The following is a 249325-nucleotide window of genomic DNA, read 5'->3' as shown; positions in this document are numbered from 1 at the left end:
CATTCTCGATATATAATTTTTTTCTGAATCATAATTTCCTAATGAAAATAAAAGAAAGATTTTTGCCATCAATGATTCGTGATTCTGCATCTGGTAAAATACAACTAAATGAATAAAATAATAGAGCCTTGTCTTCTATTAAGTAAAACGCTGCGTTTGGGTGATGAGCACTTGGTGCTCATCACATTGCTTAGCAGGAAACTGGGGTCTCCTTTTTATTTGTTTAATTTTAATCTTAAAGCTCCTTTTCGGATAACAAAAAAATTCTCCATTAAAGAAGACGCGTGATCACCATAAATTCCCCTGTTCGGTCTTACTCTTTCTTTTCTTTTTCGGCCATTCCCCTGTTCACACTTCACAACGCATAGTCACTTTCTTTGTCATAAGGGCAGTGGAAGTGCGATCAGAATTATTTTTCAAATTCTTACAAAAATAAAAAGCTACGATTACATATTTTATTATATCTCTAAAAAAACTTGAATATTATTATAATCGATTTTTATATCATTGAACACACTGCCATAGCCACAATAGGAGTTATGCTGTCCATATCACTTCCACGTCACCTTTACATGTCAGATTGTGCTGAAATAAATAGGGGAGAATTACAATGACGTACCAAGCAAAAAAAATAAAAAATAAAAAACAAGTCTCAGAGGTTTGTCATTCTCACCATAAGACTTGTCATTATAGGCTGTTGAGATTGTTATTGGGACATTTTGGTAATTATTTTTCTTCTATGGGACTTGATTGTAATTCTCTTAAATAAATAGTCATTATTAAAGATGACTACGAAGGACTCTATTTTTTTAAAAAAATAAAAAATTCTCTTAATCCCCGTATCAAATACAAATTTTCTTAATCCTAATCTGATCACCCTCTCTGTTTTCTCATCACAAGAAATTTCTCTGCCAAGCAAAAACCACGCGTAACAAATATAATAAACAGCAGGACCTCTTTTTTCACATAAGAGGAAAATTCTAATTTAAAACACAATGTTATAATTAGATGCGGATTTATATTGGACATTTCACAGGTGTAGTTAAATGAATGTTTGTTATTGTATGTGGATAATGCAAATTTCTTCTCCTTCCCGAAAATAAAGATTTCTTAAACTGAATATCCCGGTTTATTTATCTCACTGGTAAGAATCGTCGAGCATCCCCCTACCAGGTGTGCAATCGAGCTTTGGAGTTGAGGAGGGAAAAGTTGGAAAGAAATTTACAAGTATTTATATAAATCCATTTCAATTCAGAAAAAATTTAATTTTATATAGGATGAAATAATAGTATATGATTCGTATTTTGAAAAGCCCCAGCCATTTTATTTCTTGCAAGATTAGGTAAAGGCCCCACCCACCACATGACATTATGAGGCAGTGAGAGAACCTTCCACTTTAGACCCATCAATCTCTCCCTGGCCACTTCAAAAATAACAAAAGACGGTTTCTCATTCTGTGCATTCCATTTATTGTTATTTGTTCATTTCACATAACTTCTCTTATCCTCTCTCTCTCTCTCTCTGTATATATACATACATGAAGGCATCCTCCTCCTGACTTGCTCATCATCATCCTCCAACCTCCATGGCTCTTCTGGGTTTTGCTGCTCTGACCCTTTGTTTCTTCTCAGTGACAGCATCCCAGCCTCATGCAGCGTCGCCTTCAAGAACTGCCTCTTTTCCTGATCCTTCTTCTTCGTCATCACTTGGTATATGTGCATCTTCTGTCATCGTCCATGGCTACCAATGCCAAGAGCTTCATGTATGTATATATATAATGCCCCTCTAATATAATAAACCTGCACACTCACGTAACCTTCCATTCATAATGCCCTGCAAACTTGAATATCACACTCATCAAGATATATACATATATATCTTTCACAGGTTACAACAAAAAGATGGATATATTCTTAGCCTGCAAAGGATTCCACAAGGCAGAGCTGAGGTTGGTGGAAGCAGTGGTCGGAAGCCGCCGGTGATTATACAACACGGGGTGTTGGTGGTAAGAAATATGATATAACTATATATGATGATCATATATATCTGCAATATATATATATTATCGGATCAGATTTGCTCCCAATTTTTCAGTTTCAAAGAGGCTATACATTTACATGAATTCCTGGACATTGCCTAGAGAATAAGTATTTGTGTGTTACTGTACGCGGTAGCTTCTAAGCCTAGATGATGAAGTGATAATAATCCACCCCGGCGCCTCAGGAATATATCCTTTATATATGTAGTTCAGTGTGAACATGATAAGGTGACGAAAAGCCAAAAGGTGTTCAGTTCCGCGTCTGTCACGTTATGCTTCTGCAAGTGCTTTCTGTCCATTTTCAAGTCAAAGAGATCATGACTCTTCAATCTTCAACATAATTTAAGTCTTATATTGGGTCTCGCAGTTACATAGTCAAAGAAAATTGAAAACTGATGACATAAGGAAAAACATTACGTTATGTACAATTTACTTCTACTTTTTACCCATTTTTTTTTAATTAATAGTCTTATCTATGGCAAAAAAAATATAACAGTGCTGGAAAGTTTTGGGCTGTCGTATTATAACGGGATTGCTTGAGAGTGAAGACGACTTTATCAAGACCGTGGCGTTATAATCAAGAAACATAAAATGTGTTGGTAACGGCACCAATAATTAGAAGACGGCTGGTAGGGGCGTGATACGTACAAGACGCAGCATTATAGGATTATACTTCTGCGTTCTCTTCGATCATGTTGATTCCGAATGATGAATAGGCATCTCTCTCGGAAACAATGTCACCTCCAGGCATATTGGGATAGCCCTGATATTCTCCAAAATTTTAATAATCTTCATGGCTACATGTGACTGATCTCCAAATATCGGAACGGAGATATCAATCCCTGAAATAAATGGCCCATCTTACAACTGTAGTTCCCCCTAATCTTGCTCTTACATTCGTGACTCTTCAAACACATTTTCCTCTGTTTTCCTTTTCTGACCCCCACAAATTATCAAACCCAAAAACTAGTTTACTGTTAAGTTTCCTAGATAATAATGTGTTATACGGTCCCCCCACTTTATGACACCTCAAACTCTGAATCTGAATGTACCGCAAATTCATGCACCGTCTCCAGCACATAAGCGTATGGTCCTTTTGGGGTTCGAAGTTTAAGAACTCCACTCATCACTTGTCTTCATCGTTTGTAGATGTACGTGGTGAAGCGAACGAAGGTATTAGTGTCTTCCACTCTCAGAATGGGCGGGCAAGTTTGTTTGTTGTTAATTCTTAGACCTAAAATAATATGCTTCATATATGTACACGCATATATAATGCATGCACACCCACGCACATATTTCTTTTGGCCAAAGGCTTGATGTGTGCACGGATAATGCTACATGATTTGTTGGTTTGCTGACCTTTATACGACGTCGTGGGAGCAGGATGGGGTGACGTGGCTTCTGAACTCTCCAGAACAAAATCTACCCATGATTCTTGCTGATAATGGCTTCGACGTGTGGATAGCTAATACAAGAGGAACCAGATTTAGCCGCAAACATACCTATCTGGACCCGTCCAACCCTGTTCGTTATCATAGCTTTCTCTGGTTCTTCATTCTTTTTTTTTTTTTTTTTTAATATTCTTGGGAGACATTATTTTAATCTGCTGAATCGTAATTGGGAGAGATTTGTGTGATGCATGGCAGGCATTTTGGGATTGGTCATGGGATGAACTGGTTACCTATGATCTACCAGCTGTTTTTGACTACGTGGCCAGCCAAACAGGACAGAAGATTAACTACGTGGGCCATTCTCTGGTACTACTACACCATCACATGATTATTCATTTCATCGTGAAAATCTGACATGTTATTGAAAAAACAAAAAGCAAGTTTGAGTGAAACACATTTGGCAGGGGACTTTGATAGCTTTGGCCTCGTTCTCAGAAGGAAGCCTGGTGGACCAGCTTCAAGCAGCAGCCTTGTTAAGCCCCATTGCCTATTTAAGCCACATGAACACTGCCCTTGGAGTTATTGCTGCCAAAGCCTTTGTTGGCGAGGTACATAACCTAACCAATAAGCCTCACATTCTTCAACTGCAAAAATAATCAAATAAACTGGACCCTTCATATTTATGCTAGTTCATGCTAATATTTTTGTTTTGTCGAACAGATCACCACCCTGTTCGGTCTGGCAGAATTTAATCCCTTAGGGTAAGAACTTAGAACATACAAGTAATTAAGCTAAAAGAAAAACATTATGATTGTGGATAATTAAACGTTTTTTTTCCTTCCAAATCCTTTGACTAGGTTACCCGTCACTGCTTTTGTAAAGTCTCTCTGCCATCACCCTGGGGTAGACTGTTACGACTTGTTGACCGCATTAACCGGTATAAGTCTTTGCCATTACTTCATGACTCATCAACTATGCAGTTTTGATTCCTGACCTTGTTTAATGAACGCCTGAACTGTCTTCTTCTTCAGGTAAAAACTGCTGTCTCTCAATTCTTCAACAGTGGATCTATTCTTGAAGAACGAACCCCAGTCCACCAATCCACAAAGAACATGGTGCACTTGGCTCAGAGTAAGTCTATTTTGCCCGCATCTTCAGTAAAGATTCTGACTCAAAAGCCTGTTTCTTTAATTGCTGATATAAAAGTGATGAACTTTCTGCAGCTGTTAGACGTGGGGTTCTGGAGAAGTTCAACTACGTGAGACCAGACTATAACATAATGCATTATGGAGAAATAATGCCCCCAGTTTACAACCTTTCCAACATCCCTCGTGACCTTCCTCTGTTCTTGAGCTATGGAGGCCAAGATGCGCTCTCCGATGTTATTGATGTTGGCAGCTTACTTGACTACCTTAAACTCCACGATGTGGACAAGCTCAGCGTTCAGTTCGTAAAAGACTATGGACATGCTGACTTCGTTATGGGGGTCAATGCCAAGGACATTGTGTACAATTCTGTTCTTGCCTTTTTCAGGCGTCACATTGGAGCCTGATAACGGAAATCACAGCTTCTTCAACTTTCCCCCACACTGTATTATATAGAAGAGTGAGTAAATAGTAGAATGAGAATTTTTATGTACGAGGCTATAACTTGGATTCCCAAGTTATCTAGTGAAGCTTAACTGATGGCTTATGAAGAACACTCTGTTCATTGGTAGTGCAAATGGGACCAGTCCGTTTTACTGTGTCGTCAAATTTATAATGCCGTCCGCAGAACCTGCAAACCAAATGAACTGGTCTTGGCTTGCTATCTAGAGAGAGCAAAATGCATGGGCATTTAAAATAATTTAAATGGAAATTTCACGTTCTAACAACGAGAGAAAGTGGTTCCGACATCTCTTAACGATCACTTAATAACCCAAACTTCAAACCAGATTTTTGATAAGAGTAAAGAGAGAGAGATGGAGAGGATTTTTCTTTTCTTTTCTTTTCTTTTGCGCATTTTGGTTGGAAATTCGATGTTATTTCAACTCCCAAAAAGAATAAGTTGCAATTGAGAAATCAAAATGATAAATGTGTCTAATTTATATAAAGTTTAATGCATTTTTGTACTATTTTTATCGACTAATATGATAAAAATATAAACGACAAAAAAAAGACCTAACATTTTAATTTTTTTATGCTATGTCAAATGTAATTATTTTATTTCATTTTTCATGCTTTAATAACTTGGCATATTTCATTCTGGTAAAAAAAATAACTTGGCATATTTCAGATATCAACCAAAAATGGAATGAAGGTTTTGACAAAAAAGTAATTAAAAAACAAGGGTTGAGGTGTAATTTTAACTTTAATTTATTTTTTAGGTGTAATTTTACTCCTAATTTTTTAATAATATACAATTTTAACTCTAATCTTATTTTTTAGGTGTAATTTTACTCCTATTTTTTTAATAATACAATTTTAACTCTAATCTTATTTTTTAGGTGTCATTTTGCTTCTGATTTTTTTAATGTAATTTGTTTCTAATCTTTAGGTGCAATTTTAATAGTCAAATGACAAAAAAATCAGGATCAAAATTATATCATTAAAAAGACCAAGAACAAGATTACCATGGAGGTTAGAACAGCACCTCAATCCTAAAAAAATTTAAAAGAGGAAAAAAGGCATATTCCATGTGTTGCTCTGCCTCATGTGACAAAATGGGCGTGTCCACCCTCATTCTTTCGTCCGGCAACGTCGACACTTCCCAAGTCTTATTTTGCTCCACGCAAAAGGTGTGACCAGACGGAGTAGCGTAGCCATGCCGGAGGAGACTACGTCGATCGACGATGTTATGGAGGCTGCCTCCGGGCCCCACTTCTCGGGCCTTCGCATTGACGGTCTTCTCTTGTCTCCGCCCTCTTCTTCTGCTTCATCACCTGCTCATCGATTTGCTTCCGCTGCCGCTTCTTCTGCTTTGGATTCAACCCTACCCTCGGATTCTACTCCCACGCGGCCCTTCGTTATCGGTAATTTTCTCTTCAATTACGTCTCTCAGTCATCCTATCTTGTAAACAGGTCGATCACGTTTTTTGTTGTTGAAGTGATTTTGCTTTTTCAAATATGCTTGAATCTTAAGCTTTCATTTTCTTAACTCTTCTCCTTGTTCGTTGAGCCGGTGGCTTCACTGTTTACATTTCATCATTACAGTTTGGGTTGATTGAATGTATAGGTGTTTCGGGAGGTACTGCTTCAGGGAAGACCACTGTATGTGACATGATAATCCAACAGCTTCACGATCACCGCGTTGTGCTAGTCAATCAGGTTTTCTATCTTTCCTTTCCTTTTCTGGCTGCTCTGATTAGCTGTCTAGTTAAGATGCTTTACCTGTAGGATTCGTTTTATCGTGGTTTGACACCTGAAGAATCGGAACGTGCGCACGAGTACAATTTTGATCACCCTGGTAATTCATACGAGCATTTAATATCATCGAGATCCTTTGAAGTATTCAGACCTAGCTCTTCTGCTACTCTCTGCGACTTCATATGTTCAGAAAGACAACTTTTAGTGTGCTACTCTTACTGTTTTATTATGATTTATGTGTCCCTTGCCTCGAGCATTTGTTAATCTTTTAACTTAATCTCGGTTTTTCTTGTAGATGCTTTTGACACTGAGCAACTATTAGAATGCATGCAAGAACTCATAAGCGGCCACGCAGTTCAAGTCCCAATTTATGACTTTAAGAAGCACCAGCGCTCTTCAGATAGTTTTCGGCAGGTATCACCTCATATCATGTTAATTGTCTTTGGAATTAGGAATCTTAGTTTTATAACTACAATGTAAATTGTCCTGTGGAAATCATACTCCATCACTTGACACAGTTCCTTTGCTTTCTCTGCATTTATTTTTGGCGTAAATTATTTTGCTATTAATGGTCTCTATGCCCTTCCATTTTTATGATCCACCTTGATTTGAGACACATTTATGTTCTAACACTGTTAATGCAGTAGATGGGATGGCCATAAAAAATTGTCGTTGGAAACACATTGTTGTGCAGCTGTTTCCTAGTTAGTGTTACACATCATGCACATTTTGGGGGAGAAATTTTATTAGATCTGTGAATCACGAACTACACACTTAACAGTACATATTACACCTGATGAATTATCTCGTCATGTCAAATGTATCAGATTGTTGTTTTTTATGCCAATAACTGTTCTTTTTAATTACTGTTTCTGATGACTTTTTGATAAAGAGTAATTGATGGATGTGCTCAGGTCAATGCTTCTGATGTCATTATTTTGGAGGGAATTCTTGTGTTCCATGACCAACGTGTTCGTGATTTGATGAACATGAAAATCTTTGTTGACACAGGTCTGGTCTATTTGTATCATATGTGTGAAAGTGCTGTTGTTCAATACAAGCCAACATTAGTTACATATTTTTGCGATAACTTGTCATAAGATTATTTCCCCCTTGCCATGTTTTGCATTTCATTGCTCTTTGTGCCTCGAGTTATTTTTACCAGGTTCTGATGTTGGGACAGAATAACCTGATGGATGCTTATGCTTGAATTGCTTTAACAGTGATATTCATAGAAAATCTGGATAGTTAAAAGCGTAGAATACTTCTTGCTATCATTTGAGAGTATTTGTAAAGATACCCTATAATCTTCTATAATGATTCAGGCTTGTTTGGGGCCTCTTCTTCATTTCAGTATGCCTAGTAATGTATTCTCCAAGATTTCTAGAAGTATTTAACTCATGATGATTACCTCACCTGCCTTCTTTGTGTTTCTATTCTTGTCTTTGTTGAGCTATTAGATTAGCTGCTGCCAATTGCTTGAAGAACACTATGCAAAAGAATGCTAGTTTTTATTATTTGTTTTAGTGATGGAAGCCCTCCCTCTATATCTATCTAATGTTATATTTGGGTTTACTAATTGCCTGTAGATGCTGATGTGAGGCTTGCTCGTAGAATTCGACGTGATACAGTGGAGAGGGGTAGGGATATAAACTCTGTTCTTGAACAGGTACACATAGTAGATTAATTTGTAACTGAGGGTTATTAGCAATTATGCAAATGATGACATCTGTTTCTATCAAAATCTTTGTGTTTTTGAGAAATTTTAATGTGGTAAATTGATAAGGAGATTATTTCTGGTAAAAAAGTTCCTGGCTAAATGTGATCAATCATATTGTGTATTTGTGCCTTATTATGTTGTTGAATGTGCAGTATGCAAAGTTTGTCAAGCCTGCCTTTGATGATTTTGTTCTTCCATCAAAGAAATATGCTGATGTGATCATCCCCCGAGGAGGTGATAATCATGTTGCCATTGATCTGATTGTCCAGCATATCCATACAAAACTTGGTCAACACGATCTATGCAAAATATATCCAAATGTGTATGTTATTCAGTCAACATTCCAGGTACTTATGCCGAACCATTCTTAGACCCATTTTGTTTTAATTTTCTATTCTCTTCATGAATTAGAAGTGGATGGTAAATTTGGATTATGATGCTTTGCGTTGTGGGTCATGGAACTCACATGTTAATTACTGGCTGAAACATTATAACTTGGAAGCAATGTCTTTGACTGCCTGGAGAAAGGGTGTTGGATGAGATTTGAGTTGGAGGTTAACTGTTCTTCACTGGTTATGCCTAAACATTTCAGATAAGGGGGATGCACACATTGATTCGTGACAAAGACATATCGAAGCATGACTTTGTATTTTATTCAGACCGACTCATACGCCTGGTACACAGTGCTTTCAACCTTTTTGCTAAACCTCTCACTTGTTTTCATATCTTTATCACTTGGAACACTGGATAATGACTACTTTTGGTGGTATTGGTATCAGGTTGTTGAGCATGGCCTTGGCCATTTGCCGTTCACTGAAAAGCAGGTGGTCACTCCAACAGGCAATCATCTATCCTTGTCTCCAATCATCGTATCTGTTTCAAATTCTTTGTATTCTCCTCCCTTTTTGGGAAACAGGATTTAAGCTTTGCAAACTGCCCTACTGTGAGATGTACTTGGTTTTGTTGATCTGATGTCTGGATGTTCACTTTTTACCCATGGATTAACTGAACCGATACATAGTAGAATATCCTATCTTGATTTGCCAGTAGACATTGAATGAAGATGCAAGGTCTATCGACTGTCTTATATAAGGAAAAAGACCTACATACTTAAGCTCACATACCTAAGGTACTTCATTCCGATCAGATGAGAATGCGTGGAATTTAAATTTAAAAATAAGTTAACACTGCTAGTAGCAATAGTTAGGTATAGGATAAGTGATGCATAAAAAATCTTCTTGCCCTTGTTTGATTAGAATAATGTACCTTAAATGTATGAACTTAAGCACATAAGTTTTCTCTCTTATTTAAACCCTCATTTATTTCTGAATGGGCGCTTCCTCTCTGTTCACAGTTAGTATGTAACTTATACAAGTAGTCTTGTTTCTATATGAAAATAAAATTGTAATGGCTTGAGTTTTGTTGTGATCTTGACTTTAGGAGCAACTAGAATTGTGGCCTCCTTCTCTAGTTTGCTGAGGCATATGCTTAATGAGTTCTTCTCCTTTCATTTAAGTCATCTAATCCCTAAAAGTAAGTGCAATCTGTACATTTTGAATTTTGTTGTTGCAGGATCTGTCTATACTGGCGTTGACTTCTGCAAAAAATTGTGTGGTATTTCTATTGTCCGAAGGTGAGCTTTGAACCAGGTATTAATTTTGGCAGGCTCAGCATCTAAATGATATAATGCTAGAAATGCAATTTTAGGTACATGCATTTAAATGCCCTTATTTGGTTAGATTAATATTCTCAAATTCTCATGTATTTTTATTATGCCTTGAACATTGAATCTGAATAGCAAATCAGGTGTCATACGTTGCCATCATACGTAGGCTATTCCCTTGATGTTATTTATTTTTTATTCCCCTTGTTTATACATTATAGTGGTGAGAGCATGGAGAATGCTCTACGAGCATGTTGCAAAGGCATAAAAATTGGAAAGATTCTGATTCATAGGGATGGGGACAATGGACAACAGGTAAGTTTACTTTGGATGTCCTTGAAGGGACATTAAAAAGCGGTACTCTCTGAGGATTTTACATGGATAATATATGATTATAGGTATTAACTGTTAAAATTGTTTCTTCTTTAAGCAGCTCATATACGAGAAGCTTCCCAAGGATATATCAGAGCGGCATGTCTTGCTTCTTGACCCTGTCCTGGCTACTGGTGCTTTCTGCTACCCTTGATTGAAATGGTTTCCTGTTCATTTTTGTTGTGTCGCATTTGAATTGGCTTCACCAGTCTTTACGCTATCCACTATTGCTCACCCTTTTGTATCATATTCTTGGGGAAGGACCTTATATAAAACATGTAGAAAAAAGTGGTAGCTGGAGAAAAGTTGGACGACCTATTCCAATTTATTTGCAAGAACAGGCTAGCATGCGAATTACAGTATTGGATTTAATTTTTGGGGTGTCGAATGCTATCTGCTAACTACCCTTCGAGGGACAAGAAAAACCTGAAAGGAGTCACATCCTAAATATGTTTTGATTACAATGTTAAGATGGGCTTTCTGAACATGTCTGGTTGTCGGTCATTAGCTTTTTAGGATGTGTAGTGGTTGCCCAAACCGTCTGCTTCCAAGCTGTATGAAAACTGATATCAGTATTTCCGTTGTAGGTAACTCTGCAAACCAAGCAATTGAGCTGCTCATACAGAAAGGAGTTCCAGAATCCCACATAATATTCCTGAATCTCATCTCTGTGAGTTACTTTTGATTCCTTTGTTGATGTGGTCTGAGGTGTTAAATTTTTAGATCACTGTTAAAAATACACGGATCTTATGGGCTGGTTTTCGAGTTCAGGCACCGGAGGGAATCCATTGTGTGTATAAAAGGTTTCCGTCCTTGAAAATCGTCACATCCGAGATTGATGTTGCCTTGAATGAAGAGTTCCGTGTCATCCCAGGACTGGGCGAGTTTGGTGATCGCTACTTCGGAACTGACGATTAATCTTTGCAGTTTGAGTCTTGCGGGGGAAAAAGTATATATATATATATTATATATATCTTGCAGTTCGAGTTAATCTGGAGATCATCTTATCGGTGGCAACAGCTTACAGGAATTTTATTTGGTATTAAAAAGATCCATCAGCGAACAGCATGGGTAGTTTTACTGTAGATGTCATCAATTGTGTTGATGGGAATAATTTAGAATCATGTGCTTGTGTTTAATATATTTTCGGGATGTTAATGGATGGATGGTTTTCAGTTGCTAGTAGCTAGCTATGAGAAGCTTAGATTTCTTGAAAGTGATTTTACGTATTTTAGATATATTATATGATTAAGAACTGAATTGGCCATTTTTACAATCAATTCTCATATTTAAATCTATGTTAGACCTTGTGAAACACCCATTGTCTGGATTGGTTAAGAGATATAGTTAGTTGGAAGAGTATCGGCGTACAAGACGGAGCAAATTTTAACGCGCAATATTGTATTCTCTCAGGCCTTTTAAATTAGAGACTTTAAAAAGTCCTGTTTTATTAATTATTTGTTTTTTCCTGCGCAAAATAAAACAGTAAGTTTTGGCCGTGTTTAAGATTATTTATCTCATGTTTTATAAATTACAGTTAAAAAGTTATTTATAAATTATTCTAAATAATCCTATATATGCATATTTTTCACCCATACGCGCTCGTAAAACATATTAGTTTGTCCCATCTTCGGCATTGAAAATTTTGTAGGGTTCGTGAGGAGCCCTCAGTAAAGAAATCGAGAAATAAAAAGAAAGAAATAATAACCGAAGTAGCCGATTGTTCAATTGCACATGGAGCTGTTTTCAGAACTGCAAATCAATAGCAAAAATTTAGAATGGAAGAAACGAAATAGATAAATGCTCTCATTTTAAAAAATTTTGGAAAAAAGCGGATCAATTATGCGGGAACATCAAGAGTGAATAGAAAAGTACTCCATTGAATATAGTTATACACCTCCTTGTATATCATCCCTCCCTGTACTTTGATCCCCGTACTTTCTCAAGAATAAAAATGGAGACCTCAGACTTGTTCAAAGAAAAGCTGCTGGGCCGTTCAATTGTCAGGGAAGGTTTAGTTCCCTTTTTTTTCTCTGCGCTCACGATTTTTTCAGGTGAGGAAAGACTGTAAGAATGTTGTGGGCTAGTAGATCCCGCCTGGTCAAGATCCCAATTACAGGAGATACCTATGATGCGAGAGCAAGATGGGTCAGTGATTCATAACTATTTTGAATCCTTAAGGATCATTCATGAAATTTTTACCAGAAAATTACTGAAATAATAATAATTAGTCCATATTTGCATGGAATTAATAGACTCAACTCACCCCAGATGCTTGATAATCGGGCAAAACAAGCATATGTCGAAGTGCTAGTTGTCTGAAGAGGACCATCGCTTTTGCCACGGATATGCTCTCCAGAACTGTAAAAGGAGTTCTATTGGTGAAAGGATGAAGATCAACAAACATGTCCATTTCCCCCTCGTCACGGCCACCTCCTCAATGTTCCCTTCTCTGTCTGCCAGGTCCACCCACGTAAATTTCTCTCTCACTTCCCATTCCTCTGTCCTCCTCCTTTCCTTCATGAACCATTTCTTCTTTAGCGCTTGCACAAGGTGTGCTCTTAGTATCAGTCCATGAAGCTTGGCCACCCCTGTTGAAGCTTCCGCTGGTTCATCCACTACAGGGAAACCATTATGTGTAGTGTTTTTAAGAACTTCCACTATACGAGCCACCTTCTCTATTCCACTGAGGGTAATCACCGGTGCTTTTACATCGACAAGCTCACCCACTGTGAGATTTCTCATCCATGGTTCAGGATTTGCGTCCAAGAATGGAAGGCCTTTCAAGTGCAGTATAATATCATAGATGCTAGGGTTAAAACTGTCTCCAACAGTCTTGGCTATCAGGAGAACAATCATTGTAATGGGTAGTAGCAGAAGATTGTTGGTGAGTTCAAGGAAGATCACACAAACTGATACTGTCATTCTCATTGAACCCGCCATCAGGGAGGCTGCACCCAGAACAGCAAACAGCCCCTGGTCTATTTTTGTGTGAGGTCCCATCAAGAGGCCAAGAAGACGGCCATAACCAGAACCCATGAGGATTATTGGAAGGAAGAGCCCAGATGGCACAGCTATCCCGAAAGTAATAAGTCCTAATATGCAATATAGTGCAAAGAAAATTAGGAGGGAAGACGGATGATACTCATGTGGGGTGTTGGTTGAGAATATGTTTCTAACAGCATCGTCATTAGTGGTAAGCAACAAAGTAGCAAGTTCATTGTAGTGACCACTGGGGCAATTGAACTGTTTAAAATTTCCAGACCGCCCATTTGTGGGGCAGGCCTTTTCTGGAAGCGAAGGATCGCAGGGGATGCATCTTGCTAGGAATGGAAGACAATATTGGCAAACTGATGTGAAGAGTGCAACTGAGAGACTGAGTAGGAGCTTCTGTATTTTCCCCTTCCTGCCATTATTAATTAATGGTAAATCATCATTGTTGATTGTGAATAGAGAACGCTGTAAAGGTAAAAATGGTGTCAGTTTAATTCACTAGGATCTTGACTGGCTGGGTTTTGCTTTGTTCATTATGTACTAGACTTGAGCACTTATGTGTTCTTATATAACAGTGAGACTAGGATTGGATGTGGCCTGAGGGACTGCTTAAACAAGGTCGTGGTTCAAGTTCATGTGAATATGTAAAAAGGCATCCTTGGGAGAATTATCCCATTTGGAGCCTGACAATGTTGGAATATCATCCGATACTACTGGATATCAGATGCTACATTAAAAACAGAGAGAGATTGGATATGATTGCTTACTGATTGATGATACTGTAGACTCTGAGGACCTTGTGAAGAAGATGGTTATAGAGGCTTCCCAATACCCCACCAATGATGCCAATGAGGACAACAGGGATGATGTCCATTACATGGTATCTCACTGTTACACTGCTGACATCAAACATGACCAACCCTCCTGTGCCAAAGAGGCCACATTTCCCAGAATTGCAGATTTCAATGAAGGCCCTGAGCACTACTGCCACCACAGCTGTGCTGAAAAAGGTTCTCCAGAGGAGAGCACTTCTCCACCAGGTTGCCACCTCTTCTAGAGAGAACAGAACTCCTCCAACAGGTGCCCTGAATGCCGCACAAACCCCTGAGGAAGCTCCACATGTGATGAGATCTCGGCGGTCTCGATCGTTGTTGAAATATCGAAGCCATCGCCATTTGATCCGGTGTTTTTCAGTGCCTCCTTGGCCTAGTAAGGAAGCTATGCAGGCCCCAATATGTACCAATGGTCCTTCTTTTCCTAAATCTAGCCCTGCAGCTACAGCTCCAATGCTTCCAATTATCTGCTCAAGCAGATGTATATCAGAAGACAGAAGTAATGTGACTTATGAGAATGCATTGGCTATTCGCTGTTGATAACATTGGTTCATATTTTTTACAGTATTTTGAATATCACACCCTTGTCATCACAGAACTGTGGTCTGCAACTCTTACAAATCAGAAGACTCGTTTCGTTGACAAGTCTTTTTTTTTTTTTTTTTTAAATTTGTGACATCTTAATTCGGAAAATAACACTTGCATTTTATGTTTGTTGAGACGATAGTATTGTTACCTCACGATCGTTCAGAATCATGTATGCAAGACAAATTGCGAGTGCTAATAATTACCAAAAAAATAAAGGGAAGAAGAAGAAAGAAGAAAGGAAAAGAAAAGATGACTTTTGCATTTTTGCTTTGCGCAGCATAAATTCCCTGATATTATATATCGTATTCTGAGATCAGTGCGCCATCACTAATATTTAAACCCGAAGATTCTCGCAATAGTTGGGCACTCATTGCCTTGCATCTCTTTCAAAAGGACAGTACAGAATGAAAATTAACAGAAAATAACACAATGGATCTGACAATATTTAGATGCCCACTATAATAACAAAAAGGCGTGAGGAAGAGCCAATAAAAATCTCCTTAGCAATAGGAAAGCACTATCTACCTTTCCATTAATTGCTTAATGGGAAGTGAATCAGAATCAGAATCAGAAAGTAATGAAACATAGAGACGAAGCAACAACTAACCTTGACTATCAATGGCGCGGCACCATACATGTCGGGAGTATCGACGCCATTAAGGTAAGCTTTGATTTCAGGTATACCAGGTCCGGCTGCTGTGGGTGCAAAACACACACACAGAACAGCAGCACCGAATGTTAGCAAGAAATTCACGCCGGTGAAATATAAGAAGCCCGCCAAATACCTGCATTGATCATGTTGATCACCAGTTACACACTATATAACCTGTGACTTTGTTGGAAACTTTGCCCCTGGAAATACTAGAATTCAATTCAGTTTTGTTCCGACCTGTCGTTCTCGATGAATCCGACAACAGCGAGAATCTTGTAACCCGCTATGTTCTCGATTGCAAGATTGATGAGGGTTGCTACAAGTCCAGTAAGAAGTCCAACAAGAAAAGCCAGTGACCATTTACAGAATATATACTGCAAAACTTGAACTTTCGATCTGCTCCTCCAATCATGCTTGAACAGATCATTCTCATTAATCCTGCATCATCAAAGTGAGGTCTTTTTCAATATGATAAACTTCAAACTTTGTAGTCACAGATTGGAATTCGTGCAGCATATAAACCAAGTTCTTACTCATAGTCCAAGCTTTCTATGTAGGAAACTTTGGCTCCGACGAGAGCTAGTGGATTGGTGGAAAGTGTCCGATTCCTCTTGAGCAGTGGCTGATTCAGTGGATTGCTTTCTGGATCTCTCTCTTCTCCTTCAGCTTCCCCTTCAATGCTGTTATTCATTACTGTGTCTTCAAGATTACTAGAATCATCCCCCATTGCAGCAGCAACGAGAGCTTGTAAAGCTCTGAAGTTGGCGAAATATTATTGTCTGGTTATGGATTGGAATAAATGGAGCCACCCCACCAATAAGACTCGATGGTAGCTGTTATCTTGGAGCTTACTGTTTAACTTTGCCTTACTAACCTAATGATTTTCAATAGGAAACCATATAGTTGTTTTATATAAATAATTATGTAGCCTTTATCACCTTTACCCATCAAGAAATCAAGCCATTATATCAACGTGTTGTGTAAAAAACTCCTGGGAATGGGTAGGACAAGATTCGGGCAGCAATAATTGACGCTTAAGGTTTTGATGAGGAGAACAAACATAATATTAAAATCACATATTCATACGGGTAACTTGTCAACTACTCATATCTGTCTTTTAACATCTGGGGTCAAATGTATAGTTAGATAATGAAACACAAAGCAGGGCTTTAATGAGGTTAGGTCACAAATGCCGAATATTCATGAAATGATCGTGGTATCTGCATCTTTTTCTAGCTCTTACTCCAATTAACTGATATGGTTATTAAAACAACGTGAAAGTTGTTTTCTGGGTTTTACTTTATTCAAACAGTGAGGAATGATTGGCTTTCTTGTAATGTGGGCGATCTAACCTTTTTCCATTCGAAGTTGATCTCTCTCTCTCTCTCTATTATTATTTTCATCAGATTAAATAAAAACCATCATTATTGCATGAACTGAATCTAATCAAATGCCACGTGGTTGGCAGGATAGAGTCAGTGAGAATGATGAGCGGTTCTTGGCAAAACGGCTTTTGGGAACCTTCAAAGGACACCCTTATCCGCTGAACAAAGACCTTTTTTTTCTGGGGTGCAAGCAAGAGAGAGAGACCCTTCACAGGGACATCTCAGCTCAATCAAGTCTTGGGATGGACCATCCATATATTTGCCTTCTGGAGGGATAGTGTGTGGGTGCACGTGGAAGACATGTGTTGGTCAAGATCTCTGACACCCAAGTCCTTGCTGGCACTTGGACTTCTATGTGCCTTGAGACATTCTAAGCACTTAAATTAGAGTTATAACAACGTACTATTTCCGGTCCTTAATATAAGATCCTATTTAATTTTTATTTTGGTTCTAAATATAAAACCCCAATTCACTTTATTTCTCATATTTATACATTTTTTTCTAAAATAATCCTTCTAACAATTATAGTTCTAATCAATACACTTGATTGGCAAGAATATTTTAGGAAAGATAACACCTATTTAAGACAAATAATTAACTCAACTTACCTCTTTAATCCTCTCAAATTAATCAACTGGCTCTTATAATGAGGACTGGAGGTAGTATTTCAGTGAATGATTGACTTGTTTTTTTAATTAAAAATGGAAGATAAAGAAGAAGTCATCAGATTAGTTCCAACCTGTTGGCAACAATCAACAGTTGGAGCAGAAGGAGAGAGCCCCACACAGAACTGAAGGAGGGCGATCAAGCAATCAAAATATGCAGAGAAAGCTAAAAGCCAAATGCTATCTGATATATGTGAAGGAACCAGCAACATAGAAAACTGCACCATTGAAGAGGAAGAGTGGTCCAAGTTTTGACGATGTCAAGTTATCGCATAACTTTGAGAAATGAGCTTCGGAATGGCATGCACACTACACACACACACACGTTATTAATTTTGTCATTTTTCTCTTTTTCTTTCTTATACTCCTCCGGTCCTTATTATAAGACCCAATTTGACTTTTTATTTGGTCCTAATTATAAGACCCAATCTATTTTCTCTCTTATATTTATGCATTTTTTTCCAAGATAATCCTTCTAATAATGATAGTTTTAGCCAATATACTTAATTAGCAAGAATATTTTAGGAATAATAACACTTATTTATTATAAATAACCAACTTAACTTACTTCCTTAATCTCCTCAAATAAGTCAATTGGGTCTTATAATTAGGACCGGAGGAGTATATATATAATGATTAAAGAAGACATATGCCACGGTATCATGCAATCAAACCCGTGTTATGAATTATGATGTTGAATATTCCGCGGTATCATCTTTCTTCTCTATGATGAATACCTGCATAAATTATAGAGATGAAATGGTCGATCTTATCTCGGAGGACCTTGCATGACAAAAAAAAGAATTTGGAAAACACGAACGTGAATTATTGTCGTGTTCATCTTCGATTCTGTCATTGTCCTCTAAAATTATTGTTAGATCTGCTTTGTAGATATGGGCCCTGCATTTCCCTTCAGTTCCTTTTCTTTTCTTTTTTCCCCCCCTATTCTCATTAATATTGTCTCTCATTCTTATCATTTATAATAATATAACATATATTTCCTATCCTACCTATACTATATATCTATGCGTGTGACTACCACCATACCACTTGGAATCTTGGATCACCAGGCGTTCGGTTGGGCTTATCTATAGTCACCTCTGCACTTACCAAACAGAAACGATTAACGTCAGTCCGATCCTTTTTTTTTTTTTTTTGGAATGAGTCGTCAGTCTGATCTTAGGTCTGAGTGATATAAGGAAGATGACTCTTCACTTTCAACAGGGAAGAAGGTACCCAAGTTTTTGAATTCCCAAATTACCCCTCCCAGAGAATGGGGATTATTGATTGTGTCATGCAGTGCATCGATATGGTAATTGGGTGGAATCCTAAGTAATTAGCGTAGTTTTAGAGCGTCGTGATCTCACACACGAGTTAAAGAAGAAAACATTCCTTTGTCCATTATGTTACTGTTGGATCTGTCTGTGTTACTGTGTGCATTTCCAATGGAAGGACACGTCATCCTGGGTAAAATAATGTATCAGCCAAAATATCTTCGGATCAACACGGTTTGCCTTTCAATAAATATCTAATTAACTTCAATCAATAAGCATTATTTTTTGTTTGGATGGTTTCTGGGGGTTTTAAATTCCCCACTCGCATTAAACCCCGTCATTATCACATAAAATATCCCGGGGCATGATCATTTATGGGTGCCATCTGAATAATCACTAGGGCATAATAATATCGTAGTGGTGAAAAAAAAATATTATTCTTGCATCATTTCACGTACCCATGTGACAGTGCCTTTTTGGTTAAATAATCAATCAATGATGTGCACAAAAATCAAGCTAAATCATTCTCCACGCTGGTTATTGAATATTGATACTTTGACCTGAGTTTCCAACGATTAGCTATGTTAAGTAATTATATTCATCTATCTTGTTTCAGACTTCAGCCAATTTCAAGGAATATATCCTATTGTGCTTGATTAATACTCCGATTCCATTTACGGGCTTCAAATTCACAAAAAATAAAAAAGATTCATTTTATAGATTTTAATTTGATATTTGTTTTAACATTTAATGTATTTTTTTTTATGATTTTAATTTTAATTATTTATTTTCTCTCTTTTATCATAGCCTCTCTTGTCACATTTTTCATACATTCTCTTTTCATTTTTCTTATTTACTATAAAGACATATTTGAAAACAAAATTATATTTTTAACATATTTATTACTTTTAACTAATTTTAACTAACAGTTAATTATCCATAAATTAGTTATTTAAAAATTATAATAAAAACCGGCAGAAGCATATACTACTTCATTTGCTCCTTCTCATAACAAATTTAGTTACTTTCACTACGTACGTCGATTTTTTCCATCATCTTCTAAAATTATCCTTCCTGAATAAAGTTTATTAAATAAGGGCGTTTTTAGGCTTATAGTTAAAAGTATTTAGAGAAAACAAATAATCAATGCTTTTAAAATTGTGTAAAATCCATCCAGAAAACCTTCTAAAAGGTTATATATATATATATATTTATATGATCAGAGGAAGTGTGTGTGTTTATACTTTGACGTGATCGCAATTCATAATAATGTTGATTTTGAAAAGCGCACAATTTTCAGAGATCTGGACGACATCTCTATCAGGAGAAACATGATGAGGCCAATACCAGTATTTGTCAAATTGTCTAAACATAATTAAATCCAACCTGTTTTATTTTATGAGATGTCCAAAAACATGGCGCCTTATAAATTATATCTTTGAAAATGATTATTTAATTTATGGCCGGTTACCAATGACTTTAAGAATAATTAATAGGAGAAAGCAAGATGCAAAAAGAAGGATATGAAGCCTAAAACATGACGCCTTAAAATATCACCAACATGGATAACAAGAATTATTATAGATCCTAAATTCGTGAAGGAGGAGGAGGAGATTTCTGAGCTCAGAGGAAAACCAATTTTTCAATGGAAAATAATCATTTCGTAAGCAAATACCACATGTAAGCTGTACAAACTGTTAACACACAAAACAAGAAAGCACAAATCATTAATTTCCATAATCTTCCCAAAATCAAAAGAAGAACATGGGGAACATGCCTACACCCATGACGATCGATCCTGATGAAGGAGAAGAACTAGTCTCTTCCCTTGGCACCTATATACAGTAATATTATTGTGATGCGTGTTTATCCTGATGAGGTGGAAAGTGGTCCAGGTATGGAAAACAAACACTATAAGGTATCATCCGTCAAAACACTTATTTAAATATATAATTGCCTGAATAGATTCAACTACTTGTGATATCGGATGACCGACTAGATGATGTTTTCAACCACCTTCGGACATGCTCTAATCAGATAAATATCCTTTTCACCACCATCAAGATGTAAACATTCAAATGGTTATTGAACCATCTCATGCATTATGAGATAAGAGCAACCAATAAACAAAACAAATATTGCATATGGGCCGTCAAGATCAAGAATACTAACACAGTATGAGTTGGAAGGTCCATGTGCGCAAGAGTTTCAAAGGATTCATAAAAAAAGTAGTGTACAACTTCGTCTCAAACTCCTTGCAAAAATTTATTTGCATTGTTGCATTGCAGTTGGTAAGCTGCAGAAGGGAAACAGGAAGGACTTTCATCATGTTATATCCTTAGATCAGCTGTTTTAGTATGGACAGTAGATCATTGAATTTGAGTGGCACGAGAGATGAATTCAAACTATTGGCCCTACTTCCCTTCCATACAGCCCCAACCAAATCACGGAGATTGACCAACGTTAGAACCATGAACTGCACTTTCATTCTAACAGCAGCAAGTTTTATTACACTAGGTAGAGTTGACTACATAAATTGCACGACACTATTGTACTTTATCAACAATCAAAATTTTAGCTAAATTAACCATAAGGTCCCTGACATTTATTCCAACAAAAAAAAAAAAAAAATCATTAAGACTCTGGTGGCATTCACCTTCCTTCTTATTGACTACAAGCTCTTCCTGACCCTGGACACACACATCATAAGTTGGGTTATGCCATAAGCTTGGGCCCATTCCTAGCTTATGAAGGGCCAACAAATAAGACGGTTTGGGCTTAGGCTTAAGCTGAGAGGCACACTTAAAAGTTCACTGGGCTTAAGCCCAACCCAACTAGGCCCGTTCAATATGACAACTGCACAACGTCTCAGCTTCTTCAACCTTGGCGTCGCCTAATCCTGAATTCTTGATCATTTAGCATGAATCGCTGCAGCACAGGCATGGACTCGTCCAAAACCAAAGGAGAAAATTCCTAAATTCCCATAACTAAGTACCTAACCATTGTCCAGTACTTTTATAACACATTAGTCAATTTACTTTAGCCCTGATGTGTCTGGGATTTCAAAAATTCCTAAATTCCCATGAACTTGCTACCCTCCTTACCAAGAGTGAAAAATACCATCAACCTAGACACGTAAGGAGCAGACAAAGCATTGCTGTAGTCTTTCTTGACGTGATTTTGCAGGGTATCAATGGCACTGTAACAAATATGAAATACAATATTCTCCTCTCCAAAGATACATCCTGCTATAAATTTGGCGTATCTCTAACTTCCATGACCTCCAAGAATGCATTTAAAATGAACACCAGCGAAACCTATTTGTGATTTTCCCTTCTTTTCTAATAAAGCTTATTTCAGTTGTACCCTGTATATCCTACTTGTGATCTTTCCTCCTTGTCTTATAAGCACTTTACAAGACTGTTCATTGATGCAGCATAGAGAAATTTCAAGTTGACGCCAGAATTCAAAAGTACCAAATGGGGAAAAGTTGATGCACAAATCGAAAAATTAAAATGCATTTTATCCAACAAAAACATAAATGGAATTATCCGCTAACTCAGTCCGAGGAACAAGTTTTCTACATAGAACTTACACGCTGGAAAAGGCCTCTCCAAATCAAATTTGAAGGTGTTTACAGAAGTAGGAGATAATGAGGTCAGTATGGAGTGTCTTCGGGCAGATCCCAGTTATCGTCATCCTCATCCTTCTTGGTTGTTGTGGGGACTTCCGGCTTACTCTCTGTTGAGAATCTTGATGGACGTGGCCTGAAATCGATACAAGTCAGACACAAGTTTTCAATGATAGTCCAAGACATATTAGTGAGGCAGCCAATGAAGATTGGAGAAAAAGAGAACAACTTCGCATCTTTCACCCAAGCCCATCTCTAGTTCCCCAGTTTTGACAAAACGAATAACTATTATTAAATTTCAAAGAGAACATCTATCATATACAGTTCAGAGTATCACATGCCCAAGAATTTCCACAGTAGCAAGTAACAATATTCTAGATTAGCCAAATATTGTCAACTGCAGCCGTCACTACCTTCTTATGATCTTATCTACAATACATTTAAGAATCTATCGCGTATGCCACAATTGCTTTCAATTGCCATCACAAAGTAAGACCACTAAATAAAACGCAGAATTTCACAAAAAAAGGCCAATCCTTAACAATCCATCGAATCCAAGTTATCAACCTAGCAACTAGACATCTTTTTTTTTTCCTTCTCTTCTTTTAACCAGAAATCAATTATCCTCACTCTATCTCCAATTTAACAGAAAGTAAGAAAGCAAAACGCGAAAACAAAAAGGGCGAACCTTCTGCGGTTGCGCTTGGCAGCCTCACGGGACTTGCGCTTCTTCTCGTCCTGCTTAGTCTCGAAGAACCTCCTGCGCTTGCATTCCTGAATGAGACCAGTCCTCATGACCTCTCTACGGAACCTGTTGAGGAGCCTCTCTTCGGGTTCGTTCTCCCCAACGATGACCTGCACATTGTAGGCTGATTTGAAGAAGAGAGTGTTGGAATAAGCCAGAGAGGGGCATATGACAGAGGATAACTCCGCCGATAAGCAAGAATTATGCTTTCCGTCATCTTCAGCCACAAGCGGAGCGTAGCTGTCGGGGGACTTGTGAGTCTGAGAGGAAAATCGAGAAGAAGAAGAGGAAGAGGAAGAGGAAGAAGAAGGGAGATTCAGTTGGGAAGGTGGTGGCGTCTTGGGAGGTGGTGGTTTTGAGGGCAAGATAAATGAGAGGAAATTGCTGAAAGAGGATGAGGCTGCCATCGCTGCGTTCGTTGGTATCGTGATGGGGCTGTGGTGGCAAAAAGAAAACACTTGTACTTCGCCTTTTTTCTTGAAGAAATGCTCCTTCACTTTTCGCCTTTATTTTATTTGGGCATTAACTCATTAATCAATTTTTGTGGCTACACCCACATAGGGTAATCATCTTTTGACATGCATATGTATTGTAATTTGTACATGTTGTCATTCCTTAATTCTTGAATTAATTTTAATAATTATTATTTGTCATCGAAATATGTTGAAAATAAATTTATTAACTATTAATATATGTATAATATTTAAAAAATAAATTTATAAAAAATTGAAAATTTGAATTTAAAATAATCTTGCAAATAAACAAATTAAGCAATATGTTATGTTGTTTTTTATACGAGAAATATTTTATTATTGATTGGACTACCGGAATTCAGTGAAATTATGGGCCTAGAAGTAGTAAATGCCTCTCAATAAGTGGGCTATTTCAGTAATTGCCCAAGTTTCCGTCAACCCGTGTTTTTGGCCTTTGGTTCCATCCAATTTTTGTTTTGGTTTGGGGAAGAGTTCTATCCAACTTTGCACATATGTTCGATAGCCCTACACTAGCTACTTTAAAGTTGGGTTGTTTATTATCACAAAAACGACGTTTTGTTCTTTATTCTTAAGCCCAAAAAAAGCTAGGGCAGGTTCCATCCAAATCCAGCCCACACAAATTTGCCCATATGTTCAATTGCCCGGGTCTAATTACTTTAAAGTTAGGTTGTTTATGTACCCATAAGAAAAAGATACTGCCAACAAACATTGGTCCAGTTAGTAAGGAGTCTACTTATAAATTACAAAGTCGATAGTTCAAATCCTAGTCCAATGTAAAGACCTTGTTAGTAGACAATCGTTGGTCAATGTTAGTTTTTTAACATTAAGTGGCAAAATTGTTATAACTTTAAACTTTTTGAGCAAATTCGCATTAAAAAAATAACTTTCGCATGTTCGGTACTCCCGAATAAAAATTTTTGAGGCAAATTTGCACCTCAACACCTTCTAGAAACTATTTTTCATAAAATATGATTGCTTGAACCGCACGATACGCATCAATATCCTTTGGATTCTCTCTTCGTCAATGCACCGCCCGATACATATTTACTGACATTTATAACATTAATGAGTTAATAAATGGCATTAACATCCTTGCTATTCCACTCTCCCTTATTAAAGCATCTCAATTCTACTCCTTCTATCACAAGGTCGCTCTCAACTCTCTTCTCAGTGTTCTCTCTTGCTCGTGTTCTTAGTAAAGCTAGGTATAGCAGAGGCAGGCAACGAATTGCAAGAAACAAATCACTCTTTTCTTGAATCTCAAGGTTCGTTTCGTCCCTTTTTCATTTCTTTCATGCATTAAGTAGATTAGCAAAATCCATCAAATCACTTATGTCTGACTTGTACTGATTGTTGATAGATCTGATCGATTTTGTATTCATATGATTTTGATTCATCCTTTCATTACTCAATCAAGCAGCAATTCATTAATTCTTTTAACAAATCGATTGATTTGGATCAATCTTTTGAAAATTATGCTTCCATGAAGCTCCTAGATGAAAGTATTGTCCATAAATAATTATGGATGACTTAAGGGGGATTTGAACGCCCTCCAATTCCTAAATCTCAAGGATTGTTCCCTTTTTTTAAAAAAAATTTTCATGCATTAAATAAACCTTGATAGATCTAACCTATTCTTTATTCCCTTGATCTTGGTCCATCCTTTTATTATTAGATTTGGTTTCCTCCGAAAGCGTCCTTTAAAAGTACATTTATGCAAATTGAAATAAAATTTTTCTTATATACTTACTTTACATATCGTAAAATTATTTTTAAAATTGTGATTTGGTTTCACCTAAACACTTTTTTAATTCGATTTGCCAAGATCATGTTTTTGCAACATTTATGAGAAAAAGTGTCCTCTATAAAGGACATTGGATGGCTTAAGGGAGATTTGAATACCTCCATTTCCCAAAATCTCATGGTTCGTTCCATCCCCCCTAATTTGCTCAGTGCATTAAGTAGATCAACCGAACCTATCAGATGATCGGCTTCCAACTTTTATTGATTGTTGATAGATCTAACCAGTTCTTTATTCCTTCGATTTCGATCTATCTTTTCGTGGCTGGATCAAGCACTGATTTATTATTTTTTGATCAAATCAACTCAATTGGTTTGATTTTAAAAAAGTTTGTCTTGGAGATATCCATAAGAAAAAATGTTCTCCATGAAGGATTATGGATGGAACAAGGAGGACTTGAATGACTTCTCATTCTTACATCTCAAAATCTGTTTCATCCAATTTAAATTTCTTTCATGCTTAGTACCCATTTCACACTGAGTTTTTTTTTTTAATCATGAGTTACAATACAAATTTATTCCAAAAGTCTTAATCTAAAAACATTTAGCATCTAGAAGTTTTTTCAGTGCAAATTTGTCTCAATAGTTTAAAATCATGAAGATATTATCCCATACTATTAAAAACCTAACATAGCATTTAAATTTATTAATAGACAATATTGTTACAATTTCAATCTTTTAGGTAAAATTTGCACCCTAAAACATTATCTCGTGCTCAGCACTTATAAGTAAAAAATTTTAGAATAAATTTGTAGCTTAACCTTATTATCAAACAAAAAGGTTTGGTTCCATTTTAAAAATTATATTTTGGAGATATCCTTAAAAGCACCCTCCATAAAGAAGGACTTGCGTATACTCTAATTCCTAAGTTTTAAGGTCTATTGTTTTATTCATTTTTTATTTCTTTGATACATTAAGTACATTAGCAGGACCGATCACATCACTAAGTTTTAGTTTTTATTGATTGTTGATAGATCAAATCTCTTATTCTTTACTCCTTAAATTTCCTCACACATTTTGCACTACCAATTCATTATCTTTTTTAATCAAACCAACTGATTGGGTTGGATTTTAAAATTTACGTGTTGGAGATATCCAAAAAAATTGTCCTCATAAAAGATTAGATGGATGGCTGAAGAGGACTCGAACGAAACTCCAATTTTCTCCAATAGTGCACATGGGTTTTATATGAGAAAAGAGCACACCTAATATAATAACAACTCAGAGAGTACACTTATTTATTCTCTGATCCCCACCAACACACTGTACCAGAACCAATTCCTCCGACACGTAAACCTCATCAAAATACACTGTACACACGAACAGGAGTTATATTTCCTCCTTAAAAAATAATCTGGGATTGTTTTTTCAAAGGAGAAAACAAACTAAATATGAGCAAGTGACGATACTGTAAATCCTAGGCAGTAAAGTTAAAAGCTAACCTATTCTCTTATCTCTCTATTCCTTCATCTTTCGCAAGAGATCATGTGGGATTCACTGCATGAAGAAACGCGACTCAGTGCTGTAAATCCACTTTTCCCAGCGTCTGATCACCTCTCTGTGCCAGTCCCATTCGTGAAGCTACTATTCAAAAGATCAATCTTTTTTTCCTGCCCATATTTAAAACATAGGAAGATGCACATATATATCAACCCAAAAAGTGACCTTTCGGATCAATGACCTCCAAAAGACATAGTTTAATGAATCCTCCTCAAAAGCAATAGTATGCTTGAAAGAGAATGTGTAGGTACGTTGTTGTGAGTGTGTGTGTGTGTGTGTGTGTTTATATACAGTGAAAACACATAGCTTATTCCCTTCAGTTTTCTGTGGGCTGTGGACCGATCAACCTTTGTATATACAGTGCAGCTTAAGCCTTTGGCGGATCAAAGTGCTTTTCAATAAATTAAATATGAAAAGTAAAATCCACCACACTGTTGCTGTGGAATCACGACATGTAACCCTAGAGATTTAAATAAATTGGTTAGGGTAAACAGAAGAATATTATAAAACGAAGACTGTTTCAGTATGCCAATCGACTCCCACTTAGCAGGGCTAAGACATAGCATCTTTCTTTCCAATTCGTGGTCATTAAATTAACTAACCCTGTAGTGAATTATTAATCTTGATTAGAAAGGACTGAATATATATATGTGTGTGTGTAGGACCCTGATGCAGTAGATTAAATTATTTATTCCTTTATATATTTTATTCTCAAGGATTGTTTGTTTTGTCCTTGTACTTGAGAAATTACATCATATTTATGTATTTATATGTGAGGAGGGGAGTGATGTTTAAAGTTTAAACCTTTTTTTAAAATTTGTTTTTATAAATAAAAGGGGTTGGAAGGAATATGGCAACTACATCTGAAAAAGGTGAAGGCACTCACATCCCTTTCTGCTTTATATGTATAATTATTTATATGTCCAGTGTGTAAGTATATCATTAGAGCACAAAGTGAAAGTATAATGTTTTTAGAGTTAAGAGAAAGAAGATGGGCTTGCATTATAATTTATAAATGAAGCAGCTTTAATTAAAAAGCTTGTGCATTCCACGGCAGATCTTCGTCAAGACCCCAAAACATAAACATTAAAAACCTGCAGAGCCGGAAAAGAAAAAACAACAAAAGATATTATTTATTCCTCTACAAAGGAAAGTACCATTGTGTGCTAACATTTCACCACGATTCAAATTCATATTCTTCTGCATTAATTAATTAATTAATTGTTTGTTTGTTGTTTGATGGCTGTGTTTCTGCTGCGACACTATTAAAAAGCACTTACGCTATACTGATATATATATATATATATATATATATATATAAGTAATGAGTGTAATGGTATTGAAGGGTATCTAATTTGGTGACTCCATTTCCAAAAGAAAAGAACAAAGACTACAGCATCTGGGTCCACTAATAGTGATATGGTATCTTGTTCCCCTTGGAGATTAAATTCCTTCTGTTAAAAGTTTAAGTGTTAAATTTAGCAGTGAAATGAATAGGGGCGGCACCCAAGTTTTTTAAATTTTATTTTAATTAAATGGAAGATGCCACTATAAACTGAGGCTAGTGGTCCATGACAAGGTTATTGTGGCCCTTCCTTATTCATCAAGTGCATTTCTGTGAGTGTGATTGGAGAATCCTTCACCTTTTAGATCCCCCCTCTGTCCCCCCTGAACAACCTACGCTCTTGTGATTTTCTTTTTCAATTTTATTTTGAATTTAGTCATTAGGATTTTAATTGTTCATTTTAATTCATAGTCTCTTGTTGAACTGAGTCATTAGATAAAGTGATATTGTTCTGAAATCCAGACAATGTTACACTGCGGTGATAGATGATAAATCTACACACTCTGTTTTCTTATTGAAGATTTACCATGATCGTTTTTATTAACCTTGGCTTAGGGATCTATTCTAGTACAGCCATCTTCTGTCCTCTACCTTTTCTTGTTATTTCAGTACTCAAAATTCAAAATTCTTGAACACAAATTATCTCTGTGTTTCAAGCGAACTTAGGAGGCTATTAAATGTAATTTAATTCAATTTGTCTTGTTTAGACCATTGACTGGTGGTTTCCTTTGATTATCAAATGGTTAACGGAAGGAAAATGAAAGACGAAAAAATGGTGAGGTGGTGGAGTAGTAGAAAGCACATGACACTACTTACCTGGTAAACGGGGCACTTAATCCACATTAAGTGGCATATTAAATTAAAATAAAATTTGATTAATTTACATTAAGTGGCATATTAAATTAGAATAAAATTTGATTCTTGAAACGAGGGAGTAAGTGAGCAATTAGTATAAATTAATGAAGAAAGAGAAAGCAAAGGAGCAGAGAAAGTTTCATTGCCCCCATTTGATTTCTTTCTTTTCTCACATCGGACTGCTGAAGCAACATGGGAAGCTCAGCCACTGGCAAAGCACAGTTCTCTAAGCTGCAAACTTCTTTCTTCCTTTATCTGAATTGGGTAATAAAATAATGCTTTCTTCTGTTGTTGGTGTGGTTGATCATGATACTCACTCTCTCTATTTTAATTCCCAAGGACCAAACCCCTCCTGCTAAACTAAGCACCATTTTCCAGCAAATAGTGGGTGTCTTCATGTACCCTCTTTCTCTCTTTTCTCCGCTTCAATGGCCTCATAGCCTTTTTTTTTTCCCCCTTTTTTCTTTTCCTTCTCCTTCTTCACTCTCTCCCTCTTCTCATATAGCCTCAGGCTCACATGTCTCTGCTGCGAGGAGCAGAGGGAGAGAGGAGCAACCTCGCCAAACTGCTCCTTTTCTGTTGTAAGAGTTGATAGATGATTTTATTTATTTGCTGCTTTGCTTGAGTCGGATTCTCCACCGGTTGTTGATTGATTTTTGGGCTCTGAGATTCTGAGGGAAGGCATGCAGCCAATGCTTCACTGCTTCCTTATCTCCCACTTTGAATCAAATTTGAAGTCTCTAGTCTCTCCTGTTTCTTCCAAGAGTGTGCCCGATTGTGTTATTAATCTCTGAACGGTAATCAACCCAGAATGTAAAGTTTGTTGCTTTTATTCCCGGGCCATGCTCATCTGGGGAACCTTCTCTTTGGAATTATGGATAATTGAGATTCAGTTCCAGCCACCTCGATAGTCAAAACTATGTCCAGTAGAAGATAATGTTCTAAATTCTAATACTGTTTGTTGTCTGTTCTCGAGGTTAATATTTACAGCTTTTTATGTTTTTCCCTTTGAATTTGATTTGATTGTACAACCCTTCAAACAGAAATTGATACTTAAATGTCGAACATAGTGGGCAATTCAATTTCCGTTCTCCTCTACTTCTGGTTGTGTGGAATAGCCCTGCTCAAACTCTGAGGGGTCTAGTTTTCATTTTCATTTTAATGTTCCAATCTACTCAAGAGTCAGTCAAATATTAAATGCTTCGGTGTGTTTTTATTCTCAAAGTGCAAGCTAGTGATCAATGCTTTATGCCTTCCCTTGACTTTTTTTTTAACCCCCCATTTACAGGTACATAACTAGAAGGTGAAAAGAAAGTTTCTTTATCCAAAGAGAATCTGAGTGCGGGGAATGGAAGTACACTAGAATAGCAGTACCTCTCAGAAGTACCGAATACTAAGAGATAGCTTCTGGGCGAGTTCCCACAATCTCCTATCACAGAGAAGATGAAGGTTCTTGAGAACGCCGGCGAGGGTTCACCTGAGGAAGTATCTCAGGATGCAGATTATGTGTATGTTCCGTGCCTTAGCGACGAGCTAGAAAACGTGGTCTTTGCCAGATTTCCAAGAGCAGAGTACTGGAAACTGGGCTTTCTGAACAAGAGGTTATTGAGTCTGGTTAAGAGTGGTGAAATCTACAAAATCAGGAAAGAAATGAAAATCAAAGAGCCATCTGTGTTCATGCTTGCGAGTGGAGACACGAACTGGTGGACATTTGACAGGAAATTCCAGTCCCGCCGGAAGCTCCCTATCATTCCATCAGATTACAATTTTGAGTATGGAGACAAAGAGTCATTTTCTGCTGGGACCCATCTTTTTGTTTCTGGAAAAGAGATCGAAGGAGCTGTTGTTTGGCGATATGAGTTAGCGGCAAACCAATGGTTCAAGGGCCCTTCCATGATCACCCCAAGGTGTCTCTTTGCCTCGGCCACCTGTGGCAACTTCGCTTTCATAGCAGGCGGTCTTGAAACAGAGACCTGTAAGCTGATCCTGAATTCTGCTGAGAAATACGATTCAGAGACCAAGTCCTGGGAACGCCTCCCTAATATGATCCGAAGGAGGAAGCTCTGTTCAGGCTGTTGCATGGACAATAAGTTCTATGTAATGGGAGGACTGGACGAGAACCAGAAAGAGCTCAAGTGTGGGGAGTACTTCGACCAAGAGACAAAAACATGGACTCTAGTTCCAAACATGCTGAAAGATATTCCTCTGTCGATTTCACAATCTCCACCCCTGATCGCTGTTGCCAACAACGAGCTTTACTCGTTGGACGCCTGTTCCAATGAGCTTAAGGTGTACGAGAAGGAAAGCAACTCGTGGATGAAACTGGGACCAGTTCCAGTTAGAGCCGATGCTCAGAAAGGCTGGGGCGTGGCATTCAAGTCTCTGGGGAATGAGCTGCTTCTGATTGGTGCAACCTCTGTGTCGGCTTCGGAGCGAGCCTTGACTATATACACTTGCAGCCCTGATCCAGCCATGGAGAAGCTGAAGTGGAGGCAAATCGAATGTGGCGGCGGCACCAAGCTTAACCCCTTTATTCGTAACTGTGCTGTCATGGTAGCTTGAAGTTTGAACTGTTGAGTAATAAGCAGAGTCATAAGTCGTCTTTCCATTCCTTTAGCGAGTCTAACCGAGTTGTCACTTTCTGAAACTATGAAAAGAGTCGGATGTTTTCTTTTCTTTTCTGTTTTTGCTTGGTCGAAAACTTGAAGTGTTAAGGATGCTTTTTGAGGTACCTTTTTCTTTTCATTTTCGACTCTGCAGGATAGTGAAACTGACATATACTATCCATTGTTGGAATATGGAAACGAAAACTAGTTGGATGGTCTTCGGTTGGTGTCATTTTGTATATCTCTTTTGTTAGAGCGGCTCCCTTCCTGGGCAATACCAGACGTGAGTCTCTGGTCGGAATATAATTTTATGCTTTAAATGCTTCATCACTTGAAGCCAGACTGAAAATTGTTGAGGCAGCATCTCTTTAGGCCAGGTGACCATCATAGCAAGTCACGGGACTCCATGGGGTGACTGGTTCATGGTATCTTGACGAAAGAACCATGACTGTTTTATTCGGTGCACAGAGATGTTACTGCCTCCTCTTTAGTGCTTCACTTGAAGTATTAATATTTTTCATTGGCTATTTATATTTAATTATAAAACTTCTAAACTCGATAAGTACCAATAACTATTTATTCAGTTAATATAAAACTTATTTAACTAATTAATTAGATTAAAAAAATTAAATAAGTTGATTAATTATAAAAAATATACATGTTTTTCTTAAAAATATTATAATCATCTATCTTAATATTTTTTTTCTTTTACATTTAATTACTGTTGAGAGAGTATCATATGGATAATTTAAAAAAATTTAATAAATATGAAAAATAAATTTTATATTTAAAACTAAATCTAACTTAACAGTTAGATTATATATTTAAAATCGGAGAAATATTATATATATAAAGCAGAGACTAACATCTGTACGCAGAGATGTTACTACTTCTCAGACCTCCACTTTATAACACATTTTACCTAAAATATTAATTTTTTATTTGAAAATAATTTTAAAAATTTTAAAACAATTTCTTAATTTAGATAAAGTTGTCAAAAGATCGTTGTAAAACAATTTGGGCGAGTAATTCTTTGTCGGGTCCTATTGGGTTTCCAACAACAATCCAATCTGCCCCAACTTTAATGGCGAAACCGTCGAACCACCAGTAATTCAATGTTCAGCACTCAGCGCAAGACAGACTAGGAGCTAGGAAGCAGTATCTGTCCAGAAACCAGATCCTTCACATCGATATACCGTACATGAAAGATAACAACGGAACAAAATTGGATCATTGGGAGCCGTCAATGTGAAATTGTGGATGCCAGGTGTAGAGGTACAAGCCCAAATGAGCTGATGAAAATTAAAGGACACAAAAAACGCAATCATTCTGAAGCTGCGGATCTCAAGAACAAGCGCCAGAGTGAACAGGTCTACGAGCTCTTGGCTCCGGGAGCCAGCTGTGTCTCGGGCTGCGTCACGGATCAATGCATCAGTTCAGCCATAACGCAGCTTTGATTGACACAAACGCAACTCAACAACCAAATGAACCTCGGAAAACTACTACTACTTACGGTCAACAACTAAAAAATACTCCCACCGTTACTTATTATAACAGACATTTGATATTTATAGTATGTTTTTTATAAAAAACACTTAAAAGTTGTTTCTATTTTTTTTTGATTTTTTATTTTACCCCTATTTATTTGTCTCCAACTCATATTCTTTCTTCCTCTCACTTCTCTTTTTTTAATAATTTAATTATTCTCTTTCATATTTCTCTCCTTATTAATAAGAGCATTGTTGGAAAAAAAATTATACTTTTTACATATTAATTGCCCTCAACTAATTTTAAACTGTTTTTTTATCAACGTAATTTAGTTATTTGTCTCTTATAATAAGGAACAAAGGGAGTATGTAATAGTAAAAAATTACTCTACTATCATATAGATTAAAAAAATCCTAAATTTTATTAATTTTTATTTAAAATTTAATGACTTTTTAACTTTATTCCTATTTAATACTACTCTGTTCCTTATTATAAAATCTTTTTAACTAAATTACGCGATTTAAGAAAACAGTTAAAATAAATTAAAAACAATTAATATGTAAGCAAATACAATTTTTTTACACCCCTATATGTAAATGGGTAGATGTGAGAGAGTAATAATGAGACAAATGAAAAAAAAATTTATTAAATGCATTAAACTAGAGGTAAAATAGATAATAATATATTAAATATTAAGACAAATTCAAAAAGAATCTTATAAAAAGGAACAAACCTATTCAAAAAATTAAATTTTATAATAAGAGACGGAGGGAGTATATATTATATTTTATATAAACAAAATCAATACAATAATAAATGAGGGGTAAAATTGTACATCCATATAAAAAATTTCTCTCAATACTTTATAAATAAGATTAAAAAATATTTTTTTTCGTACTCTATAAATAGGATCGGAGGAGTAAATAGCATTCAGAAAACCAGCTTTATAGCGTCCAATGCATCGGTTTGGCACACTAATTACTACCAAAAAATATTTTTATATTAGTTTAAAGTATTAGGTACTTTTTTTTTTTTGAGCAAGTATTAGGTACTATTATTGGAAAAATATTTTATAACGATGAATGTAATTTAACCCTATAATAAATATGAACAACAAATACCATACAGACCAGTAACAAGAGATTAATAACAATTTCATCAGCGAGTTGACACTTAGACAAAGAGGCCAAATAAAAAAATTAACAGTCAGGGGATCTATGGCTATTGTTAAGAGTACTTTTTTGAAATATTTTTTTGTAAATTAAGATAAATTTTTTCACATTTTTATTTCCTATATCATAAAATTACTCATATAGTTTTGTTGTTATTCAAACATTCCTAAACAATTCAAACACTGAGCAAAATAAGATGCATCAGTTCAGCTATACCTATAACATCACGATAGTAGTAATTAAGTGACATGGGTTATGTCATTGGCATATGGCCAAGTAACGGACAGAACTGTCAAAAGCCATGAGCACCTCAGGGGCCACGTTAAATTAATCATTACTTTACGACATGTAATCTAATTTCTAATTTAAAATACAACAACGAAAATAAATGAGTACCTCCTTCTTGACCGGCTCCTCCTTTTCAGACAAGATCAGCTCAATGTGGCAGGGTGATGACATGTACGACGCACAAAGAATGGAAGAAAACATACCATACAGTAAAACCTACGACCTAACTCCCACACTCTCATCCTCTACTTTCTTTTCCCCTTAAATAGAAAATTGAAGTAAGAAAACTCACGGTTAATTCTCCCATGAGCACGGTAGGTACGGCGCCTCTGTTTCCGATCTTGATTTACCTGAATGTGGGAAATGCATAGTGCATCTGCATCAAGACCTTTCACCTGCACGTGGATCAGATATTCAGTAACAGTTACGCGGGGGAATATTTCAATATGCGTTTGTGTGATGTACGCATTCACATCGTTAAATAATCTGTATGCCAAAATCCACCAGGGAATATAACTTACTTCCGCTTCAGCATTTTTCAAGAGATCAAGGATAAACTTGGCGGATTTGACAGGCCAGCGTCCTTGACCATGTGAATGACGGTTTCTGGCTTGAGCAGCGCGACCTACTCCCCCAAAATACAGTCGAAAGGGAATTGCTTATCTGTGAGCAGTAACATCTTCCAGATACCTTTTAGCCTTTCCCAAGGGCAACTTCCCGATTGCGAAGGCTGTCTCCCTTGTGTTCTGCACAAAAAGTTAAAATTCACATCCACATATTGAATGGATGCACCCCAGAATTCAGCACAAATGTGGACACATAATTCCTCCACCGAAAACAGGAGGACCAACGAATAGTTTTACTCTTTCAGCTATATTCTGCCTACACAATTCCATGCCGGAAACACGTCTACCATATAACACGACTGCTGAATTGTGATTATGAACCAACATTTTCTATTTTCCGTTACGAATGAAAGGATTTTATCATTTACGGTAATTATATCTTCTCTACCGAAAGGAGAAGTTTACTCTGCAGTTATACATTTTAGAGAGACCTATTCGAACCACAACTAAACCCTACTGCTGCCGTCCAACGTTAAAATATAGAGACAGAGAAACATCAAAACGCATCAGACATCTTTTTTTGCTGGGTAACAAAACGGGTCAAGGACCCCACTTTACGTCAGATGGTACAAAGCCTCGAATAGGCGGTGCCATGTTTATCAGCTTTCAAAATTGGAATAAAATCAGGTGGGGGATCATGAAGAATGTGCTGTCCTAAGCAGAGATGAAGAGCATATGAAGCTAGGACGAATCAAACATTGTTGATGATAGAAAAGATAAAGGATTAAGTTGTTAAATGCATTAACTTAGTGTGTCCACATTGTCTTATTTGAGTCGGAATATACCTTAAAATGAACTCTGAGATTTAAACCTCGGGCTTTGCATGCTGTGTCAATGGCATAACGGGATCAGAGTCAACAATTGCCCCATGTCATGTTAATTTCAAGCGCGATTCCGAATCATCAAATCCGAGAGTGCAACTTAAACAAAGCGCCCCCTTTCATTATCCATACAATAACCGCACAATAATGGCCAAAGAAAATCAACAACAATAACAATAAAAGTTCGCAAGGGAAAAATTGAAAATACTTACACTTGGTGGGATTGTCAGGCTCTCTCGAGTATTTCACCTGGAACAAGAAAATTGAATCAAACGAACGACAAATGCAACTAATCTAAAAGACGAAGGTGCAAAGACAGTAGGATTAGGGAGCGAGATGAAGGTACCATTTTCGCGGCAGGGCGAAGAGTGTGAGGTTTTGAGCACGATCAGTTTGATAGGTTCTTCGGAGGCAAAAGGGGTTCAAGTGTTGCTGGGCGGGAGCTAACAAGATTAGGCTTTTCTGAGTTTCTCATTTCCCGCCCTAGCTATTTCCAATGTGGATATGACCCAGATTAACATTGTTCTATCGCTGACTTATTTAATACTCCTCCGATTTTTAATATAAGACCCATTTAATTAATTTGATTAGATTAAGAAAGTTAGGTAAGTTAGTTAATTATAAAAAAAGTGACACATTTTTCCTAAAACACCATAATCATCTTTCTTAATATTCCCTCTCCCTCTTCTACTTGGTTATGGTTGAGGGAGTATCCATAGGGATAATTTAGAGAAAATTAATAAATATGAGAAATGGGTCTTATATTTAGGACCAAAACCAACTCAAGAATTGAGTCCTATATTAAGGACCGGAGGATTATTTATATAAAGTCACTATGTTTGAAAATTTTTAAATCTATATCTGTATATTAAAAAAAAAAAAATATGTAGCAAGCTTTGTGATCAATTGGTCTCTTGCTTGCTTTAATTGTTTTTTTGTAAAGAAATGGAACATAAAGCCCAGTTCTGTAATTTCATTTTTAATCTTTTATGCGCTAGTTCTTCAACCCCACTCTTTTGCAATATTCAGATCTAAAATCATAAATTTGATTAGTTTAGCCCCATGTACTTGAAAAAATATTAAAAATATATGGTTACCAAATATTCAATAAACATGAGAATTATAAGAGGTTTAACAATTGCAATTGACATATTACTTCGGCATAAAAAACCGCACATGGAAACGACGCCGTCAAGAGAATCTTCAGAATGGAACGCTGACCAACTTTAATCTGCAATTTGGTCATTTCCTAACCCTAGCCACCGCCACCATCGACCTCCCGGAAGGCCGACTCTGTTTCGGAGCTTGAACTCACGGCCACTGCCTCGCTCTTTCTTTCGTCAGTTCTCCCTCATTGGAGCTTTCTGTTCATTCTATCAAATCTGGAATCTAAGAGTGTAAGAGCAACCGAAGCTCCTAATTATTGGGGTTTCCTCTACCTGGCTGGTGCCCCGAAGGGTTGGCTCGTGCACATAGACTTACTGTATTGGTCGGTCTTTGGATCTTCTATGGCCAGATCTCCTGGACCTTTGTCCACGACTTTCTGAAAAGGTAAAATCCTAATTGATTCAGATTTAGTCATTTTGGATTTTTCGCCTGCAAATGCCAATTTCGTGATTCTGGAGGTTATGACCTAGGTGCTTGGATCTGCTTCGTATGCCATTGCTTTGCCCATTAATATCTCCAGGTAAAGTTACAATCTTTTAAAGGGGTCCTGGAGCTTTTTGGCACTTGGTTGTCTAGTTGATTAGAGTAAGATAGCGATGTCTGTGAACAATAATAACCCGCCTAAGAGCCTTGGGGCCTCTTCATCATCATTTGGCAATGCGGGAATTGGATCCTCTTCTATTCCTGGAAATCCTGGGTTTCCGCAGGCGCAGGCGCAAGCACAGCTTGCGGCTAGTTTTCAAGGTCAGTTTCAGCTGTCCCAAGCTCATGCTAATGCTATTGCCCAAGCTCAGTCAAAGTCTCAAGCTCACGCCCAAGCTGCGCATGCTCAGCTTCAGGCTCACTTGCAAGCTCAAGGTTTGTCTCTTAATCCTAGCCAGTCAGGTGCATTTGGGAATTTAGGGGTGTCACCTCCCTCCTTTTCAACACCTGGCAATTCAAGTGCAAAGCGCCTCGCGTTAAAACCCCCAATTCGCCCGATTGGATTTTCCCCAACTAACACTGCGTCAACTTTAAGACCCATGGAACTCACGCCTGCTGCTCGAAGAAAGAAGCAGAAACTCCCTGAGAAGCAGCTTCAAGATAAAGTGGCCGCAATTCTGCCAGAGTCTGCTCTTTACACCCAGCTTCTTGAGTTTGAATCTCGGGTTGATGCTGCACTTGCCAGGAAGAAGGTTGACATCCAAGAAGCCCTCAAAACCCCACCTTGTATTCAGAAAACTCTTCGCATCTATGTATTTAACACTTTTGCTAATCAAGTACGTACAATTCCCAAGAAGCCAAATGCTGAGCCTCCTACATGGACTCTTAAGATTGTGGGGAGAATATTGGAAGATGGTGTAGATCCTGATCAGCCAGGAGTAGTTCAGAGGTCTAACCCCAATTATCCAAAATTCTCATCTTTCTTTAAAAGAGTAACCATTTCTTTGGATCAGAGGCTCTATCCTGATAGTCATATTATTATGTGGGAGAATGCTAGGTCTCCTGCTCCTCATGAGGGTTTTGAAGTGAAGAGAAAAGGGGACAAGGAATTTACTGTGAATATACGGTTGGAAATGAATTATGTACCTGAAAAGTTTAAGCTTTCTCCAGCATTGGTAGAAGTTCTTGGTATTGAGGTTGATACCCGCCCAAGAATTGTTGCTGCAATCTGGCATTATGTAAAGGCCCGGAAATTACAGAGCCCAAATGACCCTTCTTTCTTTTTCTGTGACCCGGCTCTTCAGAAAGTATTTGGGGAAGAAAAGATGAAGTTTACCATGGTTTCACAGAAGATATCGCAGCATCTATTCTCTCCACAACCTATACTTTTGGAGCACAGGATCAAGCTCTCAGGAAATAGTCCTGCAGCAAGTGCTTGTTATGATGTGATGGTTGATGTCCCTTTCCCTATTCAGAGGGAGCTGTCTGCATTATTGGCCAATGTGGAGAAGAACAAAGAGATTGAAGCCTGTGATGAATCAATATGCGCAATCATAAGAAAAATACATGAACACCGTAAGAGACGGGCATTCTTTCTGGGGTTTAGCCAATCTCCTGTGGAATTCATAAATGCTTTGATTGAATCTCAAAGCAGGGATCTAAAACTTGTGGCTGGGGAACCCAGTCGCAATGCAGAAAAAGAGCGTAGATCAGATTTCTTCAACCAACCATGGTAAGCTCATCAGCTTTCTCCTGTATAACTTTACTCTTTTATTGTCTCAATTTTATTATGTTTCTTTTGATTACACTTCACTCTTTCCATTGATTACCTTGTGTCGGAGTGATCTATACTATATAATTGGAACGGTGGAACTGCATTTTTAGTTGGATGTATCATTTATAAACATCCAAAACCGTCCCCCCCTTTTTTTCCAAGTCATGACTTTAAATGCATGCTGGCAACTTTTTGTTCCTGGGCAACGTTAAATTAGGCGTCATTGCTTTGGTTGAATTCATTATATATTGCCGATCAGTAGTTGAGTTGTGTCTTTCTTTGGCAACTTGAACAGGGTTGAAGATGCTGTTATCCGCTATTTGAATCGCAAACCAGCTGCAGGAAGTGAAGCTCCAGGTAGTACATGACACCAGGTATATTAAGGGTTCCATAAACGTCGTTGTCTGTATCAATTTCCCCTTTTGTGGGGTAGCTAGTATACCTTTCTGTATCCATGTTTACGAAGAATGCTGCTCCACTATGATACAAAACATGTTTTGTAATTGATTTGGGCACTAGTATAGTCGACAGACTTGTGGTGCTGATAATTTTTTATTAGGCTACAAGTATTACAACAGTCACATTTCTCTGCTCTGTGCCTCACGGTGGTGTTCGTTGGTGGGTAAGTTCACGCTTGACTCGATAACTATTTGTAAGGGGCTGGATAAGGAGGATCGGTGGGTGTATAGAATCTTGGATTTTGTAATTGACAGCTTTGTTAACAATGCACGCCATATGTCTGCTTGCTCCTTGCAATGATGTGACGAGATTGATGTTTCATTGTTCGCAAGTCTCATTGGTTCAACAATGGATTTGACAAGTGTCTACCCGTCAGAATAATAATTATTTATTAATTGGGCATTTCGTGAGGCTTAAAACATTAATAGTAATGTATTTCCTTTTCAACGAAATAGTGGTGCTTTAAGAGTTAAATTGATTCAGCTAAAAAAAAAGAAGGGTTAAATTGATTGAACTCTCCAAAGGGCATATGGGTAAGCTCGTCAACCCGTCAGGGTCAAATTGCCAAGGTATCAAGCGATCTAAGTTTCTCATAGGGAACAAAAAGATATTATAGTTTTAACAGAATTAAAAATAACGATAATGAAGTTCTGATGGCTGACAGTTAGTACGGTCTCTATTTGAATATGATACTATTATGCCTTGTGAAGATCATTGCATGTGAAATAATCAAACTTTGGACTCGCTGAAGCAATATTCTGACCATAGTTTATTAAACAAAAGATTAAGCGCCATCCGCTCAGCAAAGCATGGCGAATGACTGGAAGAAAGCGTGCAACTTGCCTCGTATAAAATTGTTTACACTTTTAAGAATAATTTTCTTCTTCTATGCTACAAAGAAGTATTAAACCCATCACATAGTTGACCGACAACCATTGACTCTCCTTAATGTCCCGGTTTATTCAAAATAAAATAGAATTCAGCCCATTTTAAGTGGTCACCGATCAGCTTCCTTCTCCCTCTTGCAAATCAATACACTGAGGCCGCCGGCCATCTGTGCCGTCAGAAGTGGCACCAATAAAGGCTTGTCCGGCCTAATCCGCTGGATTCTGAATCTCCGGAGAATGGAAACCACCACATGCTTCATCTGTATAAAAGCCATCTCTTTCCCGAGACACACTCTGGGACCAGCGTGGAATATAGGAAATTTGAAAGGAGACACCTTTGTCATTGTTCTTTCGACGCTGTCTCTCTCAACGAACCAACGGTCCGGTCTAAACTCCAGCCGGTTCTCCCCCCACAATGCCTCCATCCTCCCCATCCCATAAGGAAAATACGTGACTCTATCTCCTGCCTTCACCACGGTGCCATCAGGCAACAAATCATCGACTATGGCATGCTTAGAATCCCAGGCCACGGGTGGGTACAACCTCATTGACTCACACAAACATGCCTTTAAAAACTTCAATTTCTCCAGTGATTCATACTCTAATGCCTCCTCCACATTGACTTGCTGTGTCTCTTCCACAACCTGCTCCTCCACTTCTGGATGCTGAGAAAGTAACCAGAAGAACCACGTCATAGCTGCCGACGTGGTATCTCTGCCCGCCATCATAAAACTTATCAGCATGTCTCTGATCATGTCCTCTTCGTAACCTCGACATATGAGACGTGACAAGAGATCTTCACGCCCCTCGTTCATTTTTCTCATCATCATCTTCTTCCTCTCTCGAATCAGTTCCATCACATGGCTCCTAACTTTTCCCACAGCCTCTTTAAGCCTTCGTTCAGATCCAATCCCGACCCATCTCTTCACCTTCCATATCACAAACAAAGGCGCCGCTCCTCGTCGGGCAGATATCTCCGAGGCGACGTCGAAAGCTTTGACGAGAGGTGAAACAGGTACAGAAGGATCCAGGCAACAAACTTGAACCCCTAACGTGATTTTACAAATCACATTGAAGGAGAATCTAGCCAGCAACTCCTGCAAGTCCACCGCTTGTTCCTTCACACACAAAGCCTCCATCACCGGAAGAAGCCTCTCACGCGCCTCCTCCTCCAACGTGTGGATCACAAATGTCCTCAGTGACCTTCCAGTGAACTCATGGGCGGCTAGTTTACGTTGGGTCCGCCAAAGATCGCCGTCCACGTTGAATATTCCGTGTCCGAGAAAGTCACCGAGGATGTCGGTGAAGGGCTTGCCTTTTGGGAAGTTAAGGAAGTTGGTTTTGAGGATGTACTCAACGTTATGTGGGTTAGCAGTGATAATGGTCCTCGGTGCACCTAAGCGGTGTACGTGGATGGTGTTGGTGGGAGAGTGCGAGAGGAGGTGAGTGTACCAATGGAGGAGACGGTTACGGTTGGCGTAGAAGGAGATGAGGCAACCGATGAGAGGGTAGGTCGGAGGGCCGTGGTGAGTTGGGCTATTTCGGTGCCGGAGTTGAAGCAGTGCTATGCAGAAAAGGATGAAAAAGGAGAGAATGAGCAAGAGAGGATGGGGGAAATGGAGAAGCATGGTTATGATTATTCTGATCGTATGAATGGTATGTTAGTCCCACAGTAGCATTAAGATAAGCTCTTATGGTCAAAAAACAAAAAAATAAAAAAGACTTGACTCTATGGAGCCTGTCCACCATCTAGAAGGAAACTGGGTTTCTTCTTTTTTACGTTAATTAACTAACTTTTTTTTTTTTTGGGGGTTATTGGAACTATGGTGTTTGAACTTTCTCTTGAAGCTTATTCTGTTCTTTGAATATATGTACTAATCTAAGGGTTTTCTATAGTTTCAACAAAAAAGGGGCAGACTTTATCATATTGGGCATTTATTAGTTTTTGGTAGAAATCTTTTTATGTCCATGTAGAACTTGAAATCAACTTGTTCAAAATGACGGTAATAGCATTGACTCTGCTAAAGCATTTTACATTTCATAATACAAACTGATATTCATCCTAGCAACATCCCTCCCAACACCTAATTTAATAAACTCACAGGCTTGTGAAATTGATTTTGATCGATCAGTTTTGTTCTTGACAGAACTCTTCAAACTTTGTCAGGACATTGATCTTCTTTAGTGTTAATTATATAATCAATGTTCCAACATGAAATAAAATGAGAAATTAAAAGACAAACTAGATCAACTTGATCAAGTCCCTGCGAAGGTATTATTGAAACGATATGCAGGTAGTAATATAAGATTTTCATGAACTACAACTTGATCTCTTGAAGTGAAGCAGTACGTTTCTCGCGGACTGCAACTTGATGGGTTACTTTGAGATCAGTTAAATAGAATCATCAAACCCAACCAAAAAAACACAGGCACGAATAAAAAATCAATAAAAACCAGTCAAGTCACCGATTTGGGTAGAATATAAAAGCTACGAGTTCCCAACTTAAAGAATGGATTTTATATAATTAAGAACTTTATTAGGACAGGGACTGACTATCATTTTAAATACAGGGTAAACAAAAAAGGCTTTGTCGTGAAGAATCGATTCATTGATTCCCATAGTTATTTTCGAACAGACATAAGTAGGGGCAACAAATAAAACTACACTCAGAAGACTCCAAGTCCATTGTGATTTTGTAATATATTATGAAACCACATGATCAAGGACGCAAATTTTAAATCTTAAATTGAGTATATTATGATGTTAACTGTGTAGGGGAAAAGCAACCAAAACCGAGTTAAGTATTATAATGACTCAGTTTTCAGTAGTTCAGTTATTGAATATTGCGTTTTCTTCGTCAATTTTTCAGTGGTTGGGAAAAAGAATGGAGACAATTTAATAGTACCTACAGATGTGTCTCAATAATTGAATAACTTTGTATGAGCTTTCGAGATTATTATATGCTTCAATCCAATATCCACGTGGTGTCGCCTTTTCTTTTTTATATCACATACATAGCTATGTTGAAAAGCAGGACAATCAATTAAAGTCTTAACATATGTCACGCGGATAGTGATTTTCTTTGGGTCTTTTCATAGTAGAAAAAGAGAGAAAACAATCACATGTCTATATTGATGATGATTTGAAATGATATCAACGTCAGCTCTAATCTTTCTTAATTATAAAAAGGGGACTGGCTATTACAAAATATTGACGAATAAATTAATTACATTCTTAAAAAATTGCAATCGCAAGTTCATAAAATTAATCATAAGGAATCATTATGAATTTTTCTTTTAAACAATAAAAAGAAAGTACAGAGAATCTGTTACATTAGTTTTCGACTTCTATGATATTTATTGCAATCCTCCACCTGTGTCATTAAACAAAATGGCCCTCCCCACCTTTGTTGTTCGAAATGATTATGATATATATAATCATATGGAGCTTTTTTTCATTTGAGAAGTGTGTACTAAACACTCATCGTGTGGAATGTGGTGGGACAACCTAAACTTATAAACCACACTTTTTATGTAGGGCTCTAAATACTTGTAACATTGTCTTATGACAGCATAATGAGTAAAAGCAGTGAGGTGGATATGGCAAGATGGACAATGACAGTTTTGAAGGTTAGCTTTTTGGCAAGAACGGATAGCCTATGTTGAGCAGATACATACATGTGTGTGTGTGTGTGTGAGAAATTGTGATAATGATAAATCTGGGACCAATAGTAACAGAGTCATTTGCTTATAATTAAGGCATGGCAGAACATGTTGGACACAGGACCCCATAATAATAAATCCATGACAGTTACAAAACCTCACCTTTACAGAATTTACAGCTCACAGATGGAACAACATAAACATTAAACACGTTTCGGAGTTATCATGGGAAGTTTCTTGAAATAGCAAATAGCGAATCTGCTATTCACCGAAGTTGAGTGGAAAGCAGAAGGCCAGGGCTTCCCATTATGGACAGTAAATGAGTAGGCCCCTCATACATTTGTCAGTTCACTATCTTGCTTTTCTCCGCTCTCATTTATTTATCTTATCACAATGGAACAACCAGCCAGGTTCTTCTTTGCAGACACCATCCGTCAGTCATGCTCCATTCCTTCCTTTGGATTTTTCCCTGCAAGTCCATGAAACATGTCTCATTTCACTCTCTGACGACACGTGACAATATACATACATATACATACGCAGATATATCTCTTATTCACTTGATTTTCAATGTATACATTAAACCACGTCAGCGGTTAGAAATCAAAAAAGAATACCCTAAGCTTGAAGGAATAATCCCCCTGCGAGCTCTTCTTTATCTTCATTCGATAAGCAGAATGACGTAGTTTTGGTTGTTTCGTCTAAGTTATATATCTACGAAGTTCCCTGATTTCAAGAGTTTCTTTTTTATCTTCTCCTGCCCAGAAAGAACGTGTCCTTTTAAGAAAACAGAACTCAAGGGTGGCCCAGGACCACTAAACGATGATCTGACATTTTGAAGTTCGACACGCATAGCCAAAGAATGCATCTCCTTATGGAATTTAGAAGGATCATATTTGCCAATTTTCATGTCCAGCACTCCCTACTTCTTTCTAGGTGTGCCCATCAGTCATCACAATAATGCAACAAATTTATGTCTAAAAGTATTGAATAAGAATTATCACAAAAAAAAAAGAGTATTGAATAAGAAGTTTCTGAACCATAGCTAATAAATTATGCAGTATCCAACTTAATGTTTAATCTTCTTCGGAGTCGCCTTGACTAAAACCTCTCTTCGCTTCACATGTCATCCAGGAGAAGAAACAGAAACAGTCAACTATGAAGTGTTAGTCCCTCAAGCCACGCAACTTCTACATGTTTGAGTGACCTGCTTGGACATGAACCCGATGCCATGAAGTGTTTAATATCCCTCTCAAGTTCCAAATGTCTTCTACTTGTTGAGGTTGCACATTTGCAGCTGAATCTACCTGCAAAATGAGCCAAACAAAAGCAGACACTAACCCCATCAGATTGTTGATCAATATGAACTATGCAAATCAGGCCACTTGGGGGATAGTTTGCTTATTTAATAGAAAACATTGACTGGAAAACTAGAGTCATGACGAACATTCGTTAGCAAGAAAAAAACAAGCCATACCGCTTTTGCAATAATTTCAGTGCTATGAAGAATATCAACTGTGATCTCAAACAGTACCCACGCCCACTTATCACTGTTAGCATCATCTGCTACGTAAGGAATTCCACTTTTCTGAAACCTCGAGGCTTCCAGCCAAGTTCTGCCTCCATCAACAGAAACATCTACTGTCTCAATGCCTCTGCCACCCCCAGCTACTGCATATCCACTAATTTTTACCTACACGTGATATATGAGAATTAGAATTTAGTCGATTACCAATACACTCGACATGCAAGAGAGTCTTGCTTGCTTGACTTGGTGAACCACAGCACAAACTTAACAGCCCTGGGGAAGAGGATTCAAAATCTATATGAGCTTATTTTCTGAATCTTCTTCAGTTGAAAACCAAAACCATCATACCAAATTTATAGGAAAACGTGGTGAGAGATCTGAATGAGCATTTCGGGCGAAATAAGATCAATAGAACACATGAAAAGCTAAAACCAGAAGTTGCATAAGCTAACCTTCCCAGGCTTTATTGTGCTCACATCTTCCAGAGAACATATAACACACTGTCATAGTGAACTAGTGAGTATTAGTTACAAATTTTCAGCTTCAAAATCTAAGGAAATTCTTGTATCTACTTCATTAAGGCCCAATAAATCAAAACATGATAAATACTAGAGGTAATTGAAAGATAATAAATGACTGGTTTTTTCAGTTAACAAAAAAAAGTCAGGTGACGTTGAAAGAGAACAATTACCTGGACAGGAAAATCCATTTGGGGTCTCCTGGTTGCCCAGTTAATGTTTTCCCAGTTCACTGAGGGAGGGAACATTTTGTAGTCCTTTTGCATGAAGAAACCCTGCCATGTGACAATGTCAAGCCACAGAACATTATAATAAGGAAATTTTAGTAATACCAGAATCAGTTTACAGCATACATCAGACCTGACTTTCTTCTGCAATGATATTGATAGAATCAAGCCATTTAACAGAGCGGGCTCCAATAACACCAGGAACAACCACACGTAATGGATACCCATGATCCCTGTTGAGAGGCTAAAGCAAGGCAAAAAATAAAAAAATAAATAAATAAACCGAGGTAAGAAGAACAGGATGAAAAGATATCATAGCATGCTCCACTACCCCGGCCCAAAAAAGTAAAAACAGAAAAGAAAAATAAGCAAAACAAATTATGGGGAGAAAAGGACATTTTACACTTGTCAATTCACATTATGTTTGCTTCAAATGCCATGTAAAAATCAGGATAAAGAACGAACCACGGTAATAAGAAAAACGTCTTTGAAATTCTAGAAGAGCAAGCTTAGTAAAACAGATTTAGCTATGCTAACTTAAAGTTGGAACTGCATATAAGAAAAGGAAGGTACCCCACATATTATCTAGCATGTCTATTTCACAGTTCAATCACAAAGCAGTGATAACATGTTCTTTTTACATGTTTTGAACAAATAAATTTCAGTCATGGGTCAAACATATAGGCAATACAAAGCCTTACGCTGAGAAAATGAAACCAAAAGAAGAGACAGACTCATTTATAATTCTGTTTCCAAAAGGCACGCATCATGTTGCTCTAGAGCTTTTAATGACTTCAGACATGTTATCTGCAGTTCATCTTGAACACAAAAAACAGACTTCACGAAGATAATTTCACTTTGCCCAAAAAACAAATGAAGTTAATTTCACTTACTTCTCCATTCATCTCATAAGCGAGAAGAACATCTGCATCAGGATTTGTGGCCTGATCTAATGGAATTGATACCTTGTAAGGGCCTCCATTTTCCTCCTATGTTTTTTTATAAGATTTACGGAAAACAACTGATGACTCTCATCTATGAATGACCAAAAACAATCCAGGATCTTTGGAGTGAATTTACAAAACTTGTTATATTAAAAAGAAAAGGAAAAAAATTACAAACTAGGATTTCTTACCTTACACTTGTCGATGCTAACAAATTCTACATGTTTTCCACCAGGCTGAGTGATACTTGTCAATTTTGGTATTCCAACAAGTTCAAGCACATCAGCCAATTTAGCACCACTCCAAACAGCTGAGAAAAATATATACTCAAAGAATTCTTAAAGATGTAACAAATAAACTCAGACCCTAAACAACAAAGCGTATGGTTCGCAACACCACACGTGTTAAGAAAGACATACTTCAACCCAGATGTTAATAAACAGTTATGCATCTGTGTCCACCCACTAATGACAACATAAACCTTGTTTGAAATCATAAAAAGGTTCCAGTAAATCATTGATAATACTAACCATTTCCAATAGCAGAAACACCCCAACCAACTCCCTTGACCACTTTGTTCTTGCTCATAGCAGTCCTTCTATTACCTGCACACTGTAAAACTCATTGAAAGAAGATGAATCCTTTGCAGAACGTAGACAGCGAGAAAATCAAGCCTAATATGGTCCCTTTCAACTTTATGGTTAAAGCCTAATATGGTCTTCCTTTGCAAGCTTAGCAAACAAATATCTGAAAAATGAAGTATGAATTCTCAACAGACCAACTTGTAGTGTGGCAGCGACATTATACTTTGGAAGAATCCTATGATCAAATAACAAGGTCAGTTGCTTATTTAGATAAACTTTTCAGGAGACACATACGGCAAATAAAACATAGGTATGACATGCGAAGGTCTGAACAAAGTGGCGCTATAGCACAGGCTGAAAATTCTTGAAGATTTAAGATTTCTCAACCATCACTAACCTGATATCCTTCATCCAAAGCTGTCTGGGCTTTTCTATTAAAGCAGAAATTGAGATGAAGTATCTGTTATGCCAAACGTGACATGAAATACGTCAAATTTCCTTTATTGAACAGCCTTGATGAGTAAAGCGGAAGAATTAAGCAAGGTCAACATGTGACCTTTCTATATTATCAATTATTGGTACAGGGCCATGATTTCTCTTGTAAAAGAAATCTGCAGGAGTTAAATATGAGGAAATCAACAAAGAACGCGGTGGCTCGGCATTGAATGGTTCCTGAAGAATAAAGCAGATTGAACTTGAGTCGCGATACAGATAATAGAAAACACGTGCATAGAAGCATTAAACCTTGTAACATTTATAGGACGATGAAGACGGTATCGTCAAGTAAGAAGTCGTCTGAAAACCTAGGAAGGCAAAGCATTAGCTGCAAACAGGAAATAAGCCATATCCTTGAAGTCGCACAATGCACAGTCAAACAAATGGGCCACATTCAGTTAAATACTCCAGAAATCAAAATAAAAAACTCGCTGAAGAAGGTCCATCAAGCCAAATACAAAATGGCTTGTTGCTGCTGCAAATTCAAGTCACTAGTTCTCCAAAAAACAATCCCTTTGTCTACATCTACAGTACATAGCCTATGCTCTATAAGTTCGATTCGATTTCCCCAAAGAAGTTATATATATATATATATGTATATATATCGCATCCACTTCACAATTTATTAGGATCTACACATGTCCGAATTAGTATAGGTATGGAGAGAAAGACGCAAAAGAGGAAGAGTGATGACTTAAATAAATGATAGAAAGGAACTAAGGAAGACGATTGCCTTGGAGTTAATACGAAGGCATGGGTGTCGAGGAGGCTCTCCAGAATAATCTGAGGGTGCTCTTAGCCCCGGCATTCTCAGCTCCTTCAGAAAAGCTCAGAATACAAACTCTGCCATTGCAGACAAATGAAAGGTAGTTAAAGGTTGTGTCTATGGATAATTGGAGGCACCAGCTGACGTGGAGCGCTCTCATTGGCTGGCATTCCTCTGAAAAGTAAGGGTAGTTTTCTATATAATTAATACGAGTAGATGATTATTGATGCAAAAAGCAAAGGACAAAAAACAAATTCCCCCGGGGTAATTAATAGGCATTTCATCTAACTCCATGCAGGTACTTTTTTTTTTTTGACCAAACATGCAGGTACTTCAAGAAACGCCATATATTAGTTTCCTTTTTAAAAATATTAATTTGTAGTTTATTACTATTAATATATATTACTTCCAGTACTAATTATAAGATTTTATTTATAATTTATAATCAAGGTTTTATAATTAGAAGAGGAGGTAGTGTTATGTAACTATGGTTATATGGAAAGAAGCATGACTTATATGAGTTTTTTTTGGCCAAAAATATATTAATAAATTTGGAGTATGAAGTTTCTTTTTTTTTTTTTTAATTAACGAAATGAAGGCATGTTCAAGGAAGGAAGGAAGAACGAAAATTTAATTTCAGAAAGGGTTAAAATTTAACAATTTTCAGACATACCAATAAACCTCTACTATTGATAACATACCAGACTCTCTTTCCAGTTCTTTTTTATTTCTGTTTTTTTTTTCTTTTTTTAATTAAAGGTACAGATTCTAACCCCTTAAGTAGATCAAATCTACAACCTCCCACTCGCATAGAAAAGCTTTGATGTCACTAAATCACCAGAATATTGACTTATTTCTCCTTCTTTAGTTGGCTTTTATTTGTACACATTGCTCCCGGGGCATCCTACAAATTTCAAGCAGTAAATCGGGAACCACGGCAGCATTCAATTGTCTATATCCGAGAAAAGCAAGAAGACGAACCACGAAAAAGCTTATAGATTAAAGTTCTTGGCGATAAAAATCTCCATACTATCAGAATTTCCAACAACTCACCCTCTTTACACACACACACAGATATATACATATATATATATATATATATATTATAACAACACCAATGTCCATACGAGCTAATGCTTCCCTTTGGCAAAATTCTACTTACAGGTTGAGTAATGTAGCGAGCACAGAGAATATACATATCTAGATTTACAGTACTAGTATAAAATAGGCATTTATAGCAGCTGTAGATCCACACTAAGGCCTATTGCATCCCGACACCTTGGACTTCGACCATTCGCCACCAAAGCAGCACCAAACTGTATCATAAAGTAGAATATCATACTTACAATATGAAATTACAGGTATACATAAATTACGCCAAATAAAATGTGTGTTCAGTGCAAGGATCATTTCTTGGTTATGGCATCAGCTCAAAAAAAGAAGACCGGGTTGTGGCTGATCATTTGATATTACCAGCACCTCCCCGAACCAAGCAAGAAGGAAAAGTAATACCACTTCTGTTGACTGTAAAAGCAGTCTTCCTTTTGACTATTATATATAATGTGATCCAGACATCCCACATCAGCAATTGTGTAGAACACAATAACTCACAAATTTTTGGTCCAAAAAAAAACTCGCATAAATTAGCTTGGTTTATAAATGGGGAATATTACCATTCGGATGAACTGCTTAAAAGTCAGAACAGTCAAAAAGCTATCATGTCTTGAGAAGCTAACCTTTTGAACTTTTGAGCTGTCATGCATTTTGAAGAGTACCAATGTGAGCAGCGTTAAACATTGTGTAGAGATTTGATCGGTAATCCCCGTTTCAGAAGAGATTTATAAGCTGGACTTCTTGACCATTCATCAATTTCTCGGGCACGTAGTGCCGGCAGAGGATGTGAAAGTTGCCTTGTTTGAGCATTCCTGATTAATGAGAGGGGAAGAGCGTTCACACACAAAAGATTCCAAATGGAAAGGTTAGCAGCCCGAGCACTATGAAAGTTGTGACAAACCTTAGATACCATCCAACCGGGCTGGAAGAAGCTTTATCGTAAGAGCGTGCTTGCTCCAAGAACGCATCCACATTTAGTTGATCAGCCATAGAGGGGCATCCTCCAGCTAATTTCATCAGAACAGAGACGACAATCTCTTGTAGGGTTGGGAAACAGAAACTTTATCAATATAGAAAACAGCAATTATCTAACTGCATTGATTTTGAGTCTCAACATTTATATACCTTAGGGTCTTGAGCAACAAGAAGAGCTGCACGATCACAGGTCAACTCAGCTGCTCGAAGCCAGCGGAATAACTGCTCTTCTAAAGTCCGAGCTATAAAGCCACCAATGCCTACAATAAATTACACCAGTTGTGAAAGAGAAATATTGCAGCCGAAGCGAGTATATCTATCAACCAAAAACAGCTTGCTCTCGCCAGTCAAAATGAGAGCCATCAAAGCTAGCTAGATATTAATTTATTAGCGAAGAACTAGAATGGATGTAAACATGGTATCATAAATTACAGATAATGCTGCTGGCTTATCATAATCCAGCAATTGTAATATTAACATGGATTTGATCCCCACATTAGTCAATAGAAAGCCAGATAGACAATGTCTCTCCAACCATGATCGTCTGACATAATTAACTACTCAACTATAATTTATCTAGGGTGGAGAAACTCTCAAGTGTTAGTTCGACAATCCAGAACCACTTCTGCATTTCACTCACACAGGAATTGGCGCATACCACGTACCAAAAGATACAGAAGACAAATCATAATATATATGTGGACAGACACGGAAAAAGAAAATGAATTGGGGAGAAAAAAAAAAAAGAAGCTCTATCACCTACCAGGTACTGTATAGGCTCCAAGGGTTAGAATGTTCGCATATGTTAGCCACACACCATGATCACATTTTAGATGGCCCAGCTCATGAGCCAGAACAGCCTGTTAAAGTAAACTGATAGAACATCAACAGTGATAAATTCTTAAAAGAAAAGATTAGACATCAATATTATTGACCAGTTTAAATTAAGTTGATAGGGTAAATTGGAAAGAAATAATACATATCATGAATAGTAGCTAATATGTGCATATAACAGCCATGCGCCTCAAAGTCAATCACCCAAATGCTATCATTTGTGGAAATGCAGGCTGGCTCAGAAATTAATTATGAAAAATAATAGAGAAATAACTAAGAACCTGCAACTCTTCTCTTGTCAGGAGCTCCACAAGGCTAGTATGGACAACAACAAATGGCCGTTTACCGCTTATAGCTAATGTATATGCGTTAGGCACAGGACTTTGCCTGACGTACAGATCAGGGGCATCAACATTTAATATTTCTGCTGCTTCCACCATTAACTGGTGAAGACCAGGAAGCTGATGCAACAAGGAAAAAAAAGGAGGCCAATTACTCAGCTGAAGTTGATAATGGATGACAGTAACTCGTGATCACAATGGAACTGCTTGTCAATCCAAGTTACCAAGGATATAACACAACATACTTGGTTGATTTTCATACTGGGACAACAACTGAAGTGAGTATGGTTGGCAGTAAATTTCACGATGAAACCCAACTTAAAAGAAGCGGCAGATTTCATGTGCAGATATTCCTCGTAAATATTTAATCAGAAGAAGCATTCCTAAGTTTCAACTCAGATAGCCATGTCTAAAGTCTAGACACCGTTATTTAAAGAACAATTATGCATAAGAGCATGCACGCAGACATTCATTTATAGATGCAGACAAGCAATGGCATATAGATTGATCTGTTATTCATGGTGAAGGAAAAGGGAAAGAAAGAAGAAGCAGAGTTCACACACACAAAAATTCTTCTGGAGTTTCCCAAGATGCATGGGTTTTTTAACAAGCATATGCATGAAGAGATGTGGATTTCTATATGTATAGCTGCACATCAGCACTGCGAATGCTTGTCTATTGCATTTATCAGAAGAGGATTATAACAACAATTAGAATTTTAATCAGAGGTATGGACAAGCGGCATGGGCATATTTATGAATCAAATTACTAATCAGCATAAAATATTCCTAGGTAGTTCTTAATGAAAATTTTACTGACAGATGACACGGACATGGATACCTGATTTTCGGAAACAAGAACAGATGTCCCTATATTCTCAAGGAGCATGATCTGCTCTGCTACTGATCCTGCAATTCATATTGGAGGAACTATATCATGAGCATTCTAATCCAAGACAAGTGGAACAATAGCTTTGCATCTGAAATGTATAAGCAACATAAATTCATAACTGCACGCCACCAGCGTCATTTTGAATCTTAGATATCCGGTTGGACACCATTAAATATGTCAAATGATATAAAAGCCGCTATTTATAGTTTAAAACTTTCCACCCAAAGTCATGAACAAATAAAGAGTCCTTGCGTGCCGCCAATAGCCAATAATTCAGCTAAGCCTATATAATCCATTAATAATGTTTCTGGATGACGTAGAAGCCTTAACTATAAGAGGATTGGAAATGTAGAGCTAGTTATTTATACCAAGAAGAATAAATTTCCGTCTAGATGTTATTTTCTATTTCACGCTCTACGAAGGAAACCAAGGAAACTTAAAAGGAAGCACCTGAAATATTTTCAATAAAATATAACATAAAATGTCAAAAAGCGTTCGAATTTCTGTTGCTACGCAGTAGCAGGAGAGCATCTTGTAATTTTCAAACGCATCTTGACAGCACTCAGCGGAGTTAAAGATGGAGCTTTCCAAGTACTCTACGCAGCAATAGAATACAATCTAGAAAAAAAAATCGAACTAATGACGATGCGGCGTCTTTGTATTACCGAGAAGAGCCTTTCCTAGTTCGTTTAATCCTGGAATTGCTCTCAGTATCACCGTGTTCTGGAGAATTTAAAACGAAAACCAAAACACAAAGCATCAGTTGTTCGAACGAACAATTTCGGAAGAAAAGAAACAACAACGGTGAATTTTAAATAACATTTCGCACTTGAAAATTCAACTTTTGGAAAACTAATCATCATTAGGTGCAGTCCCCATAAACATGGAACACGGAGAAAATTGAAAATCATCCACACCTGTTGATCAAGAGGGTGACGGAAATCGTCAGCATCTAGCTTTCGGAAGGCAACAGGAGCTGCTCTGCAAACGGTAATTCCGAATTTCCGGCTCCTCTGAGTCGCCCCGAATCCAAGGGTGGAATAAGAATTGAACCTACGTCGATCCGATGCTACGAAGCTGACAGTGAGAGAACTGGGCTTATGAAAGAGGCAGAGAGTGGGAAAAGGGATGGACGCCATTGAAGAAGAAGCAAAGCCGCAGGAGCGCAGATTAGCGTGAGAATGGTGTTTTGTGCTTTGCAGGATAAATAGAACACGAGATATTTGGCTCGTTAGCTTGGTCGCTGCGAACGCAACGAGCTTTGTGGCCACAACCCGTACCTGTGGTACCGGTCTCCCGCCACTTCTTTTTCCTGTTGACTTTGGTTTGGAATTGTGCCTGCCTGGGCCTGGGTGTATGGGTTGCTTGCTTCGCGCGGAACCGGAATGCGTAGGGTAAGTAGTATTTACTTCTCTAAAATTCACATTTGTTTTTCATTTATAATTGCATAGATTTTTTTGTTCTCAGCTTTGAAATGAAACACTGAAATTTGAAACACTCCTCCTTTTTATAATACAAGTCTTGTTCCCTTAATTTGAATCAGTCCAAAGTATAAATCCACTTTAACAACATTTAAAATATTTAATATTTTTTTCTATTTCAACCTCATGTACAATTAAATTTTATAAGTAGTTTATTCATTATAATTAATATAGTATTGATTTTGATAAGGATGTAATTAAAAAAATTTTACAATTTTTTCCATATTTAATAATATAACTTCTATTTAACTAACTACCCTTTTTCCCTCTGCAATTGCCAGCTCTCTTTTCAGTTTTTACTTTTAATGACTTCCTGGCACCCTTTATTTTCCTTGATTTTACAATGCCATTACCACCTTTATTTCCACCTCGAGAAAATCTCCCGTTGCCCCTTAATCAATAAGGACCACCAGTTGTTGAGCCTAAGTTCAACCTCATTTCACACAAAGAGGACTAGATCATCAAGAACTATGTTAATCAGTATTACTTCCACCAGTCTAAATTATAAGACTTTTTTTTAATCTATAAATAAGGTCTTATAATTAAGACCAGTTACTAATAAGGTCTTATAATTAGGACCAGTGATAATATTAAATTTCCATCTTTTTTAACCAAGGGAAAAAAAGGAAAGAATAACCGATCGTTATGAGCTTCCGACGAGCATAGGATAGTCCAGAAGTCAATAAAAGCTCATTTTGTCTCTTCTCTTTACTGGTTGTACATACACACCGATGAGAACAGATACGACACTTGATATTTAGCCAGAGAAAGGTATCAAGGTTGTACATAAAAGCTTTATCAGGATAACTGCCCCGCAAAAGCTACAAAGCATCTTCAGAGTCACTATAATATATTGAGAAGGGGTTTCTCAACACCCTATCGGAGCTCCCCCGAGATGATCCGATATACAGACTAATTTCCAAGCTTACGCTTCATGGAAAATCTGCCGAAAGCACACATCCAGCGTACCAAAGCCCATGTTCTATAACTTATGCGGCCTAGGCTGCTGGGCCGGCTTGTTCACATCGGTCTAACAGATCCAGGGTCTGCAAAATTAAACCCCGCATACCACGCATCAAAATAAGATGAGAAAGAGAGAAACCGATAATGAGATAATAATTGTGCAAAATAGTTTTTTCATGATGAGAGGAAGGAAAATCCATACCTCTGGAACTGACAGCTCAAGACGAAACTTAGGACCATCGTAATGATGTAAAACAGGCCTGAATGAATCTTCTTCCAGTGCCTTGCAGAGTTTCCTCACACGGATCCTTACCTATACGTAAACACAAGGAACAAATTCAACTGCCTATTAAACATCGAATTAATTAAGTACAGGAGCTCTTCTATTCCAACGGCCTAAATTCTACCTGAGCAGGAAATCTCGATTCACCTTTGCATTTTTTATCCTCCCATGCAGTAGGATCAATGTTAGAGCCTCCAAAACTTGCCGCCTGCAAAAGTCTTTCCGAAGTAAGTGCATAAACTAAACACCTATTTTTCTGTCATTAACTCCCCCCCGCCCCCTTTTCTCCCATTTCATATATATTCGAGGCACTAAATAGAGAGTAAAAGTATAGTAATTTCTGCAAAGCCTGATGCACAATTTAATAATACAAGCCACATCAAAAATTTAATATAACCCCAATTAAGCATAACCCACCTCAAAAATACCGTGCAGCTGATGAGTGGTATAGTTATACAAAAAGAGAGGCAGCCCTGGTGTAATTGCTCGAACAGAATCCCGATACCTCGAAGGCAAACCTATTAACTAATCATGTCAGTCCTCAAGAAATACTTGTTTGCAATCTTCAAAATAGAATATAGACTATATTTAATCAGCACAAAATATGATACGCTATAAATTCTAGATTGAGTTCTTCAATGATTGTGTTAAATAATTACAATATTAAAAGACAAGCAACTTCACCAACCAAGTTCTCAGCCATTTACTCTCTAGTGCATTTCACGTTACTTCCTCCCTACTCTCTAGAAAAAACATTGCCCCTCGTTACAGAGATTAGAACCGGACAAATCTGGCAAATTAACCATGCCTTATACTATTAGACCATAACCAATGGCAAGTAGTGAGTACATGCATTATGTAACCAAAAATAACAAAGGTAAAGAGAAAAAGACTCTCATAAACAAGAGGCCATGCCAATCTACAAACTACACCCCCCCTATCACTATAAATGGTTGGTAGCGATTGAGTAAAGCACACTTACCAAATAGCTGATGCTTCAAATCTTCCTCCATTGTGTCGTTGTTACACACAAGATGTATCCACCAAGAACCTCATTTCGAGGCAGTGTTTCTGATGCAGGCAACGTCTTATACCTTTTGTCATTTGCATTTGAGTTGACACTATCATTGCTGTTATTATTGCTACAGTTGTGAGATTCTTTGTTCTGAACATTGCCACTATACTTGTCACTGTTCATATTTCCCACCAAGCTTGAATTGTTCTTCTGATACACTACATTCATATTGTATATTACACCATTTCGGAAAGAGTTTTTGTTCACATGTTCGGTAATTGGAGAATCTGCATTTAACATGCTGACATTAAGAGTGTCGAATTTGTTATCTTCCTGATACCCAAATTTATCCCTTGACCTTGTTTCAATTGGACCCTTTGAAAGATCAAGGTTATTCAGACGCTCTCCTTTTAACCTTGTCTGCTCAGCCAATTTAGAAGCAGCCAAAAGCCATTTCTGATCCTCCGATGTTCTTGACTGTCCACGAAGCTGATTTCCCAATTGCCAAAAGCTGTGCATGTCATCCATCTTTTGAAACCCTAATTGAATTCAAAAGCAGTTCAGGACTTGTTGAATAAGATCAATAAAAACACAGCAAGAGACACCACAAGGAAAACTAAAGTATTATGGAAAATGGAGAACAATGGCATCTTCCCCCCCCCCCACCCCCAAAAGTAGGGGGAGGGTTAGGGATGTTTGAAGTCCACCAAAATATTATAGCATAATAAATCACCAAGTGGCATCGAATATTATGGCACAGACTAGAAGCATTGCCACACTCACAATCCCTCAAGAAAGAATGAATTCACTAGTGTTCACACGCACGGCACAGTTGCAACAATTCCAATTTCAAAAGTAAATTAGCCTTATCCACTAGGTGGGGTCGGCAATGAATCACACGACGCCATTCATGCTATATCAAAACCCATCCTTAGATATGTTGTTGATTAGGAGGTCCGTTCAATGAACTAATATAGGATCAACAAACTTTAATTGCTGATTGGAAATCTTATAGTATCCTACTAGCCGAAACGAGCAGAAGAGAAGGTCTCATGCATTTTATTACTATCAATTTTCAAGAAGCTGCGGTCACCAGGTTTTTACATACACAGCAGACTTGAGGTAAAAATCATTCCCCGTGATTACATGGCTTTCGTTTCGCATCTAACGTCATTGAAACAATGCAACTCTTGGATATAGTAAACCTGCCATGATCGACCGGCCTGGTTCCATTTGCAACTTTGGTATCCATCGGGAAAATTGAAAAGTGAAGTTCAATAATCCGCACAAAATGTAAAGCAACAACATAGGAAAAAATTTTCCATTTTAGGAAGCTCAGATTTTATTCCATTTCGCCAGCAACCATAGAACACTAAAACTAAGAAAAAAGAATGGAGCAAAACAGAAGATATCAGCATCCAACTCTAAAATGAGCATCGTTCCTGCCATGCTAGACCTCAATCAAACCAATTATGTAAAGAATCCTGATTCTTGAACTCCGTCAACATGTACAGGAAGTACGAAGTCGCCCTATAGAAAAAATCTACGATATGGAAATTAGCTCACTCAACTCAGAAAATACACACAACAAAAAATCCAATTATAGAGCTGAACACGAAAATTAGGCTACTGACTCGGGAAATTCGAAGAGCAAGATTTAGGGATCTCAGTACTCATCAGAGAATATGAAAAGCGTTAGAGATTAGCTAATGCCTACCAGGCTATGAACCCCGAAGGCCACGAGGAAGACAGCGAGCTTCAGTTTGAAGTAGCTGGAACTTTATCGTTCTGATCTTTCGTATATTCCACAAATGCCCATGAAATCTTGATTGAACCTCGTCATTTGCCCAAAAAAAGAAAAGCTATGTGCTGAGAATATGTGCTGAAATCGTTATTTTTGCCCTAACCCTCTCCCTACCAAATGACCTTTGGATTTTTTTTATTTTTTCTGGGTTGACCGTGTGCGGAGAATATGTGCTGAAATCGTTATTTTCATGTGTAAACGCATGGTCAAAAGAACTTTGATCCCAAAAAAAAATCACTCGTGCCTTTTACAAAAGTGTAATTTCAATTCTCTTTTTACCTTAGAGTCAATTCAATCAAACAAACGGAGAGTAGTTATTCGGTTGGTCTAAAAGATAAATTATATTAAGTCAATGTACATATGTATATATTTAGCATGTCTTGGTTAGTTGGAGAGGTGGCAAGTAAAAAATCAGTTACTGATTTTTCTTGTTATTGACTAAGGTTGCAAACTACTCCTTTTTTGAGCAAAAAGGGGATTAGATACAGCAATATAGTCCAAGGTATGGAATGAATCACAAACATCATAGAGGAAACACAACCATAACAAGAATAGAATAATACTCCAGACGCATATTTGTTGTAACCGATGAAGACTGTTTTTTTTTATTTGTCCCTCCTTTGATTTCGCTGATCTGATCTTATCTTCAAGAGGTTCAAGAGGTATATATACTGGGTCTGTTCGTTACAAAAGTTGTAAACTCTTGTGTTGCATCCAGGAGGCAGACAAACAAAGAAAAGGCAATTCAATGGCAGCTGCAAAAGCTCATTATTTTCATAACTCTACATGGTCCTCCACAATATCATGCTACGAAGTAGCAGCAAGCAATCCCAATAGAATATGGAAAAGTGGGCCCATCCTCGAAGACGAGGGCCAATTCTTGTGTGTGCAAATCGCCTACGCTGTATTTACTTCTAATATTTTATACTACATCATCAAACCTTTTCACCAGCCTCGCATTATCGCAGAGATTCTCGTAAGTACATGAACATTTGTATCACAATAACGTCGCACACATGAACATTTGTATCAGAATAACGTAAGAGTTTTCTCATTCATTATTATTCATTTCTTTCGCACAGGCTGGTCTCACTTTAAGTCCTCTATTTTTGGGACGCACCGTAATAGGGAAGACGCTTTTGGCTCCAAGATTACTCCTCAATATTGAAACCTACGCTAATATTGGCCTCATGTGCTATGTTCTTCTCAGCGGTTTAGAAATGAACTTAGATACGATTCTACGAATCCGAAGGAAGGCCGTAAGCATCGCCGTTGCTGGGATTATCGTACCAGTGGCGATTGGGGTTGGCCTCTTTGCTATGTTACGTCATTTTTATGAAAATTCTGCAGCAGAAACCCATTTCCGTGAGGATAAAAAATATATCGTTGAGGCGTATTTATTCTGGAGTTTGGCTCTAATCATCACAGGCTTCCCAATCCTTGCCCGAGTCCTTACTGATCTCAAGTTGCTGAATACGAAGCTCGGCAGAATCACTTTAACTGCAGCTATGATAAGCGACGCCTATGGTTGGTTTTTGTTCGTGATATTGATTCCATTTGCCGGTAATGATACAAGACCAGTACTGTCGGTGCTAACTACCTTATTGTTCATCCTCATATGCTTATTTGCCGTACGCCCAATCATTACCCGATACATTCATTACAAAACCGACACAGATTCGTGGGAGAATTCTCAGCTGGTCACTACAGTGTTGTTGGGTGCTATCGTTTGTTCTTATATTACAGATGCGCTTGGCACGCACGCCATTGTTGGAGCTTTTGTGTATGGGCTTATTTTACCTAATGGGAAATTTGCTGATCTGGTGATGGGGAAGGTAGATGATTGTGCTTCCGGGCTTATATCATCACTTTTCTTCTTTCGTTCTGGCTTAACAGTTAACTTGGTCACGGTTGCACAACAAAAATATTGGCCATTGATGGCCCTCGTTATCGTCCTTCTATTCATCCCCAAAGTCTTGAGCACTTTGATAACTACCTTCTTCTTCAATATACCTGCTCGTGATGGCTTGGGCATTGGACTACTTCTCAACACCAAAGGCGTCCTGGCACTGATCATTCTAGACATAGCCTGGGATAGAAAGGTATACATACTATTTATTGAAACTGTTTGATATATATTATTCACGCTGTGCAGAGCAACTTCAACTAATCAGCTCTCTCGATATCTTGCAGATTTTATCTGTGCTATATTTCACGATTATGGTTTCTGCGGTTTTTCTGATGACTATCGTGGCGCCAATTTTCATCAGCGCCATGTACCACCCAAGAAGGCGCTTTGAGATGTACAAGCTAAGGACTGTCCAAAAGCTAAGGCTTGAGACAGAACTTCGAATCCTTGCTTGTGTCCACAACGTTCGCCAAGCTGCAAGCATGGTTAGCGTCTTAAAAAACTGCAATGCCACCAGAATTTCTCCTATGCATGTGTTTGGAGTTCGTCTGGTTGAATTTAGGGGCCGAGCTGCCGCCACCCTTTTTGCCGCCCATATAGAACAACCTAGCACCCTCACCGGATCACCAAGCATGGCCGGATCATCACAAAATGAGTCAGAGAACATCACGAACGCCTTCAACGTTCTAACAGAGTGGAACCACGCCGTTAGAGTCGAAACCACCGATGCCATGTCGGTATATGAAACCATTCATGATGATGTATACTGCTTGGCACAGCAAAAACTAACGTCCATAGTGCTCCTCCCTTTTCACAAGCAACCAGATGTAGAAGGTGGTCTGGAGACAACAAACGCTATATACAAAGACATAAACCTGAACGTTCTGCAAAATCCTCCTTGTTCGGTGGCAGTCTTCGTTGATCGTGGTATTGGGACATCATCGTCCAGAAACAACACAAGCATCCTAACGCTCTTCGTCGGCGGTCCTGACGATCGTGAAGCCTTGGCTGTTACATGGAGAATGGCCGGGCAGCCAGGGACGGAAGTCTCCGTGGTGCGGATTGTTCTGTATGGTGAAGCTGCAGACGTATCAGTCGACAGTGAATCTCAGTGGATATCTTCTGCAATAATGGACGAAGAGAGGCACAAGTTGTTAGATGACGAGTATTTAGATTCATTCAGGCTCAAGGTGGTTCATAATAATGACTACGTTACATACTCAGAGGAGGACGTGGGCAGTGCTGATGAACTGACTTCACTTATGCAGGAGTTTGCCAAAGATGACTATGATCTGATCATCGTTGGGCAAGGGAATAATAGGAACTCAGCCTTATTTTCAAATCTCTTACAATGGTGTGACAACCAAGAACTGGGAGTATTAGGGGACATAGTGGCCTCAGATAATTTTGGTTCCCAATCTTCATTGCTTGTTGTGCAGCAATATGATTCGATCATGGAGAACGGGGCTCAAACTCGACAACCCGCACATTCGCCTGCAAATAGTGATAGCTCTCAGGCACCTCTTGTGTAACACATTTTAACATGAATCGTACTGGTGTTGGTAATTGATTATTAGTGAGGAATTGTTAATTATGCAGTTTCAAAAACTAGATCTCTTCTTGCTCTTAGGAGTACCGGGAGAAATGAAGCTAAACAAATCATTTGTAAACATTAATCAAATTGTCAAAAGGATCAACATTTTTTTGCAAGTCCTTTTTTTCCCCATTCTGTCCTGTCAGTTCAAGTGTCCATGTGTCAGATATATTTGAAGTTTGCTTAACTTTAGATAGATACACTTAAGGGATGTTTGGTTAAAAACCATGATTCTAAAAATGTTTTTACGGTATACGAAATAAATATGTGAAGGAGTTTGTCTCGTTTTGCGCAAAGTGCCTCCAAACACTTCCTTGGGGAGTGGTGGGATGAAACCAAACCATGGTGTGGAGAATAGTCTGGAGAATATATTCTGTGAAGAATAGTTTTTGTGAAGAATAGATTTTGTGAAAAAGTAATTCTAAGAAGTGAAAGTGTTTGGATAGTTGTTATCAGAAGCAATTTTTATATATACAAATTACTAAAAAAAAAGACATAAGTTAATATGATAATTACATAAAAGATAAATTTTATGATATATTTTAATTTGAAAAAATAAAATTGTTAATAATATATTTTTTTACCAACATAATTAATAATACATAAAATAATATAATTAATAAATAATTAATATGTGTATATATATTTATAAGATATAAGATTAAATATGTTTATAAAAAAATAATTGAGGGATGTTAAAATCATATTACTGTTGAGATTTACTCTAAAAGGCACAATCATACTCTCTAATTTGAGTCAGAAGCAGAATGGATTCACTTCTTCTGAAACTATGGTTTTGGCATAAACCATGGTTTCAGATTATTTCTCTAAAATTAATGCTGTTTGGGTGACATCCCACCTAAATTATGATTTGACCTCCTAAACCATAGTTTTGAAGGGCACCAAACAGGTCCCTAAACTAGACAAGCTAACTCACCTGAAAACAAAGGACAAATCCAGCTGGAAGAAAATTTTTGGGGGTCAGATGTTTTCTACAAGTCTTGAGTCTTGACGCGCACATTGTCACGGACTTGGTCTTAATTCCAACGAACCGTGCGGCCTAGCAAACTTCTTGCCTTAAGTTGCTAGTCAGCCTGCTCACGAAGGAACACGAAGGAATAGGAGACTCAAAGAAAGAACTTTGTATTGATCTCTTGAAGTACTTACAACACTCTCACTTTCTTGAATGTGTGAAATGAATGAGGGGGAGGGGGTATTTATAGTTCTCCACCTCCTCAATAGACGGCTAAGATCTACTTGATCCAACGGTTACAATGTTGTATCTAGAATACTCTACAAAAATATCTAGATATTTACAAAGGGGTTAGGTGTCTCTTCAATTATCTATAGTGTTCTGGAACCTTCCAAGCTTCCCAACAAGCTCCACACATTTCTAGAGAGTTCCAGACTTACCCAAGACTTTTGTGGACACCTTTGGACAGTTCTGGGCAGCGAGCCTTTATGTATTTTTGGGCAAAACATGAGCGGTGCGTTACATTCTCCCCCACTTAATGTGGCGACGTCCTCGACGCATCCCTCTTGTATGCCTCAATCTTCTCCTTATAGTCCTATAAAGCCAGCTCGTGTTCCCAGCTTGCTTCACTATCGGGAGACCCTTTCCATTTAACAAAGTATTCAATGTAGCTCGGATGACTCCCCCATCTCGGTATTACTCGGTGCGCGAGGATTTCCTCAACTTCCCGTTCTGGCACCGTAGTAATTGTTGTAGGGGCTCTTCTAGACTCACCTCTACTTGGTTCATCCTTGTCTTCGTTGTATGGCTTTAGTAGGCTTACGTGAAAAACAGGATGCATCTCCAAGTGTGAAGGTAGAGTCAAGCGATAGGCTAGCTTACCGATGCGTTTCTCTATAGGAAACGGTCCTTCATAGCGCCTCACTAGCCCTTTATGAACCTTGGCGAACCTTCGGCTTTGATGAGGAAGGAGCTTCACCATGACTAAGTCACCTTCCTCAAACTCTAAGTGCCTCCTCTTAGCGTCGGCCCACTTCTTCATCTTTTTCGCGGCCTTAGCCAAGTACGCCCTCGCCAAGTCTGATTTTTCATGCCACCCCTTGGCAAACTTGAAAGCTGAAGGACTCGGGCCTTTATAGCCAACAGCTAAAGTGTGCGGAGTCATCGGTTGTTGCCCCGTGGCTAACTCGAACGGACTTGACCCAGTTGATTCACTTTTCTGCAAGTTGTATGAAAACTGGGCAATGTCCAAGAGCTTAACCCAGTCCTTCTGGTTGGCACTTACGTAGTGCCTCAAGTATAGTTCGAGTAAAGCGTTCACCCTCTCCGTTTGGCCATCGGTCTGCGGGTGAAAGCTTGTGGAAAAATTAAGTTCGGACCCCATAATTTTGAAGAGCTCCATCCAAAATCGTCCAGTGAAGCGAGTGTCCCGATCGCTCACAATAGTCTTTGGTATGCCCCAATACTTCACCACGAACTTGAAGAATAACTTTGCAGCATCTTCTGCAGTGAATTTGGTTTGGACTGGTATGAACACTCCATACTTGCTAAACCTGTCCACCACCACCATAATGTTGCTGCATCCTTCCGTCTTCGGCAAACAAGTGATGAAGTCCATGGAAATACTTTCCCATGGTCTCTCGGGAATGGAAGTGGCTCTAGTAAGCCAGAAACGGGGCGCTGTTCCACCTTGTCTTGCTGACACACAAGACAAGTCTTCACGTAGAGCTCTACATCATCTCGCATCTGGGGCCAAAAGTATGCTCGCTCAATGAGTGCCATCGTGCGTCGAACTCCAGGATGTCCAGCCCACCTCGAGTCATGGCACTCCTTAATGATCTCCTTCCTTAAGCCTTGCCATTTCGGCACGCACACTCGGTTTCCTTTGGTTATGAGCACCCCATCCTCAAGCCAAAACCGGCGTGTCTTTCCTTGACTTGCCAATTCCATCAAACTTTTGGCTTGTGGGTCGTGCTTTAGTCCCTCCTTGACTCGATCAACCAAAGGGAAACTCGGGCTAGTGATGGAGGCAAGTTCGGCCTTTCTACTTAATGCGTCGGCCACGACGTTCCCTTTTCCTGGCTTATACTCCATCACAAAGTCGAACTCTGCTAAGAAGGCTTGCCACCTTACCTGCTTCGGTGTAAGTTTCTTCTGCTTAAGGAAGTAGCTCGTGGCGACATTATCGGTTTTCACAATGAACTTAGTACCCAGCAAATAATGTCTCCACGTTCTCAGGCAATGCACCACTGCCGTCATCTCCTTCTCTTGGACTGTGTAACGCCGTTCTGCATCATTGAGCTTACGACTCTCGTAAGCCACCGGATGACCTTCTTGCATTAGGACTCCTCCTAAGGCAAAGTCCGAAGCATCCGTTTGTACTTCGTATGGTTTGGTGTGGTCAGGCAAGGCCAATACCGGTTCCTTGATCACGGCTGCTTTCAGTTCCTCAAAAGCGGCTTGACACTTATCATCCCAATCCCATACTCGGTTTTTCTTTAAAAGATCAGTGAGGGGAGCGGCTATCGCAGAGTAACCTTTGATGAATTTTCGATAATAGTTGGCCAATCCAAGGAAAGAACGAAGTTCGGGTACCTTCCTTGGTGGCTCCCATTCCTGTATAGCACGCACCTTGGACTCATCCATCCGCAGTTTGCCCCCTCCGACAATGTGCCCTAAGAAAGTTACTTCCTGTTGAGCAAAGGCACATTTCTCCTTCTTCACGTACAACTCGTTCTCCCTGAGGACTTGGAAGACTTGCCTAAGATGCTTCACGTGCTCCTCCAACGTCTTGCTATAAATGACAATGTCATCCAAGTATACCACCACGAACTTGTCCAAGAACGGTTGTAGGACTCGATTCATGAGAGTGCAAAATGTTGCTGGTGCATTTGTGAGTCCGAAAGGCATCACAAGAAATTCATACGAACCATACCTCGTGACACATGTTGTCTTTGGTTCGTCTCCCTCGGCTATCCGTACTTGATAATATCCCGACCTTAGATCCAACTTGGTAAACCAACGAGCTTGGCCAAGTTGATCAAAGAGATCGGCAATAAGTGGGATTGGGTACTTGTTCTTCACCGTGATCTTGTTAAGCGCCCGGTAGTCGATGCATAACCGAAGTGACCCATCATGCTTCTTCTGGAACAATACCGGGGCTCCATAAGGTGCTTTTGATGGACGGATATATCCCATGTCCACCAACTCCTTCAATTGCCTCCTAAGTTCCTCAAGCTCTGGAGGCGCCATACGGTAAGGTACTGCCGCAGGTGGTGTGGCACCAGGCACCAACTCTATCTTGTGGTCCACCTCTCTCTTTGGTGGCAACCTCTTGGGCAACTCGGGCGGCATCATGTCCTTGAATTCTTCTAGGACATGCTCAATACACCTCGGGAGGTTTTTAGTTGGCGAGGCTACTGCTTCTTCTTCCAAAGCAACTAGATATGTGGGCTGCTTCTTCTTTATGCCTTTGGAGAGTTGCATGGCCGAAATCTGCTTCTCTCGGAGTTGGGTTTCCCGTTCTAGAGGTACTAGTCGGGTGTTACCTTCTTCCAAGATGCACATCGTGTTGGCAAAGGGGATTGGCACGGCCTTAACCTTGTCCATGAATTCCATACCCAAGACAATTGGATAGTCATCCATGGTGACAACGGAGAAGTCTACGAGGCCGTTCCAATCGCCCAGGCTTACCTTGACATCGCGAGCAACTCCAAAGGTAGCCCTCGGTCCTGAATTGACTGCCTTAAGCCAACCACGTTCTCCTTGGTAGTGAATGCCCAACTTTTTAGCCTCTTCCACTCTAAGGAAGTTGTTGGAAGCTCCCGTGTCCACAAGTGCTTTGACGGTGTGTCCTCCAATCTCGGTTTCTACAAATAACCGTCCCTTCCTTCCGGACTTGGGCATCTCCACCTTTGCCTTAATGGCATTGAGGAGTTGTAGGGATCCTACTCTCTCCTCTTCTCGTTCCCGTTCCTCCCTTTCCTCGATCAATGCCGAAAGTTTAGCCTTCTTTGGGCAATCCCTTGCTTTATGTGGTCATTCACAAAAGAAGCATTTAAGTGATGACCTTCCTCCAGCTTTGTACTCCTTAGGACCCTTCGACTTGTCCGTGGTCTCCCTGCTTCAGTGATGCTCTCCCCCACTCTTTCCCTTGCCGCCCTTGTCTTTCGGCTTTGTCTTCTCGGGTTTCTTGAACTCAATAAGGGACTCAGCAATGGAGATAGCGGTGGTCAAGTCTTGAGCACCACGTCTCTGGATCTCAAGTTTAGCCCACTGTTGCAATCCATCCATAAAGGCAAAGAAAGCTTCTTTATCAGGATAGTCAGGGATCTCAAGCAGTACCTCGGTGAATTCCTTCACATACTCGCGAATGCTTCCCTTGTGTTGAAGACGCCTTAATCTACCCCTAGCCTCTTCTTCAACATTGCTAGGATAAAATTGCTTCTTGAGCTCACCCTTGAATTCAGCCCAAGTGTCTATGGTGCAAGTGCCTTTCTCTATGTCCCCTTGTCTCCTCCTCCACCATACCATAGCGGTGTCCTCGAGGTAGAGACATGCCGTGCTAACCTTAAGCGCATCGTCGGTAACGACGTTCGCTCGAAAATATTGCTCCATACTCCATAGGAAATTATCTAGTTCCTTCGCATTTCTTGTCCCTTTGAAAGCCTTAGGTCGTGGAACATCTACTTTAGAGGATGTAGTCCTTACATTAGACGTTGACGGACTTCCTTGTACAAGAGCCTTCTTGCACAAGATGAGCTCCTCTTCGGCACTCTCTAACTTGCGCGAGACCCTCTCGAGTTCTTCACGGATCGAAGAAACCTCATCCCTGTGAGACTCTTCCATGGCCTTCATGCTGTCGAGACATTGGGCGAGGACTTTGTTCATGGCGGCTTGCATCTCCTCACGGAACTCGTCCATGCTTTGCCCCATCTCCTCGAACTTCTCCTCCCCGTCGGCTATTGCAAGCTCCACCTTGGTTAGCCGTGTCTCAAAACCCTCCATGGTTTCCCTTGAACTAGATCTCTGGGCTTTAGATTTCTTCTTGACTCCCTCGGACATATTGATAGTCTCACTTCCGCCTTCCATCTACCTCTATGTTCCAACGATCTTAAAACCTTGGCTCTGATACCAACTGTCACGGACTTGGTCTTAATTCCAACGAACCGTGCGGCCTAGCAAACTTCTTGCCTTAAGTTGCTAGTCAGCCTGCTCACGAAGGAACACGAAGGAATAGGAGACTCAAAGAAAGAACTTTGTATTGATCTCTTGAAGTACTTACAACACTCTCACTTTCTTGAGTGTGTGAAATGAATGAGGGGGAGGGGGTATTTATAGTTCTCCACCTCCTCAATGGACGGCTAAGATCTACTTGATCCAACGGTTACAATGTTGTATCTAGAATACTCTACAAAAATATCTAGATATTTACAAAGGGGTTAGGTGTCTCTTCAATTATCTATAGTGTTCTGGAACCTTCCAAGCTTTCCCAACAAGCTCCACACATTTCTAAAGAGTTCCAGACTTACCCAAGACTTTTGTGGACACCTTTGGACAGTTCTGGGCAGCGAGCCTTTATGTATTTTTGGGCAAAACATGAGCGGTGCGTTACAACATACATGGGAGTATTGTTTTGTTTAAAATTTTTATTTTAAAATATTTATCATTGACAACATTATATTCTAATTTTATTTTAAAATTACAAAAGCTCCACATACATACATCTTGCCGTAATTTAATTTGAGACGAGATGATCTCGATATGATGATCTTTTTTATTTAATCTCTAATATTTTAAAATTACAAAAACTCCTCATGTGATACTAGACGAATGCTAGTATTAATTCTTATTATTTTTTTAAAAATAATTTACAAATAAAAAATATTCATTTGATCTTATTATAAGTCACCTCTTTTAAAAGGGAGAGATGATGCTCATTATAAACCACTCAGTGGGATATTAAGTCATAAATTGTGAAGGAGAATATAATACAACTATGAATTTTTTTTAAAATATGAATAATATAAAAAGTTATTCTATTTTTAAACAAACTTAATAATTTAAACACTTTTTTTTTAAAATTTCAGTAAGGTAATTAAGAATGTATTACAGCAAGAAATAGAGGAAGTAATCGTATGTTATTATTTAGGATGACCCTAAAAGAGAACTTAGAGTCAGAGATATTTAAAAGCTTAAACAAAACTTGTATTTTCAATTCTCAGCCAACAAAATGGAACATACGCTAAGCACGCTTGGGAGTAAGATTTTTCCAGTCTATTATCGCGCAATTTTCAAAACAGCGAAGCACTAAAATATCTATTTACTGAGTTGGCTGCCGGGCGACTGCACCCATATATAAGATCATTCACATAATCAAAAACCCCAAAACCCTAGGGTAACCGAACTGAGTCTGCGAGCATGGACTTGCAGCAGAGCGATTTCGACCGCCTTTTGTTCTTCGAGCATGCCCGTAAGACTGCCGAAGCTACATACGCCAGTGACCCTCTCGATGCCGATGTCGGTCTTTCTTTCTTCTCCTCTTATCCCAATTTTCCTCTTCATTTTTGGATCGAATTTATTCATATTTGTTGAAGCTCCTCTGCTTCTTGAAATGTTCACGGAGGCTCAAAAGTCTTGTAATCTTCTGTGATTTTTTGTTTCATGATAAAATATTTCTACGTTATTCGATGCCAAATGATCTGGTTCAGGTTATAGTTTAGATTATCGCACAATAGAAGACTTGCATTTCATGTTGATCCGCGTAATGTTGAAGATTATCTGCAACTTTATTGTTCGTTTAACCTCCACTTTCGGCATTCTGGGTTAGGAAAACATAACTTTTTTCTAATCAACGCAGAATTTGACAAGATGGGGAGGCGCTTTGTTAGAGTTGTCTCAGTTTCAGAGCATCCCTGATTCAAAGAAGATGATCCAAGGTTCAAACCAGATGCCGAAGTCTTTATTGATGGGACAAGATTTTTATTTTTGATTTCCAAAAGTGACATGCATTTTTTGCAGCCTGAACTCTTGACACTCTGACTCTCTGTTAGACTGAGGAGGCATCATTTGTTGCACATTGTTTTTAAATTCTTGAATTTCTTTACAATATCAAGTATTGCCGATAAACCTCCGATTTTGAATCCTCATTCTGGGTCTTGATTTGAAGATGCAATTTCAAAGCTCGAGGAGGCATTAGTGGTTAATCCCAAGAAGCATGATACACTTTGGTGCCTGGGAAATGCCTATACATCCGATGCCTTTGTAAATCCGGATCAGGAGGAGGCAAAAATTTGTTTTAACAAGGCATCTGAGTACTTCCAGCGAGCTGTTGAAGAGGTACATTTTCAGTCTTGTGTTGATGTTAATACATTACATCCAATGTAACGGGTAAAGTAGTAATCTTCTTCTTTATAGGAACCAGAAAATGAACTGTACCGGAAATCTCTAGAAGTGGCTGCTAAGGTATGTTCTGTATTATACATGCCCTGTTATTATATTTAGGTCTCCTTGCTGACGTAATCTCATCTTTTCCTTTTCCTTTTTAATTTTTAAATAATTTTAGGCACAATATCTCTCTATAACACTTTGATAGATGGTCACACTGTTTCATATGGTTATCCATCTTTCTTTAAAGAAGAAAACTGAAACTGAAAGCTAGTTAGAGTGGCTAGGTTGGTGTTATGATTCTCAAATCTTACCGATAAATGATAAATATTACATCAAATGCGTAGCATGTACAACATTGAATGTAGAGTATTGTACATTGTATCTCTTAACTCTTATTTGGAATTATGTGAAGTGGCTCTTACATCTGCAGTAGTGTATGTTGTGGTGTGAGCGACCATGCTTTGACTTAATGGATTTTAATACTTATATATATAACTAGGCTTAATCTGGCTATATGGATTGTGCCGCATAAATGTTAAACAATTTAATCAAACTGTTGTAAGATTCTGATATGATATTATAATAAATAAATAACAGAATTATGAGTTAGTTAGAATAATAGTTAGTTACTAGCAGCTGGACTTTGCCTATATAAACAGGCTTATCTCTCATTTGTAAGTGTGCTGTATTGTGATCAACCCAGTGGAACTCTCTTTCTCTTCCGTCTATTGCCTTCTACTCTCTCCCCCTTCTCTCAAAGTTTCCCTATTCTCTCTGTTTCTCTTCGCTTTCCCTTCTCCCTCTCTCTCTTTCTTTACTTTTCATAACAGTGGTATCAGAGCCAGGTTTTTCCTCGGCCCTACCCACTACTCGGTTCTTTCTCCCTCATTCCCAATCAATTTCAAGTTCCATGGAGGAACGTCTCCTCAACATCGAACAAAAATTGAATTCAGTCGATGGAATACAAGGCTCCGTTAATAAATTAAAAGAGGCCCTTCTTGGCTTGTCCACGCAGCTGCAAGAAATCATAAGACAAAAGGACCTGCTCCGTCTTCGACATCGAGGGTCCTTGGCAGAATTTAATTCTGAATTTGATGCAATTTCCTCCAAAATCTCATTGCCTGAAGAATGGTTGGTTGATGCTTACATCTCGGCGCTGCAAGATGACTATACTGGACCAGTACGTCTATTCATGCCTCGGACGATGCGCGAAGCCAAAAGCCTCGCAAGAATGCAGGAGCTCACGTTGCAATGGAAGCGCAAGAAGCCCGAGGCCCAAGAGGTATTCTTTGAAATGCAAGAATCGTCCAATGTCAACGGCCAACCACAGAAGAGTCCTCAAGATGTTTGTGAAGACAGTAACATCACAGGAACAAGAAGTCTGGGTCTTCTTGAACCTACCCAAGGTGCGTCGAGTGCGTCAGGGGAGACTAACAACGCAAACACAGGTACAAATAGCTTTGGGCTCGCAACTTATGGCTTAGGACGAAATATGTCGCGCACAATGGAGCAAAACAAAGAAGCAAAGACAAGTTCGAATGACCTTGGGGTGTCCATGCAGATGTTCTTGCATGCGACAACGAAGAACAAAGGCTTATAGACTTGTACGAACGGAGTTGGGCTTTACCGGCGTGGTATTAATTTTGAGTGGCGAGCTCCAAGAACGCGGGAAAGTGTGAGAATAGCAGCTGGAAGGGTTTTGAAACCCATTGACCCTATTTCAGGCTCTGTTTCTTCGAAGATGGACTCGGCTTCTTCACTTTCTTCAAGTGTCGTCTCTCTATTGACCAGAAACAATGTGAAAATGCCATCTGGTGTTAATAGGTCTTCCATATTTCACTTTGTTGGAGGTTTACAGGCTTTTTGGTACCTCATACACAGGTGTGAGGATAGGAAACAGTCATCAAATGACAGTGGGTCCCAGTTGGTGAGATGCAGACGCAACTTTTGGATAAATTACCCTGTTTCTAGCACTGTTCAGCCTACAGCTAGCACTATTCCTTCGTATAGAGGATTACAGCTGGCTTGCACTTTGTTTAAGCAATAGAAGCATTTTGGATGTACACTGGATTTGGTAATATCAGATAAGCAAATGGGCTTTATCTTTCAAGAAAAAGGCCCAAGTTCGTTGTTGCAATGGATTTCTCATATTCAAGTTTTCCCTACAAGAATTTTAATTCGGATATGGTTTAGGGGAAAGTTAATCAAAATGCTTCAAAGCTCTAGGTTGATGCAAGGTTTTGTGTACCTTGACCCTTGAGGGCAAGGGTCTTTGGGAAGGGGGTATTGATATGATATTATAATAAATAAATAACAGAATTATGAGTTAGTTAGAATAATAGTTAGTTACTAGCAGCTGGACTTTGCCTATATAAACAGGCTTATCTCTCATTTGTAAGTGTGCTGTATTGTGATCAACCCAGTGGAACTCTCTTTCTCTTCCGTCTATTGCCTTCTACTCTCTCCCCCTTCTCTCAAAGTTTCCCTATTCTCTCTGTTTCTCTTCGCATTCCCTTCTCTCTCTCTCTCTTTCTTTACTTTTCATAACAGATTCTCTGTTGTCAGCAGGTATTTTCTACTGCTGAATAATATATAACCCTAGTGATTGATGGATTTTGCTGAAATTTAATTTGTTATATTCATCAACTATTCACTGGACATGTTTGACTACTGACACGTCTTTCATAAGGCGCCTGAGCTGCATGCAGAAATACATAAGCACGGATTTGCAGAGAAGGCAGCAGGGGCAGCTGGACCCTCTTCTTCGTCAAGCACAAAGGTATTACTTAAGACCTCCTTTTGTCTCTCCATGTATTGTGTTGTATCAGGTTTTTTAGTTAATAGTTCAGGCATGCAGTTTCTGAGTGGTATCAGTTTTAGGTTCGAAAGAATCGGTTTTGCACTGAGATTTATTAATTTGAGTTTGAACACCTGTTCATGTAATTATTATTCCATATGTGGCTACTTGCATATACACAATCAATGGGTTTTCCTGAAGCTGTTAGGGATGCTTTTTAAATGGATTGGTTCTATTTCTTAACATCACCCCCCCCCCCGGGGCAAAAAAAAAAAAAGACATGCACAGAACAAAAAGAGGTTATCTTATTGATTTGTGGACCATGATGGGAGGTTCAACTAGGACTGAATCAGGCTGAATACGCAATCTTATTTCTTTTGATGCGTCTCATTTGGGGTTGAGACGGATGGGGTTGACATCTTGTTAATGCAAAACCAGTCCCGGAAAGCTACTTTACCTTTGAATGGATATATTTTTGGAGGCATATATTTTTGCTGTTTAAAGAAAAAGCAAATAGAAGAGATGTTGAGTGAAGTTAGACAGTTGGGTTGTATTTTGCTTCCCTGATCTGTTTCATTACTTGCAGACTCAAAAGAAAAAGAAGAGCAGTGATCTGAAGTATGACATTCTTGGCTGGGTAATTCTGGCTGTTGGCATCGTTGCGTGGGTGGGATTTGCAAAATCGCATCCACCGCCTCCTCCACCACCTCCTAGATAAATGCAGCCGTCGACTAAATATTAATCCCAGCAGCCGATGTATTGATGATTATTGAGAATCACATATTACTTAAAATTTTGACAGCAGTGATGCATATCGCTCTGTAACCTTTATTTGTTTAGCATATGAAATGTTTTGTTAAGTTGATTGGGTTGACAAGCTATTATGCCGAGCAGATAGCGGGGCATCCTCCACTGACAGCATTGAAATAAAAATGTTGCTAATACTAGAAGCGCTGCCATCATCTATCTCGTCAGAAGGAATTTTACGTGAAAGAAAATAAGGTCCTAATAAGCGTTCAAAGTTCATTCAAACGCACGAGACATTGCTCTGTTACGGTTTTGCGTGCTCATGTCTCGAGGAGTATTAGCGGAGTGATGGCGATTTATGTTGATTCATTGAGCTTAAGTCTTTCCTTTCTTCAGTTTGAATGCCTTGAATTGACCCAGTATTCAAAGCATTTCTTCTTGTTGGTTGTGTTGTTGTGCATTTTCTAGAGCAAGTATAATGTCGGGATTTGTGGTCCTTTTCACATATTAGCAATTTATGCTTATTTAATTTTGGCTAAAAAGTTTTTTTTAACTTAAAAATAAATATAATCTTTAAAGTCAATTTTAAATAAACATATAATCATTTTGATCTCATTTTTAAAGGAAAACGTATTTTTCTTCAAGCCAAAAAAAAAAAAAGCGCTTATTTTGATTTTATGTTCATAGAAGCCGTGACCATGGAGACAACAGTAAAAGATAATAGGTCTGATTGGAATAATTTATAAACAGTTTATAAATAATTTTTTTATAGTGATTTACGAAATATAAAATAAGTATATAAAATGAGTTTTATATTGATATATATAAAACGGGTTTATGTGGAATTTTTACCGCGCCAGTCTGGGTCAAGTGGTCTGGCAGTCAAGCCCGTTCTTAATGACGTTCGAGGCCGGCCAAACGGTGTCGTCAAGACAGATGAGGTGATAATGTTCGTTGTTCATCGCCCATACTCGAACGTCGTTATGGTTGCTTCGTCGGCCCTGCCCTCGGGCCCCTGCCAGTGGGAACAGAAGCCTCGCTACATCTCGAAATTTCTCAACTTCTGAGGGTTTCTGAACAATAAATTGCTAATGCTTTCTGGACAGAAGCTATGCGGTTGTGACTCGTTGATTTGTCTCACATTCTGTCACTTTTCTGCAATGGCCACCGATATATTGCTTCAGACTCATTTCCCCTTTCGCCTGCCCAATACCCGCAAGTTCTCAGTTCTATCTATGGCTGTTAAGCGGAGTCCTAAGCGTCTCAAATATACGGCTCCTCGCTTTACCAAGGTCTTGTTCATCACTCTTTACTTTTTACTCGTCTATTGCCATCCCTCTGCCTTTATCTCCCCTCCATCTTATTCTTCTTCAATACTGTCTGGTTGGTACCTATTTATTTCTCCCTGATTGGCTGAAGCCATGAGCATTTTCTGTTGCCTGTTTATAATGGAGGCGGACAATATTTTGTTGGTGATGCAAATATTCGTCCCTTTTGGTTTCTTCTTTATTTTTCTGCTTGAGTGAAATTTTATTATCGACGAGGAGGTGCCATCTCTGTTTATTGGCATGATCCAGCTCTTCTCTTTTATATGATATTATCTACTACTCAATACACTTAACCTTATCTGGGACTGATTCTGGAAATATCAGGAAGGTGGTTTGCTTTACGTTGAAGCGGACACGTCGGGGTCTGACAGCTGGAAGTTAGAACCCGTGGTTAATCTTTTAAATGAAGGAGCTGTTGGAGTCATTCCCACGGATACCCTGTTAAGTTTCTTATCTTGTTCAGGCCCCTTTGCTATTGACCTTTTAAATCTTATGTAGCTATTCTCATCCAGGCTTGTATGTTTTTGTTCTTCTGTTCTAAACTCCTTTTATAATTGTTTTGATGTAGTCTTCCGTTTCATGTCCAATTGTTTGTAACCCTACTAGGCTTCTAATTACCCTCTGATGAACAGTATTGAATTGATCTTGGATCGGTCTGCTCAAGACGTTCACATTTTCTGTTGAGCTCTTTGAGCAATCTGAGCAGAGTCTATATGCAGTTAAAAGATTTCTGCTTTCGTCTCTTAATTTTGTCTATATCTTCGTTCTATTTCATCTGGTTTGTACTAAGATGATTTATAATCGAACACCCCTCTTGGGAAGTACGAGACTCTGCTTGGTGTAGACAATTATCAATATGTGATGGGAAATTTCGGTTCTCAAGATCTAAAATATTGGAGGATATTAAATTATCAGCATTTGCCTTTTGCTTTTTGATTTATAAATATAATTTAAACAAATTTGTGAGCATCAATACACAATTTGCTAGCCCAAATGCTCAATCTCCTATTTTTTTTGGAAGCCTTAAATTCCCCCCTAAAATAAAAGATAATGGCGTGACTGCTTGCAGTTCTTTTTTTTATGTAGGTATGCTATAGTATGTGATCTGAGAAGCCACTCAGCCATTGAGCGTCTCCGTAGGTAGGCAAATTTTGCTAATTTATGGGACTTCTCGCCCCAAAGTAACTCTTTGTTCATCTCATCTACAAAGGGTCTAGTTTTGCATTGCAGAATCAAGAAGATAGAAGCTTCAAAGGCGAGGAGTATAACCTTACTTTATTAGTATTCAATCTTGTTGAGTAAGCTTAAATTGCCAAACTTTTAACGTTATGGCGTATGTCAAGAACTTAGTCCTACACCAGGCGTCTGATTACATTTGTGTATGCTATGATTTAACTTCCTATTGGTAATGTATGTGATGGTTTTACAAATGCAGCCTCTTAGCATCTTGTGCCACTCGCTTCGGGACATAGACAAGTATACTATTGGATTTCCACGTGGCGATGGTCAAGGTCATACAAATATATTCAAAGCTGTTAAGCCTTACTTACCTGGTCCAGTGAGTATGCTCTTTGGATGCTTCTATAGTTGCTATTTAATTGACGAACAAGACTGTTTAACTGTTGGTATCATTTATCCCTTGTTAACCACATGGATATATTTATGACCTAGAAAGCATGGATTGGTTTAGATCAGTTATTGTTCATGTAACATAAGAATGTATGTCATGGCATCAATTTATTGTCACACGTTGTTTATGTTTCATGTTTAGTATCCTCTCATCTCTGTGGGTGGCAACATTTCATTTTTATTTGTTATTTCACCAATTTAGCATTTTCAGCTGCATTAAGTGGAGCCAGCTCGTTGTTAACACCAGTTATTTTTGTCACAGTATACTTTCATCCTAATAGCAAGTAAAGAATTGCCTAAACAATGCATAAGATATGGCACTACTGCTGCCAAATATGCATCAAGGAAAAACGTGGGTGTCCGTATGCCTGATGATGCAATTTGTCAGACAATACTGGAGAAGATGGATGCACCCTTAATATGTACAAGGTTTGTTTAATTGATTTTAACCACCCCCCCCCCCCCCAAAAAAAAAAAACTCACACCCCGGAAAGGAAAATACAAGAACACAGACAAAAAACAAGAAGAAAACAGAAATGGTTTGCTGCAAAACAGGACCTAGTTCTAAACCAATTCTTTTGAGCAATTAGATTGTGCAACTGATGCTTCCACATGTTGACTCTTGCTCTGGATTTTTAATCCATTTTTCAGCATCAAGTTCCGAAATGAAGATGCGTGGATGGTTGATCCTGTTATGATTGCTGATACATATGGACCCGAGGTGGGTCACTTTATTTGTTCCAAGTGATGTGTTTCTTTTCTTTTTTTTGTTTTCGCTGTAACAATGTTGACTATTATTATGGACTTTTAAATATTTATTAGAAATAGGCCGCGTAATGTTTACGGTACACTGCATTTGCATTATAATTTTCCTTCTAGTGAAGCTGATTTTGCATGTGTGCATGAAAAATGTCACTGCAGCCATTCTTAAAAGTATATTTATTGACACCGGTTTCTTCTTTAGGGTCTTGATTTTGTTGTTGATGGCGGTGTGAGAGTTGCTGAGCCATCCACTGTGGTTGATATGACTAAAGCTCCTCCGACAGTCATACGACAAGGAAAGGTAATATACATTGACTTGTTGACTACTTTGTGAATCAGACTGTGGAAACTTGATCAAGTCTTGTCGGATATCTTGGATGCTTATGGCTTTTAATTGTCATCTTAATAATCTTATAAAAGTTAGAGTTCATAATTAAACAAAAGAAATATTTACTTTGTTATTTTACATGACATTGAGAAGCATAGCATACTCAATACACTGATATTTGAGAAATATATTATTTTCAGGGACCTATTTTACCTTGGATGGAGTTGCAAGATGATCAGAAAACTGAGGGAGATGAAGACCTCATCCCTTCCGCCATTTGAAATTCAGTCATGCATCTTGGTTGAATTTCAACTTTCAAAAAACTCTTGTTCAGCTTTCCCCAATTTTCCCTGTAAATTTCAACTTCACATCTTTTTATTGGTTCAAACAAACAGGAAGAGATGGAAATGGATGTAACACGGACAAGACAAGATTCATATTATATGAAGTAGTTAGATATTTCATGTAAGTAGGGGTCATGTGTTGAAGCTCATTTTGCTTGAGTCAAAGTAGATATTATACTTGATATTTTCTCTGCCTACTTCGCATTAATTGGTGCCTCTATGATATTGATTTGTAGTAAAACAGAGAGATTATAAAGAAAGGTCGAATGATCAGTGACTGATCTGAGTGTTTCGAGTGGTCACGTTGTATTTTCTTAAGCTCTCCAATCATGTATAACTAGGTGTCTTTTTTTTTTTTTTTTTTAAATTCATGTGTATTTGTAATTAAATGTTAATATTTTAAAAGGAGAATATATAATCTTGTGTGATTGTAGAATTTGACATAATGGATATGATGGGTATGAACTTGATATAAGTATTGCTCAAAAAAAAAAATCTAAATTAATCATTTGGGCCATGAAACTGGCAGTTAGATTTATTGTTCAATTAGTTTATTAACTATATTCTTGAAAACTTGTAATATACAATTCGTTTAAAAATGGATCGAGAATGATATTATGAGGTTTGAATATATTTAATTAATAAGATTTGGGTAACATCTTGATTGAGAATTGTATATATTGAATTTAAATAGGATTTTAATTGGAAACTCAAAAGGAGAAATTAATAATTAATTTTGAATTTGAATAATATTTTAATTGCGATTTAAATATATTGAATAAAATAGGAACCACAATAATTAAATATAATGTTAATTGAAAGCTTAAATGGAGAAATAAATAATTAATTTCAAATTTTCATATATTCTCTTTAATTTTGCATCTTTCATTCAAATCTCATTTGAAGGAATGAAAAAATCATGTTTTTATAAGAAATGAATGTTGAGTTACCTAAAATATTGTATTTATTAAAATTTTAAATCTAATGAAATATGCTTACGGGGAGAAATTTCTAGTTATTATTATTATGTGTTGCAATAATATATACATAATTTTTTATTTTTTAATAAAAACATCAATCATATTTTTTTTTTTTGTTTTTACTTGGGTTGGCTTTGTCTGTGAGAACAGTTTCAAATCCTTATTTTACTTATCGGACATATAACGAAGCGTCAAAGGTTTTAAAAAAAGTAGTTAAATATTGCTTGGCAAAATCAAAGTTAAATATTGACGCCCAAGTTTTATTAAGAATTAAGAAAAAAAGTAGTTAATAAAACTCTGCTTATAGTTGTGAGAAAAGTTTTTTTTTTTTCCCTGCTAGTAATTTTCCCCCGTTCGGACAAGGCAAGTAGAGTTTCTTGTTTTTCCCCCCTACTTTTTTAATGCTTATGAGATAACGAAGCCTCAGGCTCGGAGGCGCATATAGAGTGGTCAAATTATTGAGTTCTCAGGAAAAAAAATTAAGGAAAAAGGAGTGACCAGTGACGTACAGAGACCGACGTCGAATACAGTCCTCTTAGAACAGCATCTTGCGGGTTACGATAGTAGGATTTGTCGCCTTCATCCATGGCAACTCCTCCTGTACGGGGTACTGGAATGCTATCAAGAGAACAGCTTCTCCATCTTTTCGATCGCTTCTGTTTCCTTACTTCCCAACCCGGTAACTTGTCACCGTTTTTCATTCTCTGCAATCATCCTTCTATTTTGGCTTTGTAATGCTTCTTTGGTTACGGTTCTGGTTTGCAGAAGTGAAGAAAAGGATAGCAGACGCTGTCCAGGACAAACAGGTGAATTTCTCATGGGATAGTTCCTTTTCCCTTCCTCGTTCCTTTTCCCATTTCTTCGCTCTTGAATTCCCTTTAAGTTGGGCGGCTTATCTTCTATCTCAGGACCAAAGATAGGAATTTCGCGATTCGTCATATTACGTAAAAGACATATTATATGCTAGTGATTGTAAGCGGGTTTGCTCCGAAGGAATTTTGTAGTTGCCTCGATTCGTTGCTTTGTTACTGATTTAATTTTCGGGGAAATGAGTTATTTCCTCATAGGCGATAGACTCTTGTCTCGACTTAACTGGAGTATCTAGAACATTCATCTGTATTTCTTTTGTACTTGGCTTCAGTAGTTTTGAACTGGTGACAAGATGTGATCAGGGATCTGATATGGCCATTGTGCTACATGCTTGCTTATCCTTACGAGTTCTGGTCAGCATTTCGCTTCTGTTATGTTGGGACTTCAGGCACATACGGACAATTTTTGGTCCGAGTGTATTCTAACGTTTTACCACTTCTGTTTTTTCAAATTCATGGGATTAACATTATTAGACCAGATAATGTATGTTGCCTTTTCACTCATTTTCTGGAATAAATGCGGCACGGACAGGAAGCTGTTGCTGTGACCACTGCGATACAGGAAGAGATATTTTTAGAGATGGGAGTTGGTAAGTTGGTTGTATTGTGAATATGTTAGTTTGCAGTATTATAATAACCGTATGCATGTTAGTTTGCGGTATTATAATGTCTGTATGCTTTGCTTTGTTATGCATCCCTGATTGAAGATTTTGTTTATTCCTTCGTGAGAGAAACCTGTGCTGCATTTTCATGCGAAATTTACTTATTAATGCGAGAGAGAAAAGTGAGTGAGATGATCATCTTAGTTGTCATTTATGATCTTGTGACATCAGCCTTTCATTCCCTTTTCTTTTAACTAGAGAAAAGAAAAAAAACCATTTACCGTCTTCTGCACTTCAATATTGTTGTGAAGCAAGTTTAGGCCTTATATTAGTGATACATGAAATTAGCTAATTGTATGCAGAATCTGTTATCTCATATAAAGAGAAGACTACTTTTATTCTCAGTAAACAAAACCATATTATGACCAAATCAATTCATGGCCATTTTTTGTTCCTTCTACAGCTAGGTCTTGAGCCCTTTTCTGGTATGGAACCCAAATTGCGGGAGAGATTTTATAGATATATGGATATATAAATTTTACAATTTGATCAGCTTCTGTGGCTTTATTCTGCATGATGTAACTCGAGTTGAAACTTGTGCCATTTGTTGACAACAGATCCACGATTCGGTATTTCATGCCTGGGTAAAGTGAGCACTGTATATGATAATGATCTGGATTTGGTGATTCAATTTTATAAATTCATTGCAAAGTAAGTCCTTTCTCCACTATCTGTATGCCCCATCCACTTTCTTTTGTCTTGCAAGCTCTCTTCAAAAATTTATATTAGAACGAGGCATTCAGACAGCGTCACAGTGACTGTTCTGTGTCTATGCCTTGTCTAGTTTGAGTTGTAGTGACCTTTGTAAGAGTCGAATAAGGGGTCTGCCCTGATAACGGATAATCTTGGTAGAATATTGAGAGAAATAGAATTATTAAAAGCTTACTCTAGACATAATTTAGGAGAAATGATACCTAGAACATTGGAGGTTATTTAGTTCATTTTGAAGCTTTTATGTATTTAATTTATTTTTTTTGTTATGGGGTCCTTCTAAATATGCTCTCCCTGGGTGTATGTTAGTTTTTGGGACCAGTTGAAGTCAGGTTATATTATCAGTTCTCTCTCCCAACTTCATCCCTCTCTTGTAATTCTCATTATCTCCCTCATTTCTCTCTACTGTCCCACATAACCTTAACTCTCTGTGATGTTCGCCATAGACAATTCCTAGACATGCTCTGATGATTTTCTGCCACCTAGGATAGCTTAGGTGATTTGGATGGAGTGGGATGTGGGTCCTCTTGATGTAACAAACGACATTTCTGATAGAACCCTAGTGTGGAAGTCTTTAATTGCTTATGTTAGAAAGATTAGTAAGTAACTATTCATGGTAACTATTCATGGTAAGATGTTTTTATACACTGAAATGGCAGAGAAGAGATAGCCTGTGATGAAGCAGAGCTCGGGCCAGATGAATTTATAGAAAGAATGCTCCGCCAGCAAAAATTACAGGAAAAGGTACAATTTAATGCTAATCTCCAGAAAAACATTTTAGTAAATGAGTGCAGTATTGACATTAAGATATCGAACGTGTAGCAACTGGAGATGCTGAAGGACATGCGCAAGTTTCCTTTAGATGATCAGTCAGCCATTCTTGACAAGGTAATCACTGCAGTTTCTTAAGTATTTGAGAGTTTTTGCCAACCATGCCACCCATATAAGAAGACAGTCGACGATATTAGTTGTTACTTATGTTGTTACTTCTATTGTTGGCTCCACCTATATTTTACATTCAATAATGGCTTACAAACACTGCTGAAACGGGAAGTGAAGTCTTCTTTTGATTAAAATGAGATTATTGGCTTGACAAGTAGCCGAGTGGAAAACTAATAGCAGTGTGCTAAGGTTTTAATTTTCATAAAGTAAGTACCCAACTAGTTATTCTATTTTACTGGGCTTATTTTCTCGTTAAATCATCAGTCTCCTTGTTGGTTGATCCGTCGAGCTTTTGCTTTATAATTTATCAGATTTTTGTAATTCTGCCTACCTTTTCATCTTTCTTTTGTTTGCATGAATGGATTGGCATCTTGATTCTTCTTACCAAACACCAATCAAACTATCTTCGTCCTTGTAAATTAGAGTGAAGAATTATTTGGCACTTACAGATCCACCAGCAGATGGAAAATGCCAACTACGAAAGCGAGTCATCCATTTTGTCGACTGACCAGATCCAAGAGATTAATGTTCAGAGGAAAGCGTCTCCTTTATTTATGCCAAGGTAGATATAAAAGCATGCCCATTCTTTCTACCTTGATTTATTTTAAGGTGTGGCCATCAAATGACACATGTTTACTCATTTAATCAAACCACTTCACTGTAACCATGTAGCTCCTTTACATTGTAAATTGTTAAAGTTTCTTCATTCGATGTCCTGTTTCTGCCCTAAAATGCGGGGGCTCTTTGAATGGCAAGAAAAGTTTCTTCACCAGATATTATAAATGAAACTAATAGTCCTCCGAAGACTGATGCCACCTAATATGTAGGCTTAGACCATGTTTCTTATGTTTATTATGTTAAAATTTTCCAATCAGACATAGCTATTTGTAATTGGAAAACTTAATGAATATAAGAAATTTGACATAAATATTGTCCTATATTTACGGAAAAGCCAGGCTGATGAAATATAATGGAATGCATCTCCTCAAGTGAAAAAGATGACAAAGATGCGTAGCTAGCGCTTAGGTGGAAGAGGCTTGGGCCACAGATTATATTAACCGAACAGAAGTAATTAATAAAGTAAATTTGCCGACATCTCAACGTGGCTTTACTTACCTAATCATGTTTAACGATAATGTTACTTTATTGGGACCAAGATTGAGTACAGTACGAAGTCCTACTCCAGAAGCATTCTACAATCACATGCTCTAAGGTTATCCAAAATCACGAAATTTGACCAAAAACTAGCAATTATGGACCCAAAATAATGAAGGCCATAATCAAATCAAACAGAACTTTCCTTCTCTACCGTTGAAGCATGAACCATGGGCGCTGAAACTAGATCAACTCGCATAGAGAAAGCAGAGCATATATATATATATATGATATTAAAGTTTAAAAGATCATATGAGGAGTAACCTCTATATCCAAAACTGAAAGGCATCACGTAAATTCCAGAAAGTCAAATAAAGACACAAATGAATTTGTCACAATCTCAATGGTTATGCGGTTTCCTGTCCACATACATACCCATGGATCAGGCACAACAGCTAGTTAAGAAGAATTAGCTTTTACCAGATCTGCTAAAAAAAGAGAGACCAAGTTTAGAACTAGAATTGGAAAATCAGATCGCTGCACTACTTTTAAGCCAGATTAGTTCAACCGTCAAAATCCATCACTTTCATTGGGTACCAAATGGGTTTAAATTATTCATCAGCAACCACGTTGATATACAAATTTGCAAGCAATGGCTACTAATTCCAATTGATTCCACTTGAAAACACCATTGTTCATTTCATCAAAAAAAGTTGACAATAAAGGGTTTAATTAATCGCATATTCTCGAAAGATACTTTCATTTTAAAGAACGTTTCTTTATGAATGGGTCAGTACACGTGACAAGGGAAAAAATATGCAAGTCCCGGTCATGCTTTTGCCTTCATATTAAGTCTTATTCCGATGGCCAATCAAGATTCAGGCAAGACTGAGGATTTTGTACCAATCAACGTTTAGTTTGACGTGTGCAAATAATAATGTAGATTATTTTCATTAGCATGACTTTTGCAGTGTAGGGTCATGTTAAGAAATAGTTATGAATTTGTTTAGACAAAAATTAAATATGGATTCAAACGTTAACTAAGCATTAAAATAATTAACTTCTGTTAATTATTATGAAACTTGCGCATAAAAAATTCGAAGCTCCTTATATGTTATTAATTCCAAGCTTAATCATATCATGGCTTTAAAAAATTAAAAAAATTACTTAGGAATTAATCTGTAAGTTGGCCATATCTTACTCGGTTGACGGGCATCCGCGAAAAGGACTCATTCCAAACACCATTAACACGCGGACACGATTTGACATTAAAATGCTCTTGCACCACAAAGGACATATACCTATTTCAGATTGTGTATAACATCTTTAAAATATGATTATAATTTCACTAATCTCCACACTCCTACTATGACATAATCAATACATATTAATCATCCTACGTAAAAGGTTATTTATTTTTCTAATATATGTCACGAAATGGATCCAGGGTAACGTTAGTGGGGAAGCATCATTTTGAACAAGTTGGAACACAAAAGTAATGAAGAGAAAATTGGACAAAAACAGCTATGTGACAATTAATAAATGCTTAATTTCAACTTCACAACCGAGTAAGTCATCTTATTATGTAGCGCAGCATAAATATATATATATAGGTCACAAAGATCAGACAAAGAGAGAAGCTAAGATATATAGATATCATCTGGAAGTTGATTGAGGAAGAGAGAGAGAGAGAGATGGAGATAAGAAGAAGAAGAAGAATAGTGGTTTTGTTGATGGTTTTTGCGATGATGTGTGGGGGAGAAGCACAGCTAAGGGAGAATTTTTACAGTTCGACATGTCCAAACCTTGAAGCCATAGTAAACCAGGCAGTGACCAATAAATTGGCTCAGACTTTCACCACCATTCCTGGAACTCTTCGTCTCTTCTTCCATGACTGCATGGTTGAGGTACTTCTCTCTCTCTCTCTCTCTCTCTCTCTCTCTCAACTCCTTTTAATAAGCCGGATTAATTAGTTCGACAATAGCTTAATTAATAATCATCCCTCATCTCTCTTAGTGCTTAATTAATAATCATCCCTTATCTCTCTTAGTATCTATTTAGGTATCTGCCACGAAAATATAGAGCCTTGATGCTTTCTTTTCCCCTCCTTGATCTTATAATTGCAGCTGATTGTAATTCCGATCCGTTGTTATTCTCAGGAAAAAACGGGCTGCCTGTCTTTCTTTTTTTTTTTCCCCCATTTCTGGGCATTTTTAATCGTTATGTTTAAAATAATTTGAAACGTTCTCGAGTGGGCGGCGCCGTTACGTTCCTGTGACGCCAACACAGAATAAAAAACAATTGACTAGGAAGAAAATAAAAAATAAAAAGGAACAAACCTGAGCTATTATTTCTGAGTTTATTTAACCACCGACAACAGAACTACTACTGTACAAATAACAGCAAAATCGCTTCTTCTTCTTCTTCTTCTTCTTCTTCTTCTTCTTCTTCTTCTTCAAGAGGGCTCTGAATCAATGCATGCTTGTGTCTGTAACACATTGGTAGGGATGTGACGCTTCGGTGATGATCCAATCGCCAAATAATGACGCAGAGAAGGATGCCGAAATCAATCTAACGCTGGCCGGAGATGGCTTCGACACGGTGGTTAAAGTGAAGGAAGCCGTGGAAGCTGAATGCCCCGGCCTGGTTTCATGCGCAGACATTTTAGCTCTCGCCGCCAGAGACGTTGTCGCCTTGGTAATTAGTCAACCCAAACCCAAAAACTTCCATTAATCTCAATCCAAAACTCTGATGTATCATTCATTATTCTTCAGGTTGGAGGCCCTTCGTTCAACGTCGAACTCGGACGCAGGGATGGCCTCGTTTCAAGTGCCTCTCGGGTCGAAGGAAACCTACCAAAAGCAAACTTCAATCTGAACCAACTCAATGCCATGTTTCGTCGGCACGGTTTGAGCCAAACCGATATGATAGCACTGTCCGGAGCACACACGGTGGGGTTCTCACACTGCAACGAGTTCACCGATCGACTCTACTCTTCCACGGTGGATCCTTCTATGAACTCCGACTTCGCCCAAAGCCTGATGCAACAGTGCCCTAGAAATTTTGACCCTCAAGTGGCCATCGATCTGGATGTTCAATCCCCACAAGCGTTCGACAATTTGTATTACCAGAACTTGGTTTCAGGTCAGGGATTGCTCAATTCTGATCAGGTGCTCTTTACTGACTCCGATTCACGGTCCACGGTGGTTGAGTTCGCCAACAACGCTGCTGAATTCAACGCTGCTTTTGCCACCGCCATGAGGAAGCTTGGGAGGGTCGGGGTCAAGACTGGGAATGAAGGCGAGATTAGGAAAGATTGTACTAAATTCAATTCTTCGTGAGATTTCTGTGCATGGTGTGTTCATACAGTAATAATATGTTTGTAGTCCCATATATATATATATATATATACGTAACTATTATATATAGTATTAAATAATATTTCCAGCAAGTTTCCGCATTAGTCAACTTTTTGTTTTTCCAGTGGTTCCCCTGATCAATGATCAAACAGAGTGATGTGTTTCTTCTTCTCTGGACGACCTGATCGAATGATGCAAGTGTAAAGCATGGGGGTGTCCGTTATAACCTGCCACGTCGCGTACGAAACATATATAGCTGTAATTGACTATGGGGACGCAAAAACAGAATTATAGATTCTGTTAATACCAATGATTAATCAAATAATGAAGAAAATTAATGTTGGAAATAATTGACAATCAGTGTGAAAATTGTAACCAAGCTACTGGATTAATCATAACATTATTGCCTAAAAGCTTATCAGATCAATTTTTCTATGACGTGAATGGTTTCGTCTAGAAATTGTGTGACTACTATAGCTCAGCACAAGCTGGACGGCAATAATTTGTCACTATTTGACAATTCCATGTTCCAGCTAAAACAAAAATATAACAGCGTAGAGAGATCCATAGCCCATAACTACTAAAGAAATAGCCTGATTTGTCAATAGTCTCTTTTAGAAGAGCACGGAAACTTTTCAGTTTTGCTGCTTTGAAGGGATTAAGTAATATTCAGTGCCTCGAGTCTTTTTTTTCCGTAATATTTAATATTTTAAACTCATTTTATTACATTTTTTTTGGGTATTAAAGTAATTTTTTGCAGATTGAGAAAACTAACATATTTTTCTAGTAGCGCTTAATATTATAAGTTTAGGATGGTTATGGCCAGTAAAAAAATGCTTTAAAAATATTGTTGTGTTAGAGTGTGTTTAGGATAGCGGTGACAGAAGTAATTTTTTTCTAATCTAACTTTTACAGAAGTCAGATTGAGTAAAAGCAGCTTCTTTGAGCTTATTGCATAAGTTTATTTCAATGACAGAAGTCATATGCATAAAACGTGGATCCAAATATCGTTTTTCAACCTACCTATTACTTTTCCGGTTGGAATGTACGTTTGGGCCTCCAAACTTAATCCCAAACACACCTTTAGTCATCATTCTACTCTGAGTTGCAATGCCGAGTCAGATGGCTACGTCATAGCAATGCAGGGTGAGGGCAATGACTATCAACTGTGGGAATAACACGATCAGGGCTGTCTCTTTGGAAGAAGACCATGTTTTTTATGAGAACTCACAAAGCTGGACTTTTATGTAGATTATATATTAATGGGGAACGAGGTTCACCAACGTCGATATGTCCGAGTGGTTAAGGAGACAGACTTGAAATCTGTTGGGCTTCGCCCGCGCAGGTTCGAACCCTGCTGTCGACGTCGTTTTGGTGTTTGAGCCTCCTTCTTTATTTATACTTTTGCGTACTCATTAAGTCGTCATCGTGATCATCTTCGACGATCTTGTCTGCCTCCTCCTCTTGTTGGGTCAGACTCAGTATTACAAGCCTCGCTTTTGGTATTCTCTTTTCACACTTCTTCTCTTTTCCCAGATGATTTCCTTCATATGTGTCTTCATCCATCACTCCCACGTGTTTTCGCCTTCCGTATATTTTCTCTGTCCCCTGCAAAAGCCAACTGATCTGTAGATACAGCATGCAATCAATGCTTAAGGGTCGAAGCCAGAGTCAAAGTCAAACGAATTGAGTCCTCCTCATCTAATTATTTCTACAAATTCTAAATCTTATATTCGGATCAATTTTGCCAATTCTCGTGTGTAATTATCGCCAAATACTAGTCATCCTAGCTTAAAATGACATTTCAAAGCGATGCAGTATCATAAAAATGCCTGCTTTAGCTTCATTAATGCATGTCTGGTGTTGTTCTTCTTCTTCTTTTTTTAAAAAAAATATCTGGATAGCTTTTTAAGCATCTTTCTTTTAAAATTTTCCGTCATACTACTGATTAATTACCTATCAAAAGTAGCTAGGTTATTACTTAAACAAATTTCAACAAGCGGCTTGAATACAAATACTAAGTAATTAATAAAGGACACAAAAGTGGGCTGGGCATCAATTTTTTTTTTATATTATGAAAAAGAAACTTTTTTCAGCCATACAAAATAAAGGAAAAATTAATAAATTAAAACAATAACGCAAATAGATATGTCTGTATTCATAAGGATGTTTAATTAGTAAGCAACCAAAAAAGCACGCCTTTGCTGCTTAGTTGTTGGATCCAACTTCTAAAGCAGATTATGGATTTCAAAAAAAAACATGGATTAATTCACATCCTTTACAAGCAAGTGCGTGGTTGACTGGTCTTATACATATCATCTCCTAAAATTTGAATGGGCATAGGTCCATTTTTGTTTCGTTAACAACTACTTTGGCTTTTCCTCGTCATCAGTCACTTACGTTCTTGCACAGGATAGATTACATCGATCGTATCCTCTGCTTTATGCATACATATCTAATTATATATATGTGTGTATATTTGTCTGCTTTGAGTTATAAGCACATATTGTCGTCCCAACATATATAGATAGCTATTCGTAAAAGCAGGCATTGGAAGAAGAAGACGAAGATGGCGGACTGGGGGCCGGTGTTTGTGGCGGTGGTGCTGTTCGTACTGTTAACGCCGGGCTTACTGGTTCAGGTACCGGCAAGCGGCAAGTTCATGGAGTTTGGGAACTTCAGAACCAGTTGTGTCTCCATTCTGGTTCATACAGCGCTCTATTTTGCTCTCATTTGTATCTTCTACTTTCTTGTCAGCATCCATTTGTACTTGGGTTAATTAGTTGATCTCCAATTTCATTATCATCTCCACGTACTCCTTTCATTTCTTTCTGACTTCTGGTTATTACTGTATAATCTCGTATTTAATTGAATTTTAGGCTTCATCTGATGAATTAATGTGAGTGTTAAAACTTATAGTGACCCTCGAAAAAGGATTAGGTGAAAGACAAAAGAAAAGAAAGAACAGAATAAAGAAGAAAGAAACAAGCATGCCGCCCCAGTTGGCAATTTTGATAGGAGGACGTTGAAGTCAGAGTAGAGTATGTGGTGTTATACCATGTGTGTGTGTATATATATAAACATTAAATTATGTACCAATTTATAAAGTTAATGAATTAGTTTTTGAAAAATAACAAATCTGACAAATAATCAATCGATCAATTAGTTCAACAAATGAAAGTCATGTCGTTTAAAGGACAGAGACCAAGGGACCGAGATGTCTCGAATCCATCACGTCCGTGATTTCCCTCCCCTGCCTTTAGGTATTCAGAACTTTGGAAGTCTAACGAGTCAGATGATCACACTTGGCCGCTAAGAGCGGAGCTCAAGTTTTGCGTCCCTAATTGTTTGACTTTGTTCTCCGGACTTCATATTAACCTTCCCCCGTCTTGTATGTTGCGTTGCGTTGATATCAGCATTAACGTAAAATATAAAATTTATATGTAAATCCATAACCGAAGTGCTATTAGGAAAAGTTAAAGGAAAACAAACCCGAACCAGATAGTTTAACCAGAAAATTAGTGCACCAATTAGTAGTTCGGTTTGCTTTTGATATTGAGCAGGCCAAAAATTGAACCGGTACCAACTCGATAAAATCAGGGTGAATAGGTAAAACTCAATGATAAACAGGTTTGGATGATTATGTTGCTACTAATCTTATTTGTTCTCATTCAGCTCCTAACATTTTAATGACTATAGATTTAAACAAATTTTAATGATAATTCTAATATTAATGATTATTAATTTTAGTTATTAAGAATCGTAAATATTAAAATTTTTAATATTATTGTATTTTGTTATTTTTACAATCAAACTATTGTTGTTTTTTCTTGTATTTTGTTACTAGTCATCATTAATATTATTATATTTTGTTATTTTTAATTAAATTATATTATTTTAATATAACCAATTTGACTTTGAGTTGATCTTTCATTTAAGTTTTGAATTACTACCTCCAGTCCTTAATATAAGACCTTGTTTGACTTTTATTTTGGTTCTAAATATAAAAACCCAATCCACTTTGTTTATCATATTTATGCATTTTTTTCAAAGTAATCATCCTAATAATAGTAGTTTTAACCAGTACACTTTATTAGTAAGGATATTTTAGAAAAGACAACATATATTTATTACAAATAACTAACTTAAATTCTTTTCTTAATCTCTTCAAATTAATCATATTAGTCAACTAGCTCTTATAATTAGTATCAGAAGTAGTACTACCTTAACCAGTTTAGTACGCGGGTTTTTCGTTTCTTGATTACAAGCCATGAATAATAACATGCTTTTCCTGGGGATCCATGCTCTTTCTATGTATGCGCGCGCGCGTAATTTTTAGGTTTCTAACTTTCTATGACACATTACGAAGAAGAAGAACAGAGAGCCGTCAGGTTTCTATGTTACCGTGTGGCTGAATTTGGTTGATGCGTTTTTGCTAATAGGTATGGAAACAAGATGGTTTCATTTTAATTTAATTTCGCGACAACATGCTGAAAAATTGGAATTGGGTAAAAAGCAAAAGGTAATTCAGATAAAGAAAAACAACCTCTTAAGGCCGCCATACATGGTATCCAAGAAGAAAAGAGCAGGCGTATGAAACATGAATCAGGAGGGCTATGGTGTGAAAATTCAAAGCAGTCCATGCAATGATTAGAGTTTAATTTGTAACAGTAGATTACAGTTACATACAGTGGACGTAAATAAACAGAGGAAAGGCTGATGTTTTAAGCTACCGCAGTAGCAGAGCAGAGGTTAATTCAGAAATAGAGATGGACATTAAGAACGATAAAGAACAAAATAAGGAAGAGACCATAAATAACAGCGTGTACAAAGATTGAAGCAGCGGTGGTCCTCATGCTCATAATCTCCAGCGGCCGATTCTTGCCGGGCATCTGAAATATCATTCCCGGCGACAAAAATGCGAACAGGGCAGCCGCTATCAGAGGAGCAGCCCAATCCAACATCCTTAATAACTCTCACAGTAACAAGAAGATATGGATATGGCGGTGTATGTGAATATGAAGGAGCAAGAAGAGCATCCGTTGGCACATATATTATTCTGTTCCGCCACTTGGAAGAGAATTCGATTCCCAACCTAGAAATAATCAATCAATCATGCACTTTTTTTTTAAAAAAATTTAATTTCCCTTTCTTTTTTCCCCGGATAAGAGAAGGGAAGGCATCGTTTTCTTTACTAGTCCATTCCCAAAAGCTGGTTGGTCTGGCTGGCTGTATTATCATCGCACTTCTATTAAACAATGGTGATTAGAGCTGGCTGATGAAGCTCCATCATTGTCCATTTTTTAACGTTTGATTACAGCCCTGTCCCTGTCCCCCACTCTCACGCTATTATGTAAGAAGGCTACTGGGCTACAGAGAGCAAGCTGACAAGATACAACAAAAGGAAGGGAAAATCTACTGAAATCTCTATTAATGCTATATTTTTTTCATCCAATAATCACTGAGCTTTGTGCTCTTGTGTAATTTTGCGATCAATAAATAAGAAAGGAAAATTTATTAGGCAAAGGCTCTTTTCTCTGCTTTCGTAAATTTATTCTTATCCGGAAGCGTCGCGATGGCGGTGTGGTGTTAGAAGAGGCGAATGGAAAGTGATTCTTTTGGTAAGCGTGGATGCAAAACGATAAGGGTCAAAATTCAAAAAGGCGACTGAATTAGACGGTATTGGTCATTTAAATATTTAAATATTAATTAGTAATAAAGTAATGAAGCTTATGGCCGGAGAAAGGGGCGGGTGCACGAGAGGAGACTGTAGGTGGGACCCAGTGGCTATCAGTTTTGAAATTGAGGTCACAGCTGGCTTTCTCTAGTGGAACGTGCAAGCGAAGTGGAGTCGGTGAGGCAGCGAAAGCTTGAAATCGGAAGAAAGATCGGCTGCGGAAGGAAATGGCGGATTGGGCCCCAGTGTTCATCGGCGTGGTGCTGTTCGTGCTTCTTCAGCCAGGGTTGCTCTGCTCCTTCCCCGGACACAGCAAGCAGCTGGAGTTCGGAGGCATGAAGACCAACGGCAAAGCCATCTTCATTCACACTCTCATCTTCTTCGCACTCTACGCCATCCTTCTCTTGGCTCTCCACATTCATATTTACATTGGCTGACACCTCCGCCCTGGATCTGGATCATTCCTTCTCCACCGGTAACCCTATATTCTCAACTCTGTATAGTTATGCGGTTCAGATCTGATCTCTCTTCTTGGCCGTGGCATCCAGCTTCCTCAGATCTATTTATCTGGTCATTTATTCTTATGCGGGTGGGTGGACTGCCAATTTTTAGTCTCTTTTTTTCTTCTTCTCAGTGTTGTTGACTAATATTATATTGAACACTGGTCAATCATAGATGTTAAAATCCAATAAACTTTACTATGTTTAATCTTTCGTGGAACCCAGGAACACAGCTCGACTGCTAGCCTTGGTTCTGGGTTCCAAATGTCCATTCAATAAATGGCTACCAGCCAAAATAGTTTATCCAAGCATGATTTATCGTATGTTCTTATGTTTGGGGCACTGGATCAGGATTCACACTTGGAAGATCTGATTCCGTGAGTAATTCTGGGGAAAAGATTGCTGTGTTAACTAGTCTAATTAAGCTCAGTTTTCAGGATAGCATCATATATTAACTCAGAAGTTTTAGTGAAAAGCTCTATCTCATGCTTGATATTTGGGAGCTAATCACTAAACACTTGTTAATGAAAAGCTCAGTTAGCAGGATTACTATAGACTAGCGGTGACAAAATGTTCTTCATCGGCAGAACTTTACCATAATGTTAATGCGAGAAAGTTACTGAATTAACTCTCCCGGTAGAATTTAAGACTAAAATTTCTGTGCGCAATGACTCTCGATGAAATGTGAATCAGCAATACAGCGGCGATGTCATCTAGAACTCACCGCCTCGTTTATTACACTAGGCGAAGAGGTTGGACCAAATTAGATCAATAGTCAATCGTAGATATGAGAATTAAGAAGATAGTATATTGCTATGTTATAATTAGCGAGACTAAACCGAAATTACATGATCACTGGCTCGGTTTGCCTCTTACAAACTGAAACCTACTTATATTCACAATCATTTTATCATTTCTTTTGCCTACTCTGTTAGGCTGTCGTCTCACCCTGAAACTAAACACTACTAATTCTTTATACCCAATTCAAATTATACATAAATCAAAAGGGGGAAAAATTTGGAACCATGAAACATCTGGATTTGCAAAGTTTTGCTTACTTCTATTTATAGGACTGTCGCCACATATTACGTATGCCGAGTTGACGGAGCACCGAAATCTACAGAACTGGAGTTGCTGAAAAGAGGGCTATAATTACTGTCAGCAATAACGACACAAAACTTGTACTGATTACTGAACAACTGGGCAGAGCTGTCGCAGAGCATGGAAGCAAAATGGGATCAAGTGAAATGTACGTGAATGCCGACGGCGATAACCAGGATGGTAAGAATACAGAAGAATATGACGGCGTGAACCAGAATAGCAATCCCACTGGTATGCATGTTCCCGAACTCCACCACCCTGAACCTCGACGGTATCTGGAAGAGGAGCCCTGGCGAGAGGAGGATGAAGAGGGCCACCGCCACAATCACTGGCCCCCAGTCGGCTTCCATCTCTGTCTCAAACATTGTGAACTCTCGTTGGTTTCTAAGTGCGTGGACTATGATGGAATGATGCCTTCATGTGACAGTTTCTTAATAAGTAGCACAGAGTTGCTTGGTCAGTAAGGAGAGGGGGATGATGCTAAACTTGGTGGGAAAGAAGAGATTGGGATGGCTGGAGAGGAAAGGTATAATAATGTGAGGTAGTGGATCTGCTTTATGGCTATTTAGGAGTCCTGCTTTATTCATTATTTTCTCGTAAGCTTCTGCATAATTTATCATTCGGCGGCTTCTTTTCCTGTTTGCTTTGCGCATTTATTAAAGCAACTCTAACTTATGGATTCAATTAAACTAATTTTGATAAAGAGAAAAAGAAGGATGACCAGAAAGATTTGAGGGATGGCCCGAGGCACTCGAGTAGGTGCCTAAATTTGTGTGCTCAGACCTGAAAATGGGAGCCCTGTATGGTATGAATCTGGAAAAGAATGAGATGAATTGACATGAGATTGGATTCCACATATGCTGGACTGTCCATCTGGGTGGGCTCCAAGCAGCGCAGCATTATTTGCAGGTGGGCAATTTTCCAAGTGTGAACTTTAGGCCAAGTCCTAGAGATTTCCATTAGCTTTTGTATTCTCCCACGTAAGACGCGCATGTCGTGTGGCAGGAAAGAAAAGGAAATCATCCCCCCCCCCCCCAAAAAAAAAAAAAAAAACCCCACGAAGAAGAAGGAATCTGAAGGTAAGAAGAAGCGAAAAAAGATCGTTAAGCGAAAGTCTTTTGGGTTTCTTGGGTATTCTGGATATTGATAAGGCAGCGGCTAAGAGTAACAGAGAGTTAGGAGTTTGGAGTGAGGTGGCTGACAAAAGAAGCCGTCCGGGACGGAAGAATTCAAATGCAGAATCGTTGAATCCAATGCCCACTGGCTTGTCCGACTTCCTTGACATGCCGTCTTGTTTTATCTATCATCCCTATCTGTGCCAATTAAGATTGCTTCCTATAAATCCACGATCCTCCACCTTCATGAATTTACATCTTCCTCTCACGCTGGTAAAAATGGCAGACTGGGGCCCTGTGGTGATTGGCCTAGTGCTTTTTGTGCTGTTCACTCCTGGCTTACTCTTTCAGCTTCCAGGCAAAGGCCGCGTCGTGGAATTCTGCAACTTCCAAACCAGCGGCATCTCCATCTTCGTCCACACCCTTCTCTTCTTTGGCTTCATGGTTATCTTCCTCATTGCCATTGGAGTTCACATCAGTTCTTGATACTTCTCTATTTCATTTCTTGTCTTTCTATATTCTTATACTCTGTATTCATCGTCCCTGATTTTTATTATGGTAAAAGCATATTGCGCTTGTTATTAGCAAACGGATTATATTACTTGTCAACTGAAAATTTCGTCGTCAATCCTATTTCTTTATTACTCGCGACCCTTGAGGATCAGAAATATCAAGTTCAGAAGTTTTATGAAGTAGGGTTTGCACGCGAAATACAGACTCTTGATAACTTAAGACTACAAAAAAGAAGATTTTGAGCCAACCATAAGAAAGCAAGACTAATTACAAGAGGAAAACTAAAGAGAGACGGGAAACAGATTAATCAGTTCATTCAAGTTGATGCCACATCATCACAACTCTTCTATAATCGAATGTCAATAATATATATGACACGTGTGAATCATCCTCTCGATCTCAGCGTCTTAGACAATCTTTCCCCTTCTAGCCCGATGAAGACATTGGTGTCAGCTTTTCAGTAAATCCGAGCCTGCAAGTGTAGAAATCCAGAGGGAACGGAAAGTTACAATCGTGCAAATCAATCCATAACAATAACCAGACGCATAACCAACAAAAGCTTAAAAGAATAAATGAACCATACTAGAGAAAAACATCCCAGGAAGGAAGTGCCAAGTAAGTGGGGACTCACGGGGCATATCCTTGAGCATCGGGGAAGAACCAAGAAGGATCCGACCCAATCGAGATAAGGTTGAAACCGCCGTGGCAGCATAGAATGCCAATACCAGAGCAGTAACCCAAGGCAATAACACGAAGCCGATGACAAAAGCCAAGGACCCGAAGAGCATCAAGGCCAGAGAAATCCCCAAAAACAGAGAAGCAAGAGCAGCCGGAGACACCTGCGACGACAGCAAAGTGGCCCAGAGATGTCTCATATTCAAGGACCATGACGAGGAAGAGGAGGCAGCGACTTGAGAATATGGGGTGCGAAAGGGGAGGGGTAAAAGAGGGAACTTGAGGATGTGAAAGATCATAGATTGGATCTCATTCAACACCCTCGAATGTTCATCTTCATCCTCAACTTGGCTCCTCATGATTCTGTGACCTCAACTCGGGTAAAAAGAGGCAAGTGGGGTATTCGCGGGAACATGTGAGAATGAAAAAGATGAGAGGTTTTTATATGATAAGGATTGGATCATATCTGTTTCGAAAATCGAGACAATGGGATAAGGTGAGGAGATGGAGGGGAGAAGAATTCTCTGTTGTTCTTATTTTCTGAAGCAAGGAATTGCAAGTATTTCGAAACACAAGAAGTACTCATGAACCCGACGACAGCCTGGGTCAATTGACCCGGAGAGTGATCCAACCCAACTAATTAAGCAATATCATGCGAGTCTTTTATTTCAAAGCTACTAGTGTTGAGCTCTGGAAGGAATAATATTTACACAACAAAAAATAAACAATAATGTTCTTCTAGGGGGAAAAAATTTGCTCTACCTTCTTCCACCAATCCAAAGAAGAATTTATTTAACGCCAAATATTACTACATCTTTTTATTTCGGAAACCCCAAAAATATGCTTTTTATGTAGTATAAGAAAAACTCATTTTACATGCTTATCTTGCAGAACATAATATCACTTAAAATAAATTAATACAAACATACAAGTAGTGGTAACTTAACATTAACAATATTGCCGTGTAAGTCGGTTCACTAGGAAGACATGATAATAATAATAATAATAATAATAATAATAATAATAATAATAATAATAATAATAATAATAATAATAATAATATTCTGTTCTTTTAAAATTTGAGAAACCAGATTAAAACTTTCACAAAATTAAAGTGGTTAATAATATACTCCTCCGGTACTAATTATAAGACCCAATTGACTTATTTGAGGAGATTAAGGAAGTAAGTTAAGTTGGTTATTTATAATAAATAAGTGTTGTCATTCCTAAAATATCCTTGCTAATTAAGTATATTGGCTAAAACTATCATTATTAGAAGGATTATCTTGGCAAAAAATGCATAAATATAAGAGACAAAATGGATTGGGGTCTTATAATTAGGACTAAATAAAAAGTCAAATGGGGTCTTATAATAAGGACCGGAGGAGTATTAAAAATTCCATGTGTCTTTGAATTAGATTGAATTGATGTTTTGACATCTGATTGCGAGGGTGTATAATCTTCTCCTAATAACATGGGAGAGAAGAAAACAGAGCTACAACCTGAAAAAAAATAAAATAAAAATAAAACAGAGCTGCACCTATTCAACGAGACATCACGTATATAGTTGGGGACAATTAGAATAATGCGCTGCGAAATTAAAACGGATTGGTAATTCTGCTGCCGTTGGTATTGTATAGACTTGAGAGAAAACACAGTTACAATCTCAAAAGAAAAAAGAAAAGACAAGAAAGGAAAACGCAGTTACAACTTATAACTGTGAAGACTAAGGAAGTTTGACGATAGATACATGGAAGCCAGACAAAGAGCAGAATCTAACTTGATTCCTGAAACCTCATGCGTTCTGAGTTCAATCGCTCAAGCTTGAAACGCTCTTGAACTCTAGATATATACAGATCAGCTTTAGTGTCCACGCTCTCATCAGCGACTACCCCATATATGTCTTCCAACTGAGCAACAACGTCACTGCGTTTATTATCTGCCACCACAAACGAAACCTTCGGCTTTGACTGTGCAATTACGTAGTCCTGATGAGCCACGTGTCCCACAGTACCAGAGGATGAAGATGATAAGCTCGGCTTTGCCTTGTTACTTGGTGAAGATGCCTTGTTCCCTCTGTGCAAACCCATCAACTTGCCCTTCAACAGCTCTCTGCTACGCTTGCGGGTAAACTCCATCTTCACGAGTTTGTATTTGTTGTTTCCTATACTGTGCTTTGCGTATAACAAGATGGCCTGCTTATATATTGTTCTGTCGCCACCTTTTTGTGCTGATTTTTATTGCAGATAAACTTGAGCATCAGTGGAGATGAGTAAATGGTTTCTGGTCCCTTATCTAAATATCCCCAGGAATAATTTCTCTTAATTCATGTTGGCTAACAGATATATTCGAATCACTAGTTAATTAGATCTAGGTGCTTTTTAAGATCTCAATGATCCAGTTTTTCCTTTTATTATATACTTAAGATATGTGTAGCTATTAGCAATCATTGCTTTCTTAAATCAGATATGCTTTTAGAGATACGAAGTTATCTCCTTATGTACCAATACCATCTGATGGATAGTACTCACTTCCAACAACCACCTATATAAAAATGGTTTTTTGATGTTTATTGTCGTTAGTTGGCACGAAGATTTAGAGTTAATATCCTCCTTACCAGCACATCAAGAGTCACTTGTGTTAAAATACTCTGCAAGCTGAAATGCGTGAGCAAGTTACTAGAGATTTAGTTGACAATATTTAACTAAAAAACTTTGGTAGTTATAATTAAGAGAAGGGAAAACGGGAGAATCTATTCCTGTGGCACTACTTTTGCTATAAGATATAGCTTGCCAAGGGATCGGATTCGGTCTTTTTGTATCCGAATTTACCGTGCGAGGCTGCACAGTATGCAAGGCAATCACGTCTTTCCGTTAGAAAATTGGAGGGGTTATCCAGGCGCTTAATGAAGATGGCTCTTTCTAGCAGGCTATTAAAAGCAGACTTGAATCACTACGTCGACTAATCTGTCTCATATATGTACTGTCACATCATTGTCAGTATAATACGAGAAACCTAAGACTTTGAGATTTCTTAGCACTTGGGAAAAATGGGGCACTTTTTGAAGCCACTAACAAAACCAGCCATGGGAATCACCTGATCCCAGTACAGTAGGAGCAGAGAAAACAAATAGAAACCTTATCTTCTTCAAGAAGATAAAAAGTGGAAGGAATAGGGATAGGATAGGAAGGGTATCATCTTCAATCTCAACAGTGCTTTTCCTTGCATGTTATAATAGAGGTCGAATATTCTGCAGGTTGCGGTGGATGCCACGTTTAAGCATACAGGCATAACAAGCGGCGCAATTCCTCAGCACTTGTACGTGACATTTCATCCATGAACAACCTGTTTGTGATAATCCTAACCGAGTTTTGGGTTTGGTCTCACCAAACCACGTAGTGGAAAGATTATCAACACATTAGTCTAGCAGTTTTGAGTATGACAGAGGAGGCAAGCAAGTGTAAAATGGTGGTGCCCACTTGAACTGCATTGCTTTAATCGGACATGTAGTAGCAGAAGACAGCCATCAAAAGTTGGTGAGCCTTATATGGTAAAGATATTTTACCTCGTTGTCTAGTAAGGCGAAGTGGGGTTCTTTCTTGCATTGCATTGCAATTGACCCTAAAAATGATATTATATGCTTGCGTGTTGAATTATTTGGTAGCTCAGAACCAGGGTGTGCTTTGCATATTAATGGCGTGGCAGTGAGTTGTGCTTGAGATATTTCAAACTGGTGGGCACGTACGAAGGACATGGACACAGCATATATAGGGCACCTTTTACTTGGATCTCAAGGCTCCAACAGGTGAGTGAAGCACTGCTTTTGCTTTCTAGGGACGGAAATTAGAATGGGATTTTTGAGGTGTCCGGACGCAGAGCTTTATTCCCTGAACAGGTGGTCGGAGATTCGGTGGTTGCATGGAATCTCCATTATTGAACAATCTCATTGGCACCTCCATGCAACTCCATGCCCGGCCAGTATCCTCTTGCTCAACGATCTCGTATTCATACTCTTCTTTGGCCGGAGAAGACATCGATTTCGCTTCATTCTTGAATCCACGGGAGAAGCTCAGAACAATCGATCAGTGTGCTAGAAACTCCACTCAAGTCATGGTGATGATAGAGACGCCATGTTATTATTAATTCTGAAAATGAATGGGGCAATGGTTGGCAAAAAAGACAAAAAGAATAGGGCAATGTCTCTATCGTCAAATATTTCCACTCACGCTGAGTAAGGATGTCCATTTGTTACAAGATCTGTAATAATATTGTCTCCGTTTTGTATTTCAGTTATACCAAATGAGACATAAAACAAAGGGAAAATTTCGTTTAACGACCACAGTATAGAATTAATTTTAAAGAATCCTCAGAACTTTTTGAAATTTCACCACAGGACTAAAATGGCAAACTGATATTAATTCTACAAAAAAAAAAATACTATTGCCCCTCATAATAAAAGTGGGACTAGACAATTTGCAATATATATACATATATTTATAACTGAAATTAGTCCGTTTACATATCACCTCCTTTACCTGAAGAATGTGTCCGTGAGTAAACAAGCGTAAGAGAGCATATTTACAAGTATGACTAGACAATTTGCAACATACATACATTTATTTACAACTAAAATTAGTCCGTTTACATGTCACTTCTTTTACCTGAAGAAGGTGTCCGTGAGTGAACAAGTGTGGGAGAGTCCATTGGCAAGTGCGACTAAACAATTTGCAATATACATACCTTTATTTGTAATTGGAATTGGTTCATTTACATGTCACTTCCTTCACCTGAAGAAGGTATCCATGAGTGAACAAGTGTGGGAGAGCTCATTTGCAAGTAGGACTAGAAAATTTGCAATATACATACCTTTATTTACAATTAGAATTAGTCCGTTTACATGTCACATTGTATTAAGTATTATGAGGGGCAATATTGTCATTTTCTTTGTGGAATTAATATCAGTTTGCTCCTTTGGTCCTGCAGTGAAATTTCATAAAGTTTTAGGGGGCTCTTTAAAATTAATTCTATACCGCGGTCTTTAAATGAAATTTTTCTTAAAATAAATAACTATAGCAGCACTCAGATGTGCAAGTAATTTTAGTGTTGGAAGATTTGGTGCAATGAAAAGTGTATATATGTGTAACTTATTACTGTGTCATTTAATTAAAACAGAGCAAGTATGTATTTTTGTTGTAATAATGATAATGTTTTAATGGACAGTAATATGAATGATTTTGTCCTGTTGGCAAGAGAAAGTAGTAGTAGATTTTGGAGGGGAATGCATGGTATGAAAATGAAGTTGGAAGAGGGGGGGGAAAAAAAAAGGAACAAGATTGGCATTGCTTGTGCAAGGGAGGCAGCAGAAACAGAACGTGCAAAAGTGGGGGAGCAAAGATTGCAAAAGTAACCACAGCTAAGCTGTCTAAACCAATTCTCAATTATGACACTTACAGCCAGCACCATCACGCTTATTTCTTTTCTGTAGAAGCAGCTTCAAACCCATGGGGACCTTCAGTCTTGCTTTTCACCCACATTTTGGTGCAACCGATCAATCAATCCATAATCACCCTGTTCCTTCTTCATCTACTGCTCTCTTCTCTTGTACATCATTTTGTGTGTATATATCTCCCCACCCTCACATTCCCCAACCCATTCCTGCTCCTTTCATTCTTCTCTTTCTCATATGTTGTTCCTTCTCTCCACAATCAATCTCACTTCATTCTCGCAGTTCGCATATCTCAGATACTAGATATGCCTTAATTTATATCTATTACATTAGTTCTGTTATTTTTCATTTGATGTTGACACGGCTCAATCAGATCAAAATTCTTAAGATATTTGAGTCTTTTTATCTGATTGAGCCGTGCCAATATCTGATTTTTATTTTTTCTCAATTAGTTTATCAATTATATATTGTGTTGTGTGTGTGTTTTTTTTTTTAATTTTAGGGATTTTTTTTGGTGTGAGAAAAGGAAAAAAAAAAAAACGCTTTTTGGTCGTGCATCACATGATGAAGGTTGTCAGCGAGAGGACGTTGCGGGTGGCACAACATAGGGCCGTTCTCTTTGGTTGGTTGGGGTATCCGAGCAGATCGTGTCTGACGGAAGGGTCGAATTTATCATGCTCCAGTGGGCCACGTACTCTTAGTTGGGCTGGTCTGGGCTTAGTGTTGGCCCAATGGGTGGGGCAGTTGGGCGTTTTGGGCACTTTTTTTTGTTTTTTACGTCTTCGTTCTCGCCTGACGCGCATCGTATTTCGAATCTCAGGAGAGACCATGGGACTTACGAATTTCATGCTCACTGTGGCCGGTGTTGGCGCCGCTTTTCTTCTGCTCAGGACTGATGTGAGGCAATCGGCGGCTATTTTCAGGCGCAACGTCAAGCACATCCGCAACTGGCTGGAAGAAGAAACTGCCGCTTCATCGAAGTGAGCCTTTTTTCTTCAGGAAAAAATCGTGATTTTCCAATGAACGTTTGCGCGTCTTTTTTCGCTTTTTATTTTTCGTAGACAGATTTATTACGTTTGGATGCTTCATTCTTGACTGAACCATTCGAATACTCGATCGGGGGTTCCATTGCTTTTGGCATAAAAATGTTTAGGTCATGTTTATGATCAATTCTGTGTATTAGATGCACGATAGTGACACATCCAATGAGTAGAGTGGTAGTCACAACTATATAAGTGTGTGGTTAGTCTCTCCAAAGTAGCTTCAGCTATTGATTGACGAAGCTTTAGATGTGATTAATACAGCTCTAATATTCTGGACCCCTTGGGTCTGGTTGCTAGCTTTTTGTACTCGTCTTTGAGAAGGGCAAGTCGGCGTTGGGAGCATCTGTCTTCCTTGCCGATATTTGCTTCTTTTTCTTTATCCCTTTCTAAAATCAGTAAGGGTCTTCCATGTGCTTGCGCAGGGCATCTACACTATGAGTTCCCATTTCTGCTTATATAACAGTGAAGCATATATCTTGTTACTTTATAAAAGCATAGGAAAAATTACGCAGCTGGCAAGAGTTACGTACTTTTGCAGCATACGGAGTGGATTTTTGACTTTGTGGGGATAAATTGGGTAGGCCTTTGTTCTTATTCTCCTCTTTAAGAGAATAGGTGAATGAGAATTTTAAAATCAAGTCATAGCTTTTTGGGGTGATAGACGTGAATTCAGGCGGGTGAGTTCTTTACAGCCTGCAATAGCAATATAATGTGCGAGACACGGTATGATTCTGTTATTTTCCAGAGTAAATCATGGCTAAATATACTTGAGAGGAACAAAATATCGCAAGTAAATAAGCAATGCCAACCATTATGGCGCTCGTTCTTTCTAGTGGTTAAATCAATAGATTGTAATATGATTCTTGCTATATTCTTCCAGGGCAATGGATAAGTCCTCTCCAAAGGAACTTGAATCGAAGCTTCCTCCTAAAGACACTCCCAAGGAGGACAGGCACTAATGCTTTTGCAAGTGGTGGGGGTGTTTATTGCGGTCATCTTGTTGTATGTATTTAATTATCCTTTTTCTTTAAATTTTGAGTTTTTGAGAGCTTGCATTAACTTTCTGGTGAAACGATTCTTCATCTATGTTTATTCGTAGAATCTGTAGTCTTGTATATATCTTTCAAGAAGAAAGGTATTCCATTTCCACCCAACGAAGCTCCACTTCTCATAAGCATTTGCGCTTGATTGATTGAAAATGCTGAGAATTTTATTTTGCAGCCTCAGAATGTTTCAACTTTCAGTTTGCTGTCTTTTTTCTTCACTGCCCAAAGGTGACATATTATTCCACCGCAGAGGCATGCACATGTCTTGGAAGGAGAATCAATTTGCCCTGACCCGTATCTGAGTTATGCTCACTCACCCTTGCATTCCATTTTGCGGGATGAAACGTGATATTTTTAAAAGAAGGGTAAATGTTACTTCTGTCATGATGTCTGGCTTTCGCAATAATCCTAGGGTGAAATAATTCTTACTCCTCCTTGTCCCCAATACCATGATGCGAAAACATGAGTGAGGCTTATAGCTATTACTCATATTTTCAATAAAATCAATGGTAATGTGAAGTGGTCTTGGAGGCGATGGTTGAACGAATAGCTGCCAACATACGGCCTTTTTATTTTTTAACTCAATGCCGAATTATGCCACTCATGTTATGTTCCTTGCAGGAAAATACAAAGGATCATCTAGATTCCTCAGTAGTTTTCTGCCTTGAGTAGCTAGTTTCCTTCCTCTTAACAATTTAATGGTGTGTGACAGTGTTTTGCTTTAACTAGCCTTTTCTGAGTGCGGACACCCATCAGTTTGGCACTGTGTATTATAAGTATCAAGTATGTATTTCCTAAGCTTTGTGTGCGTCATCAAAGATTGATGATCTTGTGTGTGTCATCAAAACCAATCGGAATCCTCACAGCAGAAGGGGACAAGATAGGAGTGGAGAAGTTGAAGTGCAGAGTTAGATGATGCCAAATCCGCTTGGACCTATCAGTAATTTTCTCTTTTGATTATGTATCGTTCATTGAAATCAGTGCACTCCACTTAATATAAATTGTATGTTGTAGTCTATAATCCACTTCATTATTTTATTCTTTACTTGTGTAATATGTAACAAAACTATTAAATAAGCATATTACGAAGATAAGATGAGAGAGACAATGTAAAATTATTTTAATTGCAATGAGATCATTAACTATTTTATGTCATATTGGGATACTTGAACTCTAAATTTTTACTCTCACTCATGCTTGTTTGCGTTACCCGTTCATTTTCCGCTTTTTGGGATAGATGTGTTAAGGAATTATAGGTCAAAATAATTGTTACATGTTTATCATCAATTTTTTTAATTTTCTCTCGTATCTTTTGTCAGTCATTTTCTTTCTTATTTATTATCTTCATAAATAAATGTGTATTTAAAAATATTATATTTCTTACTTATTTATTACTTTTGATTATCTTTAACGACATTTTGATTCGCATGATTTGATTAATTATTACTTGTATATACAGATCAAAGGGAATAAATACAATAAAACACACATTATTGGCCTTGCGATAACAATATTTCTGCAAAATCTCCTGCATCCGAATTTTGGAACCCTCCCTCCACTTCACTAAAAGTCCGTCTAAGGCCATCATTTATGGATGCCTCAGTTGATTTTGTTCGATCTTATCTAATGTGGCAAATCCAGAAATGTATCTAACAGCTGCATAAATAATTTGGGAAATCTCAAGTTTTCAATCGTATAATATATAAAGTGAAAGATTCGTCAAATAAAACCATACAAGCATCACTTTCCACCTTTTCTGTTTACTAGCTGTGCTCTCTGCTTCCTTGTTACGTATTTTATGACAAAAACTTCAACATGCAGAGTATCTGTGTAACACAAATAATGAAATGACCTCCCAAACATGGCATCAATTCTTTGTTTTTTCTTTTTCTTTTTGGCCAGAGAGAAAGTGGCCAGTCCTTTTATTAATGCTACCATCTTTTCTTGCAAATACCTCTCTTAATTGTTTACCTAAAATTACCTATACTTGTTTTTTTTAAAACATACACGAAACTCGTGTAAAAATATGAGTAGCGGGGGGCAGAGGGAGAGATGTGTGGGTTTGTTTTCTTTTGGGAGGGGGGTGGAGAATCAGAACTGTTGTTTAATTTTAAGAAAAATGTGAGTTTTAAAAATAAAAATATTAAATAAAGAATATAAGAAAAATTGAAGTAATACTCCTCCGGTCCTTAATATAGGACCCAATTGTTGAGTTGGTTTTGGTCCTAAATATAAGACATATTTCTCATATTTATCAATTTTCTTTAAATTACCTCTATGGATATTTCTTCAATCATAATCAAATAGAAGAGGAAGATGGGGTATTAAAAAGATGATTATGGTATTTTAGGAAAAACGTGTTACATTTCTTATAATTAACTAACTTACCTAACTTCCTTAATCTAATTAAATTAATTAAATGGGTCTTATATTAAGGACGGGAAGAATATGTTCAGATCAAAACACACGATTATGTTTTATATTTAATTAATAAAAAAAAAAGAGACCAATATATACAAGCTTTTAGCCAATAAAAGGTGAACCGATCTTAAAAAACAGAAGTTGGAGCGGTCAGCTCAATGCTGAACATTGAAATACGACTACTTGTTTGATTTCACATCTGAATTGTCGCGACCATCACTCTTTTTATTAATAACAAGTTGAAAATAAAATGAAATATTACGATTGTCTCACAAGCACAATACTCCCATCCCACCTTCCCAACTCATTATTAACTCTAACTGCGTTGGCGGCCAGACAAATTGGGCGTCATGGGCTAACAAAATAAATGTTGAATTTGAAGTAGTTGGGCAGTAATAATGAAATCAAAATATACAATTCCAACAAGTTTCTATGGAATTTTATACTGCGACCTTGCTTGCTCCCAGAAAAAAGGGGAGGTTAGGGATCCTTCACCGTGTTCCATCAACTGTGGCTCCATTTGAAGCATCCCAGTCCCACTGTGATGGAAGTTTGTTTCCTTAGGATCCCCCCCAATCTGGGACCACTAGTCACACTCCTTGAACTTGAACACCAACGATTTGGGATTCCATCGTCGTCTTCAAATGCAGGTTGGGATTGAATTGGACAGTCTATACTTGACTCTACCATACTGAACTCTGAGGAACTCTGTGCCCGAAATGCTGACAGAAGATAGAGAGCAGAATCCCAAGGCATCTTCTGGTTCTTATCTCCCATTCCACCTGCTTCTGTTAATGGCGGAACTGCTTGATTATTATACCAATAAACCTGCTTCTCCTGCATAGTTTCTGTGTTGGCAAAGCCACGATCTTCCGCACTCTGTTGCTCAATCTCAGTCTTCGGCAAACTTGGTGGGTAACGATTATAGCTCCGAGCTGGTTGAGCACTCCACATACTCACGTAACGATCATCATTCGCATGATTTCCAAATTGCAGGATTCTGGGTCCTGTGTTGGATCAATTGTTTACTTGGTTTGTTAAATATCATGCATGAACGAAGATCAAGATTTGATGGGATGGAGATATAAATTAGAAAAACCAAACCTTTGTAATCTGCAGAGAAGGCGAGAGGTGGAGGACGAGGTTTCCTTCTGCGCTTGTTATGGCCCTCTAAACGTCTCCTACAGCTTCGCTTGAACCCGTCAAACTCATCCAGCGATTGAAATCTGCAGAAAGTAACAGAAAGCATGTTGAAGAAGGCATCATGGATTTTCGCGAAGCACGACAAACATGAAGCCCGACCGTTACCTGCTGCATTGCTGGCAGAATCTCTGTTCCTGTCCCTTCACCAGCACACAAGAGGTCTTGGAGTGAGGTTGACACACCCTGTGCCGCCGGTGGTACTCCCGGCAATTCCCCAGGTCAAAGTTGCATCCATCCACCGAGCACTGCGCCTTCTCCGGCGATTTGTGGTGCACGCGCTTCCTCTTTGGTGCCCCACTACACGATGATGATTTTGAGTTAGACATCTCTGTCTCCACAACTGACACTGATTTCTCCACCGGGGCTTCTCCCACGTTTGGCTGATCTCTCAATGAATCCCACACTGACTCCATCGAAATCACTCTCACTTCTATATCCTCTGTTATCTGATATCTCTCTTTTCAAATATACAATACAATCCTGCGAACAAAAAGTTATTCTCTCTTTCGTGATTGCAACAAACAAGTTCGAGACTTTGACTCGGACTTGGAGGACCTAAGCAGCGTAAAGCGAAAATGAATTAGGAGGGCAATTTGGTCCGCTGAAACAGGAGCTCAGAGCAAACCCAAAGAATAGTATAGTAATAATTTAAAGAAGAGTCCTTTTCTCAGAAGCTTGAATTCCTGCTACTATAACACCCAGAAAAATAGCAGCAGATATTGGAACCAACTCGAATATCACTTCAACCAACAACCAACGAGGCCATCATGAGGATGCCAAAAAAACACGAAAACAGAATGTCAATTCCGAGTGATTTGCTTTTTAGTGTGATAGAAGATCAACAGTGGGAGAAGCTGCATGAGAAAGACATGTTCCTGCGGGTAAAAAACTAGTTACTGATGCTGAAATATAAAGCAGACGAGGAGGATGAGAGTCCGGGAAAATGGGCAGAGAAGCAAGAAAGAATATGAAACCAAATTAATGGGGGTGGGGGGGTAGGTGAAGAAAGGACTTAGTGCAATAAGCGCATGAGTGGCCAAATGTAGAGTAATGACCTGTGAAGACGGAGAAAGAGGAAGGATGGAAGCAACATAAATAGGAAGGCAGTGACTTTACAGAGAGCAGAAGCAGTGAGCGAGTGAGATCTGCCTTGTTTTATCTCTCCTTTGTCTTGTAGCCTCTTCCTCTCTAGTCTTGATTTTCTTTTTCTTTCACGTCAGTTTGCGTTTTATATTTTGATGAGTGAATGAATGAATGAGAAAGCAGGCATAAATAAAAGAAACCAAATAACAAGTAGAATAAATAAAGTGGGTGTGGGGCAAATGGCAAGGAAAGTGACTGCTAGGTTTGGACTATAGTAGTAACACTCAGTTGCAGCCAAGGCATTTATGTGATACATAATTGAATTCAATATTATTGAATGAGAGAGAGCGAGAGGGTGACTTTACTCTCTATTATTCCTCACTGTTTTACCAAAATCTGATTAATTAGACTCTTTTTGGGGAGCAAACTTTATGGTCTACGTGTATGACCAATATAATCGGTTATTATATATTTTTCTTCTCCGTAATTAAATGAGAAGAATTCATCCACACTGAGTATTTCTCAAGAGGGAAAAAAAAGAATCTGCTGGGAAAAGGAATATGTGCAAGATAATGGTTCAATGTTCTTACATGCATTTATACTGATATATATTATATGACTGATACTTGATATATATATATATATATAAATATATTGATGACGACGACAAAATAAAGAGCTTGTTAAATTAGTAGAGGTAAACTAAAGAGTAGTTTGAATAATGGTAGTCATGTTTTGGTCCCCCACATGGACAAACGGTATATACTTATATACCTCATCTTCATCATCTGATTAAAGACCTGCAGTTAAAAGAGAATTAATAGCTTAAAAAATAAATATTTTATGTAGTTGTTAAAATATCACATTGAATCTTTGTCCTTAAATAAAACTGAAGAGTGAGTTGCTTTTTTTTAAAAGAAGAAGAAGAATATTCGTCTATAGTATTATGCTAAACCTTAAAGGTGCTTTTACAGAGATAACAGTAAAACTGATGACAAGGCCGCTAATCTAAGCATGAGAACTTGGTAAGAAGATTAATTATTAAACTTGATGATACAGAGCATGAAAAATCTTGACACAAAGATGGACGTAGCGATCATCAATCATTACACGATCTGGTGTTCAAAATCAAGAGCTTTGGTGAGGCAAACCTTTTTCTGCGAATTGGATGGCTAACCAATGATTATTCTCTCATACTCTAGAGCTGACATCACCTTATTTTGTTTGATCCAACATATAATTGCGATTAGAGAATGTTAATAATGTACGACTAGCAGGAAGTCAATCAGATTTATATAGACCTAACTTGAGCATCAATAATGTGAAACAAACTGATGTAAGCTAAGAAAAAAATTAAACATAGCTGCTGCTTGTGCGTCTTCTCTATTATCAATTTTCGTGGAAAACTAGAAACGGACAGCAAGTTTCTGTCTTCTGAAATTTAAAATACCAGTTACTTTTTTTGATATGCTTTTTCTTATTCATCCTTTTGCTCTTTTTTGGTTATATATATTGTTACTTTCACTGAAATTGCTCTAAATTAAGATTCTTAATTTTAACCAACGAGTCTCGAACAACAGTCAACAGCCAAATCCTAGCGTTCCGTATGGCTATAACTTCTTAATTTGATTTCGCATCTTAAATTTGCAATCCTCACCATACAAAACACCGAATCTCATATCCATTAATCCTTAACAAAATCAGCCCAAAAAAAAAGATGGACACGTAAAGAAATATGCTGATGAGATCAGGTACATTTTGAAGGCATATATATAGAATTAATATAATGCGTAGTCAAGTATTGTAGGTAAGCATTTCATCATTACTGAGACGCCACTATTACATATTTGGTCGGCTTCTGCAGCATAAAAGTAGGACAGCATGGCTGTATGGGCAACATGAAATCTAACAGCAAGATTATATTACACCCCACCAGGTACCACTTGAAAGGCCGACGATCGTATCTCAGATGATATATGTAAAAGAGAGTACGTAAAGGATATATATTGAACCGCAATTAATGTTTCATCATACGAAACAGGTACATTTAAACATAAACTAACGACACTGTGTGTGTGTGATGAATCAATCCGCTGGGACAAATGGGAATAATAAGAGAGGGAGTGAGTGATGAGGTATTACGAGTAGGTCGGGGTTTTGAGTGGAAGGAAGAAAGCTAAGAGGGTTCAAAGAATGGATGATGGCAATTTATCAGAGGATTTGAGTGGGATATTAGGTAGTGGCCTGCTTTGTGGAACCTGAATCATCAATATATGTAATGTAATTGCTGATATATACACACACACAAGAATGAAGCAGCATCACTTCCAGGCTCGTAAGAGATGGCAAGTCCTTTTGCTTTTTTAACCCTACGTGTACAACTAGACTCGATTAGGTGGCCAAACAAAAAGAAAGGAAAATTAAGACTGAATTGACTTAATTTTTTCCTTTCTTTTTAAACAACAAGCTAGGGCAAGCGTCTAGCTTAGCTTGAAAAGGAGTGAGAGAGAGACAACCAAGTCCTGGGGCTATTGTAGTAGCTGACCTGGCATTCAAGAGGGACGTTCTTGAGAATTTGAATATCTAACTGATCGATAAATCAGAAAGACTAGGGATAGCATAGGCAAACTTGGAAGAAAACTTGCAAATCTGATACGCAAGCACGACGGGCCTTTTCCGCGTATAAATATTTTGAAAATTTGGCTGAAAATCGACTAAGAACTAAGATTATTCTATTCGTTGGAATGAAAATTCAGTATGTGGGCTTATACATGCATATATGTTAAAACCTGATGACATTATTTAATTAAAATTTAGAGCTTTTTAAACTTAAGGGCGCCATAAATATAATGTCATGGAAATAAAAGAGTAGATACCGAAATTATTTTTACAATTTCATGACGAGGGCAAGCCAAACTAAAAACATTGCAAATTAATTTGACAAAGGATTATAATCCTTAGATGGCACTGAACCATGAAATTAGTTTTTGTTCTCCCCTTTCTAAAGGAAAAAAACCAAGGGATCTGACACTGTATATTTGAAAGATCGATCCGTTGAAGCCTACAATTCTTTTGATTCATGAATTCGTACGTGCTTCCACTTTAATCAGCACTTCTATTCTTCATAATTGATATGTCTGTATATGAATCATTTCCTTCACTGTTTCATTATTCTTTTCCATGTCCCGTCAAAATGGAAGAGCAGAACATAAGCATAGGCATATTATAGAAGTTGGTCCAACCTTATTAGCTTGAGCCCGTGTGCCTCTTAGGTAATACTGGTTAATTATATTGGAGGCTTTACAAACAGCTACCTGTTGCTGCCTTCTTCTACTCAAGGTTCATCAAAATTACCCAGACTACCATAACCTTCTTGTCACTGTCTTTACGTGTAAATCTTAGTTTCATACCATGATCTGGGTCTTTTGGGGATGTGATATAGAGGTGAGCAAAATGGATCCATTTGCTTTATGTTTTCTTAAACAACAATGATGAAACTAAAGTTCAGGTGCTTCCTTTTTAATTGCTCCTGAAACTTTACCATTCAAAAGACGTTCCTTTTTTAGGACTGATCTTTGAGGTCATCCCATAATTATTAGCTCATATGTATGCCTTGAAAAGCAGCGCCATCTTCATTTCACGGGCAGAAGAATGATAATTGGCGCCTATCATTATATTGTTGGTGATACGAGAATACGGGGATTATATTATTCTCGTATAGGTATTAGATCGTTGAAGGGACTTCGGGAAGATCATTGGGTCGGGTCGAAGTTGAATCTGATATATATGGGTCATCTACCATATTTCTTGCAGATTAATGCCATTACAGGAACAAACGAACCAACAATATATATACACGGCCAAATTAAAGTAATGCTCTGATCATATCCTTTTGCATATTTAATTTGGCACATGAATGAAACCAGAAGAAAAGCCTGCTTCATTATATTATGTGTGTCAGGCATGAGTATTCGTACATTGATTCTGATAACCAACTCGATGTCTATCGGTTCATGATAAAAATAAATACCATGCACGAACATAAGTAGTTATGTTATTTAGAAATCAACCATTGTAAGGTAATTAAGATAATCACCTGTTCACTGAAAGCCTGATATATATGGTTTGTTTCGAGAATAGGTGGCTCCCAGTAGAAGCTCTTAGAAAAAGAAGCAAATGCTTGCCTAACACATATTTGAAGAGAAAGGGAAAAAGGCAAAACTGCTTGTTTGTATTTCAAGATTCAACATACCTGAAAGTGATTGACATACAATCGACCGACCATCAGAAAGAAAGATAATACTACTGCTGCGTAACATTTCTCTAATTAACCAAAAGCAGTATATATTAATATGGAACTTGAGAACTAATTAATTCCACATTACAACCTAACATTCCAAAATAAAGATCAAGATTGTACAGAGAGTAGTGGTGACACTAATAATAATGTATTTTATTGTAATAAGGAAGGAAAGGAGAAACTAATTAATAGATGAGAGAGAGTCCAGGAGGCCTTTCCCTTGTGTTTTTAAAAGGGAGCGTATATATGCATCTGACTTAAAATATGCTCGAAGTTGTCCGTTGTCTTCTCAATTGGATGTGTGTGCACTCCTTCATATGTGGTCACCACTACCCCTTCGTCTTTCGTCAGACGTTGCACTTGCTTCTTCACATTGCACCCTTGATGAGTACACCTGTAGTAGCTCCTGTGAAGATTACGCAATACATATTCATCAGACATACATATATCACCCAACAATTCAATATACATATAAATATAAACGATTGTTTTTCTTAATAACTATGTAAGACAACTTCAGTAACTTTGATATTAATGAATGTTTCTAAGTAATTAGTGGCATGATAACATCATTCAAGAAGTGATATGAATCAGTGACTTCGCCCAGAAAAGTACAGAATAGAAAAGGCAAAACCGATGATTTCACACCACTGATCTGACCCTTGACTGATTGACATATATCGATTTGGAACGAGCACGGTACTGATATATATATGTATATGAATATGACATGATGACTTGAACTAATTATCTCAAGATCAATTATGGCTTTGATCGTACGTAGTATCTATCTATTAAGGCAATTCTATTCAGTACGTGATTAACATGTTGATCAATATCTTTATCCAATTGGCGTTTGTTTGGAATTGGCTATTCACAATTGCTAGCTATAGTAGATAAACTGATCGATGGGGTCAATTCGTAAATTGGTATGTGTACTATGGACCGTTTTCTGGATTCTGGATCTCCGCCATTGAATGTGGGGTATCAACTACTAAGATCATACAACTGCGTGCACGGATCGACCATATATGTGTTTTTCTCGTTTTGATTTGACTCATGCAAGTACATATTTCAGCGAGAAGCACACATCAAAGTTAGATATAATTAAGTGCAAATAAAACGAGGGGGAAATTAAGAGCCTGGAAGAAAATCATCAAACCCTAGCCATGATCGAGAAACCATCTCTAAGAGCATGTCCAGTCATAATAATCATCCAAAAGAAAATTGACTCAGAACAACACAGACCCCACCTTTCGAGGTATACTAGCAGGTCACATGCAGTTATATACATGCATATATATATTTATAGATTAGGCGGCCCGTGAAACCAGACAAAAAAGTACATAAAAATGAAAGTAAAAGAAAAGGAGCGATGAAAAGTGAAAAGCAGACCTGGGGAATTTGTTGTTTTTAACAGCTTTCTGGCCATATTTTCTCCACCTGTAGCCATCATCAAGAATGTCAACCTGGCTCCGAGTTTGGAAAGCAAATCGAGGCTTTCTAACCTTCTTCTCTCCTTTCTTTTTACCTGTGCCGCCGGCACCACCGCCTACCTGATCATCCTTCATATTCCCGCTCTGAGATAACAGCCCATCTCTAGCTTCTTCTCTTTTCTGCAGACCACTGCTTTGATCACTAGGCCTCAAACCCAGAAACCCGTTCGAGATTTGACCCTCGAAGTTACTAAATCCATGATGATAAGAGCCACCCATGGCACTCGTTGGCATTTTATAGCTTGAAGAAGAAGTAGGACCAGGGAACAACATGGTATAATTCTCCATTGGAATCAGACCAGATTTTTCCCTTACTGTATATGGTGACAGAGAAAAGGAGTTAGCTGGGAGGAGGAAATCTAAAGGATATATATGTGTATATATATGGTAAAAAAGGCGAGAAGATTATTGCATAGTGGTGGGGGCAGCTAGCTAGCGCTTAGAGGAGTGGCTGGCCAGTGAAAAATGGGAAGGCATACAGCGAATACGAGTTAATATGACTGAGAAGAGGGAATATAAAGATACGATATGCGAAAGGGCAATACGATATATATGGAGACGATAGTGTCGTAAACGGCACGAAAATTGTCTTCTCAGGATATGTTGATGAGAAAAATGAGTTCCATTCCTAAACAGCGCAGCGGAGTTTATTAGAAAAGGATCGAGAAAATTTGAGGCGGCGCCATATCATCATTAGCATTTAGCAGGACAAAGACATCAACGTTATTAATTCGTGGCTGTAATACATGTATAAGCAGGTCGATATTACCCTTTTTTTTTTAAAAAAAAAAAAGAAGATTAAAAATGAAGGATTAATATTACACAGTACTGTCGGCGGGGGCAAGATTAGATTTTTGAATTGCAATTGTCAATGTTATACCCATATAATTGCAAGAGATGGAAATCCAATCGTTGGTAATTTGAAATTGGAACGAGGGCGTGATTTAAATGAGAGATGAGCAGAAGGCACTTTATTGGGGTGAGTGGGTCACCTTCGTGAACATTGTGGTTAATGTGTGGTAATCAGGACGAAGACTAGAAACAGCTGCCTTTGAAGTTTGAACTGATCCTTTCGGGTACATCATCACGCTTCACACGTGTATCCCTTTCATACGTGAATTATCTACGTGCTTTTGACTTTCCTCCCTCTCCTATGTAGGAGTATTCCTCAACATCATTCTTTTCGAGTTATGTTTGCACAGCAACTCTTCCTGTGCAGTAATTCTACGGAGTGGTTGAATTGGTAATAACCACTCTGAAACATGATGTTGCAGTACGAAGGAAAACGCAGTTTTCATCAAAAACTCATTCTCCCACATATATTTCCCATGCCACGGTTGAATCCGAGCAGATTGAAAGACAACAGAATTAGATCAGTAAAGTTTTGCAGCAAAGGAGTAGTTCATGTAAAATCGTTCTTTTTTTTTTGTCACCCGTTTCGCCATCAACATGTCGAGCTATATTTCCCTTTATTTCTTGCTGTGAATATTCTTTAAGCTATTTAAATGTATATACTGCAAAATGGGGGTAGGTGGGTGCGATGTTTTGACAGTGAATGTGGCAGCGGAGGATCACCTTCGCACCTTCCGCGAAGTTGCTGATGATGGGAACTGATATGTAGTGGGCACTAACCCTAATAAGGGATATATAATTATATATATATACACACATACACATATATTAATATTAATACACGCACACTATATGTGATATTGATGGCTTGTTTAAGTGTTATGATGAGTATCATTGGAGCAAAAGGAAAAAAAGGAGTATTAGGAGTGTCGATTTTTAATCTAAAACCTATTGTCTCTGTGATTTCTTTAATTTTGAGCCTAATATATATATTTTGTTTTATTTATAAATACGTGGATTCTTTCTCCTTTTCCATTTCCATATAAAGTCTCTCTTTTGCAAAGAAAATAGTATGTCGTTATAATGGAGGATTGTCATATAGAAATCACTATTATTAAGGTAAACTGACTACATCCCTTGAATATCGTATGCAAAATTCACATTATTTTTACATCAAATAAGTTGGAATGAAGTGGCTGCTCAATTTGTTCCCCCTTTGGATCGAAGTAATAGTTCAGTAGAACAACTTGATTAACTGCGGGGGGTTTTGTTTTCGCCGTAAAATTGATTTATGGACATGAAATAGCGTTTTTTTTGGGGGGGGGGGGGATTGTGGGTACGTGCTTATGTGTCAAAGAGAGAGGAGCTGGTTTTCTTGGGAAGGTCTGAGAGGAAGAAACAGAGGGATTTGAATTCTGAAGGGTATGATGTGGTTGAGAGTGACCAGAAACTGTCATTAATTAAACAACAAAAGGAAAGCATATTCGAGTGGGGTCGTCAAATAAACCGAGAAAACCAAGCAAAAGACTAAAAGCCTCAATTATTTTTTATGTGTCACTTCAATCTCCTCCTCCATTCCCCTGTGTATGTGTTCCACCTATATATGCTGCATTTACAGCAAGTAACTACTCCTTTCATTTCTATACTTTTTATAATTTTTAAATTGACTATTTTACGTAAATTTAAAAAATAGTTAAAATAAATTATTTATTGTAAAAACTAAATATTATTATTAAGTGATTGCATCCATAATTGCAGCATATCCTTCTTCTTTTTCTTCATTGCATCCGCATAAATATTCCTTAATAAGAATCCTATGGTTGTGTCTTTGTGAAGCCATCTCCTTAGAGAGAGAGAGAGAGAGAGAGAGCATTGGTTGTGATAAAGACGGGATATGTAGAGAAGCATGTGGGTTTGAAGTTTGAAAAAAAAAAGGTGAATTAGGTCTGCGCAGCCTCTTTTCTCCACTGCAATAATTATAACATGGAAGGAATAACATAACAACAAGAAAAAGAAAATTTCATTTCTAATCCCTATAGTTTGCACCGGGCCAGTTTTAATTTGAAATCGGTCCTTATTGCAGGTTAATTTTTTCAACATGCTCCCTATGTACTTACTTTGCCAAGACCAAAAGTTACTCACCGCAACATTACATTCGCCACAGTATAATGTCATACATGAACAATTCATGTAAATATTGCTTACGTGGCAGCTGACTAGCTCACAAAAGCAAACCAGTAAGTGCCACGTCTGCCAGCGGAACATGCATGAGAATGCAATGCACCTCTTCGATCTCCTCCTTTGATTTGAAACATCCAGACACGTACTTTCGACACATTTCCGGCAACTGCGTCTGCATGAACCATCCTTATAGTGTCCTACTCCTTTTCAGAGTTTGATTTGGTCAATATCGTACGTCGTCACCATCAGGACCAGATGCAGCCCAAGAAAGCGACGTCGTTTTTTCTTTTTTCCCCTTTCTCGCAGACGCGGTGGGAAAATGTAAGACGCATAAGCAGTTTTAAAACCATTTGTTCCATATGTAATATTTGGGCTATGGGAAAAGTACAGTAACAAGAGGGAGCGGTTCAAGAGAATTGAGAGTAAAAGAAGTGATTCCAAAAGAGGTGGAAAACCAAAGGTTGGAAAAGCTTGAAGTTGAAGAGGACGGAGGATTAGAGAAAATATTGAAAGTGGGTTTAGTTTGAAACGTCAAATGGCGTCGCGTGACACACTGTATTTGTTTGCAGGTAGCAAATCAACCTCCATGAATCCCAACTTCCCATCAATCCATAATTCTTCACTTTCACATCACATTACCTTAGAATTTTCCAACGCGTTCGCCCTAATTCAGTGTTTTTTGGGTCCACCATTTCCGCATTCAGTGTGCCACCATTCAAGGTGTGGAATAATATACCTCTCTCCCTCCACACTTCCTCCTAAGATGTATCTTGCTTCATTCTCATCATCACTCCTCCTCCTTTCTTTCCTCACATGTGATATTCAATTTATTGTTTTATATATCCTTTTCTTCTCATTCACCACCTTTAAATTTCCCTATTTTGTATTATTCTTGGTTTCATGTATAACTAAACATATACTCCTCCTTTTGACAGGAAAAAAAAAACATATACTCCTCTAGTTCTTATATACTCCTCCGGTCCTATTATAAGACCCCATTTGACTTTTTATTTGGTCTTAATTATAAGACCCCAATCCATTTTGTCTCTTATATTTATGCATTTTTTCCAAGATAATCCTTCTAATAATGATAGTTTTAGCCAATATACCTAATTGCAAGGATATTTTAGGAATGACAACACTTATTTATTAAAATAACCACTTATTACTTCCTTAATCTCTCAAATAAGTCATTGGTCTTATAATTAGGACCGGAGAGTAAGATCTATTTAACTAATTTAATTAGATTAAGAAAGTTAGGTAAGTTAGTTAATTATAAAAAAATATGACAATGTTTTTAGGAAAACACTATATTCATCTTTCTTAATATCATTCCTTCTTCTTCTACTTGATTATAGTTCAGGTAGTATTTATAGGGATAATTTAAAAAAAAAATTAATAAGTATGAGAAATAGGCCTTATATTTGGAACCAAAATCAACTTAATAATTAGATCATATATTAAAGACCAGAAGAGTATATTATATTGTCTCTCTCTCCGCTAACCAACAAACTCTAAGAACTTGTCTCGCTCCCCACATTCTATCTTTGGATTTGTTCAAGTTTATTATTTGTATATGAATAGTGTAATGATTTCTTAATTCCAACATGCATGTATGTGAGCCGACTAACATCCACACGTCAACTAGGTCAAATAATGAATTATACATATTCTAGAGAGTGTGTGTATGTGTCTCATGCAATGCCAGGTCTTACCCACCAAGTCCCTATTTTATATATATATTTTGTGTTCAGCAGAGAAACTTCAAATATATACGGTGCTTGCATGCGTAGACAAACGATGGAAAATTCAATTTGACATCGATCATCCATTTTTAATTATAAATTGCATGCCTGTCTTCTGGATATACTTCATTGGAAACTCTCTCGCCTCGTAATTAATTTGGACGAGAATTCGGTTTTCTCCCCCCCCCCCTCAATCGATTTTACGTACGACAGAGTCTCATTGACCCTACCTTTCATTTGATTATCTAATTACTATCTCCGGTTCTTAATATAAGAGTTAGTTAACTAATTTGAATAAATCAAGAAAGTTTGTTAAATTAATTATTTAATTTGTAATAAATAGATGCTGCCCTTTCTAAAATGTTCTTACTAATCATGTATATATTTGATGAAACTTTTAATATATGCAGCTATTACAAGGACTATCTTGAAATAAATAAATAAATATAAGAGACAAAGTAATTAGGTTCTTACATTTAGGACCAAATTAAAAATCAAACTAATTTTTATATTAAAGATAAGAGGCAGTATTAATTTCTATTATCCTCATCTTATATGTTTACAATAACTTGTGAAAACTGTGCCTTCAGAGTTTTTCCCAACACTTGCATGGGAGCTTAATTATTTGGGAAGAAAAAAGATTAATCAAGTTTAAATGCTTCAGTCTCATTTAAAATTCATGCCGGAGATCATAATACACTTAATGATCCGTAAGATAAGCCACTTTAATTAATTTATCAAGATAAAAAAAGAATAGTTTACTCATTAAGACTGTCTCAAATTGAATTTTTTTTTTCTAAGTTTACCTCTATCAAATAAAGTTGCGAAGAAAGGAAAAAAAAAGTATAAAGAGTTACATTTAAATATTAACCGCGTGCAGGGATAAAATTGATAAATAAACATTAATTACTTTTCAAGTAGCTTATATTTTGGATTAAGTCATTCTTATATAAACGCCTTATATTGTGAACTAGGTGAAGTATATATTTAGGCCGGTTATTATTAATTCTTAATTGCCGGATTAATTCAGTCGCCACATTTATTGTAATCAAAATCTGTGTGCCCTCGCGTGTGTTAGGCCAGATCAATAACATAAGAGTTGACATCATGATTTTATTTCCTTCTTACGGCTTTGAATTTAGACTTTTCTCTAAGGAGAGTATTTCGCAACTTTTACATTCTATAACTGTAATTAACGAAAAGTTACTGTTGGGAAAAAAATTAGCGGTAAGTTGCGAACAATATTAGGAATCGAAATAATACTGTTATAACTTAGAAGTGAATCTGGAGGGCTACACGGCGTAATGAAGAATTAATTAGCTATATAGAGGAGTAGTGAATTAACTTAAAGCAAGGAATGGAAGCGGCTAATAATTAAGGTGCTAGGTTAAGTAGTGGTTAGATTTAATTAGCCTTCTTAATGCATAGATGCAATGTGTTTCTGTTCCACCTAACCTATTGCAGCTAAGGTCCTACGTCTTTGATGTTTCATCCTCAGGTAGCTAGCCAGCCTCAATTAGTTAGCCCTAATCCCCTATTATTTCTTCAATCCATGACTAATCTGTACTTATAATTTGGTTAACACAGTAAACCCCTAATATTATCAAGATCTGGAGATTCTCCTTTTTTTTTTTTGGGGAAAAAAATTAGTTTCGAAAGTTATACATAATTTAGTGTTTCAGCAAAATCTAACAAGGGCCAAGGAAAAAAACTAGAATCTAAAGAAATACTCAGAGATGTAAGTAGATAATACAATTTTAAGAGAATTTCATATGATTTTTCATTTATATATTTTAAAATTAATTAAGAAAATCCAGAGTCATCGCAATAAATTAAGGAGAGCACAGGAAATCACGAGTACACCACCAATCATTCATCTGCTGAAAAAAAAAGAGATTGGATTATTATTGTAATTTGGTTTAGTTTGTTAGTTTAAAAGTCAAATAATTATAAATAAGCGACCTAATTGTTGGCCGACGCCCCCCGTACGATGCCTAAATACGCCCATCCACCTCCTATTCACTTTATCACCCTATCTGTCTTTTTTGGTAAGCCTTCCCTGTCTATCTTGAAACAGTTTTATTTCCAAAATTCAATAATGTAAGTTAGTGTTTGCACACACACTTGACTAATATATCTTTTTTCACGCAATAAATAGAACCAAAATAAATTAACTACTTCAGTTTATAAAACACTACTATCTATTGAGTTCTCAATACCGGATCGATCGGTTTCAAATTTTAATGAAATAATTTGTAGCTTATTTTCAAAATTAAAATGTCCTTGTAATTCTTAACTTGACTAATATAATTTTTCCACCTCCCCCCAAAATAATGAACTGTATCAGCCAAAAGGTAATTTTGAAAAGTTATAAAAAATTTATATTTAACTAACTTATTTAATTTAAGAAAAATAAGCTCCTCCAACCATTAACGAAGTCAGCCATATCTCAAATACTTCATTGTGTAAAATATTCTCCAACCGTGATAACTAATAAAGCCAAATTATGTGTGGATGTAATCTTACACAAGAAGGGTGGTTGGGTTGGGGGGGGGGAGGGTAAGTAATTATCATCCACTTTGGGGCTCTATAGATGTTTTCCCCAAAAAAACTTGAAATTATATATGTAAAGTATTGTTCTCCAGTTAAATCAAGATATGAAGTTTTTCCTTTTGCCTCATCATTTACCTTGTTACATACAACCTCAATTTGTCCTTATCTACCATTTAAGGTTTTATCATAACAATACAACAACACAAGTAATATCATAGATTAAATCTTTTTAGCAATTGATGTTGTTTAAAATTGTTGAATTAATGAAGATGAGAGTACAATTTTAAAGGTTTAACATACAAATTCATTTTGCAAGTTTTCATCCAGGGGTAGTGGACACCCGAAAGTTTTATTAAGTACAAATATTTGCTTTCGAAGTTTAAAATGATATCAATTTTATCTCCTAGTGTAAAAAATATTAACAACTAATATTATTATTTTAATGATCAACGTTAGTTTTTTAACTGTAGAAAAAAATTTGCACCTAAAAAAATTTAGGGGTAGCGAACGTAAGTAAAAACTTTCAATATCCCATTTTAAAAACAAATACTAATATTTAATATTCTCCTAAGTTGTAAGGCCTTAAAATACATATTAAAAGAACCTCAAAAAGGACACTTGAAAAGAATGGAAGCTGTTGCGACTTAGTGTCCCACACAAGTCGACCTCAAAGTCTCTCACACTTTGGTGGGTTAGTGAGATTGTTTTGAATCTCTACTTCACCTCTATAAGGGAACAGTTTCAGGATCAACTCAAATCAAGTCTCATCTCCAATAACGTTAAAAGCTTCACTTGCCTTTTCAGATTTGTGTATATATTTCACCTCAACATAACATTAAATTCACAAATACGAGAGAGTAGTGGGGTTTAATCACAAAAGAAAAGATCGAATACGACTGCTCAACACTGTAAGTGCACAGTGGAGTTTTCTACTTTCGGTGGCGGAGCCCATTGATATGTACTCCATCCACGACACCTCATGTTTTCAGCACTAATACACACGGCTGCTATACTGTTTTTTCTCTGGGAAAATAGCAACAAAAAAAAGCTGAAAATTGCTAAATATCAAATAAAAAAAGTCAATAAAATTTTGTTATTTGCAAATTTAGAATCGTCAACACTAAATAAAGCGTTGTTATCAAACCTAATTTGAGATTTAGTAATTTTCAGTTTTTTTTCTTCTTTTTCCGCTGCGCCTCCTGTATGTCATTGTGTTCATTTGATTCCCATTCGTTCAATTTTTTTTATTAAAATCATCATTCCTTCTGTTTACTTCACCTCTAAAGTGTCTCTCTCTTCTCCAATCTTTTCATGCCATATTCTCAGTCTGAAGTGATAAAGAAGACCACAAAAAAAAAAAAAAGGAAGAGTCCCCATACCAAAGAACTCTTTTCCTTCATTAGTTTGTTCTAAAAGTATGACGATTGACGAACATGGAAGTGTAGATACTTTAGTTGGACAAACCTTCACAATTGTGAAGGTGGGTTAAAGCAGGAGTTCATTCCCAATAGCCCACAAGTGTTGAGCATTCTACTGCTAAGGTTTATAGTATTTTGTTATGTGACTTTTTTGGAAGTTAAGTTCTGTGAATTCGATTCACATGGATACATTAAATTTTAAGTAAAAATTATTCGTTTATGAAGAATATGAGTCAAGATTTCAATAGTAATGGGGTAGGAGTACATAAACTTCACGGGCAAACATACGGAACACGTGGTGCGCACAAATGAAAATGCCATTAAGTCTTCATTTGCTGCTGCTGATTGCATAAATAATAATCAGCTGTATCTCATTACAAGCAGAAAGCTAATTAACATCGCAATCCATTAAGCTTTTTCAGTGACTCACTACATCATTCCAGATGTCACATCTTATCTTTATGATAACACCGACCCATAAAGAAATGTCCTTTTATAGGTAAAAGAATCACACGATGACCCTTTTTTGATTCTTTTGTAACCAATCAGACGGAAATAAAAAACGTTTGCTATATGGTATTGCTGCCATATACATTGTTTCTCACCCCTGTCCTTCCTTCAAAATAGTAATGGTATAAAACTCATGAAATTCCTTTTCAAATAATGCAAGAGGTGAGAAACAAATGTAGATGGCAGGGATTTTGCTGTATCAGTATAAGCCAACCATTCCTCTTTACTTTTATTTTTATTTTTTTTGGGTGGGGAAGCCAACCGTTCCTCTCGCTACCAGGAAGGAATCACATAAAGGAACGCATTCGAGGCCTGGACAGAGACTGTGCCCCATCAACGAAAATGGTGGTTCCTGTCATAAAGCTTGAACCATCACTGATTAGATAGATAATTGTGGAAGCCAAGTCTTTCTCAACATCAAGCCATCTGCCAAGAGGCGCTGCTTCCTTCACCAATATCTCTGTCCTTTCCCTTCCTACATGTAACAGGAATTTATCGAGCATGTGCAAGCCCCGTGCGATAGCATTGATTCTGATCTGATATTTCCCCAGCTCCATAGCTGATGCCTGAGGATAAAACTCGATGTCAACTTCAAAGTAAGAAGTTATATTAATAGACAATAACATCTCAAGAATAACAAGCTCTCATGTTCCCATAAATGAGATGCAGCAGGATGCTTTCCAGTAGTGGAACTGAATTGGTTTTTAGTAGACTGAGGAGCCATAACACATGCCAGAGAAACTTCTCATAAAGCACATTTTGCTTAGTGTAACATAGCAAAAACATCACTTTTCTTGAATTGGACAATGCATTCATCACAGTCTGTTTGCACATCTGATTGATTGACTTTCCTCTCGTATTTTAACTGTTTGCGTACGCCCAGCTCGTGAACCTTAAGGTATAGTAGCCCCTCTACGTTCTGTCTTGTCCAAAATTGACCCAGCACAGAAAAAATGCCAAGACTTTGGTTTCAAATCAGAATTCAAATCAGAAATGCGCACAGTACGAGTAGTTCGAGTAAAACATGAGAAAGGAAAAAAGAAAATAAACAGGAGACAATGGTACCAAATCACTTGCCAGGTAATACAACGTTTCTCTGGATATACAAGAGGAAAAAAAATGTTGACCTTCCATGAGATTAAAAAATATGCCCGATAAACCATGGAAGTTCATCATTAGATCGCAGAGCAAGTGCTCTTATATATCAAATGACTGATGGAACAGAAGAACGACCTACACACCGCAATCATAAAGCAAGAAAATTTTTTCTCCATTTTCCAGAATTCTGTTGCATACTGAATGTTGCAATACATCAAAAGTGACAATTTAATTTTCAAACAGAAAATTTCTATCAAATGAACACGTCACAATCATATGATTTGCGAGACAAAAAACTGCTAACACATATTGCCTTACCCTAACTAACTGCTGCACTCCTGCCAAGGTTGATGCATACGCAGCAGCTCCGGGATAAAGGCCTCTTTCAGCACCAAGTAGAGTTGTTAAGAATATAATGGAGCCCCCTTTCTTGAAGTCTCTCATCCTTAGGCTTACGGCCTTCAGCAAAAACAATGCAGCCATGAAATTTATCTTCACTATTTTCTTGAGTTCATGCTCAGTTAATTCTAGATGCTCTTGCATGTTCCCTGTTTCAATTTGTTAGAAGCCTGACTCAGTTTTTATTCCAAAATATTTATCAATCCCCATACATCCCTACTCAGTACTCAAAAGTTGAGCGCAAGATGAGATTCAAGCATATGCAGCGCTCCTTAGATATTATTGTCCACAGAAGATACCTAGAATACCATCAGTTACTGAGATATATGAAATTCCCTTTATTGCCATAGGCTTCTCTGAAACTTTCAAAACAGGGCCTAAAAAATGTCTTGGGAATTTGAGCTGATTCAAATAAAAGAGAAATTATGCCACGGATACAACCTTTTAATAACAATTTCGTCAGCAAAACTGCACCAAATATGGGATGATGGATCAACTTTTCTGGCTTCACCTAGTCAACACACTGTTTAGTACTAAATTTGGGGACCAAAAAGAGAGTTGCCGGCCTCCCATGCCCAAATACTAATTGTCCGCGGCCAACTAATAGGCTGAGTGACATACCCTAACAAGCCCAAATTTTTTTGAGTAATCAGCTTTTGGCTTAGATATCAATATCATCATCCTGAACATCATAGAAACCCATGTGGATTCCCTGGTTAAATTACTGAAAAACTACTTTCATATGGATAAGATCATGTCTAGAACATAGCAGTAGACCACGTTAGTTTAACATGTTAAAAATTATATCATTATATGGATCTTCATTTTATTGGAAGGTTGTGTTGCCAAAAATGGGAAAACCGAATGCGGATCTACCACAGAAGAACCAATCCCCCAAACCAATACAAAGTAAATGTAATCATATGCACAAAAAATCCATGATATTCTAAACAGCCAGAAGTTAATGAACTGCTTGATGATGGTCTGTAAGAACGCTTTGTCTCTCATTATAGTTCTCAACTCAGGGCACACCGCTAGTGAGGATTACAGCGAACACCAACGCCGAATTTTAGACCAACCTTTTTGACTGAAAATATTAAAAAACGAGACGCGAGCGCTGAGTCAAAGCGCTTTTTATTTTTGGGGGGGTCAAAATACTTTGACCCGAATAGTGGATAAACAAGGATTCCCAACTGAATATATAATCCCAAATATTGCAAAGTAGTGACGTTTACCTTCATAAACAAAACAATTTACAAAAGCATCAAAATATCCCAGGGCATCGCAGGCCTTATGAACGGCATCACGAAAGACGGCCTCCCTCTCTTGTTCGATATCCAGCCCAATCACCTCCACAGGCGCAACACCCTTGAGGGAACCCATGATTTGATCGGCAATACTCCGGAGGCAGGTCTCGTCTCCAACCAGAGCCAACCTGAATCAAGAGTGCATGGCTTTAGCTGATAGGAAATTCCAAACATTTTGTATTCGCAGTGGAATGAAGGCTCACCTGCATCCTCGCTTCGCCAAATGAAAAGCGATGCTCCTGGAAATGTCGTCCCCGCTTGAGGTTAGCAACACGCGCGTCCCCTGCCTCTCCATTCCGATGTCTAGCCCGAAATCGGGAATTCATTTGATTGATAGACCAAATCTTCTTTATATTAAAACACGGATAGATATTTAGAGACGCCGGAGGCGCTTGCATATGGGAGCAGTGAGTATTTATTTAATATTTATAGATATATTCTTTTTTTTTAAAAAATAATGCTCTGCGGGGAAAAGAAAAAACGTATATAATAATGCTGTGGAGAGGATATGGATGAATGGATACTTTTCCCTTTTGATGAGAAACCATCTGACAAAATGCACAGGAAAAGAAACACAAGTAGATAAAACCTCAATTACAAAAGCCTGAGGTGTTGATGACCCGCCTGATCTGTGCTTGAGGAAGATATTGAAAGGGACGAAATTGAGTGTGCCGACCTTCCAATCCTGAGCAGTGAAGCACTGAGGCTCGATCGTGAAACCCCAGGATGCATATGATGGAACAAGCCAGCCTAGCATCATGCACTCCCATAATTTACAACCACGTCTTGAGAAGCATTGTGGGTCCCCCCAATCTTTTAACTTGTCTCGTCCTACGCATAATCCTACCTAGAGATAGTTGGCTAATTTATATTTATAATACTGCCTAATAATATGTATTAATTAGAATTATTATTTAATAAAATAATTAAAATATGAAATTATTATAAAAATATTTTTAAAATAAATAAATATAACAAATAAAATAAATTAGAATTTTATATTTAAAATTAAATTCAACGTCAAATTAACCTTTATACATAATCGATATCTAAAGAAGACGTGAAAGAAGTGAACAAAAAGGCAGGCAAGTGCCGGGCCAATTTAAAAGGAACAGATTACACGTGTCTAAGTAAAGATGAAAAGGTTACACGTGGCTAAGATTTAGAAGGGTCCGCACCAAATAATATGAAGAGAAATTTATGGTGCATGCCATAAACAAAACTCTCATGATTAGACACGGTAGAGGGTCCATATATTTCATATTTATTACTAAGAAGGTGTTTGGATGAAATTAAAATTATGATTTTAAAAATATTTTTGCAGTATACAAAGTAAATATATAGAGGAGTTTGTCTTGTTTTGCGGAAAAGTATTTCTAAAAAACAATTTTGAGTATTTCCAAACACCCCTTAAGATTTATCTTTTGTTTTTTTTTTTTAATTTTATCCTTCTTTCTCTCCTTATTAATGAATATATACTTTCTCTTTGACTTTTTTTATTTCAATTGCTCTGATGAGCGGAACTTTATAATAAATATGAGTAATTAATCTCTTATATCTGGGATCAAGAATAGATCCTGAAGTCTATCGGGTGGGGACGGGAGAGAATATGCATCTTTATTTAGGATGTGTTTGGTTCAACTGTAAAAAAGAAAAATGAAGAATTTTAATAGAAGGAGAAAGAGTTAAAGGGATAGGAAAGATTTTAATAGAGGAGAGAAAATAGGAAGGATTTTAACGTTATCTTATTTTTGGTTCAGAAGGGGAGGAAAAGAGAACAATTTTTACGCGGACAAGTTTTATCTTTATCTTGTCTACGTTGTTTTTTTTTTTCAAATTTTGTAAAATACTTAAGAAAATATAATTATAAATTAACACTTAATATATATACTTTATCTTATATTTATAATCATGCTCCGTGTTTGTATATACAATTACAAAGAAGGAGAGTCGAAGAATGGGGGGAGTGTAGATTGTGAATGTGAGTATACACTATACACACAAACAACATCACTTTTCACATATATATATATATATATATATTTATATATATAACAGCGGCACACTAAATAACAGACCAAGAGAGAAGAGAAGCGATTCAGAGGCACGCAGAAGATCAAAAAAAGAAGAAAAACAGCAACTGGACGAGAGATTGTATTTTATAAGCATCTGATATCCTCCTCAAAACAGCTCCAGCTCATGTCATTGCCTATCAGATTAAATGCACAATGAAGTTGCGATAGAACGTGCGAAGAAGAGGTTGAAATTTCGATGGGTAGACTTGAAATATTCAAAAAGATGGTGTGGACAAAATTGTCAGAACGAGGGTAATTGTTTTTCTCCCTTCCAACAAACCCCTGTTTCGGAGGAAAGGGTGAGCAAAACCGAACCGTAACCGAAAACCGAACCAAACCGAATTTAATTCGGTTTTTTCGGTTCGGTTAATTCGGTTTTTATTTTTTTTTCGGTTAATTTTTTCGGTTATTTTGGTGTTCGGTGTTCGGTTCGGTGTCCATAAAAAAATTTCGGTTATAACCGAATAACCAAATATACTATTTTTTTAAAAAAAATTTCTATCTTTCTTAATTTTAGAATATCACGGTCCAATCATGCCTAGACCCAATATTTGGTCTGCCTGACTCCTGACTCCTGAGCCCAAAGTTAAGCTCTAGCCTAGTGCCCTCTCCATTAGTTAGTACTCTCTTCTCTCGGTCTCTCCGACTCTCCCTCTCACAGACTGAAACACCCACCTGCCAAGCTCCTGCCCTAGATCCCGCCAGCCCAGCTCTTCCCTGCTACCAGTGTGCCCCTCAAGCTCTTGCCCTAGATCCCACCGGCCGCACGCGGCATGCCACAGCCTCTGACTTCGCCCTCCTTCGTCCTCCCCTTCTCAGTGGGAGAAGATTCGAAATTGCAGCGTCGACCTCCCCTCCTTAGCAGGAGATGATCTAAAATCGACCATCGTTGCCTCTGCCTCCTTCATCCTTCCCTTCTCAGCTTCTCAGCTTCTCATTGTTCGTCTATGAGAGCTTCAGGTTTGTGGGTTGTGGCTTTCGATATCCTCTCCTCCATCATCTTCATTCGGACTTCGGCGACTCTGCTTCGTCTCTCAATGTCTATGCGCCTCCAAATCGGTCGATCATGGCCTCCCTCCTCAACTCCATTGCTCGGATTCTAAGCTTTATTGAAGCCTTCTGGCACCTCTCTAGTCGAAAGGGGTAACTTCAAGTCCTCTTCCCTGTCTTTCAACTCCGCTGCTTCTATTGCCCCTTCATTTGGTTTTCAACCATCGTCGCCTTCTTCTGAAGTACAAGGTATGTGCGCTGGTTCGTCCCTATTTTGCATCTTGCCATGCTGCTGTTGCTTGCTTGCAGAGCTGAATTAAATATGGTTAGAATCATTTCTTTGATTGCAGTGTTCTTAGCTAGATAGAATATTAACTAACTGATTGAGTTAATTGATTTGGCATGTAATTCAATTTTTTTCTCTCCACGGAACATGAAGCTAAACAACTAGATCCCCTGTAAATTTGATTTGGCATGTAAAAGCATCATTAAGAAAATTCAGCCCGAACCCTTGTCCCTTTCTGTTGTTTTGCACTGCATGCACAAATACCTCTCCGGTCAGAAAATGTAAATTAAAAAGAAGAGAGATTGATTACAGATGAGAGTTATCTATTCATTATAAATTGTCCTCATTTAGTTTCTTATATAATTTGATTGATTATAGGTGTCTTCTCATGGTGAAATCACGGGTGATACTCGAGTCGGCGATAATAGGGCTACTCAAACAATAAAGCCTTCAATGCCGGTTGCAAGTGGGACTACAAGAAGAAAAAGCATGAAGCCAAATTATATAAGAATTTGGGGATAAGGATTGTATGGAATTTGTTGAAATTTTGTTAGTTTGTTTGGATTTTAATTAAGTTTGGATTGATGCAGGAAAGATGAAGCTGATTATTAGTAATATATGTATGGAATCTAGAACTTTTGTTACACCTTTCAAATATTTAAATTCATTGTCCAAACGAAGCCTAAAAAGTTCATAATCTTACTATTTACTCTTTTTTTGGCATTCCAAATTAGTATAATACGTTTTTAAAAAAAAGCCCAAAAAACCCAAAAAAGGGCCCACTAACCGAACAAGCCCACTAACCGAACCGAATATATTTCGGTTATTTTGGTTCGGTTAGTTCATTACATTCGGTTTCGGTTCGGTTTCAAAATTATGATATGTTCGGTTTTCGGTTATTTCGGTTACCTTCATTAACCGAACCGAATAACCGTTTGCTCAGGCCTATTCGGAGGGGAGGAGAGCAAAGAAGACGAAAAATTTTGCTTCCCTTCCCTTCCCTGCAACCAAACACACTCGTCATTCTCTCTTTTCTCCATACCTTAGACGTGTTGGCCTGTGAATAAGCAAGAATTTCTGTCTGTTCATCAATGTCTCTTTGAAAAAGAGAGCGCGCAAAGCCAGTAGCTTTCCTCTTGGTAATGGCGAGCTCACCCCCCTTTCTCTCCCCACCTCCCGTATCATTCTCCAGGCAAGTTTTTTGCTTTTCTTATTTCTGCCATTTTATTGTTTATTATGACACTCGAAAGCCCTGATGATACTGTATCATTCATCAATTTATATTTTCTTCCTGGTTGAGTTCCCAAGAATTCACACAGATGTCATTTGTTTGATCACTCAGTTTCTCTCATGTTTCGGTTGGCGAGCCCCTGCTTCTCTGCCTCTTAGTTTTGGTTATCCTTTCTTCATTTTACCTTTCCTTCGGAATCTCTAGGCAACTGTTTCGGCTAAGAATTTTGTGGACACCGTGCAGTCGTGCACGACTTGTGTCTATTTGATTTTAGGGATATAAATCATTTAATTTATTCTTTCAAATAATTCTAGCACATTTCTTTCTTTGCTTTTGCCAATGCTGCTACATTGATCAGATTGGGAAGCACGTGAAAGTAGGCATTGATTCACACAATAAGTTAATTATTTATAATTTAAAAACATGTGTCTTTTTCTAAAAATTTTTTAGGACGCGTTTGGCTGAACTAAAAAACATTTTTTAAAAGTGTTTTTTGCATAAATTAAAATGAAACTTTTCTCACATATGTTGTAAATTTTTTTTTAAAATTATTGTTTGCCTTTCGTCCTAACATTCCTTTAATCAATTATTTTAAACATAGCTTACACATCATACAATGACAACATATTTCTAACTAGCTCTTACAGAAAAATTGGAGTAGGCTAATAGAACGATGGTGGGGTTGGGGTGGTGGAATGTTAAGGACGAGTTGCTAATCTTTGAAAAATCTGAAAATATTCATATTGCTTATTCAGCATCCTATGGTTGTGCATGTCTTCCGCTTCACCTTCTATGCTTTATGCTCCTGCTGGAATCTCTTAAAGAAAGCTGAAGGTAATAAATTTTTAGCATCGACTTTAAAACTATTTATTGGAGTGACAGACAATCTTTTTCGCTGGCTTATATTAACTAGTCCCCTCTACAAGGGGGAGAGTTTGCTCCCACTTCTTGGGTATGACATTACACTTCTGAGCAGTGAAGTCAATTAATGATCTTATGTGAAGTCGGTTATTTTTAATTTTGAGCTCGGGCGACTTACTGCTTAAAGTGAGAACGTCTAGCTTGATGAAGGTGGTGGTAGCAAAATCAGACATGCTTATTGATCACCTTCTTTATCATAACAATATTATCATGCAAAGCATTATTATAATCCACCACTCTTTCATTTTGATTTGCAATTCCGTGACAGTTAAAAAGAGTGATAATGGGGTTACCATTGCAGATTTATGATGTTAAAGTCTTTGTCAAGTAGATTGAGGAAATAACTGGCGGGTGTGTGTGTGTCAGGATTTATAAATGCAAGAATGATTTTTAGTAGTCCATGGCAAACTTGCAAAAGTAGCCAAATCTAGTTTACTTATTACAAAGCTTTAATGAAACTCAAGCCTTTGTTTCCATACAGCAAAGGATATTACACAGAATATATCATATCGAGCACAATACGCAAAAGCACTTTCCCACTCAAACTTAGATGCATAACACTACCATATTATGAGATACTAGCTTGAAGATTCTCTCTTATTCAGTATAGATGCGTGATTATTTTCTTGAAGCTTCAGTTTCTACAACTCCAGCACCAAGTCTGCAATACCAACAATTACAAATGGGCCAAAATACAAAGATGTCATCTTCTTATCTGGCAATCCTACAGATATTATCATGCTCCAGAATGTATTAGTTCATATAAGGATTGTGGAAAATTCGTTGAGGATTTGGTTTGAGATATGGAGGATCATAGATCTCAAATTACATTCAGAGTTTAGCGTGTCATGTTGACTATTATATAGAGGGGAAATTATTTTCCTCGAAATCGATAAGGTGTTTGGTTTTCTTGACAATGCTTTGGGAGGTTAGGGTAAACATGATGGAAAACAGAAATGATTTCAAAACACGGTTGTCTGAGATAACTATTAAGTAAAAGAATTTGTATCAGCGCGGCATTCCTTTAAGATTTTGACGTTCTATGTAGTCAAGGTGGTGATTTCGGGACTACTCACAATAATGCTGAAATAAAGAGGAAAAGGAAGACTATTATTGAGTGTTTGAGTAAGTGAGGTGCATGCCAGAAACACTTACACTCGTCATCTGTCTTGATCCAGCACTCCCTCTTTCTACTTGAGCCGCCGTTAGTCAGCCCACGTTTTGGTGGGATCCTTTTCTTACCGTGTTGGGACCACTTTTCTGATTTGCACTCAGATGGAAAATTTCTGCCTTTGCCTGGGTGAATGGGGTCGCCAGTATCATATCCGTGAAAGCAATCATTTAGGACATTCTTGATTTTACCTTTTTGAGACCCTGTAGTTTTTGCATTCATGGAACTCTCAGAATGTACTTTTCTGTGGAAAATACGTAAAACCTGCATATCCGAGATCAATGAACAAAATACTTTAGCGAAACTGTAAATTTGATTTGGTATACATTGAATATACTACCTCTGGTCTTAAAAATAAGAGCTAGTTGACTAATTTAAGTAGAATAAAAAAATAAATAAAGTTAGTTATTTGTAATAAACAGGTGTTATTTTTTCTAAAATATATTTGCTAATCAAGTTGATTTGCTAGAATTATTATTATTAGAATGACTATACTGGAAAAAAATGAATAAATATAAAAGACAAAGTGGATTGGAGTCTTATATTTAGGACCAAAATAAAAGTCAAATAAGATCTTATATTAAAAACCAGAGATAGTAAAAATGTTCATATTGAATTTGTCATTGATTTCAAGATTAAAAGGTTTTTGCTGCAATTGCCAGCTACTAGGACTTTCCTGACCTGGAAGATCAATTGGCACCAGACCATTCTCTGCACAGTGCATATTATTTAAAGTCTGACCGGTTGATGTTCTATAAATTTGGAATTTCTTTTTGTTGAAATATAAATTTGGAAGTTTGATGATCTTATTTTGATGTTCCTTTATGTCCAGCGCAGCACTTGATTCTCAACCAAAACGAGCAACCTATTAATTTGTCATTATTGGCAACTTATGACTGATAATTTGAGGATAAGACAATTCGCATTAACTGGTTTGGATATATTGTGTCTTATATTCTTAAACTCATGTACCTTTCTGTGTGACTAACTAAACTGGCAATGATAAAGAGATGAACATGCAGTTCTATGTTCTTTTGTTTGTTTGTTCTTAAGATGCAAAGCAAATTGTCAAGGGATGATTGCGACAACCATTGAATCTGTGGTAAAAGGCAGTCCAGAAGATTTAGTATTGGTGACCAACCTTTGAGAGTTTCTTGTTGGTTGAAGCAGATTTCGCATCATTCTCAGAAGTATTCCAGCTTTTTGAAGAAGTGTTGACTTTTTTCAACAGTTTGCTCATAATATGCTTGGAAGACCGATGTGTTTGCTTGAGTTGTGTTTCTCCGGTTTCTCCTGTCTCTATAATGCCCTGATTTGTTATCTTGGTTCTATGAAATAGCTCCGCAAGTGATGCCCTCTCTTTTTTTACTTCTGTTACTGTCTCTGGAAGTTCAATTGATGATCTAAGTAAATATCCTTGGAGTGGACATACAGATGTGTTTCCGTAATCTTCATCTTCAGCTGCATCAATTTGCTTTCCACCAAGTGTAATAGCGCTGACATGGCTGTTTCTTCCCGATGATTCATAGAACTCCTCTTTTTCAGCCTCAAGAAACCTCCCTAGCTCATAATTAATGAGTTTCAGGTCACTCTCTGTCACCTCAGCATTTCTCTCAAACGTGTTTTCTCGAGGTATGGTAAATGTCGGTGTTGCTGGCTCATTGGTGACTGTTTCTGCACCAAGAGTTCCTATTGTGAGAAAGCCTTGGAACAGCTCAGGGATGACAGTAGATGCTTCTTCTTGGGACTTCTCTTCATCTCTGTTGTCTTCAAATTCAGAATGAGATGTCTGACTTTCCTGTCGGTTTGGCTTTAAGGATCTGGATTGGCTTGTGAATTTGAAGCCTGGATTTGTATAGTGGTGTAGCTCATCAAGTGTTGGCTGCACTGTAAGGCAACAAGGGTTTCCTGAAATTAGAGTTGCAAAAGAAATAAAGATATTGGTGAGAACCAGAAGATTAGCAATTTAAAACATGCATACACAATCTTTTGACTTGCCAAATCAAAGCACGCTGGTTTCTTTCTTATTGCTTTTGTACGTTGGAAAGAGGAACACTGCCATTGTATCACTCGTGCAGTTCAGAATTAAAACTACTGTAACATGGGGAAATGTGGACAGCAAGCCTGTTTTTATCTAACACACGAGTGTATCTGAATACGAAGCAGCTCAAAATGCCTATTCTTGAACCACCTAATTTCAACTTCATCATCTTGAAGCTGGAAATTTGTAGTTTGATTATTATTACAGATGGTGACACCGCTTAGTAAAGCCAATTTAGTAGGTGCTATGGTGCAATTGTATTAATCAATGATTGCAAGTCAGACGGATATCATAATTGTGCTGAAGTGAACTGGTGTTAATTTACTCTAAAATTAAATAAATGCATTCCCTAAAGATCCTTTTACATGTTCACCCCCCCCCCCCAATTCCTCTTGGGGAAAGAACAGGAGAACCATCGGAGAGACAGAGAAGTGGAAATACCAAATGTGAAATCCTTGAAAGGTTCGATACTATTCTGCCGAAACTTTCGGTGCACCCACTGAAATAACTGCAAGAAGGAAAGGAAGTGATAAAGTTGAAGGATTAAAGAAATGTTCCATTCTAAACTGTCAAGGTTAAGACTTACCTTCATTTTTGGTTGCTTTTCGTGGTGTTTGATGAGTGAGGTTTTCTTAGCAGACAGGTTGTGCTAGTAGATATGATGTGCAAGGGAAGAAATGATCTCAAGGATTTTTTTTTGGGTTGTTGGCATTGACAAAAGCAAAAAAGCACAATGCTTCTTCATTGTGACTCTCAATGAGTTGGAAGTAGGTAGTTGCCAGAAGGGTCTGGATAGATGTGCGTATAGAGAAAAACATTTAGATGAATACAACATTATGGTTAGCTCTTCTTTTCAAAATCTAATCAAGTGGACAAATGGTGAGTGTTTACCACTAAATTGCTATTTGTAAATATCTTGGCCTGTGTTCAATCATTCTTGTGGTGGACTGCATGTATTTGGACATAAGACCTTTGATCTTGAGAGCCTCTGAATAGTAAATTCAATACTTTCGGACGCGGAAAGTCAAACCAATATAGATGTAGCCATATCAATTACAATATTCAGACTGGATCAGAGACGGCCACCCTCACTGATGAACAATAAAATTTTAATCTGATGTTGCAAAAGCTCTTGCATATTTCACTCATTAGGGATCAGTTATTCAATTGCTGAAATTTTAACTTTCTAGTGGGGTATGCTCCTGAATATATATGCATTTTTCAAGGAAAAATTCTGCTTTATATAAAATCCCCACTTCTACTAACTATTTTTGTCCTTTGTGTGTGATTGCAAATAATTTTGTTACGTGCTAGTCTTATTTGTGATCTATAAACCCCCCCCCCAAAAAAAAAACCCCTAGGAAAAAGTTTTTCTTGTAACATTTCAGAAGTGTTCCATAATCTTCATACTCGAATTGTCATTTGAACATTGTAAACTTGGCCAAGTGTGTTTGTTATTTCTTTGCTTTGCTGAGCCAAGTTGCAAAAATCTCGATTGCTGGAAAGGAATTCATAAAATCTTTGTCACGGCGGATGTGTATGAAGGTTCTCTGTCAATATATGATATACTTGTCTTAATTTAGGTTCATCTCTGCTATGCAAAAATGGTGACTATAACTTTGAAAACCACCCCTACTTTTGTACAGCTTCGTGAGGGGCTACCATATGCATGCATCAACTCTTTGTTCTCCATACGTGTGAGGTAAATGATGACCGAGTCAGATATTGCTGTTATAAGACCAACAAGTATGCACGGGCATATTTGATAAGCTCTTTGTGTACTCCATAATAATAAACATATTTTGGTTGAAGTCAGTCACGTCACTTCTTGTCAATACAGCCTGCTAATAATTTTGAAGGAAAGAAGCAGAGCGGGTGGTACAATGATGAGTTGAATTATTAAGAGTCTCGTACTATCTTCTTACTGTGGATGGCCTGTATTAGGAGTCTCGTACCATCTTCTTACTGTGGATGGTCTATAAGCTACCTTGGACTGGTTGATAAATAGTAGGCGGCGAGAGCCCCCTCCGTCTCACAGAGATCAGCTACATTTGCTTGTCATTTGCTTGCATTCTGCAGAAGAAATATACTGCACGGTCTGCAGGATTCTTTTTCTTTTTAAGGCTTTTTTCTTCATTGAGCACTTGGCTAGCTTCTTTCTTATTCTTGCACGATCAGTAATCTCAAAACATTGACCCTGATGTTGCAGGGCATAGCGACATGAATGATACATTGTTCCCACGGGAATGTGTCCCTAGTCCCTACTACGTACCAGCTAGTCTAACCCCTACATGATCTCAAGATGAGATAGGCTTATCAAGTATTGGGAATGAAGAAAAGACATGCAGAATGATTCATCAGTACTTTAATTAGTTGTTTATCTAATCCATGCCCACGAAGCGTGAATATGTGCAGGAGGCATCTTTAATCTTAGCAAACGAGGTGAGTATAAGAAAACAAAGGTAAGTTGCCTGCTTTGAAGGATTGGAGAGAGAAGGGGGGGGAGGGAGCAGGCAGAAGAAAACCGAGTGAGGCTGAGGAGGTGTTTGGTAAACTATAAAAATACTTTTAAAAAGTATTTTTTTACAAATTAAAATAAATTTCTCTGTATATTTATTTCGTGTACTGTAAAATTATTTTTAAAATAATAGTTTGATTTTTATCCAAACATTCTCGAGACGTATACTATAAGCAGTAATGAGAACAAATGCCAAGTCTGCGTAGGTGTGGGCCATAAGAGAGATCCGGGGATTTTTGAGAGTGACCCATGACTATGATAGATGGAGACCATGTGAAATCCACGTGGGCACCAACAAAATCCGATTCGGTCGGCCTTAATCTCATTGGCCTCACCATCCCCATCAATCCTTTCTTACTTCCTTTTTAGAAGTGAATCATTCTGTGAATTTGATGAATGGGTGAATTATTTTCCCTTTGATTTCCGTAATATCAGTTCCCTGCTATTGCTGAGATTATTAAAGGCGTGATTAAGGGAACGCAAATGTAAGAGATGTTCAAGTGGTCATGGGTTGTGCTCAGGCAATAATCAGCTCTCACTATGGAAGCTGAGAGAGATCACTTTGACGCAATAGAGGAAGCTAGGCTCTTGTTTAATAGGGAATGGAATAGTTCGATATTTTTTTTGACCATAGAAAACAGTTTTGGAAGGTTGATCGTTTGTCTAAACTAGCTTACGGCTCAGATAATTTTTTGCGTACTTCTGATCATGCTTGGTCTTGCTTTACTGATGAATGACGAGGATTTAGAATAGATTATTTTCTGGGTTTCTTTCCGCAAAGTGTTTCAGTGCTGCTTCAGTTTTCATTCCAAAAAACGAGAATAATATTGCACAAGTGAAAATCTTAAGAAGTGCATTTTATTAGGGCCGTTTTCCCACTCACATTGGATGGATTAATGTAGATGTATTAGCGGATGGACAGTGCTGGTTGGATAAAGGAATAATCCACGTACTCAGAAGTGGCAGATGGATAGGAATTGTTCTAGCCCACTAATCAAACCTATTTGAGTTCCCATACAAACTCATCCATGACAGTCCGAATGAAAAGGAATGCAACTGTCCTGATCTATTAAAAGCTATGGTTGGCCCATTATTTACACTTAGGCTGTTTGGCAAACTTGCTAAAACTGTTTTTTGGACCCAAACCAAGTTTTGGATAAGATATTTGCCAAACAGCTGGAAAAATGCCAAACCGTGATTTGGCCGAAACCAGGATTTCCAAAAAAGCAAAATGAATTTGTTTTTGGACAAAATTTTGAGAACCGTTGTGTGATGATTACAGCTGTCGGAGAATATATAAACAAAAACATCCCATATTTAATTATTTAATTGTAAGCTTCCTTTTGCCTTTGGTGCTTCGGTTCTTCACAAGTGTTTTAATAATATATTATTCAATTAATGATATGAAAAAATAATTATTTTTCTATAAACATATTTAATCTTATCTTTTATAAATATATATACACATATTAATTATTTCTTAATTATATTTTCTTATATATTATTAATTATGTTGGTAAAAAATTATATTATTAACAAATTTATTTCTTCAAATTAAAATATATTATAAAATCTATTTTTTATGTAATCATTATATTAACTTATGCCTTTTTTAATAATTTGTACATATAAAAAGTATTTCTGATAATAACTATCCAAACATTCTTACTTTATCAAAATCACTTTCTCACAAAATTTATTTTTATAAATAACTTTTTTTTCAGAAGTTATTTTTTAAATTATAGTTTGGTTTTATCTTAACATTTCTCTTGGTATTGTTCGGCACGCTCGCAAATAGGGGCTTTTCTGATTTGACGGAGTTTTGCAGGAGCAGCACTGCAGCAGACATAATCCAAATTGGTGGGGCTCTGAAGAACACCGGGTTTTAAAACATGTCCAAGTGATCTTTCCCGTATCCATGCAGCCCCCCAATCTGCATGCCCTCCGGCCCTTCTACAAGCAGCTGAATATGAAACTTCACACCATATCGGCACTTCCCTGCATTAACTTGGAAACTCAAATGATTTAGACTGAGATCAGGTTGGGCTGGTAGTTCGTGAAGAGGACTGCACAATCACCAAGACTGGCCTCGTATCATCGATTACTTTCTCTAAAAGAATCCGCTGTTTTGAGATTTGAAATGAAAGCATGAAATCCGCTATTGTTGCCAAGATGCTATGAAGCCGTATTAGGTACCAAGACTTTAGGATCAAGCTTACGATGCTGTGGAAGCCCTTTGGCCCATTTTAAGATTTCCGGCATTGAAGGAGACTGTTTCATTGGTCATTATCTCACATTTCATCGTTGGACTCTTGAGTTCTCTCCTCAAAACCTAGAGATCACTCAAGTCATTGGGTGGATCAGATTACCTGCAGGCCCCGCATGCTCAATGTTACAAGAAAAACGTGTCAGAACAATCCAGAAAGTGCTAGGAGACGTGATCCGAATCGATTACAGCACTACCGACCCTGGAGATAGAGGTAAGTTCGCTACGCTAGAGCGGCTGTGGTCATTGATTTGCTTGGACCTGATATTGATGGAAGAACCTTATGCATTGAATAAGAGGGCTTCCCAACAATTTGCTATCACTATGGGCGTTATAGCCACACTGAAGAAGCATGTGGCCGCAAGCATTCCGATCATCACCCAGAATCCTACTGTTACAACGGCGCTTGAGTAGCAATCCTCCATGGCGAGTGAACCAGAGCAAGATACTAAAGCCCAAAAAAAAATCTTACTCGCTCGGTCCTTGGAAGCTGAACCCTAGCCCCCTACTTGTGGCAGATTCTATGAAGAAATCCGTGCCTGCTCCTTCTCCCGATTCCATTTCCATCTTCCGGAACAAGGCGATCCCTTCATAAGTCATAACTAGGCCCCCCTGGCCCAACTCCTAACCAAGCCCAGGAACTTTCGCTCGTCAAAGAAAACCTCTGTTAAAAATTTAAAATCTCGGCCCAAAGAACAGCCCCATTCTCTCTCTTTTTTTTTTTTTTGAGGTTAAAAGTGGAATCCAACCCGACCGTCTTCTAAGAAGGCATCCTGACAGTAGTCCCTCTCACATGAAATAGTTAAACATATGCTCTAACCTGTGAGTAAGCAAGATGATGCTTTTGAAACTGTTAGGAGGAGACGGATTCTGATGGCTCCAACATGGAGTTCTAATCCCTTTTCGTTCTTTTTCCAAGTCAATTCTCGGTTGGAATTGTCAAGGGGCGGCAGACCCCAAATTTCCCCCTGTTTCGAAATCCATTGTTAAAGCCTAAAAACCTGACATTATTGTGCTTGTAGAGCCACGGATTTCTGGGCTCAAAGTGTACAAGGTAATTTGTAAGTTCGGTTTTCACCACTCTCGGATACGAATCTCAAGGTTTAGCCTGTGTGCATGAAAAATTCACACATTCTTTGACCTGCTATAATGTGACTATATTAGTCTATTGAGTAAAAGTTGCATTAATTTCTAGTACATGCAAAATTGGTTCTGGATTTTTCTTCTTTTCAGGTGTCCCTGGTTTTCTCGTACTCATGCATCTTCTGGCAGTGGATTTTGCAGTCAGATTTTCACTTGCATTCATTCCAGGGTCCATTATTTTTGCCTACAGTGAATTTCTTTTGCGACTGCCTGTTCAACAACGTGCTATCCCTATAGCACTAGGCTTATTCCTGAAAGTGGAAAAGGGGGTGAATGTGTTCCATTTTCTATGCCGGGTGAAACAGTTCATCCTCAGGGCGAAGGGCAATTTGTTTGCATGTGGTAAAAAGCAAGTGCAGCACATGTAACTGACTAGATGCATCATACTTTATAATTGCTTTATTTCTTTTTTCTCCTGAAGAGTTAAGTATGTGCTAATTTTCTAATAGAAAGAAGGCAAGCATTCTAAAACATATCAGCAGCCTTGATATTTGAATTATGAGGTAACGTTTACAAATTCAGAAAGTAAAATGAATTTTAAGGTATGAGTGATGACTCCAGATAGCTTTTTTCTGTTCTTAGAATACACGGAACACATATGGGAAAAGTAAAACAGCATAATCTTGCGTGGGAATCAAGAGGTCAAAGTGGAGCTAAAAATAATTGGAATAAGACCCAGCCACCGAAGTACAAACAATAAATGAAGCTAGCTATGGGACCCCCGATACTATTATATGACATTATTTGCTGGGCTCAAAATGACATGTACGAACATCAGTACCACGAAATATGAGCCGCTAACGCAAATTTTTCTTGCTAGTTTTGCCATAAGCACCGGCACGTTACGAAGCCTTTTCCTTTTCCCCAAGAATCCAGCAATAATTTCTTGCATGACCTGCTCCTCCCAAACTGGTATAATCAGAAGCCTCCCTCCTCAGGAAATTATGCAGCTTGTTTTCACCATTTGGCTGAAAAAGACTTCGAGTTTCTTAGAGGGAAAATGGTTAAAAAGAACAAAAGAAAGAAAGGGAGGTGGGAGAGGCAATGCATATAATAATGCAGCAGAATAGTGACATTTTGTTGTTATTTAATCAGATCAGAGAATCCAGTTCTTGAGGTTTTTTTGTTTTTGAAATGGCATTACAAAGTTGGATTCTGTGTGTGAATGGAAAACCCAATAGCCTCGAGCCAATCTAAAGTCGCAGTTGGGGAGAATTTGGCAATCAGGCACATGGCACAGATTGTGACATCTTGGATTGTAAATTCACAGACATCCATTGGAATCTTTTTTTTTTTTTTTTTTGGCCCCAACAAGATCGTGAAAGTTGGGTTGAATCTCAACCAACCAATTTAGTGGCATATCTCTAACCACGAATGGCCATTATTCAATTGCACAACCACATACATATGTTCCATATCAAAACTTTCCCCTTTGTTTACGTTATTATATATATATATATATATTTTTATATATGACTATTATTGTCCAACTTAATTAAAAGTAAATTTCTGACTTTATTGGAATTCTTTTAATCACATGGCGTCATAGAGGATGCCGTTAATCAAGCCAAAGCTCTCAATCAAATACAACTTTCCTACGTGAATATTTTTTAAGTTGCGATATCTACTTTTAAGCGTTTTGGTTCCCCCAACTTCGAGTAAATATTTTGTACGCAAGTTCAAATTAAAAATATGATCATCATACTTATATATTTATTTATTAATTATAATTTAAGTGAATGTTTATATATATACACACACAAACCAAAGAAAAAGAGAGCCACTACTAGAATAGAATAGGACTTTATTTTATCTTTTCTTCTAATGCTTACCTATCAGTCTTTTTGGCAACACTAGTTCTATTATTTTCTTGTCAACGTCAATAGTTAGCTACAAAGGACAACTTCGCTCACAAATTTCTCACAAGTTGAAATTATCTACGTGTGTGTGTATATATATATATATACACACTATTTTTAGTCATTAATATAAAACCTCATTTAATTTTTATTTTAGTCCTAAATATAAGATCCTAATCTATTTTGTCTCTTATATATATATTTTTAAGATAGTCATTTTAATAATAGTAGTTATAGCAAAGATATTTTAAAAAATACAACATCTATTTATAACAAATAACTAACTTAAGTAATTTTTTTAATATATTCAAATTAGTAAACTAACTATTATATTTAGGATATATTACCAGAAGTCCGAAAAATGAATCAAATCAAAACTCGGTTAATGACTATAGCTCCCTATTTTAACGAGGGGGTGAAAGCCTTTTTCATGACAGCAACGCCCATATTATTTCTTCAAAATATAAGAGATAGTGACATCAAGGGCTAAATTAATTTAGTTAGGACGATAGGATACCAAAATTTACGGCAAAAGTGTATAATTAATTGCCCGCCACATTAAACACTAAGATTTACTAGAATATGAAAATAAAATGTAAAGCTCTCTTAACTGGTGGATCTACTCTGCAAGATTTACTCACTTACTTAATATTAAAAAAGTTCCATTTCTTTAATAACTTGGATCCAAAAAACACAGTTTTTTGTTTTTGGAGGAAAAAAGGGCTGGGGCTGTGGAGCAGAAACGATATAATTGAAGGTTGATTACGTACACTGTTTTCCATTTGAAAGCAAAGGGCACATTGATTAAAAAAAAGGACAGCAGAGATATGAAGTGTGATGATTAAGACAGACTTATTAGGCAGATAAAGATTCAAGCTTATCCCTTTTGTGGAAGTGAACCTTCCTGACTTAATTAATTAATTAATTAATCAATAATTAAGGTATCAAATTAAAGGAAAGAAATAAGGGTAATCTGGGCGCTGGCATTGGAGAATATATTATTTGAACACTTAATTAGCTTTTTCAATGAGTGGCCCTTTCTTGTCTGCATGGTGGGAAGCACTTGATGACTCACCATGCAATCACCAACACCCACATACTCTTACCTACCGTCTATAATTTACCCACAAGAATAGCGAGACATGATAAGAATTAATTAATAGATGTTGGAGTTTAGTATAGCTCAGAGCAATATTAAAACTCACTTAAATTTTATACGTGATAAATTTGATACTTTTAATTAATTGTTTTTATCATATGTATGAATTAGTCAGCAGTAAATTATATATTTAGCTTGAATGGAATATAAGTTTGATTTTGATGTTTTGTTTGGTTCAGCTTGTTAAGTGCGCCTTGATGTTTCAATGATAATTCCTCTTTATATTAATTAATCTTAGACATAAGATTAACGATCATGGTTTAAACATTTGAAAAGCAATACTCCATCCGGTTCAAAATATAAACTAAGCTTTATCCATTTATGTTTATCAAGAAACTAGTTAAAATCAGTTTAAAATAATAAATATATAAGGCATATTTTTTTTAATTATGTCTTTATTAAGAAGAGAATAAGTAAAAGATGCAATAAATGAATCAAAAACGAAAGAGAATAAATAAGGGTAAAATTAGAGAAAAAAAACTCATTAAATGCTTAGACAAAAGTACATGTTATCTTATTAAAAAAAAAAAAAAACCAAACTCATCCAACAAAGTTTATCTTATATTTTGAACAGAAGGCAGTAATATGAACGCATCAGTGCATAATTGATTGTTTTAGCCTCTGCCATTCTCGTATCATTAAGTAAATCATGACAAATGATGAGAAATTTGATTAACGTTGTTAAAATGGATTTTTTAAAAAAAATAAAAGAATTAGACGATGAACACATGAATTGATTATAAATTGAGTAGTGTTGCTCTCGATATAGACTGAAGGAGAGAGGGGTGGGGCAATCATATCAATGCGTATATGAACTTTTGAATTTGGAGGCAAAGAAAATTTGGACCAATCATCCAACTAACCCATTCTTATTAATAATCATGAATCTTTGATTGGACACCAAACTTGCACGCTACTTCTGAGCATTGGACAAACACTACTATTATTGAGTTTGAATTTGAAATTTCCAGCTCTATTGTCCTACAAAAATTATTCATTTACAAAAACAAACTCGTTTATTTGTGGAGAAATTGCCTGCCGTCATGGTTAAAACATTAACTTGTTGCCAGAATCACGAAGCCAGCTTACCTTAAAAAGTACGTAAAAATATTTAATTAACATGTGTGTGTGTTTGTATTGTATGCACTCGAGGAAACTCAACCAAAAAAGGGGCAGAAAAGAGGGACATCATATATTTGCATATATATGCGTGTGTGCACAACACACAAAACAAGAAGACGACAAAAGGGCATCGATCTTCGCTTCAATGGTTCAACATTGGAGTCATCAAATGCTGATCCACAAACGAAGTTTGTAAAAACAGACTTGCCTTAGATGTTATAACACTCCAAATCCAATTATCCCATTATCCCACCGAACAGTTCACGTTCATGATTATTAATAACGAAAAATTAATGAATAAGTATTTAATTCTTTTGTTGTAAAAAAGGCCAAGATACGAATACAGGTATTAAAAAAAATTTTAAATCTACGGCAACAATAAAAATGGCTCCGGATTTTCAGTGTTATCATTAAATTTTATTTTATTTAAAAATATAACACCATTTGTTCAAGTGGACATAAGTCAAGATAAGGAGAAAACACTGAGCCTATCACCTCACATGGCAAACAAGGACTTCATATATCATTTTCTCTCACATTTTCTTGTTGCCGAATAGCCTTTTCTTTCCACTGCAGATAACATGTTGTGCTATATGTTTTTATTTATTTTTGTTCCCCCCCCCCCCCCCGCCCCCTTTTCGCCCTCTTTCCACTCACATAAACAAGTGGCAGCATTTTTTTTTTTTACCGAAAAAGGTTAACGGAATAGTTACATTGCTTGACATTAAGATTATACATGCATGTATGTGGCAAAAAAAATTTCTTTTATTCTCTCTATGAATGTTTTATTGAGATTTATATTCTTAATAAAACTTAAATATTTAAAAATAAATATAATACTTACTGCACATTATATGACAAACCAAATATATCTAAGGCCATAAAAAGAAGACCAACACAAACAAGTTAAAATAAACAAGATACTCCATAGTTAACTAAAACTGGCAAAAATGATAGCTATGGGGAAAATGTGGGATTAGAGGTGGAAATAGGCCAAACGACTTGTCAAGAGTCCGTCCTGTAAATGGCATGGCCTATTTAAATATAAGAGCAAGCTCAAGCCTATTAAAGGGCTTGTTTACCTTATCAGACCAGGTTCAGACTTGATAATAAGCCTATTAGGTCTGCCAAGCGGCCTGGGCCTGTTATTATTTTTTTGGGTTAAAATTGTAAATTTACAAGTGCTGAAATTTAACCTAAGTCTATGAAGCTATTCTCATTCGGCTATTCCTCTTCCTAATTATATCTTTTATTTTTGTATTTTAGATAATTTGAGTCGAGTTATTGTTATTTTCAATTGATTTATATATGTTTAAAATTTGTTAAAAATATAGGCTTCTCAGTAGGCTACAGGCCAAGCCTAGGCTGAATAAAAAGTTTTTTACAGGCCGCAAGTCAGGTTCAAGCCAACAAGCGTTACCACAAATCTAGCCTATTATTCAAAGTAAGGACTGGTCTATTTACACCCCAATATCCCCAATATGAGACGAGGATATCCTAATATTACAAAAAGGAAAAAAAAAAAAGATAAGTCTATTAAAAGCTGAACACTTTTTTTTTTTTGGGGTTTAACTGAAAAAGAGAGTGGGTATAGTTCTCCAAGGTGAGTGGAGTGTAGGCATGCGAGTGGGCAACCGAGGAGATGAATGAAAATAAGAACAGAGTGACACAATACTCCAATTTAATAGTGATCATTGGAAGTGGTGTTCTGTTGTGTTGTGTTTTGTGAGCAAGCCCTCTGCTCTGCTCTTTTCTCTTGTTTTGTTTAGGTCGCAGAGGGGGCCCACCATTTCCTCCTTCATAGCTCATACTTCTCACTCATGGCCTCCTCTGTTTCTTAATGCTGAGCGACCACCATCGTCCATCCCCATTACTTCAAAATCTCTCCTTTTTTCGTCCTGTTTTTATAATTATACCCTCTAATCTCATCTTCTTTGAATGGTAAGAAGTATCGCTGCCGTCCTATCACAATCCACCACGTGGCCTCATACTCTGGTGTTGCAATTATGGGATGCATGAGATTTAAGAAATTGAAGGCGGAATGTGGTGGCAAAGCATCGGGCTTAATTACTATGTCCGTACAGTGTTGGTGTGCAGTGAAGAAAGAGAGAGTGTGAAAGGTGAAAGATGAAGAGGCCGTTAAAGTTGCTTTCACATCGCACTGGTCAAAACCCACTGACTACTCCTCCGTAACAAAGGTCGCACTACCCATGAATTCACCAGAGATAAACACTGTCCCCTCCGTAAATTTAAGTATAGAGAGAGAGAAGTTAAAATTCTAGTCATGTTGAAATAAAAAGAGGGAATGATGCAATTTTTGAACTTAGTCCCAAAAGAAATACTTGCCATGGGGGCACATTGGGATTTTAATATTTAATAATGGTTTGTCTGTCCCTCAATCTTTGCCAAAAACGGTGAAAAACTCATGAAAGCTTAGGACTTTTCAGGTCGCCTTCTTCTATCAAAGAGGACCCAGCTATAATTATTTTTATTATTATTTTCTCCCTTACCCTGCTTTGCTCATGGATCCCAAGGGCTCAAAGAAGCCGGATGAGGCATCCAACAAGAAGTTCTTGAGTCTCCCACGGCCACAATCCAACATGGGGGAGAACAATAAAGGAGCAGCCGAAGTGAGGGATTTCCAGATTTCGATCGCAGAAAAAGAAGAAAACAGCAAGAACAAGCAGTTGGCCCCAAAGAGAGCTTCCAACAAAGATAGACACACCAAGGTGGAAGGCAGAGGAAGAAGAATAAGGATGCCTGCTCTATGTGCGGCCAGAATCTTTCAGTTGACCAGAGAATTGGGTCACAAATCTGATGGAGAAACCATACAGTGGCTCCTCCAGCAGGCGGAGCCGTCCATAATCGCGGCCACTGGAACCGGGACAATACCGGCATCTGCTTTAGCCGCAGCAGGAGGCTCTGTTTCACAAGAGGGGACCTCTCTATCTGCAGGATTACACCAAAAAATGGATGAATTAGGGGGGTCCAATATAGGGCCAGGAAGTAGGACCAGCTGGGCAATGGTTGGTGGGAATTTGGGGAGACCCCATGTGACCACAGGTCTATGGCCTTCTTCTGTCAGTGGATTTGGGTTTCAGTCATCATCATCTTCTGGTCCATCTGCACCAAGCTTAGCAACTGAGAGTTCAAACTACCTCCAAAAGATTGGGTTCCCTGGCTTTGACTTGCCTGCAGCAGCAGCCACTAACATGGGTCCTATGAGTTTTGCCTCAATTTTGGGTGGGACTAGTAACCAGCAGATTCCTGGTTTGGAGCTGGGGCTGTCTCAAGATGGTCATATAGGGATTTTGAACCCACAAGCCTTGAGCCAGATTTACCAGCAGATGGGTCAAGCTAGAGTACACCTACAACAGCATCAGCAGCAGCAGCAGCATCATCCTCCTCCTTCTAAGGATGACTCTCAAGGTTCTGCAGGGCAATAGATTTTTCTGAATTGAGTTTGGGTAAAAAATGTAGCATTGTCCAGAGGCAGAGGTTTCAACGATGGCTTCTGTGTTGTTGTATATATGGAAGACGTCAGGACATAGATGCCTCAGATTCAGAGCTTTCAATAGGACCTGGATTTTGTTTCACCCTTCTTTTTTCTGCACTGCAGTGCTCAAGTCTCCTGGAACAGGTGCTTCACTTCGAGTTCAAAGTTTCTACTATTTACTCTTTTGGTATATTCACGTGTGTTATAATATTGTTGTTTATGATGTTAACTTGCTTGCAGATGGAATTGCGCTGCCAGCTAGCTTGGTTTTGGGCTTAAAACTCTTGTTTAATTCAGAGAGGTTTTTTAAGTATCACTATGTGAAGCAATCAATTATTTTGTTCTTCTCGAGTTCAAGGGGTGCTGATCTTTTTGTGAGATTGATGCTATAGATTTCATAATCATATTTTCCAAAATTTGTGATGGAATTCTTGCTGTAGTTCCTTAATCGTCTGAAAGATTCTAATCAATGCATGGAACAACACTTGCAAGTTACATCCGGCTGCCTGGCACCCTTGATTAACTTGCAACAGCCTGGATGCTTTACTTCCATGTTCATCACCTGAAATCTTTCCTTTTGTTAAATTAGTAAACTGTTTTTATTCCCTTTACAATGCTACTGTTAAGAAGCTAAAATATTGAAAAGGGTATCAGTGCCTAGCATTTACAGCTCTGCTTCTTTGAAAAGGGTATTTGTATTCAAGCGTTTCTCATTCTTTACTCTCTGGAAAAGTCTTGTGATGTACTTATTGACATGACTAAATTAATATTGTTAAGTCGCCTGCTAGCATCAATAAAATGCCTGAAGCCAGGGTATTGTAGCAGAGGTGGAGGTAAACTGAGAAGTCCACCACATACACCAAAGTACTTTGCTTTATTCTTTCTTGCTTTGTAGCAGGGAGAAAGACCCAAAGAAGTGAGACAAGTGAACTTTCTAAAACTGCTCACTTTGACTCCCGTGAACTGTTTTGAGCTTGAGCATCAGCAAATTCTCCCAGTTTAACCCGATGCTCCTGAAGCTAAAATCCTTGTAATAGTGAAAAAGGTAATTCCTGTGTCTCATGTTTACTAAAATAACACTTCCTAGTTATATTCAGCAGTTAGTTCCCATGTTGAACTGATTGCATGTAAGTGATTATCTTGGGGAACATGAAACAAACTTGTAGAGAAGAGAGAAATTGCTAAAATACAAGACTTTCTGTGTTTGGACTTCGCAACTCCATCTATGAAGCCCTTATTGTGAGTTCCCATGAGATTAAACCGGTCAACTTTAAATTGTGAGTCCTCTGACTGCTTTGGTGCTATATTTAACGCACTTTTACAGCAGCACCTATACAGAAAAGAGATAAAATTCGAGTAGTGGATGTATCACATGCTTGATCCGAAGCCATTATCTGCATAATTAATTACATGATAATGAGACTTATCTGTAGCAATATATGCGCAGCTTCATGTCTTATCTAGATTCGTGACAGCACATGAAAGGGATTAAATTCCATTTATTCAACCAAGTCCATCATTTGTTTTCTTGTGCTTTCACATAAAATTAGTGTGAAAGGCGACGCATTTTCTTCGTTGATTTTGTCAAGCAACCAATCACTGCCATGATTTCTTCAGCACCCACCAACTCAGGCTATCATTACGGACAGCCTCTTTAATTGAATAAAAATTGCATGCACATATAAAATCACCCGATTTCGATTGACCCACCTAATGGAAAAGCACCAGAGAGAGAGAAAAATTGGGAAATCAGGTTGTAATCTAGAAGCACTGACTTTTTGTACAAGAATTTCACTAATGAGTTTGAAAGTGTCATTTGACATGCCGAGATATGCGTTCCTCTGGGCTCCTTTCAGAAACTTTTGGTTTGGTCAAGACTTTCAGAACTAAAGTGGCACCACCAGCCAAACGCACATGGGTTAGTGGTATCGTGAAGTTTGAATTGTAATTTGAGAATGGTTACGAATCTGATATGAGGAGTCTGTGAAAAGTCACGACAAGATCAATGCCATTATAGACGACAGCGCAAAAGGGTACTCGGGGAGCTTATTTGCAAATTGCAATATTTAGCTCCGACTCAACATGTTTGCCAAATCTCAACCTGAAGCTTTGATGTGTGGTTATTTATTTATTTGAGCGTGCTGTCCTTTCCAGTTGATTTTCTTCTCCACGAACGAATCAAATTTGAGGTCTCATTTTAATATTGCGGTGGTTTCTTACCCTCGATGACCACAATTACTTTCTTATACTTCCTCTGATGCACACCCTGCACTGCATGTGCCTCTTCTTCAACTATTTTTCACATTTAACTTATCTTTTGTCCATTTGTATTCAATTTCACTGAATAACATATGCGTTTCGCTGTGAATCAGCAGAGTTTCATCAGACATCTGTTTTGACAGTGGCCCAGAATTTTACAAAGGTATCGCAAATGGTATTTGATTTCATTTATTTTGAGATCGCTATCTTTATCCTTTATTTCAATTAAAACAAAAGCATTCCATTCTGGAGCGGGAAAAGAACTTTACCAGATTCTCTAATCCATTTAACCATCGTTGTGGGGTAAAAACATGGGAAAGATAGCTTTAAGAATAAGGAAATAGAGCACTAGCTAGTGACCATTTTTATCATTAGAGTCTTGTTCCTTTTTTAGCCCATGTGTAATTTTCAAATGATTACACTTCCAAGAGCAATTATGTTGCTTTTTTTTTTTTTTAAAACCAAGTGAATGATTATATTTAAACACATCTTTTTCACAAGTTAACAATGCACGACATGATACGCTCATAAAAGTATAAATGTCAGGAAAAAACGAAGATTTTTGCTTCAACTCATGATGATCATTTGACACGCTTAAAAAGCAAAAACTAGGTAACAATATGAGAAAGGAAAAAGGAAAAGAAATCCCTAGTATTGTTACCTTTGAACCGAGTAGACGTTTAAATAATACCAATTGCTGCTCATGGTTGAGGTAGGAGGAACGAGTCATGACTCATGCTGCTGGCAACGAAAACCAACCTCTTCTCGATCTCTCCGTCTGACACTGTATATGCATACCCTGAAACGGTCCAACAATTTCCCATGAAGCGTGTCTTACACTTTACAGACTAAGCTTTATTTATTCATTCTATCAAATATTATCAACTCATGGAATACTTTATTGGGATTAGAACAGTGGATGGAAACAACTGAACACCTCACCCAGTATTTATTTTTCCATTTGGGCCGGTCATTACTGAAATCTAGTTTGGGAAAGACTTGGACTCGAACCCAAATGAGCCCTCAATACTGAAATGCCCGATACGATCTAGCCCTGCTAAACTTTTAAGTGGCAGGACTTTCCCCAGGAACAGGGACGGGCAGGGCAGAATCGGAGATGGAAAGCAATGGGCGTTTTCGGCCATGAGGCTCCGGAAGAAGGGGTGACAAGATTTACAGTCCCTAAGTATCAGATTATATAATAGGCATTGTACGAGTCTGTTGCGTAAACCTGGGAAATTAAGTTTATCTATGGCGCTGCTAATGGCCGTGAAATTTAGGTTACAGAAATGGGAAAGCAGAGAGAGCAAGAGTTCTAAGACTAAAAACACGGGAGAAAGAGAGCTAGCTGGGGGCTTGTACAGCTGTCCAATAGTATTTCACCGTCAATCTAATAATTTATTCTTCCTTAGGTTCGGCATCCCGATAAATCTGGCTCTGTTTTTTTTTTTTTTTAATAATTTTCAACTAACGCGCTTGTTCAATTCATCCCGTCCAGTTAAAAATTCAGAAAACCAAATCGGAAGTTGGACGTTACTCTTTTCGTCCCCAATATAAATCACTTCTAATCATCCCGCTAGAATTAAGAGAAGTGAGTTAAATCATCAACTTTATCTAAAAACAGAACAAGTTTCCAATCTCAGTTATGTTTATATTATAAATTTTTAAATTTGCATTACGTTCTCTTTTAATAGTTAATGGCTTTAAACAAAAGAAATATTGAAAACTTTAATTAATATCATATCCAGTGATTGATAATTATTAATCTCTTGTAATACAATTGTCTTCCGAAATTGAAATGAACCGTTGCAGAGTTACCATCAGGTGAACTAAAGACAGTTTTTCCCCTGCTTTGGGGCCAATTCGTTCATACAAAAGCTAAAAAATGATAATTTTGAGAATTATGGATTATTTTTTCCCTTATGAACGAACAACCCCAAAGCATCTCCTAAATGCTTAAACAACGCCGCAGGACTAACTGTTATTAAAGAGTCAAGCTGCATGCCAACAAGCTTATATTGAACTTTGGAACGCAAAATAACTTAAGCGAGGAGAGCAGAGAGAGGTGAGGAGTAACCGTAACTAGTTTAAAAATGAAATACTATGGTCACTTCATCAATGGTCATAAATGAAAAAGGTCGTTTGTTAATAATGAGATTAGTAACGCAGTCAAATCAAAAGGCATATCCTAAGATCGTATCCTCAGCGTTTCAAAGTCTTCTTGCTACACTGTTAAAGCAAACATAAGGATAGCGTTGGCCCAGAGGTGAGCCGTAGAAAGGTCTTATAACTCTTTACAGCAGGTGAACCATCGAGCTACTAACAAAAATTTGTGCAACAAAGGTAAGGCATTATCGGAGAGCAATGCTGAACTACTCGAGTTTTGCGCATTTTTCAGCTTAACGATAATTCTTAAAAAGGCTGCAAAAGTAAGATGCTGAATATGCTCTGATTGCTATTTTCATTCTATGCTTCTATCCTCGAAAAAATTGTTGAACTATCCATCACGATGACTATGGCTTCCGCCTATATACACTCTCATCACTGTACACAGTGGAAAAAGCCATGAAGAGGGAATATGAAGAAAACTATAGCTATTGTGCTCTACTGGACTATACAGTAATATTTCAAGCCCCCTTTTTCCCAAGTGTGTGTGTGTACGCTTTGGGGGGCGATGGCGAGAATTTAACAACTAATCTAGAAGAAGCTATCAGTCTTCAGGGCGTTGAATCTCACCCATCATGATGCGGTTGCTGGATACCACGAAACCAAGGAGTGACGGATCAAGCTGTTTCTTCCCTTTCTTGCCCTTCTTTTTACCACTCCGCCCTGCCTGTGTTCCCCCATCAAAAGACTCAGCGCCAACTCCACCGGCCGCATCTGCCTCTGGAAAAACAGGCTTTTTAAGCATGTCTATAAAAGACGTCTCTGACGCAGAACCTTCACTACACGACGAAGCCCTCCTAAATCGCACTTCCTTTTTCCCAGAAGCCTGAGCATCCGTCAGATTGCTGATTGACGGGTTTCCTGAAGGTTCCCGTCTCCCTAAAACAGAACACATTTTACTTCGAAAGATCCAATAGGTGAAAAATAAAACAGCAGTGAACAGAGAACAGAACACATTTACTTCGAAAGACTGAAAAGATAGAGTAGCCATGATAAGAGAACATACCATCGCTGGCTATAAGATTTATCACGCTGTTCTGATTGGCATTAATTCCAGATGGTTGGTCTGACTGAACATCAGGAGAAGATAAAACTCGAGATACAGGTGTGCGCTTATAGATAGCATTATCAAACCCTTTAGTTGGAAGTGTCCTGTCAGTACAAGACAATCAAACTTCTGGGGCAAGAAGAAAATAAACAATATTGATGCATGAGAATTAAGTCGCTGTTTATGCCAATTTATCCTTGGCTAGAACAGTATTGATGCATAAGAATTAAGCGACTGTTTATGCCAATTGATCCTTGGCTAGATTATTCAAAGCTCCTCTAACTCCTCTAAAATATAAGCAGATAACTTTCCTGATCATTTGACAATGAAATTCCCCTAAACATTTAAATTTATGCGAATAACTTAATTTGTCTGTAATTGACAAAGGGTTTATCTCACAATAACTTAAAATTTAAGGGAGTTATTAGAATATAACCCAAAATTCAAGGCCATCTGCTTAAAAAATAGAAGTTAAGAGATACGATTAAGGACGTATGATATTCTATCAGTAAAATAACGAACTATTAAATGGTAAGGGATAGCACTGGTTCAACAGTAAAATTGTCAACGTCTGACTAGGCGGTCGCAACTTTGAGTTGTGAAAGCAATCGTCTGCAAAAATGCAAGGCAAGGCTGCGCATAACAGACCCAAAGTAGGTCTACCCTCCCCATACCTTGTGTGTAGCGGAAGCTTCACGCACTGAGCTGCCCTTTAATGAACATTAATGGCAGGGGAGTTATCCGCACAAAGTTGGAAGTCTAGAAGAATTCCATGTCAAACTTCAAATAAAAGGCAGATTATTTGCACATGACTCAAAATCACGGAAAGTTTTGTCTACTGTAGCTATCATCCCCTATATTTGAAGCCCTCCCCCCCCCCCCCCAAAAAAAAAAAAAACACCCATACCCACTTTCCCCCTCTTTCTTCCCTTTTTGTTGGCCTCTAATACACCTATGCAACCAAATTGAGATAAGGAATGGCACCGTTACGAGGCTTGAACTCAAATAATCTAATACAATTCTTGCCCATCAACCAGCAAACAGATCAAAATATTTTCTAGAATGACCCAAACAATTAAACAGCCAGATTGGATTGAACAAAATAAAAATGCAAAATATGCAGAAAGAGTATTACCTGTCACTAGAACTTTCATCCCCATGTGAATTATTTAAAACTAACTCACGACCATATGAACCCCCATCACCACCTGCAGTTTCATGTTCAAAATTATATCTAAGAGTTATGTCTACTAAAGCAAGCAGTATGGGGAACATTACCTGCACTGCTCAGTGAGCTACGTCTACTATGGGCAATAACAGGAAGTTCCATTGGATGCATGGTGCCTTCTATTCGTTCAGAGAAGTCTGAGACACCTGAAAGTGACTTGCTCATTGAGCTTAAAAATTCATGCCTCTGCCCCTTATTTGTCTCCGACTCCAGCAAGTCATTGTCCATAGCTGACTTATTAATTAGGAGAGGATTTCCGTACACAGGATTTAAAGTATCTCTGTTGGCAGAGAAGAGTGATGGTTCTTCCACTAACGATCCAGACCTAGACCAGAAAGGCATTCTTTCATTGGTCCCTAAATTACTGTATTGCTCAGCCATTTTCATGCTTTTAAAATGGTCTTGCATTACAGCATTTGGATTGGAACTTGGAGACCCGTCTATAAACGAATCATCCAGATGCTGCTGATCTTGTGGAAGATCAAAGGGCTGAATTAATGAATTAGCCCCAGGAACTTGCCAGGACTGATCATGATTTCTTGATGAAAGAGGATGCCATTTATCAACATGTGATTGTTGTGTTGACCGAAGACCAAGTTTTTGATGAATCAGATCCGCTAAACCTTGGGCTGGAATCTGTTCATGAGTTCCAGAAGATGCAGACACGTCTAGATCTGCTGATGGAACAGTAACTCCAAATTCTCTTCTGTGTCTCCCACCTTCAACGTGTTGCAGTTCCATCCGTGGGTCAGTCCAGTTATTTTCCAAATCTCCATTATTCACAGAGAAACCCTTGAACGCATCTGTGTTATGAGCAAAAAGCTCATCAGACGCTTGTAAATGATGAGAGGCTAAAGAACCAAGGTGACTGGGGATGCGCATGTAGCGATTTTGTTCTTGCAATTCCCTTCCTTGTACAGAATTACCTACACTATCAAAATTCATTGCCAGAGCACCAGCAGAAGCAGCTGTAGACCTCTCAAACATAGAAATGGGGTCATAGAACCCTCTCTGCTTCTGCTCAGCAAGGTTCCTGCCCAGATAGCTCAATTGCTCCTCTTGTGGCAAAAACCTCTGCTGCTGTTTTGGGAAATCTGAAGCATTATATCCGGCTGTGTGAGTCAATTGATGAGTTGCAGGATTTCTTAATAATTGTGCCGTTTCATTCATTGCCCAAGACCTACCAAAATGCCCTTCTCCTTCCAAACCCAACTGCTGTCCAAGTGCAAAAGCTAACTGCTGTGCCCGCACCTGTTCTTGCTGGAGATGAAGCTGCTGTTCTGAAGGCAGGATATTCCCGTGTCTTGATTGCATCAAAAGGTCTGAAAAATCAGCTTGCCTTCCTTGGACAGCATGGGCCATATTTGCTTGGATAATCTGCTCCATTGACGGATCCAGATGCCTTGAATAAGAATTCTGCTGTGAGTCATGCAACATGTGTTTCCTCATCTGAAGCTGATCAAACAAGTTCTCTCTAGCAAGATCAAGTTTTGACTGCCCCAAATTTGAATCTGGTATTGGGGGATGTCTCAACTGTTCAAGATACAACTGCTTAGCTTGAGATTCTTGCTGTTGTTGCAATTCCATTTGTTGAAGAAGTTGTTGATGGTGCATCTCTTGCTGTTGTTGAAACTCAAGCTGGCGTCTGAGTCCCATAAGCTGCTCCAAATCTGACCCTGAATTATGGATCATTTGCTGAATGCCAGAGTTATTGTTCTGTGAATGAGAGAAACTTGAAAATCGCTCTAAATTTGACCCGGTAAGATGTTCAGGGAAATGATTAGATAGACTAGCTTGCTGCTGAAGCCGTTCCTCCTGCAGATTTTGCAACAAAAGATTCTCTGGCACATCAAAGTTATTATATTTTTGTCCCATGTGGGACAAGTAGCGCTCATCTAATGAACCCACAAATTGATCATGATTAAAATGCCTGTTTAACCCATGATCATCTGACCATGTCTCCCTGTTAGAAGGCTGACCAACCATACCACCAAAAGAACTTTGATCAGCAAAAGGGGCATCTCTATCTATTAATGAATCTAGAAAATGACCCTGATCACCAATTCTTGAAGATGTATTGTAGGACTGTGCACGTCTTAAGTGAGAGGCATCTCTGAGCTCAGACATCAATAGACCAAAGGGATGCAGCTTATCAGCCTCGTGCATATCACTCCTTGAAACTTCATTTGCAATGGGTTGATGAGAAAGACTGTTATAAGATGAGGTTATCTCAGAAGGCCTCATCAAAGGGTTACAACTGCTGCTTCTGGCCATTTTTGATAAAGCAATGTCTACACAAATAGAATTGGATAGAGATTAGAAATGAATAAGTACAAATGACATGGAAAATAAATCGATTGAAGATATAACAGAGGACAACTATGACGACAACAAAATGAGTAAGCAATCCCTCACCACCATCTTGTGTGACAAAACTATTAAAGCTCTGATCACCAGAAAATTTACTTGGATAACTTTGATCGGGTATTTGGGACCGAAAGCCCGCACTTGACGTAGTCTCAGGTTGGGATGAAGCCCAAGTTTGATCATCTATAATGATAGACCCATCATAGTCAAGAGAATGAACATTAGCCTTCAGGTTCCTTCCAGTGGCATCAGATACTTCTGATTGAGTAGTAAGGTCACTGCCAGTAACTGAACCAGACTTTGCTCTAAGGTGAGGCATGATACGACCAAGTTCTTGAAAGGGAGAACCTTCAGGGGCATCTGACCAGCGAACTGGTAAGTCTGTGCTGAAAAAGCCTTGTTCAAACCATGAAATAATGTCAATCCCAAGAAAGGGGCCTTGAACTACCCCTTGCGGGTCAAGATAGCACAAACTCAAGTCCTCGGGTGCAACAACACTTTCAAGCAGATGCAACTTCTCATTCATCTTCAAGTCTTGTTGAATAATACTTGGAGTTTGGTGCAGAGGTGAAAAATCAAAAAGATTGCCAGAGTCGTCAGGTAGATCACTACTGATTTCTGATGCGGCAGATGATTTGAAAGCATCCCCATTAGCTTGGGTCTGAAAGGCAGAGGCCAGTACCCGTTGGCTATCATAAGTTTCTGGTTCAGCAACATAATTGCTGTGAACACTTCCCACCTGATAGCTGCTGGCATAATTCTCATCTTTGTCAGGTACACCATGGCTAAGCATGTCTTTCTTCTTTCCTTCTCTAATAGGTACAACTCCTGAATAGACAAATTAATTTCTATCCATTACTTGTGATGAAATGAGAAGATTTTACTTTCACTTAATTAGAATAAAGCCAGAGAGGAAAATAGTAATATCTCACCATCGACTATATCTTTCAATGGACCATCAGCATTTGATGCTGCTGCAATCAAAATTGCATCAGAATCACTCAAGACATTACCTCCGGAATCAACTATTCCTCTCAGGCCAGTTGACAAAGTTTGTTTTCCTTTAGCTAAATCAGCACCTGAATGGAATCAGGGAGGAATTCCATCAAAAGAACGGAAGATAAAAATTTTACAGAACGAACTGAAAAAAGCATACAATTTATCACCTGAAATATCATTATTTGATCCTCCACCCTTTTCTCCCAAGAAGTAGCTTGAGACTTCACTGTTAGAAATTTTTCCACCCCATATATCGCTAAGTACAGCCTACAATCAACATACAAAACTTAAGAATGTGAATGAAAAACACGCCAATGACCACTCAGGTGGTCTGACCATCAGACGCACCACAAGCTAAAAAGATTGCATAAAAGATCAAAAACAAATTCTTTTTGGATGCAAAACAGATGAGGGACCCCGTACATTTTGAATGTGGTTTAAAGAATGAGCTATACTACTTTTTTTATTGATAGCATACGAATCATGTGGCTTGCTATAGATTTTATATTGAATATTGATATTGATTCATCACAGGAACAGGAATCAAATATGCCACGTCCACATACCTTTTCCTCAGCATTAGGAGCAACAAATGCCAATGGTTCATCAAATCCAGGTTGCGTTATTGGTGAACAATCCTCAATCCCACTGGGCATGGTTTTAAAAGCTGGATCAAGCTTTCGCCTACGATATATGTCAAGAAGCTTACCCCTAGGGTAGCAATATGAATTGACAGGAAGACAAGATTTCCCCAGCACAGCTTTACTATTATCCAAAGGAGCAGACACCAAGTTAGAGCCCAAGAATGGTTTTCCAATTTGTTGGTTTGCATTGAAATTGGCCCTTCCTCGTCCAGGAGAAAATCTCACGTTGGAACCTTCAATACGCGCTTTCTCCAGCCCGAATCCAGGGGCAGCACGATATGTGGCCACACCAGTTGCTTGAGCTTCCATCCGATGTCGAGGCCTCCATTTGTCACGAGAATCTGTGTCACGTTCAGAACCTAAGCGACTGCTAACACCAGAAGCCTGTTTTTCAACCTGAGCATCTTCCTTTTCAGCATCACTCCTTTTGTCACTCCGAGAATCCTTTTCTTTTTCTTCAGGACCCCATCTTGATGACCACTTATTCTCTCTCCGAGAATCATGACCTAAGCCACGACCATCATGCCAGCGATCAGAGGAAGGCAGGGCTCTGTTCTCCGAAGTTGAGGTAACCTCTGGACGACGATCCTCTTTTCTGCGATCCCTTCTCCCTAGTAAGCTTGTCTCTCTCTCCTCTTCACGCCAACGACGACTAGTGTCAACATCTGTGGCAGTTCTCCTCCAATCTTTCTTATCTTGGGACCCATCCATACGCCAACTATCTTTCAGTATGGGGTCAGTAGAGTTAGCCTGATGAAAATAACCAAGCAGAAAAATATAATATTGATTCCCCTTAATTAGGCAAACTAATGAGTTAAAAGCTCACTAGATACATAATATGGAGCAGAAATATCATTGCAAGTGCAATAATAATTCTTCAATCCAACAAAAAAAAATAGAAACTAAACATTGTGTATTTAAAAGAACAAATCCAGTGTTTAATCAGAAGATATGAAGAAGACAACCAAAAGAGATTGGAATCATCCCCATTCCTCCAGCCTGTCACTTTTTCTTAATAGAAAGTACATCTTAGAGCGCACAATGCTGATGAAGCGCCTAATTCAACATCAATAGAGTTGACTGCAAATACGTAACTTCATATTGCCCTGTTAAGGGAAAATAAAATCTGTTCTTGGGAAAGTTTCCAGGCTAAATGCCATAAACTAAGGTCAAAAGAGCACCCTTTATAACATACTGATACGCTGGAAAACTGCAAACAAAATTATTAGTTTGCACTGTCACAATTCAATGAGGGACAGTGATCCAGGGCAATAAATTACATCTTAAAGTCTTATAAAAATTCTAAAATCTAATTGTTATCCATTAGCTTCTCTCATACTCCACATATAGTCTTAAGTAAGTAATCGGCTGCATGTTCCCTTCCCCACACTACACCACTAAGCCTACATGCGGAGAAGAAAGAAACTATCAAGATAAAATGATAGCATCTTTAGATTAAGAAGACAGCGCCAGTAAGCAAGCATTAGACCATCAATCAGCTGTCCCATCTCAAGGATAAAATAATAATAAAAGAGAGGCCTAACAGACAGAGATTTAGTAAAAATGAAAAAGTTTGATAATCCACAACAAATGAAAAGCGAGTGTTTCCCACCCCCATTGAGTTGTTAGCTGATGTCTTTGTTTCGATGGGTTTAGAATAAAGCCACTGTGGAGATAAGGGTATGCTGCTGTCCGATGGCACTTGATCTGAAAGTAAAAGCAGTCTTTATCAACCAACAGTCACTATATGGGCAAAATTTACAGAAAAATACGAAACTTTAATGTTATGTTTCACTTATACCATGATTAACAAGTACCTTTTGAATAATCTGGTATCAATACGGTCCCTTTCTGCCCACCATCTCCTCCCGATGCTTCAACTACCACAACCCAGAACACAAAGAGTTAGCCATGCATTCAATTCAGTTTGTACATAAAAACACTGATGGGATACATAATCAGAATAAAAGAAACGAACAAATCAAAAAATCAAGAGATTTATCAAAATTTGCGACCATATAACCAGGGCAATCATAAAATGAAAGATAAAACAAATTAAAGCGTGCAAATAACAATATGCAAGCCTTACCCGATGAAGAAATAACACCAACATGACAACTGAGGAAAGAGGAGAACAATACCATTCTTCATGATTTATATTTATAGCTAAAAAAGAACAAAGTTAACTAGACTCCTTGACAAGAAGGGGGGAGGAACGAAACATCACTTACGGGCAAATCAGCCCATTAAAGCACTGGTGCTTACAATCCAGGTCGAAAGATTACGGTATTAAATAAATATAGTGAGACAGGAACGCTCGCTCAGAAGAGTCAAACCGAGATAAGGTAGACAGCATAACTTTAATCCTCAATTGTAAGTGAAGTCAACCCCAAAAATACAAGGAAATAGCCATACAAAATAAAAAATGCCCACGAAGGAAGATATAGGAATGTCGGGCATCCGATTCACTCGCACAAAGCACCACAGATTGAAATTCAACGGATCCAGACGAAGTAGGAAACAATGCTACACAATAAAATAAAACAGCAAAGATGCCAATAAATAGAAATTAAGAGGAAAGCCCTAACAAGAAAATCACCTTTGAGAGAGGAATGCCCCTCGGCAATCCTGGAGGAGAAGAGATCATCAGGCAGATTAACCTTTCCGTCAGCCATCGCGGTTGAGTTGCAGATGGTCCAATTCAGAGACAGGGAGGTCAAATTAGGGGAGAAGGCAGCGGATGAATGCAAAGCAGGGAATATAGCTCCGATTGGTGGCAAGTGAAATGTGTCAAGTCAGCAAGGAATCAGAAGAAGAGAGGGGTAGGGTTTGCGAATTGCAGAGAGTAGAACATAGATAGAAGAAGGAAGAAGAAGAGAGAGGAGCAGAAGGAGGGTAAGGGTTTGGGGCCAGGGGCTGATCAACGGAAGAATAACCAAAGAGCGAGCAGTGTGATTCAGATGAATTATTAATTTCACACATTACAAGTCACCCAGATGCTTAATAAATACGTCTCATTAGTTGTGCAAAATTTTACTATTTAAAAACAAATATTGTGAAATTTATTTTTAAATTTTTTTTACTATTTTTAAGTCATCAATAAAACTGCTCATTTTTGTGCTCCATGCAAAACATGATTCAAACAATGGTATCCAATTTTTATGCCAGCAGAAAATCAAATCATTTTGATGTAAAACAATGCCGCCACGTTTCAGTACCATCCATGATAGAAGATTTATCATCTATATTTCCGAACACATTGTTCTTTTATGTTTTAAAATTTAAATTTTATCTATCTAAAAAAAACAATCTTTCACCCACTTCAAAACGAAGGTGATGTAGGAGGTTAAGCTTCTTTGCTTTGTTTTGTATATTGACTTACTGATCTAGCTCTGTATCCAGTTTTTTACTCAAAAAAAAAAAACGATCGTTTATTATTCGTATTAGGCTCCCTTGCTCCATCTCCTATACAGAAGCTGCGAAGGTGAAAACTAAACGTCGTGTTTAACTTATTGATTTGAAAATCGACACCACGTTACTGTAAAAAGGAAATTGTCTTTTTGGGACCAAAGTGGACGTGTGTGTGTCACGGATAGAGAGAGAGAGAGAGAGCGTTCTGGCATCCTTTACAGCAAAGTAATTGAAAAGGGTCATCTTTCAGTCAGCAAATGATATAGTATTTTACATCATTGTTAAAGCACAAGTGATGGAGGGGAAATTAAAATGATGAACCTTTTTCTTCACATGTTAGAACGTTCAGCCCGCTAACCAATGAGAGACCAGTGGAAGAAATTCAATGAATAAACTAAGTAAATCTCATCGGAGAAGATAAGGTTATATGGCATATGTAGAAAGATGGTGTTCTTAATTATCTAAATCCGAAATCTTAATATCCATTACCGTTCCCACTCGTCAAGACATCTGCAACATCCCTGCCTGAAGGCCTACGAAGTTGGACGACACTACAAATAATAAATCTGCAAAGTCATACATCAATATGGCAAAATGGTTCATGGAGAGGCCTTGAGCATTAAACGAGAGACAGAGAACATTCTTAATAATTTAAAAGCATTAAACGCTAAATGAAGCATTCCTAATGCACTTGCATAGTGAAAAAGTTCGCTGGCACAAGCAGATGGAAATGAACAGGGGTTTCTTTCTCGTGGTAACAGAATCATTTGCTCAAAGCCGATAATCTGGTCACATGATGATATAAGTAGCAATGGAGTGCATACCATGCTTGGTCCATTGAGTGTTAATGGATGGAGCGTTAGCAACAGGAAAGAATAAGAGAAGATCACATGATGCAAAATCTCGTTGCAAAATGTGGTACCCAATAATTTCTGCTGCACCTTTCCCTGCATTATTGGCAGTAATATTAGCATAAATTTGACTCGGCGCAGAGGAACTTCTGTTCATCGCACTAATCACATATTATCTGCCCGTGTTCCTTTCACCCACTGTAAAAATCAACACAGACATTTAACTACACAGGTACGTATGAGATTCCTCATCACTCCCGAGTTGTAATAACCAAGAGGACGGACCGGTCGTAATCAAGCATCATGCACAAGAAAGTGGCCACAGAATATTCCCGTTTCAGCCCAAGTTAAAAGGTCACTTTAATGGACCCACTATCATTAGTGTGGCACCTGCTGCAAATACATTGGCTGCAACCATTGACATCCAGAATTAGATGCCAACTAGTATTAAGAAGTATTTAGAGGAACAAAATCATGATTTTAAATTTTTTTTATTATATACAAAATAAATATATGAAAAAATTTATTTTGATTTACAAAAAAATATTCCTAAAAAAAAGTGCTTTTGAGATTATCCAAATACTTTTTTAATACTGTTATCAAATCACAAGACGGCCTGATTGATGGATCCCAGGTGATTAAATTAGATCAAGCAGAAACCAAAGCTATCTTCGGAACTGAAGCGGCTAACAAAGTACTTTTGTTTCGGATGTTTCACGGTCTCGAAATCGTTCCTCTATTTTTCAGATTGAGGGAGGAAAATTATTTATGATTTTGAATGAAGATGCTAGCTAGAAGAGGTGTCAGTTAGTTCCACCGCTACCCATCAAACGCAAGCGAACTAGAATTCCCATCTATTTCCAATAACCACCTCACGCAACCATGGCATCAAAAGAAATTTGGCCCACTCCATAATTCCTTCATGGCATCAAAGGCGGGAGACCAGGAAAAATAACCTAAGGGGTGATTAGGAATACATGCTAAATTTAACTTTATAAAACTTTTAGAACCATAATTTAACACCCTTTACACAGTTGTCGCTTACCTGTTCATTCATCAAGGCCTCAATATTGAAGGCGACCACAAACCGACTCAGACACTTCAAAGTCAGCCGCATCAGTTAGCCAGACTCAACCAATTTAGGTAGCCTCACCGCATGGCTCATCATTGTGTTATGTGCCATATGGGCTAACGGTACGAGTACCCGAAGCGAAGCGAAAACTCGCAAGTAGATTGCACTAAAAAGTACGTCGACAACAAGCCAAACAATGCAAGAGACAAAAATCTAAATGGCATGCGGCTTTTAGGTTAGTTCTGAAACAAAAATTTAAACTCATAAATAACTATTACAGTATGGAAGCTCCAAGATCAAACTCAAGTACTCGTTAAATTTTAGTCCGCAAGCTTCCGCAACAGAAAGGAAACCTCTCGTTTAACTGATATGAATTCGACAGCGAAATATTGAAATTGAAAATTATCATCAAATTTCCTAAGCTCAAAAACATGAAACTTAAGTCATTCTCTGTGCCGCTTCCTTGGCAAGGAGCCTTTCCTTGGCCTTGGTTTTGGCTTGGGATTTAGAGCCCATAATCCCACCACCCCATTTCTTCCTGTATTCATCATACTTGTCATTGAAGTTGGCCTGCACAAAGAATACACAAAACAATAAAAGCCCATTAATTCTCCAACAAGCAAAATGAGGGAGCAAAACAACTAAAAGAACCCATAAATTACCTTGATCGCCTCTAGAATCTTAGAGAATTCTAATTTATCTTCATTCTTGACTGTTGTCAAGCACAAAACTGATGCAGTTTTTTTATGGACGATCTGCCAAAGGAAGCAAAATTTCAATTAGATCCAATCACAAAATATAATCAATCAATATGCCAAGAGAAAACTACTTTATGACAAAGGAAAATATTACCGATCCCAAGCGTGCCTTGCCCTTGACAATGCAGTAGGGAATTTCCATCTTCCTGCACAATGCTGGCAGCCAGACAACCAGCTCAATTGGGTCTACATCATGCGCAATCACAACCAGCTGTGCCTTATTCTGCGAAGCAAGAAAAAACAGTTAGTCAAATGCCCGGGATGTAAAGGACAATGTCATGCATCGACAGAAAGGAGCAGACCTGCTCAATAAGGTAAGTCACGTGATTGAGACCATATTTTACAACAATAGGCTTCTTAGCTTCAGTAGATTTTCCTTCCGCTTCTGCCTGAGCCCTCTTCAAGAGTCGCTCTTTCTTTTCAGCTTTATCCTCAGGCCTGTACTTAAGGAGCATCTTGAACAGGCTAGTTGCTGCAAATGACGTCAATAGAAGGTAATCAGTAAAGATTTTTGCACGAGAGCTGGTTGATATATTTTTGCACGAGAAAAAAATCTAACACGGTCAGGGAAAATTAATGACAAAGAAAGATAACTAATATTTTCGTAGATATTCACGAAGCAATTACTCAACACTATCAAATGATAAGTCTTCATTACCAAAAATTCCAGACCAATACAACATGAACGAGCCCAAAACATTAATCAAGAAGCTGCAAATTAGCTTCCAGTTAGACGCATGCAGGCACCATATTCCGGAACAATGTGCAGTAAGATGCCATCAAATATGAATTACACCATATTGCACATGCCGCCAAAGTCTTAGGGGTGATTCAAGTTAGTATCCATCAAGATGACTATTCGACCTTGACTTCCAAAGATAAAGTAATAGTTTAAAGCTTGGACCAAAGCACGGTTAACCTTAGAGTTCAAATTTGCTGGTGGGCATGAATTACTCTATTACTTAATTTTTTTCTTAGAAATTTAGATGCCTTTATTAAGTAAATTATCTAAATAAGAAATGTGCAGCAATCCGTTCGTTTGATAAAACTATCAAAATCATACTCTAGATTACAATAGGCACCCGAACAAGAACTGAAGAAAGTTTCGAACGACATGACAGAAGAAAAACCAGAGTTAGGAATTGGGGGGGAAAAAACGAATCCTGGGGTTCAATCAGTTTTCATACCAAGGTTCTTGTCCAGTGTTTTGGTGAACTGGTTCAATGCTGGCGGGACCTTCAACCTTTGCTTGAGGATCCTCTTTTTCCTCTGGATTTGAACAGTCTTGGGCCACTTTACGAATCGAGTAAGGTCCCTCTTAGGAGGCAATGCACCTCCGATCCCGAATTGCTTCGGACGCTTCTCGAAAAGTGGGTTGACGACCTACTCCAAGAATCAAACAAAGAAAATGGAAGCCAAATCATTTCACGATTTCAATATAATGCCCAAAAATGAAACCGTTCATTTAATCGAAAGAATGACAATTGAGACACAGACCTGCTGCTTCTTCTTAGCAGCCGCAACAGGAGCTTTCACACCTCTTTTGGGGGCCTGATGATAAGTGGATAAAAAGCACCGAATTTATTAGCACGTTGATGACACAAGCTCCATAACAATTCTCTTGAACTTAAACCACACCAAGCCTAATATCGTAACATGTAGGCATGCTAACAACTCTTCCTATGAATAAATATTCTAACTCCGAGAACTGAGAAATTTTTTGCATGGCAGATCACTGGCTACTAAAACCACAATCTCGTCGAAACATGAATCAGAACACGTCTCGAGAAGATGTAAGAACACAAGACTCAGTTAAACAAACGCAAAGAAATGAAGCATTACTCACCATTGCCGCTGATCCCGCTGCTGCTGGCGACGAGGTAGTAAGAACGAAAACCCTAATCCCTTACTAGGTTTATATGGTTTCGGCTTGGATGGGCCGAGCTAGATGAGTCCACGATGAAAACCCTAAAAAGGACGCAATGTCTCGCTGTGCAAAGCCCACCCATTAGGGAATCGAACGGTCACCACACTTCAGATGATCTGACGGTTACAGTTATACGGTGGGACCCACTATTGTCCTTTTCCAAATTTTTCCCCCCAAAAAAACTCTAAAATTAAAATGGTGTGGTGTAAAATCCACTTGGTTTGGAGGCTTGGTTGGACGAAAATAATAAAGCCAAGAGGGGAGAGCACTTAGACAATTCACTTGAGTACAGGGAAGTCTGCTGGTAGGAATTCTTCAGGGCGTATTATACTACCTTCTGTCCTCATTTGATTTTTTTTTTTGCCATAAAAATAAAATCACAATTTACTTTATCTTTCATATTTATTTTTTTTAAAATAGTTTTTTTAATAATGATAATTTTGACTAATAAACTAGTAAGGACATTTTAAAAAAATAATACATATTTATTATAAATAATTAATTTAACTTATTTTTTTAATCTATTCAAATTAATCAACTAACTCTTATATTTAGAACTAGAGATAATATAAAAATAAAAAAGCAATGATGATCAAGGACTCTAACACTCCAACTGTAAAAAAAATGTGTATTTAAATTATTTAATAATTTATTAAAAAATACATATTTTAATTAGAAAATGCAGAATAAAAAATTATAATTACAAAATTATTTTAAAATTTTTTTTGCCAGCAAATTATCAAAACAGAAGAATGAGGCTATTAGTTTTTTTTTTGTAAGAAATTTTTAGAAAATGAGTTGGGTTCACCCATGATCCAAAGACAGGATACTTAACGCTTGATCTACCGAAACCTGTCCCTACAAACATGGGAGCATGATAAACAAGTTTTTCCCCCCCAATAGGTAGGAATCTCCCAATTTTACTATGCTGTGGTGATACCTTTCCCAATACTACGACTGGAGTCACAACAAAATGACACTTCTCAGAATCGAACCCCTTCTTTTCAGTGAGATAGCCTGACCTGTTCGCCAGCTGATCCACCTCTCGTCCCTATCAACTTTTAACCACCGAGTATGAATTGTCAATGTGGGGTCCAAAACATACTAAGCTGTCCATCCATCCGTTGGTATTTTTGGGCCTTCTTCATGTGGTCACTTGGGCAAGGGATGGGCTGAGTTAGGTGAGATCCACATCAAATGTTTGACCTTCAAGCTGGTATTTTTAGTTGTCACTTAAAAAAATAAAAAATGTTAAAGCTGTCAATGAGAGGCTAGCCCTAAAGGGTCAAGACCTAAAAATACTAACCTTTTAAAGCCCAATTTTGAAATGTGTGGGCTCAGGGCTTAAAAAAACAGGCCTTTTTATATTATTTTTTAAAATTTAAATTTTTTTAAATATTCTGAAATAAAAAATAAAATAATAAAACTTCTAAATTTTTTTATTCAAATTATAATATTAGTAAAATAAATTAATAATGTATAGAGAAAAACATCAAACACTAATGAATTATTATCCAGACTATAAAAAAAACTAAATAAAACATGGAAAGCAAAAAGATAAATTCTTAGCAATTAAAAATTAACAACATCAACATGATTATTATCTTCATTTTTATTACCATCATCAAGATCAATAGTATTTGATCGTTCTTTACTAGATATGGGCTCTTCTTTAGTGATAAAGATATCAAAGTTTTTGTTTTCATTACATTTATCTAAAGTAAAACTATATAGTAGTTACGAGTATAAGTGAGAGCCTAAACATTTGTTAGAATAAGAGAATTTCTGTACTTTGCTAAGACAAGTGAATTGATAGTGAAGAAAGATTCACTAGCTACTATAGTAATTGAAATGTTAAGAATCTCAACTGATATTCTTGAAAGAATTGGAGATTGATTTTAATTGTCATTCTACCTGTTCAAGAGATCTAATTGCTTTCAATTACATGGATTAAGTATTGGTTCTTCTAAATAATTTCCTAATTTAGACTTATCTATAAAAAGACTAATCTACAATCATATAAATTATATATCGTAATAGCAAAAAAAAAAAAAAGCGGGCTTAAAAGGATTGGCGCAGGGCCCTAATGGGTTGGCATTTTTATTTTTAAGTCCTACAGAGCTAACTCTTTGAAATCCAATTTCCTTTTAAGCCCCTTAAAATACAAGTCTGGCCCTTCACTTAAAAAGGCTTACATGAGCTAGCTTGATGGGCTGAGCCGTTTTGACAGCTCTAAAAAATTAGTTATTCACAGTGTAGGAAATCAAAGTTTGAATTTATGCTAAGAGATGTACTTATATTTAATGCTTGATTATATCTCATACAAGATTGCTTTCACTAAAAGGATACCTACTAGTAATTTTCTAGATGACCCATTTCTTGTTTGATCTCTACTGCAAGACATTTTCAAGTGGTTTATATTATAAAAGTCATTAAGCAGGGTGTTAATTACATTTTTTTTAACACTGCCTCATACGACATTTGATGCAATTCTTCTTTTCCGCTTCTCAATATATATTTTGTGATTTTAAATACGGGAATTTTTTTAAAAAAAAAAGTTATTTGTGAACAAATTTAATAACTCAGCCGTCTGTCCGCTGACTCTAGTGTAGGTGGGGATTCCTCATAACAGGGATGAAAGTGATATCAGGGATCCAGGTAGTAATGGGATAATGCGAGCATCAAGTTACTAGTCGAGTAATAGTTTCATGGCATCTGCAAGATCAATCAGAATGATATACTCCATGGTATTAGGCATTAACCAATCGCAACTTTTATGACTTTAAGGCTTGATTATTTCATGATCAAAGCACATTATTGCCACTACTGCGTTTTCAACACCAAGCCTTCTATTCATCGATCTCTTACGTGCGTTCGGTTCTACACCTCTACTGTTTATTACTATTTTCTTTTTCTTATGAAGAGTAGTTTTACACGACTGTTCTATAATTTGACCAGGATGATCATAGTTCCGTCCCTTTAGTATTATAGCTGTACCATGTTCACGCCTTTGACTTGTGAGATAAAGTAGAATATTTAATTTGCTTTGTCCACTCTCAGTATCATTAATACCATACACAAGGAGGCAAGCTTTTGCGTTCTCTCTCTGTTTTCTTTATGTTTTACCACATGGACATATCAGTCATACTCGGAGGCACGTTTTCACTTTTTTCCCCCCCCCCCATATATAGCGATCAAACTTACAATTACATATTATTAATTTGAACTTGAAGAACTTGGCTCTTATCTTCAAAAGAATAGCTAGAGTACACCTGCTCCTCGTTAATTCCTACTCTATATAGTTACACACACAGATATATATATATATATATATATCAGTTTCTTCTTCTCCATATATAGCTCACAGAGAAGGCTTCATCAAGACACAAGAGGAAGATGATATCCCGAGGCTGCAATTGTGTTGATGGCATAAGCTGTGTGCTATTTTAATTGCTGTTCCTCTCATCTTTCTTCTTGTCCTCGCAGCTATAACATCAGTGTCATTATGTTTATTTTCCTGTTCCTGAGTTCGGTTAAGTTATTACAGGCTTTCAAGAATCAGATGGCTTTACGTATATGTGCATGCATTTATGGATTATGTGTAAGCGAAAAGTTTCACATTCTTTGTTGTTTAATAGTAAGCATCATGGCATCATGTTATAAATTCTATGTTACGGTTTTAAAAACGAAGGACTAACGAATCTAGCTGCAGGATCTCAAACGACCCAATAAAAAATTTTTAAAAAAAAACTCAGGGACCTCATTAAAAATTGAGGCAAACTATAAATACATCCGAATTAGCTTTTTTTTCTTTTTAATATATGTCGTAGGTTTCACACTCACTTTTTCTTATTGCAACCCCTATTATTTTTTTATTCTCTTTTAGTATGTCAAAATTTTCCCCAAAAAAAAGAAAACATGGGATGGTAGAGCCCAGGTTTAATACACAAGATTATACTACCTCCCATCCTTAATATAAAGGTTTCTTTGACTTTTAATTTGGTTCTAAATATAATGCACCAATCCACCTTATCTCTCATGTTTATCTATTTTTTAAAAATAATTCCTGTAGTAGTTACACACATTAAATATTTTATCAAATGACACTTGATTAGTAAGGGCATTTTAGTGAAGATAACACATATTTACTATTATAAACAAATAACTTATTTAATTTTTTTAATTTACTCAAATTAATTAACTAATTTTTATATTAAGTATCGGAGATAGTATTTATAAAGACGCCAGGCATTAAAGTTTGTTTAATGCGTAGTGTATTGTTTCAGCGTTGAAGTAAAAAGGAAGCATGAAATTCAATTCAACCTGCATCATTAATATGACTTTTGAATAATGAATTTTATATAGGAGCATTTTAACCGGAAAATTTACGATATAGTGTAGCAACTGTATGTTATTTAATATTTATAGTTAATTTATTATTTACAAGAAATTTTATTTGTACAGAAAATTCACAGGGCAAATCATATCAAAGTGTTGGGCAGTGAATTGATCTGCGCGCATCTTTTAAAGGTGAATGATTAAGGGCTTGTTTGGATTGATTTATAAGTAACTTTTCAAATGTGATTTACGGAATATGAAGTAAATATTTACGAAAAATTTTATCTCAACTTACGTGAATTTATTTAAAAGTCTGTTTTGAACAAGCTCCAAACAAACTCTAAGACTCTAAACACAATTTTGATTGTCTTGTCCTACTCCTACACGATTACTACTATTTTTTTTTTTATAAAAGAGTTTTGTCAGGAAAAAACTCTTTATACTGTATATTTATTGGAATAATTTTTATCCTAATTAAAAAGGAAGAGCGTGATCTATTTCTAATTAAATAAGAGTATTTTAAAAAGAAGTTTAAAGCCATAACAAAAATATTATATCTATTGCCTCTAACATGCTTTAACTGCACCTTTTGTTTTGATAAATTTACCATTTTTTTTTTATAGTAAAGACGGGAAATAATATATCGGATATATTAAGATAGAAAGCGAAACTAAATTTATAAATAAGTCTTTACATCTTTCTTGGTTTTGAAAAAAAAAATTCATATCTTTGACATGATATGATAACGAATTGTAAACACACAAGCACTATCATGTTCTTATTCAAAAATTATACTACCTCCGGTCCTTAATATAAGATCTGGTTTGACTTTTATTTTGATCCTAAATATAAGACCCCATCTACTTTATCTCTCATATTTATGCATTTTTTTCAAGGGAAAACCATATCATAAGTACCTCTACTTTCTCTCAATTTTTAATTTGGTACCTATGTGTTTTTTCCTCTTGATTAAACATTTAATTTTATTTTTTTAGCAACATTAGCTCTTATAACTTTGTTCTATTGGCATTTTTAGTCTCTATATAAGGATTAATGATGTTAATTGAGCAAAATTAAAGATTTAGTTAAGAACAAAAAACACATAGGTACCAAATTGAAAATTTAAAAAATACAGGTACCTCCAATATGGTTTTCCCTTTTTTTCAAAGTAGTCGTTTTAACAATAGTAACTCTAACTAATACACTTGATTAGCAAGGATATTTTAGGAAAGACAACACATATTTATTACAAATAACTAACTTAACTTCTTTTCTTAATCTCTTCAAATCAGTCAACTAGCTCTTATAATTAGAACCGGAGATAGTACTTTAATATTGGATTTGGATGGTTATGAAAAGGTCCAAATTTACAAGCTTAGTATTACGTGCTCTTCTAACCCTAATTAGCTGCTACCTCTTAACCAAATTCATGGGGAAGATGACGGATTAGGGCATGATATTTTCACTTGCTGCTAACCCTAGCATAAGTTTATATTCTGCGGTGGTTACTGATGGATTAGGGCATGATATTAAATTAAACAGCAAGCATGCAAGGTTTAACTTCCAGAACCCTAGGAGTTAATTCACAGACCAGGCCAGCCCCACCGTATGAGCCGATTATATTTTCACTTGCTCCTTCTGACTACGTTGATTATTAACGTCTAATAGGTCTCTGGACCAAGTGATCCGCTCTTTTTACCACCGACAAGCCAAAACCTCCTTCTTTAAAACTGCACTAGTAATCCCAAGAAAAGAAACACGCAGAAGCAAACAAATATCTTTCCTCTAAAGCCTCTTCTGACCTCTTACATCCATCTCCTGCAACATTACCCATGAACAAGTCACCTTTCACCTCCGCATTGTATTCGTTCTCCCACATTTCTACATTGTTGACCATTTAATTAATATCTTATATATGTACGAGAGAAACATAACTGGAAAATGCTCTTGGAACTTGTCACATGTCATAACTGCGTGAGAGACATCGGGGATGAGAAATGAGACCCTTTTGTTGTGTCCGAGAATCTAATTATGTTTTCCCTCTGGGCGTATTGAAACTGGTTTCTTTTCCACTCCTCTCCATAGTTGATATGGCTCTATATAGAACTAGTCCTTGCTATGATCTTATCAGTTTCTTTTCACACAGTTAACATGGAGAAGTGTAATGGGAACGGTTTCCAACTTGGAGTGAGGATTGGGAAGCTCGCTCTAGTTGCCCCAGCAGAGGAAACAGAGAAAGGCATATATTTCCTGTCTAATCTTGACCAGAATATTGCAGAGCTTGTCCGAACTGTTTATTTCTTCAAAATGGCAGAAAAAGGAAATAACAAGGCAGGGGAAGTTTTGAAGAATGCATTGAGCAAGGTTCATGTGCAGTATTACCCTCTTGCTGGGAGGCTGAACGTCAGTTCAGAGGGTAAACTCATGGTGGAGTGCACAGGGGAAGGTGCCATGTTTGTGGAAGCTGAAGCTAACTGTTCAATGGAAGAGATTAGCGGGATTACAAAGCCAGATCCTAGTTTCCTTGGGAGCTTGTTTATGACATTCCTGGAGTGAAACACATACTTCAGCCGCCTCTTTTGGTTGCCGAGGTATCTCTTACTCCTGCATTTTACTTCATTTGGACTCTTTAAATCGAGGAATTTACATACGAAGGCCTCTCCTTGGAATGTGCATGGACTACTGTAGAGTGACATGCAACGGAAGACTAGCTCATTTAGTTGTTTTTTTCCTTTTTAGTGCAAATTCTCTGTTGTGTATTAGTGAAGACCAGAATAGTAGTTGAAGAGATGGCCTCAACCTGAATTGGGAATTTGCAGTTTTGATGTTTTGAGTTTCAACTCTGCATTATAGGTGACTAAGTTAAAATGTGGTGGATTTGCTGTTGGGCTTTGCATGAATCACTGTATGTGCGATGGGATTGCTGCTATGGAGTTTGTGAACTCTTGGGGTGAAGCAGCTAGGGGCCTACCACTCTCTGTCCCACCATTCCTAGACAGCAGCATACTCAAGGCACGTGACCCACCTCAGATACAGTATCAGCACCTTGAATTTGCAGAAATTGAAGAGAAGTCTACCACCAATGGCTTGTATGAAGAAGACATGATCCACAGCTCCTTCTGTTTTGATCCTGAGAAGCTAAATTTATTGAAGATGAAGGCTATGCAAGATGGGGTTCTTGAATCTTGCACTGCTTTTGAAGCCCTCTCAGTGTTCGTTTGGATTGCTAGAACCAAAGCATTAAAAATGCTGCCAGAGCAGAAGACAAAGCTGCTTTTTGCAGTTGATGGGAGGCATAAATTTAAACCTCCTCTACCAAAAGGGTACTTTGGAAATGGGATTGTATTAACAAACTGTGTGTGTGAAGCAGGTGAACTATCAGAGACACCCTTCTCATTTGCCGTGAGGCGGATTCAGGATGCAATCAAGCTGGTTACAGACAGCTACATGAGATCAGCAATAGACTATTTTCAAGCGACAAGAGCTAAGCCATCTCTCGCTTGTACCCTTTTGATCACTACTTGGGCTAGGCTTTCCTTCCATACCACTGATTTTGTGTGGGGAGAGCCTGTTCTATCCGGGCCAGTTTCATTGCCTGAAAAAGAAGTGACCTTGTTCCCATCTCATGGGAAAGAAAGGAAGGACATCAATGTACTTCTAGGTTTATCAGCTCCTGCCATGAAGGTTTTCCAAGGATTGATGCAGATATAGGGCTTTGTTATGTTTTAAAGAAAAGAAGAGTACTTATTCTGCTTACCCATTATTCTGTTTACCTGCTCCTGACGCGAGGCTACATTTAGGTTCCATGTATAAGGTGAGACAAGTGATCAACTTTGAGTTAAGAAAATCTATTACCAGAAGAGAGGAATGTCCACTTTGACAGTAAAAGAAATATCCCACCAGCATCTTGAACTAAACTATGCTGGACTTCTAAGATGAAGTTGCTGATTTACAGATTTAGTGCCTATTTGAGTATTTTAAAGCATGAGTTCTACACGAGCCATTTTCTCCATTCATGCAAGATGCATTAGAATATTCGTTACTCTAGCGACAGTAGAAAATGGTGTTATCTTCTCCGGTATTTTAGATTGTTAGGATCAAAATGATCCATAAAAATTGTTCACCAAATTTTGAGACGAACTTTCACAAACATACATATATTTGTGTGTATGAACGTCACGTTCTAATGTTTCAATTTTCAACAATAGATGTAATACTTCTAAAAGGCTATATGAGATACCTTTTTTTTTTTTTCTTTTTTTGGTTTGCAAAAGGCTGTATGGAATATTAGTTGTGCCGTAAACAAGTAGCCATAAATACTCTGCTTAAAAGTGTGACAAGAAGTTACTATGGATTGCATCACTGTAATTTCATAGGAAATTGTTATTCATACATGTTATGATTCTAACGGGTCCAAAGGTTGTGTAATTGATGTTATAATAGTCACCTGTGTATCCTCTGTTGGAAAACTTTAAATAGCAGCCTTCTCCGTGGATCTGATAAAAGGACGCCAGGAGACAATAAGTGATCAAAACCTGCCAGTTTCGCTTTTGAATTACTCTGTAAAACTAGTTCAGCAATGGCAAGTGCCATCAGTCTGAATCTAGGATTGGCAAAGAACAAACTTGAATGTTGGAGGGGGGTGAAATGTTACAAAACCAGTGTCATTTATCTTACACATGTTACAATTGTAGTTATGGGCGGTCCAAATATTATGTGGTCTTTTTCAATTAAAAGTCATAAAAAATTTGCTCCTCATCAATTGTCAACTTGCAGTTGGATAATAATAATTGGTTGGATCACAGCATACTGCTTATTGGTGTTTGATAGAATCACGAGGAAAGACAACAATTGAAAAATTTCTCTCTCATCTGTAACCGCAACCTCCACCGAGAAACATAAGCCAGAGTTTATTACAAGTTACTTGTTCTTTACAGTTTCATGAGGGGGAAAGAGAGAGATATGTTATATACATCTGATGCATTTAAACAAGGACCTAAATCAACTTCCCTTTAATTTGCACACAAACTCCAGAGCCAAACAAGTAAACACTAATGCAGGAAAACAATCAAGACAGAAGAGGAGAGGAGAGAAGTGTATGCCCTTATGATGGGCTGAAAAGAAAGAAAAGAAAGACCAGCATATCTGAGTTTTAGGCTTCTTGGAAAGCGCATACAAGTCACCAAGTATGCCAGTACTCTGGCTACTTGTGCAAGCTGTTCCACAGTTTCAATTACCGCACAAAGTGATGTCCCTTTTAGTTGGTCTGAAATTCAAAGCATTTAGACTGTATATGCAGAGATTGGCTCGTCTTACTTTGATTGCTATCTCATCAGAAGTGGTTCTGTGTCCAGGAACATTGCATGCAGAGGTCGAACTACCAATTAGATTTGCCTGGCAGGAAGAAACTAGTTCAGAATCTTCTGCACATCTCACTCCATCCACTGATGGTATTTCCAGCTTGTACATCCCATACTTATTTGTTGTTCTATTCACAGAAACTGATATCTGTTCTTCAGTTTTCGCTGACAGAGCCTTAAAAACACAATCTATTCTGACTTCAGCACCTGCGGATAAAGAACCAAAAAAATGATTTAACATTGATCTATTTTTCTTCCAGCAAGTTAGAAAACTCAAGTTCTAGACCTAAAGGTTATATTTATATTACCAGGCAAGAAGTAGCTGTGTCTGGAGAAGCTGTTGTTGGAGCAGATATCGCAATAAACAAAGCCCATAACAGTGATTTCGGGGTTGGGATGCGCCAGCTTCCCCGGCAATTTGGGTTGGGGTCTTGCAGGCTCAACTTGCGAAAATTGTGTAAACAGCGATATAAGAAGAAAGAGAATCATAGGATTCATGACGGCGGGAGGTTTGGAAATAAGAGGGAAGCTTCCGAATGAACTATTTATGAGGAGCTGCAAAAAGCTAGCTTTGATTTCAGAGCATTAGCACAGTAAAAGATTAGTTTGGCGTGTGGATGATGATGATTGGCAAATTTTAGTGGAGAAGCAACCTCTACCAAAAAGTTGCAACTAGTGTATCCTTTTCCACTAGAAACAAAGACATGTGAATGTTGTTTGGCAAGACATGGAACTAATGAGTAGGAGAGAGAAGAGAAGAGAAGAGAAGAGAAGAGATAGAATAAGTAGATATACTCTTCGTGGGGGAGAGGCAAACAGCTTCAATTTAAGCGATTGATTGATATGGAAAGCCTGTTTATATAGAAATCCCAGTCAGTGCATCCCAAAAAAGAAGGGGGAAAAAAGCCTACAGCAAGTGTATCAGAAAGGGTATAGAGCTGTTGGGATCTTCTCTACTGTTGATGTGATTTTAATTGCAAAGTACTGATTACATATTTAGACTACGTAGTTTCATTAAGTCTCAAAGTTAACTTGTACTACTCAAAATATTCATTGAGTTCATTTCTCATCCGTGCTTCTGCCGCTGCATTGAAGAAATGCATGAGGCTGGTGAGAGCATTCATGTCATTCACATGCAGTTCAGAGCAGAGCCATTGCGATTGAGAACAGTCTCTGAACGAAGCATTAATTGGAAAATTTACTCAACCTCCATGCCCAACGTTGCTGCTTTCAAAAAGCCAACCAGTCCTGCAATCGAGGTTAACAGGACGTATAACAATATCGATATGAATCATAAAGAAGGCTCTTTTGAAGCCTCTCCACATTTCCAGGGTCACCATCTTTCTTATCACCATCAAGTCCTTTGGGCGAGCCAATTGCAGTAAATGACACAGCAAATGAATACCGGTTTGACTATTGGAACGAGCATGGGCCATGGACATTAATCATGAATTCATTACTATTCAATAAAAATATTTTGATTGCGTTGTATGAGTCCAAAAATTATTAGGATTACAATGTTGATTCTTTTTTCATTTTAGAAACAAGAAATGCGGGCTCCAAAGTAATGAAGCTGTGGAACTCGATAGCAGGTCTATCCAGAAAAGTCCAAAAAGGGACATTATCAAACGGAGAATAGGGACCAAATATGGATAATGTGGGAAAGTTTCGTCCTTTTGTGTGTGGTTCCCAGCCATTTTACTGGACCGCCATTAAAGATGAACAAGCCCCACTATAAATTGTCTTGCCAACTTCTGCACATAAGTGGAGCAGCCAATGGTTTTAACAGATTGGAGCAGTAGACAACTATAAATGACCCAGATTTTTCTAATTTTAATTTTAAGTGTAGCAATTCACGATGAAGTATCTTAGCCTCCATCCCATATTTCAAGCCAATGAAGTTAGGCTGAAAGTTTAGAACTTCGTAGATGAAAATATTAGACTGAGAATTTTGGATTTAGCATACCAAATGCTGTGATTGTTAAGAAAGAAGGCTTTGGTTTGAGAGAGGAGCAGGCTATTGTGGGGGAAAGCTAGTGGTACAGGCAAGTCAGATTAAGTAAATGAAGACATGCGTGGTTGATATGATTCTACAGAAAATACTTGACAGGAAAAGTACAAAAGAAAAGAATTTGATTAATGGACAAAGCAATAATACATGGGAGACAGAGAATATGTTTACAGGTATCCCTCCAGCGTAACAGAACAACAGCGAAGCTAAATAATTAAGTGACTGTTTGGTTAAGGAGTGAGAGATCAAATAAGCCTATTCGAATCCAAAGAAGTGATTGTGAAATATGTTTATCCTGTTTGGATAATTTGTATAAAATCTCAATAAATCATGATTTTACTATTTCACAGTATTTTTAGGATGAGTATCGAGAAGTAGCATATGTATTTAAAGAATCCCGATCAATTTTTATCAACTGAATTTTCTCTAATCTTTCCTCTCATGCTCTCCTCAAATGACTATATTTCATAATATTTATTAAATTCATGCCTCTTTGGTAATTATATATGCATAGGTGATTTTAATAAATAAAAACAAACATAATTACAATTCTCTAAGTCACTTATTAAAAAAAAATCTAAATAGAAATTATGATTAACTAATATTATTTATAACCAGTGTCATTTATAAAATTTATAATTATCTAATATCATAATTATTTACTGCTAATCCAAATGGGCACTAATTCTCTATAATCCATCGGGTTTTTACTGTGTGTTTTCTTTTGGGCGATAGATCCCACTCTAACGGTAACAACGAATGTTGGGGGTCAAAATCGACCACTGAACAAATTGTTGAGGCAATGTGTGAGTAGCTGAAGCAATATTATAATTAGAGCACTCGCAATAACTGTTACGAGTTTAAAGACGACAAATAGCAGCGGTCACAGCAAGAAAGGCCAAATTTCCAAACTTAAGTATGGGTTTTTCCATTATTGGCAAGGAAGATTTTCAAAATTTTATACTCAACTTGTGTTACTTCAAATATTTTGTCACCGACAACATTACTATTGCCAGTTTGAATGTTTGTTTTTCGAAAAAACAATTGTTGCCCCATATATACTTGCGAGTGCATCGTGCGTGTGCGTGTGTATGCATTATAATTAAATTAAACATTCTATTTGATTCTTTTTATAAGCTGTAATTAATAGCTTTATGTAGATTAAAAAAGTTAGTTAAAATTAATTAATTATTTCTTGTAAAATCTCAAAATCAGTCTCAATAAAGGTAATTAATGAATGGAATGTAGTTAGTTAGTTAAGAAATTTTATAGTTAAGCAAATGCAGAAGTAGTACTTATAATAAGAATGCGAGGGAGTAGAATCGTGGTTACTGTTAGATTAAATATGGGTAACAAGATATGATAATGATGGGTCGCGTTCTTCACTTTAAGCAGCCTAACTTTCATGGTTTACGTGTGTGTGTGTGTGTGTGGGGTTGTAAACTTGCTGCCGCGCTGCAATTAGTTTACAAGAACGGAAGGCAACCCCCCAAAAAGGGGGAGCAAGGAGCAAAATTAACGTGGAAACTAAACTCAGAACAGCGTAACATTATATACTCCTCTGGTCGTTAATATAAAACTCAATTGTTGAATTAGTTTTGGTTTTAAATATAAGACCTATTTATTATATTTATCAATTTTTTTTAAGTTACCCCTATGGATATTCCCTCAACTATAATTAAATAGAAGAGGAAGATGAGGTATTAAAAAAGATGATTATGATATTTTAGAAAAAACGTGTCACATTTTTTATAATTAACTAACTTACCTAACTTTCTTAATCTAATCAAATTAGTTAAATAGATATTATATTAAGGAGTGGAGGAGTATAAAATAATCACACGCGCATGTCCAAATGTCTGGAAATGAATGAATTGCTATTACATAATGTTACAAGGAAGAACGGTGTTGTATTATAACAAAGCACAAACACTCATTATCGATCATCATTTAATAATTTCCATTATCAATGAATTTATTTGCACATAATATTATTATTAAAGATCAATGGAGCTCCGCTACTTTCTGGACGGTGGCCTCCAAGACAGATGACACCCAGCTGAATCCAAGAACCAACAAGGTCATTTCCCTAAAATAACAGAAATATTATGCTGTTGAAGAATAAAGAAAGGACAAAAACTAAGCAATTATTAATAGTGGCACCTGGTAGAGCGAGATGAAGCTGAAGACGATGGAGATGAAGAAGGAGGCGCAGCAAATGTGATAGTTTCACAGTCAAAGAGCGTAACCGCGTCGTCTTTCACACACAGACGAATCTCTGCCACAGCTTTACCGCCAGAGGTAAGGCTCAGTAAGGGAACAGCACCGGTGGCTTCCTCGACGGCGTTAAGTACGTCCAACATCCGATATTCAGCTCCATCTGGTTTCACCCCTAAATTAACAATATGTACATCAAGTCATCGGCTCACTGTACTATCAATCGCCACAACACACACACACACACACACACACACATTACGTCTCTTTTCTAGAGCCTGAGAGATTTTGTCTGAGTACTTTCTGGCAAGATCAATTCTTCTTTGGAAGTACTGCAATGCGGTGAACTTGTTTGAAGAACAGGTTCCGTGCTTATTCCACTCCTACCTCCAAAAGTTCTTGCTGCTTTCAAAGTCTTCTGCATTCTTTAGATCAGGCCAGTATCTGAGCAGATCGTACTCATCCTTTAAAAGTTCAAGCTGCATCATGCAAATCAAAAGCCAGAAATTAATAAAAGGAGAAAACATACCCACACACGTGAACACATAGTGAATGAATAGTGATGATATATGTATATATATTACGATATCGTCAGTGAGCTTTTGGGTTGTTGTGCAGTGCTGTGGATATTTGGTAGCATTAAACTGGGGCCAAAGTCCATGGATGGTGAAATATTGCTTGGGGAAGGAGGGATCGCAGGTTTTGGAGAGGCAAAACTGGTTAGGCCATGTCAAGCCAAGCAAGAAATAGTTAAAGCCTGGTTGGACTGATGCTCGCAATGTCTCTGCTGCGTCTGTGTCGCCCCAACACGACCCAAATGCCACACTTATTATCAAAACCACAAACACCAACTCTGTCATCACTTTCATTTGCTGATAATTCCTAATCATCAAATCTCAATGACCCAACTCTAGAAGTTGATGGCCTTTTATAATGCCTGGGGCCAACATTTTCGTTGTCCTGTTGTTGAGGCCCAACGCGTATGGCGAAAGAATTGAGATATTATTTGAAGGCCTCGCGTGATTCTTCTTTTTTTTTTTTTTAATATTCCCTCCCCTATTTTTTATAGGGAGACAAATTGAACCTCTTATAGTTACTTATTAAAACTAGAAGTTGGACAGCTTATTTAGGTTAAGATCTGAATTATCTGTTCGCCATGTGATGTTTTATTTTTCTGCTCAAAAACAAAAACTGAAGGCCCATGCATCGAGTATTATGTGTAATCAAAGATTTATATCATATACACCCACGTTTCCTTTACACTAATATACTTCCTCCGGTCCTAATTATAAGACCCCGTTGACTAATTTGAGGAGATTAAGAAAAGAAGTTAAGTTAGTTATTTGTAATAAATAGGTATTTCCTTTCCTAAAATATCCTTACTAATCAACTATATTGGCTAGGACTACAATTATTAGAAGGATTATCTTGGAAAAAGATGCATAAATATGAGAGACAAAATAGATTGGGATCTTACATTTATGACCAAAATAAAAGCCAAACAAGATCTTATATTAAGGACCGGAGGTAGTATTACAGAGTCGGCCATGGGGGTCAAAATGTGTCTGCCTAGATCAGCATCTCAAAAATTTCCGATAGGATATTGTTTATAATCATGAAACATGATCGGCTGATGATTATTCGCTCAAATCAAAGCAAAGGAAGAAATGGAGAGTACATTATTTTTAGCCAATCGTCATTTTTTTTTCCTTAAAACAAGAAGTTCATGATTCAATGTAACATCGTAGACTTGTTAATGTTTCAAATCTTGTCTACATCTCATATATTTATCAGAGATTTAACTTGATGATAAACTAATAGTAACGCAAACTTTGATATCCATGCATCTAATACTTTGTTAAGAGATGTGATTTTATTAATCTAATAATTGAATTAAAAAAATTGGCATGGACATGTTTAGTTCGTCAATAGAAAATTTAAGAGAAAATAAAAAAAATTATGTTTTTATATGGACAAAGTTTTATTTCCATTATGTAAGTTTTATTTCCATTATGTATTGTGTTAAATAGGACTTGTTAATATCAAAAAACCATGAACATAAAAACAAATAATGATTTTTTTAAAATTTAAGATCTTTATCACACGTTAATTTTTAGATTAAGTAATGGAATAAAAAGAAAATGATCTAAATATCAAACTTATGACGAACTTAGGTTTTTTTTTTTTTGGTTTTGTAAAAATCAATAATCCAATGGCGCTCATAAATAAGGATACTTTTAGAAGAGAAAATAAATTTCATAAACTTTGTTGTGAGTCAACTATATTCTTGAAAACTTGTAATACCCAATTCATTTCAAAACGAGTCAGGTATGATATTATGATATCCAAATATATTCAATTAATTATATTTGAATAATATTTTGATTGGGATTTGGGTATATTGAATAAAATGGGGAGTGTAGTTATTAAATGAGATTTCAATTGGAGGCTCAAACGAAGAAATTAATAATTAATTTTGAATTTGAATAATATCTTAATTAGAATTTAAATATATTGAATTAAATGAGAAGCATCATTATTAAATAGTATATCAATTGAGGACTCAAATAGATAAATAAATAATTAATTTTGAATTTTTACATGTTCACCTTAAATTCCTCACCTTTAATCCAAATCTCATTTAAATGAATTTAAAAAAAAATCATATTCCGATAGAAATGATATTGAGCTACCTTAGATAATATAATTTATTAAAATTTAAAATCTAATTAAATATTCTAGTCCAGGCATCACACGGGGAGAAAAATTTTTAGTTTATTTCTTATGGATTGTCGTTAGATTAAATATGTGTAACAAAGTATGATAATGATCAGCGGCTCTCTTGCTCGAAGCAGCCAACTTTCATGGTTTTATACTTGTAACCTTGGTACAGTATATCTTACTGTAATTAATTGAGTCGCAAAAAGAATAAAAGTCAAAACGCCCGAGGAAAAAAATTGACGATGCCACTTTGAAACAACATCACAAAAGCACACAAATTAGATAATGTACCAGTGTACGTTTGGAAATGAAATGCTATTGCATTTATTGATATTGTAATACAGCACATGATTGAGGGTAAAGTTAGAAGGAGGAGAGGTAGGGACCACGGACGATGTTGTATTATACCAGAACACAAACCCTTATTGTCATTTCATTTCCCTTTATTCATTAACTTTTATTTATTATTAATGATGACATGGCACCATTGCAGGAGCGCTGCTGCTCTGTGGAGGGTCTACTGCTCCAAGGCATGAGACACCCACCTGAATCCAAGAAAGAATATACATATCATCATCATCAACAAGGTGGTCATTTCATTAAAATATATAACAGAACTATATGAGATGACATGCATGTTACTGTATATAATTAAATAAGGAAGTAAGGGGGAATATTATTGTGATACCTGGTAGCTACAGAGCGAGGCTGGGGGGGAGGTGAAACACGAGGAGGACCAGCAAATGTGATAAAGTCAACATCGTCGCAATTAAAGAGTGTAACGGCGTCGTCTTTCACACACAGAAGAATCTCAGCCAGAGATTTAGTGCGAGAATCGGTGAGGCTTAGTGAGGGAACAGAACCGGTAGCTTCTACGACGGCGCGAAGTATGTCCAACTTCAGATATTTACCTCCATTTGCTTTCACACCTATATATAAATGAACAACCTCCATCAAGTCAAGTCACTCTCTACCAATCATCATCCTCATATTCAATTATTTACCCACAGAGAAAAACACACATATTGCCTTTCTTTTTCAGGGCCTGGGAGATTTTGTCCGAGTACGCTTTGGCCAGATCAATACTTCTTTGGAAATACTGTGATGCGTTGAACTTGTTTGCAGAACAGGTTCCGTGCTTTGTCCACTGGTATTGCCAAAACCGCTTGCTTTTTCCAAAGTCGTTTGCGTTGTTTAGATCAGGCCAGTATGTGAGCAGCTCGTAATTATCCCTCAACTCTTCAAGCTGCATCACCGTGCAAATATCAAAGGCCACAAAAGAATAGGAAGTTAGTTAATAAAAGGAAAACACACACTCTCACGCACAGAGACGTATGAATAATAACAAAAGCAGGCAGGAATATGTATATTAATTACGGTTTCGTCGGTGAGCACTTCTTTTGTTTTGCAGTTCACTGCACCATCTTTGGCCTGGGGCCAAAGTCCATGGATGGTGAAATCTTGGGTGGGGATGGGGGGGTTGCAGCGTGTGGTGCTGCAATATTGGTTAGGCCATTGCAAGGCAAGCAAGAAATACTTAAAGCCTGGCTGACGTTTTGGTGGTGCTCGCAATAATAATGCCTCTGATGATGGGTTCGTGTCGCCCAAACACGCCACAAATGATGATAAGCATATCACAACCACAAACACCAACTCTTTCATCTCCATCTTATATAATTCCTAATCAATGATCAATCGCAATGACTCAACTCAATCAGTTACTGGCGTTTTATAATACCTGCCGTGAACATTGTCGTTGTTCTACGCCGGCCACGCGCACATGGCGAGAGATCTCTCGTATCCAAACTATTGTCTTCATATGTTAGAGATTTTTCCATATGGCTAGATTCTGCTTGCATGGGGGATGAACTGGATTATTCTCTTCATATTGTAACGTGAAACACGTCACCACGTCAAACATGTACCATACCACTTTATTTCTTTCCGATGTATTCTGTCTATCTACTAAATACTCCTCTAATCCTAGTTATTTGGTAGAGAGAGAGAAAACTTTTTTGATCTATTTATAAGACACTGAGAACTTTTTTATATGGATGTATAATTTTATTTATTATTTATTATCGTGTTGACTTTGTTTACATGAGGTATCATATATTTCTATGTTTTTTTCCTCAAAATTTTACGTGCATTATACGTATTATACTCCTCCGGTCTATAAGATCTATTTTGTATTGTAAATTACACTACAAAGTAGGTTTTATATTTACGATTAGAGGAATATATGTAGATTTATACTACTTCTGGTCCTAATTAAAAAGCTAGTTGACTAATTTAAGAGTTAAAGAAAATAAGTTAAGTTAGTTATTTGTAATAAATAAGTATTGTCTTTCCTAAAATATTCTTGCTAATCAAGTATATTATATTGGTTAGAACTACTATTATTAGAAGGATTATCTTGGAAAAACAAATAGATATGAGAGACAAAGTGGATTAAGATCTTATATTTAGGATCAAAATAGAAGTCAAATGAGGTATTATATTAAGGACTAGAGGTAGTATCATATATTTCCACGTTTTTTCCCAAATTCTTGCGTGCGTTGTGCGTATTATATATGTTAATTTATATCATGTATTACCACGTTTTTTTTGGGTCAAATTCTTGCGTGCATTATACGTATTATATATAGATTTTTTTTCAGAATAAATAAATAAATACTACCCCCAATCCTTAATATAAAGCAGTGGCCCCTCCCATCCAGAAATCTGTTCATAAACAAGAGGTGAATACATAAGATCTCACCCCGTGGAAGAACCTCACACGCAGATTCCTAGGCCCAATATTTCTCCTTGCCTTTGTCTTCCCAATGCCTACTGTCCTTATGGGAAGTAGAGAACTAAGAGGGCAGGGAAGATAGAGTGGCCAGTTCTCTGTAACATGTGGGATTGACCAAGCTGAAAGAGAAAACATATCTTGTTTATCCATCCCCCCCCCCCGGGGGGGTGGGGGCGCTTGATAAAATATGGAGAGTCTAAATCATCATTGTTATTGTGTATGGACTGAACGATAGATGTTTGGAAGCTAATTCTAACTCTCCAGGCAAATACTCTCTCTTCTCTTATTATCAAGAGATGAACACGCCTGAATTCCTATGTCACCATTGTCGCATTTATCCATATATGTATGTTGATCTTGTACGTGTTTTAAACATTGGCCTTCTAGGATTAAATAAGAATCAGTGGGACCACAAGAATCGTACTTTCAAATTAGACATTCAATTAGGCGGTGCATTAGAATCTTTCAAGAGTCCAGAATGTCTTTATTTTGGAATTCTCAGAGCAAGATGGAGTTTCTAATTTCAAATTTTGCATGGAGAAAGTTTAACATGGCCAATTCACCCTTCTTCCCTATTTCAGCATAGCCTAGGCAACAGGCAGCTGCTTGAACTTGTTGATGAAACAAATATTGATTGGGGCATCAGGAGTCTATGAGCACTATATTCTTCTCTGTCAATACCAAATGATGCATTCGAAAGAAAATTAAGACACATATGACTATGTCAAGTCCATTTACTACAGATATGAAAATTAGGAACGTGGTGGCAGCATCTTCAAGAAGTATAAGAAACATTCACAAGCTTTGTGAAGAGACCTTGGTAAGAGAACGAGCTTCTAAAAGCTGGTCATGGTAAGGGCAACGGTGAAAAGGATAGAGAGAAGAACAGAATCTAATATGGTAATCAATGCATCTTATATAGCTATGGCTTCATACGCAACTGGTTGGAACTAAAACCTCATTCCCTGCCCTCGTACGCTGAAATAATTCCAGAAGACAACTTGGTATCTCAATGTCCAACTTCAGAGGTACGATTATGTAGCATTTTCAGTATCAGCAAACAATTTTGGTCATCTGATTCCCACAAGTTGACACGGCCGTCTTGACTGATGAAGCATATGAGAAACTATTAAGTTGAGGTTTGCGGAGAAACGCCCGTGGAGGCGTTCGAAATCAATAACGGATATTAGTGGCGGAACAAAAAATGAAAAAAAAAAGGGGGTTGCAAACAAGGAGCTTAATAACAACATTGGTATGAATCATAAAGAAGGCTCTTTTGAAGCCTCTCTACATTTCCAGGGTTATCATCTTTCTTATCACCATCAAGTCCTTTGGGCGAGCCAAATGCGGTAAATGACACAGCAAATGAATACCGGTTTAACAATTGGAACAAGCATGGGCCATGGACGTTAATCATGAATCCATCACCATTTTAATAATAATATTTTGATTGCATTGTATGTGTCCAAAAATTATTAGGATTACAATGTTGATTCTTTTTTCATTTTAGAAACAAGAAATGCATGCTCTAAATTAATGAAGCTGTGGGACTCAATAGCAGGTCTATCCAGAAAAGCCCAAAAAGGGACATTATCAAACAGAGAATAGGGACCAAATATGGATAAGGTGGGAAAGTTTCGTCCTTTTGTGTGTGGCTCCCAGCCATTTTACAGGACCGCCACTGAAGATGAAGAAGCCCCACTATCAATTGTCTAGCCAACTTCAGCACGTAAGTGGAGCAGCCAATGGTTTAACAGCTTGGAGCAGCAGACAACTATAAATGATCCAAATTTTCCTAATTTTGATGTCCTTTTGTGTGTGGCTCCCAGCCATTTTACAGGACCGCCATTGAAGATGAACAAGCCCCACTATAAATTGTCTAGCCAACTTCTGCACATAAGTGGAGCAGCCAATGGTTTAACAGCTTGGAGCAGACAACTATAAATGGCCCAAATTTTACTAATTTTGATTTAAAGTGTAGCGATTTACAATGAAGTATCTTAGCCTTCATGCCATATTTCAAGTCAGTGAAGCTAGGCTCAAAGTTTAGAACTTTGTAGATGAAAAAATTAGGCTGGGAATTTTAGGTTTAGCGTCCCAAATGCTACAAGTGTGAAGAAAGAAGGCTTTGGTTTGAGACAGGGGCAGGTTACTTTTGGGGGAAGCTAGTTGCACAGGCAACTCTGACACGGTTGATATGATTCAAAAGAAAATACCTGAAAGGAAAAGTGCAAAAGAAAAGAATTTGATTAATGGACAAAGCAATAATACATGGGAGACAGAGAATATGTTTACAGGAATCACTCTCTGGAACAGAACAACAGCGAAGCTAAACAACTAATTCTCTATAATCCTTTTTTTTTCTGGGTGATAGATTCCACTCTAACGGTAACAACGAATGTTAATGGTCAAAATCTACCATTCAACAAATTGTTGAGGCAATGTGTGAGTAGCAGAAGCAATATTATAGTTAGAGCACTCGTAATAACTGTTACCAGTTTAAAGACTACGAATAGCAGCGGTTAAAGAAAGGCCAAATTTCCAAACTTAAGCATGATTTTTTTTTTTTAGGGAAAATTTTCAAAATTTGATACCCTACTTGTGTTACTCTAATGCTTTGTTTGGATTGAGAAAAAAATAAGAGAAGAAGGAAAGGTGGAGTAGAAAATGAGAGAAGAATGGAGTTTTTCCCTGCTTAGATGAAAAAGAGAGAGAGAGAGGAAGGAAAAATGGAAGAAAAAATATAGTGGGCTCCATATCTTATTTTCATCTCAAAATTTCTCTCCACAAATAGAGAGATTTTCACCCAAAACAATTCATTCCCCTCACTGTCCTCTAACGCCAAGCCCCCATCAGTCCTTAGCCTTTCCCGCGCCAAACCAGACTTTCGTTGCTCCAGGGAAAGCTGAGCGCATAAGCCATTAAAAAACTCAACTTCACAACTCAACTCCCTAACCTCGGATCTATCTCTTTTTTCACGTCACTTGATTGCCCGCAAGATGATTATTGACTTCAAATTAGTATACTAAAATGTGTTGTGATGCTTTGCTGAAATTTGATGCTACTAATTCAAAACATTTGTGTTTTTAGTAGATAATAATATATGTTTTGTTTTTTGTTTTCTTCTTCTGGGTGCAATATTTATAAAGATACTGAAACTAGAAATATTATTAGTGACTATATCAATTTCTCATGTTATTATAATCTTTAATTTTATTCAAATTTTATCATTTTATTAAAATATTAGATAATGTATAAGTTATTTATTTCTTTTTATTTTAATTAAGTTCGAAAATTATTCTCTTTTTATTTTTACATAGAAAAATGATTTTTTTCTAAATTATTTAGTTTCTTTATCAATTGATTATAATAAGGGTATTTTAGTCATTCTGATATTTTTACATTTTCTTTCTTTCCTGTTTTCTCTCACTCATCCAAACAAGATGAGTGATAATATTTTTTTTTTTAGTTTTCTCTTCTTTCCATTTTTTTCCTCTTATTTTCTTTTTTCCCAACTTTTCTTCTCATCTTGCGACCAACATCATTGTTATTGCTAGTTTGAATTTTTGTTTTTCAAAAACAATTGTTGCCCTATATATGTGTGTATGTATGTCTGGTTATTTTTGTTTTTGACAAATTAAAGTTTGAATATAAAATGATTGTATAGAATTTGCATCCAAGTTATTAATAAAACAAATTAATAGAACAAAATAAATTATAACTAATTATAAATAGGATTTAATGTTATGATAAAATAGATAAAATGAATAAAGATTATCTAATCATACAATATATCAGATTTGTAAAATAAAAATGTCATATATACTACCTCCGGTCCTTAATATAACACCCTGTTTGACTTTTATGTTGGTCCTAAATATAAGACTCCAATCCATTTTGTCTCTCACATTTACTCAATTTTTTTTAAGATAGTCCTTCTAATAGTTATAGTTTTAGCCAATATACTTGATTAGTAAGGATATTTTAGAAAAGACAACACCTATTTATTACAAATAACTAACTTAACTTCTTTCCTTAATTTTCCTAAATTAGTCAACTAGCTCTTATAATTAGGACCGGAGGTCGTATAATCCAGTACATCATCATCATGTTTATCAGTTGAATCTTATCCTTGAAGGCCTGCTTAGCGTTAGGATTTGGTATGGTCTAAATCTTTGAAGTTAATTAATGATGAGCTTAGAAAATGCATTTGGAGCGGGGGAGAGAGAAAAATAGTAAGCTCATGACTAATTGTAAGATATTAGTCTCATACATGACATTATTATCTCATGTTACTCTCTGCCATTTGGTACATATATCCATCTCCTGGTCCTATATGATTTTTATTTGGGGTGGGGGGATGGCTACAATCCATTGTTTATCTCTTTTCTTACTTTTCGTTATTTTAATATTTTCTTTTTTATCTATAGTTTGACGAGAGGCATGCATACACTACAAAAAATTTGACTTTCAGCGGCGACTTCAAAAAGTCACCGCTGCAAAGTTTTAGCGGCGACATTTTGTCGCTGCCAGGTCGTTGCTATAGCGGCCGTCGTTGAAACTTATCAGCGGCGACAAAATAAAGTCGCCGTTGAAAGATCATGAGTTTGCCATATAGCGATGTCGCCACGGAAACACAGGAATTAGAGGTGGTAATGCGGGTTGGCGGTGCGGATACGGACCAGCCCGCGGCGGTGCGGGCCCAAAGCGATGCGGGCTGAAGTAGCCCGCACCTAAATGCCAGCTCGAGCCCGCCAAGGCGGGTTGGCGGGCCAGCCCGCCTACATATTTTTTTTTTTAAAAATAAAAACTATTATTATTAATATAAGTTAAGCTTAATTTGAAATGCTAAAATTAGGCTTCAAATCTTGAATTTGAGTAGTGAGTTATGATAAAATAAAGTGAAGATTAATTTATAATTTAAGAATATATTTTTAAAAACTAATATATTTTTTATAAATAATTAATTTAACTAGTTTTTTTATTCAAAGTAATTTAGTTTTCTTATCCAAATTAATTAACTAGATATTTTATGCATAAATATATAAGTATCACATGTTTATTTAATTTTATAAAGGCTTTTATAGTGACACAACAAATAAATGAAAAATAAAAGATGGATGATGATCTTTGTATAACTACACACAGAATCATAAATATATAAAGTGTTTAATTACTTATGTAATGATATGAAAGAAGCAATGTTTAATTGTTCATGTGGAATTTGAGAGTTAAAATATTTTAATTATATTAGATATTATATGAAAAATTAAAAAAAAAAAAGCGGGCCAGCTCGCAGGCGGCGGAGTGGGCTCAAAACGGTGCGGGCTGGAATAGCCCGCACCTTGGCGGGCTGGCATATTGCCAACCCAAGCCCGCCTTTTTGGCGGGCTGGCGGGTTGGGCCCGCAGGCCCAGCCCGTATTACCGGCTTTAACAGGAATTGGCGGCGACTAAAGTCACCGCTGAAACATGAATCGGCAGCGACTTTATGTGTCGCCGTGGAAACCTCAACCAGTGGCGACTGTATATGTCGCCACCTATTACCTTTTCAGCGGTGACAAAATGTCGCTGCCGATTACCGTTTTCAGCGGCGACATAATGTCGCCGCTGAAAGTTTAATTATTTTTATAATATATTTATTGTACAATTTTTCTATTTAAACTTCTGATAAATATGATTATAAATTTTAACAAAAATAAAGTAATTAACTGACAAATATAATATATTAAATAATAAGATTTATAACCATCAAAGTGTTCTTATATCCTTAACAAAAATAAAAACTGTTCAATTAAAAGATACATTATATAAGGTAGAAGAAAAATTACTTAGAGGGATCAATACTAGGGACGCTAGAAGCAGGAGTATCCGCAGGAGCATTTAATTGCATCTTTTGCATAAAAGCAGTGAACTGAGCTTATATTCTCTGTTCCATCAATTGCTCCATCCTTTGTTCAAGTTGTGTGCGCTCTGCTTCCATCTGTGCTCGCTCTGCTGCACGTTCTGCTTCCATCTTTTCTCTCTCTGCTACAAGATTTGCTTCCATTTTCTCTCGCTCCTCTTGAAATCTTCTTTCAAACTCTTCATACAATTGGGTGCACACATTCTCAAGCGAATCACTAGAGTGAGTGTGAGGTCTTTTCCTTCGAGGCTCTGCTCCATAACCTTTTCCCCTAACATATCTTGACCTCTCACCAAGAACAGCTGTCAATATCTCATCAGAGGTCATTCGAGCATCACTCTCTAAGGATTGCTGCTGAATGAGCTCATGCATGCGATCCTATAATTTCAAATTACAAATAAAATTAATGAAAAAAATAAATTTATTTAATTAAACATAAAAGATAAATATAACATATACACGAATCTCTTCAGACTGTGGATCCGCCCACTCTAACTGGCCATCTGCAGTCTTCCTAGTATGTGTTATCTCCCAAACCTGATCTGGGGGCGCAGGTTGTCCAGTGGTGGGGTCTCTCTATAAAACATAATATACAAAAGTAACAAATCTTGGAAAATGAAAAAATTGATAAGAAAAACAAAGTCAAGTGTTCGGCAACTTACCACAGAGAACTCAACCTCTGCAAATGATCGGGGACCACATGTATGCTTTGTCACCTACTTTCCTTGGTTTTGTGTGTTTCTAACACTTTTATTCTATATCAAATTTGAGTAACAACTAAGTATATTGAATGATATAATTGTATTATCTATCTAAATAGTGAGGATTTAGTAAGATACCTTAAATGGATCTGACTGAAAATATGTCAATAACCACTCCCAATCCTCAAAACTTATAGTTTGAGGTGGATTTGCCAACCTTTCTTCATCAGTATCAAATTTCTTATAGTGGGTATGCAAGTTGGTCTTCCAATTTCTGAAAGTATTTTGCAATGTAGTCACTATCATTTTTTGAAACTTTTCTTCATTTGTTGCAACAGTAGGTTGAAATTTTTCCTAAAATAAAAATCAACATCAACATCAGTACTTGTCTTAAAAGCATAAATAAACTAAGATATATATTTACTAAACATAAATTGTACCTTTACTTTTAGAATCATGACATCAATATAATTTGTGTAAATATTCTTCCATTCAGCACAATCCTTCAAAGATATTGTGGTTCTAACAACATAACCACAATAATTAGCTAACTCTCTTGCTCCTGGCCCTACTGCTCTTGTCATGTCATCAGTAAAAGTAAACTGAATCTTTGCTCCAAATTTAGTCATTAAGTCCACATTGAGTGACTTATAAACTCCTCTACCTTTCTTAATTATATTAGAAGAGCCTATCATTCAAGGACATAAATTATACAGTAAAAAACATGTGATGTTGATTAGTTACTTATATTATATAAAAGTAAAAAAAAAAATTTACCTACACTACTGTTTTGAGTAGGGGGAGAGTCGGCAGGCAATTCCTCAAGTTGTGCTTGTAGTGATTGAGGTGAAATGATATGTCTAATTGCAGGGGTAGAGTTAGTACCTCCACTACTTGTGCTACCATGTCGTGTGAAGGAAGAGCTTCTCCCACCTCATCCTCTCTTTAGCCCTAACATATTCTGCGATAATGAACAAAATGATTATTTTCTATGATAATACAAACTACTCTTTAAGAAAATAGTACATATTAACAAAAATTACAAAATCTAACTTGTTAAGAATATATTACTAAAAACTACCATTTATAAGGATTGGAGTTTCATTCTGTTGAGTCCTCCATAGTACTGTCACTTGTATCATTATCTTCTATTTCATCTTCTATGTCCGTAGTACTGTCACTTGTAAAATAAATGGTTCGTTGGTTTGTAATGAACATTGAGTGTTGATACTTGTGAACCCATACTTATCCACCTTGTATCCTTTGCCATAGTTAGCAACATCCCACCAGTGACACTTAAACAGGTATACTTTTTTGTTCTCTATGTAAGATAACTCATAAATATGCTCTAACACACCATAATATTCATTGGTTGCAAGTAAACATCTATTTCATTACCTGGACACTTTGGACCAGGAATAAGAAGTGTCATCATAAAGTATGGGCTTTTCATGCAAAGCCAAGGTGGCAAGTTATATGGTACCAAAACTACAGGCCAAATGCTATGATTAGCACTCATATTCTCAAAAGGTTGAAATCCGTCACTTGCCAAACCTAATCTAACACTTCTTGGATCAATAGAAAAGCTAGGGTATTGTTGGTCAAAGTGTTTCCAAGCAAGGGAGTCAGCTGGATGTCTCAATACACCATCATTTGTGTGCTTTTCCTTATGCCACCTCATTTCTTTAGCTGTATCTCTTGCCATATAAAGCCTTTGTAGCCTAGGTGTCATCGGAAAGTGCCTTAAGACTTTCTGGGAAATTTTTTTTCCCTTTTGCTTGTTCAACTTCCATCTAGGCATCTTGCACTTAGGACATGATTCTTCATTTGCATGTTCCCCCCAATATAATATGCAATCATTTCCACAAGAATCAATTTTATTGTAATCTAAACCCAAATCACGAATTATCTTCTTAGCTTCATAGAATGAGTTTGGCACTAAAGCCTCTTCTGGGAGAACATCTTTCAATAGGGCCAATAGTGCATCCATGGATTTATTGCTCCAATGGTTAAGGCACTTCAATTGAAGCAATTTTACAATAAAAGACAATTTTGATATCTTACGACAACCTGGATAATGTTCTGTTTCTGCATCCTTTAATAAGTCGTAGAACCTTTTGGCATGCACATTAGGCTCTTCACTCTCATTTAATTCATTGTTCATATCATTCATAGAAGGGACATTATACGCATCACATACCATCCTTATAAGGTTCTCCTTCTCATGAGTATCATGTTCTACTACTGTACCTGAAGTCTCACAATCACTTTGACATCTAATGATTTCCCCATGCAAGTCCCACACCTTATAACTATCCCAGAAACCCTTACTCAATAAGTCAACCCCGACATCTCTTCTTGCTTTGAATATAACATTCATACATTTTTTACAAGGACAATGTATTTCGCTTGTCGCTTCCTTATGAGTAAAAGCCCATTCGAGAAAACCATCTACTCCTTTAATGTATGTCAGATTGCCTCTATCTTTAATATCTAACCAACTTTTATCCATTTCTATTGCCACTCCCTATCGATTATCATCCCTATATTCGATTATTTACCCACAGAGAGAAACACACATATATTACCTCTCTCTTTCAGAGCCTGGGAGATTTCGCCCGAGTACTTTTTGGCCAGAGCAATACTTTTTTGGGAGTACTCTAATGCCTTGAACTTGTCTGCAGAACAGGTTCCGTGCTTTGTCCACTCGTGTTGCCAAAACCCCTTGCTTTTTTTATTGTTTGCGTTCTTTAGATCAAGCCAGTATTTTAGCAGTTCATAGTTATCCTTCAAGTCTTGAAGCTGCATCACCATGCAAATATCAAAGGCCACAAAAGAAGAAGAAGTTAATAAAAGGAAAACACACACTCTCACGCACAGAGACGTATGAATAATAACAAAAGCAGGCAGGAATAAGTATATTAATTACGGTTTCGGCGGTGAGCTTTTCGGTTGTTTTGCAGTTCAATGCAGGATCATCGTCCTGGGGCCAAAGTCCATGGATGGTGAAATCTTGGGTGGGGGGGGGGGTTGCAGCGTTGGGTGCTGCAATATTGGTTAGGCCATGTCAGGGCAAGCAAGAAATACTTAAAGCCTGGCGGACGTGTTGGTGGTAGTGGTGCTCGCAGTAATAATGCCTCTGATGATGGGTTCGTGTCGCCCAGACACGCCACAAATGATGATAAGCATATCACAACCACAAACACCAACTCTTTCATCTCCATCTTATGTAATTCCTAATTAATAATCAATCGCAGTGACTCTAACTCAATAAGTTGGTGGCCTTTTATAATACCTGGCGTGAACATTGTCGTTGTTCCACGCCGGCCACGCGCATGGCGAGAGATCTGTCTTATCAAAACCATTGTCTTCATTTTATTATTGTTACGTGAAACACGCACCATACCACTTTATTTTTTTGGATGTATTCTATCTATCTACTAATATTACTCTAATCCTATTTATAAGATAGAGAGAAAAAAAATTTTTGGACCTATTTATAGAATATTGAGAAAAACTTTTTATATGGATATACAATTTTATTTTTTATTTTTTATTGTGTTTTATTTTATTTACATGATATATCTTAAATAGGAATAAAAATAAAAAGTCGTTAAATTTTAAATGAGATATAATAAAATCTAAAGTTTTTCTTGGTTTATGTGAAAGATATTGAAAGTGACTTATAAGTAGAACCCGTTGTGTAAATCCTAAGTATTGTATTATTCTATCTATCCTACAAATTATTGTCTTTCCATCTACGCATTTTCATGACCTCGCCACCTGAGAGATCCCGGCAATTGCAACTCTGAGGCAATCTCAGCAGAATAACTCGGGACGACCATGTATTCTCAGTAATCAGTAATCAAGTTATCGAACATGAACATATGTGTTTTTAAGGAGCCTCCTCTACCTTAGCTTTTTCTCTGTTCAAACCAACAGAACAAAATTTTGGCTTGTCAACTTCTGCATACGAGTGGAGCAGCCATTTTTGGTCTTTAACAGCTTGGAGAAGGAGAAAACTACGAATGACCTCCATCAATTTTCTCACTTTTATTTTAACCGTAGTAGCAATTCACAGTCAAGTATAGATCTTAGCTTTCATCCCATATGATCCAATAATGCGTTTCTCAAGTCAGTGAAGTTGGGGTAGAAGCTTAGAACTTTGTAGATGAAAATATTAGGAACAATTACAATGAAATCCTAAAAAAAAAAAAATTACTAACAAGTCCCACTAATAACCTAACAATCTAAGCAGTTTATAATAACAAGTTTCACAGTAGGCAATAACACCCATTATGACTTGTTTTGTAATTTTTTTTTGTTTCAAAAAAATTACCCTGACATTACTAATTAAATCCTATTGTTGTCGACATAAAAAGCTATGGCTCGAGATGGGGCAGGTTATTGTGGGGAAAAGCTGGCGGTGTGGGCAACTGTCCCTTGATGCAATTCTCCTTAATATAAATAAATAAATATATAATAGGAAGAGTTTAAGAAAATAATTACTATAAATTTAGGAAGCAAAATGTATACCCTTATATTTAGAACAAAAACTAATTAATTCCTTTACTACCCCTATATAATTCCTTTACGACCTCTATATATTTAGAACAGAGAGAGTATCATATATTTCCACGTTTTTCTCCCCCAAATTCTTGCGTGCATTGTACCTATTATATATGTAGGTTTAGATTATATATTTCCACCATTTTTTGGGTCAGATTCTCGCGTGCATTATACGTATTATATATAGATTTTTTTTTGTGAAATAAATGAATAAATACTACATTGAATCCTTAATATAAGAGTCAGTTGACTGATTTGAGTAGATTAAAAAAATTAGTTAAGTTAGCTACTTGTAATAAATATGTATTGTTTTTTCTAAAATTTTTTTACTAAGCTAAAACTATCATTATTACAATGACTCTTTTAGGGGGGAAAAGATAAATATAAGAGAAAAAATAGAATGAGATCTTATATTTAGGATCAATATAAAATTTAAATAAGCTTTTATTTTAAGGATTAAAGGCAATATATATAGATTCACATCATGTATATCAACCTCTTTTTGTGCCGAATTTTTACGGGCATTGTACGTATTATAGATAGAGAGATTTATATACTACCTCCGATCCTTAATATAAGAGCTAATTGACTAATTTGAGTGGATTAAAAAAATTAGTTACATTAGTTATTTATAATAAATAAATTTTTTTCAAAAATATCTTTACTAATGAAATGTATTAGCTAAAATTATTATTACTACAAGGATTACTTTAAAAAAAAAGTAAATATGAGAAATAAGTAAATTGAAGCCTTATATTTATGAGTAAAATAAAAGTCAAATGGACATTTATAGATACATAGTATCATGTTTGCTATTAACAGCCAGTTGTTCTAGTAATGATGCCTCGCCACTTAACACACTTAAACGAAGTTTTAAGTTCAATTTAGCTGATGTTGGGGTGTTTGTGTGTTTACACAAATATACGCCTCAATCAATTAGAAAATAAAAATAATTGTTATCACAAAAACTACCAAATATTTTTATGTATGTCAAAATTAATTGAATCCAAAATCATATTTATTTCTAAGGCAAGTATGCTGCTTATAAGAAATATAATTGATGGTCTCATAATTAATTTTAATTGGAAACTCGTTAAGAATCAATTATTGGTTTAAAATTAGAGATAACCTCACAAAAAAACTTGCAACTATTAAATCTCAAATCAAGTTTTGTAACAATACTTTAGATTTTAATAATAATATACTAGTAAATAATAACACATTTTTATAAAAAAAATTATTTGAAATTTAATAATTTTAAATTTCTTTTTGTTAAATTCTTCGTTAATATTAAGGTTTTAGTATATCCATCCAAACACCCTATCAACTTAAAATTGATTATTGGGTCATAACCATGATTTTGACGAAAATCCATTTTACTTAATTTTTATTTTTGTAAAATTCAATCCAAGCACGTCTTAATGTTTTTTTTTTAACTTGATGTTTCAAATCTTGTTTACATATGATATATTTATTATATGGTTTGATGATAAACTCAAACCAACGGCGTAACCTTTGACATTCTGTTAAGGGAAGTGGTTTTATTAATCAGCATGGACATGTTTCGTTCGTCAAAAAAAAAAATGATTTTTTTTTTGGTAAAAAGGATGGGCTCAGCCCAATTTCATTAAACTAAAGGCAGTTGGGGATTCAATCCCATACAATCAGCAAGCCACAAATCTCGTAAATGATTCGGGCAAACACTAAAAACAGTAGACGAAGTAAGCCCCTCCTTAGCCAAGGCATCAGCAAGAGTATTTTGTTGTCTGGGAACATAATTAATTCGTAGTTCCCAATCTGACTCTATAAGATCTATAATCTGCAAGAAAATCAGGCTCCCATTAATTGTGCCTTCTCTGCTGAGCAACCTATCCACTAGAACCTTGGAGTCAGATTCAAGAATGACTTTGTCAAAGCCGAATTCTTTAGCCATTTCAAGTCCCTTAAACATGGCCCATTCTTCTGCTTCCAGCACATCACAATAACCAAGAGACTTAGTAAATCCTGCAATCCAGGCACCCCTGCAATCTCTAAGAACCCCCCCACATCCAGCCTTGCTCCTTGATTTAGAAACAGCTCCATCTACATTCATTTTAACCCAACTCTGAGTAGGTGGGTTCCAAATCGCGTCAGAGTCTTGGTGACTAACACCTTGAACAGCACTATCATTAAATGTTGAAAAGGACTTCCAGTTTCTAAGGACAAAGGCCGCAGGGTTAAGAGGTTTGTCATAGTCTTCTTTGAAGCAGTGATTATTCCTCCATATCCATAGGTGCCAAACCGAAATAGCCCATATAATACTCCAAGATCCATTCTGCTTCAAACCCAACTCTCTATTTAAATTTAACGCCATCCAGTCCTTTAGGTGGGCAGAAAAAAACTGGATTACATACCTTGGTTCTAAGAGTCTATACCATAGATCTCTTGCATAAGAGCAGTCACGTAAAATATGTAGAGCATCTTCCACTTCCACATTACAGTAAGAACATATAGGTGAGGTAGAAGACCACTTACTCCTCCATAGCTTTGTGGGCAGCTTGTTACTGTAAGTCATCCATAAAAAAACTCTAATCTTTTCAGCACCGTTCCACTTCCATATCTTCTTATAAACACTACTATAGGAGTTAGGAGGAGGTTTCTCAATTAAGTAATAAGCACTCTTTACAGTAAAGTTCCCATGAGGTGTTAAGCCCCAAGTCATAATGTCATTTCCCACCGTGGGCATTGGTGGCAGCATTGAAATAAGTTTTTGAATTACCTCCCCTTTAACTGTGTTAGCCATCCGAGAGAAGTCCCAAGTTCCATGAGCAGTCCAGTCAACAACGTTGCTGTTTTCTTCTTCTGGAGAAATTTCTCTTAGGCACATATCTCGAATTTTTTCTCCTTTGAAAAGCCAGGCATCACTGAAAAATTTGACCGATTCACCATTTCTAATTTGCCACTTAGTACCTTGTTCAATTAAATCTTTCTGCCGACAAATAAATCTCCACAAAGTAGAGTCTCCTTGTTGGAGATTGAGGAGGTCACTCTCAGATCTGATCATGTATTTCTGTTGAAGCACTTCTGCCCATAAACCTTCAACTCCGACAACTAGGTTCCAGGCCAATTTAGCTCCAAAGGCCCGATTGATGGAACTTAGCTTTTTAAAGCCAAGTCCCCCGTTCTGTTTGGGCATAACAATCTTTTCCCAACCCACAAGGTGAAATCCTTTGCTATTAGTCACCTTTCCCCAAATAAAATCTCTCTGGATTTTTTCAACCTCTTGACATAGTCTTATTGGCAGCTTTGCTACTTGCATTGGATAAAGGGGCACAGTACTGAGTACCGATTTTGCTAAAGTGATCCTCCCAGCCATGGATAAACTGTTGGCCTTCCATGCTGCTAGCTTATCTTTCACTCGGTCTACAATATATTCAAATGTTTCTGTCGGTTTTCTTTTCCTCGAAAGAGGAAAACCAAGATATTTACCAATTTCATCAGTGACCTTCATCCCGGTTAGGGTCTTGATTTTTCCTCTCAGACTAGCATTAACTTTAGGAGAGAAAAAAATTGAAGATTTCTGTTTGTTAATCTTTTCACCAGAGGCCAGACAGAATTTATCAAGACAATCCATCATAGTTTTAGCTTGCTCCTCGCTGGCTTCACCAAACAGTAGTATATCATCAGCAAACATCAAGTGCGATATAAGCGGACCATTTTTGCTAACTTGAATCGGCTTCCACCTGCTGTTATTCACTGCATCACAAATTATGTGAGATAATCTGTCCATACACATTACAAATAAAAGGGGGGAGATGGGATCGCCTTGTCGAAGACCTCTTGTAGGATTAAAGAATTCAGTAGCAGATCCATTCCACAACACATTCAAAGAGGAACTGGTTACACAGTTCATAATAATGTTGATAAATTTGTCATCCATACCCACATCACACAGAACCTGCTTTAAAAAGGCCCAATCAATTCTATCATAAGCCTTTTGTAAGTCTATTTTCAAGGCCATGAAGCCACGCTTACCCCTAGCTTTCTTCATTGTATGCAATAACTCTCCCCACTATGATATTGTCTTGTATGTGTCTCCCAAAGATAAATCCGGATTGGAAGGGCGATATAATCTCCTTCATAATATTCTTCAGCCGATGGGTAAGCACTTTAGTGATGCACTTGTAGTGAACAGAGCATAGAGAAATCGGTCTAAAGTGCTCTACCCTTTGGGGATGTTTTCTTTTTGGGATGAGGGAGATGAAAGTCTTATTAGCCTCTGCCAAAGAAGTGCTTCCTTCAAAAGCTCCTTTCACAAAACTACAAAAACTTGGTCCCACCGTATTCCAATTGGCTTGATAAAAAACAGGAGGGAAACCATCCACACCGGGTGCTTTGTAAGGTCCCATAGCAAAAAGGGCCCTACGAATTTCTTCATTAGAAGGTACAGACCCCAAAGAATTTAACTGTGACTGTGAAAGCTTAGGGAAATTGCTAACAGACTTGAGCGAGCCAGGGGAATTTGCTTCAGATTGGAACAACTTTTTAAAAGAGGAAATAATCAGCTCCTTCACCTCCTCTTCCCTTTCTACCCAGTTTCCATAATCATCCTGCAAAGCTAACACTTTATTTCTTCGTCTTCTTATGGTCGTCCTTAGATGATAATATCTAGTATTCCTATCACCTTTGGAGACCCATTCAGATCTTGACTTTTGAAACCATTTAATTTCTTCCAGCTTTAATAAATCATCTAATTTATTCTGTAAATCCCATTCAAGCTGACAGAGAAACCTTGAGAAAGGATAAGCTGCAGAGGATTGAATGCCATTCAGCCGCGCTAAGATTTCTTTTTTCCTTTGTTCAACTAAGCCAAAAACATTTTTATTCCAGGCTTGAATGTTTCCTTTGAAATTTTCGATATTAACTATCAAATCATTATCCAAGGTCCAGTTTTCTTGAAGAAATTTATTGAAATCTTCATGACACAACCACATAGCTTCAAAACGAAAAGGACGACGCTGAAAGGAAGGCCTATCAATTATCCCCAAATTCAAACAGAGAGGGTTATGATCAGAGAAATGAGACCGAGGCATTACCTTAACAAAACCATTCTGGAAAGCCATCAAAAAATTGTTATTAACAAGGACCCTATCAAGTCTTTCATAAAGCCTTGCTCTGCCAGTCATTCGAGGACCTTTCCAAGTAAATTTAGGTCCAATAGCTCCTAAATCCGTAAGTGAACAGTCAAGAATTCGGTCATGAAACCAGTTGATCCGAGCAAGATTAACATTTCCGCCCCCTGTTCTTTCTGAAGCTGAAAGCACATCATTGAAGTCACCAATCACAGCCCAAGGTTGGAAAATGTTAGCCGCAAGGTTGATCAGTTTCGCCCAGAAGCACTGTCTGAAATTTGAATGGGGCAAGACATAGACAGCGGTTAAGAGGAAGCTAGAAGCATTATTCACTGAACATTGAAGATGTATAAACTGCCTATCTTCCAGTAAGACATTAACAGAGATGATAGAGCTCTTCCAGGCTACCACAATACCTCCCGATCGCCCAACGCTAGGAACCATCTTCAAGGCGTCATAACCAAGTAATTTCAAACAAGTGAAACGGGTTTCATCAGAGCACCTTGTTTCAGCAAGTATTACAATACTCGGTCTAGGCCCATTTAAAATGGGAGCTAAATTTCGAAAGAGGCCCTTTCCACTTGAACCTCTTGTATTCCAATAAAAAAAGCTATCCATAAAAAACCAGAAAGACAGAGGAGCTAAACGCAGTTTATGGCCCATTGGGCTCTTGTGTCTCTGGCACAATTGTTTCCCTGCTGAGCATTATTTTTTCATCCGAGGAAATAGGCTCTCTTAATGGGCTCTCCAGGTTTGATCCAAAACACATCTCTCCTGGGTCCACTTGTGTCTGCCGCCTATCTCCTGGATCATGAGGCAAAGGATCAAATTCTTTTTCTATCATTAAGGTATCGTGCGCCGCCACCAACTGGTCCCCACCCTCTCCATTGCTTCTTTCCACATTCTCGTCATTCTCATATTGATTTCCTTCTCCCATTGTAAGCATTAAAATATCCTCCCCTTGTCTCCTCCCAACTTCCATCACGTCTCTTGTCCTCTTCTCAATTCTCCTTGCATTATCTCTCTGCTGTACTATTTGCTTTTGTGCGCGTTGGTCCTGGTCGTTCACAACCACGATCTTCCTGCTCTGCTTAGTATTGCTCTCACTTTTCCGGACCTTATCAGACCGTTTCCTCACCAATTGTTGCTGCTCAGGACGTGCAGGCACTATTTCGTCCTCTTGCTCCACCTCAACCTCATTTTCATTAATTCCCTGATTAACTGTCTCCACGTCAGCTAGTATAGTAAATCTTGATCCTAATTTCGGTTGCCGTGACGTATCGCCTTGTTTCTCCTTGGACTTCCTCTGTCTGCGGTTCTTCTGTACCACCTTCCATTGCTCTTGGACTATATCCTTATCTGCGTTCCTCTGTTCTTTACCGGCAGTAGCAGAGCCATCCAGCGTGGTACCATTAATTCCATTCGAGCTTCCTCTCGTTGGGCATATCTCCGCTCTGTGTCCATAGACTCCACAATGTGTACATAGAAGGTGAAGGCCCTCATATTCTAGATAATGATTTTCTCCATCCAAAGTAAACCCCTGCATCAATTGTTTACCCAACTCAACCTGCACACAGATTCTTGCAAAGTGTCCCCTAAGTTGACATGAGGTGTTCATGTCTACTTTTAAGGTCTTCCCTATCCGGTTGCCAATCACTGTGAGTGCTTCTTCATCATAGTATTCCAAGGGAACTTTCGGTAGTCTAACCCAAACAGCCGCTTCATCAATAGTTGCTCTCTCAGGTTTAAACTGCGGTGCCCATGGTCTGACTGTAAGGTAATGATCATAAATCATCCAAGGGCCCCCAGTTAAAGCTTTGAAATAATCTTCCTTATTCGAAAGCTTCACCACAAAGAAACCGAATCCGATATTTATCAGATTAATCACCCCTCTTCTAGCCCACATAGACTGCAGTATGGATTCCAGAGCTTTATAGCCAATGTTTCTTCCCAGCAGCTTAACTATGACCGCTTTGCTCCAAGCTCTATATAACCTTTTCTTCATTTTGTTTGAGAAGACGAAGGTCGGGAAATTTCTGTTAGGATCTTCAGTCGTCTTGAATAAAGGTTCATCACTCATAGCGTCCTGCGATTTCTCCGACATGTTATCATCAGACATCTCATCTTCATCAATCTGACCATCCCCTACCTCATAATCATCATTTCCGCTTGTCCCTTTCAGTTTGTCCACAAAGGAAGTTCCTCCTTTTTGGAACGTGCTACTTTTACCTTGAAGACTCGGCCACTGTTCATTCATAGGATCGAAGGAGCCTTCTCGTTGTGCATTCTTAATTTTCTTGGAGCTTCTAGCAAGCTGATCATCTTCCTCTGTTGAGGCAGGAACAGCATTGTTCTTTTTCCCGGAGAGAACGAGAGCCATTTTTGAAACAAAGTCAGTCTAGCTATTTTCTTTTTTAAAAAAAAAGTAAGATTGAACAAACATAAGTTAGGCTTCTATATGGACAGGTTTCATTGTTTTTTTTTTTTTGTATTTATTCTTCAATTGTTTTTGGAAAATTGAAAAACAAACTCTATTAAAATCTTATTGGTGAGAATAAATTAAATCAAAGTATTGATGCTCAATGTGTATAAAATTTTCATAATCACGTTGGATGTATAAAACTACTAGATCCTTTACACCAATAAAATTTCTAGCGAGAGACTTTTTTCTAATTTTTCTTTTTGACCTATTTAATGCATTTATCTGAAATCTTACTATAAAATAAAATTTTAACACTATGAGACTTAATTTGAAATGACTCTCCTAGCATAATTTTTTTCACGCGACAATTTTTTTTTATAGCAAAACTTCACTTAACAATATTTTAAAAAAAATCTAGTTCATCCGCGACCGCTATTTTTTTTCCGTTGTACTTTTTAATATGAACAATTTATTAAATTTAAGATCTTTATCATACGCTAATGTTTATATCAAGCGATGGGATAAAAAATTTTCATATAAAATATTTTTGTAAAAATCATTAAGCCAATGGTGAATTGTGCAACTCAATCTTCAAATTTTTAAACTTGACTTGCTGACGTAAAGTAGCCTAGAGTTATGTTCGAACTTAATTCAATCAATGAGATGAACCAAATTAAAATACGTTATTCTTTTTTTTTCTATTAAAATATTTTGTCACGTTGTGAGGGACTAGCCTTTTATTTTATATGCAAAGAACTAATACCGAGTTGCACCAGGTGGGCTCATTCCCAAGCTAGGTCAAAAGGCGGAGACTTTAACCCGAACAAATGGCAAACCGTCCGCCAATGACGGTTAAATGTAGTGAACGAATCAATGTCCGTACAAAATTTTACTATCCGGTCTTAATTATAATTAAGACTGGAGGCAGTAACAGTCACCCTGGTTTTTCTTCGAATTTGCGTTTGCAAATTTTATCCACCAAACAACCCCGAATTCATTTTCAGACTTCAAAATATTTTATATATATTTTTCAGATTTCAAATCCTTCTATCCAGTAAAATTTTTAATTAGAACTTTTCTGTTGTTTTCCCCTTTTTTTTCTCTTATGAAGAGTGATAGTAATGCCTCTGGTTGGAGTGCAGTATGTGAGAAGAATTTCCAATGATGCGAATACGTACCTTTGGGGCGTCCAATTATAATCCCAAAAAAGCACTAAAGCTACAGCTTGTGTCCACATTCTAGAAAGAAAATTACCATTAAACACACACTCAAGGGGGGAGCAACTGCCATATATTATGCAAACTAAATATAAGATTGCCTCTCCCAAGATACATCAAACACCAATTTTATGAAACAAAAGGAAAATCAAGACAGACAAGCATTGTTACACAGGAATGCCCTCCGACGAACATCTAACAATAAGGGTTGGGACTATTCTACATATTATTGTCTTTCCAGCTACGCATTTCCATGACCTTGCCCCCTGAGAGATCCCAGCAACCGCACCTCTGAGGCAATCTCGGCAGATTAACTCGGGACGACCATTGTATTCTCAGTAATCAGTGATCACATTATCGAACATGAACATATAGGTTTTTTAGGAGCTTCATCAACTTTTTTCTCTGTCCAAACCAACCAAAAAAAAAAAAAAAATTGGCATCCCGTCAGAGATCACAATATCTTTCTTGTTCGCATTTGATCATCACCTTGACAAAAGACATCGAGTGATTTACAATTCTACCATATAATCTACCTTTTCTCCATTTTTGGAGGGATTTAATTCCCTCCACTTTTAACAAATGCATTAACTCCATCATTTATAGGGCGGTCATTTACTCATTAGCATATGTATCTGCACTCCTTGGCATATGTGAACAGCTAAGCTATAAAACAAGCATAGATGCATTGATTACTGAAGTAAACTTGTCAACCAATGTAACTACTAGAACATATTTACACAAATTACATAAGTTTACCTGTTTTTGCTTTTGCCAGAGATGGCTGGACCACAACATGCATGGTGATAACTCCTCTGGGTAGATCACCGAAAGGAACCTTACATTGGCCCACTATTTTGTTGTTTTCCAAAATTTTCCCAGCATTTATCAATTTTACGTCATTTGCTGCCTTTGGGACAATTTTCTTATCCGTGGACAGGACGGTAAAAACGACTTCAGAGATGGCAAGAAAAACAAAAAAGGAATTTAAAAGTGCATAATCACCATAAGCATAATCTCTAGAAGGGAACTGTGCAATATAAATTTAAGAGAAAATAAAAAAAGTTATGTTTTTATATGGACAAAGTTTTATTTCAATTATTTATTGTGTTAAATAGGACTTGTTAATATCAAAAAACCATGAACATAAAAACAAATAATGATTTTTTTAAATTTAAGATCTTTATCGCACGTTAATTTTTAGATTAAGTAATGGAATAAAAAGAAAATTATCTAAATATCAAACTTCTGACGAACTTAGTTTTTTTGTTGTTGGTAAAAATCATTAATCCAATGACGCTCATAAATAAGGACATTTTTATAAGGGAAAATAAATTTCATATACTTTGTTGTGAGTCAATTATATTTTTGAAAATTTGTAATACCTTATCCATTTCAAAACGAGTCAGGTATGATATTATGATATCCAAATATATTCAATTAATTATATTTGAATAATATTTTGATTCGGATTTGGGTATGTTGAATAAAATGGTGAGTGTTGTTATTAACTGAGATTTTAATTGGAGGCGCAAATAAAAAAATTAATAATTAATTTTGAAATTGAATAATATCTTAATTAGAATTTGAATATATTAAATTAAATGAGAAGCATCATTATTAAATAGTATGTCAATTGAGAGCTCAAATAGATAGATAAATAAATAATTTTGAATTTTCACATGTTCACCTTAGATTCAGCACCTTTAATCCAAATCTCATTTAAATGAATTAAAAAAAATCATATTCCTATAAAGAATGATATTGAGCTACCTTAGATAATACTCCTTCAGTTCCTTATTATAAGAGACATTTGATGCTTATGGCATGTTCCTACATATAAGAGACACTTAAAACTTGTTTCTACCTTTTTGTGTTGATTTCCTATTTTACTCATATTTATTGTCTCCAACTCACACTCTCTCTCCCTCCCACTTTTCTTTCTTTTAATAATTTAATTGTTCTCTCTCATGCTCTCTCTCCTTATTAATGAGGGTATTTTTGGAAAAAAATTATATTTTTTACACATTGATTGTTCTTAACTAATTTTAACTGCTTTTTTTATCAACATAATTCAATTATTCATCTCTTATAATAAGGAACGGAGGGAGTATAATTTATTAAAATTTAAAATCTAATTAAATATTCTAGTCCATGTATCATACCGGAGAAAAAATTTTAGTTTATTTCTTATGGATTGTCGTTAAATTAAATATGCGCAACAAAGTGTGATAATGATCAGCGGCTCTCTCCGCTCGAAGCTGCCAACTTTCATGGTGTTATACTTGTAAACTTGCTACGCTATATCTTACTGTAATTAATTAATTAATTAATGAGCCGCAAAAACAATAAATGCGACAAGACCAAAAGTCAAAACCCCCGAGAAAAAAAATTGACGATGCATGCCAGTTTCAAACAACATCACAAAAGCACACAAATTAGATAATGTGCGAGTGTTTGGAAATGAAATGCTATTACACTTATTGATATTATTGTAATACGGTGCATGATGGAGGGTAAAGATAGAAGGACGAAAGGAAGGGACCACAGACGGTGTACATGTACCGTGATGAAATGCCTCTGATGATGGGTTTGTGTCGCCCAAACACGCCACAAAGGATGATAAGCATATCACAACCACAAACACCAACTGTTTCATCCCCATTTTTCATTCGCGGTATGATTCCTCATTAATAATCAATCGCAGTGACTCAACTCAACAAGTTGGTGGCCTTTTATGACGGCTGGCGTGAACATTGTCGTTTTTCTGCGCCGCCCACGCGTAGATGGCGAGAGATCTGTCTTATCAAAACTGTTGTCTTCATGTTAAGAGATTTTTCCATATAGTTATTCTGCTCACGTGGGGGATGAACTAGATTATTCAGAAACACGTCGCCACGTGAAACACATACCATACCACTTTATTTCTTTCCGATGTATTCTGTCTATCTACTACATGCTCCTCTAATCCTACTTACAGGGTAGAGGGAGAGAAAAAAATTTTTTGGTCATATTTATAAGGTATTTAAAAATTTTGTATGTGAATGTATAATTTTACTTTTTATTTATTATCGTGTTCACTTTATTTACATAAAGTATCATGTATTTTCACGTTTTTCCCTAAATTCTTATGTGCATTGTACATATCATACTTCTCCCGTCTTAAATATAAAACTCATTTTGTGGTGTAAATTACATCACAAAGTGGGTCTTATATTTAAGACCGAAAGAATATATGTAGATTTATATCATATATTTCCACGTTTTTTCCCAAATTCCTGTGGGCATTGTACGTATTATATATGTAGATTTATATAATATATTACCACGTTTTTTTGGGTCAAATTCTTGGGTGCATTATAGGTATTATATATAGATTTTTTTGAAATAAATAAATAAATACTATTTCTAATCCTTAGTATAACATTTAATTGACTAATTTGAGTAGATTAAGAAAATTAATTAAATTAGTTATTTGTGATAAATAGGTATTGTCTTTCTTAAAATATCCTTGCTAATCATTTGTAATGTCTTACTTTTCCGCTCAAAAACAAAAACTGAAGGCCCATGCATCGAGTACTATGTATAATATTAAAGATTTATACCATATACACCCACGTTTCCGTGATGAACAGAACAGTTGGACACTATTATATTACAGAGTAGGCCATGGGCATGGATCAGCATCTCAAAAATTTCTGATAGGGTATTGTTTATAATCATGAGCAAGATCGGCTGTGATTATTTGTTCAAATAAAAACAAAGGAAGAAGTGGAGAGTACATTATTTCTAGCCAATCGTTTTTTTCCCCCTTAAAACAAGAAGTTCATGATTAACATCTTTCCCACAATTCAATGTAACATCGTAGACTTGTTAATGTTTCAAATCTTGTCTGCATCTCATATATTTATCAGAGATTTAATTTGATGATAAGCTAATAGTAACGCGAACTTTGATATCCATGCATCCATATACTTTGTTAAGAGATGTGATTTTATTAATCTAATAATTGAATTAAAAAAGTTGGCATGGGCATGTTTAGTTCGTCAATAGAAAATTTAAGAGAAAATAAAAAAAAGTTGTTTAGTTCGTCAATAGAAAATTTAAGAGAAACTAAAAAAAAAGTTATGTTTTTATATGGACAAAGTTTTATGTTTTTAATTATATGTATTGTGTTAAATAGGACTTGTTAATATCAAAAAATATGAACGTAAAGAAAAATAATGAAATTTTTTTAAAATTTAAGATCTTTATCACACGTTAATGTTTAGATTGAGTAATTGAATAAAAAGAAAATTATCTAAATATCAAACTTCTGATGAACTTAGGTTTTTTTTTTTGTCTTGTAAAAATCATTAATCCAAGGGCGCTCATAAATAAGAATACTTTTAGAAGAGAAAATAAATTTCATCATACTTAGTTGTGAATTTATTTCTCATGGATTGTCGTTAGATTAAATATGTGTAACAAAATATGATAATGATCAGCGGCTATCTCTGCTCGAAGCAGCCAATTTTCAAGGTTTTATATATACTTGTAAACTTGCCACAGTATATCTTACTGTAATTAATTAATTAATTAATTAATTAATGAGCCCCAAAAACAATAAAAGTCAAAATCCCCGAGGAAAAAAATTGATGATGCCACTTTGAAACAACATCACAAAAGCACACAAATTAGATAATGTACCAGTGTACGTTTGGAAATGAAATGCTATTACATTTATTGATATTGTAACACAGCACATGATTGAGGGTAAAGTTAGAAGGACGAAAGGTAGGGACCACGGACGGTGTTGTATCATACCAGAACACAAACCCTTATTGTTATTTCATTTCCCTTTATTCATTAACTTTTATTTATTATTAATGATGACATAGCACCATAGCAGGAGCGCTGCTGCTCTGTGGAGGGTCTACTGCTCCAAGGCATAAGACACCCACCTGAATCCAAGAAAGAATATACATATCATCATCATCAACAAGGTGGTCATTTCATTAAAATATATAACAGAACTATATGAGATGATGACATGCATGTTACTGCACATAATTAAATTAGAAAGGAAGGAGAAATATATATTGTGATACCCGGTAGAGCGAGGTGGAGGTGAAACAGCAGGAGGACCAGCAAATTTGATAAATGTATTGTCGCAGAGTGTAAGGGCGTCGTCTTTCACACACAGACGAATCTCAGCCAGAGATTTACCACTGCCAGTATCGGTGAGGCTTAGTGAGGGAACAGAACCGGTAGCTTCTACGACGGCGTGAAGTATATCCAACTGCCGATAACTACCTCCATCTGCTTTCACACCTATATATAAATGAACAACCTCCATCCAAGTCAAGTACTCTCTATCAATCATCATCCTCATATTCAATTATTTACCCACAGAGAGAAACACGCATATTACCTCTGTCTTTCAGAGCCTGGGAGATTTTGTCCGAGTACATTTTGGCCAGATAAATACTTTTTTGGAAGTAGTCTAATGCCTTGAACTTGTTTGCAGAACAGGTTCCGTGCTTTTTCCACTCGTCTCTCCAAAATTTCTTGCTGCTTTCAAAGTCTTCTGCATTCTTTAGATCAGGCCAGTATGTGAGCAGCTCGTAATTATCCCTCAACTCTTCAAGCTGCATCACCGTGCAAATATCAAAGGCCACAAAAGAATAGGAAGTTAGTTAATAAAAGGAAAACACACACACTCGCGCACTGAGACGTATGAGTAATAACAAAAGCAGGCAGGAATATGTATATTAATTACGGTTTCGTCGGTGAGCACTTCTTTTGTTTTGCAGTTCACTGCACCATCTTTGGCCTGGGGCCAAAGTCCATGGATGGTGAAATCTTGGGTGGGGATGGGGGGGTTGCAGCGTGTGGTGCTGCAATATTGGTTAGGCCATTGCAAGGCAAGCAAGAAATACTTAAAGCCTGGCTGACGTTTTGGTGGTGCTCGCAATAATAATGCCTCTGATGATGGGTTCGTGTCGCCCAAACACGCCACAAATGATGATAAGCATATCACAACCACAAACACCAACTCTTTCATCTCCATCTTATATAATTCCTAATCAATGATCAATCGCAATGACTCAACTCAATCAGTTACTGGCGTTTTATAATACCTGCCGTGAACATTGTCGTTGTTCTACGCCGGCCACGCGCACATGGCGAGAGATCTCTCGTATCCAAACTATTGTCTTCATATGTTAGAGATTTTTCCATATGGTTACATTCTGCTTACATGGGGGATGAACTGGATTATTCTCTTCATATTGTCACGCGAAACACGTCACCACGTGAAACATGTACCATACCACTTTATTTCTTTCCGATGTATTCTATCTATCTACTAAATACTCCTATAATCCTAGTTATAAAGTAGAGAGAGAAAAAAAAAATTTGTCCTATTTATAAGACACTGAGAAAATTTTTTTATATGGATGTATAATTTTATCCTTTATTTATTATCGTGTTGACTTTGTTTACATGAGGTATCATATATTTCTATGTTTTTTTCCCAAATTTTTACGTGCATTGTACGTATTATACTCCTCCAATCCTAAATATAAGATCCATTTTGTAGTGTAAATTGCACTACAAAGTAGGTCTTATATTTACGACCAAAGGAATATATGTAGATTTATACTAGGACTGAGTAAACGGTTAATCGGTTCGGTTAGTGTTAATAACCGAAATAACCGAATAACCGAAATGATCACAATGAAGAAATCGAATCGAAATCAAACATAGTAAACTAACCGAACCGAAATAACCGAAATATGTTCGGTTCGGTTAGTGGGCTTATTCGGTTAAAAATAATGACCAATGCGCATAAAAGAGGAAAATAACAAAGTATATGCTAATGAAAAGAAAGGAAGATGGAGGAAGACGGAGGCGAAAAGCCAAAACATTGAAAATTAAATGGAACTCTTCTATTATTAAAAAGGGGGAAAATGGATCTTTTCAATGCTCTTGCTGATCTGCGATGACCGATCGAAGTCGAAGAAGGGAGTTTGAAGTTTGAAGTTCAAACTTTGAACCTTGCGACGGCGACAGACTTAGGGCGATCTGCGAAAACTTCAAAAACACTGTGCAATCTGCCTGCAGGCTTAGGGCTTGGAGAAGGGATGGGAGTCGAGAGTCTGGGAGAGAGGGAGCGAGCTGCGAGCCTACGAGCGTCGAGTGAGGTGTGGGTGTGAAGGAGTGTGAGGCCGTGACCCGTGAAGGACTGAAGGTGTGAGCGACTGAGCGTGAAGGTGAAGGCGAGAAGGGCCGGTGTGGCGGTGTGGGTCACGGGACTATTGTCTATTGGACTGGATCACTGGAATGACTGGATAGATGGAGTCAAAAGAAAATAAAAAGAGTAGCTGGGCCACGGGAATTGGAGAGACCAGGAGAGAAATATTTTTTTAAAAAAAACTGTTCAAATTCGGTTATTTCGGTACTAACCGAATTATTTTTCAGGACACCGAACTGAACACCGATAACCGAAGTAACCGAAAAAAATAATAACCAAAATAACCAAACCGAAATAACCGAATTGAGTTCGGTTCAGTTCGGTTTTCGGTTCCGATTCGGTTTTGCTCATCCCTAATTTATACTACCTCTGGTCCTAATTACAAGAGCTAGTTGACTAATGTAAGGAGGTTAAGGAAATAAGTTAATTTAGTTATTTGTAATAAATAAGTATTGTCTTTCCAAAAATATTTTTGCTAATCAAGTATATTGGCTAGAACTACCATTATTAGAAAGATTATCTTAGAAAAAAAGGAGCATAAATATGAGAGATAAAGTAGATGAGGATCTTATATTTAGAATCAAAATAAAAGTCGAATGAGATATTATATTAAGGACTAGAGGTAGTATCATATATTTTCACGTTTTTTCCCAAATTCTTGCGTGCGTTGTGCGTATTATATATGTAGATTTATATCATATATTACCACATTTTTTGGGGTCAAATTCTTGCGTGCATTATACGTAATATAGATTTTTTTTTGAAATAAATGAATAAATACTACCCCTAATCCTTAATATAAAGCAGTGGCCCTTGCCATCCAGAAATCTGTTCATAAACGAGAGGTGAATGCATAAGATCTCACCCCATGGAAGAACCTCACATGCAGATTCCTAAGGCCAATATTTCTCCTTGCCTTTGTCTTCCCAATGCCTACTGTGCTTATGGGAAGTAGAGAACTGAGAGGGCAGGGAAGATAGAGTGGCCAGTTCTCTGTAACATGTGGGTGTATGTGGATGTATAATTTACTTTTTATTTATTATCGTGTTCACTTTATTTACATAAAGTATCATGTATTTTCACGTTTTTCCCTAAATTCTTATGTGCATTGTACATATCATACTTCTCCAGTTTTAAATATAAAACTCATTTTGTGGTGTAAATTACATCACAAAGTGGGTCTTATATTTAAGACCGAAAGAATATATGTAGATTTATATCATATATTTCCACGTTTTTTCCCAAATTCCTGTGGGCATTGTACGTATTATATATGTAGATTTATATAATATATTACCACGTTTTTTTGGGTCAAATTCTTGGGTGCATTATAGGTATTATATATAGATTTTTTTTGAAATAAATAAATAAATACTATTTCTAATCCTTAGTATAACATTTAATTGACTAATTTGAGTAGATTAAGAAAATTAATTAAATTAGTTATTTGTGATAAATAGGTATTGTCTTTCTTAAAATATCCTTGCTAATCATTTGTAATGTCTTACTTTTCCGCTCAAAAACAAAAACTGAAGGCCCATGCATCGAGTACTATGTATAATATTAAAGATTTATACCATATACACCCACGTTTCCGTGATGAACAGAACAGTTGGACACTATTATATTACAGAGTAGGCCATGGGCATGGATCAGCATCTCAAAAATTTCTGATAGGGTATTGTTTATAATCATGAGCAAGATCGGCTGTGATTATTTGTTCAAATAAAAACAAAGGAAGAAGTGGAGAGTACATTATTTCTAGCCAATCGTTTTTTTCCCCCTTAAAACAAGAAGTTCATGATTAACATCTTTCCCACAATTCAATGTAACATCGTAGACTTGTTAATGTTTCAAATCTTGTCTGCATCTCATATATTTATCAGAGATTTAATTTGATGATAAGCTAATAGTAACGCGAACTTTGATATCCATGCATCCATATACTTTGTTAAGAGATGTGATTTTATTAATCTAATAATTGAATTAAAAAAGTTGGCATGGGCATGTTTAGTTCGTCAATAGAAAATTTAAGAGAAAATAAAAAAAAGTTGTTTAGTTCGTCAATAGAAAATTTAAGAGAAACTAAAAAAAAAGTTATGTTTTTATATGGACAAAGTTTTATGTGTTTATATGTATTGTGAATTTATTTCATCATACTTAGTTGTGAATTTATTTCTCGTGGCTTGTCGTTAGATTAAATATGTGCAACAAAGTATGATAATGGTCAGCGGCTCTCTCTGCTCGAAGCAGCCAACTTTCATGGTTTTATACTTGTAAACCTGCTACGCTATATCTTACTGTAATTAATTAATGAGCCGCAAAAACAATAAATGCGACAAGACCAAAAGTCAAAACCCCCGAGGAAAAAAAATTGACGATGCCACTTTGAAACAGCGTCACAAAAGCACACAAATTAGATAATGTGCCAATGTTTGGAAATGAAATGCTATTACATTTATTGATATTGTAGTACAGTACATGATGGAGGGTAAAGATAGAAGGACGAAAGGTAGGGACCACGGACGATGTTGTATTATACCAGAACACAGATCCTTATTGTCATTTCATTTCCCTTTATTCATTAACTTAGCAAGCATATATATTTATTATCAATGATGATATAGCACCATTATATTGCAGGAGAGCTGCTGCTCTGTGGAGGGTCTACTACTCCAAGGCATATGACGCCCACCTGAATCCAAGAAAGAATATACATATCATCATCATCAACAAGGTGGTCATTTCATTAAAATATACTACCTCCTATTCTTAATATAAGATATTGTTTGACTTTTATTTTGATCCTAAATATAAGATCCCAATCTATTTTGTCTTTCATATTTATGTATTTTTTTCTAAGGAATTCTTCTAATAATAATAGTTCTAACCAATACACTTGATTCGTAAGGACATTTTAAGAAAGACAACACATTTATTATAAATAACTAACTTAACTTATTTCTTTAATCTCTTCAAATTAGTCAACTAGCTCTTATAATTAGAACCGGAGGTAGTATAACAGAACTATATGAGATGACATGCATGTTACTACGTATAATTAAATAGGAAAGGAAGGAGAAATATTGTGATACCCGGTAGAGCCAGGTGGAGGGGGAGGGGAAACAGGAGGACGACCAGCAAATGTGGTAAAGTCAATTTCGTCGCAATTAAAGAGTGTAACGGCGTCGTCTTTCACACACAGACGAATCTCAGCCAGAGATTTACTGCCAGAACCGGTGAGCTTAGTAAGGGAACAAAACCGGTAGCTTCTACGACGGCGCAATGTATGCGCCACTTCAGATATTTACCTCCATCTGCTTTCACACCCATGTATAAATGAACAACCTCCATCCAAGTCAAGTCACTCTCTATCAATCGTCATCCATATATTCAATTATTTACCCGCACAGTGAAACACACATATTACCTTTCTGTTTCAGAGCCTGGGAGATTTAGTCCGAGTATTTTTTGGCCAGATCAATACTTTTTTGGAAGTACTCTAATGCCTTGAACTTGTTTGCAGAACAGGTTCCGTGCTTTTTCCACTCGTATCTCCAAAAGTTCTTGCTGCTTTCAAAGTCTTCTGCATTCTTTAGATCAGGCCAGTATGTGAGCAGCTCGTAATTATCCCTCAACTCTTCAAGCTGCATCACCGTGCAAATATCAAAGGCCACAAAAGAATAGGAAGTTAGTTAATAAAAGGAAAACACACACACTCTCACGCACAGAGACGTATGAATAATAACAAAAGCAGGCAGGAATATGTATATTAATTACGTCAGCGTCGGTGAGCTCTTCGGTTGTTTCGCAGTTCCATGCACGATCATCGTCCTGGGGCCAAAGTCCATGGATGGTGAAATATTCTTGGGTGGGGATGGTGGGATTGCAGAGGAGGTTGCTGCAAAATTGGTTAGGCCATTGCAAGGCAAGCAAGAAATACTTAAAGCCTGGCTGACGTTTTGGTGGTGCTCGCAATAATAATGCCTCTGATGATGGGTCTGTGTCGCCCAAACACGCCACAACTGATGATAATTAAGCAGATCACAGCCACAAACACCAACTGTTTCATTTCCATCTTATACATTTCCTCATTAACAATCAATCGCAATGACTCAACTCAATCAGTTGGTGGCCTTTTATAATACCTGCCGCGAACACTGTCGTTGTTCTACGCCGGCCCCGCGCACATGGCGAGAGATCTATCTTATCAAAACCATTGTCTTCATTTTATTATTGTTGCGTGACGCACCATACCACTTTATTTTTTTTCGATGTATTCTATCTATCTACTAAATATTACTCTAATCTTATTTATAAAGTAGATAGAAAAAAAAATTTTGGACCTATTTATAAGGTATTGAGAAAAACTTTTTATATAGATATACAATTTTATCCTTTATTTATTATTGTGTTTACTTTTTTTTCATAAAATATCTTAAATAGGAATAAAAATAAAAAGTCGTTAAATTTTAAATGAGATTTAAAGTTTTTCTTAATTTATGTGAAACATATTGAAAGTGACTTATAAATAGAACCGGCTGCGTAAATCCTAAGTATTGTATTATTCTATCTATACTAAAAATTATTGTCTTTCCATCTACGCATTTTCATGACCTCGCCGCGTGAGAGATCCCAGCAATTGCAACTCTGAGGCAATCTCAGCAGAATAACCCGGGACGACCATGTATTCTCCGTAATCAGTAATCAAGTTATCGAACATGAACATATGTTTTTTAGGAGCCTCCTCTACCTCAGCTTTTTCTCTGTTCAAACCAACAGAAGAAAATTTTGGCTTGTCAACTTCTGCATATGAGTGGAGCAGCCATTTTTGGTCTTAACAGCTTGGAGAAGGAGACAACTGCGAATGACCTCCATCAATTTTCTAACTTTTATTTTAACCGTAGTAGCAATTCACAGTCAAGTATAGATCTTAGCTTTCATTCCATATGATCCAATAATGCGTTTCTCAAGTCAGTGAAGTTGGGGTAGAAGCTTAGAACTTTGTACATGAAAATATTAGGAAGAATTACAATAAAATCCAAAAAAAAGAAAATAATTACTAACTAGTCTCAGTAATAACCTAACAATCTAAGCAGTTGTAATAACAAGTTTTACAGTAGGCAATAACACCCATTAGGATTTGTTTGTAATTTTTTTTTTTTTGAGATCTCATTAAATTTTTTTCAAAAAAATTACCCTGACATTACTAATTAAATCCTATTGTTGTCGACATAAAAGGCTAGGGCTTGAGATGGGGCAAGTTATCGTGGGGAAAAGCTGGCGGTGTGTAGGCAACTGTCCCTTGATGCAATTCTCCTTAATATAAATATATAAATATAAATATATATAATAGGAAGAGTTTAAGAAAATAATTACTATAAATTTAGGAAGCAAAATGTATACCTTTATATTTAGAACAAAAACTAATTAATTCCTTTACTACCTCTATATAATTCCTTGACGACCTCTATATATTTAGAACAGAGAGAGTATCATATATTTCCACTCCCCCCCCAATCTTAATATAAGAATCAGTTGACTGATTTGAGTAGATTAAGAAAATTAGTTAAGTTAACTATTTGTAATAAATATGTATTGTTTTTCCTAAAATTTTTTTGCTGATCAAGTGTATTAGCTAGAACTATCATTATTACAACGATTCTTTTTAGGGAAAAAAAGATAAATATAAGAGGAAAAATAGAATGAGATCTCATATTGAGAATCAATATAAAATTTAAATAAGCTTTTATGGCAATATATATAGATTCACATCATGTATATCAACCTCTTTTTGGGTCGAATTTTTACGGGCACTGTACGTATCATACATAGAGAGATTTATATACTACTTTTGGTCTTTAATATAAGAGCTAGTTGACTAATTTGAATAGATTAAAAAAATTAGTTACATTAGTTATTTATAATAAATAAATTTTTTCAAAAATATCTTTACTAATGAAATGTATTAGCTAAAATTATTATTACTACAAGGATTACTTTTTTAAAAAAAAGTAAATATGAAAAATAAGTAAATTGAAGCCTTATATTTATGAGTAAAATAAAAGTCAAATGGACATTTATAGATACATAGTATCATATTTGCTATTAACAGCCAGTTGTTCTAGTAATGATGCCTCGCCACTTAACACACTTAGACGAAGTTTTAAGTTCAATTTAGCTGATGTTGGGGTGTTTGTGTGTTTACACAAATATACGCCTCAATCAATTAGAAAATAAAAATAATTGTTATCACAAAAACTACCAAATATTTTTATGTATGTCAAAATTAATTGAATCCAAAATCATATTTATTTCTAAGGCAAGTATGCTGCTTATAAGAAATATAATTGATGGTCTCATAATTAATTTTAATTGGAAACTCGTTAAGAATCAATTATTGGTTTAAAATTAGAGATAACCTTACAAAAAAACTTGCAACTATTAAATCTCAAATCAAGTTTTGTAACAATACTTTAGATTTTAATAATAATATACTAGTAAATAATAACACATTTTTATAAAAAATTATTTAAAATTTAATAATTTTAAACTTTTTTTGTTAAATTCTTCGTTAATATTAATTTTAATATATCCATCCAAATACCCTATCAACTTAAAATTGATTATTGCGTCATAACCATGATTTTGACGAAAATCCATTTTACTTTATATTTATTTTTGTAAAATTCAATCCAAGCACGTCTTAATGTTTCTTTTTTTTTTAACTTGATGTTTCTAATCTTGTTTACATATGACATATTTATTATATGGTTTGATGATAAACTCAAACCAACGGCGTAACCTTTGACATTCTGTTAAGGGAAGTGGTTTTATTAATCAGCATGGACATGTTTCGTTCGTCAAAACAAAAAAAAAAAAAAGTAAGAGAGAACAAACATAAGTTAGGCTTCTATATGGACAGGTTTCATTGTTTTTTTTTTTTGTATTTATTCTTCAATTGTTTTTGGAAAATTGAAAAACAAACTCTATTAAAATCTTATTGGTGAGAATAAATTAAATCAAAGTATTGATGCTCAATGTGTATAAAATTTTCATAATCACATTGGATGTATAAACTACTAGATCCTTTACACCAATAAAATTTCTAGCGAGAGACTTTTTTCTAATTTTTCTTTTTGACCTATTTAATGCATTTATCTGAAATCTTACTATAAAATAAAATTTTAACACTGTGAGACTTAATTTGAAATGACTCTCCTAGCATAATTTTTGTTCACGTGACAATTTTTTTTTTAGCAAAATTTCACTTAACAATATTTTTAAAAAAATCTTGTTCATCCGCGACCGCTAATTTTTTTCCCCGTTGTATTCTATGTGCTAAATAAACCCTAATTATTGTGTTAACCTTCTAAAATTGAACTTTTTAATACGAACAGTTTATTATTAAAGATCTTTATCATACGTTAATGTTTAGATCAAACGATGGAATAAAAAATTTTCATATAAAATATTTTTGTAAAAATCATTAAGCCAATGGTGAATCGTGCAACTCAATCTTCAAATTTTTAAACTTGACTTGCTGACGTAAAGTAGCCCAAAGTTATGTTCGAACTTAATTCAATCCATGAGATGAACCAAATTAAAATACGTTTTTTTTCTTCTAAAACATAGGTATCCTTCTATCAAAAACAATCTTATTCGAGATACTATCAGGCACTAAATGTGGACACCTCTACTAACAGGGATTCAAACCTTAGTTCGTCACGTTGTGAGAACTAACTCCTTCTGCTAGTCGCAATCCCTATTGGTTAAAATACGTTATTTATGTGCGAAGAACTAATGCCGTGTTGCACCAGGTGGGCTCATTCCCAAGCTAGGTCAAAAGGCGGAGACTTTAACCGAACAAATGGCAAACCCTCCGCCAATGACGGTTAAATGTGGTGAACGAGTCAATGTCCGTACAAAATATGACCATCCGATCTTAATTATAGTTAAGACTGGGGGTAGTAACAGTCACCCTAGTTTTTCTTCGAATTTCCGTTTGGAAATTTTATCCACCAAACAACCCCGAATTCATTTTCAGACTTAAAAAGTATTTTATATATATTTTTCAGATTTCAATCCTTCTAGCCAGTAAAATTTTTAATTAGAACTTTTTATGTCCCCCCCCCCCTCTTATGAAGAGTGATAGTAATGCCTCCGGCTGTAGTGCAATATGTGAGAAGAATTTCCAATTATGCGAATATCTACTTTTGGGGTGTCCAATTACAATCCCAAAAAAAGCATTAAAACCACAGCTTGCGCCCACATTCTAGAAAGAAAATTACCATTAAACACACTAAGGGGGGGGGGCAACTGCCATATATTATGTAAACTAAAAATAAGATTGCCTCTTCCAAGATACATCAAACACCAATTTTATAAAACAAAAGGAAAATCAAGACAGACAAGCATTGTTACACAGGAATGGCCTCCGACGAACATCTAACAATGAGGGTTGGGGCTATTCTACATATTATTGTCTTTCCAGCTACGCATTTCCATGACCTTGCCCCCCTGAGAGATCCCAGCAACCGCAACTCTGAGGCAATCTCGGCAGATTAACTCTGGACGACCATGTATTCTCAGTAATCAGTAATCACATTATCGAACATGAACATATAGGTTTTTTAGGAGCTTCATCAACCTTTTTCTCTGTCCAAACCAACCAAAAAATAAAAAATTGGCATCACGTCAGAGATCACAATATCTTTCTTGTTCGCATTTGATCATCACCTTGACAAAAGACATCGAGTGATTTACAATTCTACCATATAATCTAGCTTTTCTCCATTTTTGGAGAGATTTAATTCCCTGTACTTTCAACAAATGCATTAACTCCATCATTTATAGGGCGGTCATTTACTCATTAGCATATGTATCTGCACTCCTTGGCATATGTGAACAGCTAAGCTATAAAACAAGCATAGATGCATTGATTACTGAAATAAACTTGTCAACCAATATAAATACTGGAACATATTTACACAGATTACATAAGTTTACCTGTTTTTGCTTTTGCCAGAGATGGCTGGACCACAACATGCATGGTGATAACTCCTCTGGGTAGATCACCGAAAGGAACTTTACATTGGCCAACTGTTTTGTTGTTTTCCAAAATTTTCCCAGCATTTATCAATTTTACGTCATTTGCTGCCTTTGGCACAATTTTCTTATCTGTGGACAGGATGGTAGAACGACTTCAGAGATGGCAAGAAAAACAAAAAAGGAATTTAAAAGTGCATCATCACCATAAGCACAATCTCTAGAAGGGAACTGTGTCATATCAAGAATAATATAAATACCATATCAGATCATCAATCAATGCAAGAATGACAATCCAGCTGCGCAATTACCATAAAGTGGCGGACATTTTACGTGCGTTAAACATTAAGGATAAAGAAGCTGAATTAATAAAGATAGGATTTCCTTGTCGGCAAAGCAGCACTTAGAAGGAGCATTGTGTTTTAAAGAACTTTAAAAATTTAAATAGGATGATCCAAAGTCATACTGTAAAAGGACAATAATTAATTCATGCTTCTAATAAATGAATCTCAAATTCGTGTGTGATTCTCTGTGTTGCATGCATGCACTCGTGCAGAGAGAAGTAAAATATTTGCCCAGTTCAAGGACACTTCCAAGCGTCAAAACAATCTGACTGCAAATATAACGAAACCAGAAAATATAACGATACCAGAATTTGGAGTTACACCCAATGTAATTATCCCAAAAGAAACTTTAAAAAATCCAGTCACAGCAAAAGCACCAGCCAATTTCATCTGATGCAACAACAATTCACATCAGAAATCTAAGATTGCCTATCTGGAAGTTGACAATATATAGGCTATTGTCAGTAGGGAGACAGTTCATAACTGGTTATCGCCTTCTTGATCTATAATGAAAAATCAATTATATAAAAGTAATGACCAAAAAGAAAAAACACATCCATATCATTATCATAGATGTCATGCCCAATTTAAAGAACATCCCCAATGCAGTGGCCCCTCCTATCCATAAATCTATTCATAAACAAGAAGTGAATACATAAGATCTCACGCCATGGAAGAACCTCACATGCAGATTCCATTAAGCCCAATATTTCTGCTTGTCTTTGTCTTCCCAATGCCTACTGTGCTTTATGGGAAGTAGAGAACTCAGAGGGGGGGGGAAGATAGAGTGGCCAGTTCTCGTAACATCTGGGATTGACCAAGCTGAACGAGAAAACATATCTTGTTTATTCATTCCCCCCCCCCCCCCCGGGGGGCTTGATAAAGCATGAAGAGTCTAAATCATTAATGTGTATGGACTGAACGATAGATGATTGGAAGCTAATTCTAACTCTCCAGGCAAATACTCTGTCTTCTCTTATTATCAAGAGATGAACATGTCTGAATTCCCATGTCACCATTGTTGCATTTATCCACATATGCATGTTGATCTTGCACGTGTTTTGAACATTGGCCTTCTAGGATTAAATAAGAATGAATGGGACCACAAGAATAGTATTTTCAAATTAGACACTCAATTGGGCGGTGCATTAGAATCATTCAAGAGTCCAGAATGTCTTTATTTTGGAATTCTCAGAGCAAGGTGGAGTTTCTAATTTCAAATTTTGCATGGAGAAAGTTTAGAAAGTTTTAACAGGGCAAATTCACCTTCTTCCCTATTTCAGAATAGCCAAGGCAACAGGCAGCTGCTTGAACTTGTTGATGAAACAAATATTGGTTGGGGCATCAGGAGTCTATCAGCACTATATTCTTCTCTGTCAATATCAAATGATGCATTTGAAAGAAAATTAAGACACATATGATTATATCAAGTCCATTTACTACAGATATGAAAATTAGGAACGTAATGGCAGCATCTTCAAGAAGTAAGAGACATACACAAACTATGTGAAGAGACCTTGGTAACAGAATGAGCTTCTAAAAGCTGGTCATGGTAAAGGCCATGGTGAAAAGGACAGAGACAAGAACAGAATCTAATAAGGTAGTCTGTGCATCTTATATGGCTATGGCTTCATACGCAACTGGTTAGAACTAAAACTCCATTCCCTGCCCTCGTCCACTGAAATAATTCCAGAAGACAAGTTGGTATCTGGATATCCAACTTCAGAGGTACGATTATGTAGCATTTTCAGTATCAGCAAACAATTTTGCTTATCTGATTCCCACAAGTTGACATGTCCGTTTTGACTGATGAAGCGTATGAAAAACTATTAAAATGAGGTTTGTGAAGAAACGCCCGTAGAGGCATTTGACATCAATAACAGATATTAATGGTGGAACAAAAAATGAAAAATTGGGGGGGGGGGGTTGCAAACAAGGAGCTTAAGAACTTAGTTGGAACAGTTAGAATTTAATTGGTATTCAAAATTTGCAAATATAATGTCTAATGCCGACGTGCTGTGACCTGCTTTATTTCATCATACACAGAGAGCTGTAAAATGTGCGTGTCAGTGTATTCGTCCACCCAGTTTCCGATTTTCAAATAAAGAATACATGGGTTCCTCGAATTGGATTCAATCAACTGGCAGAATATAGCTGCTACCAAGAGGTTTTCAAAATTAATTCCGTGCATATTGATCGCAAAGAATGTCAAGAAAAGGATGGAACATCAGAAACTAGTGTCGATATATAAATACGACAGAACCTCGGGATAAAATCTTTAAACAGTTGGACCACAATTCATCCAAGCCACAGAACGAAGTTCTTTGCCTCAGCCAACATGGCAAAGCTATCATTAAGGAGCACCGTAGATAAAATTCGGAGTCAAAACTACAGTGCTTTTTCCCCCGCCCCCGGGGGGGTGAAGAAATAAAACAGAAATAAATAAAAATGCCGAGCTCCTGACCTTTTGGCCATTCTGCAACAATTCTCTCCTTGAGCATGGCTACAGTTGATGCCGGCGAATAGCGGAAGGGCCCGATATCCGATCCATCATAGAGACGGAACTTCAGCTCCACTAGGTCTTCCTCCGGCATCTGAAATCTTCCACCGATTCAATTCCTGAACTATAAGATGCCCACAAAAGTTCCACCAAGAATCCCAGCTTTCAATTTGCAACAACAATCTGTACAGAGCTGCAATCATTTCAAACAAGACAAGTCATACCAACGTGTAAAAGCAGGAACGGAGAAAATTTTACATTCAAATCAGAACCATAGAGAAGCCAACAATCGACGGACAACTAAGTAGCCCAGCTCAGTTTAGCTCAGTGTTCATTTTCCGAAGCCAATTGAGCGCAAGGCCCTTAATTTCTCTGAGCTACCAAAACATCTGGTTCACGAAATATAACACTTTCGCTTATTATAATTATGACTTTATTTAAAAAGGGAGGGGACAGCTCCAAGTTCCAAACCATTCGAAATTGATGCTGTGCCAACTATATTGAACAAACCATACGCTAAAACATGAAAATAAGGGGGGAAGCGAAAGGGCAAAAGGAGAATACCTTAAATAAGCAGTAGGGGTTTTAATTAGAGGAGCGTTTATGAGTCATGAGAGAGACCTCAAAGATTGGAAGAAGACGAGAATTTCGGGCATCAGAAGGAGAAAAGAAAACCCTAGACCCCAACTCCCCGCTTTCCTTTCCTTCTGTATTTTGCTTGTTCCGTTTGAAATAAATGTCGTCATTACCAGATTATAATACGTACATATATATGTATATATATATATATATAGACACACACACACCTGTGGAAATTCTGTCAGAGACGGCAATCTCCTTACTTACCTTTGTTGTCCAAGTCCAAAATTGTAAGAAGATTAATTTTTGTTTTTGTGAATTAAATCAATTAATGCCATTTATTAGCATTTATATAAATCGAAAGCAATCATGAACTGCATCCACATGCATTAATGCCATTGATATCAATTTAAGATATCTTAATTGTAAAAGTTTATTGATACTACTACCATTTTACAAATAAAAATCAGGTGATTCATTTTCTTAATCGTGAAGATCCTATATAAGGTAGCGTGTGTCCCGTGTTCGGCTCCCAAATCCAATTGTTAGATTTGGGAAAACTTCTCCAAAGTAAACATATAAACTTCATGTAGTAATACTCCTCCGGTCCTTATTATAAGACTCAATTTGACTTTTTATTTGGTCCTAATTATAAGACCCAATCCATTTTGTCTTTTATATTTATGTATTTTTTCCAAGATAATCCTTCTAATAATGATAGTTTTAGCCAATATACTTAATTAGCAAGGATATTTTAGGAATGACAACACTTATTTATTATAAATAACCAACTTAACTTACTTCCTTAATCTCCTCAAATAAGTCAATTGGGTCTTATAATTAGGACTGGAGGAGTAATATAATTTCTACGAAAATAATAATAATTGTTTTTTTTTGGGAGTAAAACAAGGTGGTGAGAATTGTGGTGGGAATGTTGCCGCAATCAGTAAATAAAGGCGGAGGAGGGGGTAAAAATTTTTGGGAGCTCCCGCAGCACCGGAGAGAACTTTCCTAGATTCCCAGCAATAGCCAACAAGACAGTGCTGTTATGATTTTTTTTTTTAAAAAAAGACGTAAAAATTTCCTGTTCAAAAATTTTAGTAATAAAAAAAACCTGATGTATTTTTATAAATAAAATATATTAGTACTACTTCCGGTCCGAATTATAAGAGCTAGTTGATTAATTTAAGAAAATTAAGAAAAGGAGTTAAATTGGTTATTTGTAGTAAATAGGTGTTATCTTTCCTAAAATATCCTTGCTCATTAAGTGTATTGGTTAGAACTACTATTATTAGAAGGACTGTATTGGAAAAAAATACATAAATATGAGAGACAAAGTGGATTAAGATCTTATATTTAGAATCAAAATAAAAGTCAAATAAAATCTTATATCAAGGACCAGAGGTAGTATTCTGCACATTGTATACCCAAGAAATATTGGTACTTTAATTCAGATTCTTTAGCTCAGTAAAATCTTGAAGAGTGATTTTTGACCGATTTATGTTAGCTCTTTAATTTATATCTTTTATAATATATAATTTAGATTTCTAATACTGAAAATGATGTTTTTAAAAATAATCCGTTTAAGAAAAAATTATTCAAGAATGAATAAGATCCTTAATTTATGTAATTTTGACTATTATATATATTATATGAACAATATTTAAATCAATTTCCTTATATCCATGGTGTTAAATTCTTCAATCACACATAATTATATATCATATTTTTAAAATATTAGTATTTAATTATAAGTATAAATAAAAAAAATATGGATGACTATGTATAACTAGAGAATTTAATACAAGGAATTTGATTTAAATTTTTTTCATATCATATTTACCCCTGCCTAGCCTGGACCAAGAGACGCTCCGCTTTCGCTTTCCAGTGGGGGGTCTCGACGGCCGACGCATTTGGTTCTCTCTCTCTCTCTCTATTATAAAATCACACGGTGGTAGGTTTGCAGATACCATCCCTGTTCTTTGTATATATATTCACAGGAGATTCCGCAATGATACAGATGTACATAATCATCTATATAAAAATATAAAATTCACACTAAATCAAACTATGAATTGTTTATAAGTTATGTACTAAAGTAATTTTATATACGGTCCGTATAAAATATGTACATCTATATATGTTGCTTCAAAAAAAAAAAACTTTAATAACGTTTCATGACGTTCTTGACCCAACGACCCAAATTAGCGAGACTTGTGCTTCATTAAAAAACAAAAAGGAGTACATCATGGGTTTGTAATTGAGCTATACTATGGGCTAGTTCATGTAATTAAAATAGGAAGGACGTACCACACCATGAATGAAGAATTAAAAGACGAAATGCTCCTAAATATATAACATAAACAAAACAGGCCGTGACCCCATAGGGCATAAACAATTGCATGGCCTGTGAAATAGGACTCCTATAGGATCATCTCATCTATAATGATATGGTGAACTATGGCAAATTTGTACATTTAAATCGGGTTGTTAATGTGAGTATCTTGTTGATAGATGGTATGTAAATATTTTTACGAGCACTTTTTAAACTTTGAGATATATTTTGATTTTAATGAGTCCTGGAATTCAATTCACCTAAACATTTTTTGTACTGAGAAAAATTACACGTTTGAGCATTTAATAAACTTTATTATTTATTGTGCCAGAAGAAACTTTTATAAGTTAGTGGACTTGTTGGCAAAAAGAACAAAAATGAATGTGCTAATATATATAAGAAAATATATGAAGTCTGTGTGAGATCAGACATGGGGAGAGACAACAAATAAAACGACGACAATGGGTCAAGGTGTCTGATGAGACGAGGGTTGAATTAAGCGAGTGATCAGGTGTTAATGGAGAAGGCTATTACGCGTGATACGCGACTCCATTCCTCGCCCACTCCATTATTCATCATTCTGCTTCTAATCAATCCATTAACGCTGCAAATTATGATTGGTTAGATTTTTTTCATTAAGAAAAAGATTTTTTTTTGTATAACTCCTAATATTCCCAAGCTATTTTGGGCTTGAGATTAGTCTTTGTTGAGTTAGAAGCATTAAGAGTAAAAGGTTTCCAACAAGTGCGCTTCAAAAGCCGAACTTGTGTTATTCTCTTTACAGGATAAAACCACTTACTATCTCAACCACCTATTTATTGGTAGAAAAGAGTTTATTTATTTATGAGCGAATAAGCTCACAATAATCAAGCGTGAAAGCGCGGTAAAGCCCATTAATAGCGCATTGCGTGTTGCTTCCCAACCAATAAAGGGTCTTTCCGATCCCTCCATGGACCGTTCCCTGCAATCATTGACCCAATCTCATTTAAAGACTCATCATGCCCCAAACACGGCATAAAAAATTGAAAATAATCCAAAAAAAATAAAATAATGACGATAGGCCTAGCAAGTTATTCACAAGAACTAATATTCAATTCAAATCCTTATTAAAAGATGTACTTATGTTTAGTATTTGATAGTACTTCAAATAGAATTACTTTTAATAAAAAAAGATTCAAAAATCAAGAACACCACACACACATGTAAACAAAAATATATTTTGAATAATAGGTCTAGGTTGAGATATGTTTAGAATAGCTGCCCAAACAAGGATACTAAAAGATCTGGATCTAATAAAATGGATTAATTTCTCACAGTATAGCAAATCAAGATTTATTAAGAGAGATACCAACATTTAATGCAATTACAAGGAAGGAATTGCATCCGAGGGAAAAACAAACTGCGCTATAGACAAATTTTCAAGTCCTCTCGCTCGCGCAGTGTGTTCTGGTTTAACGTTGCAGATGTACACCATGGTGGCACGTGACAACTATCGGGTGAAAGTATTTGCAGTCGAGGAAGAAAATAAACAGAATAATACGTCACATGCCAATCAAGTTTCAGTAATTGCTATTAATCTTTATCACGAATTGAAGCATAGCCCTAAGAAGCACCAATCAAGTTCACCGCCACAAAGCCACAAGTGATTTTTCAGCACATTATTGAACCAAAATCGATCCACTTCCAAGGCAATTTCAGGTACAGTTTGTAACTTCGTATGTGCAGAGTGCAATCCCAGTTCCAATATTGTTAAATAACGAGCACTTTGTACCGTTCTCTCAAAAGGGACACAGAAAGCGACAGCTTCGTCCCCATATTTCGCCGTTTCTGGTCTGGTCTATCCCCCACTTTCTCACCCTGTCTTTCGTTTTCTTGTCTTCTCCAACATACACGTACCCATACATCAACTAAAAACCAGTGAAGTATGAAACATGGCAGAGAAAGCAAACATTACTTCTTATATTAATTTCCAATTTTGGGATGATCTTTACAGAAGCGAGAGCCCCAAGCAAACCATTACAAAGAAACAATTTTTATAATAATAAAAGATAGAAATTTAAGAACACTCAAAGCCAGAGAGCCCCGGCTTGCTTGAGGAGAGGGACGAGGGTGCCGTTGATGTGAGAGGCCATCACTCTGTCCATGGTCCCGACCAGTTTGCCGCCGATGAATACCACCGGCACGACGGAGGGCGTTCCCAGAATCCTGACCAGCGCCCTTTCCAGGTCCTTGCCGGCGGGATCCTGGTCAAGCTCGTGAACCGTAGGGTTCACTCCCATACCACACAACAGCCTCTTCATGGCGTGGCACATACAGCACGTACTTACGCTGAATATCACCACCGCGCTCTCCGACGCCATCCTCTCTATCCTCTCCACTGGGTCCACGCCACCTCCCGCCATATAACCGCCCCACGACGCCGTTTGGTACTGCATTCTTACTCCGAAAATAGTTTCAGGAAACTAATGGAGGGTGCAAGATGATTGTGATGAGAGCCGGTGAGAGTAGAAAGAAGCTCTTGTTGTTGCAGTGTGAGCAATGCCGGGAGATCCGGCTGCTATTTATAGAGCCCAGGATCACATCGAGCTTTGGGAATACGGTTGCCCCGCAAAAACAAAATAAACATTGAACGAAAAAGAAAAAAGGCTTAATGTGCGTGAGGGGATCATGCTGTTGTTACTGCTTCCTTTTTCCTTAGAAATATAAAGTTGGTCTCTGTAGCAGTCGTCACCTTATGCAAGACAGGCACAGACACAGAGAGGAGAGAGAGGGAATGAGGAAGTTTAAAATTTTTAATTTTTCATTTAGAGTAAAATTCTTATGATGTAAATTCTTGTCGGTGATTGATTGTTCAGAATTTTTAATTTGGAAGTTTTAACACAGCTTGACACTTAAGTGCCAAAACATGTACTTATTACACTCCGGCAACCTTGTAAATAAATTATTATGGAATGGTGTTTTGATCATTGGAGGTAGAAACAAAAGAGAGAGATCGAGGAGAGTCAAAGTGTTGGAATTGAAGAGATGATGATTAAGTGAAGGGTTAAAAGAGGACAGGAATCGAAGGGGGTGATCAAGAAAAGAAGAGAAAGAGGGAGACATAAGAGCAGAGGGTTTCGCAGGGGAGAGAGCATGTAGACGGCTGCCTTCGTCCTTGTTGTCGGCCCTGTGATCTCTCTCTCTCTCTCTCTCTCATATGCATTTCTGTTTCTTGGACTTCATCTTTACATCATATCGTCTGCATTTTCCCGTTACACTCTCCCAAGCTTCCCCTCCAAACTTGTCATTTCTCATTCTAAACAAGCCATTGCTTATTCTATCTTTTTCATATCTTTCTTTTCCCAACAAGTCATCACCTTATTCCCGTAAAGTTCAAACTTCATTAAAAGCCTTCAACATATATCCATAATCCACGCCACATACACCTTCTAAAGTTATTTCATGCCCCTCATATCATCTTACACTAATTTGTGTATGTCTGTGCGAAGTCCAAAATTTCTGAACAGACCAACTTTACAGAAAGACCAACCCTAAAGGAGTAAGGATTACCTAAAAAAACAAAAGGTTTCCATCATCTGGTCCATATAATATAACCCAGCAAGATTTGATATGCATGGACTCATCTTTTTGCTCACACATGCTTTATGCAGGAATATATTCTCCCTACCAATTTTGGGAAGTTGCAGATCATTATTCACTTTACTGTAGAATTTAGAAAATGGAATGGGTGTGTAGGTAGGTGGGGAGCAATGAGGGCACAATGCTGGACTCCCCAAGGCTTAGAGCCAGGAGCACGGTTATAAGACATTAGAGACACAGACAAGATCGCATGCAGTCCTATCCATCTATATATGTAACGTAACGGTGACTTCTTTCATCAGTTGGGATAACACCCTGAGTCTCAAAGTAGTTTGGAGGGTTCCGAAAAGGATGCAATTAATTAAATCTTCTCTTTTACTTTTATTAAAGAAATGTAAAAGGGCTGCAACATGGTAACAATCTGCTAATCATCGGGCGCGCATATGTTATTTGCAGTCCTAGATAGATATATAGGAGGGGGTCTGCGTTTGTCTGCACAGGATGGGTGATATGTCCCCTTTAACAGAAAAAAGAAGGTTTCTCTTTTAGTGTTGGCCCTTGAAGATAACAAAGGAAGGCTGAGTACACAGAAGGCCATGTTTAGGTTGCCATATACATAGAGAGGCTTTTAACAGAAGAAAGATTTAATGATATCTTCCGATTGTGCTTGTCGGATTTCCTGGCTAATTCTTTTCCTTATTAATAAATTCAACTCCATACACACGCACACACGCATTTGTTTGCTTTGACACCTAATTATACGTACAAGTCAGGAAAATCACAATTTAGTGATGTTGATATTTGTGCAATGGAACATGCAAAATAACTGCTAGATCGAGCATCTAACATTAAATATTTGTATGAAATATTTTAGAAAATTGTTTGTATCACTTTCTAACTTATATCAAGATAAGATTTTGAATCTTAGACGTTACGTTATTCACATAGCTAGCACCAAGAGGCTCAAATTTTTAATATTTATAAACTGGGAACACATTATTTCATTCCCTAACTAAAGTCTAGTCTAATGACAACATTTAATTATCTTCCATTAAAATTTGAGTTCAAACAGAAGATATAATGTTTTCGTATATTTTCTCAGCTGCCAGTCATCCTATATTTTCATTCGCCGCTATAAAAATAGGATGGTGCAACATTTATATTATTTTTCATATTGGTGTACATATGTATGAATTTTATACTAGTGGGAGCGGCGTTCATTCTTTGAGTTGCTATGGAAGTTGGTGGAAAAGCTGATGAGGGTTTCATCAAAGCCTGGTTTGGTATCTGTAGGAACGTACAAGAGCTCTCTCCCTTCTGGTGCCTGTAAAAGCATGAAACGATTGAAGTGCCATAACATATACGTACCTCTCACCCACACTATTCCTTTCACCCTTCTCTTTTCACTTTCTTCAACCCAAATCCTTCAGTTTCAATCAGTCTTATATATATTTTCTCGCTCCAAAACACTATAATGTAAGGCTCTCATCATGAACGTATCATTATATATGTGCTCTAAGTGATCATTAATTCCAGATTTTGATGCTGAACGGGGTCTAGGGGTAAGTGTTAGCTCTTCGTAGAATTTTCCCCAGAGAGATAAGAATTAAAGAAGAGCTCGATATGTATATCTTTTACTGTGAACTCTGAAGGTGTTTCCCTTTCTGGTGAAACAAAGCAAAAGATAGAAAAGGATATGGAGAGAGATGGTCAGTGCATTGGCTTTACATATATGATATACGAAGCGTCTCATTAGAGCCGGGAAAACGGGCCGAGCCCGTCGGGCCGGCCCGTTTAAGCCCGTTTAAGTCGAGGGCCGGGCTTGTATTTTGGAGCCTTGAAAGGGAAGTCGGGCTTAAAAGGGCTAGCCCTGTAGGGCCGAAAAATAAACGGGCCGGCCCGTTTAGGCCCGCCAATTTTTTTTTTTTAAATTTTTGTCTTTTTTTCTTAACTTAAAAAAGAAAACCCTAACATTTTAAACATAGCATACTTTTAGTTTTACTTATCTTGGCAGCTCATATAGATAGCATTCACAAAAAGAAAAAAAGAATCACTATAGTTGTGGGAAAAATAACCAAAAAAACATGAAAATTGCAAAATTTAAAACTAGTATATTCATAAAAATATATTGTTATTTATAAGTTGTCAAAACCTATTAAAATACTGTATCTATAATTTTTACAGTCTTTATTTATCATTCTCCCATATTTTTTATACTTGAAATATAATTGATCAAAAAATCTTTTAAACTAAAATAAAGATCTATATCATTTTTATAGTAGAAACAAATTTAGAACTAAGAATGATGGACTCTTTTCTTTTTTGTCGGTATAATAAATGATTATTCTTTATGTATACTATGTTTGTTAGTTAAACTTTTTTGTTAATTATTTATAATCAAACTAGATCATCCGCATTGTAATTATCTACTGAACTTAATGTTTATTTAATTGTTTATATTTGTCCTCTATTTAGTTTGTTTATTCAATAGACTTTATTATACTGTAATATATGTTTAGACATGATAATGTTTATATTTGTGACTCAATTTTATTTATATTTATACCTTTTATTAGTAATTTTTATTGTTTCATTTTTATTATTTTGATAAAATATACAAAAAAAAATAAAAAAAATTATTTTAATTAAAAAGACCAAAAGCCCGCGGGCTAGCCCGAGCCCGTCATCTCACGGGCCGGGCTTGAAAAAATGACTTATTTTTGGAACTCGGGCTTAAACGGGCCGGCCCGTTTAAGCCCGAGCCCGTCACGGGCCGGCCCTGCAGGGCCGGGCCGGCCCGTTTTCCCAGTACTACGTCTCATCAACTTGAAAAACAAATTAAAGCACGTAGTAGAACCGATATTTTATCCTGCTTTCCTTTTCGTACCGCTTTCTCTGCAGTATTTATACGCAGATCGTTTGTTCTTTTGTGACTTGAAAAAAGGGTGAAAAGAAATATGGTAGAAAAGAGTTCCAAAATCATTCGCCACAGTTTTTTGAAACTTCAGGTCATCGTGCGTTTGGTGAACAAATAAACTTTCTCGCAGTGACGTGACATCATGTAATAAAATGGGCAGTTTCCCCCCGGGGGGGGTGTTACCCAAAGTTGTTCGTGTTTATATATATTCTTTTCAAAGTCAATTTTACTTCAAATTTCGATGACCACACTGCAGAGGCAAGCATATGAATCCTTAGTTTGTAGACCAGTTGATGATCACTTGAACAAACGTTTCGAAGAATGCCAAGATCAATGCGAACTAAACTCCACCTTTCATCCGTATATGGATTATTATATATACTGCGAACAATTCAAATTAAAAGCTTTTGTCCAATTTGGAGAAAATTAAGAAAGATAAACATATCTGCTCTGTGTGTGTGTGTATAAACAATGTCGTCTGTTCTTGTTTGCCATCTTTATTATCATGCTACTCCCTATTTGTTCAATATAAGTTGCTTCCTAGTTTTGCCCGGCATTATTATTACTGTTACTGTCAAAATCAAAGACTAAAAAAAATGTAAAAAGAGCATGTGAAATAGATAGTGAAGGTAAAAATAAAAAATAAAAGAGAGAGAGAGAGAGAGATATTTTGGTGCCGGAAGAAGGTAACAGTGCATCAGAATAAAAAATTCGTGGAAGTGGAAAGCCTGTCTGCTCAAATCTCACACCCACAAGACTAAAAATTATATATGTATGTATATATAGAGGCCAACACAATATTGCATGCATGTCTCCCTTGTCTTCTCCATACTTTCCAATCTTCCATTAGCCCCTAATTATTGTTAATCAAATTCCCACCTTTATACATATATCTTCATTCTCTCTGTTTTTGGCTTAAAATATCAAGCCATATGTTTTTATTCATTCACATTCATGTGCATAAATGCCCAACTCAGTTAATTAACTAGCCAAGCCATATACTATCGGTGAAACAAATCTCCTAGAGTTTTTTATTAAAGAAGTAGAATTCTTGAACAGTTTTAAATAAATCACATAAAAGAAGGAATTATTACTATTTCTGAGAAATATTATATCAGCAAAATCTAGAAGTCGAATACTGAATCTCACCCTGATTCCTTGGGGTTGTCAAAAGCCATATCCCTGGCTCCGAAGACTTGCCTCAAACATTTATGCTGTTGTTTAATCAAAGCGTCAATGTAATCAATGAAAGTTCACGATGCCGTAGCAAAATATTAACTTGCTCTGAAAAGACCACGTTAAATAAGCAGTACTGAAAACAATTTGGATCTGTAGAGTAAATGCACAGCAACAAGGCTTAATATATGCAATCATTATTGATATTGCAGATGAGTAACTTCAACATGTTTTTCAGCCCAGAATGTAGGACTGTGAAATGAACACAGCAACCCCAAAAAAAAAAAATCATTTGAATTAGTTGGCCGTTTTCATTCCCAAACACATAGAACATCTATCTGAAGGAAGTACAAGAGGAACAAATATTCTCCTGCACTGCATTGCTCCATCTAAAGATAGACATATCGGGCAGACACCAATTCATACAAAGAGGCACAATGTTGGGTTGGCTATTAGCAATAGATGAGGAATTAAGAGGAAATAGACACGAAGCATTAATTATGCGGGATGTCTGTTGGTCTCCTCATTCACTTTTAGTCTCATCATTTCTATTAATTTTGTTTTATTGGTTGGGGCAGCAGACAAGCGAGCACACATTCACAGCACGCCCTGATGAATGAACCACTTAGGTCTTAACCCTAGCTAGTTGCTTCTCTCTCTCTCTCTCTCTCTCTCAGAGTATAGAGGATGGACACAAACAAACACAAAGAAAGAGACAGAAAAATGAGAGATGGACATTAGAGAGAGAGAGAGGGAGAGAGAGGGAGTAAACACACCAATACGAAAAGGAATAATGGTGTCATGAGGGGGAAGATTCATGGGAAGCAAAGTCTGACGCAAACCCATCTTTTTATGAAAAAATAAAGGCTTGAGAAAATCACAAAAGTATGGAAGCCAAACCAAGCCCTACTTTATCAACGTCAAAACTCTGGTTCAGCCGTTAAAGCAAACACACACGCAGACATGACGGCTTTTCTCAGCTTTTGTTCCTTAACCATGCTAACCCCAGCTGACGTTACTCCAACGTTGACCGCTTTTTCCTCTTCCCCATTTTTTAAGTATTTCTCCCTCATCATCTCTCATCACCATTACATTTCTCTGATTCTCTCTGTCCTTTTGCCATTGTCCTTATCACTTTCAACAGTGACACCACCCACCCAACACCACACCAGATCATACCCTCCTTCTCCATTAAAATAAACGCCTCAGAGAGAGGGGTCGAAGGGGGGCTTCAGTATCCAAGGCTGTGTCCATATGTCACCTCTCGATATTATTCTTTCATATTTAGGAACGTAACACGCTTAGCTTTTTAAGAATTTTATAAATGCAATTTTGAACCTTAAAGCGAGTCGATCTATGGAAAGAAGAGTGCATCGGTATCGCGATCTGACGGTGCTTTTGTCTCACTTAGTGTCTCCACGCTGTGTCATTTTTAAAAGAAATGATCACTGCGGGGTGGCGTGGGCATGATAATGCCAGTTTTGTAAGGAACTAAAAGAATCAAATCCATGGTTAATTGCTAAAACATTCTCCTCCAGCAGCAAAGAACGGATGCATGCCTGCTCATGCAATGATAAAAATGGATGGATCCAGCACATATTTACAAAAGGGGAGGTGTTGAGTTGGATCGTAGTATAATCAAAACCAAAAGCAGCTTTTGTGAGATGAGGGGTTACCAAGGATTCTGGAGCTGAGCAGTACTTGCGAGGAAGAAAGTGGGGAGGCTTGCCCTGACTTTAGATTAAAAAAAGTTGTTGGTCACACTTGCATCTCCACTAAACCTTTTTTGTGGCTTTCTAAACAGCCTTCTGCTTACAAAATGCATATGCATGGTTAAGCCCTTCTCCTGCTGACTCTTCACATACATTCCTTTTTAGGATTTTGCTCGATATGCTCTTCAGACCAAGTGGCCTCTACGTCCCAGAATTTCGCCCATCTCTATTATTCATACTCCATAGATTTACACGCAATTCAGTCCTCCTCTGTATATCGGGAACATTGACAGACCCCTCTCTGATCAGCCCAATCATCAATGTGCCTGGTTGTTGGATTGACCGTAGAAAAAGCAGTTTATTTTTAATTTAACTTTTTAAAAAATAGATTAAATAAAAATTAAATTGGATAATATAGTTTATATTTGGATTGATTTTTATAAACAAGTCAGTTTATAAGTGGAGTTTTTTGGATTATTATTAAAAAGTTATGTTATAAAATGATAAAAAAGGACGTGATATTAAATAATATATGTAAATAATTTATTATCTCTCTTTTGTTATATTCTCTAGTTATATTTTTCCATACATTTTCCTTTTTACTTTTTCTCATTTATTATAAGAGCACATTTAAAATCTAAAATATATTTATAACCTATTTAATTAATTTTAATTAATTTTTGTTATCCACAGTTAGTTATTTATCGCTTCTAGAGAGTAGTAAAATTCTTAAAGGTGAAACCTAACTATTTTCCAAATAAGCTAATTTGTAAAAGTAGAGTTGTTTAAATTATAATTGAAATAATAAATTTAATTGTAAAACAACTGAAGATGAATTTTATTAAATATGTATCATATGTACAAAATGTCATACCTTTAAAAAAAAGAAAGAAAAAAACTGAAATGTACAGTGTTAATTCCATACCACATTGATAACATAAAGAAGTGACCCTATAAATATGGATAAAAACAAGCAAAGCGTTCCCGGTCCCACATTCTTTCTCTCTTCCAAGTTATTAGGCATGGTTGAAAAGATAAAAGTAGGATCTGGGATGTTTTTATCAGTCGCTCAATTTAAGCAGCTTTCGGCCATAAGTTAAATGGGCCAAAAACTGCTCTAAACAGTAAAGAAATTGTCCAAACATGCTTTCTAAAATTAAGTTGCTTACAGCAACAAGAGTTGGATCTTACAGAAAAAGCAAATTCCTCACAACATGAATTAAAGTTTGAATTCTCACTAGAAGAGGTACCCATATTTAGTGCCCAATAGTACTTCGAATAGAAAGATATTTCTTTTTCTTTTTTGGAGGGAAAAAAAAAGAGTTCATTTAAGAGGTGTTTGGATAACCCAAAAACACTTCTTAGAAGTATTTTTTCATAAATCAAGACAAAATTCTCCATATGTTTAATACTATAAAAATACTTTTAAAACCATAATTTTGTTTTTACCCAAACACCCATTTAAATTAAAAGATCTCACCCTCGATTTCTGAATGGGGATGAGGGTGGGTCAAAAAATTCACGAGCCCCCAAGAAAATAAGAATTCTTTTGTTTTTTTTTTTTCTGGGTATGCAAAAATAAGAATTCACAACAAACTAACAAAGTATACGGTGAGACAAAGCGGACGTGAAAAGAGAAGACATGAATATATTGATCCGTGCATCAGTGCTTTAACATAAATCCTCTGCATAATTTTGCTTACAATAAATCCGCGCGCGCACTAAATGTAGACACAAATTCACAAACGTGTGTGTATATATATATCTAATAAACTTATTTAAAAAAAAAACCACATCATTCATGAATCATAAGCAATATCGCTTATATAAAGCTTCATGTAATATACAAAACCCCACCATCTAATTACTTTACATACTGCTATGAGATTATGCTATGTGATATTCTGCAATCAATTGTCCTTAACTGTAAAGGTATTGATGCGAAGTCCGAATAATTTCTGTTACTTCCAACCTAGTCTCAAAATTAGACCCAAGCAGAATCACATAATTTGGAGCTAGATTTCAGCACTTGGCAACACCGCAGAAATCACTACGCTGCCAAACCAGACCAGCCCTAGTTACCAATCTAAGCTTGTAATCACAGACACAATCTTCACTAGCATAGCAACAAAACAACCAAGTTAACATAAAACAGAATGTGACTATTCGCATATATCAAGTATTTTATTCCAAACAGCTTAACTGCGAAGGTCACTTTATTATATACTTGTTTTACTTCTCTAAATCCCAGGAACTCTAATTTCCATGAATAAGTTCACTCATGTTTGACTAATCAATGCAAGACAAGAAAAATATGCCTCAGAACTGAAAGTACAACTTATCATGCTACTAATATACTGATAATTACTCGGGCTCTATTACTCAGTTCTGGCTCTAGCGCACATTCAAATCCATAAATTACTAATACATAACACTGATCTGTACATACAACTGCTATCCACAGGGGTCGGAGGCTCAGAGAAGATCATTTGGAAACACAAAAACCAGCTTGACAGATGAGTAGCTTCCAGTCATTGATTATTGCCAGCATCTGCATTCTCGCAACCCTCCACCAGTAAACCTCTAAACCCTAAAGCACTAATATCAGGGAACTTACTACAACCACTGAAGGATTCTCAGTTTTAACATCTAAAATGAATTTTTTTTTTTGAACTCCCTAAAGTGAACAGGAATTAACAAATAACCAGGTTAGGAAAACATTTAATATGTGCAAATCTGATCATAGCATGGATCAGATTCCATAACAGCAAGGATCAGTAATTTATTGCCGAGAAATTGGAGCCATTGGCATTGATGATGGCTGGTTATAATAACTTCCATCTGAACCTTGGAAACCCTGGTAATTAGTCACTGGAGCAGGTGTGAAGGGAGAAACACTATTCAGGGAAGCCCCCAAAGCTGGGAAAGCTGCCGTTGATGGTTGCTGTGCCATGCTGTAGCTATATGCGACATTGCCAGCAGCCTGCGTGAACTGTGGCATTGGATATTGTGGCATTGGTGGAGGTGGTGGCAATGGCGGTGGTGATGACGAGGGTAGAGGCGGTGGTTCACTAGAAGAAGAATGCTGATTGATCATAGACACACTGTGTTGAACAGGGTCGGGATGTGGAAGGGGAGGAATAGGTTGTTGTGAAGGATTCTGGGATGGTATATAAGATGGCTGGTCATTCTCCAGTTTGACCCTCTTCTCGGAATGATAATTACCAGAAGACTCGCTCATGGAACTGCCAATGACCCCCTCTGATGCCAGGGAGGATAGCACATAAGACAGCATCTGGGCAGATGATGTAGAAGCAGTTAGCTTTGCCGCCACTGCAGCAGCAGCAGACTTGCGTGGGTCTTCATCAATGTGTCCAGGTTTTTGAGGGAAAGATACTTGCTGTGTGTAGATTAATGGAGCTGATTGTTCCCTATCTTTTGGAATAAAGCCTGGAGGCGCTGTGGAGGTTTGACTTTCTTTTGAACTTTGCTCAGCTGCTAATAGAGTATCACTGTTGTTTAGTAACTGTCGGCAGGTATTGCCTGCCTGTTCTGACTGAACACGAGCAGCCTGAAATGTTAAAAATAAAATACTCAAACAAGTGCATAATAAGATGCCCTTTCAAGTCACAAAGTTCTCGCATATAAAGAAGACATTAATGAAAAGTAGGCCCTCTCCTTTAATCCCCAGCTGACATTTCATTGAAAAGAGCAAGAGGACTCAAAATAAATCAGTGAATTTGGATAAATCCCATACCTGAATCTGGCTTCGGAGTTGATCCAGCTTAAGTTCCTGGAAGAAAAACCATGTAAGAATTACAAACTGTCAAAGGTTTGTACCTTTATAGAAATAAGCAATCTTAAAATAGAACCTGATCCTGGAGAGCTTCTCTCAGGTGAGACACAAGGCTGGCCCTCGATGATTCTATTGCTGTCAATTGCTCGATGCAGTCCCTCAGTGCAGCATTATGTCCCTGGAGCTCATCCATCACTGCCGATCCAGGTAATTGTCCTACCAAAATTAGTGAACAGAACAAGAAATCCAATAAAATGCAATAAAAAAGAATTCCAACCCTTATACCCAAAAAAAAAAAAACACAAGAAAAAGAATTCCAACCCAACCAAACACTATTAATTTTTGGACCATCCCAATATTGTGTTTGCGTGCGCGCACGCGCGTGTGACTGACTCAACATGGCACTGCATTCACTAAATGCATAAGATAAATAGGTAATTTAATATAAACTTAAAATCGGATATCCATTTAAGCTAATGCAGTCATGACAACGACAAGAAAATCAATAATTTGAAATTCTGTTCAGCTTGTTTCTTTCATCTTATTATCTCTTGAAATGTGAAAACTCAATAGGAAGCCATGGTGATGGAAGAAAGAGGTAAGATCACGACGAATTACCTAGTTTGATTTAAATCTACGTAAATATTCATAATTCACATTTATATGCTGCTGAGTTGAGCACCTAAGTAGGGGGGGAAAAACTTTTGATACAACTACAGAATATATTGATTAAAAAATTAGGAACATGTTATGCTTGCCCAAATATAAATAATTCCAGGCATAAATCACATTTCCTACAAACTACAAACAGAAAAAGTTATAAAGTTGACATACCTGAATTATCATGGCCAACTTCCTTATCCACTTTCTCCAGACAGCTAATGGTATTCCTGCATTTGCTAAGTACAATATCTTCGTCTGTCTGCCCTCCATAAATAACATGATAACCTGAAATTATTTTCTCCAGTGCATTCCCAGCAGATGGCCTCTGTCACAAGAATGTAAAAGGGCTTAGAGTTGGAACCAACATGTAGAAAGCCTTCAAGGCGGCTGATTCACAGTCATGTTCATAAAACTATTACCAATTTCAAGTTCATAGGCTTCCCATTGCGAGCACTATTTTCCAAATGTCTTCCAACAAACTCTTCCTTAAGAATTTGACCACGGGAACCAAAAACTTTTCTCTCTTCCCAGATAGCTATCTGCATCAAAGAAAAAAAATTGCAATTCAGCAATCAACAAATTCCATGTCAATGTTTCATGTAACTTATTTTACTATTGACATATACAAACATGAAACAAAAACATTGAGATTTCACTACTAAATCCCGATTTTTGAAACATGCCATGGGTGCCATAATTCGTGCATTTTAATAGGAGGCACCTATGCAGGGTAAGAAAACCATATCCCAAAAGCAAGTTGTTTAGGTGAGAGAACCACTATCTTTGGGTATCCCATCGACCAGCCCATATTACTTATTTTCCATTTTTGCTTGATTCATCATTCTCCCATGACTTTTGCTTCCTAATGCTTTAGCAGAAGCAGACTTATGCAAACAACAGAGAAGGTCGAGATAGCATACAGAATTTAAGGAAAGGCCAAAAGGGAAAAACGTCTATTGGTTAGTAACTTACCAGTCGGAGTGCAGCATTTCTTCCAAACTCATCTCCATTTTCAACCATATCTCGAATAGCATTTGGAAGAACCTTCCAGAATTCACCAACAAATTCTGAACCCTTCCGCCTACTGTTTTGCAAAATATCATTTGCAAGATATAGAAATGCCAGTCTCTGCTCACGAGGAGAACAATGAAATTGCCTGTCCCATGTTTCAACTACTTGTTTGGCTTTATTCATATGAAAGATGCACCAATGTGACAAAGCTGAGTCTAATTAAGGATGGCAACTTGTATGGAATAAAATATACTAGTAAAAAAGGCGAAAAGAACCCACATAAATGCATGTCTATTTGGTACATATCTACATGAAATAAAATTTTATTTAGATCAGAAGCTTAAATTAGTCTTATTGAATTACAGGGACTTACCACATGGGCTATATATAAAGCCTTGGTAACTATAATGCTTAATTTAAATTGAGATGAGGAGCGCGCGCGCGCGCAAGCACCCCCGCACACGCGCCCGCGCACATGCTCGCACACACACAGACACACAAAGACAGAGTGTACCAAAACTTTGCTATTCAATGATATGGTTAAGAGGGAAATAACAGTCATGAAGCCACCATTCGCCATTGAATATGGAAGTTGATAAAAAGTAGTTCTCATAACAGTCATATATATAAAGCATCACAAATTCACAGTTAAGCAAGGAAAGGAAAGGAGGGAGCTTTGAGAATTGATTTCATAACTGGCACAATTAGAATGCTAATGTTCCAACCAAAGTAAACCACAAAAGCCACATTGCAACAACAGTGTGTGTGTGTGTTTGGGGGTGGGGGACTGGGGGGTTGTGGGGAGGGTAACCCACTCACCTTGTCAATTGTTGGAAACAGAAAAAAATAACCACTTAAGTGATTTAAATTGAAAATAAAAGGTAAAAGGAATCATAATCCACACATAATTCTCAAAGGATACTCTCTATGCTCGTCTGTGAGTTATTTAGCTTCGTCAGCTTTTCCACTAAAATATGTGGATTGAATGTGCTACCCATCTTTCTGATTGGAGCTGGCACAGATGAACAAGCAGAAAAAATTAATTTTATAAAGATCTTAAGATGGGAGGGCAGCAATGACTGAATTTTCTGCAACCATATACCTAGAATTTTCCGAGAGAGAAGCACATAGAAGATGCCGATACACGACGCAAGCACTTATGCATATGCACATAGATACATGCTCACTTAGGTTGTGGTTTACTCAAGACCTTGGAGTAAACCACAACCTAAGAACATTCTAGTAAGAGAAAATGAAGATACTCAAGCCCTCGGAGGGAAGATAAATAATAGAGCAAAGGAGAATCACAGTAGATTCTCATATGCATAAGGCATGATGAGGATCAGCCCAATCTAGACCACATAACTAAACTTCCTTTGAAAGAGGTGATTTCTCAATCATCGCATTGAAGACTGCATCATACAGCAATCTATGATAGTGCATCCTGTAGGTTGGTCACCTCGAAGTATATGAATGTAAACCCCACTAAAATGACTAACTAAATTAGATGTGAGCAGATAAATGCCTTCACAATCAACATAGACCGCCACTAAACTTCTCCACAATTATGCAAAATTCTATTCAACAAATTTACCTCACCAAAAAAAAAAAAAAAACTACACTGGGGTGCGAAGGGAAGAACCGCCCAAAAGCAAGCACAGTCAAAACAGAAAACATATAAAAATGATAATTTTCCAGGAGAATTATTTTTTCTAAAGCGAGAAAACAAGCCTTCAGAAAAAGAATCCCTCAAATAGAGGTAACAAATGCAGATAAGTGAAGAAACAGGATAAGGGAACATCGGAGGAGAGAAAAACAATTGCAGAATAATATTTAGGGGCAAAAAAGAAAAAAAAGAAAGAATAAGAATAAAGAAAATCAGAGAAACAGAGAGGTACGTACATAGCTGTAACCACGAATGCGGGTGAAGATATACGAAAAATTAACGGCCTGTGATTTGGCAGGGCTCAGTAATTAGGGTCATGGAGGATGTGAAAAAGAGGGAGAAACTCAATTTTGAAGGTGAAGGCTTCGTTATAGGAAGCGCGTATCGAAAACTGCCCTCCAAACATTTGAATTCTGAGGTATGCCCCTTTGTATTAACTGGTAAGGAAAGTCTTGCAGTTCTAAGCTCAACAACAACGGGTTGTTTCTGGTTTAGTTAGCCTTCTCTGCCCATGTCTCAGGATTACAGTGCAGGAGGGTAGTCTCCTTGCCCTGGTTCCCCAGTTTACCCCCGAGGTTCACGGCCCCGCCCCAATTCCGTGTTTCTAATTCTATTATCTTTACCTATCTTCCTTCTTTTTTTTTTTTTTTGGTTACCAGCAATTATCTTTATCCATCTATGGCAATACAAGAGTATTAAATTAAATTAAATCAAATCAAAGTCCGAACTGTTTAGTCCAACTCATACCAAACACGGCTAAATAATTCCAATATCTGTAACTAGAAATTAATTATATTTTAAAATGCATTAGCTTTTTCTTAAAATATAGTAACATCTTAATTTTGCTCTTATTTAATACATAAACCTTAAAAAAAACTTCCTATAATTCTACACTATAATAAATAAATAACAAAATAATATATTTATTTAAAAATCAAATGAGATAATTTATAAATAAAATTAAAAAATTTTCTGTCTTATAAATAAGATTAGAGGAGTAATTAGTTAAATATATAAAGAGTGCATGGCATCTTTTCTCGCAAACAGCTAGCAATTCAAATCTCATGCAAAGTTTATAGAACTCGCACATTAAAAATGCCAGATTAGTTTACATCCGAAGGCTCAATTTTCTTAGATTTTACTACATTGAAATTAATGCCTTAAAAACAAATACGTAATTGTTGTCCGGATGGAATTTTTTTTTTTCCCGGTCAGCGGGATTGTTATTTTGAAAGATTTATGATTGTATTTTAAGGAATTAAACTTTATTTTCCAAAAAAACGATTGAAAAGTCCGCAGTTACAGACCAAGGGGCATATCAATCATTTTAAATATAAAAAGTGGGGTCCTTTAATTTTGAGCTAATGGACCAAAAATTGGAAAGTCACCTATTGATAATATCTAACTACCACGTTTCTAAATCTGGTGGTCAGGGCCAAGCCTGGGACATGAAATAATTTCAATAGTTTGTCTTGCTACCCCTTATTTTTAATATTAGAATTAGTTGATGAATTTAAATAAATTAATAAAAATTAGTTAAGTTAGTTATGTATAGTAGATATTTATTATATGTCTTTTTTAAAATATCTTTATTACTCCCTCCATTCCTTATTATAAGAGACATTTGATGCTTATAGCATGTTCCTATATATAAGAGACACTTACAAGTTGTCTCTCTTTTTTGTGTTGATTTACTATTTTACCCATATTTATTATCTCCAACTCACATTCTTTCTTCCTCTCACTTCTCTTTCTTTTAATAATTTAATTATTCTCTCTTATGCTCTCTCTCCTTATTAATGAGGGTATTTTTGAAAAAAAAATTATACTTTTTACACATTAATTGTTCTTAACTAATTTTAACTGTTTTTTTATCAACGTATTTCGGTTATTTGTCTCTTATAATAAGGAACGGAGGGAGTACTAATTATGTGTATTAGCTAGAACTACCATCTAATAAAATTTTTAACATATATAACTACTACAAGAACTATATTAAAAACATTGATGAATATAAAACATAAATTAGACCAGAGTCTTGTATTTAGAGCCAAATTAAATACCTTATATTAAGAATTAATAATAGGAGTTGCATATAACTGAAATTTTCAGCTTTCATCCCAAGTTTGCTGGTCAACATCCTTATCACGACGCTACTCAATCGTAAATTTTAAGGTTTCTGGCTCTCCGTATTTAAAATTGTCTCCACATAGCGGTCGTGTTTTCACAGAAAAGAAGAATAATGGTTTTGATGCGAGTCCCGTGACTCCTATGACCTGTCTAGTAAAAACGTTGTGCATTAATCCATTTCAGATGTCGTCATTAATTTGCTCCCCCCAATCTGAACGCACGGACGCGAGGCAGTTTGTTAAAACCTTTTTCCCCCGAGCATTAGACGAGATTCTTTATGAACATCATTTGTACATTCTGATCAACAAGGAAAAAAAAGAAATTCTTAATACATAAATTAGCTAACTAATTTAAATAAATTAAAAGAATTAATTAAGTTAGTTATCTGCAACAAGTAGATATCGTATTTTCTAAAATACTCTTACTAATCATATATATCAATGATAATCACAAACTTTTAATATATGAAACTACTACAAAAACTATTTTAAAAATAAATAAATAAATATAAGAAATATAATGGATTAAAATCTCACATTTAATATCAAATTAAATACTAAACTGATTCTTATATTAAGGAGCAGAGAGGCAGCATATACACATGTGATCAGGGCGTGTGATGATTATTTTAGATTGATACCGAATATACAGATATAGGCATATCAATCAGGTGATGATGTACTGAAACTAATTAGTTACGTCATAGTTATCAGAAAAAATTCTGTACCAAATTG

At 37.0% G+C, this 249325-nt stretch overlaps 33 protein-coding genes, 1 long non-coding RNA gene, 1 other non-coding gene and 3 pseudogenes across 54 annotated transcripts; 15 read left to right on the top strand and 23 right to left on the bottom strand.

Annotated features, from left to right (window-relative positions):
• The first annotated feature begins 1736 nt into the window (after positions 1-1736).
• LOC114728635 (triacylglycerol lipase 2-like) lies at positions 1737-5145 on the top strand. The gene is given in 11 exon segments (XM_028915556.1): positions 1737-1762; positions 1888-2005; positions 3422-3562; positions 3685-3795; positions 3894-4037; positions 4150-4190; positions 4287-4366; positions 4461-4474; positions 4477-4527; positions 4530-4560; positions 4653-5145. Coding segments are annotated over 11 exon segments (1086 nt in total). The 3' UTR covers positions 4982-5145.
• A 1086-nt stretch (positions 5146-6231) lies between these two features.
• Positions 6232-11826, top strand: LOC114728641 (uridine kinase-like protein 1, chloroplastic). Of its 2 annotated transcripts, none has more exons than XM_028915564.1 (14): positions 6232-6439; positions 6643-6734; positions 6804-6873; positions 7069-7187; positions 7688-7784; positions 8363-8442; positions 8646-8840; positions 9086-9169; positions 9273-9333; positions 10066-10126; positions 10378-10471; positions 10590-10662; positions 11116-11198; positions 11300-11826. In XM_028915564.1, exons 1-14 carry the CDS (start codon positions 6232-6234, stop codon positions 11444-11446), a joined length of 1464 nt encoding a protein of 487 aa, XP_028771397.1. In that variant the 3' UTR covers positions 11447-11826. The 2 variants fall into 2 exon arrangements, with proteins under 2 accessions (XP_028771397.1, XP_028771398.1); XM_028915565.1 differs by having other exon boundaries at positions 6381-6439; positions 10587-10662.
• Positions 11827-12307: 481 nt separating this feature from the next.
• Positions 12308-16322, bottom strand: LOC114728591 (chloride channel protein CLC-b-like). Its single transcript, XM_028915500.1, is given in 7 exon segments — positions 12308-12654; positions 12795-12946; positions 12949-13934; positions 14290-14822; positions 15551-15728; positions 15833-16033; positions 16129-16322. Coding segments are annotated over 7 exon segments (2331 nt in total). The 3' UTR covers positions 12308-12567.
• Positions 16323-21077: 4755 nt separating this feature from the next.
• On the bottom strand, positions 21078-23739 carry LOC114728610 (30S ribosomal protein S21, chloroplastic). 3 transcript variants are annotated; one of them, XR_003738680.1, is made up of 3 exons: positions 23239-23739; positions 22515-22686; positions 21078-21215 (listed from the first exon to the last, which is right to left on the bottom strand). XR_003738680.1 is itself a non-coding variant. In XM_028915527.1 (2 exons), the coding sequence occupies exons 1-2, from the start codon at positions 23700-23702 to the stop codon at positions 22578-22580; spliced, it is 573 nt and encodes a 190-aa protein (XP_028771360.1). In that variant the 5' UTR covers positions 23703-23739; the 3' UTR covers positions 22385-22577. The 3 variants fall into 3 exon arrangements, 1 of the variants encoding a protein (XP_028771360.1); XR_003738681.1 differs by lacking the exon at positions 21078-21215 and adding an exon at positions 21387-22164; XM_028915527.1 differs by lacking the exon at positions 21078-21215 and having other exon boundaries at positions 22385-22686.
• A 5688-nt stretch (positions 23740-29427) lies between these two features.
• Positions 29428-32113, top strand: LOC114728609 (F-box/kelch-repeat protein At3g27150). 4 transcript variants are annotated; one of them, XM_028915525.1, is made up of 2 exons: positions 29428-29553; positions 30578-32113. In XM_028915525.1, exon 2 carries the CDS (start codon positions 30733-30735, stop codon positions 31849-31851), a length of 1119 nt encoding a protein of 372 aa, XP_028771358.1. In that variant the 5' UTR covers positions 29428-29553; positions 30578-30732; the 3' UTR covers positions 31852-32113. The 4 variants fall into 4 exon arrangements, with proteins under 4 accessions (XP_028771358.1, XP_028771359.1, XP_028771356.1 ...); XM_028915526.1 differs by lacking the exon at positions 29428-29553 and adding an exon at positions 29713-29870; XM_028915523.1 differs by lacking the exon at positions 29428-29553 and adding an exon at positions 29713-30086.
• A 943-nt stretch (positions 32114-33056) lies between these two features.
• On the bottom strand, positions 33057-36677 carry LOC114728649 (60S ribosomal protein L17-2-like; annotated as a pseudogene).
• Positions 36678-37522: 845 nt separating this feature from the next.
• LOC114728624 (SWI/SNF complex component SNF12 homolog) lies at positions 37523-40410 on the top strand. 2 transcript variants are annotated; one of them, XM_028915546.1, is made up of 3 exons: positions 37523-37841; positions 37928-39612; positions 39950-40410. In XM_028915546.1, exons 2-3 carry the CDS (start codon positions 38054-38056, stop codon positions 40020-40022), a joined length of 1632 nt encoding a protein of 543 aa, XP_028771379.1. In that variant the 5' UTR covers positions 37523-37841; positions 37928-38053; the 3' UTR covers positions 40023-40410. The 2 variants fall into 2 exon arrangements, with proteins under 2 accessions (XP_028771379.1, XP_028771378.1); XM_028915545.1 differs by having other exon boundaries at positions 37523-39612.
• Positions 40411-41104: 694 nt separating this feature from the next.
• LOC114728634 (cytochrome P450 94B3-like) lies at positions 41105-42628 on the bottom strand. Its single transcript, XM_028915555.1, has one exon. It carries the CDS (start codon positions 42626-42628, stop codon positions 41111-41113), a length of 1518 nt encoding a protein of 505 aa, XP_028771388.1. The 3' UTR covers positions 41105-41110.
• A 2887-nt stretch (positions 42629-45515) lies between these two features.
• LOC114728608 (sulfite oxidase) lies at positions 45516-49878 on the bottom strand. 4 transcript variants are annotated; one of them, XM_028915518.1, is made up of 12 exons: positions 49693-49877; positions 49021-49136; positions 48862-48924; positions 48663-48699; positions 48411-48492; positions 48072-48190; positions 47830-47925; positions 47070-47180; positions 46883-46984; positions 46644-46691; positions 46141-46356; positions 45516-45970 (listed from the first exon to the last, which is right to left on the bottom strand). In XM_028915518.1, the coding sequence occupies exons 1-12, from the start codon at positions 49765-49767 to the stop codon at positions 45854-45856; spliced, it is 1182 nt and encodes a 393-aa protein (XP_028771351.1). In that variant the 5' UTR covers positions 49768-49877; the 3' UTR covers positions 45516-45853. The 4 variants fall into 4 exon arrangements, with proteins under 4 accessions (XP_028771351.1, XP_028771352.1, XP_028771353.1 ...); XM_028915519.1 differs by lacking the exon at positions 46644-46691 and having other exon boundaries at positions 49693-49878; XM_028915520.1 differs by lacking the exon at positions 46883-46984 and having other exon boundaries at positions 49693-49878.
• An 824-nt stretch (positions 49879-50702) lies between these two features.
• Positions 50703-55103, bottom strand: LOC114728592 (protease HtpX homolog). Of its 2 annotated transcripts, XM_028915502.1 has the most exons (9): positions 54797-55096; positions 54545-54602; positions 53829-53896; positions 52929-53108; positions 52577-52673; positions 51964-52073; positions 51740-51873; positions 51462-51650; positions 50703-51041 (listed from the first exon to the last, which is right to left on the bottom strand). In XM_028915502.1, the coding sequence occupies exons 1-8, from the start codon at positions 55016-55018 to the stop codon at positions 51515-51517; spliced, it is 1005 nt and encodes a 334-aa protein (XP_028771335.1). In that variant the 5' UTR covers positions 55019-55096; the 3' UTR covers positions 50703-51041; positions 51462-51514. The 2 variants fall into 2 exon arrangements, with proteins under 2 accessions (XP_028771335.1, XP_028771336.1); XM_028915503.1 differs by lacking the exon at positions 50703-51041 and having other exon boundaries at positions 51509-51650; positions 51740-51875; positions 54797-55103.
• Positions 55104-56140: 1037 nt separating this feature from the next.
• Positions 56141-59449, bottom strand: LOC114728594 (B2 protein-like; annotated as a pseudogene).
• A 724-nt stretch (positions 59450-60173) lies between these two features.
• LOC114728633 (cation/H(+) antiporter 15-like) lies at positions 60174-61557 on the top strand. The gene is made up of 2 exons (XM_028915554.1): positions 60174-60401; positions 60508-61557. The coding sequence occupies exons 1-2, from the start codon at positions 60174-60176 to the stop codon at positions 61555-61557; spliced, it is 1278 nt and encodes a 425-aa protein (XP_028771387.1).
• An 8727-nt stretch (positions 61558-70284) lies between these two features.
• LOC114728596 (mitochondrial import receptor subunit TOM20-like) lies at positions 70285-75037 on the top strand. Its single transcript, XM_028915507.1, has 6 exons — positions 70285-70420; positions 70761-70839; positions 71070-71239; positions 71318-71365; positions 73980-74069; positions 74674-75037. The coding sequence occupies exons 1-6, from the start codon at positions 70322-70324 to the stop codon at positions 74803-74805; spliced, it is 618 nt and encodes a 205-aa protein (XP_028771340.1). The 5' UTR covers positions 70285-70321; the 3' UTR covers positions 74806-75037.
• Positions 75038-75828: 791 nt separating this feature from the next.
• On the top strand, positions 75829-79374 carry LOC114728593 (uncharacterized protein YciO). The gene is made up of 9 exons (XM_028915504.1): positions 75829-76126; positions 76487-76602; positions 77249-77302; positions 77393-77417; positions 77598-77720; positions 78054-78220; positions 78443-78512; positions 78756-78854; positions 79082-79374. The coding sequence occupies exons 1-9, from the start codon at positions 75926-75928 to the stop codon at positions 79160-79162; spliced, it is 936 nt and encodes a 311-aa protein (XP_028771337.1). The 5' UTR covers positions 75829-75925; the 3' UTR covers positions 79163-79374.
• Positions 79375-80682: 1308 nt separating this feature from the next.
• LOC114728595 (uncharacterized) lies at positions 80683-84486 on the top strand. Of its 2 annotated transcripts, XM_028915505.1 has the most exons (8): positions 80683-80884; positions 80971-81011; positions 81607-81664; positions 82294-82387; positions 83107-83191; positions 83270-83335; positions 83839-83951; positions 84338-84486. In XM_028915505.1, the coding sequence occupies exons 1-8, from the start codon at positions 80791-80793 to the stop codon at positions 84348-84350; spliced, it is 564 nt and encodes a 187-aa protein (XP_028771338.1). In that variant the 5' UTR covers positions 80683-80790; the 3' UTR covers positions 84351-84486. The 2 variants fall into 2 exon arrangements, with proteins under 2 accessions (XP_028771338.1, XP_028771339.1); XM_028915506.1 differs by lacking the exon at positions 84338-84486 and having other exon boundaries at positions 83839-84204.
• Positions 84487-86139: 1653 nt separating this feature from the next.
• Positions 86140-87936, top strand: LOC114728640 (peroxidase 55-like). The gene is made up of 3 exons (XM_028915563.1): positions 86140-86391; positions 86990-87181; positions 87259-87936. The coding sequence occupies exons 1-3, from the start codon at positions 86179-86181 to the stop codon at positions 87823-87825; spliced, it is 972 nt and encodes a 323-aa protein (XP_028771396.1). The 5' UTR covers positions 86140-86178; the 3' UTR covers positions 87826-87936.
• Positions 87937-89127: 1191 nt separating this feature from the next.
• TRNAS-UGA (transfer RNA serine (anticodon UGA)) lies at positions 89128-89209 on the top strand. The gene has a single exon. It is a non-coding gene; the product is annotated as a tRNA-Ser (tRNA).
• Positions 89210-90163: 954 nt separating this feature from the next.
• On the top strand, positions 90164-90741 carry LOC114728614 (uncharacterized). Its single transcript, XM_028915533.1, has one exon. The coding sequence runs from the start codon at positions 90413-90415 to the stop codon at positions 90620-90622; it is 210 nt and encodes a 69-aa protein (XP_028771366.1). The 5' UTR covers positions 90164-90412; the 3' UTR covers positions 90623-90741.
• Positions 90742-92463: 1722 nt separating this feature from the next.
• LOC114728615 (uncharacterized) lies at positions 92464-92936 on the bottom strand. Its single transcript, XM_028915534.1, has one exon. The coding sequence runs from the start codon at positions 92805-92807 to the stop codon at positions 92601-92603; it is 207 nt and encodes a 68-aa protein (XP_028771367.1). The 5' UTR covers positions 92808-92936; the 3' UTR covers positions 92464-92600.
• A 1847-nt stretch (positions 92937-94783) lies between these two features.
• LOC114728613 (uncharacterized) lies at positions 94784-95704 on the bottom strand. The gene has a single exon (XM_028915532.1). The coding sequence runs from the start codon at positions 95484-95486 to the stop codon at positions 95259-95261; it is 228 nt and encodes a 75-aa protein (XP_028771365.1). The 5' UTR covers positions 95487-95704; the 3' UTR covers positions 94784-95258.
• A 444-nt stretch (positions 95705-96148) lies between these two features.
• On the top strand, positions 96149-96828 carry LOC114728612 (uncharacterized). The gene has a single exon (XM_028915530.1). The coding sequence runs from the start codon at positions 96375-96377 to the stop codon at positions 96720-96722; it is 348 nt and encodes a 115-aa protein (XP_028771363.1). The 5' UTR covers positions 96149-96374; the 3' UTR covers positions 96723-96828.
• A 69-nt stretch (positions 96829-96897) lies between these two features.
• On the bottom strand, positions 96898-97990 carry LOC114728611 (uncharacterized). Of its 2 annotated transcripts, none has more exons than XM_028915528.1 (2): positions 97333-97990; positions 96898-97221 (listed from the first exon to the last, which is right to left on the bottom strand). In XM_028915528.1, the coding sequence occupies exons 1-2, from the start codon at positions 97781-97783 to the stop codon at positions 97199-97201; spliced, it is 474 nt and encodes a 157-aa protein (XP_028771361.1). In that variant the 5' UTR covers positions 97784-97990; the 3' UTR covers positions 96898-97198. The 2 variants fall into 2 exon arrangements, with proteins under 2 accessions (XP_028771361.1, XP_028771362.1); XM_028915529.1 differs by having other exon boundaries at positions 97381-97990.
• A 1032-nt stretch (positions 97991-99022) lies between these two features.
• Positions 99023-99562, bottom strand: LOC114728632 (uncharacterized). The gene has a single exon (XM_028915553.1). The coding sequence runs from the start codon at positions 99560-99562 to the stop codon at positions 99200-99202; it is 363 nt and encodes a 120-aa protein (XP_028771386.1). The 3' UTR covers positions 99023-99199.
• A 4122-nt stretch (positions 99563-103684) lies between these two features.
• LOC114728639 (uncharacterized) lies at positions 103685-106114 on the top strand. Of its 3 annotated transcripts, none has more exons than XM_028915562.1 (3): positions 103685-103850; positions 104794-104915; positions 105210-106114. In XM_028915562.1, exons 1-2 carry the CDS (start codon positions 103699-103701, stop codon positions 104870-104872), a joined length of 231 nt encoding a protein of 76 aa, XP_028771395.1. In that variant the 5' UTR covers positions 103685-103698; the 3' UTR covers positions 104873-104915; positions 105210-106114. The 3 variants fall into 3 exon arrangements, with proteins under 3 accessions (XP_028771395.1, XP_028771393.1, XP_028771392.1); XM_028915560.1 differs by having other exon boundaries at positions 105135-106114; XM_028915559.1 differs by having other exon boundaries at positions 104794-106114.
• Positions 106115-107727: 1613 nt separating this feature from the next.
• Positions 107728-109392, bottom strand: LOC114728590 (teosinte glume architecture 1-like). The gene is made up of 3 exons (XM_028915499.1): positions 108689-109392; positions 108485-108606; positions 107728-108387 (listed from the first exon to the last, which is right to left on the bottom strand). The coding sequence occupies exons 1-3, from the start codon at positions 108994-108996 to the stop codon at positions 107885-107887; spliced, it is 933 nt and encodes a 310-aa protein (XP_028771332.1). The 5' UTR covers positions 108997-109392; the 3' UTR covers positions 107728-107884.
• A 4476-nt stretch (positions 109393-113868) lies between these two features.
• Positions 113869-115908, bottom strand: LOC114728622 (probable WRKY transcription factor 75). The gene is made up of 2 exons (XM_028915541.1): positions 115362-115908; positions 113869-114372 (listed from the first exon to the last, which is right to left on the bottom strand). The coding sequence occupies exons 1-2, from the start codon at positions 115748-115750 to the stop codon at positions 114195-114197; spliced, it is 567 nt and encodes a 188-aa protein (XP_028771374.1). The 5' UTR covers positions 115751-115908; the 3' UTR covers positions 113869-114194.
• An 8602-nt stretch (positions 115909-124510) lies between these two features.
• Positions 124511-127876, bottom strand: LOC114728621 (levodione reductase). The gene is made up of 4 exons (XM_028915540.1): positions 127729-127876; positions 127454-127653; positions 126138-126367; positions 124511-125287 (listed from the first exon to the last, which is right to left on the bottom strand). The coding sequence occupies exons 1-4, from the start codon at positions 127818-127820 to the stop codon at positions 125009-125011; spliced, it is 801 nt and encodes a 266-aa protein (XP_028771373.1). The 5' UTR covers positions 127821-127876; the 3' UTR covers positions 124511-125008.
• Positions 127877-132618: 4742 nt separating this feature from the next.
• On the bottom strand, positions 132619-137120 carry LOC114728631 (protein LAZY 1-like). The gene is made up of 3 exons (XM_028915552.1): positions 136654-137120; positions 135341-136163; positions 132619-134463 (listed from the first exon to the last, which is right to left on the bottom strand). Exons 1-3 carry the CDS (start codon positions 136830-136832, stop codon positions 134101-134103), a joined length of 1365 nt encoding a protein of 454 aa, XP_028771385.1. The 5' UTR covers positions 136833-137120; the 3' UTR covers positions 132619-134100.
• An 11473-nt stretch (positions 137121-148593) lies between these two features.
• LOC114728647 (transcription factor TCP20-like) lies at positions 148594-150298 on the top strand. Its single transcript, XM_028915573.1, has 2 exons — positions 148594-149947; positions 150044-150298. Exon 1 carries the CDS (start codon positions 148830-148832, stop codon positions 149751-149753), a length of 924 nt encoding a protein of 307 aa, XP_028771406.1. The 5' UTR covers positions 148594-148829; the 3' UTR covers positions 149754-149947; positions 150044-150298.
• A 4196-nt stretch (positions 150299-154494) lies between these two features.
• Positions 154495-163426, bottom strand: LOC114728642 (uncharacterized). Of its 3 annotated transcripts, none has more exons than XM_028915566.1 (11): positions 163114-163425; positions 162332-162394; positions 162127-162221; positions 160437-161264; positions 160038-160137; positions 159804-159950; positions 158920-159699; positions 156555-158795; positions 156412-156484; positions 155235-155380; positions 154495-155107 (listed from the first exon to the last, which is right to left on the bottom strand). In XM_028915566.1, exons 1-11 carry the CDS (start codon positions 163187-163189, stop codon positions 154773-154775), a joined length of 4884 nt encoding a protein of 1627 aa, XP_028771399.1. In that variant the 5' UTR covers positions 163190-163425; the 3' UTR covers positions 154495-154772. The 3 variants fall into 3 exon arrangements, with proteins under 3 accessions (XP_028771399.1, XP_028771400.1, XP_028771401.1); XM_028915567.1 differs by having other exon boundaries at positions 158959-159699; XM_028915568.1 differs by lacking the exon at positions 154495-155107 and having other exon boundaries at positions 155246-156056; positions 163114-163426.
• Positions 163427-166077: 2651 nt separating this feature from the next.
• LOC114728644 (60S ribosomal protein L7a-1-like) lies at positions 166078-185928 on the bottom strand. Of its 2 annotated transcripts, XM_028915571.1 has the most exons (8): positions 185869-185928; positions 185666-185725; positions 168104-168157; positions 167794-167989; positions 166909-167078; positions 166701-166829; positions 166511-166603; positions 166078-166418 (listed from the first exon to the last, which is right to left on the bottom strand). In XM_028915571.1, exons 2-8 carry the CDS (start codon positions 185666-185668, stop codon positions 166287-166289), a joined length of 777 nt encoding a protein of 258 aa, XP_028771404.1. In that variant the 5' UTR covers positions 185669-185725; positions 185869-185928; the 3' UTR covers positions 166078-166286. The 2 variants fall into 2 exon arrangements, with proteins under 2 accessions (XP_028771404.1, XP_028771403.1); XM_028915570.1 differs by lacking the exons at positions 185666-185725; positions 185869-185928 and adding an exon at positions 168453-168511.
• LOC114728643 (omega-hydroxypalmitate O-feruloyl transferase-like) lies at positions 175023-176582 on the top strand (annotated as a pseudogene).
• LOC114728645 (major pollen allergen Ole e 1-like) lies at positions 177757-178963 on the bottom strand. Its single transcript, XM_028915572.1, has 2 exons — positions 178540-178963; positions 177757-178438 (listed from the first exon to the last, which is right to left on the bottom strand). Exons 1-2 carry the CDS (start codon positions 178727-178729, stop codon positions 178101-178103), a joined length of 528 nt encoding a protein of 175 aa, XP_028771405.1. The 5' UTR covers positions 178730-178963; the 3' UTR covers positions 177757-178100.
• Positions 185929-208006: 22078 nt separating the features above from the next.
• On the bottom strand, positions 208007-208742 carry LOC114728646 (uncharacterized). Its single transcript, XR_003738682.1, has 2 exons — positions 208658-208742; positions 208007-208303 (listed from the first exon to the last, which is right to left on the bottom strand). It is a non-coding gene; the product is annotated as an uncharacterized LOC114728646 (long non-coding RNA).
• A 4071-nt stretch (positions 208743-212813) lies between these two features.
• LOC114728630 (ribonuclease 1-like) lies at positions 212814-213960 on the bottom strand. The gene is made up of 4 exons (XM_028915550.1): positions 213660-213960; positions 213312-213528; positions 212989-213211; positions 212814-212841 (listed from the first exon to the last, which is right to left on the bottom strand). The coding sequence occupies exons 1-4, from the start codon at positions 213948-213950 to the stop codon at positions 212814-212816; spliced, it is 759 nt and encodes a 252-aa protein (XP_028771383.1). The 5' UTR covers positions 213951-213960.
• A 9486-nt stretch (positions 213961-223446) lies between these two features.
• LOC114728605 (membrane-anchored ubiquitin-fold protein 4-like) lies at positions 223447-227738 on the bottom strand. Its single transcript, XM_028915516.1, has 4 exons — positions 227592-227738; positions 226992-227220; positions 224145-224315; positions 223447-223793 (listed from the first exon to the last, which is right to left on the bottom strand). Exons 2-4 carry the CDS (start codon positions 227119-227121, stop codon positions 223738-223740), a joined length of 357 nt encoding a protein of 118 aa, XP_028771349.1. The 5' UTR covers positions 227122-227220; positions 227592-227738; the 3' UTR covers positions 223447-223737.
• Positions 227739-231886: 4148 nt separating this feature from the next.
• Positions 231887-232376, bottom strand: LOC114728606 (glutaredoxin-C3-like). Its single transcript, XM_028915517.1, has one exon. It carries the CDS (start codon positions 232374-232376, stop codon positions 232008-232010), a length of 369 nt encoding a protein of 122 aa, XP_028771350.1. The 3' UTR covers positions 231887-232007.
• Positions 232377-241651: 9275 nt separating this feature from the next.
• LOC114728648 (UPF0400 protein C337.03) lies at positions 241652-247030 on the bottom strand. 2 transcript variants are annotated; one of them, XM_028915574.1, is made up of 8 exons: positions 246698-247030; positions 245718-245807; positions 244757-245004; positions 244204-244323; positions 243956-244109; positions 243198-243337; positions 243083-243118; positions 241652-242896 (listed from the first exon to the last, which is right to left on the bottom strand). In XM_028915574.1, exons 2-8 carry the CDS (start codon positions 245791-245793, stop codon positions 242108-242110), a joined length of 1563 nt encoding a protein of 520 aa, XP_028771407.1. In that variant the 5' UTR covers positions 245794-245807; positions 246698-247030; the 3' UTR covers positions 241652-242107. The 2 variants fall into 2 exon arrangements, with proteins under 2 accessions (XP_028771407.1, XP_028771408.1); XM_028915575.1 differs by having other exon boundaries at positions 243198-243316.
• Between the last annotated feature and the right edge of the window lie 2295 nt (positions 247031-249325).

Source organism: Neltuma alba, unplaced genomic scaffold, assembly GCF_004799145.2.
Source record: "Neltuma alba isolate B1F8T4 unplaced genomic scaffold, ASM479914v2 tig00012563_pilon, whole genome shotgun sequence".
Lineage (NCBI taxonomy): Eukaryota > Viridiplantae > Streptophyta > Magnoliopsida > Fabales > Fabaceae > Neltuma > Neltuma alba.
The sequence above is the reverse complement of the archived record's forward strand: the minus strand, read 5'-3'. Positions and strand labels throughout refer to the sequence as shown.

Excerpts from the sequence above, each read along its gene's own strand:
- LOC114728641 (XM_028915564.1), top strand. The coding sequence starts at position 6,232 with ATGCCGGAGGAGACTACGTCGATCGACGATGTTATGGAGGCTGCCTCC. Across the intron at positions 6,440-6,642 it reads CACGCGGCCCTTCGTTATCG|GTGTTTCGGGAGGTACTGCT; the intron begins GTAATTTTCTCT and ends TTGAATGTATAG. Across the intron at positions 11,199-11,299 it reads TATTCCTGAATCTCATCTCT|GCACCGGAGGGAATCCATTG; the intron begins GTGAGTTACTTT and ends TTTCGAGTTCAG.
- LOC114728610 (XM_028915527.1), bottom strand. The coding sequence starts at position 23,702 with ATGGCAGCCTCATCCTCTTTCAGCAATTTCCTCTCATTTATCTTGCCC. Across the intron at positions 22,687-23,238 it reads GCCAAGCGCAACCGCAGAAG|GCCACGTCCATCAAGATTCT; the intron begins GTTCGCCCTTTT and ends TATCGATTTCAG.
- LOC114728609 (XM_028915525.1), top strand. The coding sequence starts at position 30,733 with ATGAAGGTTCTTGAGAACGCCGGCGAGGGTTCACCTGAGGAAGTATCT.
- LOC114728624 (XM_028915546.1), top strand. The coding sequence starts at position 38,054 with ATGTCTGTGAACAATAATAACCCGCCTAAGAGCCTTGGGGCCTCTTCA. Across the intron at positions 39,613-39,949 it reads GATTTCTTCAACCAACCATG|GGTTGAAGATGCTGTTATCC; the intron begins GTAAGCTCATCA and ends CAACTTGAACAG.
- LOC114728634 (XM_028915555.1), bottom strand. The coding sequence starts at position 42,628 with ATGCTTCTCCATTTCCCCCATCCTCTCTTGCTCATTCTCTCCTTTTTC.
- LOC114728608 (XM_028915518.1), bottom strand. The coding sequence starts at position 49,767 with ATGCCGGGGCTAAGAGCACCCTCAGATTATTCTGGAGAGCCTCCTCGA. Across the intron at positions 48,925-49,020 it reads ATAATTGATAATATAGAAAG|ATACTTCATCTCAATTTCTG; the intron begins GTCACATGTTGA and ends TTGGCATAACAG. Across the intron at positions 46,692-46,882 it reads AAATGGATTTTCCTGTCCAG|TGTGTTATATGTTCTCTGGA; the intron begins GTAATTGTTCTC and ends TCACTATGACAG.
- LOC114728592 (XM_028915502.1), bottom strand. The coding sequence starts at position 55,018 with ATGGCGTCCATCCCTTTTCCCACTCTCTGCCTCTTTCATAAGCCCAGT. Across the intron at positions 53,109-53,828 it reads TTCTTGTTTCCGAAAATCAG|CTTCCTGGTCTTCACCAGTT; the intron begins GTATCCATGTCC and ends TTGTTGCATCAG. Across the intron at positions 52,674-52,928 it reads TGACAAGAGAAGAGTTGCAG|GCTGTTCTGGCTCATGAGCT; the intron begins GTTCTTAGTTAT and ends TTACTTTAACAG.
- LOC114728633 (XM_028915554.1), top strand. The coding sequence starts at position 60,174 with ATGGCAGCTGCAAAAGCTCATTATTTTCATAACTCTACATGGTCCTCC. Across the intron at positions 60,402-60,507 it reads GCATTATCGCAGAGATTCTC|GCTGGTCTCACTTTAAGTCC; the intron begins GTAAGTACATGA and ends TCTTTCGCACAG.
- LOC114728596 (XM_028915507.1), top strand. The coding sequence starts at position 70,322 with ATGGACTTGCAGCAGAGCGATTTCGACCGCCTTTTGTTCTTCGAGCAT. Across the intron at positions 70,840-71,069 it reads TTCAAAGAAGATGATCCAAG|ATGCAATTTCAAAGCTCGAG; the intron begins GTTCAAACCAGA and ends CTTGATTTGAAG. Across the intron at positions 74,070-74,673 it reads CTTCTTCGTCAAGCACAAAG|ACTCAAAAGAAAAAGAAGAG; the intron begins GTATTACTTAAG and ends CATTACTTGCAG.
- LOC114728593 (XM_028915504.1), top strand. The coding sequence starts at position 75,926 with ATGCTTTCTGGACAGAAGCTATGCGGTTGTGACTCGTTGATTTGTCTC. Across the intron at positions 77,418-77,597 it reads AGAAGATAGAAGCTTCAAAG|CCTCTTAGCATCTTGTGCCA; the intron begins GCGAGGAGTATA and ends TTACAAATGCAG. Across the intron at positions 78,221-78,442 it reads GCACCCTTAATATGTACAAG|CATCAAGTTCCGAAATGAAG; the intron begins GTTTGTTTAATT and ends TCCATTTTTCAG.
- LOC114728595 (XM_028915505.1), top strand. The coding sequence starts at position 80,791 with ATGGCAACTCCTCCTGTACGGGGTACTGGAATGCTATCAAGAGAACAG. Across the intron at positions 82,388-83,106 it reads TTTTATAAATTCATTGCAAA|AGAAGAGATAGCCTGTGATG; the intron begins GTAAGTCCTTTC and ends CTGAAATGGCAG. Across the intron at positions 83,336-83,838 it reads AGTCAGCCATTCTTGACAAG|ATCCACCAGCAGATGGAAAA; the intron begins GTAATCACTGCA and ends TGGCACTTACAG.
- LOC114728640 (XM_028915563.1), top strand. The coding sequence starts at position 86,179 with ATGGAGATAAGAAGAAGAAGAAGAATAGTGGTTTTGTTGATGGTTTTT. Across the intron at positions 86,392-86,989 it reads TCCATGACTGCATGGTTGAG|GGATGTGACGCTTCGGTGAT; the intron begins GTACTTCTCTCT and ends ACACATTGGTAG. Across the intron at positions 87,182-87,258 it reads CCAGAGACGTTGTCGCCTTG|GTTGGAGGCCCTTCGTTCAA; the intron begins GTAATTAGTCAA and ends ATTATTCTTCAG.
- LOC114728614 (XM_028915533.1), top strand. The coding sequence starts at position 90,413 with ATGGCGGACTGGGGGCCGGTGTTTGTGGCGGTGGTGCTGTTCGTACTG.
- LOC114728615 (XM_028915534.1), bottom strand. The coding sequence starts at position 92,807 with ATGTTGGATTGGGCTGCTCCTCTGATAGCGGCTGCCCTGTTCGCATTT.
- LOC114728613 (XM_028915532.1), bottom strand. The coding sequence starts at position 95,486 with ATGTTTGAGACAGAGATGGAAGCCGACTGGGGGCCAGTGATTGTGGCG.
- LOC114728612 (XM_028915530.1), top strand. The coding sequence starts at position 96,375 with ATGCCCACTGGCTTGTCCGACTTCCTTGACATGCCGTCTTGTTTTATC.
- LOC114728611 (XM_028915528.1), bottom strand. The coding sequence starts at position 97,783 with ATGAGGAGCCAAGTTGAGGATGAAGATGAACATTCGAGGGTGTTGAAT. Across the intron at positions 97,222-97,332 it reads TCCTGGGATGTTTTTCTCTA|GCTCGGATTTACTGAAAAGC; the intron begins GTATGGTTCATT and ends CTACACTTGCAG.
- LOC114728632 (XM_028915553.1), bottom strand. The coding sequence starts at position 99,562 with ATGGAGTTTACCCGCAAGCGTAGCAGAGAGCTGTTGAAGGGCAAGTTG.
- LOC114728639 (XM_028915562.1), top strand. The coding sequence starts at position 103,699 with ATGGGACTTACGAATTTCATGCTCACTGTGGCCGGTGTTGGCGCCGCT. Across the intron at positions 103,851-104,793 it reads GAAACTGCCGCTTCATCGAA|GGCAATGGATAAGTCCTCTC; the intron begins GTGAGCCTTTTT and ends ATATTCTTCCAG.
- LOC114728590 (XM_028915499.1), bottom strand. The coding sequence starts at position 108,996 with ATGGAGTCAGTGTGGGATTCATTGAGAGATCAGCCAAACGTGGGAGAA. Across the intron at positions 108,607-108,688 it reads TTCTGCCAGCAATGCAGCAG|ATTTCAATCGCTGGATGAGT; the intron begins GTAACGGTCGGG and ends TACTTTCTGCAG. Across the intron at positions 108,388-108,484 it reads CTTCTCTGCAGATTACAAAG|GACCCAGAATCCTGCAATTT; the intron begins GTTTGGTTTTTC and ends GATCCAACACAG.
- LOC114728622 (XM_028915541.1), bottom strand. The coding sequence starts at position 115,750 with ATGGAGAATTATACCATGTTGTTCCCTGGTCCTACTTCTTCTTCAAGC. Across the intron at positions 114,373-115,361 it reads AAAAACAACAAATTCCCCAG|GAGCTACTACAGGTGTACTC; the intron begins GTCTGCTTTTCA and ends TAATCTTCACAG.
- LOC114728621 (XM_028915540.1), bottom strand. The coding sequence starts at position 127,820 with ATGGAGAGGCAGGGGACGCGCGTGTTGCTAACCTCAAGCGGGGACGAC. Across the intron at positions 127,654-127,728 it reads TTGGCGAAGCGAGGATGCAG|GTTGGCTCTGGTTGGAGACG; the intron begins GTGAGCCTTCAT and ends CTCTTGATTCAG. Across the intron at positions 126,368-127,453 it reads AAATTGTTTTGTTTATGAAG|GGAACATGCAAGAGCATCTA; the intron begins GTAAACGTCACT and ends AAATTGAAACAG.
- LOC114728631 (XM_028915552.1), bottom strand. The coding sequence starts at position 136,832 with ATGAAGGTAAGTCTTAACCTTGACAGTTTAGAATGGAACATTTCTTTA. Across the intron at positions 136,164-136,653 it reads ACTTCTCTGTCTCTCCGATG|TGCTAATCTTCTGGTTCTCA; the intron begins GTTCTCCTGTTC and ends CATGTTTTAAAT. Across the intron at positions 134,464-135,340 it reads CCAACAAGAAACTCTCAAAG|GTTTTACGTATTTTCCACAG; the intron begins GTTGGTCACCAA and ends TCGGATATGCAG.
- LOC114728647 (XM_028915573.1), top strand. The coding sequence starts at position 148,830 with ATGGATCCCAAGGGCTCAAAGAAGCCGGATGAGGCATCCAACAAGAAG.
- LOC114728642 (XM_028915566.1), bottom strand. The coding sequence starts at position 163,189 with ATGGCTGACGGAAAGGTTAATCTGCCTGATGATCTCTTCTCCTCCAGG. Across the intron at positions 162,222-162,331 it reads GATACCAGATTATTCAAAAG|ATCAAGTGCCATCGGACAGC; the intron begins GTACTTGTTAAT and ends TTTTACTTTCAG. Across the intron at positions 159,951-160,037 it reads ATCAAATAATGATATTTCAG|GTGCTGATTTAGCTAAAGGA; the intron begins GTGATAAATTGT and ends GATTCCATTCAG.
- LOC114728645 (XM_028915572.1), bottom strand. The coding sequence starts at position 178,729 with ATGAATCCTATGATTCTCTTTCTTCTTATATCGCTGTTTACACAATTT. Across the intron at positions 178,439-178,539 it reads ACACAGCTACTTCTTGCCTG|GTGCTGAAGTCAGAATAGAT; the intron begins GTAATATAAATA and ends CTTTATCCGCAG.
- LOC114728644 (XM_028915571.1), bottom strand. Across the intron at positions 167,990-168,103 it reads CTGCTAAGAAGAAGCAGCAG|GTCGTCAACCCACTTTTCGA; the intron begins GTCTGTGTCTCA and ends TTCTTGGAGTAG. Across the intron at positions 166,604-166,700 it reads GCAAGGCACGCTTGGGATCG|ATCGTCCATAAAAAAACTGC; the intron begins GTAATATTTTCC and ends TTCCTTTGGCAG.
- LOC114728630 (XM_028915550.1), bottom strand. The coding sequence starts at position 213,950 with ATGGAGATGAAAGAGTTGGTGTTTGTGGTTGTGATATGCTTATCATCA. Across the intron at positions 213,529-213,659 it reads AAGTGCTCACCGACGAAACC|CTTGAAGAGTTGAGGGATAA; the intron begins GTAATTAATATA and ends ACGGTGATGCAG. Across the intron at positions 212,842-212,988 it reads CCTCCACCTCGCTCTACCGG|GTGGGTGTCTTATGCCTTGG; the intron begins GTATCACAATAT and ends TCTTGGATTCAG.
- LOC114728605 (XM_028915516.1), bottom strand. The coding sequence starts at position 227,121 with ATGCCGGAGGAAGACCTAGTGGAGCTGAAGTTCCGTCTCTATGATGGA. Across the intron at positions 224,316-226,991 it reads TGTTGCAGAATGGCCAAAAG|ATAAGAAAATTGTGCCAAAG; the intron begins GTCAGGAGCTCG and ends TCCTGTCCACAG. Across the intron at positions 223,794-224,144 it reads TCTGGCAAAAGCAAAAACAG|AGAAAAAGGTTGATGAAGCT; the intron begins GTAAACTTATGT and ends TGGTTTGGACAG.
- LOC114728606 (XM_028915517.1), bottom strand. The coding sequence starts at position 232,376 with ATGCAGTACCAAACGGCGTCGTGGGGCGGTTATATGGCGGGAGGTGGC.
- LOC114728648 (XM_028915574.1), bottom strand. The coding sequence starts at position 245,793 with ATGGGTAGCACATTCAATCCACATATTTTAGTGGAAAAGCTGACGAAG. Across the intron at positions 243,119-243,197 it reads GAGAAGCTCTCCAGGATCAG|GAACTTAAGCTGGATCAACT; the intron begins GTTCTATTTTAA and ends TTTTTCTTCCAG. Across the intron at positions 242,897-243,082 it reads AACTCCGAAGCCAGATTCAG|GCTGCTCGTGTTCAGTCAGA; the intron begins GTATGGGATTTA and ends TTAACATTTCAG.